This window comes from Anas platyrhynchos, chromosome 1 (genome assembly GCF_047663525.1).
Source record: "Anas platyrhynchos isolate ZD024472 breed Pekin duck chromosome 1, IASCAAS_PekinDuck_T2T, whole genome shotgun sequence".
Taxonomy (NCBI): domain Eukaryota; kingdom Metazoa; phylum Chordata; class Aves; order Anseriformes; family Anatidae; genus Anas; species Anas platyrhynchos.
The window spans coordinates 188,907,583-189,195,940 of record NC_092587.1 but is presented as its reverse complement, the minus strand read 5'-3'; the positions used below and the strand labels follow the sequence as shown (position 1 = coordinate 189,195,940).

Here is a 288,358-nt window from a genome sequence, read left to right as displayed (position 1 = left end):
AAAGCGAATTAAAGCTCAATTGCTTCCAGGTTCAGTGAGTCTGATGAGCTAATTAAGCAATGCTTTCTCAAATCCAATTCCTGAAGTCTCCAGAGACAGTGGGATAGCCAAGGGACACACCTTCAGACCACCTGCTCGCTATTTCATTCTCCATCACAGCATGGCTCTGCAGTCTGTGCACCACACAGGAGCAGTAACATCCACCTTCCCATCACCAAATCCCTTTGAGATCCCCCCAGGAAAGGCTGGCAGCCTTGCAGTAACCCGGTGTATCTCGCAGTGATCTGGTGCGTGCCATCACTGTCCACAGGGTGAGGCCAGAACTGCTCAGTTTTGTGTCATAGGCTTTCTCCAACAGGCATCAGCAGTTCCCCTTCACCTCCTCAGATGCCCGTACCATTGCAGAAAGAGAGTGTGGGATCTGTTTTGTCATTCCTGGTGGCTGGGAGGTGAATTGGTATGCCAACAGTGACGTCAAACAACCAGACACTGGTGACAGCATTACAGCAATACAAGCAGTTACCTGCCACAGATTAAATCCTGTCAGTGTCCTACGTACAATCTGCAGCTTTCTACTGAATAATATTTGGTGTCTCCTCACTGAAAACATTGCTCAAAATTCCTGCTGACTTCCAACAACACAGGGACAAGGTCCTCTGGCAGCATGAACTGGTGTAATTCCAAGGCAAACGTGATTCCAAAACTTCAGAAGTGCCAAATATTGGTCACTGCACTGAGACTGTCCCTATCTGTGCCCAGTGCTGTAAATCTCTTATTAATGTGTCTACGTCCAGCTTCATGTTCTTCCTAAATCCACATGTCAGCCCTGAATTACTTAGATTTCTTTGCTTAAATCTTGTACTCCATCAATCCAACCACATGGCAGGAAAAGCTCACAAAAGGCTTACAAAAAATAGTACTTTCAACTAAGTCCTTTTTCACTGTTTTTTTTTTTTTTGGGGGGGGGTTGGTTTTGGTTTTGTTTTGTTTTGTTTTGTTTTGTTTTGTTTTGTTTTGGGGGGTTGTTTTGGTTTGGTTTGGTTTTGGTTTTTGCTTTTGTTTTGCTTTTTTGTTTTCAAACATTTTATTATAAACTTTCCATTTGGGTAGTTGAAACTACTGGAATCTTAACTTCATGATTCCTTTGAAATATTGGTCTGATTTCAACCACAAGGCCCTTACACATATAAATGCACTGCATTTCTTGATTTCATTATGTTGGACAAATTCAAACCTAATTTCCAAACACTGTTGAAAACAAACAAATGAACAAAAGCACAAAGACAAATAAAAGAAATAATAATAATTTAAAAAAAAAAAAAAACAAAAAAAAAAACCATTGAATCTATTGAAGATATGGGATGTATTCAGACAGAGGGAAGATTTCAGAATTTGGTCCGTTTTTAAGTGATCTTTGGCAGTACTTCAGGAAACAGTTATAGATAAATTGCAGTAGATTCTGTATTTTATACAATTTCATTTTGAGACTTTTAAAGTACAAACCAAAGTCATGATCATTATACAACATTAAGCAGATCTAGCTTTAGCCTGAAAGCACTGGAAGGCCATGGCTTGCTTGTACAAATAATGCACTCACCAGTCAGAGGGGAGTTTGTGAAGTGAGAGCATCCTGTGGTCTTCTGAATTGAAAACAACCACACAGACTCTATCACAACTGGAAATGTTTATAAAGGTCAAGAGACTCTGACCTTTGTCACTGCGCCTTCCTAAGGCTACTGTCAAGGCTAGTAAAATTGTTGTTTCAAAGCTCCATAATGCTTGTTTGTATTCTGAAACCAAGAAACATTCCTTAAATGGTAGGGGCAATATAACAGTGATTTTCAAACCTCACATAACACATAGTAACATATTGGTATTTTTATGAATCATGGGCCGAGTATGCTTCCAAACAGAATAATTTTATATTCCAATGGGTACAGTATTCATTCTGTAGCATGTCAAAAGTAATTGCTCTCTAAGCTCCAAAGCACTCTAACACACTCTCTCAAACCACATGCAAAATGGAATCTCAGAAATGATTGTGAAATTAACTGTTTTGAGAAAAATTAGTCTCCAGGTACCCAAGCCCTTCAGATTGCAAATCCAGCCTTGTTCTAATACAATTAAATTGATTTCCTCTCATACAGACTTCTAGGGAAGTAGCTGGTATGTTGGTGGTTGAATATACTCAATTCAATAAATGTAAACATGAAAAGAATTTTTATGCAAAGCTTTTGTTGGCTTCTCTCACTGGTGGATTAAAAATTGGCAGTTATACAACAGTTTCCTCTTTCAGAAACTGAGATATTCTCTCAATTTAGATGTGACTTTACAATCATGTAAGATGCTGCAAAATAAAAGGAACCACAACATATTTTCCAACATAACATGAAACTCTAGGTGGAAAATAATCTTTCCTGCCTATACCTTCATATTAGAAAATAAAAGTGAAAATAGGAAGGTAATTATGGCTCAGTTCAAATATGAATAAATAAATAAATAAATAAAGCTTCAAGTCTTCATTTCATGTGATTTCTGCTCTTAGTTCGACTGAAAACACAGGAGAAAAAAAAAAAAAAAAAAAAAAACACAACTGTTCTAACTTCTTATACAAATACAAGGGATGATTTAGATTTGTTCTTATTCATATCTCATAGTATCTAGGAGATGTGCATTTGAAAAGCTTCAACTTTCTTCAGAAAAAAAAAAAAAATATGCATTTTTTAATTTTTCAGATGGTAAAGGTATTATAGAAACATAAGCCTGGTACATAACTAATGAATCTTGTCCCACAAAGCAATGAAGTCCTGGTACCTCTGTTTTGCAGATAAGTCACTTAATGCTAGAGTCAAGATCCATAAACACCCAGTGGAGATCCAGAGCTTCCCACCTCTTAGGCTATGTCTGTGCTGGTTTTGGTGTCCAAGCCTCTGAGAGAAGTGGTCTGGAACCGTTCCCATTCACACTGTTCAGGACCAGCTCCCTCTCTGCTGAGCTGCCTCTATCCACATCCCTCAACTCTTGCAGGAAACGCTAGGAGGGCCTGGGCCTACACAACGTAGGAAACAGTGCTTTCATCTGTACCTTCTGCAGGAGGTAGACTGGCTCGTGTAAGAGAAGAGAGCAGTGGATGTTGTTTATCTTGACTTAAACAAGGACTTTGAAGGACAGTTCAGCCTGGAGAAGAAAAGGCTCAGTGGCAATCTTATGAGCATGTATAACTATCTAATGGGAGGGTACAAAGGAGGTGGCATCAGATTCTCCTCAGCAGTGTCCAGTGACAGGACAGGAGGCAATAGGCATAAACTGAAATACAATGAATTCTGTTTAAAGATAAGAAAATGTTTTTTAATTTGAGGACAGTTGAACACAGGCACAGGTTGCCTAGAGAGGTTGTGGAGTCTGCATCCTGGAGATATTCAAAACTGGACTGGACATGGTCCTGCGCAACCTGTCATATATATATATATATATATATATATATATATATATATATATATATATATAATTCCTTTCTAGCACATGCTTTAGTACATGGTGATGCATTAAACTTTTGCTCTGCCATGTGTTTTGTACTGATATTAATGAAATCAGTGCCATAGTAGATGCAAAGCAAAAGCAGCTACACATGGGATATAGCCCCTCAGACTTCCTCCAGCAATTGTGCTTCAGCAAGTATGGAAGGGGCAATACTATATTTACACCACTTTTACATGTTGTGCAAACTTGGTCACATGAGGTGAAGGTTTGTGGATAATAGCACTCCCCCAAAGCAGGAGTATTTCAGGTCTTCTGCCCACACTTTGTGAGGAACTATTTTGGATTTGGTGAATGAGGACAGCCTTCTTGTCTCCTCACAGAAGTGCAGTTTTCGTAAGTTTTCTCCACCAGATCAATACTTCTGTAGGAGCATGTTATCATAACAAAAGCAAATTATAAATATATATGTATAATAGCAAAACAAAACAAGTTGACATCACAGTCTAGGTATCTACCAGGTTTAGGCAAGTCCAATAATAGTTGTTATATCACACACCCTAGATTTTTATATAACCAACTATAAAAGAAACAAATTCATTGCCATTAGCATGAGGCCAATAATAATGTAAATATAACATTGAATGAGATGTATACATCACAAAAAGTGGAGCCACATAGTTGGGAATTTGGTGCAGATAAATACCAGAATCATAGAGTTTTCCTTGCATTTCCTCTTAAGTACTGCAAACATGTATTTTAAATGTATACTACCGTACCTGAACAGTAGCTAAGTATTTTAGTAAAAATAAAACTAAATGTTACTATGTTGGGTTTTACCTTGTAAAATACTAAATTTTAAATTAATTTTCTTGGTGGTAGATTAAAACATGTGTTGTTGGTTTTTTGTTTTTTGTTTTTTTGTTTGTTTGTTTGTTTTTTGTTTATTTGTTTGTTTGTTTTGTTTTGTTTTGCTTCCATAATAAAGTAGTTCTGTAACCGGGTATCTACATTTTATTTCTGATCTCCTCAAATCCTCCTTCCCCATTTAAGTCATGATGTAACTGGAATCTAAGAGAATCAAGCATGCCTTGGACCACATAAGAGATGCTCATCTAGAAAGTCCCCTCCTTAAGAAGGCTGTTACTGCGTCATGTATTGTGGTGATGAAAGAGAAGCTAAAATTTTCACTTACAGCCTGACCTAATATTTAAAACAGGTTGTTATAGTCTCACAGGAAGCTGAATCTCCTTCAATTAAAACAGCTATTGAAGCATTTTGGTTCTCCAAGCTTGCAAATATTAGATCATGGAGAGTTAAATCTAAGAATGATAAATCCATAAGAATAAGACTGTAAAGACAACACAACTGTCAAAATCTGAAAGAAAAAAAAAAAAAAAAAGGCTGAGGAAAATGCAAAACTTTCCCAGCTGCCACGATCTTTAAAATATCTCCATTCTGTAACACTCTTGCTTGGCTTTGCATTTTTGGGGAGAGTCAGCATGAAATCACATTTCATACACAGACTAGCAAGTGACAGTCCCTCCCATATTCCTGTCAACAAGGAATAAATTGGATTAGTCTCAGCCAAAGTACGGTATTCTGAAGATGTAAACTCATGCCAATAAGAAGTAATATAACTCTCTAATTTAAACAAAGTAATGTACAAAGGAAGCCAGCGAGAGCCATACCAAAGTTGAGTTAGTCATAATAGGCAGCTGCAGAATGTGGGATGCCAGGGGACTTACCAAATCCCTGGTGTCTGTTAAAAGTGTTATAAATCAGAAGGGCAAGCTTGTTTTGCTGAGCCTATAAATGATGCATAAGATCATGTGCTCAATCTTGGAAGGAAGATACCAGGGAAGAAAACATGGTTTAGTTGCCACTTTGAATCCAATCTGCAGTGACTGCAACCTGCTACGATGCGACAACCAGGCAGCACCACGTGAGAAATTGTGTCATGGTGTCACTTTGTTTTTCAGCTGCTGCAGTTCTGCGGCAGAGAAGCTGCCATCCTGGTCACTGGCAGCTGTTATTGTGAACTGGTAAAAGAGGTAGAAGCTGGAAAAGGAACAGGAAAACTGCCCTATGTTCTCACCTTTCACAGAAGTCAAAACTGGGTTACAGTAGGCAATTAAAGGTGGAATAAGGTAATCTACTCCCCCTGCTCACAGTGGACTAAGGACCCTGTATTTCAAGTTATAAATCCAGTGCCAAACTCTTCCTGCCATCACCAAACAAGAGTAAGGTTAAAATAGATGCAAGATGGACATCAACAGAGTTTCTGCAGATTCACACCAGTGTAACTGAGGGTACCTACATGCAACTACTTCCATGTTATGTTACAGATATTTTTTAAAAATCTTGTTACCTGCTGCTGTGTCCATTGTAAATAACCAGGGTCTTCGCTTCTTTACAGGTGTGCTTTATGAAAAATAGCCTCTGAAGAGACCAAATAATCCCTGGCAGCATTCCTGGAGGATACAACAGCTAGGAGATGTTATCTGCTCCTGGCTGTGGACCATATGCTGAGCAGAGCATGCATGCACAAACACAATTCCCTCCACACATTAGCAGCTGAGAAGAAATTGAGTTATATAGAAATGAAGCAAGCCTTCATAAATCTGCACAAAATTCACAATATTCATGTGCCTAGGTGACATGCAAAGGGGAGTGATTTTATATAAAGGCAAAATAAACCTGCAGGAGCACAAAAACTCATAGTGGGATTTTGATCCCGTTCTCACTTATTGCAGCCAACTTACTGATCAAAGAGTGTTCTGTAATGATAATGCAGGAGGATCTAACACATCTGAGTTTGGTCTGCATTACCTATTAAGAAGCTTTCAAGACCATTACAGTGATAGTGCTGTGCCTGTGTGAGCCAGCACGCCAGCTATTACAATCTCTGGAATAGCATGTACCCAGCTTTTTACATTAGAGCAATTTCCTGTGAGGCAGAGAAAATGCTGCCCAGGACATCAACAGCATCCTTAGGCCTTGTGAACAAAAAGCTCTGTGGAATGAGCTGCTAAATAAAAGAGCCTCTGTTTTTGTTTAACAAACACTAAGCTGAAAAATACATTTAGCGAGACAGCAATATCACCAGGTAGGAGGCTGTGTCTACAGCACTACAGTAAATACCCCAGGCTTTTCTAGCCTTTCTTCTCCATCTGTCCTAGTGTTCCTCTGAACAGCGTGTATTTTGAAATAAGAAGCTTAGAATAAAATGGCAGTGGATTAATGGTTTCTGCAGATCTCAGTCAGATGTTGCCGTGCACTGTTTAGCAGACTCACTCTTTGTCAGGCAGCATCTTCCCCTAGCAGCCCAATGGTATTTTAAAATGTTGGATGCCACTCGGGTAGAGATGATAAGTGGTATCCCAATCAATATGAGCAACTGGCAATTATTAACATATGTGTCAAATTAAAACAAATGCCATCCATTTATGTATATGAGTTAGAGAGATGGAGTAACAGAGCCAAAAGAGGGGAAAAAAAGTTTGGTGAGAGGGGTCTCAGTGTATGGAGGGAGAGTGAAGGGGAAAAAAAATTATCTGTGGATTGTCAGAATACAGAATGAGCAGCAGCAGCCAAATCCAAGCTGAAAACAAATGAGGAATTAACAGCAATTAGCATAGACCCACCATAAATTTTTCACCTTCTGCTCTGGTTAAAATCATACATCAAAGAAAGACATTCCTGCCTTGGCAGATGAAAACTGGCTGTGGAAATTTCGGTAAGCCAGGTCTGTCACAGTTATGTTTTCAACTCTTCAGGCAGGGTTCAGCTCCCAGATTAACTTGGCTAAATTTAGATGTTTACATGTGCACTAGGTATCTCTGCTCCCATTGTTGTCAGAGGAGGTAAAATCGAGTCAGCCAAGGAGCCCAGAGAGAGATTCAGCTCATTGCAGAACAGTACCTACGTGGCTATCTGGATTCCACTAACTGGATCGATGAGGGGCTTGACTCTTGCCTAGAGAAAAGCATCTTGAGCTGCTCTTAAGTATCCCACCTGCACTGGGCATCCAGCAGGACAGGAGTTATTCACAGCTCTTCTGTAATGTCTGAAAGCCCTATGCAGCTCTCTTGAATACCCCAGGGCACTTAAATTAGCAATAGGCACCTAAATTGACCGAAATTAATTCCTTACTAGATTTCCATTGATTATAATAGAACTTAGACACCTAGCACACACGTAGACCCCTTCATGTAGATGCCAATGTTCAGGTCTCTTGAGCTATAAGAACATCGTTTATGTTTTGTTGTTCACCCTTATGCCCAAAGGTCTATAAGAGAGCATAACACTTTTCAGAACTAGTGAAATACTAACTGTGCCTTTGGGGTCAGCTGTGCCACATGTGCCCCAGGGGAGTGCAGCCTTTCAGCACAGTGTACACAGCACTGCAACTGGGAGCCTAAGACATGAGACTGTGAGACAGATTCCTGGCCACATTCAGGTCCAGACTCTGGCCATCTGCCTGAGGCACCCAGCTAATCCAGCCCATCTAGAATTCAAACTGCCTTCAGCAGAGCCCTCAGCCTCCCCACTGATTGTACGGGGAAGCTGGGCAGACAACAGTCCTAGCTTTGGGACTCAGAAACATTTAGAGGCCTTACAGTCTTCTTGGAGCACAAAGGGAGAAGAGACCTCACTGGTAGAAGGTTAAGGCTCCCTGTCTATGAAGCCAGTTCTATACTTGCTGGTAACCCATGCATCTGGCCAAATATATTAGTGCAACAACCACGTCAACCATGACCCATAAATGACAGCAGACGCTCATAGCTCATCCAGGGTGAACCTCTGGTTTGAGATGTCTCATACCATGCCCCCATTGCTTTGCTGTGCTGAGATGGAAGGGTCAGATCCAGATTCCTGCAGACAAAAAGGTAAGTAATATTATTTAAAAGTAAAAATAAAAATAAAATAAAAATAAAAAAAGACTCTTCTTACTCTTACCTTGTTGTTAGGTATGTTCAAGCCCATTTTTCTACCTATCTACCTTTACAGTTTTCAAGCATTCCACAGAGCTTTAATTTTAAGAATTCCATTACAAGCAACTCTATTCAAGCCTTACATATCACATATGGAAGAGGTAAATAACCAACAAAGCATTTTTATTTCTGCTTTGTCTATAGTTGTATTTATTCTGTAAATAGGAAAATGCAAATGTACTTTCATGCAAATGTAACCTTTCTACTTGTAAGAGCTGAATGAAAAATGTGTCAGCATCAGTTGGTTTTATAATAAATTTTATGGCATCTAGAAGTTGTGTAGCCAGAAAGCTTAATCGGCTTGTTCCAAAATTACCAAGGAAAGCAGAAAAATACAAAATCTCTTCCTACCTTTCATGTAAGTTCTCAACAGATGCTCTTAAGCTTCATAGTGGTGGTATAGAAACATTTTCAGGGAGCACACTTGTAAGTATCAGACCTTACAAAGATAATGATATGTTTCTTCTGTTCTGCTCAGACAAGAAAAAGATGGACACTTAGCACCTTCTGAATGCCATTTGGAAAGCCAGTACTTAAACCACAGCCTATATTCCATCAAAAATCTTAAATTATTTTCAAAGATCTCTGGAACCAATCCAAGAATGTAAACGTGTCAAAACAAGTAGGTGGGATAGACTGCTGAACTGAAATTCAGTATCATTAAATCATTGCAATTTTTCATTGCAACAATGGATCCTCCTCTGAACCCCCCCCCCCCCCCCCCCCCCCCCGTCAGTCTGCAGTTAAGCAGGGTCCTATGTATTTTTCACAAGCAAGTGAGAGAGTGGATGAGAAGAGGGAGGAGAGAAGGTTAGACCCTTAGGACCTGGTAAGCTTGCAGAGTTCAGGGAGGAACACTGGAGAAAGAGAGAAGTTGAGAAAATTGAGTCAGTAAGTCCTATCTTACCCTATATCATGCTTACCTCGTGGAAAATGCCTCTGCACATTCACTTGAGAGCTTTGGCTGACTTGGTGCCCCATTCCAGGGTATAAGAAGTGAAGAGGTTTGAGAGAGAACCACAGTAATTAAATTTTAAGTCTATATTTGTGTGGCAGGGGAAATCCAGAATAATTCAGCAGAGCAGCTGTTACAAGAATCTGAACCAGGGATGAAAGGTCAGAGATACCTGATGAAATGCCAGCTTCATATGAGGAGCTTCATTGATTTTCAGGGCAAAAATAAAGTTTACAAACCAGTCTCAGAATTTCACCAAGCCACTTCCACAGCAAACAGTTATTTACAAAGACACAGAATTCAGACATAGAAAGGTTATTGTACTTCACCAAAATAGAAATATTAACTGAATTTGTGTGTGCAAATTAGGTCATCTAGGATTAGCTCAAAAGTAGAAGAGAATGGGCTGAAGGTGCAGACCAGAGGGGATTGACAGAAAGCATAAATAAACATTAAAATAATTTAGCAACCTCTTAATCATAGTTCTATTATAGCAGAGATAGGCATGAAGACATGAGTTGTTAGCATTTGTACTTTTATACTTCTGGAGAAAAATACCCTTTTAACTAAATACAGAAGTACATAATGAATAGCAATTGATTTTATTTACTTGGGAGCCCTAAAGAGATAATGCATTGTTTTTCAAATTACATGCTTTCATGGAAATTGCTCTACCAAAATAAAGACCAGGGGTTCATCTGGTTCAGCCGCCTGCTTCTGCCATCCAGAGGAGTCAGAAACACAGCACGTAATGCACCTGGACTGCTGTGCAAAGCTGCATCACAGGGAGAAAATCCCAGCCCCAGCCCCAGCTGGCAGACGTGCTCTGCCTTCAAGCAGGAGTCCAATTTGATTTCTCCAGCATTTATTCCACTTGATGCCTTACGCTTTATTTAACTCCAGACCAGAATCTTTTCAAATATCTCTTCCTATTTAATTTCTGTGTGAGTCTGGAGTGGATTTGAGTTTGCCTTTGGGACAGAGCTGGACAAAGAAGATGGATTTCAGTTGTATGTGTGTGGAAGTGGGTCTGATCACAAAATCTTTGTAACCCAGATCCTGGCTCCTTGCAGGGCCCTGGGTGCAGTGGGGGCTCCCTGGGGAGGTCTGGCAGTCAGGATCTGTCCCACCCCACCAAACAGGGAGCCTGGCAGGCTGAGGAGCAGCCAGGGACAGCCCCAGCCCCAGGCATTGACACCTCCCTGGAGACAGGGACAAGCCAAGGTTGTGCTCTAAGACTGTAAAAGTAGAGAAGTCACACTGGGCATGCTGGACATCTGCAGCCTGACCTCACCAACCTCTCTTGCCTTTTCAGGGTATTATCATGACCCTCCTGGACACACCAACAGCTTCCCATCCTGCACACATGATTTGCAGACATCATGATGAGAAACTATCCATCTGGGCTATGAATCCATTCTTTGCCACACTGCACAGTGTTTTGTCAACATTTCACTGACATTTTTCCCTGAGAAATTTCTTCTCAGAACAAGTGGTTAGGCATTGGAACGAGTTGCCCAGGGAGGTGGTGGAGTCACTGTCCCTGGGGATGTTTAAGGAAAGGTTGGATGTGGTGCTTAGGGACATGGTTTAGTGGGTGATGGTGGTGGTAGAGGGATGGTTGGACCAGGTGATCTTGGAGGGCTTTTCCAACCTTAGTTATTCTATGATTCTATTCTATCATTCTATTAAAATAAAATATTTTAATAGTCCCTGAACTGAAAATCTGGCAAATTTTCATTTCAGAGGAGATCATATGAAATATGAGATGATATTCCAAGAAACAGCAGCCAAAATAGTAATCACCAGATCATCCCAGGGGCTTGGAGCACTAGTTATGTACTGGGTACAGTAGAAAAGCAAAGCAAAACAAAACAAACAAAGAAGGCCAAAGGTATTAGAGTCCAAGCAGAAAAAATACAGCTGTTAGATACATGATACACAAAAAATAATTAGGCAGTCTCATTCAGCATGATGGGAGAATAACACACGATCACCATAACAGTTGTTGTAGCTACTCTTCAAAATGCACTGGCTCTGCATCATTTTGTACCAAAGTAACGGTGTTGACTTTCATTACATGTTAAGTAATCAGGATAAAGAATTCAAAAAGAACCAGTTTTCTTCTCTGTAAAGAATGCAGCTTTTCTCTCCTCCATTAGCAGTGCCTGGTTTAGTTTACGTTCCTGCCACGTGATAAAATGGCAAAGTACTAATTCTGAGCCCTCTCACACAAGCCGGGACTGTGCCCACCTCCTGGTATTGGCTACAGAGAAAAGCAACATCTAGAAGTCGTGTTAGAAAGTAAGGGCTAAATCGACCCCAGAATTAAATGTCTGTGAGCCAGATCTATAGCCTTTCTGCAGATATTACACTGAACTGCAGCCTGGTTTTGAGCTCTAAAATGCTTTCTGCCAGTAATGGGCAGCTACTTCTTCCATTAGCCCCATGAACACGCTGACTTCAGGCTGTAGCATCCCTGGCAGAAAACCAGCCTTTGAAAAACAATGTGCTAGTCCTCCACTGCTCCTATCCTGCAGCTACCTGTCTGATATTTGCTGTATGTTCTAGCAACAGACTCAGAAAGGCTGTCAAGGTATATATTAGTCAAGATGTGAGATAAATGATCTTTTATATTCGAATCAAATGCAGAAAAAAATATTACTGAGCTGTTCCTGAAAAGGAACTTCAAGCTCCTGCAGTTTTTCATATTTGGCCAAAAGGTGCGTATGTTCCTTGCACAGCGATAACTTTTGAAGGTCAAATCTCTTTCCTCAAGCTTCCTACATATGTGGATACGGAAACTGAAAATAGAAGAGGGAAATTGTCCCCTTCTACCAGAGAGGTGCCCTGGTAGAAGAATTAATGCAGAATGCAGTTAACATAGTGCAGGAGAGCATTGCCCCAGCTGGCATGTCCAGTGACAATCTGCAGAACAAGATTGTGGCTGCAGTACAGGCATCCACAGTCCGTGCAGGGGATGTGTTAATGGGCTAATTAGAGCAGATTTTAATCACTGCTCTTCATCTGGGTCATGTCTTTCTGCTTCCCTAATGTGGTGCTCAGCACTTTTAGAAATGCGGAATTAGCAAACTTTTACATGAAAGGTTTCACCCTCACTCACTGGGGTGTTAACCAAGAATGAACCTGAAAAGGCCACTGCAACTTCACAGGGAGAAAGCTGGGGGTCTGTAAAAGAATTAAGCCTCCGGGCAACAAACAGCAGAATGTTTAAGTTCATAAAAGACCTCAAACACATCGGACCAACCACACACAACTGTCTTGGACCAACAAGGGCAACCTGCATGCAGTGAGCTGGCGTGTGTCGTGGGAGACAGACCTTGGCTCCATGTTCAGCAGTCGCTCAAGGGCAGTGTGAGCACAGGATGGCAGGGTAGCTCAGGCTGGAAGGGAGCTCAGGAGGTCTCTGGTCCAACCTCCTGCCCTCAGCAGGGTCAGCTCTGGGGTCAGACCAGGCTGCTCATGGCTGCATCCAGCTGGAACTCAAAAACCTCCAAAGGCAGAGACTGCACCACCATTCTGGCTTTCCTCATGTGGTAAAAGTTTCTCTGTCTACATCCAGGATTAACTTTCCTGTTTCGGTTCATGTTTGTTGCTCTCATCTAACCCCACTCTGGACAGCCAAGCTCCATCTTCTTGATGACCTCCACAGAAGCACTGTGGGCTGCCCTTAGGTTCTCCCAAAGCCAGCTTTGTTCCTGACTGAACAAGCCCTCTCCTCACAGGGCAGGTGCTCTCCAGCCCCTACCTTCTCAGGGACCACCAGCTTTGATCCAGTTTATTGTTATCTGTCCCGAATTGGGTGTGCAAGAGTGGTCTAATTAGTACTGAGCAGAGGAAGATAATGAATCCCCTCGCTCTCTGTCTCTTAGTCGCTCACCTGCTCACAAGGCCAAGGCCACCATTGGCCTTTGCTGCTGCCAGGACTCACTGCTGGCCCCCTCTCACTGCCCACCAGGGCCTTTCCACCTGAGCTCCTGTCCAGATTGTGTTGTTGCAGAGGTCTCTTCCATCCAAGGAACAGGACCTGGCATTTTTCTTGCTGAATTTCACAAAGTTTCTGTCAGCCCATCACTCCAGCTTGGCTGGGTCCCTCTGAATTACATCCATAACTGCCAGCACATCACCAGATCCCAGTCTGGTGGCATCTGACCACTTGACAAAAGCACACACCATTAACACCCGAGTCCAGATGAGTCCATACATCACATTGCCCCATTCACAGTACAGCAATAAGGTCCACCTGGCTCTGCTAAGAGCCTTTCCCAGGCTCATCCCTGTAGCAATGGCTATCTGCCCTCTCGAGCATTAGATGTTTTTGATTTGGGTGTCTCTTCTGTGTTACTTCCAAATCCCTCTCTCACACTGGAGTATGGCAGTGCTCCAGCATGTTTCTTTCATATCTGTTTTGTCCCTGATGTGTTTATTTTAATGTTCTTGCTGCATGATATTCTCTGCCATATGTCGCAGTGAAATGAGAGCTGTGCTTCCTCCGCATGGGTGCCAGTGGGTGCCAGAGGCACGGCTCCACTACATGTTCCCACTCAGGGAGAAGCTCACATGATAAATGTGTCAGAGGCAGCTGCCCACAGAGAAATAGGAGGCTCCAGAAACCCGTACTGTTCTAAGCATGATGCAAGCTGAAAACAAATCGAGGCCTTGCCTCTCCTGCCACACTCAGTGCAGTATCATCATGTGGAGCATGTGTCCAGCTGGTGTGCAGAGCCCCAGTGGTACACGTGGTGTGTGCTGGGACTTGGGATCTGATGGTGTTCCCCAGGGATCTCTCTTCCAGTCCCAGGTTCAGAGCAGCAGTCATTTGAAGCACACCTGGCAGCAGCTACCTTGTCTGTGCCCTCCTTCCCTTTGCCACCAGGAAGCAAACCCCTACACCTGAACACGGCTGTTGAATGGCAGTCATTCCAACCACTTCAGAGACTAAAATAAATCTTTAACAGAATGTGTTGCCTCCTACCAAGTTTTATATTCCTCCTTATTGTGTACCAAGTAGGTTAAATTCCTGAAGTTTGGCCCATTTTGCCACTTCAGCTCCTAAAGGAAAGGGAGGACTGTTCACTGGGTGAGGCTTCAGGGTAGGACTTGGTTTCTCCAACTCCACCAGTATACACATTAGGTCTCTAGTCTGGGCTGGCCATCAGGAACCTGTTATGACAATGGAGAGTGAAGCACCACACAGACTAGAAAAGCATCCTGGACTTACTCTTCTTCCTGAAAAAGATCACATAGGATGAATCATCCGCTGGGAGTGCCTGTCTCTCTCCAGTGATTAGAGGAGGAGACCAAACAACATGCTTAGATTTTCCCTCAAGTGGCTAGATTTGGGTGAGGATACTTCTGGCATTCTTCAATATGTGTACAGATAGTATATACTCAATGAATGACATTTTTCACTATCACTGCAAGAATCAGAGACAGGATCACAGGAAGCTCTTTGTCTCAACAGCACTGCTGTCTTTCATCTACCTTAATCCCCTTTGGTCCTCTGAGTTTGCAAACTTTCTGGAGCCAAGATCTGGCTCCTCTCTGCTGGTTATGCAGCTGGCACATGGTTAGTCCTGTACAAACAAGCAGTAATAATGCTTTCTAGAAGCAGATGTTTGGAACCTGTTCTCAGATGAAAATGGCTCTGTCTAATTTAATGAAATACAAATAATGTGTTCCACACAATTATCTCTGTATGAATGTTGGACTCCTCATTAATTAAAAGGGGACTTAGGGAATTTATTACACATCATGCCAATCTGGCCTCACAGGTAGATATTTTCCGTACAAATGAGTACGGGTGTCAATCCTGATCTTACTGACATCAGCAGTGAAAAAGTCACTGAACGTATTCGGAGGCAGTTTTGGTTCTCTTTTGAAAAGAATGACTAAGTATTTCCTTCTCCATTTAATATGAACATAGCTACAGAAGTATTACTAGGTCAGTGAGGAAATCTCCAGATATTGATAATTTTCTTCGCAATTTTTTTAATTGCTAAAAATTATGTATTATTATTTGAATGCTGATACAGTTTCTCTCCCTTGACGAGCAGATTACACTGATCCTGAAGTACTACAACAATCATCAGTGTCTGTCTCTCAAACAGCAGAAAGAAAAGATGAGAGATAGGTGTTACTCATGCTGCACATCCCATATTTCATCTTGGATTTTTAAATGCTGACTAATATGTTAGCTGCTGTACTGGAAATGATTCTCCCTTTGGTCACCCATCTGGACCAGACAGTTTTTTGTTGCAATCAGACAGTCTAGGGACAATGTTAGTGGATTGCTTAACCTGCCAGAATCTACAAAAAAGGGATGAACTATGTGCTTTCAATGTAACACAAGATATATGAAAAGAGTAATGATATATCTAGATATATCCTGGAATATATAAAGTATAGGAATTCAGTGAACGGAATTTCCAGTTCAGCTGAGACCAGCTGTTACACCACCATCACCCCCAGCAGCCTTCCACACAGAGTGACACCAGACCTGTGTATCCTTTGTCAAACCAACCCACCATCTACCTTCTTCACTAAGTCATCGCTCAGGATGTTGTTGCATCCTTGCAAGTGAACTTGGCTGCTGGCTACAAGGACCCAGACCTCCACTCACTTATAACTGCATTGATTTTAGTGAAGCTATTGGTAAGTATCAGCAGTGTAAGTCAGAGAGGATTAGAGTTATCTTCAGTTTTGTGCTATAAATAGCTATCAATTGAGAGCTACAGATAGAAAAATAAGTGCAGAAACTTCTTCTTAAGTGTCTTCAAATTTGCCATTTCTAGTGAAGAAACCTGAATGGTATTTCTCTGGCCTACAAGGTTCAACTTGTTTTGCTTCACAAAAAGATCTGAATTCTAATTTTCCCCTATACTCAGCTTTGGTACAGCACCTTACATAGCATGTTCACTTTTGGGCCCCTCACTGCAAGAAAGATATTGAGGTACTGGAGTGTGTCCAAAGAAGGGCAATGAATCTGGTGAAGGGTCTGGAGAACAAGTCATATAGCAGTGGCAGAGAGAAGTGGGGTTGTTTAGCCTGGAGAAAAGGAGACTCAGAGGAGACCTTATTGTGCTCTACAACTACCTCAAAGTAGGCTGTAGTGGGGTGGGGGTCAGCCTCTTCTCCCAAACAACAAGCAATAGTACATGAGGCAACAGCCTCAAGTTGTATTAGGAGAGGTTAAGATTGTATTTCAGGAGGAATTTCTTCATGGAGAGAATGGTAAAATATTGGAAAGGGCTACCCTGGGAAGTGGTTAAGTCACCATCCCTGGAGGTATATAAAAGACGTAGATGTGGTGCTTAGAGACATGGTTTAGTGATAGACTTGGCAAAGCTAGGTTGCACCTGATGAACTTAGAGGTCTTTTCCAACCTGTGATTCTGTGATTCTAATTCTGGTGGTGACAAATCTTGGTCAAAACCTTGTGGGATAGGCTTCTCCCAGAAAACAGTTTTGAAGAAACCGAACCTTGTTCATGAAACCTCATCCACTAAGCACCATATCCTGTGCTAGAATGTTTTAATATAGAGGAAAACATCCCAAGACTAATACAGCTATACTGACAACAATTGCACTACTCAATAGTATGCAGCGCTTACCCTTTTTTCTTATTCAAAGCATGACATTGTTCATTAAAACATGAATGGGAAACCATTTGATTTGCAGACAAAAATAATAATATGTCTCAAAATAACATGTAATGAATATAATATTTGATTTTGTGTTACATATAATAAGGTATATTCAGAATGTCCCCAGATTCAAGCCCTGAACAAAGATAAATACCACAGTGAGGAAATGCTTCACAGATGGGAACTCTGTGTTTTGACCAGCTCTGTTAATAGCCCCGAAGTTCTGAGTAATCTTGGGTTGTAATTCGTAAAGCTAGGATTATCACCATACAGATTTGGAAAGAAAAATGGAGCCTGAATATTAGCAAGTAATAACTGTTTGGAAAGCTCATTACACTGGAATAGCACGTCAAAGAAACTTATAGAAAATCTTTCTCTTGAAGCACTGACTTATAAAGTCATAGAATCACAGAATGGTTTGGGTTGGAAAGGACCTTAAAGGGACCACGGCAGTTCCAGCCCCATGCCATGGGCAGTGACACCTCCCACCAGACCAGGTTGCCCAAAGCCCCATCCAGCCTGTCCTTGAGCACCTCCAGGGATGGGGCATCCACAGCTTCTCTGGGCAGCCTGTGCCAGGGCCTCACCACCCTCTGAGGGAAGAATTTCTTCCTTATATCTAATCTAAATCTACTCACTTTCAGTTTAAAACCATTGCCCCTTGTCCTGTCGCTACAGTTCCTGACAAGAGTCCCTCCCCAGCTTTCTTCTAGGCCCCCTTTTGGGGAAGGCTGCTGTAAGGTCTCCCTGGAGCCTTCTCTTTTCCAGGCTGATGGGACAACGCAGTTAGAAAACTCTGTTTTAGGCAAGAAGACAATCTGATAAATTAATTCTTCATAGCAAAACATTTCAATTTCTACTATCTATCCCTCTCAGTGAAAATTAGGTGCTGATTTTTATCAGAAAGACTAAATTTGATCTAAATGCTGCAGTCTTCTGGAGTTTCATCATTTCAGCTTTCAAATCTACTCTAGGTAACTCAAGAGATTTCTGGAACCTGAACACTGCATTTCATCTTTCAGAGGAAATGATCCCAAGCACTGTGTGAGCAATATTTTCAGCTCTGAGGTTTGAACTCATTGCAGTAATCGGAGATGTGAAGTCTTTAAAGTGAGCTGAAGTGTGCTGCTTGACATTGCTCTCTGCGGCGTGTTTCCACATACCCTCTTCCAGATACACGAGGTCTGTGCCAAGCTCTTCAGTCCTACCATAGACTGCAAACGTAGCATTGTACTGAGAAGAATGGTGGGGCCAAGTCTTCTTCTAACACTTCTCTTAAGCAGCTGTTTACCTCTACCTGAGTAACAAAGTTATTTGGCACATGTAAGGTATTTTCATGATAAGGATGATTGTTCATTTTTTTCTTCCATCCAGTTCATATATTTTTCTAGTTTCTATGGTGAAAACCATGTGATACCAATAGTAAATTCCCTGCTAAACTTAAAATATATTCCACTCTCAACTTTCCAGAAACTCAATATGGTCATGTTTTGCTGCAAGAAATGAAAACTTGATTTCCTGAAAACAAGAAAGTGCTGGAGGCCCCAAATGGCTTCACTTTCTGTGGTTGGCCAGAAGCTTCCATTCCCCTCAAGTTTTGGTCTGGCCACTGGCTTCTACAGCTTTGTTACAACCTTCTTGAATTACAATATAGTTTTCATAACAATATTAGCAATATTGTTAATGAGCTGTGTTAAATAAGCAATACATTGGACGGGAACCGTGCAGGACTTGGAAGATGCCAGATAGCTCATGTCTGAGATATCCTCAGGCATGCTAAGTCTAAGAAGCAAATCAAACTATCCTCACTCTCCCACACTGCCTCTCCTAGGCTTCTCCTGAGTAATAAATCTGAAACAAGATCCCAGGCAGGTCCCTAAGGCACACTGCAGCTTGCACCTACTTCTAGACGAAGTCTCTGGCTGACACTTCATTTCCCCAGCACAATAAGCCTTACTAAAGTAAGAGGAAAAACTTCTCTGTACAGGTAGAAAAAAAAAAATCATCCTCAGGAGACAGCACTTAACAATGAAGTGAACTTGTACTGGAATTAAAGACAGTCCCCAGCCTTTTCTGCCTTCTACTCCAAGGGCAGACCACGTTTCCTTGACTGTCTCCTCAAAAAGAGCCACAGCCATGTACATCTATGTTATCTTCTCAAACATCCAGAATTAAACCACTGCCTGAAAAATGAAATTAAACTGAAAGGACAGAAAATGCATAATAATAACACTATTACTACTACTACTAATAATAGTACTACTACTAATAATAATAACAATAAATATTAAGGAATTCACTCTGGAAAGTACTGTTCAGATGAGAGCTATAAAGAGGAGAGGAGAGGAGAGGAGAGGAGAGGAGAGGAGAGGAGAGGAGAGGAGAGGAGAGGAGAGGAGAGGAGAGGAGAGGAGAGGAGAGGAGAGGAGAGGAGAGGAGAGGAGAGGAGAGGAGAGGAGAGGAGAGGAGAGGAGAGGAGAGGAGAGGAGAGGAGAGGAGAGGAGAGGAGAGGAGAGGAGAGGAGAGGAGAGGAGAGGAGAGGAGAGGAGAGGAGAGGAGAGGAGAGGAGAGGAGCTAATGTTGTTTGCCTGGTTTCAAACTCAAAACAGTATAATTATCCAACTCAAATCCTCCCTACAGATACCAATAATATCCTTATTTTCACTTCCTATCTTAAACTGTTGTGCCCTTGCTACAGGAGAGCTCTATCTCTTAAGTGATTTCATTAAGGAAATAAATAATTGTTTTTCCTGTTATGCCTTGTGTATGTCAGTGGCAATTGCATGAGCTTTAATATTACTTTTCTGAAATACTGTATTTTTTTGAAATCTAAGTACTAATAAAATACAAGTAGACCTGCATTGAGAATAGTTTCCTTCTTTATGTAACAAAAGGTTATTAATTTATCTGTCCAGCCACATCAACCTTGAATTCTAGGAAAATGAAGGCTTTCAGTTGCAATATTACCTCACTTATAGCTACAGCTATTACCTTTGTAAAATGTCATTTTGTACAGGCCAGGTTAGTTTCATACCAGCTGAGATATTTGCTTTAAACAACTACACACTCACAGGAATCACAGTACTGAAAATTTCTCTCTGTGTGGGCTGGTGTAAGAAGCCTGTTATCATAGACAGCTTTGTGGTGTTCCTGACGTTTCTCAATAGCTGCTAAGAATAGGACTTATAAAGCCATTTCCTTCAGTTTCCCATTTGGGAAAGCAGGGAGGTGATGACAACGATCCAGAAAGCCACAAGAAGTCACTTTCAACTCTGTTTTAATTGGACTCCAAAGCATCACAGGAAACAATAAAGGTAGTGAAAAAGCTCGGTATTTATGGTAATGTACAAGAGAAGGAAAAAAAGGTCTGCCAAGATTGCCAAATAAAAGAAGAAGATGCACTGTAAGGGAGCACAATGTGGGCGGGATGCTGGGCTGAGACCCTGAAGATGTGGGTTTCCTCCTGGGCAGGTTGGGTGGCTCAATGAAAGTCACTTCACTCCCCTGCGTCTTGGACCCCTTCTCTGTAAACGGATTTAAGTCACCGCCTCTGTAAAGCACTTTCAGACATTAGAAGAGCTAGACACTACGAAGGTTATTACTCATCCACAGTACATTTGTGATTTAATCTTCATAGTTTTCTTGTGACAATAGCAGCAGCTGCCGCCAAACTGGCCATGAAAATAGGTAAAGATAACTTTACTTTAACACCAAAATGACTAGATTGTCCATACAGCTCTGTTCTCAGGATCATTACAATTATTAATTTCTATACACTGTGCTCTGCCATTCCTCTCCAGTACAACTCAGTAGGTACAAGCAAGCAGAGATGAAGACTTTGCCCTTCAGCAGCTACACGGTGTCATGCTTTTCCTCAGGGCATAAACTGAGCTGCTAGGAGCAGCATTTACTTACCTGTGGGATCCAGTTTTATAAGTTAGGTGTTCACAGCTTTGGTGTCTCATTCGACTCAGTCCCATCTTTGTCCCCCCTTGACCCCAGCTCTGTGTCTCTGACAATGTTGTGCTCACCCAAAGCGACTCTCCCAGCTCCATCATCAGCCAGGTTGTCTCTGCTCCTCAGCTTGCACAGGGGAAGGTGAGGCAGGTATCTGGCTGACCATCCAAACAAGGGAAAACAAGTTAGAGATTCGTTTCTCTGGGGCAAGAAGGAGATGGAGTGAAGGAAACAGAAATAAGGAAGCAATTAGAGAGCAGGGCATGAGGACCATGGTGTAAGGATCCAAATCAAGAGAAGCCAGCTGGAAATGGGGATGAGTAGTATAGCAAGGGAGTAAGGAGAAATTCAGTCCAAAGGACACAATCCTTCACAGGTTCAAAGCCACCACAGCCTGTCAAAGAAAGCAAGCTTTCCTCCGGTCAGCAGCCCCACTGATTTCAATGGGATTAAGAAAGTGAGTATAGCTATAGGCCTGAGCTCTCCCTGAATTATTTATTATCTCAAATACTGTGTAAAGAACAGGCTGTGCCATCTCGTAGTGCTGCTCCGTAAAAATCAAAGCCTTTAGAAAGATTCCACCTACAGGACTGCGGATTTTGGAAGACAAGCGTAACCCATTTACCACTCTGGGAGTTACATGAAATCCCTCTTTTGTCAAAGGAGGTGAAAGGAACACGCAGGATTTTATTGTCTGATAACAGCCAATCACAGAATCACATAATTTCTAGGTTGGAAGAGACCTCAAGATCATCGAGTCCAACCTCTGACCTAACACTAACAGTCCCCACTAAACCATATCCCTAAGCTCTACATCTAAACGTCTTTTGAAGACTTCCAGGGATGGTGACTCCACCACCTCCCTGGGCAGCCCGTTCCAGTGCCTAACAACCCTTTCAGTAAAGAAATTCTTCCTAACATCTAACCTAAAACTCCCCTGGCGTAACTTTAGCCCATTCCCCCTCGTCCTGTCACCAGGCACATGGGAGAACAGGCCAACCCCCACCTCGCTACAGCCTCCTTTAATGTACTTATACAGAGCAATAAGGTCACCCCTGAGCCTCCTCTTCTCTAGGCTGAACAAGCCCAGCTCCTTCAGCCGCTCCTCATAGGACTTGCTCTCCAGGCCCCTCACCAGCTTCGTCGCCCTTCTCTGGACCCGCTCAAGCACCTCGATGTCCTTCTTGTAGCGAGGGGCCCAAAACTGAACACAGTACTCGAGGTGCGGCCTCACCAGAGCCGAGTACAGGGGGACGATCACCTCCCTAGCCCTGCTGGTCACAGTGTTTCTGATACAAGCCAGGATGCCGTTGGCCTTCTTGGCCACCTGAGCACACTGCTGGCTCATATTCAGCCGACTGTCCACCATCACTCCCAGGTCCTTCTCTGCCTGGCAGCTCTCCAACCACTCATCTCCCAGCCTGTAGTTCTGCTTGGGGTTATTGCGCCCCAGGTGCAGGACCCGGCACTTGGCCTTGTTGAATTTCATGCAGTTGACCTCAGCCCATCGGTGCAGCCTATCCAGATCCTCCTGCAGAGCCTTCCTACCCTCGAGCAGATCGACACATGCACCTAGCTTGGTGTCATCTGCAAACTTACTGAGGGTGCACTCAATGCCATCATCCAGATCATTGATGAAGATATTAAAGAGGACCGGCCCCAGCACCGAGCCCTGGGGGACGCCACTAGTGACTGGCCTCCAACTGGACTTGGCTCCATTTACCACAACTCTTTGGGCCCGGCTATCCAGCCAGTTTCTAACCCAATATGGCTTATTAAGACTAACTATAACTTTGGGGATTTTGTTTGTTTGTTTGTTTGTTTTTAACAATTAACAGCAGGGGTTTTTCACCAGATTTGCGCACTTTGAACCCTGCAGATAACCACACAGTGCACTGAAAAGCACTGGGCACAAAAGGATCAGTGAAAGAAAATGTTCTTTGAGGAAAGGCTGGAGTGACTCAGGAAATAAAATCACAGCCTTGTACCTCTTGATAGTCAATCCGAGCAGAAGGAGAGTGATAAAAGTAATGGATATGAAAACAGCGCAGTTTCTAACTGCACCAAATGGTGCATTGAGCAAAAGGCACTGTGTGTCTCTTGCAGATTTAATACTCAGAAACAAAGAAAACAACCTCACTCAAAACCTCTTAATAATGGCAAGTCAAGATGCAGATTTTAAGCTCTTGCTCAAACCTTACAGTGCTCAAAAACTGTTGACTTTAAAGCCTATGAAAGTCAGTGATCACCTGTCGGTTAATGTGCACTCCGTGTCAGTAACACAGACTAGTGACACCTTATACACACAACGTTGTTTTTCCTGGTGACGGTGACAGATGCTTGTTGATTTTTCTCGTGGAGAAAGCAGACACATCCCAGCTGCAAACCAGCTGCACCTGGGGACATCTCCTGGCGAAGCGATGGCTTTTACCATTAGGATGATCAAAAGTGGCTGAGTCTGTCCCGGCATGACTAGACAATAAAACCTGCAGACTGCCCCCTCCTTACAGGAACTTCAGATGGCATTAATTAACCAGATCTAGTTAAAAACAGTCCTTTTCTCAGAAAAAAAGGGTAGGGTCTGATGATTTGCCTCCGTGATGGTAGACCTCCTTTGTTAATTAACATCTTCTAAAGCAAAAGCCCATCTTATTTAGCATGATGACATAGCCTAAAAATCCAGCAACTAAAACTCCAACAAAGACCAGGCCATGATGATGTAGTTAGACAATCCTGGATTTTATCATGTGCCCAAGTCCAGAAATTACAGTGCTTTGACTACCTTGGTAAAGTTAAATCAGTGCAAGTCCCTCCTAGTATGGCTCAGCTAGACCAGTGTAATTTCCATGGTAGGCACCTGTGTTATAAACAAAAGCCTTCTAGGTGGGAAAGACCAAGCCCTCCAAACAGGGAATGAAAACCTCATTGAGATTCCTCACTGTCAAATTCAGCTCCCTTGGTGGCCAAGGGCACAGACACAGATGCTTTATAGGCACAACTCCTCTGACTCACTTCAAGTTTAGGATGAAAATATCATGGGCTGAATGTGCCTGTTTGCTGGCTACAAAAGGAGGCAAGATAAACATCACTAGAGCAGATGCAAACATCCACAGAATCAGTATCATATTTGGTGTGTCCAAAAATGGCATTACCCGTTTTCATAGCTCTGAAGACTCAGAAGCAAAAAACTTTCAATTAAAAATTCATATTCTACTATATAAAAGATATATAGGAGGACAATAGCTGATATCTGCTACATACCAGCTCTTAAAATATTATAATTTATATGGTGAGAATAAAAATGCTCTGATGGTGCCTTTGATTTGAAAGACATATGCTCAGTTTTTTATGCTGCTGGTACTAAGTGATGCTGAAGATTTCTAAAAATATGTATTTCAGCTTCCTAACTCATGGAAAATGTGGAAAAAAAAATCTATGTTAGGCTTTATCTTGACACAGAAAATAAAGCTGATTATAGAAAAGGTTGCTCCAGTTGGAGTGGCTGCTCCAGAAAAAGTGCTTGTGCATTGATTATTGTTCTTATAGTCTTGACCACTAAACTTGGCCTCTTGAAAATGCTTTGTGGTTTCATAAAGCCAGAAGCTGTTATGCACTATGGTTATTAAGGAAAATTAAGTAGAAACAGGTGAATGAGCATTGAGAGGAGTTCAGAACACTTCCTCAGATGCCCAAATGTCCACAGTGCCCTAATTAAAAGTACAGTTTGACTGGTTAGCTGGCTGGCTTAAAGAAATTAAAGCAGGGAAAATAGGAGTAATGCAAATAAACATATTCACATTTTAAGGTAGAAACTTAAGAAAATTAAAAAGGAAATCAAGGCCACCAAGACTTACATGAGCTTCAGAATTACGAAAAATCTGCTCTTACATATATTAGAAATAACAGAAATTTTAAAAATAATGAAATCCCTATACAGTATATAAATGTTAGTCCTAGGTAATTACAAAAACTAGGCAGAAGTTTTCAATAAATGCTGTTGTTCTTCACTGGGGAAAGAAAAAAAGAAAAAAAAAAGTATTAATAACAAATGATGACAAAGTAATTTCATTTCAAGAACAACAAGAGGCAATGTCAATCACCATTTATTAAAGTAAACATTTATTTAAGCATATCTTCATAAATATCACATGAGAGTTTGAAGGAGACAGCCCAGGAGTTTTCTGGATCATTCATGCTGAGGTTTTTGATTTGGTCCTTAAGAAATGTGGACATTTCAAGGCCTAGTTTTTTGTTATTTTTACATAACATCTTGGCATTCAGAGAAATAGAGTTGTGTTAATATGGCCTGTGCACTCACAAGCTTGTCAGCTTGACATTGATCCCCAGAAAAATAAAAAAGCACGTGACATATACTCAGTTAATACAGAATGACAGAAGTTAGTGCAATCTACACATCAATGTGGATTTATAGAAAACAGATTTGATGAAACAGCTGAATTTGTTTTTTTCACTGGATTATATATTTGGATGATAAAAAGAGTAGTGTTGATGTAATAACAGCAGACTTATGTAAGCAAGTTGACTTGAGACTCCACGATATTTTAAACAAAATGTAATCACACAACGTCAATATGGCACATATTGTCTGGACTAAAGGCTGTCAAATCAGTAGAAAGCATAATCTATCAATTTACCAAGAAGAGCATTTTAGATTGTCTTCAGCGACATTTTTAATGTGAAATTTCATAATAAGGTTCTTTGACAGTTTCTTCTTTGACAGTTTCTTCAGTATAATGAAAAAAAAAAATGTAATGAAACTCAGTAGGTAGAAGTTGAAGTTAAATGCAGGAGCAATTAACCATAGAAAAAGCTCTCTAGGGGCTACAGTGTGGTCCACATCTATAGATATTTAAAAATTGGGATTTATGTTTTTTTTTCCAGATATGATTCTGTACATCAGACACACATAAAATCAGCAAAATCTTATGACTTGCATTATGAAAAGGTGGCATTATGAAGAGGATGGCCCTTTCTGGCTTTACAATTTATGTATTATAGATGTCAGAGAGTTTGTCTGGGTAAACCCAGACAGTTTGCATAGGTTCACAGGCTGAAACACAGATAATGGAACAATCATTGATATCAAAATAAATTTGATTTTGGCTTCAGTAGAGACAAGATGAAGCAACAGACGGTGTATCTACTCTGACCTCCAGGCTGCCACTAGAAGCAGCGAGCAAAGGTGTGGATCCATCAGACAGCTTTGTACATTTACTTGGAGTCCCTGCTGCCCACAGGGCTGTCTGAGGGGGCAGAGAGACACTCTCATGGAGAAATGGGTTGGACCAGATCGCAGAAATTGCTATCAGTATCAGTTTAACCTTCCTTTGCTTTGCAAGAGAACTATGGGTCTGTCTTGCAGTTTTGAACTTAGAAAATATATACACAGGAAAGTACATGCATTTTCACACAGAGAGAGGATCAAAGGGGCATGAACAAAGACAATGTCCAAAGGGCACATCCTCACCTATGAGGCACCTGTGGTATTAACAGTGAGAATTTGCATAAATCCATGAAGAGAAATCACTTCTGCTGATATATATAGGAATGATTCAGGGACAAATCTGAGCTGCAGGACAGGCTGACAGGATAAAATATATCCCTGTGACCAACGCTACAGAAAACCTACTCATTCATTAATTTTATTTGAGAGCCTGAATGGGATGTTAGAAATGCATATGTCTGGTGCTGAACAGAATCCAGAATAAATCATTGTTTCATTCTAAAAAGTCTCAGAAGCATTTCATCTTGCAACAGGCTGCATTTTATTGTGAAAATGAAGACTCGTCATCTCCTGGTGGCAGAATACACCTCAGGTTTCCCTTGTGTGACTGAAAGCCCCCATTACTGACGTGAGATTTACATATATGGAATAAAGCAGTTATTTTTTTACTCCTGAAGAGTAATTAAGTACCTCTTGAGGTTTACGTAATAACGTTTTCATGAGCATTGCTTGAAGTTCAGAACGAAGGCCTATCTTTCTTGTCATCTATGTAGGGCAAAGCCCCACTGAATCCATACTGGTAAGTACAAGTATTCCACTGCAAAGTAGTGGAAGAAAGCAGTGAGATCCACATGTGCGAAGACAGAATCAGACTAGTTTAGTGAAGTTATTATATAGAATGCGAGTGAAAAATGAGAAAGTATTCATAATAATTATTATCTCCCAGGCACTGTGCTTACACCAGCAGCAGGTCTTACAGTCAGAGGTTATGTTTAATGGCTTCTCCTTGAGTAGGGGAAGGCCATCTCTAACAGGTCTCTTATTGGCTTCACAACATAACTTTAAGCAGATATTATTAACTACAAATAAAGAAGTAGTGCTGACTCTTCTCACCACTTGAGAAGAGTGTGGCTTTGTCTTCTTCGCTCCCCCAGTGAGGTATTTATTTATATTCAAGGCCAGGCTGGATGGGGCTTTGGGCAACGTGGTCTGGTGGGAGATGTCCCATGGCAGGGAGTTGGAGTTAGATGAGCTTTAAGGTCCCTTCCACCCCAAACTATTCTATGATCCTATGATTGATTCTATGATATGGATAAGACCCTCTTTGAGCTCCCTCTTCTCCAGGCTGAACAGTACTATCTCTCTCAGCCTCTCTCATATGAGAAACACTCTAGTCCCTTAGTCACCCTTATGGCGCTTTGCTAGACTCACCTACAATATGTTTATGTGTCTCTGAGGGAGAAACATGGGCTGAAGAACCCAGCACTGGACACCATGTGCCTCACCAGAACTGATCAGAAAAGAAATCCCCCAAAAAATGTAGAGTTTGTCAGTATTTTAAATCTGTACAGGATGCATAATTACCGTTAGGTACTATAGTATTGCTGATGCAAATGCACGTCGCCGCAGGAAGAGCAAGTTTACACTAAGTTTTCAGACAGCTGCAGTGGTGATAGGATAAAAAGATAGCTTTTCTTAAATGAAGAAATAATGTATTGAATTGCAATGAAGTTTATTTTAAATGAATACTTGATTAGGTGTGAAATAGAGAAGTATTTATCAGCCTGCAAAACAAATGATACTACACAGCAGCAGACTGGCTTAATAAATGAATATTATTACTGGTTTTACTGTGATGGAACCCCATGCATGCAAGTATAGTGGAGGAGATCACCAAAGAGAGGACACCCTGTCTGACAGCACAGATAAAGAACAGGAGAATCAACAAAGGACATGGGTGAAGTTACTCATCCAATCTCATAATCACAAAGCTAGGAACCGAATCTAAACCTCCTGAATTCCAATCTATTCATGTCATTAAAGCTGCACATAAAGAGTCCTGATGGAACAACTTTTCTTCAGATTTTGTCAGTTTGTTGAAAGTAAAACGTCCCCAAAGATGGCTGGATTTCAGATCCGTTTCAGCACCGGTTCATCCTTCTTGCTCCAAAGACCATGTCTGAGTTAGGGTCCCAGGAAACCAGGATCCAGGATCCTACACAGCCACTTGTGTTTTGAAGTAGGAACTCTCCCAAGTCAGCCCATCTGGTATATCTGCTGCAGTGCCATTACTTTTTGTAGAAAACTATAGAGAAAATAGCCAGGTAAATTCAAAGATCTGTCACACAAAGCGATAGCTGAGATGAACCCAACAGAATATACCCAATACAGAGGTATATTCTCCTCACAATGAATGTGAGCAATCTTTCTAATTGAGAATTGGATTTGTAGGCACATACCAGTTGGAAAACAGTCTACAAAAAGTCCTTAAATTGGCAGATTAAAAGAATAAGGAAAAGGAGAAACAGACTTCACTGTTTTCTCATATCCATTTAAAGCAATTTAAAGGAATGCTTTGATCTCTTACTCTTTAAGATTAACTGTCCTGCAGTCTGGGAGAGATCTTTTCCCAGATCAAGGAGACAATAGAAAAATTACCTTGAATGAATGCAATATAAACTTCATAGGAGCAGTTAAATAAGGCATGATTTTTCATTAAAGTTTAATAAGTTACTGTAATTAGAAATGACTTTTTAATAGCACTTTGCTCATATATGGCACAAAGTCTGATACTGAAGAAGCAAATTAAATACCAGTTTCCAGAAGCCCCACCTCTATTTTCTACTCTCCATCTCTGCTGAAAGTCTTATCTTGTCCTTGTTGCTGGGTATCATAAGGAGAACCCAAAGCTTTCACCACAACTTCATAATTTCCTTTCTATCATACTATGGCCTTGGGAATTATTGCTGAATATAAAAGATTTTAAAGTCTGTGCTTCGAACAACACAGTACTGATGTTGACAGTATCTATGAATTCAAGCCTTTTAGCACCTTACTTAATTGACCAATACCATTGCCTTTCTTGACTGACTATAGGACCTCAATGCTCTTCATATTTGTTCAGAGGAGTTCTTGCTGAGGCTCTGCCTTCAGTCAGTTCTTAAAACAAAGACACAGCTAACCACAAAGCAAAATATATTGCTAATAGCAATAGACCTGTCAGGTCATTTTCTCTTACAGTTATGATGTGCACAATTTTCAGAAGTATCGAACAGACAGATGTCAAAGTCCTAGACCTTTATACATCTTAGATCTTTACAGACCCTTCAGGAAGACTTAGATTATATGCTTGTAAGCCACTTTTGAAAATTCATGTTTTTGTTTGTTTGTTTGCTTGCTTGCTTGTTTGTTTGTTTTTAATTCCCCTGTAACTCTCTTTTTCATGGAAAAAACATTGGTATTGTCCCATGTATTGCATGTAGTGAGCTTTTGACAACAGAAGAAAGGGTGCAGAAAATCTGTCAGCTTGCAGTACCTCATTGTGACTAGTCAGGAGTAACAGGATCTGTGAAATAGATGGTTTGTCAGACAAGAAGAAATGCTGGTTCTCTAAAACCAAACTATTATGTTCTGAGACATAAAGTGATGTCAGGCTTCCAGGAGAAGGTACATAACCAGCTGGAGCATTTCCTCTGGCAGGAGAGGAAAGTCCTGAGAGGAGACCAGGGCATGGATCTGCATCTTCCCCTCATACTAATGAGTTAATTCAGCTTTCATCCCAAGGAATATCTAAAGTGAAAAGAGAAATTAATTGTGATTGTCCTCGAAAACCAAGATAATTGAAGCCAGATCTCTTCATTGTTGTAAATGGAACAAAAATAGCATTTTCCCTGCCAGAAGGCATACAAAAAAATGTCATCTGGGACTTGGGTATGATAAGAGTTAGGACATGTGTAATGGTGTGGTGAGTAGACAGGAAAAGCATACTGCAAAATGTACATGGTCAGACAGCACAGCCTGAGCCATGCTTCTGCATATCCTACCCACAGTCCTCTGAATGTCAAAAGCCACTAAGAAATGTAAGAAACAAACAGTAAATCTGCCTTGTTAAGATATAGCATAAAGAAAGGTCAGGATGCCAAAGCCAGATTGACCAGTGCTGCTGTACTACTTGATCTTCAGCTGCGCTCCCAAGACACTGCACAGCCTGCAGTAACCATAGCCAAGACACCAAAACATTAGGAAGGGCCGGGTCATGGAGAAAATCTTGGGACATTGTTAAGGTGGTATTCAGTGAGAAAGTCACAAGGGGTAGGAAAGACTAAAAGGTGAAATTAACTTATCTTAAATCCTCAAGTTGATTTTTAAATGTGTGATTTGCTATGCACAATTCTTTTTTCTGTCACTTGAACATAGAGGGTGACACAGTGGAACAAATTGGTCCAATTTAATTAATTACCTAATGCTTCAGAGGAAATCAGATGATGAAATAGTCTTTCTACATCCTGCAATTGGCCTATGTATTCAAGCATAAGGATTGCTAGCATTTTTTAATAACCCAATATATTTGTTTGTGGATGTCCTTATTTTCCGTATTATTCTTGCCTTAGTACCCTCTTGATTCCAGAAAAAAAAAAAAAAAATTACACAAATAAGCAAAATTTACGCCATTCAAAAATGCAGTCTATGTTTTGCCTTTCAATTCAACTGAAAGCCATTACAGTTCACTGTGTTTGCCTTCCTTAGTGACAAAGAAAACTCATCAAAGGAGTGTTAAAATATCAGTGCAGTGAGGGCTGCCTAAGAATTACAGATAACTACTTGATTTTTCTAATGATTGCAATCCAGCCTCAGGAAAAAAATTCCTCATTAGTCTTCAACTGACATTTAGAATGTTTTCAAATTTTGTGTTATCTCTTAAGTATGCTTTTCTATATTTTTTAAGTGACTACTGGGTTTCAATGCCTCATCTTAAAGATGCTTCTCTTTTGGAAAGCAAAGATCTCTCCTCTCTATATACCAGGTGTTTTATGTGTTTGATAAAGATAAAAGACAGACCCAAAACTGCTGGTAACTTTAAAAATATATAAAAAATAAAAATTAAAAAAGTTACAGCTACAGTTTTAATGTGAAAACTATTTCTGAAGGCCTTGTTGGAAGGTCCATTTAAAAACTGGTTTCTCACTCTGCATTTCAATAAATTACCTAAGAAGTCCACTTGCCATCAACCCCAGATCTACAACATATTCTTTAGAGCAAGCCCTGTGTTGCATGCTTCAGCATGATACTAGTCCCAGGATCCTATGGAAATCAGTCCTCCCAGGATGGCCAACTGCTGCGCCGGCACTTCTGCAACAGCTTATCTGTTTGCTGAGAATTGGGAACTAAAAACTTGATTCATAGCCTATTCAAATAAATAGTAATTGCACTTATTCCTACAGGCTCTGCCTCAGGATATTGAGCAAGCAGCTTTTAGTTATTAGCCTGATCTGTAGCTAAATCACTTACCTAACAGGATTCCTGCACTCCGAATCATTCTGCAGCCTGCATCCCATCTAGCAGACACTGGCCTTCTTGGGTATCATCTGCATATCATAGAAACAGAAATAATTTTCAGAGTACTTTGAATAAATGAGCTTGTCACTGGAAATCTGGCACCCCCTTTGCTCTTGTCAGACTTCTTGATGCCATATTAAAAGATAGGTTGTTGATACTATTGACAGCTTTATTATCGCTAAGTGACAGCATGTGTCAGAAAATCAAGAGAAAGCACAGCAAGAATATGAAAAGGTTGAAAGTAATAGAGACAACTTGACTGTTGCCATGGTGAAGATCAGCATCTAGCGTGGCCAGCAGGACCGCAGCACTGACAGCCGGCGCTCAGGCAGCTTCCTTGTCCCAGATCATTCTCGTAAAATGTCTGGGAGCAGGCAGAGACCAACCCGCATCATGCTGTCGTCGTAGCGCAAGCAAGGCCTCAGTGAGTACCACGCCGGCAGCTTATTCTGAAAAGTCAAAGTTGATGAGGAAGAAATGCTCACATCCTTCCCAAGTGGCACAGACAGCCATTTAGTTGCTTTGCCTTAACAGTCTTATGTTTTGGCAGTGACCCTGATAAGCCACTGAATAACATTTTATCACTTGCCAATTCTGGACCAGTTTGCAGAGCACATTTAAAGAATATGCCATTAATCACATTAAAAAGGCATGTGATTGGAGTTAGCAATTACAAGTCCACAGGCAGAGTTGTCCTCACTCCTCATAGGCAAGTCTTTTTACTTTGTGTTTCACATACTGTCTCTCTGTCTGTCCAGCTGCTGCTGCTCTCTATGCAGTCATGGACAAAAGAAAGCAAGGCCCAAGCAGCTTGTATATTATGGACAGAAACACTAGCAATGTCAGCGCACTCACAGAATCACAGAATCACAGAATTTCTAGGTTGGAAGAGACCCCAAGATCATCGAGTCCAACCTCTGACCTAACGCTAACAGTCCCCACTAAACCATATCCCTAAGCTCTACTCATCTACATGATGACCTGTTCTTGGTCATGTGACATGTAGAAATGCTGGTTTGAGTGATGTGCTTTCAGTGACTATATATTTATACTCACATACACACGTATACATACTACATGTATATATATGAGTATATGTGCATATATACATTTATATACTAAAGTATATATATACATTGAGTGTGAGTGGAACTGTAGTTTATGACACTGAAGTCAAAACTAAACTCTAATTCTTCACAGGGGTTTGATACATCCAAACTATTCAACAGTCATGGTCCTTCATTTGCGCTGACTCCTGCACTGGAGGACACAAGTGCACTTGGGACTCTAACCACTTAGCTTTATAAATAGTCAAATTGCAGCACCCAGAAATGTACTTAACCTGATTCATTTACTAAGATAGATGTAAACTACCCTGAATAAGAGATCCAGGTGTGCTGCCACAGCAGAGAACTGGGATCCTTTCCATTGCTCTCTGTAAATATTAATCAGTGTATAATTGTCTTCCTCCATCTGACCCAAGTTGATTAAAAACACCAAAAAATGAGGATTGAATGTTGCAGAGGCTGGCTTCCAATAAACTGGCTTTGCACAGTCTGACACAGCTGTGGGATGTAAGATTCAGAGCTGCCGTGGATCAGCCAACGCATCCCACTAGCTCCACTGACTGTAATGACTAGATCCCAATTAACTCCAAGCACAGGTAAGATCTCTAACACACATGCAGACTCTCACCTTCAGGCACCTAAGCTGGTGCTTCATCCAGCAAAGGATGTAACACAGAAGTATAGAATGACAGAATATCCTGAGTTGGGAAGGACCCATAACGATCATCAAGTCTAATTGCTGGCTCCACACAGGAGCACCTAAAAGTCAGACCAGTTGTCAGAGAGCACTGTCCAAATGCTTCTCGAACTCCAGCAGGCTTGGCACCATGACCACTGCCCTGGGGAGCCTGTCCCAGTGCCCGAGCACCCTCTGGGTGCAGACCCTTTCCCTAACCCCCAGCCTGACCCTCCCCTGTCCCAGCTCCATGCCATTCCCTCGGGTCCTGTCGCTGTCCCCAGAGAGCAGAGCTCAGCACCTGCCCCTCCGCTCCCCTCGTGAGGGAGCTGCTGCCGCCATGAGGCCTCCCCTCAGCCTGCTCTGCTCTAGGCTGGACAAACCCAGGGACCTCAGCTGCTCCTCATACGTGTTCCCGTCTAGACCTTTCACCATCTTTGTAGCCCTCCTTTGGACACTAATAGTTTTAATGTCCTTTTAATACTGTGGTGCCCAAACCACACACAGTAGAGGTGGCACCACACTCAGGTGAGGTCGCACCAGCACAGAGCAGAGCAGGACAATCCCTTCCTTCGACAAGCAGCTATCAATGCTGAGCCTGATGCACTCCAGGTAGACCAGATACTGTTAGAAAGAGTATTGAAAGCTTTGCTGAGATCCAAAAAGATTACATCAACTGGCTTTCCATTCTCAACTATTTGGGTAACATTGTCATAAAAGGAAATTGATATCATTAAACAGGACTTTCCCTTCATGAACTGTGTTGGCTGTAACCAATGACTACCTTGCCTTTCAGGTGTTTTTCAATAACACGCAGAATAATTTTCTCCATAATTTTACCAGGCACTGAAGTGAGATTGACAGGCTGGAAATTACCAGGGTCTTCTTTCTTGTCCCTCTTAAAAAGTGGAACAACACTTGCCAGTTTCCAGCCAGCTGAGATCTCTCCAGATCTCCCAAGACCTTTGATAAATAATTGAGTGAGGTCTCGTGATGATGACATCAGCCAGCTCTCTGAGTACCCTAGGATGAATCCCATCAGGCCCCATAGACTTATATGCTTCCAGATGGAGCAGCAAATCCTACATAAGCTCAAGGTTGGCTGTGAGTTTATTATTACCACAGTCAAGGTCCTCCAACTTAGGGCTCCAGAGGTCCCCAAGCCCATCACTAGTGTTAAACAGAGGCAAAGAAGGCCTCTCTTTATTATCTCTGTTTTATCGATGTCCCTATTTGTGAACTCACTATACTCATCAAGTAATAGACAAATATTTTCTCTGGTCCTCTTTGTGCTGTTAATATATTTTTAAAAGCCCTTTTTATTGTCTCCCAAAGCACCAGCCTGCTTCAACTCTAACTGAGCTTTGGCCATACAAATTTTCTCCCTACAGATCTGAACAGCATCTCTGTAGTCCTTGCATGTCACCCAACCTCACTTCCAGTGGCCATGCACTTTCTTTTTCCACCTAAGCTCTAGAAGAAGATCCCTGCCCAGCCAAGTCAACTTTCTGCCCTGCCTGCTTGGCTTTAAACATTTTGGAATTGTCTGTTCCTGTACTCTTAAGAGGTGGTACTTAAAAAGTGACCACTTTGGGACCCCAATGCCTTCAAAAGCAGCTTCCCAAGGGACCTTAATAAGTAGTCCCCTGAGCAGCCTGAATACTGCTCTCCCAATACCCAGGGTTGAATTTTGCTTGCAGTTTTCCTCCTATTACCAAAGATTTTAAATTCAAATACCTCGTGGTCACCATGGCCAAGATGGCCGTCAATCACCTATTCACTCACAAGACCCTCTCTGATTACAAGCAGCAAATCTAGGAGGGCACCTTTCCTAGTCAGCTCCCTTAGTACCTGTACCAAGAAGTTATCATCGAAGTGTTGTAGAAATCTTCTAGACCTGTTTGTATCAGCAGTGCAGCATTCTCAATTAATGCCTGGGAAGTTGAAGACACCCATAAGGTCAACAGTGGCTAAACTAGAGGTACCTCTTAGTTCCTTAAAGAATAATTAATTGGTGAATAACAGAATTGTTATAAATGCCAGACACTTGTCTACCCTGGGATATATCAAGGACTAAATTCCCAGAAGATGTTCTTCCATAAACTTTCTCAAAATCCAGCCCAGCAATTCATAATGTTTAAGAGCAAGCAAGCCAGCAACATGCAGATGAGCCAGCTCTTAGATTCAGTAATGACTCAAGTCAAAACCATTAACACCAAATACTTTATAACATCAGCATATCCTTGGGAAAAGCAAAGCCCCATAAATCTGGAAAAAGAATTCCAGTCAGTTTTTGTAATACTGTGTATTCACCGATACCAGAGGGTGAGAATAATCAGACTTTGCTCAGGATATCATTTTTACTACGGTGTCATAGAGATACTCTAAAACAGGTGAACTGTCTTTGCAGTCTTCAACCACTGATCTCACAGACTACAAGACTACACCTACAAGCAAAGGCCTTTATGCTGGTCTGAAACTCTTCCTTAGTGACCCTTTTCTCTAAGCACAGGGGAAACTTTATTGCTCTCTACAACCACCTGAAAGTTGTGGGGAGATGGGAGTCGGCCTCTTCTCACAGGTAACCAGTGATAGGACCAGAGGGAATGGCCTCAAGTTGCGCCAGGGGAGGTATAGGTTGGAAATGAGGAGACATTTCTGCTCAGAAAGAGCAGTCAGGCACTGGGATGGGTTGCCCAGGGAGGTGGTGGAGTCACTGTCCCTGGGGGTGTTCAAGGAAAGGTTGGACGTGGTGCTTGGGGACATGGGTTAGTGGGTGACATTGGTAGTAGGGTGATGGTTGGACCAGATGACCTTGGAGGTCTATTCCAACATTAATGGTTCTGTGATTCTACGATTCAAGATGGGCCACCAGCCAGCACACTTTGATTCATTCTGTGAAGTGTAAGCAACAACTCCATCCCTCTTGGGGACCTACATGGCACTAGTCTCTGACCCCTCAACGCCTTCACAACACTTCCCTCTTTATGAAATTTCCACTTAGCTGTAACTAGTAACAACAGAAAATTGTATCCTCTTAGGCCACACAGCTTATGAGCCCTTTGCGTGGCAAAATGGTAACTCAGATTTTAACCTTCTTAAACAGCACATAGTTAGCCCAAATTTAGTTCCTGCTTAGCTGTTCCCACTTCATATCCATCGAGCAAAGTCTTTTCCCAGTAATAAAAAGGCTCTAGGGGAAAAAAAAAAAAAGAATAATCAAGCTTAATTATCTGATGTGACCCCAAAATCTGTCTATAGGGTTTCACAGACTTTCCACAGAATTAATTTGATTCATATTGACATCAGGAGGGGGTTCTTCACAGAGAGGGTGGTTGCACACTGGAACAGGCTCCCAAGGGAAGTGGTCACTGCACCGAGCCTGTCTGAATTTAAGAAGAGATTGGACTGTGCACTTAGTCACATGGTCTGAACTTTTGGGTAGACCTGTGCGGTGTCAAGAGTTGGACTTGATGATCCTTAAGGGTCCCTTCCAACTCAGGATGTTCTATGATTCTATGATTCTATATTGTTTCCAGCAAACTGATGCTATTTCTCTGTATAGTACTGGACTGGGTCAGTGTCTTGTTATGGGAGCAATCCTTAGCACAGTTAGGCCACCATTTACAGCCGTAATATGTTCACAACATTTAACGTGGATGTGTATGTGGACCTATCATGCTATCATGCAGCAGGGCACAGCTCCATTTGGGACACCCAGTGAACATACTTCCAGGTACTAGAAAGGTGACTGAGGGGCTCCTGGGAAGTCTGGAGGAGGCTGCAGGCTCAGACAATAGCAACAATTTCTACGTCAGGCTGGATCCATCCTACAGACTGCCTAGGATTCTCTGCTTCCTCTTGAATCCCTCACAGGGCACTTCCTGGGCATCAGTCTTCTGCAATGGTTTTCAACGTGACTACCCAGGATAAGTCGCTTTTCCCTTATTTACCCCTGACTGAGCATTGAGAAACCATCTTCCAAAGCACTTACACATTAGTGGTCCACAGCATACATAATGGCATCATCACATCTTGGCATACCAATAAGAGTTGAGTTCAATGGCTTAACTAAAGCAGAGTTTAAAACAGTGTCTCTGCCTTTTGATGCTTTGTGTGTTTTACGTTTTTCCCTTCCCTTCCCTTCCCTTCCCTTCCCTTCCCTTCCCTTCCCTTCCCTTCCCTTCCCTTCCCTTCCCTTCCCTTCCCTTCCCTTCCCTTCCCTTCCCTTCCCTTCCCTTCCCTTCCCTTCCCTTCCCTTCCCTTCCCTTCCCTTCCCTTCCCTTCCCTTCCCTTCCCTTCCCTTCCCATTCCCTTTCTCTCCTTTCCTTTCTCCCCTTCCCCTTCCTTCCCTTCTACACAGTTGATGTCAAAACTGGAAAATAACAAATATGTGAATTGGAATCAAACTAAAAAAGTTACTTTTTTAAAGAAACTGATAAACAGTCTCAAAGAATCCTAAAATTTTAAAACAAAATTATGAAAATGCAGCATACTCTCAAGCTTGCTTAGAAAACCTTCATAGTTCCATTCTAGGAATTTCCAGCAGAATTGAACTGAGGGAAACTTATGATACAGTTAAGCCATGCTTGCGTAACGGGAGATATAATAAATAGCAGACATGGTAGCAGAAGCAATAATATTTTTATACTGCCGTCTGGAAAAGCTTATTAGTATTTTTTCCATTTTGCAATTTTCCCCGTAGCAGCATTAAAGAATGACACATACTCTACCTGTAGGGTTTATGAGAAAGGCACCACATGCTTTCTACATGAGAAGATATTCACAGTCTTTGCACCACCAAATCAGCAGTTTCCTAACTCCATATAGCTTGTTTACCCAGCAAATACGTGTTCTGGACATGGTACTTGCCAAATGCTGGTCACTGGGCTGTTAGTGCCCATTGTTTCCTGCCAAACAAAACTGAAGCATGTGCTTTTTTAATGAAATTGCACAGAAAGACATGTTAGAGCTTTCTATTAAAAAAACATGGAGAGTCTATATGAAATCACAGCTCTTTATTCAAGCTGTATCACAATAAACTTGATAATGTTTCAGTTTTTCTATTACTACCAGCTGTGGATGCAAAGCAAGCCCAAACTTCATGCAATAAAGACTTATTTTGTCTAACATTTTATATGTAAGCTGTGTCCAAAAAGTTCTACTGAAGTAAATACACAGATACAGAGGAAAATAGCAGAGTTTGGGAATTAAAAAAAAAAAAAAAAAAAAAAAAAAAAGGCCAGCAGGGAGTTGGAGACTAAAGAGACAGAGACGCAGGTATTCCTGGAGACAGCCACTGGAGAGGATCACAGTGAGAGGGGTGGCAGCTAGGGAAGAGCCCCTGCATACAAGCCAGGGAAATGGTTCATGTAAGCTCAGCAGGAGCACCAAACCTATGGTCTGACCTTATATCACACCAAATACTTCTTGAAAGATATTTCACTGAGAATGAGGGCAGCCTGAAGCTCTCAGGAGATCAAGCTGGCTAGCCATACCTGAAGACGAGGTCTCAGATGAAACAGAGTAAAATTACAAGGAAAGTACTTTTCAAATAATCCATCTGACATAAATTGGTAAAGGCAGATGAGCCATATGTGCATTTTTGCAGCAATAAATGAAATTAAGTATGCAGCTGTGAACCCAGAACTGCTTTTTGATTGTCCTACTAACTGCGGGTTCTGTTCGTTGCTATATGCTTAAACTAATTAGATGAGATAGTAACAGAACAAAACAGTCTAAATTTACTATGACTGTCATATTAGAAATGCATGACAAACTGCTAGTAAATAAGTATTTCAAAAACAGTGGAGCAACACTAAATTAAATTTATTCAGCCATTGCGCAATGTTGCATTGCATATCGTGTAACCATAAAAGGAAAAGTCATTAGCTAATCTTTATGGTTTACAAGATATTGGTGCATTAGGCAAAATATTGATTATCATTAATTGTTGCAGATTTGCATAGAAGTTATTTCTAAAAACTTATCTTCCTTTTCACACAGAAGAAATTAGAGAAATTTGACATAGACATTTAAATACATCTGTCTTTGAAATCTAAAAGGAAGTAAAGACAATTCATAATTTACAAGAAGGGATTGATTTAAGCTGTTTACACATACTAAAGAAACCTGCTTTCACTGCAAAACAAATACCCTAGAAAGAAACTTCCTACACCTAGTCCATACAGCAAGATATGTATTGCAGTAATAACACAGATGCTATAGGGCTTCAGCCTTACATAAATTTAGATTTCTGGATCTTAAAATGAATACCTTCAGAGTAATCATAATGCAATTACTTAAACCAGATTACTTGATTAGAATGGCACGTTAATATAAGAATCTTGTCATGTAGATTTTGCTCTTAACCATCTTCCCTTTTTCCTTGGGTAATCATCATTACAGTGATGACAACGATAAAGGCCCATATGTTTCTTTGTCTTGCACGCTGCTGATTGAAGGAGCATGGTGCAAGTTAATGTAAAACAAGCTTCAAAATGCTCTGTGCCAGAAAAAGATGCCTATGCAGAATTACACGAGAGCAACCACAGCCCCAGAAAGCGGGACAGCCCGCGCCTGGGTGGCTGTGTGTGAGATGGGGCACGGTTCTCCAGGGATGGCAGAATCAGCAGGGAGGGAGGGGACGGGCTTTGCCGTGTGAGTGCTTCATCATATCTACCGATACTCACATTTGTTGAGATGAAAGAGGCTAATGCTGTCCGATGGGTCATTAATGCTCAATGGGAAGGAACCACATGCTGCACATGTCCCAGTCAGCACAAAAAAAAAAAAAAAAAAAAAAAAAAAAAAAACACAGATTTTTGAAAACTGGCAGCTCCATAAATGGAGGTCACACATATCTGTAACTCATCTGTTGTCTGGAGGCATATCTACCCTGAATTTGCAGCCCCTGGTGTAACTGTGACTCTCTCAGGTAAGCCATCACTGTGTGACTTGTATTTCGGTACTGCTGTCCCACCAGCTGAACGTCAGGTGCAGGTGAGACCCTAGAGTACAAATAATCAGCACAGAGTGCCAGACTGTGGCTGTGGCTCCTGTAGTGCTCAGCACTAATATTCATGGTTGAGCCAGAGAGCACAGATTGAGAGCAAGGTTTACGAGATCTGGTGTCATGACTATTGCCCTTTGGAACAGTCTTTGCTGTTCAAACAGATAAAGGATGTTTTTGTGGCTGTGTTTTAGTACTTCTGCAGCTACTCAAACAAATAGGCATCTTTTTGCTTTTACGGTCTAACCACAGGCAACAGCAGACTCTGCCATACAGCAGCACAAGCTGCTCTCAAAGACTTTGATATATTTGTTCCCACTTATTCTAAATACCTTTTGCAGGACATGGGGAGCACCTACTTCCAACCTCCTACTGTGCTTCTGGCAATGTGAGAAAACAGGTGGTTGGCTTTCTTTTTCAAAGGCTAATCTTGACAGGCCTGAATGCTGGTCACTGCCTGTGTTGTCCACTGTAATTTTTCCTTCAGCAATATAAATGCAAACTCTGCTGTTCAGCAGAAAAATTTAGCACAGGACTGGCACTTGTCATGTGAGTGTACACATGTTATGCTGACACCTATGCTAAAACAACCACAGACATTTCCTACTCAGTATGTCTCCTGTTAAGATGTACAAAGATACCTTGAAAAAACACCTTCTTGGAACTACCCTCACATTTACACTTTCCTCATGGGGATTGATTAAAGATTATGCCCACAAGAGAGAGAGAAAACAAAGACAAGGGGAAAGAACCAGCTACATTCCTAGACTGACTATAATGTTCCTGGTATTTCAAAACCTTTATTAGCTTCAGTCTGCGCATGGGAAAATCACTGACATACACATTTTCAGGCTAACCACTAATTCTCATGAACTTCATTCATGTAGAGAAGTGCTCAGTTTAAAATAACTTGGACTTGATTTCTTTGGAGGTGTTGAGCGCTATTTTTTCACATTGACCTGAATATGTGATATGGATGCTCTCCCCCTTTGCAACCCAGTTCCATACTGGCCACACAACATGTCTATTTGTATCTAAATATGCGTTCCTTGATGTACAGCACACAATCAGATTGTTTTTCTCCAGTGTTCAAAGAAAGAAAGGTAAAAAGTGTCACTGGAGTTCAAAGTACTCGTGGGTTTGATTCACATCTCTGTTGTTGATCTGGGAGAGACTTTCTCTTCCAGAGAGAAGCTTGGCTTCATTGATGTTGACATTAATCCCTGACAGCAGAAGGGAAGGACTGGTTCCTTAATCTAAAGCAGATCTATTGATTGCATTCATAAACATGAGGGAAGAGCTGGGATCTCTCCATGACCTTTATCCTCCCTCTTCATTTTAAAAAAGTAAAATAAAACAAATGTGTTGACCCCATTGGTATGAAGTTTGTGGGTTGGGGTGCTGCACTGTAACCACCCAGCACATCTCCCCGCCTGAAAATCCACTACTGATTGATCATGGTCTTGATGGATTGACCTTGATTTTCTCTTTCCAAATGAAACTGTATATGCTGCATGGAAAAGAGTCCAAAAGCTCGTTTAACTGTGCAAGGAATAGCTTTGGGGTGGAGGCTGCACTTTTTGCCAGCACCAATTGCCTTGTGGAAAGCTTTCTGGCTTAGGAAGGGCTGAATGCTTCAACATCCATTGCAGCCTTTGCTCTTCTGTCTTAAAAGATGCTTAAATTATACTTGGACAGGTATTCTAAATGGGGTAGGAGAACTTCCTTGGGGACAGGAGAAGACCTCCTTATGAAAACAACCTGAAAATCTCTTTAAAAGAGTCTTTTCTGAAGTCTGTAGATGATAAACCTCTGTTTCTGGCATGACAGAGGGAAGACAAGTCCAGCATTAGCAGCATTTGCTATTTCACATCACAGCTGACCTCCCTCCACAGTATATACTCAAAGCACATTTGTTGTTTCTGGAAGAATTATGTCTGACAGGAGAAAAGAGCTGTCTCTTGAAAATTCGGGGTAGTTATTCATCAGAATACATGTAGATGTCAAAAGCTTTAATCATAACCACTCAGCCAAAGCCTTCTTTCTGACAAAAACATTTTATTTAATGATGCAGATAAAGATGACAGACTTGACTGATAGCTGTTGTTCAGTTTCATGCAGTTAATATTTACCTTCATGGACAAAATCACCCTGCATTTTCAGTGCTTCATGGTTTTTGTGTAATGAAAATCAGAGGAATTTGAATTTAAAGGAATTTTTGGTACCTCTCCATCTGAAGCGAATACGTATCATAGCAATATTTTGGAATGAACTGGTGATGAGAAAAAGTGATGTGGTGAGGGGCCAGTCCTTCATTCCTTTGCTATAGAATGAACAGAAAACTTAGCTCAAGGTAGCATCACTTTATTCAACTGTGTTACTCTATTACTGCTCAAACTTACACAGAAAGGGTCTATAAGTCAGATTTGTAGTAAAGCAAGATTTAAGACCACAGAGAAGCTCAGATCTTCTCAGAAAAGTGTTCTAGTTTCCAGTGCACACCTTGGACTGCCTATGCCCTGTGATTTTTCTGTAGAAACGACTGATACATATAGATATTAGCAGAGCTCTCATTGTTTTTATTTCTCCGAGCATAAAACTTGTATTTAAGGATACAAATGATAGAATTTAAAAGTATGTTTTATGGAAATACAAAACTAGAAAGGATGTACAGGATCACTGGGTGTGGCTTTGCTCCGCAGTAAAAGTTTCATAAAGACCCTCATGAAGTGAACAAGTTTTACCTTTAATTTTGTAAGGTATTTTGTCTCCACTAATGTTGTTCTAGAGTTTCCTTTCTAGATGGCAAAAAAAAAAAAAAGGTTCTTCTCATTTCACACTTGAATCAATTCTTGCAGCAGGGTAGGAGTAGAGGAGAGGGGTAGATTGGTAGCTGAGAAGAGAGGGGCAGGTCTGTGAATACCCAGGAGTGAGGTGGGCGATTTTTGCCTTCATCCTCCTGTGCTCTTCAGGAGAAAGTTTTCCTTTCTCCTGAAGAGCACAGGAGGATGAAGGCAAAAATCTCCCATCTACAACTAAAGCTTTCTACAGCTACAGAAGTTGATGTCTTCTACCACCTTATCTACCTCCATAGTTCCCTGCCAAGGTATGATTAGCTCTCCCAGTCTCCCAACTTAACCAGTTCCTCCCAGATAGACACTGGTGCCTTCCCTCAGCTCTCCTGCTGCCCCCATCCTTTCCTGCTCTTCTCCTGTGGCACCCACTCTGCCAGTACTGCAAAAGTGAATTAATGCCTTAAGGACCCCATTTGGAACAAAATAATACTTCAATTGTGTGATTGAGAGCTTTCAAGGTCAATCTAGGTCTTGTACCAAAACTGTCAATATCGTTTGGATAATACTATTCCTCCTCTAGCATTTATATCACCCATTCTTTTCCTCCCTCCACTCCTTTCTGCCATCTCCAGTTAAATTACAGGAAGCAATAAATCCAGATCACTAGGAGAAACCAAGCCCCTTTTATTTTCTCTCAAAGGAGATTCCTTCTACTCCCTCCATCATGCAAACAACCCTCCCCTGTATCTGCTCCTCTGCAACTGACTTCCTTCAGCATTGCTGTCAGAGCAGAGCACAACACTCCAGGGGAGCACGTGTTGATGACACTATACCCAATGGAAACATCTTGCCTTGTTCATTATGGGAACAGATATGTGTATTTCGTGGCCATAATACAGTTGTTGCTCATAGTGAACCCAAGATTGCTGCTAATTACATCCAGTTCTTAATAACTTAAATATTTTATTTAGTCAGACCTCTTTTAGTGATGAATTCCTACATTACTGCAGAAGATGTTTCTCTATTACTTCCTAACTGCACTCCTGCTCTTTTTTTTTTCCATTTCTATTACTGTAATTTTGAAGATTATCCTACTCTTCCTGTATGACATATCAAGGTCCTTTGGAAGTCAGTGCCTCCCAGCTTGCCCTTTCATAGCCTCCAGCCCCTCCACCGGTCACACCTTGCCCTCCTGCAGACCTCAGGCATCCGTATTTTACACACTGAGGCTATTGCAGACTTGGAGGTGAGAGAAATGAACAGCTCTCTCTCTCGCACTTTCTTACATAGCACTTTCCACTTCAAATTTAACTTCTGTCATCTGTTCCATTCTCTGTTAAGCAAGAAAGGTGATTGCATTGACACAGGCCATCTGTGTATTTGAAGGCGTAAGAAGAAAGACTTTCTTCTGCTGTCATAGACAACAGGCCAAGGGAGTTGTACTTCAGGTATCAGAGTCAAGTTTGGTTTTGGGCAGGAAGGCGTTTAGAGTTCCTGTTACTTCACACAGGTCTCCTTCAGTTTTGGCTGCTAACACTGCAACTGCATTTTCAAAAAGGTTTTAAGAGTATTTATCTTAATCCTCATAATAAGCATAGTAAAAATGTTTTTTTTCAGCTTACAACTATCTCCTTTCTGAAATTACTGAAAGCCCCTTGCTGACATCAGCTCTGGGGAATTCCTGATTCTGGTTAGTTAGATTTACAGCAGTCACTATTTAAAGTAAGGGACTTTAGCTAAAATTTCACCAATTTAATGCCTGAAAAACTTGTAGGAGAATTATTTGCAAGCTCAGTACCATACATTCTGTGCCAAGAATTGGCATTTAGTGAATGTGTATTTATTTACATTCTCTTTATACTTACTTGAAGACTTCACTTTTGTAAAGATGAAAAATAAAGAATGCAGTGCTTGTTAGCAACATCTTGTTTAAGTGACCTGGAAAGTCTATTTTGAGAGACAGAAAGCTGGTTGAGCAGGATGACTGTAGAACTAGAGTGGCATTTGAAGTGATGCAAAGATGAAGAGTGTTCAAAAGATAGGATGAACAACACCAGAGATTAATTGGAAAACAAGCAGCAATAGTGCTGTAAAGAATTTGAGAGAAGTGGAAGAAAGGTGGTGGGCAGCTTCTGTACCTCTACTTCAGACTCCTCACTTCAGAGCTACAAAATCCCAGGTAGACATTTGGGTCAGTACTGATGAAATACCAGAACCATTGGCACTGAGTGAGATTTGGGTGGGCACCAATAAAAATACCTACAGAACTTCTTATTATGAAAGGATTTGTTTCTAACATACCCCTACAAAGCCTCCTTGCATGCAAGCTTTTTGAAGGGAAGCAGTGAACTCCCTGGTAGAACTGTGTAGTTTAGGGGCAATTCCTGTGCATCAGTGAGTGCCAAGCCCCACTTGCATCCCTTTCAGAAGCAACCTGCTTGACTCTCTTGATGCAATTGACTTTATTATTTAAATTCTGGGAAAGTAGATTGATAAATGCAGTTCAAAGTACATTAAAAAGTTTGAGGGGTGTGGAGTGTTACATACATAGACTATGACCCAAGTTGTTTGGCTTCATAATGTGAGGCCTAGAGGTAAAAAAGTAAAACTGAGTGCCAGTAGATATTTCCAAAAATGATAGGTATTCAAGCATATAGTGACTGAATGAAAGAGCAGAGCAAATCATTATTGAAAATAAAATAAAAAAAATACTGTAGAATATTGTTTAATTGTAATTTTGAAAGGCATCACAGAAAAGTTTTCAAAGTGGAAGAAAGAAGAAACCTTACTATTTGAGCACCATGCTTAGGAAGTAATCAACTCATCTAAATGAATGTGAGATTACAGTACTTTGTGAGGAAGGAAGAGTTGAGAGTTTTTTAAAGAGAGTTCTTTTTAATTTGCTTCTAATTCTCTGCAAAGTTCCTAATTCATTTTAACGGGATGAACACCAACAGGGACTAAAACTAACATTACTCTTTATAAAACTACTAAGTGGCATGTTCTATTGTTCAACAGGGAAAGCTGCTACCTGACAGGGATTGCATAGAAGAAATTATATTGTCTTCTACTCTGTCATTCTTTGAAGATTCAGGTTAAAAGTATTGAATGCATCAAAATGTGCAGCAGGATACCACTACAAAAGAATAAGCCCCCTCAGATATGATATTACAAACCTACTGAAAGATAATTTGGGCAAAGAGAAATGCTTGTCTTTTTGTTCAGAAAAAGTTCTGAGACAATATTGAAATTACAATTAAACATCCATAACATATTATATTTGAAAAGTAACTAAGCTCCAGGAAAAAAAAATAATAATAATCAAAGACATTTTTGAAATTAATGCCTGAAATTGATTTTGTTACATCATAAAACATGCATCTCATAACAAATGGAGAACCAAATCTGAGACACTTGAGGACTCTTTCCTTTATAAAAAATGTAACTGGGCATTTGTGTGTCATTTCTCTACCACACATGAAGCAATTCAGACAAAACAAAACACTTACATCCAAAAATTATCAAATACCATACATCTGTGAAAACTGTAAAATCTCATAAAGGGATTTGTTTTGCAAGCACTGAAAAATCACTAATTCAGGATGCTTCTGGAAAAGGGAGTTAAGAGTATTCTGTGATGTTAATGAATAAAAGTGTGGGACAACTGAGCCATATGTAAGTGTTTCAGTACAATATTCAGAATTTGGAAGAGGTAACATTATAGTTATCCTCCAGTGGCCAAAATTATCCATAACTGTTATCAACAGTAGCCCAATGCCTTTATGTGTTTTGCCAATTTTAATCCTCATATCAAAACACTAAATTCTCTACTTTGTGGTAATGGAATAAATGTGCAAAGTATGTTTAATCTTCAAGACAAACTACTTTCACAGATTACTAAGTAATTTCCTATTACTAAAGCCATTTTGATAAAAGAAAAAAAATATATCACAACTGTGCTGATAGTAATTATGGGTCATGGAGGTATGAAGTAATTTTTCATCTCAGTTATTTCACGGGAGGTATGTTAACTGTTCATGTTTTTTTGTTGATTTTTTTTGTTTTTAATTTGGAAAAAAAAAATCCAAAACCAGTTCATCATGAATCTTGATACAGCTAGGGTCAAAGTATTTCATTTTCAGAATTTTGTCCATTTTGTCCATGGCCACTCACAAGGACTCCAACACCCTCATTTGGGGGTAGACACTGATGGGGAGAGAGAGGAGAGGAGAACAATGAAGGCAGGTAGTGAAGGAGGTAATGAAGGCAGCAAATCAAGAGTCTAAGAGGGTTTTTTTTGAACAAATGGATATAGAAATTAGAGCAGTGCTGAAGAAAAAAGAAGGCTGAAGTAGAAGTCCCCCCAGTCTTGAATTCAGATCCCATGTTGCAGGCAAATGCCTTTAAGATTGGACCAGAGAAAAATCCACGCTGGAGAGAGCCTCCAGCCCCACTGAGGGGTGAGGTCCTTCTGTAAGGTGTGGAAAGCTTAATCTGCAAGAAGGCTCCTGTCTCACTCCACTCTCGGTGCAAGTGAGAACTCCATATGGGAAAGGTGTCAATGTGAATGGTAACCTGGGCCCCATCACCCTATTCTCTGAAATTAAGATGCCTGAAGTTGTGGCCTACATTATGACTGAAAGACAGGATATGTCAGGATTTAGAGAGCATGATCAACCTTAATTCATTCCATTTTGCATCTAGTCAGTAACTTGAATGAAAGACAGTTTTAAAGACGATAATATGCAATTCCTGCATTTTTTGAGTAAATACAGGTCTACTGCTTTTGCAACTTAAATGGATCTCCATATTTGTACCAATCTTATTGCTAATCAAGGAAAACGTGAACTTGAATCTTTAATAGAGGCACAAGCAGACTAAGTAGGAATTCAGCACTTCACAAATAGTGCTGGAAAAAAGAACTTAATGAAAAGGTGACTCTTTAATTCTAGACTTTTTCTGGAACAAAACTGATGTAACAGAGTGGAATAGTTGGCCCTCACAAATTCATGTAAACACAAAAAAAAAATTCTTTCTGATACATGTGAAGATATTTCATTACTGCTGAAAAAAAGAATAGCATTATATGTTATCAGATTCATTTTAGTGATTTAAGCATATGATTTCTTTAAAAACTAGATGCTATATCCTACAAAGCAAAATTTCATTATTTTGAAACAGCCCATAGCAACCTTAAAAGCAATTTAATTTTTCAAACAAACTTCCTAGATACCATTTTAATTGCAACTTAATGAGCTTAAAGTAAACATTGTGTGGATATAATCAAACCTCCTTGGAGTCCCTTGGAGCCACTGGCTGGAGATTTAATCTCAGCAACCATAGCTAAGCAATATAAACTTTTTCTTATTGAGTGGCAAAATGTAAGTAGTGTTTCACAGTGGTTTATGATCAGAGAGGTTAGCATCTTATAGCCATGGATACCACAGAGAGTGTTTCTTTTAAAAGAGAGATTTTCTTCCCCATGAAAAGGACCAGAAAAACGGAGTAAAGCCTACAGCTGAACAGAATAAAGCCTACAGTTGCTGAGCACTCAATGGGAAACCTCACAGCACTAGAAAGAGTCAATCAACCAGCAACAGCAAGAGTTTCCAAGCAGCTCCATTTATCAGCTTTCATTCCACGGAGCTTCCTGTAAGGTCCCAGGAAATACCAGCAGAAGACAACTTTCCTTTTTTATTCATAAGTGATGAAGGCACCTGCATGGAACTGCTCAACATTAAAATTTAGTCTGCAGTCCATTGTTTTTTTGTGGTATGAATTTCTTCTGATGATCTGAATGTTCAAATTGCTGTGCTTTCTGGAAAGGTGCTCTCAAAACTTAAACAAACTCTCAAATGAATTAAGGATGAACTATTCCTGTTATAGCAAGTCAAGAGGTGTAGTCCCACTTCAGATTTTAAAACAACTTTTTCTATCTTCTGCTAAACAAAGGGGGTAAAGCAGATGGTAGACTATCTGAGGGAAACACAACATTAACAAGATGCAGAAGTGATCATACTGGGATTGTGGAGGAAGCTTATGTTTCCAAATCCAAGAGCCAAATCAGAAAGCTCTAGTCTATTACTGCCAAAACTCCCTAGTTAAATAGATTGGATACCAAGTTCTCTTGGCACCCTGTGTTTGGGTGCATGCTCAATCCAAGAGCTCAGCATCTTCCTAGAATCCACTGCAGTCCAGACGTTAGGCCCCTCGTGCTCTCCTTTCTACTTCAGTTTAAACCCCAGTAGACAGAGTTGAAACTCCACAATGTGCAGCTTGGACTCAGGCATATCCGAGCTTTTTGCCCCAGAATCTAAGCAAGACCTTCAAAATGGGCATTTTTTTCACACAGATGTAAAAGCAGTAATGCATCTTGTTTGAACCAAAGCTTGAGAAGGCCCACCAGAAAGCCCTGTAAAGCCAATAGAAAGCCACTTGCTGATTTCAGTGAAATTTAGATCACGCTTTAATTGCATTACTTATAGCTCTGGAATCCACAGGTGTAGAGAAGCTCTGTTCACAAATCCTTAAAAAAAAAGGAAATAGAAAGGGAACACCCTGTGATTTCTCATTCAAGTTACAAATTTTAAGGCAAATAGTCAAAATAAATACATGTTTTCACAGCTGCTCATAATAGCTTAAGATATATAAAGCTTCAGTTATAAGTGATTTTTCTACTTTAGAACTGCATCATAACTTCCGCCCCCATATGCATTTGCTCAGAGAGCCTACTAAAATAATTTGCCAAGAATGGGAGTGCATTCCCATCTGTTAACAGTCAAATAAGATTGGAACAAGCTTTACCCATTTTTTAAAATAAAAATCTTGTCCTCATATTGCCATCGATTTTTCCTCATCTGCCATCTTGATGTGACCTATTTTCAGTTTCTGAACCAATCCTTAGGTCATGAATAACAGGAAGAATAATAACTTGGGCAAGAATCACTGAAGTCAGAGACGAAGAACACTAAATGGAAGACAAATTCTACCTCCTAACAACTATACAATTGTATTTACATTTTCTTATTTACAGTTTCAGTACGTTTTGTAGCATGCCAATTATTAGTATTGAAGATCTCCATGTTCTTCTCATTCCTTTTAGAAATTATTCCATAGTAAATCAGTTCTTCCCACAAAACATTTCTTTCTACCACATGAGCATTTAGGATGACCACTGTTGTATCTATCTGTCCTGGTTTGGGCTGGGATAGAGTTTATTTTCTTCATAGTAATTAATATGGTGTTGTGTTCTGGATTTGTGATGAAAATAATATTGATTGCACACCTGTATTTTAGTTGTAGCAGAGCAGTGCTTACACAGAGCCAAGGACTTTTCTGCTTCTCATGCTGCCCTGCCAGCGTAGAGGCTGGAGGTGCACAGGGAGATGGGAGGGGACAGAACCAGGACAGCTGACCCAGGCTGACCAGAGGGACACCCCGTGCCATGTGGTGTCATGCTTGTCATTAAAACTGGGGCGAGTTGGCCAGGGGAGGCTGATGCTGCTCAAGGACTCCCTGGGCATCGTTTGGCTGGTGGTGAGCAGTTGTCATGCATCTCTTTTTTGTTGTTGTTGTTTTTTCTTTGCTTTTTTTTTTCTTTTTTCTTTCCTTCTTATTAAATTTTCCCTATCCCAACCCATGACTTCTCACACTTTTACCTTTTTTTATTCTTCCCCCATCCCAGTTCAACAGGAGTGAGAGAACCAGCTGGGTTAAACTGCTTACCTCAGAGAAGTTTTAACTATTCTGTGTAATGCATCTTACTCTCCAAATAATCAAACCTCTAGCCCTTCTCCCTTTGCCAAAGGTTGTAATACACTGCGGCTCCACGGTTACTTCTCTGGCATTTCTAAACAGGGTTCTAACATGTGGAGCTACATCAGAAATGGGGCCTCTTTTTCATAGCAGGAACTGACCAACCTGTCATGAACTGCATCCCAACTCTGAGCAATTATGATTCACATGGTTCTTCTGATTGGTGAGAAAATGTAATGGGACTTCTGCTGCATAAAGAACAAGGCTCCAGCAACCTACACAGCCCAAGGTCACAACTAGAATTCTTTGGGTAAGAAGATAATCCTGTACTTGTCAGATAAATAATATAAATATGAAAGGTCTCGTTTGTGTTTTGGTGAAGAAATGGTGAAGAATTCCAGGCAATACGGTTGAGATAATGCATCTCCAAAATGCTCATGCAAAGAGACAAAGATGCATCTCCTTGAGGCTGTGAGATTAAATACATCACTTTCTGCATAGGCATATAATTATGAAGAATTTTATCAAAAGCAACTTATGTTGTAAGTAGATACTACATTAGTAGAATTATGTATGACAATTATTATTCCTAGAAATTTACATTATTACATTTTAGTGAAGTCATAAGTATCCTTTACTTATATCCCACCTACACCCACTTTTTTCTGTAACATGGGGGAAAAATTTTCCCAAATTAGCTTAAAAATGGGGAGAAAGACTTCTTTTGATTTATTTCACTGTAGTTCAAATATCAACATTCACTCAAACATCACTGCCAATCATCCAAGATGATCTGGGAAACCAATCTGCTCAAAGGCAATCTGCTATCATTATTGCAAAAGAAATCAAATTTTGCTTGTTTGGCCTCATTAATTGTAAATTTTGCAAGTGATAAATTAGGACTTGAGGAGTTTCATAAATCTGATTTCTGAAGTCTGTTTATATTCACACAGCATATATTATATTCTCACTTTTTCTGCATTTAAATGATTTCATCTGTGATCCAGAACAGATGGAATAGTACCAGAGGTCTGAGAAGTGAGATAGAGAACAAAAAGATTTTACATCATGTACCTCAAATCCTTCAGTTTTGTTATTCTAAACGTAACATACTCTGTCCAACTGCTGAGCTTGCAGTAAAAGCTTAGAGGCAAAGGACACGTGCCTTGGCCTTTCAAACCAGGGTAGCCAGTTCAGTATTATGTTCATGGATAGGCCATCCAAAGTGAATGCCTGAAATGCCAGTATTGCCTGAAGAATAGGAAGACATTTTGCTACCTACTTTATCTGATGTATCCAGACATGTTTGTTTTGTTTCCATTAAAATTATTCTTTTCAGTATTCCTAGCTAAAAGCATGAATTACAAGCCTAAAACTTCAATAATTTTGTATCTTATGTTTTGGAAATCATCTGGGCAACCTTAGTGAAAAACAAAACAAAACAAAAAAAACAAAAAAAAACAAACAAACAAACAAAAAAAAAAAAAAAAAAAAAAAAAAAGAAAAGCTAAAGAATGCAAAGGACATTTTTTTCCTAAAATTCTGGGTCTAGAAGAACAGACTCGACTGGGCTCCGGTTAGGACACATGAGCATTTGAATCACAGACTTTGTAAAAGAGTGCATGGATCCCCCACATGTCTTCATGGGGCCCAAGTGAGGATTGGAGTACAAAGTCTTAGAGACACAAGACTTACACTGTAGCCTTGAACATGTGGTAGATATTTGTTATACTCTAAATGGGGATCTAAAAGGATATTAGGCTGAAATTTTATGTATCTCATGTAAAGGAACAGTATGTCTGGAGACTGATGTAGGACCACGTCCTGGTTTTGCTAGACCAACAGATGTGGGATTATCTCATTAGAGGCCACAGAAATCCTTTGGCAAATTCACAGTTTCTAGCTCTTCTTTTCCTTCAGAAGTATCACTGACAAACTCTAGTGATTTTAGTCTTGTTCTTAACTTGACCTGTTGCAAATGAGAAAAGAATCAAATCCAGATATCTCCACAAATAACAGTAATTGAACTGATAGCTGCAAAACTTTGTCAGAGTCCAGATAAGAAGAGAGGAGAATCCAAATGACTGGAACTGGACCAGGGTAAGGAATAAAAGCATTATAAATTTTCAAACACAGTAAGAGCAAGAAATACATCAGACTTGCAGGGACAATAGAGGGTGAATCTACAACAGAAAGATGAGGAGGAGGAGGAGGAGGAGGAGGAGGAGGAGGAGGAGGAGGAGAAGAAAGAAAGAAAGAAAGAAAGAAAGAAAGAAAGAAAGAAAGAAAGAAAGAAAGAAAGAAAGAAAGAAAGAAAGAAAGAAAGAAAGAAAGAAAGAAAGAAAGAAAGAAAGAAAGAAAGAAAGAAAGAAAGAAAGAAAGAAAGAAAGAAAGAAAGAAAGAAAGAAAGAAAGAAAGAAAGAAAGAAAGAAAGAAAGAAAGAAAGAAAGAAAGAAAGAAAAGAGAGAAAGAGAGAAAGAAAGAGAGAAAGAAAGAAAGAGAGGAAGAAAGAGAGAAAGAAAGAAAGAGAGAAAGAAAGAGAAAGAGAGAAAGAGAGAAAGAGAGAAAGAGAGAAAGAGAGAGAGAGAGAGAGAGAGAGAGAAAGAAAGAAAGAAAGAAAGAAAGAAAGAAAGAAAGAAAGAAAGAAAGAAAGAAAGAAAGAAAGAAAGAAAGAAAGAAAGAAAGAAAGAAAGAAAGAAAATGAAAGAAAGAAAGAAAGAGAGAGAGAAAGAGGGAAGGAAGGAAGGAAGGAAGGAAGACTAAAACTAAGTGCCTTTTCTAACTTGATTTGCTTTAGAGGGAAAAAAAAAAAAAAAAAAAGACACACTGGTCACTAGTACCAGAACATTTGGCAGAACATTTGGTAAGCACATGGAAGATCTGTCTCAACTCAAAGTATGAATAGAACTGGTTATGGAGTAAAACAAGAAAGAGCAAGAACAACTGGACAGGACAAGATGGTAGGAACTCATGAAGGGAGAAAAATAAACAGTTACCAGTTGGAAATATCAACACAGCCTTCACAGAGGGGTCACGTCTCATGAAGCTACTTGAATTCTCTGATTATACTTTTAATAAACATATGGCCAAAAAAGATGTATTTGATATAATCTACTTTCAACTCCAAAATGCATCTAGCAAGGTTTACTGTTAGAGGCTTTTAAAGAAGCAAACTAACATGGACAAGAGGAAAGGTCTTCATGTAGCCAAATGGCCAGAAAACAAAGGGTAAGAATACCTTCTTAGCTTTAATGTTGTGGGGTCATTGAATCTCTGCTTGGGACCACGACGTTCCCCTATGCGTGGGGGCTGTCAGTGTTTGTTAAACAATACCGAGTTATGCCAGGTAAGAAAGATGCCAGCTGACTGCAGAAATGTAGATGGCCCTTACCACTGAGTGACTGAAATAGAAAATGGCAGAAAAGTTCAGTGCAGGTAAATCTCAAAATGATACAGAAGAGCGAAATTCTAATTGTATATTTATGATGCTGAGCTCTGAATTGACAGCTGCCACTCAGGAATAAGGCCACTGGGTAATTCCATTAAACAATTTGATAACCTCGTAAAAAATACAAACAATTATATTAAGAGTACTGGAGGGCAAAGTATCACAGGTCACAATACAGTCAACTACATCTACAAAACTGCGGGAAATTCTTATTCCTCCATATCAAAATGATAGGAAAAAAATCACTAAATACTGCTCATTTCTGACATTCTTACCTAAGCATCTGCTATTGACCTCTCTTTCAGGTGGCAAGGCTTCATGGGCCTCCTATTGTCTAATAAATACTATTTTTATTCTTTAGTATCTTACAATTTATCTATTTAAGAAAATTTGTTCTTCCTACTACTGTAATATAATGATTCAAATCCAGTAAGCAGTGTGCCAGGAACACTTCCAGTCCTAGCAACTGGTGAAACAGTGATTTCAGTTTTACCACAACTCCTTTTAATCTATCAAAACTTTTTGTATATATGCAAGCTTGAAAAAACAAAATGATAGAACTTAGAAAGGCAGATGCTTGACATTTCATGCTTATGCCAGTTCACATTTGCTCCTGACTGTACAGTTTCTCAATGTTTTTCTCTATTCTCTAATTCCTAAGAGATGTTTTTTCTATGGCTAATATATCTCATGTAATTTCCCAGAGGTTGTGTCACTGTAATTTTCAGTCTCTACACATGGCAAAGACATCTGTGAGAATTTTAAACACCCACCCTGAAACTGCAATCTTAACTTAGGCAAAATTTCCTTTTGAATAAATGTGAATGGCCCTTCTTGAAAAAAAGCCAGAGGCCTGTAGCTGTAAGCACAGGAAGAACTCAAATTGCTTTAGAAATAATGAAGTAAGAGCAAGTGTTTTTCAGCACACTGTGTACTAGGCTGCAATCTGATCATTACATCCACTCAGTCCCCTTGTAACACAGAATATTCTATTATTTCACAAATAATCAGGTAGTCTCATTCTGAACAGCGTGATTTCTCCTCGATACAGTTGAACTGTTTCAAAACGAACTGTATTATTTTCTCTTGTTTCTCTCTACAGCAAAGCAGTATCCCAATTTGACACTTAGGGATGTCACAAGTTAAACTCAATCAAAACATGCAAGAACAGGTGGTGACTAAATACATCTCGCCTTCACCACCAAATAAGCAGACAAAAATCTACTTCATATAGACGCATTTTACAGGCTTCTAGGTCCTCAACTAAACAAGAAGCTGCTCCCATTACCATCCCTCGATTTTATTACCAAAAAATACAGATCATCTGCAATCTTACTTCTCTGACAATAGCAAATTGAAACATGAAGCTGAAGTAATAGGTGTTAGAGAAACACAGAGCAGATTCCACACCATCTGAAAGCCCTCACACAGTTCTTTGTCCTTTACTTTGGACATTTTTCCCCATTATGGACTGCATTTCTGTCTTTAGGGGGTTGACAGGTAATACATATTTTCAGCATGTGCCCATGGTAACATTTATTTCATTAAAAAACAGTGCACATGCTGCACTGGCAACAAATTGACAGTATCAAAACTAATTCCAAAAATAATAATTACACTTTTTCACACTGTCAACACAGAAATTGCTAGCAACATCCCCAGTCTCAAATACTTACTCAATCCACTCCTGAACTCGACTTCTGTTTAAAACTAACCTCTTCCAGGAAATATCTGACAGTATAAGTCTTGTATTGCTAAGGAACTACCAAAATAAGTTTGTACTGAAGACAGTTATGAATTGACTATCAGACCAGAGAACTCTATACCAAGATTCTCAGATTCATGTTTCAAAAAAAGCATCAAATGCCTTTTAACAAAGGCAGAGTGTCTGAGTTCAGCCTTCTCACGTATTTATGTAGTTGGAATAAGTTGCCTGTTCAGTACTTTACAGATTAATATTTACTTTCTTGGGTTATTGCTATACCAGTGGGATTTATGATGCCTCCAGCGATGGCTTCATTGTTATCTGAATGAAGCATAATTGCATATGATGATGGCAGAGTGTGTTTTCTTAATTTACTGCCTTAAATTTTGGATCCTTCTTAAACCTTGCATGGCCCAGTGCTCCCATCCAGGTTAGAGAGGATTCTCCTAGAATCATTGAATCACAGGATGTTCTGGGTTGGAAGGGAACTTAAAGATTATCTAAATCCAACCTCACTGCCATGGGTGGGGACACCTTCCACCAGAACTTGTATGCAATATACACAGTACTCTTGTACACAATAAATATACTAGTACTGCTAAAGCTTGTAAGTCCTCACAAAATACACACATTTCACTTCTCTTTCAGGTAAGCATGCCAGCACTGATTCCAGCAGCAGAGTGGCTTCCTTGCCAGGTTAGGACAAAATTAATATTCTTTGGAAAATTCAGTACAAATTAGCAGATCATTGTCTGAACATTTCAAAGAAAATTAATTCTTTCAGGTTCTGCTGTAAGTGGACATCATTGTCAGTGGCTTCTAAAACTGGAAAGAACTCTATAGAGAACATTTGGTACAGCACAATCCTTCATGCTCACAGAAAACTTGATAACCTACTAAACATATCCTGTCTGTGTTAGATTTCAGCACCTGTGGCCTCTCAGTCATTAGACCAGGTTGAAAGGTGTCTACCATCATCTTGAAAAGCTTTTTAAATTCTACTTGGATATTAATGAGGTTGTAGAGGTCTGATATAATTCCAGTTCATGCCTCCAAGGTAAATGTATGTGAAGCAGTTCAGTCATCCAGAAGAGATGATTAAGGATGCTGACTAATTATATGTGCCTCACACCCATCGAACAAGCCCCATTCCCTATGCTTTATTAATGAATGCACTATTGGAAAATCCATGATCAATGTTCTTATTATGCAAAGGTCACAGACTGCATTAGCATTTGCAATACAGCAGTTTTTCTATAGGTTGTGCAAGTCAGTCACTTGTCAGATATGCAGCCATATAAAGTGCCCATAATCTTTCTCTCATTCACTCTCACCTAGGCTCAGAGCATAATCTCTCAGAAGTCAAGAATTTTGTAAGCACCAAGAAGACATTTTTATCCATATTGCTCATATTTCCTCTAGGACACCCATTTCCTACAAAACATCTGCCTACAGAGATCTTCTGAAAAGCAGCACAGTTGAAAGTATCTAGGTCCCAGCATGTCTCAATGAATTTCTATATGGTTTTGTTTGTGTTTTTTTGTTTTTGTTTTTTTTTTTTCCAGGATAAGAATTTTGTCTGCCACTAATTTCTCAAATAAATGTCAGTGTTGTTCCCAAATCACCGGAAACCCTACTTAGAAGACAAATAGGGAAGAAAAACACAACAGTTTTTTCTTATACAGTTAACAATCCTTACAGAATTCTGAGGTCAAAGGATGTTGACATTCAGATCTTGATAATGAACATGACATTTTCACAGCTACATTATCTTCTCCAAATGTCAGAACAGAGTACTCCGGTCACAACACATTATTGCAAAACAATCAGGGCACTCAGAGGGATCTGATGTTCCATTCTCTCACACCAGCTTTATATCTGTTTGACTTCACTTACATTAATGAAAATGTTTTGTTTTGTTTTGTTTTAAAAAAAAAAAAAAAAAAAAAGGAATAAAAGGAATGTAGCAGAGGATTGGACCCAGTAATGATTTCTGAATTTCTGTGGGGAATATTTCTGTCTATACAATATCTTGGGTATTGTAAGAGCTGTAAAGATGATTATAATTTAGGAAGAAATCAACTCAGCCATTCTCTAATATTTTAGACAGTACAATGTCTGGAGCTTTTTTCTGATCTAAACCAAAACTGACATTTTCTCTGGTGTTTGGTACCTCTGTAAATGACCCTGAAAATTTGAACTAGACTTGCAGAAAGACATTTGCAAATCGGTAAGCAGAAACTGAAAAGAGCAAGCAGAAAAGAAAGAACCAAACCCACAAACATTGGAGCATGTTCTTCAGGACAACCACCCCAAAAATTTAGCTTTTTTGGTCAGAATGCTTGGGAGAAAATATGAGAGCGATATGGGCACTTAAACAGTTAGAGGAGCTATAGTGCTGAGACCATCCACCGTATCACCATTTGCTGCATATGCAAAACATCGTAGTGAAGCTAAAACAATCTCTGGCTCCTTATCTCTATTTATTTGTCTGGTACATCAAATTACTAGATTCAGAATTTGTAGTACAAAAAGAAGGAATAATAAGGGAGCACTTAATTTTTAGATCTCTGCTTTATGCACCCCATACTCTCATAATGACATTTTTCCTTTACATACCTTTTCAAAGGTATAGTTAAATAAATGCATATGCACATAAATACATAAATAGCTTTGATAACTTGTGTTTGCAACCTTGAGTGGAAAAAAAAAAAAAAAAGTATAATTTGGAAAATGAGAAAGTACCTTAGAAAGCAGAGAAAATGACAAGGGTATGATAGCATTACCAAATGAATGCAAGCTCAGAGCAATTTAATTATAGGTAAGAGCAAAAATGCAACCTTACAGTGCATTAGCAGACACTTTCAGTAGAAGTGGTGAAATGGTTATCATTCTGTACATAGTTTTTTGTCCAGTCCTCATGTCACACTGACAAGGGTTCAGAAAGCAGTTCAAACAATTGTTCCATATCCAGAGAGAGCTTTGTTATCAAGGAATTAAAAGCTTTGTCTACTCAGTTTATCAAATGCAAGGTGAACAGAGCTTGATCAGTCTAGATATCTACACAGAAGAGGAATTTCTAAAAGCGTATGGGTCATAGCTAGCAGAGGAAAGACAGTAGGAGATTCAGCATGTAGATATGTAAACTGGGGTCTGTCCTAAAAGTAGGTGAGCAAAACCTTTGAAGCAAAACTAGATGAGGTTCTAAAGGATATTAGCAATCATGGCAGTTAACAGTTAACATAAAAGATAGGGAAGAATAATAACAGTGATTTTTCATGAATAGTTTATTTAATTCAGGACATGTTTACACCTGGACACTGTAACTATCAACAACATTTACAATATACAGGTATTATTGCAAGAACTTTCAAAACCAAAGCATTACAGTTAAATGTGTTGACTTATTTGGGACAGTCTGACTTCCAGTTGACCTCTCTCCCCAGACCACTGGTTTGGCATCATTTAAAGAAGATCACACATTATAATTTATTATTTTTTTCCCATGTGCAACTGTTTAAAAGGGTTTTCTCTGTTCTTATTAACTCCTAGCACTAGAATATAAGAAATCACACTATATAGAGAGAACAAGATGGCCATTTCCAGATGAAGCAAAGGAGGAACTATAAAGAGGAAGAAATTGAAAAGCAAGTTAATTCTGGTCTGATGCAACACCTCACCTACCCAATGGCTGGACACAGACCAGCAGGACGCAGATATCACAGTCAGGCAGACTGAGATGTAGCCTTCAGAAAAGCAAGAACTGTGGGCAGTAGCTTCTCCTTGCTTCCTTAAATAAAGTGCATTTCTCTTGTATAGTGAGCCTGATCTATTCAAATCACTCCTGTGTGGAACAAACAGTAGTTCTGATAAATGATGCTTTACATTAATATGATATCAAGGTGTAAGCATCACTTGTTTTTTATCACTTGTAATATCATAATCTTTGACCTAAAAATTACTTTATTTGAAAAGCTTAAGTTATTTATATCTGTGATTTAATACGGTGATGAACACAGAAATAATGATTCCAAGAATCGGTAACTATAATATTTATTAAAACGCTTCAATAAATCATATAATAACATAGTAGCCATATGCTGAAGCATTTGGACCACTGGTAGGTGTGTTACTTCATTTTTAGCATGCTTTTTAGAAACCCCTTCTCCATCACTTGTTAGTAAAAGGAGACAGAAATATACAATGTCTTCCAAGTGCAGTTTTTTAAACATTTTAGATGATGAAGTAGATAACTCTGTATAAAGATTTTGTTTTGTTTTGTTTTGTTTTCCTCATTCATTTCTTTTCCCATGATATCTAAACATGGACTTGAATCCAGTCATCTTCAGAAACCTGGTGGAGACAGTTATAGTTAAACTGCAAGAGACAAATCCCCTGCTGGCTTACAAAGACTCAAATTTGTATCACAAGCACTAGTCCAGCAAGGATCAGCTCCCAGTGGTTTGTATTCTGCACAGCTGTGAGCTGACAATCTTTTGCATATCTTTGTTCACTACACACTTACCTGAAGGGCAGTTGTTAGATCTTCAGTGGTTTGTAGCCTCTGACAGACCCAATTTCAAGGTCTTTTTCATCTTGAAACGATAAAAAGTAAGATACTCAATTTATAATTAATTTACTTATTCTGCTATAGTTATTACTTAATGTTACCTGCCTGACATTACAGGGATATTTACTTTTCCTGATGAACCTTTTCTGAGACAGAAAAGGTTCATTTTTTATCATGACTAAAACAGTTTCATGTGAGTTACATGAGTTGACAAAAGGTATTATAGAGAATAAAATATAGGAAATCTCTTAGCAGAACAAGCAAAATTAATCCAAAACTTTTTTTTTTTTTGGCAATAATAATGTCATTCTCTTACCCAGTCCCTCATTGCATGCTTGACATTGTCACATATAGGTGTTTTTCTTCTTCCCATTTCTTTAGTGGAATATTCACATTAAAAACTAGGTTAGATTGGATTGGATTGGATTGGATTGGATTAGATTAGATTAATTAGATTTTGCTAACATTTGATATAAGTGAGAGAATGCACTTATGAAAGTCCATCTCCTTGTGTGTTGGTTCCCTCTCCTGCAATGAGCTGTGAGTGCTCAAAGCACTTTGCCACAGCGACATAACAGAGTTTAAACCAGCTCCCAGAGGAAAGGCTATCAAAAGGGCAATCATTCAAAAACTTCTGACTTGCTTCTCCACAGAGACATTGTGGAATGCCTTCTTTACACAGCTTTTTAAAATAAAGCTCTTGGAGAAAAAAAATAAAAAGGAAAAAAAAAAAAAAAAAAAAAAAAGGAAAGAAAGAAAGAAAGTGGGTTAGTTCTCAGTGCTGATCCCTCCTAACTTACTCTACCTCCCAGTTAGCCTAAAAACTTTTGCCTTCACAAGGGTCTTCACCAGGGCCTTGTGCACAGTAGTATTCTTAGGGAATGTGCTTCACCTTTCTAAACCACAAGAGTATAGCAAGTAGCTCCTGGCAAGCTGTGATGTGGGTGCTTGCATGGTTTCCAACCTGTGCGTGCTCTCCCCTCCCTCCCAGCATAGCAGGCAAGCCTTCGTGCTCAGTGCCAGCAGCAGAGCTCCCAAGAGGAAGGCTGCCATGGTGGAGATGCTGAAGGATGCTTTCTGACCTCCATACGGATCCAGCAGGATGGTTATTCCAGCCCTAACACGTTCCTTGTGATGGAAAGCTCCTTCTGCTTGAGCTCCACGACAAATGGGAAAGCCATGCTGCCTCCCTGCACACCCTTCATCTTTCTAACTTACAACTCAGCAGACTCATGAAGGACCAAAGGAAGCAGAAAGAGAAGAAATTCTATTAATGTTCTGTTGCTCAGCAAGACATCAGGTTACCACCTCCGTGTCTGGTTTCTGTTGTACACGTACCTCACCACTTTGTCAATGCAATGCAGGGAAAGCTTTCCTCAGGAAACATTCCTAATCCCAGTTCCTCTGATTTGGTGGTTTACACTAGTTAAACCTTCTCCACAGTCACCCTACACATAAAAGCCCTCCAGCCTTTCTTAGCATTTGCTTCAAAGAGAGGAATTAGCAGATCTGAATGCAACAAGAAGGGAGGTGAAGCAGGTCCAGTATCACACCTGCTGCCCAACCCATGGTATCATAAACATCCAGCCGAGGTGATAACGTGGGGTCAGATGGAGAAAGCTACAATTTTGTACAGAGTAAATAGGCCTGCACTACTCAGGCCCATGAGATCTGTGGCTATAGAATTGTGTCCAAGCCAAAGGCCAAGTGAGCAGACAACTTTCACAGCCAGCCAAGCACTTCCCACATCATGAATCAGGCTCATCCACAGTCCAGCCTTTCCAACATCATCTCTCTGTCTTGCTCTATTTCACACCTTTGTTTCTTATTTTTCTAAAGCTTTTTTAAATTCAGTTAATTTCAAAAATGGCCTGGGAAGAACTGGAGTATTTCCTAATTCATTAAAACAAAACAGCACTGAATAAATGCTTGTCACAAAATATTCTTTGAAAAATGAGGTAAGATTCATGTATTTTAAGTAGTCCAACACTGTAATGTTCTGTACTAGGCTATAAAAAAAGCAAGAAATAAAGTTCATAATGGTACCTTATTTTAAAAAAGCAATATGGATGGCATCCAATATAACTCAAGTTAATCCTCAACCAGGTTTTCTCTTACACACAAAAACAATCTTTACTTCAACTGGATCAGGACCAGTTACAAAGCTTTGTTATTTTTGGTAATGGTAGCAGTAACCATAGCAGTGAAAAAATAGCTTTAGTAATTTAAATGGTATTTCAAGCATTTTTAAAAACACAAGTTATTTTCTACATTATTGAGAATTCATTAGTCATTCATTTTGTAATGTTTGGGGAAAGTTTTATAGGATTGTAATTCAATGTATGACTGAGTGTTGTCAAACTACAAAAGATAGTTTAATATTAGTCTTTACATTGTATTGTGACAAATTCATATGAATTTATAGAAAGGCTTTGCAATGTGTGAGATGCCTTGATACATTTAGATAGCTATAGAAATGTGTAAAGATCTCTAGAAATCCATCTACCACCTTTTTTAACATGTTAGCCTCTCTCATGGTCGCAGAGACCCTTACAAGCAAGAGACAAGTTCATACAACAATACCTACCTAAGTCCCTAAGTCCCTACTAAGCTGTAAGTCCCCCTTTGCTGGAGTATCTGCCTTAAAGCACCTAAAAGGCATCTGGAATCAAAACTACCTAATCAAGAACCAATGATAATACTGGCTCGGGTGGGGTAGGCACTGGAGTGAAAATAGTTGTGTTAGCGCTTGAGAGCTGGGTCACATACAAAAATAAGAGAGAAGCCTTTCAAGGAAAGGAAAGGGAAAGAAACCTGAAGTAGCCAGGCAGTTGGACTTGATGACCATTGGAGGTCCTATCCAACCGACCTATTTTACATTGTCACCCTGGCCTGCAGCAGGTGCAGAGAGAAAAAAGTGAACAAAACACAATACAGCCTAAAGTGGACCAGATTTTCTTACTGAATTGCAAATGTAAACAAAAGGCACTGAATATATCATAAGGACATATATACCATCCTCTTTGCCCTCTATGCAACTTCCCTGCTGATATCAATAGCTAAGAGCTCTGTGCTTTGGGTAATTCACTGTCCTGATGTTTTAGTCCTGGCTGCATGAACTATGTTACACCTAATTGAATTCTGGAATTCATTAGCACAACATGCCAGAGAGATTCTATGCATAAATAGGTTTAATATAATTAAACACATTATGGAGAGAAGATCTGTCAATAACTATTAAACATGATTAATATCTAACTTACTCCAGAAGCTAGAAGGACAAACCTGGGGAAGAGGCAATCTGTACTCATAATGTTTCCCTACACATCCACTGTTTACCACTGCTTGATAGAATCCCAGATTCACTGAAGTTGAAAGGGACCTCTGGAGATCATCTACTCCAACAGCCCTGCTTAAAGCAGAGTCACCTAGTGCAGGTTGTTCATAGCCATGTTCAGTCAGGTTTTGAATATCTTCAAGGAGAAAGACTTCACAACCTCTCTGGGCAACCTCTTCCAGTGTTTGACCACCTTTCCTTCTCCTTTTTGTAAGAAAGCTTTTTCTTACGTTCAAACAGAATTCCCTTTTACTCCATTTGTTCCCATTGCCTCTTGTCCTGTCATTGGAAACCACTGAGAATTCTCTGGCTCCATCCTCTTTACACACTCTTATTTATACACACTGATAAGGACCCCTGACCCTTCTTAACTCCAGGATAGACAGTTCCAGTTCTCTAAACCTCTCTTCACTAAGGAAGATGCTTCAAGCCCTTAATCATCTTCATGGCCTTTCACTGGCCTTGCTCCAGTATGTCCCTCGTACTCCCTTCCTTGTCTTCCCAGCTTGTCTGTCCCATTCATTGCAGCTATCCTACCACACTACCATGATCACAGCGGGTCTGTAGCCCTACAGCTGCGTGCAGACCTGTAACTCCTGCTGTTCGCTCCCAACACTGCATGCACTAGCATACAGGCACTACAGAAAGGTACTTGGTGATGCTGATCTAGTGTCTCAGTTTAATCTTCTGTCTGATCCTATAAGGCCACTCTAATAATCTGGTGTTTTTCTGAGTTTTTACCTTTTTGGCATCAATATTGTAGGTAGTTACCATAAATTCATAAGAAATAGGTAGAGAAGGAACATTAAAAGGCCATCTGTTCTAACAGATGTGTTATATACTTCAAGGCATCCTATCTCCCCCATTATTCAGATCCCTGGGCAAGCCCCATCCCTTCAATTTTCTTTTCATTGGCTGTGCTCTCCTGTTCCCTGACAAACCCATCTGCTTTCCTTGGGACTCTCTCTGACCAGTCCACTATTTTCTTGGCATGCCTCCCCAAAATTGGTGTAATAGAGCCGTCAAGCCTGACAAATAGAAAAAGTATGATGACTATTTTTCAGATGATACTTGACTTGTTCACAAAAGCATATCATTATGGACTCACATTTAGTTCATGACTTCTGAAGTATATAATTTTAAAATCCTTTCATAAAATACATACAGGCTCAGTTTACATCTTGGCTGAGGACTCCACAATACAATGTCTGATGGAAGAAAGTGGCACTTATTGGTCTTGGGGAAAAACCTCTCCCAACAACGGCTGAAAAAGGCTGCCACTACAGAACGTAGGTGCAATAGCAGTCACAGAGGAGACCTGGCAAAGGCAAGTGAAGATGGTGCTGCTTCTATTCAGCAAAGCATTTGTCTTTCCCAGAAGCCTGTAACACAGTTAAATGCCCAACTCTGAAGACTCCTTAATTTTCTTTGAAGGGTATTAAACTGCATCACCTTGCATGAACATAGTGTATGGTATCTATTAACTTCTATGTTACTATTGAAGATAAAGCATGCAAGAACCACTTGGCAAGGGTTTAAATGGCAAGGTTCTGGTAGCAGGGGACTGCAGGGGTGGCCTCTGTGAGCAGAGTCCAGAAGCTGCCCCCATGTTAGATAAGAGACAGTTCAGCTGGTGCCAAAGGGACGTGCTGCTGGCCAGAGCCAAGTCAGTAAGCGATGTTGTTTGCGCCTCTGGGAGATCAGATGGAAGGAAGGGGAAATCTGCTGTGCTACAGCAGCTGGGAGAGAGGGGTGAGAGCTGAGAGAGCAGCAGCCCTGCAGCCCCCAAGGGGAGTGCAGCAGGAGGGCAGGAGGTGCTCCAGGCACAAGGCAGCACAAGTTCCCCTGTGGCCCGTGGAGAGGCCCCTGGTGGAGCAGGCTGTCCCCCTGCAGCCCATGGGTCCCCCATGGAGCAGATCTCCACGCTGCAGCCCCCCCATGGGTGGAGGAGCCCCCGGTGGAGCAGGTGGATGTGGCCTGGAGGAGGCTGCGGCCCATGGAGAGCCCCCGCAGGAGCAGGCCCCGGGCCGGAGCTGCAGCCCGTGGAGAGGAGCCCACGCAGGAGCAGGGGGTCTGGGGGGAGCTGCCCCCACCCGTGGGGGACCCGTGCTGGAGCAGTTTGCTCCTGGGGGATGGACCCCGTGGGACGGAGCCGTGTGGGAGCAGTTCCTGAAGAGCTGCAGCCTGTGGGCAGCCCCCGCAGGCTCAGTTCGGGCAGGACGGCATCCATGGGAGGGACCCCACGGGGAGCAGGGGCAGAGAGGGACCCTGAGGGAGCGGCGGGGACGAAGCGCCAGGCACTGACCGCAGCCCCCATTGCCCCTTCCCCTGCACTGCTCAGGGGGGGTTAGTAGGAGCGTGTAATGATGGGGGGAAGGTGGGTTTAGTTTGTTTTCTTTGTTTCTCACTGCTCTAGTCTACTAGTAATAGGCAATAAATCATTTTAATCTCCCTATGTTGAGCCTGTTTTGCCAATGACGATAATCACTGAGTGTTCTCCTTGTTCCTATCTCAACCCTTGAGCCCTTTTCATCAAATTTTCTTCCCCCTTCCCTTTGACGAGGGGGAGTGAGAGAGTGGTTGTGCTGTAGTACAGCTGCCCAGCTGGGTAGAACCACCACAGCCACCCCTGTGAAATAAAAGCTCTATGTCTTCATTTACTTATTGCAAAGTAGTGCAAATACCTCATTATGAATTACCTGACTTTTTTTTTTTTTTTTTTTTTTTTTTTTATGACTCCTTACTGATGAGACAGCTCCTCTGTTTCTTTGAAGGACAAAATTAGTTCGGTGTCATTCTACTTACTCTGTATCAAACTCCCATTAATCCAGGCTAAAATCAATCTGAAAACAGACCTTGCATCACTCATTCAATAGTTCACAGAGCTCACGCAGCTATCCAAGTGGGAGAGGCCCAGGGAACACCTTTGCTACAACAGCAGGTTCACACAGAAGATCCACTGGAGTGACACACTCCTTACTTAAAGGGTTTCAAGCACAAGAAAACAAGGCTGTAACAACTCCTGAACTTTGTTTAAAAAGGTCTTCAAGTGTTTTTGTTTGTTTGTTTGTTTTTGAGTAGATCCAGCTTACAAGATCTCAGGGCAAGCTAAATATTTAAAAATACAGAAACCAGTAAACTTCCATATGACCTATCAAAAGCTTATGATCTCATGTACATGTATATATGGGCATAGGAATTGTTTTGTGAAAGTGCTAGTGCCTTGTGGAAATGTGGCACTTCTGAAAATCAAAAATGTCTAAACCATTTTTAACATAGCAGATTAATTACATTAAATGAGGTCATCTTGCAGCTTAATGATTATTTTCACTTCCTCCTTTGATGCAGTGTATAACTCAACCTTTCCTTCTGGGCAGAAGTTCAAGCCAGTATTAGCATTGTAGTCAGAGCAAGGACAAAAGAAATAAATAAAGGGGCAATAAAAGCTGCATTCGGATTCTGAATACTACAGACACTTATTTAATTATGAATACTACAGACACTGTATTATTCAAGCCTGGAACCTGGAACGTGGAACTGAGTAGCCTTCTTCCTCCTCATAATAATTATGCAGGTGTTTGAGGTACCATGTTTACAAATCCAGGTAGGTGATCTCAGGGGAAATCCCTCTATGAAACTAGGTTTTCTGGTCCCTCTAGCTTACTCTTCCCAATAACAGCTATTACAGATTGCCAAAGTCTTATTAGTTATTACCAGCCACCTGCAGATTTCTGTTGTGGAGAAGAAGAAAAAAAAAAAAAAAGAAAGAAAACTTAATTTCAAAGTATTACAGTTGATACTTTATCCTAGGGAAAGAAGAGAGCAATATCCATCAGTCTTTAAATCCCTTTGTTTACTGTACCATTAGACTTTATGTAATGTTGTTTTTCTTCCTGAAATACATCTGCCAGTGATATGAAATGATTGCAATGTAATATCCTAAATGTTTTCATTGTGTGTAATTATTTATTTTCATGCCATTCTGAAATCCTAGGCAGATTGCCGACATGGTGATCATGTTTTCCCCTACAAAACACTTAATAGTCAAAGACAAAAGCCTTAAAAGGATCAGAAATAGAAATGTTTACGTAACCTGCCACTTGAATCATCAGTAAGTAAATGCTGTATTTTATTAGAAAAACACAAACAAGCTTTTTCTTATCAATGGCTTTTTATTTATTGTTTGCCTTAAACCTTTATCAACTAATTATAGCAATAGCTACAAACAAAAAATAAAATAAAATAAAATAAAATAAAATAAAATAAAATAAAATAAAATAAAATAAAATAAAATAAAATAAAATAAAATAAAATAAAATAAAATAAAAGCTGACTGCACTCATTTGTATAATCTTGGAAAAAGGGTGACATGTAATTTCAGTTAATATTATTAATCTAATTGAATGTTTCTAGAACTGCAGATATGTTAATTCAATTTACAGAAATTTGCAAATACATTTTACGGTGTAGGCTGTAGTTGTTAACCTGGATGAAGAAAAACCAGTAATGGCACCACAATCCCTTTTATTTGTGGGGGGGAAAAAAAAAAAAAAAACAGTAAATTTTTATAAGAGCTCAACTAGATCTGAAGTCTGCCACCAGGGTGGATAAAAATGTGAATTCAGGAGCATGGGGATGGTCTCTTTAATGCAGCAGCATGAAAAATGCACTTTCTGCACACTTCTTCAAACCTTCATGTGTAGTAAATAATTACACTTTCGTCTTCTCTCAGTCAAGCAGGAAGCATTAATAAATCCTCAGTCTAGTACATGGTTAATGTGCATGGACAGAATGCCTGAGAACTTATACAGGTTGGACTGAAGAGAAAACTTTTCTAGGCATATTAATAGACAGAATCATTTGGGTGGGATTCAGCTGAAGTTTGTAATGTAGATGTCTCTATCTCAGCTAGTCTCTGCAAGTTCCCATTATGGTCAACAGAGAAGGATAGGCAGTGTGACTCATCTGCTTTGCTTTAAACATCTCCTTGAGAAGTCAGAGACCAGTATTCTAAAAGTGCCTGTTCCTCTTCACTAATTAGAAGAGAATGGTCCAATGAATCATGTCCACATTGCAAACGTCTAGGAATCCATGTGCTTATAAACTGACTCTTGAGGTGGAAAACAAATGCCTGCTAGGGTTGCAGACATGATCACAAGTAGGAGAGAGACGGTAATCTGCTCTTCCCTGGGTCCTATGTCATTCTTGCCAACTTATTCACAGGTAGGGCCTGTAAATGTTTTCAAAACATTTCTTGTGATGTCATTGTGAATCTTCCAGGAGGAATCTGATGAAGCCATGCTGTTGTTTTGCCATCTTTACTTTTTCCCAGCCTGAGGTAGGTTATAATGCAGAACGACATAGTTTAACCGGATTATCTATAAAAGTTGATACTCCTTTTGAAGCCAAACCTTTTCATATTACTACAGGGAACCTGGAAAATACAATGTTCTTATTAGCCTCAAGTCTTAACAAAATTTACAAACTCTTATCAGTCCTAAGAAGAGCTTCTACTGCTACGTTAGCAGAAAAAAATAAACAAGGTAAATAAAACCAGGTAAAATTTTCAACAGAGTATTTTGGGCAGGGATTAATACATTTTTTATCAGATTTTCTCTCCTTAGTGTTTTCTTTCATATCTCATTTCTTTCAGTTTGGCAATAATCTTCCTTCAAGTCCACATCCAGAAACTGCTGAACCAACCTCTTAATGACACGCCACAACTGAACAGACCACACAGAACTCTGTCTGGGAAGGATGGTTTTTAAGAGCTCTTGACCCAAAAGAAGTAAAAAATAAAAATAAAATAAAATAAAATAAAATAAAATAAAATAAAATAAAATAAAATAAAATAAAATTAAATTAAATTAAAAAGGCATAAACTTTCAAGCCAAACTTTAGGCTCTTTCTTGGATTCATTAGCAACTCCAGGATAAAAACAACTTGACTTGGGGTTCTAAATGTATCCAGAACTGTTGGTGACCTGTTTGGGAAGACTGAAAAAAACTGGCCAGGGATGAACTGATCAGCTTTGCCTGGAATGTGACTGAGCCCCTTTGTACATGGAAATGTACTCAGAGGAATTCCTAGCATTTCTGATTTCCTAGTATTTTCCATTATTTTAATCAAGGCCTGCTTGAAAAGCTTGGGTTTGCTTTTCTCCTTGTTCCAGCCACTTCTCTGTGCTCCAATCTGGCTGTGTATGTGGTTCAGTTTGGAAGAACAGGTTTTGCATTTTCCGTTTAGAAATCCAGTGAGTCCTGGAATATATGTGATTTAGAGGGAAGAGCTTCCACATATTATTTCAACCTGACAAGTGGGACTGTAGAAATGGAGAAAGCAACATGGAGAGAAAATCCAGCAAAGCCTTACCTTCACACAAGACAAACAGACACTGGAAAATCTTGAGGTTTTTGTCTCGTGATTAATGTATGTCATAAATTCTCGTTAAATATTCTCTGGAATGGTACAAATCTGAGACACGTGATACGTATTCACAAACAAGCTCTTGTCTGAATTAAGGTGCCAGAATGCCTGCTATAGGACGTGTAGGCATGTACTTCAACTGCTCTTCAAAATTTCTCACTGCTCTCCATCAGACTACAGTGGAAGGATTGTATCTTCGTGTAAAGAGAAGTTTTTTGCCATTCCCAGTCCAAACAGTGTCATCGCTGCTAAAGTTAAGGCATCAACCAAAATTTTAATTGGGATTTTTTCACTCAAAACGTATTTTACTCATGCTATCAAATAGATTATGTACAACTACTTAAATACTGTTATCATAAATGGATTTAAAACATACATGAAAAGCTAATCATGTATCTGAAATAAGCGTGTACAAGTTTAATGTTATGCATGCTGAATCATCTTGCTGTGGTTGGATGTAGTTCTCCAAAAAGACAGGCACTGTGTGCCATTATCACTCTACAATATTAAATTTTTATTAGGCCTTCATTTGATCACCAGGGTTAGAATCTATTGGTATGGAAATAAAAGCAAAGATATACTGGTCCATACCAAAAGACAATTAGTTAAAGTGGCCTTATGTCTTGCTTTGGCCATAAATGGTTGGTTAGAGCAAAAACATAAATATGGGCAAGAGTGGAATGATGCTTCTTTTAGTAGACTCTCTAGCTATCGGGACATAGAGACTAAAAGAGCTATGACAGATTATGTCTGTATCATCCTGTCTAATAGTTCTTCTGGTCTAATTCGCAGACCATAAAATTGACTGATAGTATTTTAATACATTTATTCATCTGTAGGAACTAATTTTTATTGTTAACTTATGGATTGTTTTCTAAAGTACTTCTTGCTTAATGTAAGTCTGTCACTTGATCATTTCATCACGTCCCTTCTGGTTCTTATGTTACTTAGAAGGAATGAGCAATCATGCCTTCCTACAAAAAACTATCACATACTCTGTTCCTTCAGCGACATCCATCCTAAACTGCAGAGTTATAGCCCATGTAAGCCTTTCCCAATGGAAATATCTGTATATTTCTAATCATTCACAGTGATCTTTATCTCTGACTTCAACTGCAAAGAACAAGAGTATGTTCCTGCTCATGGTTTGGAGTCATTTTTCCTTTTATGTTCTGTATAGCAATTATGAACCTCAATTTCATGCTCAGCATCATATGAATGTACTAAACAATAGTTTTATACACAAATAAAAGTTATTAACCATATATTTCAATCAATATTCCAGAAAAAAAAAAAAAAAAGAAAGAAAGAAAAAAAAAACAATGGCAGACAGCTACATGAAAAAGGAAGCAGCCATTAGTACCAGCCAAGGTAAACAAAGAGAATTTCTGTTCATGTTCTCTTATTGTACTTTGAAAGTGAAACTTAAAATACAGATTTTTTTTTTGGATTCAACAAAAGCTCTCGGTGTGTTAATTCCCATATGCTGTATACACAGTAGCAACACTCAAACAGCAGATGTGCACCCAAAAAAAGAACAATACAGCGATCATTTCTGGGAACAGTAGGTACAGGAGGCATGCACTCATAGCTTTCTCTGGGACCACAAACATAGTGTTCATTGTGTTTTTAATACACTTTATGTAGGGTGTGACAGATTTAAAATTAAAATGCGCTCAGTCCTGAGAATATGTCTCACTTGCCTAGCAGTCTCTTTAAATTCTCATTTTCCTTTTGTCATTGATTCCATTACTCATTGTTTTTTTCTTTACATATGAATAACACAAAAACCTTAAGAACTTTACCTTGTAGTAAAACACATAAATACTTTTCCTAGCATAGGCAGAATTGATAGTAATTACAATGCCAGGGATTGGAATGGGTGTGGAACAGGGAAGTAATCCTGTTCAGTTAAGCAACATCACAACTATTGGTAAAGCAACAGAATTTAGAGCCAGAATTATGTGCTATTTCCCATGGGTATTACCACTCCTACTAACCATCCAACTCCTTTGTCCACAGTTTTGGACAAAACATCACAAAACAGACGAAATATGCAAGGGGAGTTGATGACAGAATAACTAACTTGTCCGAGGTCATACAAGGAGTTACTGGAGGATTACTGTACTGAACTCTCAGTTCAGGAGTTTCAACATCCAATCTCAAAACCATCAGACACAACTTTATTAACCATTGGAATAGTCCTTACCCTCCCTTCATCAATCCCCATTTTCAATGCATATGAAGAATCCTAACTAGTAAATCCTCTAAATGCCTTATTAAGAAATCAACTATTTTATGTGTGTTGGTTATAATAGACAAAGAAGCTGCTGGATTTGACTTCCAGAGAATTCCAGCAGGAGAGTCCAAAACTGAGCAGCCCAGTGTGATGTCTGAGAAGCTTATGCACATGGTAAATCGTATTTTGAACAATCTGCTGTGAAGGGAGCCTCGTTGCATATTTGCATCTTGAACTGCTGAAACTCTCTTTCTGTACAAAGACTGAAAGAGTACTGCTGATACTTTCATCTTTCATAGGTGTGATTCCTATAATCTTCTCACAATTTAGTCCTCTACAAAAGCAAATCCATGCATGAATAAAGACACCATTATATTTATTGAAGAAATTGAGAATTAATTAATAATGCAAAAGCATTCGTCCAAATGAATCCTCATTTCAGACTCTGAAAAATACAGGACAATTTTAACTTTAAGAATTTTTAATTTTCTGGTTGCTTCAAGAGATGAAAACATGTATCATCACGTGTTCAGATTGTTCTTAGAGATGTTCTTCCTACTAAGGAAAGTTTCCTTTTATGCTCTCACATTGATTTTACAATGGTCAGTCTCCCACAAATTAAAACAAATGAAAACTTGACACAGTTTCTGTTTGAAAACTATATATGTAAGAGTGTATACAGCACCAGCTCTAGCACCATTGACTGTTGAAATAGGAACTACTAAAATCCAAAAGGGAAGTAAGGGGAGCTGACAGATTTGATGTCACATGTAGTATCTGGTAAGTCTCATCCCCAATAGATAGAGCCAAATGCACTGAGACTAACAGAATTTCAGCTTCCCCATGGTATTTGACCTGCTCTCATATTCAGGTCTTTCATCTAGCATCTCCTGTGATGTGCCTAACCTCAGCCTTTACAACATGAAAATCAAAACTGGGAAATGCCCAGAAACTGATTAAAAACAAAAGTGAGATTCACAAATTTATAATCACAGTTCCAGATCCTGAATGTGCCTTTACAAACAAACTAACTAATGAAATGAAAATCAGGTACACTATACAAAAATCATTGCTAAACAAGATATTTAAACATGAATACCTAGCCTAGAGATATGAATAGTCCTTTTGGCTTCAAAGATGCAAACTGATTGAAGAAAAATTTTAATAGTCCTAAAGTTAGGCATATAGCTTACTGGATGAAGGTCATGGCAGAACCGTGTCTCTAGGGTAATTCCACCTACAAAGGGGCATCAACTGTATCATTAAGCAGCCTGTTCCAGGTTGTCCTGTTCTGACAACCCTCATGGTAAAGAAATTTTTCCTAATGTCCAGTCTGAACCTCCCCTGGCACAGCTTTGTATCTCACATTCTTCCCATTTTCACAAATAAAACCAGTATTACTATCCCAGTCAATGTTTGTTCTCTTAATCATAGGACCAGATCATGGCATTTATCTCAGACTCCATCATGGTGTATAATGCATAGATGTTGACCAGAAAGACCTTGAAGGAAAACAGAATAAATATTTTCTCTGCCCATTTCAGGTGAGTCATTCTGACTACTCATAGCCTTAGCACACGAATTTGCAGCGCATGTTATGACCAAATCTCCCTCCTAGCATGTTTTTCATACAGAATCTCTACTGATAGAAGAAGAGACCACACAGACATAACAGAGTGGTTATGTTTCTCTTAAGCCTTTGCCTCCAAGACCTCTGAATTTGACTAGCTAATAATTTTCATCTTTGAAAAACAAACATGCTACAGTGTGGCATGTGGTTACAATTTGCGTATAACTACCCTGGATCCAGTTAGTTTGGACAGTAATACACAAAAAAAAGACAACACTGCAAGCTTCACTGTGGACTGTAAACCAGACCATCTGGTTGCCCAGGTTACTGTGTCTTCACTGTCTTGCAAACAAGCTGTGTGAAACATGGCTCGAGTTGTTCCTCCATGCATGAGCAGATCTATGGCAGTCAAAACTACATGCAGTCTTCTCAGCATGGTGCATTACAATATTTTCTGCAACATTATATTCCACAGACTATGGAAACACCATTAATGTAGTCTCTCATCCCACTTGGTTTCAGAAAGCAGCTGCACAGAGCCATGCTTTGTTGTTTGGTGTTATTTTTTTTCTTTCCTGGAGAGCTTCTGGTTGTTCTGGAATACACAAGCATGTATGCAGTTGAAATATTTGTCTCCAAAAAGCGTTGCTTTGCATTTGTCAGTGTTGGGTTCACATGTTATTCAAATACTGCTATTCCTTAGGCTCTAGTAAAGTTTCCTGAAGGCTCTGTGTACCTTTAGTATTTTTAGAGCTATATTTTAAAATCATCTCAACGATAAAGGAGCAGCTTAAAGATACGTTATATGACTGAGTAAAAACAAATTACAAGCCTACTCACCAGCATGCTCCTCTCAGCTATGTGTTTAGAACCTAAGAACATACATACACATTCTATTCTGTACTAACTAAACAGTAATTTATATTCCAAAGATTTTGACTAAAAAGAATATTTCATGAAGAAGAATCTCAGATATAAAAAAAAAATAAATACTGGGAAACCAAGTTTCTTTAAGATTTTGAAATCAAAGAGAAAACTTGGTTTGCCTAGAGACAGAATTTCATTTTCTGTGAGCGTAAGAGTGGCTGATCTATAACACGCGTTTCAGAAAGATGTCAACATCTTTTAGACATCTACATACTCATAAATGTAATTGAAAAGCCCCCAGATAAAGCTCAGTGCCTACAAAAGCCTTCAGTCAGACCTCACAGAATACAGCAGTCTCTCTCTGTGATACTGAGTTCTATATTAGGGCCCAACTCTCTGCCTTGCTAGAAAATGCTGTGTTTCAGAAGTTGAAAGCTGAAGTCAGAAAAATGTCTTCTACTTGTTTATGGAGTCTTTATTTCCAGTTATCTTTTCTCTATTCATGCTACGTGGTCATAGTCTTTTCAATAAAAGTAAATAAAATTGGGAATATGTGCTCAGCCTTGCTGGTGGCTGGACCTGGAGGCACAGAGCTGCAACAGCCTCACCTCTGCTGGGCTCCCGAAGTCAGCAACTGAACACAAGAGGCAGAGCTCACTCACAGTCCAACCTCTGCCACTTCCCTGCACAGCAAAGCATCTGGAGCTTAAACAAGGACAGTGGAACAGTCGCACTTAAAAGCTTGAAAGATGAGTATTAGAGGATGAGAGCTTGCTTCAAATGTAAAAGTTGTGTTACAAAAATCACAGTAATACTTTTCATCAAGATCTTTGATACCTATGAATTTTCATGTAATATTTTAACTATGAATATATCTGAAGACAGATTTGGCAAATTTCTTACAAGTTGTAAGAAAGAACAACAAAAAAATGTAATGAAAGCAGCCTCACTTCAGTACTGATGCCACACTCTGCAACTGAATTCATGAGTAGAGAATCAGATAAATAGTAGCTTCTGAATGTAAGCAATGAGTAACAGCTACTATGAGGAAATGCCCATGTAAGAACAGCCACTGACTGCATGGTTAAATGCAAGGATGTGTGCATGAAGTGGAATGGATCCAACTCACTTCATGGCCAGAAGCACTAGTGGTAACACAGGGGAAGAGTAAACACACACCTGGGACCAGAAAAAGGCCAGGAACGCCTTTTCAGAAACAGCATAGGTTTCAATCAACCTTAACCAGTCATAAAAAGTCATTTTAGGCACAGTGATGAGATCAACACATTAGCTGAAGATGAGTAAACATAAACTTTTACTAGAATGACAGTAGCCAGCTCATACTGTCGTAGAAAATTAACTACTTATAATGATAGGAGAAGATTCAGAGAAGAAAATACTAACCATAGCGTTACAGCAGAAATTATGCAAATTGGGTCAGTTTAAAAATCACTAATATGTACATACTGGCTAACAAAATGCCTGATGCTCTTGAAAAGCCTGATTGCTTTTATAGTATAAATAACCTAAACCTGGGATACTTCAGAAAAATATTATGAGCCAGAAACTGTGGGTGAGGAGCTGAGAGCAAGTACAGTGCACTCCCTCATGTACCAGTGTCTTCCTGTTAGACCACAGTGTTTTAAGATTATTTGTCTAGCTTGTGTAAACCTTAGAAACTGGACAATTCAATTGTTAATCCTATGAAATCATTGACGAAATTCTACTTCCAATAAACCTGCACATCTACTACCTACAAACACTGCTTTTGACCCTTTCTAGTGTAAGATAGAGGGTCCCCTTTCTTCTTTTAACACAAGTGCAGCCCCTCCCATAACATTTAGGGGAAAACTGTTTTTCTACTTACCATGTAATCACATGGATGTACTACAGAAAAAAATCCAATGATTACACATACCAATTAATTCAGACACATATTTGCAGAATGAAAAAAAAAAAAAAAAAAAAAAAAAAAAAAAGAGGAGTCTAAAGAGTCCATTTTTAGTGCATTTAATGGTTAAATTTTGAAAGCAGAAACTCTTCTGGAGAAAGGGAAAGATGTAGAGGAAGAGAAAAAAAGGATGCATTTGAAGAAATAAAAACTGCTACGTGTTCCTGGCTGGGAAGCTGATCTACAGAATATATATGCATTTTCAACCCATATTTGACGATGATTTTAAAATATAACTATGCTGTTCACACCGAAGACAGTCTATTCAGTGTTGTCTTTGCAATACAGTGTCCTTTCTGCTATAGACAAAGCTACAGAAGCGGCCGAGATCACACAAATGAAGGCATCAGGACCGGTGAGCACACCCATGGTTGATCCATGCTGCCATCTCGTGGTTCCCAAATAGAAGCACTGACGTTTTGCAATGAATTTTAAATATTATCTTGTAAAATCCAGAAACCATGGTAATGTTCTCTCAATAGCTGGTGGCACAGACAGAAAATCTCCATTCTTTTCTGTATGTTTACTGTGGTCTTTTCTGAAATATTAAACCAAATCGCCATTCTTGTGATCAGATTCTCAGAGTGGTATGAACCTAAAACTGAAGGGGTGCAGCTTTTGGTCACTGTATGTATATTTTGACAAAGATACAAACAATACACGCATGATAGATAGAATAACATGTATGTATATATTTTATAATTCCTTGTAATTTGTGGGGGGAGGTGTAGAGAATAGTATGCATGGCTATATGTTATGAATTTTAGCTAGCAGCAGAAAATAGTAAAAATATACTAAAACTAATTAGCAGAAAAATCTTAACTATCATGAGCATTTGTTGCTATTGTTCATTCATTTGTTAAATGCAACTAAAAATAAAAGCAAGGATGCACTATCATCCCGCCAAAGAGCTAATTAGGACTAATTAGGCTTCTCATCAGAGACAGTTAGGCTACTTTCTAGACAATCTTAGACACTGCTGGTTTAAAATTTCATTTAGACCTTTAACTCAGATAATCTTTCCTATAGTTTCCTTTTCTCAGCTACATTCAAAACAAGTCTGTCATCACCTACCCTACATTTTACACTTCAGTCATTATTCACAATGTTCTTAGGTAGCATTAATAGAGGATTTTTTTTAAGCAGGAATTAGCTTAGATTATGGAACATAAAAACAAAACCTTGTGTGCACAAGTCTTTTGTCACCTTTGAAACACAGGAAGCAATTTTCAAAGCTAAACTGAAGCTGAGAAAACTCCTAAGATTTTTACTTCATTGAGATAATTGGTTGGACAATCAAAGGGGAAAAGACAACTGGTATTTACAGTGCAGGAGGAGGGGGATTAGCTCCTGTGGGTCGGAAAACGAGAGAGTTAATTGTCATCTGTCAAACATGAATTAACTGAAGATGCAAAAATGATGAAATGCCATGGAACCAGTATCTAAATTGAGTCTATGAATTTTGATGTCAAGGAGAAATATGAATTTCAGTTCTCATCCTTGTCTTTTGATATTTTGTAGAACTACTTTGGAGATTGACTCTGAAAAACACTGGTAACAGGAATTTGTATTACACGTGCAACTTCAGCCTTGTACATACTGATTTGCAGTCTCACAGAGAACAAGCTGGGGATGAGTATTTTAGGTGAGGTACATCTGCAAGGTCTGTAGCATTGCCACTGATTCAGCTGTGGTATGGCAGTCACTGTACTAGCTGTGGAAATCCATCGGTAGCTGTCACATTTGTTATTCAGTCCTGGTAACTTCCATTAAACATGTCAACCCACTAGAGTTCACCTAATAGAGACTGGATGCTTCGTTAAAGTCTGTCATGTAGGTTGTGGGGCAATTTTGCAATGGACTCCTCTCAGTGCTGGTTGTAATCGAGTTTCAAAATACCATCCCAATAAGGATGGTAAATGGCAACCGGGACTGCACAATCAGCAGGGGTGGGTCTTTTTGTATTAAAGAAAGTTTGAACCTAATTTGTTCAATGGTGTCATCTACCTCCCTGGGGAGTATCCTCACTGGGCAAATGCCCTCTTCAGTGAGCAGCATCGTATTTTTCTTGACAAATCTGACAATATCTAAGGGCCCATTTCTGCCTCACAGCCTTTTTGATGTAATACGTGTGAGTTTGTTCTTGCAGTGATGCGTCTTTATTTTTTATGCACTTTGCTATTTACCAAGTGTAGAAAAATCTTGATGAAAAGGTGGTGGCTACCTAATCAGGGTTGAAATTATTAAGAGTCCACTTTTCGAGTCTAAGTGTAGAAGATGCCATCTGCGAGTTAAGAGATGCGGGACTGGTTAATGCAAGGTTCCCTGGCCAGCAGATCTGGTGGAGCACACGGAAAACCCCAGGGTCAAGGCAGCAGTTTGTGATGTTGCTGGAGCTGTCTGGAAAGGGAATGTATTTGGGAATCTTTATTCAAAATTGAAATATAAACTGGTTTTGGTGTCTTTGTAGCAGGTGATAAATGTTAGCCTCACTGATGCACTGTCTGCAGTTCAAATTTACTATAGACTGCTGGATCAGTCACTACTTGGAGGACCTAGACTTGAAGATCTTTACACAAATATCCCTCCCAACCTCCTAGAAGCCTTCAGCCTTACTAAATCTACAAGAAACAAATTTTCTGTAGGCCAAACCACAGCAAAGAGATGCAGACTGGACACGAGGCACTGCTATAAAATTTTACAAGTCTCTATGAGAATTTCATACAACGTTGAGTTTAATCAGGTCCTGGTTAACAAAGAGGGCTTCTGAGGGAAAGCGCTGAATCAACTTAAGGATAACTTGTAGAAATTTCTGTTCTTCTCAACCAAGTCATGCTGCAAAGCATACTCAAGTATGAGTATTCAATTAATTAATTTACTAAAAGTAGTTGAGGAGCTAGCACCATAGAATTGGGTAATTTTGAACTTTACTGATTCTTTCTTCATGTTCATTTGTTTTTTTCCATTGAACTAGTCTGTATTGTGAATAAAGACTAAGCAAATTTCACATCACTTTTTGAATTTTGCCTTTTTGAGTCAAAACCCCAACCTAACAAACACTTTTTTTTAGCACTGTTAAGGTCTTGCGGTAGAACCTAGATTTACTGTGCCAACAGTGCAAAGATTCGAATAACCTAAAGCTTGTTAGGACACCTGCTTCTTTGACAGCTGGCTTAGTTCATGATTTGGCACTTAAAGTGTCTAAAAGTTGTGAGAGAATATCAGTGTGTTTAACTATACTTTACTATAGGTGAATTAAACAGAAATCTGGAATAAAGTAACCCCGAAGCTTCTAGAAAAGGAGAAGCCATTTTCAAAATCGGTCACCAGCCGAGCCCTTGGGACGCCATTTCGCAACAGCCCCGCCTTGCCTCGCCTCAAGGCAAGAACATGGCGGCGGAGCCCGCCCGCCCGGGCCGCAGCGAGCACCGCCCTCCCCCCCCGCCTCTCTGTGATTGGCTGAAAGGGGCAGGCGGGCTGACGAGACGCTCGCTGATTGGCGGAGAGGGCCGCTATCTTGGCGCGGGAAGGGCAGTGTGTGGTGGTGTTGCGTCGGAGCTGTGAGGTGGCGGAGGTTGTTGTCTGGCGGTCTCGGTGCGGTCCCGTTATAAAGCGGTGGGGGCTCGCAGGAAAGGCGGCCGTGTTGGGGCTGTGCCTGCAGGTAAACCATCAGGAAAGGGTTGTGAAACCCGTACTGGTAAGGGTTGGGGTGTGTCTAGTGGGGTATCTGGGCAGCATGAGGCAGGTGGACCAGCCTTCTGTTAATCTTAAAAGATTTCTGAGGCAAACACACCTCACGATAATTCCATGTCTCCTTATTTTCCTTTCAATCCTTACAAAGGGATGTAATCTATATTTGGTTAAGTGAGGTAATGTGCACGTTGAAGTAAGTCTCTCTCTTCTTTTTTCCTTCTAAAGTCAGGTACACGATGAGTAGAAAGGACTCGATGGATGGCAGCGGTGAGGAGCTTACAAGAAGAAAATTGGAAGCTATAAGGCATGTAAACATTAAGACTACTCTAGTGATTTCATGTTCTTTCTGTTCTGCCTCTAATTTTTAGGAAGTAGCACTGAAGAAGCATAGAAGTAATGTTTGAATCGTGTGTTGTTGCAGATGAGTTTTTATGTATGAAGATGTACAGTAATGGCATGCATAAAGTTTTAAAATTTGGGAAAGGAAAGGTTGAATTTAGAGTTTCAGAGTTCTTAGTATTTTAGATTTTGGTAAAGGTTTCAAGGAATGACATTTTAAATGATTCTTGGGATGTTTTCAAATACTGGCTTATTAGGTTACCAATATCTTCTATTGATCTAGGTATTTTACAAGTAAATAAGGCATTGATACATTCAATATGCTGTTGGTTAAATAACTACATAAAACAAATTGATTTAAATTGTTACATAGCCAGTTAGCGGTGGTTCTAGTGACTCTGAAAACTGGTTCTGGTCGCTTAAAAATTTCAGTATCACCTTCATGGGCAGTAAACTCAGTATCGTTGGAGGTAATGATCTGCCTTGAGTTAGAAGAGGATAATTGTTCTGTGCAAGTGCTCTATGTCTCATTAACTGAATCTTTTTTTCTGCATAATGTCATCTGGTAAAAAGCGAGTGAGCTTAGTTCTAAGAGCTGGGAGTTAGAATTCATGTTTGGTTTATGTCTCTAAAGATTTTAAACCTCTGCTTTTATTTCTGAAGGCAGTGCCTTAAGATACTGGAAGAGGACTTAACAGAAGAAAGTCACAGAAGTGACTTGTGTTGTATATTAAATGATACAAGTGTGAAAGGTGAGATTTTTGGTTCTTGACTTCTATTGCCAGCAATTCTGTGTTGTGCAATATTCACTGTTCCAGATTTCTCAAGTTTCAGGTGGTCTCACAAAGATAATAAACAAGCTGCCAGATTTGATTTTTTTTCTTTTTTTTGCTTTGTTGTTTGTAAAATCTTGAGTATCTAGTATCTATGGAGGCTTCATGAAATTTGTCTTTTCCTGCAATATGGCTACGCATTTTCAATGTGTTTTCTTTGCCTTTTTGCCTTTTTTTCCATGTGGTTTTCTTGTCCCTCATGTAGCAGCAGTATAACATACATATCATGCAGATAATGCCCTAAATCATTAAAGGTAGGTAAATTTCTGTAATTCTATCTAAACTTTCATATCTACATATCTGGGCTTACTGTTGATGTAATGTATTTGTAGAAAACTATTGTAGTGATCATGTATTCATTTTTGTGTCACCAGTTAAGATGCCTTCCAGCTTAAACACTCACAGTCAAATGTTACCTGTGCTTGCTGTTGTAGAGATCAGTGATGGGGATGAAGAGACTGATTTTTCTGGTTCCTTTTCTACAGAGGTAGGTTGATGTAAATCTTTCTGTTCTGAAATTACTGCAGTGCTCCAAAATGGTATTACAGAATTCTCTAGGCTTCTATGGAAAGTGGCTGAAGCCTGGCTCCAGTCAGAGAAGTGTGTGCCCTTCGTAGACTTGTGCTCTGCCAGCAAGTCTTTGCTAGCATTTCCAGCAGTGCAATATCCCTGTGAAGTGCTCACCCGTTGTCCAAAGTCTGGTTTTAGAAAAACTTGTTTTACAATTATTGTCCTTTGTTGCTGACTCCATTCTAGCTTCTCATCTGCACATAAATGTGCAAAAAAGAATTGGTATAAATGTGTATTTAAAAAACTCTCCCTGTCAGTTCCCAAGTGAAGAGAAGATTTCTCTAAAAGACAATTTCTGTTTGAACAGTACCGTGTGCCTTATGAATGTTTCTCTCTTTCAACGTAAGAAAACTGCTCTGCTTGTGAATACTTTGTGTTACAACATCCTAATGCCATTTTGGACAAACTGCATTTTTTTTTCAAGGTATTTTTAATGTAATCTAAAAGGTAGGGTGTGGCCATTCTGGTGCTTCCATTGTGAAACTCAAATTCAGCTGCTATTGCAAAACACAAATATTCAAGGTAATTAAACCAAGTCATTAAACTCTACTGAAGTTATTTCAGTAAAATTACTGAAAAATAAATCAAGTTCACTGTTGCAGTATACTGGAAGCACTTACTAGTTTGGCGTAACAGTGGGGAAAAGTACTAAGAGCAAACAGGAAATTGCCATTCCATTTACTAGAAACACTACTGCAAGGATATATTGACTACAAACTTCAGCTTGGAATCTGTTTTGTTGCACAATAGGTTGCTCGATCAACAGTGCTCGTTTTGAAGCTTGGCCTTATTGGAATATGTGGGGTGAGGGGTGGTTTGCTGAAGGTGAGAAGGGGTTTGTAGGCTGTTTACAGTGGGAATTTGATTTTACCCTGTATTTGAATTTGTTTTACTCTTCCCTCTGAATTCAGCCCAAATTGGATGTTAAACTTGGATTGAGTGGTAGCAGCTCAGAAGATCTAGGAAGGTAAGCCTAACTTTTTAATGTGGTTAGATGCCACACTGGGGTGGGAATTGACTGAGTAAGAAATTCCAGAAATATTTCTCCAGCTGATTTTTTTGCTTCTGTTTTTTAATGTAACAAACTTTACCAATGTGTTCTCAGGATGGCTGCCTGGTGCAACCAAAACACAACTTAATTGAGGGCATCAGACAAGCACTGAGGGCCTCCTGTGTTTCTAACATCTAAATATGAGTAGTATTTCATTGAAAGGGGGGAAAAAACAGGCTTGGTTTAACTTGAAGTACTTGGGACTGAAGGTTTTAAAGGCTGTTCGTGGTAACTCTGTGATAAGAGTGCATCTCCAGCTGCTACTGGCACCATTGCACCTACTGCTTAGGTAACCAATTACCAGAAATACCAAAATTAGATGCTGGCAAAGTTCCTTGGTATTGTCGTATTACATTTACTTAGCTATCTAGGCTATGTGAACTTGAAGTCTTAAAAGAGGGTGTGTTTCCCTGACTGTTGTTGCCATGGAGAGTCATCTTCATATAAAAATAGTTCCAGGTAATTCTTAGGGTTTTGTTAGATGAGTGTAAGGGATGCATGGGAATTAATATTTTGAGATTGATGCATCTTACCATCTTATCTGCACCTAAACTTGACCAAAATAAAACTTAAGATTTCATGTATGGGTGTCAGCCTGTGCAGCAGTGTTTGCCAAGTCCTCTCACAGTCCATCAAACAAAGTGGATTGTAGAAGAAACAACGCTGCTTCCTTACTGCAGTTCAGTTGTTCTTTGCAGGCTTTTTTTGTGAGGGTCTTGACAGCTGTTTACCGCTACCATGTACTTCACAAGAGAGCCGTATGACCAGACAACAGAATTTAAGAGGCTTCCTGTATTGTTTTGGTATAATCTGCCTTGTACTAGAAGAACTTAAACAGCCTAATACCTGATGGGATAGCTAAAAGAAAATACATGGGCAACAGAAGTGAATCTTGGAATATTAATGGGCATGCATTTCAGTTTCATCGGAGTGAAAAATCACTACTGTGTTGTAAGCTTTTGTTCCTGTCTTTTTTTGTAAGATAAATTGTAAGCTAAAATAGATGATACAGTTGAATTTCAAGGTGATGCTGGTAGGAAGGGACCTTCTCAAAAGAATGAGGTATGTCTAGAACATGACCGTGTAAACTGAACTGTTCTAAGAACAGTTGTGCACATGTGCTTAATGACAAATTCTGAAATGCTCAAATAGTGTATTAACATCTTTCAGGGAAGTTTGTTTTTATTTTATGTGGGTGGGTTTTTCCTTAAAGTTCTGTTTTGCAGGCCCTTCAGTTCCAACACCGAAGAGAAAGGTGTTCAGTGCCTGATTTCCTCAGATAGTGGGCTAAGCTGTAAACCAGGTGTAGCTCCATCAGCAGACACGGTGCGTTAACGTTGAATTTCTTTTTGTTACTTTTTTTGTAAGCATAATTAATACTGCATTTCTTAAAACACACAAACCTGCAACCTTAACTATTAAGTGCTATTCTTCTATTCTGGTATGGGTTTGATGTACAACTATGGTGTTAACAAAATAATTTGACTGAAGTTTGTTCGTTTTATTTAAAATGCTGTTCACACCTAACCAGGCTGTAGCTGAGGAAGACAGCACAGCCAGCTGAACAATCAGGTGTTTTGAACTTAAAAAAAGTTTCACAGTATTTGATTTTGGGGTTTTCTTTTCAAATAGAGGACAACTGCAGGGCATCCTTAAAGCAGTCTAGTGGTTTATCAAGGCAACATGATGGGACAAATGGATCTGTGAAAACATTGTTAGGTTTTCTAACGTGATCTTTCTGAAGGAGGTTTGTGAAGTTCAAGGCAACAAATAAGCTAGCTTGTTGCATATTTTAAAGTTCCAATAAAATGGGAATTAATGGAACATCCTCTGCCAATCCCATGTTCTTGCATGGAGACTCTCCTGTATGGTTACCTTGAAAGTATCTTAATTGCATATGCTTGTTTTCTAATACAGTTTTTGTTAGTGCCTGTTAAAGTGTGAAAATTGTTCTTTTCTGAACATCTTTGGGAGATTTATCAGAAATAAATCTGAATCATGTTATCTTAAACTTCAATATATTATGTTTATAAAATACTAAACCAAATCATCTGAAGTCATCTTCAGAGTATATCATGTTTGAGGTCATAAGCAGTCCTTTGATGGTAGTTGAACTTCCGTGAACAGAAGCTGTCTGTTTGAGAAAGTTGAGAATGGTGTCCGCATCATGAGTTCAAAGGATGGAAAAGCAACTTCCATCAAAGTAACTTGAGATCATAGTCTAATCTTGATGAACTTCTGCTTGCTTTTGTGTTTTTCCATTATTTTCTCCAGGGTACTTTATTTGTGGCTGGTGACTTCAAAGTCTGGCAGGATCACTTCTTAGATCACTTTATGAGAATACTGTTATAAATGGCTCAGGATTCAAATTAGGATTAAATAAAAAAATAGGATTTATTAAAAGAATATAAAGGAATAGAGGTAAGCAAACAGCGCTGGGTGCACCGGGAGTCTCTGCTCCACCAGGACGCACACCAGTTACATCAAGCAGCTGATTTTTATGCACCTAGACTAATACATATTCATTACTACTTCTAAAAAAATAGATTATTATAATTAGCTTCCGGGGTCCAGTCCCTCCTACTGGAGCATGCGCATCAGTCTCCTCTGGGGGTCTCTAGGGGTCTTTCATGCTGAAGGCTCGTAGTCTTCCTCTCACCCTTTGTACTTACTCGGCACTATTCCAAGTTTATGGAACACTCTCTGTACACTCTCCACAGGTCTTGTCTCCCAACCGTCCTTCAGCTTCTTTTTTCTTCCTCTTAATCTCTTGGCCCCCCTGGCCAGATACCAAGGATCTCATAACAGTCACTAGTTGTTATCAGTTGTTCTGAAACTCCCAGACATCAAACACAAACAGCTTTCTTATTTGATGCTTCACGAGTAATTAAAACATTCTTCCCCAGCCATTCACAGACACATCTATAGCAGTGTTAAGTTAATCTCGAAGAAGACAGGAAAAAAGGCTGTAACTGTTAGAAATAGAAGTCCGGAATAACAAAAGCAAACAGGTTCACAAATTTAAGGAGTGTTTTCTGAAGACGTGATAAATTGACTAGAATGAGGGGGAGACTGGGACACACTGCATCTGTGGTTCAAGAACTAAATTGCCAGTGCAGGGCCCAGAGGCAGACAGGATTCCAACAGAATTATTCTTTATGGACACGAATTTATGGACACGAATTGGAATTGTTAAAACATTCCTCACAATATCCATGTTTTGAAAGGATATTTATTTATTGTCACCATAATGATAACCATGAAGTAGATGGGTTATATGTTACTCCATGTGCTTTAACCTTATGTCTCCTTATATTTTATGTCTTCAGGTTGGTTGTTGTTGGAACTTGTAACTTGGAGGTTAAGTGTGCTAGGAATAATACTTGGAGGATTTTCTGCTCTTAACATTCTCTTGAAGAGGAGACATAGTTGATCTGAGCTGATCAGCTCCATTAGTTGTGTATCTGTTCTAGAGATGAAGGTATTAACAAGCATCTTAAAAAACAAAAAAAACTCAAGATAATGCTATGGCAGCACTTTCATCCACCTATCTGATTGTTTGATCAGAGGCAGAACTGTTCCAGGTTTTCAAACTTGAGCTTTAATTTTTCTTTAGCTTGTATTTCTTAACTAATAAGTAACCCTTTAGAAATGAAGATATTTGCCAAAGGCAACTTAACAGACATCTAATGGAAATGGGTTTCCCAATAGCGACAGACTTTACTAGTACTAGCCCTGACTCTTTGAGGCATCTTCAACTGATGATGATCAGTTAGCAAAATGCCAGCCCTCTTAACACAAACTTCAGTAATGTCAGTGGTGGAAGAATACACTTATGTGTATACATTTGCTTCTATTCCAGTTCATACTGGAGAATTTCATGCTCTTACATCAGCATTACATGGAGTTTATAACAGTTTCTTGCTGTTTTTTTTTCCCCCAAGTAAAACTCCTTAATGCAGCACTTCTCTCTAAGCCACAGAATTTCCTTTATTGTCTCCTGCATGCTTTCTTTGCGTTGTATTTGGGACTTTGTCCTGTTTTTTCTGTATGCTTCCTTTGATTCTGTTATTCTTTTGTGTATGCATGCAAATATTTATGTATTTAGCAAAATCTTATACAGAGTCAGTCAGATACTCCAAAGTAATGTTCTTAGCCCACCTGAATTATGTTTACAAGCTATTCCATGCCTGTTAGCAGCTGTGGAGCTAGTCAGAGACATATGAAGTTCACTAGGATCACCTACCTCAAGTCTGTCAAAATTGGAACTGTGTATAGCCTATCTTTCCAATCAACTTGCTTTCATTCCCCAGGAAAACAAAACTCTGGAAGACATCATTGAAGCTTTGTGGATAGGTATTTGTAATCTCAGCCGCTTGCAAGATGCAGATGAGGTAGGTGAAAATATTGAAATCCTGAAATGTTATGTACTAGCCTTGATTAAAGCTTTTTGTCTTGAGTACGCACGGAAATGTACTGTTAAAGGCACTAAGAGCATGTTTAAACTTCTGTACTTCAGCTGTTTGGACTGTTTCTGTGAATACACAGCACGTAACTCTGGACTGTGAGGAGTACCTGAGCATGTCTGTAACTTGTTCCTAGGTATATCTGTGTATTAGACACAACCATGTATAAGCAAAACTGAAAGTACTGAGTTTGTTTCCTCAGATCAGGGTGAAATCACACTTGCTTTTGCTTTGGCAGCTAAGTTAATTCGTGTTTTCTCTTGCTTCTTGGATTTAAAGGTAGAAAAGAAAAGGTGTTACGGCTTGCATTTGTCTACCATTTTACATTCCATTTGTATTCTAAGATACACAGGCATGGAGGTGTTTAGTGATTTTACTTTAAGCTTTTGGATCATTCTGTTTGGCATGGAGAGTCACTAAAACCCACTTTCTATTCCCTCTCTAACTTGTTTTGTTGCAGTGGCTGATCTGCCAGTTAAGCAAAGTTAGGTTAACTACCTGCTTCAGATACTAACTGCATCTTGTAAAATCCTTGCATTTCAGCAGCTCTAACAACTCATGCATTTACAACTGGGGTCTTCTAACAGCTTGTCCGCAAAGGCTGAGTATCGCCAAAGCAGTTGTATTACTGAGATTTTTTTCCCCCATAATCTCTTCATTAGATGTAGCTATAGCAACAGAAACCACCTGTTTAGCTGCAGGAATAATTTTACTTTTTTTTTCTAGGTGCTCACAGTGAGTTTAAACAGTAGGAACCTTAGCTTGCTAACTACCTGTGTATGGTGCTGTGTTAGAATGTCATGAAGAAAGTGGGGCAGTGGGCCCAAGATCACAGGATCCCAGGATGGCTGGGGTTGGCAGGGCCCTCTGGAGGCCACTTGGTGCCAGCCCTACCCAAGCAGGGACACCCAGAGCAGGCTGCCCAGCACTATGTCCAGGCGGCTTTTGGAGATCCACAAGGAGGAGACCCCACAGCCTCTCTGGGCAGCCTGTGCCAGGGCTCCGTCACCCACCCAGCACAGCAGTGCTGCCTGGTGCTCAGGCAGAACTTGTGTTCCAGTTTCTGTTTTTTGCCTGTTGTATCTGGTCACTTCAGTGGCCATGAAAATCCAGACAGTGCAAGCTGACTAAAAGTCAAAGAAAACAAAATGATTAATGATCTATAGCTATTCTTCCATTGTATTTGTGTAATGATCCTCTGATTGGTTTGCTCTCCTTTGTACCAATCACAGCACAGTTTAGTGTTAATTTCCTCATGCTGGAGTGTTCATCGCTGTTTGGCCATTCTTTGGTTCTGTTCTGTTTTTTGAGTTTAAAAAATCATGAATAAACATGTTCGCTCTATACTGAATGGAATAGATGCTGAAGTGCTTCGAATTGAAAATGAAGCAGGAAGGAGACAAAGTTGCAGAAACTGCAGATAGAAAATTTGATGAGCTTGTAACTTTTGTCCTGTCAAGGTAATGTTCTCATCTGTGAGATAGGGGGCAATGGGCGAGTTCTTCAGATAAAAGAATTACATTCCAGGATTTCTTACTACAGTACTTCGTAATACCTGTATTTAACTGTTACACAGTATTCTTTCATAGTGGTATCTAGTTCTTGAAGCTAGCTTGTGTGGTTGGAAACCAGTAGTATCCTCAGCTTCTGCTTTCAAAGAAAATCTCAGAATAGCATAAATGACTTTTTTTCCTGAAATAGCTTGGGGGGTGGGGGTGATGCTGCCACTAGGGTAATGATTAGTTTAACGAGAATAACTTGAAGAATAAAGGCTTTCTGCAAGTGTTCAAGTTGGTTTAAAAAAAAAAAAGAACAATGATTCTTTTAAAGAATGTTTGTCTTCAGCTTTTTATACATTAAAGCAGTACTTTAAGCAGTGCATGTCTGTTGCAAAGCTTAGTAGTACAGTAGTACCTCTGCAAGGGGCATCTAATCTTTAATCCAACCATTAAGCTTATAATTTTTTTATGAGTTGGACTTGATGATCCTTGTGGGTCCCTTCCAACTCAGGACTTTCTGTGATTATCAGCTGGATGCATATGGAGGTACCTGTAGGCTTCAGTGGACGTGTTCTTAAACAAAGTTTCTTCACAGAAAAAGGCTCACGGCTGTGAACTGTTCTGCTTCCCCTGATTTATCTTAGCTTTCTGTGCTGTCTGCACCTAACTATAAGAATAATGGTATTTCTGTGAGATGCATCCACTTTGTGGTATAAGTGGCAGTTGTACTTCATAGGCAAAGTTGGTATTTGCACTGCTGAGTACTTAGTGAATTCTGAAAAGTAATATTTTTTTAATACAGGAAAAAGGAACTGTGTGCAGAATTAGTGGAGGGCATCAACAACTACAGTGCTGATGTTGCAAAAGCTAAGCAGTTAATTGAAGAGAAGAGAAAAGCCTTGAATGGTGCCATTAGGATGGCAACGGAATTAAAAATTACACCTAATACAAGAACCTACTGTGATCTGGCTCAGGTAGTTACTGTGAAATTTTTGTGAAGAACAAACTCATATTTGTGTTGAAAGCTTCCATGATGTTTTCTTAGTTTGACTTAAATATTGAAATTTCTACAGTCATGTACTCTGCCAACCCATCTCCACACATGCACTGCCAGTCTAAATTTGGCCTTGGTCACAAATCAGTCTTGTGACTCAATTGAAACAAAAAAGGTGGGCCTAGTCTCAAAGAGCTTGCTATTGGCAATGGCAAATGGAGGGGAATGACAGGAAGCTGAGCCAGTACTGTGTGAAAGGGTTCTCAAGATCTTAGTGTTCTCAAAATCTTAGACTCAAGTCTTCCCCATTGTAAAGCTCTCCAGCCTTCACACTGAATGAATGATGCCAGAGCTCAGTCTGTTCTCCTGGTCCAGGCCTCTGCATCTATGCTTGTTCCCTGTCATAGCCTCTGCTTGTAGGAGCACGATACCTGCTGTACTGTATCAGAGCAAAGCTCCTGGCACTGAGGTTTCCTGTCTGTGTCAACAGAGAAGGTGCTTGCAGGAAAAGCCTAAGAACCTGGGCATGTAGGGGTTAAGGGTTTTCATTGTGTATTTGTATACATCTGTACTTTGTCATATGTAGTGACAGCTTGTTCCATGTTCTGGTACTTGTAATGAGGTGTGTATAGAGTTGTTCCCTCTGTCATTCTAAGTCTGTCACCTGGCTCTTTGATTTGGAGTCTTTGTAGTCCTTGTGTTAAGAAGAAAAAAGTAACAATAGGTCACCAGCCATTTTTGCATGCAGCTTGATTTTTTCAAACTGCAGTCACTTATTGCTTTCCATGTGAAGAAACTTGGTCTCTCTCATCTGACCCAGGAAGGAATTCCAATCCTTCCTTTCTTCATGTATTTGTTTGCTCAGTGTGAACTCTGGAGGCTGGTGCCCACCTTTTTTGTTTAGAATTTACCTTCCCAGTGGCTGTTTATGTAAAAGGAAATTCCAACTCCTGCTTCTAGGCACATGCTACAGCTGCAAAATCCCAAAGTGTCAAAGCCTTGTTAGTGCAAGACATAACTGACTGTATAAGACTAACGGTTGGCTATTGGCTGTTAATGAGTAAACTTTTTGGTAGAATTAAATATGTTAGACTCAGACTGTCATATCATAGTTAATAGGCACCTGCATAATTCTCTCTGTATATTGCAGACTAAGACTGCGCTCCTTAATTTCAGGTTATTCATGATTTGAAGTTGCCAGTTGATGCTGAGCTCTCAGCAGTGAGTAGTTTGAAGGAAAAAACATCTCCAAGGTAAACGACTGGAGTGGGAGGTATACTGGCAGATAAATAGGTGTGCTTGTTATTTTAATTACAAAAGTTGTCTGGTTAACAGTTAAGTGGCATTAATTAATGGCCTAAATAGTTCTGAAACTGCTAGTTCAGGTGTGTACAAACATACTGCTGAAAAGGCATGATTGCCTTCATCTGAGGTGTCAGGAGAAAGCAAAAAATTTGAAGCTATATAAGCAAATACATGCATTAATATATTCTGACAGACTTGTGCAACTTCTAAACACTCTTCAAACTACAAAGTAGGGAAAACGTTGGTTTAATTCTTTTTTTTAATAAAACAACTTTTTAACTTCAAAGATACCAGTATGTAAGAAGAAACTCAAGGTGGTAGGTTAAGATGCAGAAATTCAGTAAGTAATATAAAATCACTCTCTGTATGAGAAGTAGAGCAAGAGGCAGGAGAGTTCTAAGTGTGAATGTGAAAACAAATGAGCAACCAAATAGATTCATAGAAGTGAAATTAGAGTAGCTAATCACATATGACGTGGAGGAGTAAAATATTGCATTTTGTGCTGAAAGACATGTATTGCACAAGACATGTTTGATATATAGGTGTCATCATTAGTGATACAGGTATTTGTAATGTTTCTTCTCTCGAGATGTCTCCTGAACTGTGATGAGATCACATCTTTTTTAAAGAATCTGGGGAAGATACAGAGGGGAGCATCTGGATAGTAAGTATTTCTTAATGAAGAGGAACAGGTACAGTAATTAATTGTTTCTTAATAGGTAAATACTTATTGGAGACTAAATTTTAAAAAGTCTGTGCTTATTAGTTTTTGTGTAAAGAACCAAAACTTTTTGTTAAATGCTTGTGTTAGCATTCCAGTTGATCCGTTTCAGTTTTACTTGTTTTTCACTTAACTATATTCCCTAGTTTTTATGCTGTTTTATCAGCTTTAACATTGATTGATAATAGAAGTGTTTATCATTTTGGCATATGAAAATTGGTTCATGAAAGTATAAATCTCAGATCAACAAATACTGGAATTTGTAGTATTCCAGCTTCATGATCTAAATACTGAGCATGTATGCCAGAACAGGTGACATCAAAAAGTTACAATTGCTTTCATATTTGTCCTTTTCATTTTTTTCCTGTACTCTTAGACAAAAACTTAAAATGGAATGGAGTTGTTGTGAAGGCTCTTCTGGTCAGCACTGGTTATGTTAAAAAGATTTACTGACTGTAACTGTCAGTAGTAAGACATGTAGCATGTCTTTTTTTTTTTTTTGGATGAACATTTCACACTAATGTTTTTCAAGTGCTTTGTGTTCATACCTGTGCTGTGTGATTATTGAAGCAGGGACAACTCTGTGTACTCAGCTGTGCCCAACAACGTGTACCAGTTCTGTGCCAATTCTTTCTAGGTTTCAGAAATCCTGTGCTGCTGTCTTGGTATTGGAAAAACTACATAATACAGTTTTGTTTCAATGAGCTTTCATGAGGCGTTTTCAGAACATAGTGATATTTTCTTAATAAAACCTCTGGTTTGACTTGTGTGCTTCTCTGAAAACAGATTGGATTAATGTGTCTAATAATAAACCTTTTTCCAAATACAGTGAAGATAATGGACAGAATGCTCTTAGCCTTGGTGACAAAAAAGAAATGCCAAGCTCTGATACTCAGCTCTCTGTAGACAATACAATTCCACCACCTTGCAGAGAAAGTAAAATAAAGGCTCGGGCAAATAAACCTGGTGTTCTCAGTGCAGTGAAAAATGTGCAAGTACAAGGATCACTTCCTGTGGTACCTCATCAGAACACTCCTGCTCCACCCAAGAGCCCGTCCAGCCCAGATGTCATCATAGAAGAAGTATTTGAAGATGACCTGGAAAGTAAGTTCCTGAATACCTGATGCTTACAGTGTTCAGATGGCAAGCACAATGTTATTTGTCGTTAGCTTAGTGCAAGCTGTGCAGTGATGACTGTATTGTACTTTATCTTCCTTTGAACTCCTGTAGTACATCTTTCACTTCATTCAGCTTGCCTTAGGGAAGGCTTTCTCACAAACATGTTCATGTCTGTCTGGATGGTTCTTCAACTCTCTTAATCATTAGTCCCCTTCAGAGCATGTCATTGGCTCTGTTCTGGCAGTTTGCTGGGCTTCTGAATCTTTTGAAGGCATGAAGGCATTGTCATACCTTACCTGGCAACATCAGTTAAGTTCTTCAGCTTGTTAGCTTTTCCAGGACAGTGTTAGTATAGCTCACAGGTCCAGCCAGTGGTACTGCCCCTCTGGTAGGTGCTCAACAAGACTGGATCCAGAGTGCTGTGCCCAGTCCTGGACCCTGCAGTACTGGCAGTCAGTGGCATACTGGAATGAGTCCTGCAAAAGTCCTCCAAAGTAGAGTCCAGGAGGTGGCAGGGCAGAAGGCATTCCAATAACTTGGAATATGGAAATATCACTTAAGGGGGAAAAAGAGGACTATGGGGGGTGGTCAGTGACCAGTGCAGCTGTAATGAGAAGAGCAACATCTCTGCTTAGAGTGGGTACAAAAGTAAGCTCAATAGAGTTGTAGGGAAGTTGGATTTTTCACGTTCTCCAGTTCTATTAAAGTGGATGAAGCCACTTCAGAACCAACAATGGCTGGCTTTGAGAAGAGCTAATACTGTGGTACTTCAGCTATTGCCATACCTGCTTTGAAATCAAGGAACAACTCAGGGAACTGGTAATTTACTTCTCGCTCACAGAAGTCTGAAGAAATAATGAACTGTTCCTTGATCTTGGGGGAACAACAGTCCTCACTGCTGTTTCTGTGAGGGGGGGGGGGAAAAAGTCCCATCAAACATTTCTGCCTGGAACAAGATAGAAAGGCTTCATTCTTATCTGGTGATGGATCTCACTCCTTTGGCACACACCTACTGTTGTGTTACTAAATGAAACCTAAGTGGGTTCAGATCTGGTTGGGTATCCAGAGAGCATTTCAAATGGTTTGCAGTTTAACTGCGAGGGTCCTGAAATTATTTTTTTTAAAAAACAACTTGATGATAGTACAGATCTGTGTTGCATTTAGTAGCAATGAAGTTAGTACTAATTAGGGATTGAGTCTGCAGTCTGTTAAGATTGGGTCAGGATTAGGATACCAAATGCACTTCAGAAGTGCTTATGGAAAAATGGACTGTAGTTTGATAATGTATTGAGTTATGTTTCAGTTAAGCAGAAGACATCAGAGTGGAAAACAACTATACTGATGGCAGATCTTCAGGAAAATTGAACAGTGTTTGTGGTGATCAGTCTGACTGCTGAATGCCTTTTCATAGACTGGAAAAGAGCAACACTGGTAGATGCAATTGCTTTCCACTTCATGATAAGGATGTTGTGTTATTCTCACTGACAAAACAACCTTGTTCTTTGTCTAAGGCCAGGAAAGGGTTTGTTCCTAGAGGCTATTCTAGCTAAGCCAGTTAAGTTCTGTATTTGGGCTGGATGCGATTCTCCTAAAGCAAAGCTGTCCTGAACTGTTTAGTATTGAATAATAGTGGTTTCTTTGGTGCACTTTAGCACTTAATTATAAATTTGAGCCTTTGTTCAACATGTGTTGATAGCTTTTTTTTCAAAAGTCTTTGTATGAGTGAGAGATCTGGCCTCTCTACAGGACCTGGACTTAAATAATCACCTAGTCTGAGCTGATGGCAACTTCTCTGTCCATAGGAATAATGTTTGCAAAGATGGAAATGTGAAAAGTTGGGATAATGTTCATCTCCTTTATGTTCTTGTTCAGCGTTGTTAATTCATCCCATGTTTGTCAAGGAATATTAGTGTCTTCAGATCCTAGTATCTATTTCTTAATAAAGGAGTTGCTGCCTGTGTTAACAATCTGTGCTCTCTGAAACAACAAATCATGAAGCTTGCTGTCTTGTATTCACACTGCCTTGAATTCAGGATAAACTTATGTGCTCCTGTCACTCAACACAAAGGATTTTAGCATGTGCTGTCTACCTGTTGTTGCTCAAATGATGTCATTGCAAGGGCAGATGAGGTGGTAGAGGAAATCTTTTAGATCAGGCACCAAACAAGGGGCTGTAGATCAGTGTAGCCTTCCATGCTTCAGACAGAGTATGCCCAGAGGGTTCCTTCCAAAAGTACTCATTCCTGGAGTGCTTCTGTCACATTGCATGTAGGAGTGACAGGCTTCTCCCTGAGCTTACTTTTAAGGGTTTTTCTCCAAGCAGTTGAAATGTGACAATAAGACAAATTCCTTCAGCTTGCAATGAAGTTTTCACCTATTGATGCACATATTCAAAAGCCTTAGGTACAGGGTAAGCTTATTTAAAGGCCAAATGAATACTGGAAGGTTGTAATGTTAAAGTGGGAGAAACTACCACCAGCAGTGACATGGGGCTACTTAGAGGAGGCAGGTGACATTAGTGGCCTTTCCAGCTGTTTGTACCTGAGTGAGGTATCATTCCTGGAGCTCTGCACATCTGTTGAAGCACCATACACCATTGCTGAGAACTGCCAAAGCATTTAAGCAGTTGAGAGGATGCCTGCTTTGGTGTAAATAGATGCTGTTAGAGTATTCCAGGAGGACATATGCACATTCATCTCAATTTTGTAAATACAGATGCTGTCAGTGCTGCAAGGGCAGAAAACCTCTTGCCTAATGTGAGACAGATGCACTCTGACAGTGGAGAGTGTAGATTGCCAGTCCCCCCTGAGTTCTTGTTTCCTCTGTGTTCTTGTCAACAGATAGTGTGGGATTCTTCCATAATGAAGTTGTTTAACTTCAGCATGTTCTCTTTCTCATTACTCCACAAACATACTGGGTTTAACAGTCTGTGGTTGGTCACTCGGAGAAGGTGGGGATGATATGTAGGAGCATTTGTGGAAGCCTATGTTGTGTTGAGGGTGGGATCAATTTCTTGATCCAGCTGTCTAAAATAGCATATTCAATAATCTCAGTGGACTTAACAAAATGGTCAGAAAAATCCTTCAAGAAGCAGTGTAAAATGAGTTAGGCCTGTCTTCAGTTGTCTTCATGATGGGATTGTAACACTGGATTTAGTGTGTGCCCATTTATACATAGCTTCTATATCTATTTCAGTCACACCAGGTATGAAAATGGTTACACACAAAAAAAAGGATCACAAATTTCCAGCTGGTCTGTGCCAACCCCAGAGAGGACCTAGGAAGCAAAGTGGGGAATTAAAAGCATAAATATTTGTGTCCATGAAATGCCCCAGACTTTTCAGATGTGTGGGTACAATGAACTTGACCCATCACTAATTAATCCATGCTATTGAATTACAGTAATACTTGTCAAAGGAGCTCCTTACCTTTTAATCCAGGCATCCTTGGAGTCAGCTAATAGTTACTCTAACAGACCTTGGGAGGGCTTTCAAGGATAAGTTAGAGGGGCAGGGATGCAAGCATTACCCTTGTTTTCCCCTCAAGTCTAATTATTGGCCATCCTGATAGTAAAGCCCTTACCTGCAGAGCTGGGCTCTCCTTCCAATGACCTGGTGTCCTTCAGCTTGCATACCCAGACGTGTATAACCCCAAAATCCTCAGCAGAATTTGCGTGATAGCATGTGATACAAACCAATACTGTGTAGTAGTATGATGAGTACAAGTGTTAGGAAGTTCTTACCAGTCTGCAGTGTTAATACAGTACGTGTAACCTATGTATTGTGCTTGCTGCTTTACTGCATATGTGTAAATAAATCACCTAATCTAATTGACTAAACTTCTCTCCTAAAATAATAAACAGAGCTTCCCTCAGAACGCCACAATGAATGGAGGAAGAAACTTTCCAAGAAGGAAACACATTCTGAACACAAAGCTGGTTAGTGATTTTCCTGTCTAGAAAGAGATTCTGATTCCAGAGATTCTGGCTAGTTAACACATACTTGTTGGTGTGTAAGAGCAGTCACCAGGCTCCTGAATTCCTTCGAGTTCAGATTAGTCTGGAAGGTGCTTATACTGCTCATGTCATTAGCACTAGCAGTGTAACTTGGCAGAAATGCTCCCTATTCAGCTCTCCTTGCCAATGTAAAAACTATCCCACTTTTGACATTTGTTCTAGAATGACTTGATTAGAAGATGTAATACACTAAGTCCCAAGCAACTCTCAGAAACTCAATATTGGCATTGTCTCAGCACGTGTTAGATAAGTGATGTGGTGGCATCAGCGCATTAGCTTTCAAATAACTTGTACATTCACCAGCTGCTTTGTCAGAGTTGTGGCACAGTAGTAGGGAATGCAAGTAGTTTGAATTCGTAACTTCTGTGGAAGTACATCATAGAGAAATTCTAATGCCCATAGTGAAGTCGAACTGTAGAGTTCGCTGCCGCTTCATTACAGCACAAAGAGTTTTTGTGGAGAAACATCAGTTATATCTGAGCCTTCCCAGGCTCTTAAGTTTGGGCTTCTGTCGTGAATACACTATGAAAATCAGATCCCAGAGTTGAAATTATCATAGAATTGTTTGCTATGATCAGTTTTATTAGTAATATGATGAAATAAGTGTTCTAGAGCTTTTTGGATTATGGAAAGCACAATTCAAAGCCTTATCAGTGATCTAGCAAAGTAAAATACATGCTTTTCCTAGTCTACTTGGGACAAGCTAGAGACTGATGTAGTAACACTGAATTGCTGTACAAAAGCGCATAGGATTTCTGTTCTCGGAAGCAGGTTTATTAAGCTTTCCAGCTTACTTTCTAGGAGCTTTGTACTTCTCTGTTAAATAGAGGGAATAAAAGCTCTGGATTACCTCTGTAAGTTCAGGAGGCCACTGTGTAAGTATTGAGACAGCCTTCAGTTTTGCAGGGTGGCTCAGGGGAGGTAGTTCTTACTCATTAAAAAGAACAAACTTAATCAGGAGGCAAGCATGTAACTCACTTGAAACAAGTGCAAGCAGACTTCACATTGAAAGCTGTTTGAGGTAATGAGATATTACACGATTGCAACATAACTAATCCCATGTCTAATAGTGTCTCACTGGAGTCACTTGGGCAGCGTTTGATCAGTGTGTTGTTTTTTTTGTCTTGCTCAGGTTCATCAGAGCTAGTGTTTGTAAGCCATGTTGTAAATCCATGCCACTTCTATATTCGTTGGTACTCGCAGAAGAAAGAAGGTGGTTTTTTGGAGGAGAAATTGAATAACTTCTGTTGTAGTAAAAGTTCCTATCTCTTGCCTTCAGATGTTTTGGAACTAGGTAAATGAGTCATTTCTAAATGCGTGAGCTAGCTTAAAATACCATCCTTTAGTATGTCTTCTTTTTCCTTCACAATTTCTTTACCAAGCGAAGGTGTTCTGAAATTGACAATTAAAACTGTTTTGTAAAGTAGACTTGTATTAAATCTTAAAAATGGAAATTACAGAAACACAGAAAAAAGCTTCTTCACTAACTGACCTTACCAAATCCAGTGTATAAAGAAACAGCAGGAACACACCTGGCTGTAAACGTTGATGTCTTCCAGTGTTAGGTGATGCTTGTTAGCTATTAAGGTCTTTTTTAGAATACTGATTGTAATGAACAGACTTCTTCTTTAATTACCTCAGTAAATTTGCTTTCTCTTATGCAAGCAGCGTGCCACTTCTGGTAGGTAGATGGTCTATGTTTACAGTTCACTAACTGGATAGGAACCATTCTGCAAATAAAATGAAAGACAAAATAAGAATATATGGCTAAGTAATTAAAAAAAATACTCTGCCTTACATGTTGACAATGTTACTTATTTCTAGAAGGTGTTCAGAAAAGTGATAAAAAGTATGTTACAATCCTGAATACAGAGCAGAATCAAAAATCACATTGGAAAGTATAGGTGGTTTTATTAGTGTGTTTTTTCTGAATTTTGGAGATGAAAATTGAGCTTGGGTATGTTATGCAGAAGTAGGGAACTTGTGAAGTATGTACATCTTTGAATGTTTTGATGTTTGTGGGGTAGACTTTCTTCATACAGGTTTTCTTATGTGACTTTGACAGAACTATTTGTGACTCGACTAGACTTTAATGACATTTCAGTAAAAGGTATAGAAGGCTTATCAGAAATGATTTGTTAATATAAGCCAACTGTCTCCTAGCTGCACAGACATTGTGTAAATGAATGAGGAGAGACAGATACTAAGACAAGGTAATTAATGTTTTTGTGTCTTTGTTTAGCAGCACTGATCTTACTACCTGTGTGGAAGATGGACAACAACGGAACGTCAGGCAGAACAGTAATAATACAGTGTAAAATATATATTAATTCTTAATTTAGGCTTTTTTTTTCCTTCCATGTAGGTGTTCAAATTTTCATCAAGAGCAAGGAAACTGGAATGTGGTGTCGTGGAACTATCACTAAACTAATCCCTGGAAAAAGTAAAAAAGAAGAGAAGCCTTCTGATCCAATAAGATACAAAGTTTGTGATGTGGCAGTGATGGAAGTATTTCTGATTGATGTTGGGAGTTCAGAAGCTTTCATTTTCTCAGGGTATGCTCACAAAGAGTTGTTCCTCTGCATTTGTCCTTTGAGAGTTGATACTTAAGAGTTTTTCTGTTAAGAAACAGTCAGCAAATATGCTTCAGTAGCTAGTGCTACTTTTTTTTTTTCCTCATTGGCAATAGGTATGATGGTGCTGAACAACCTGAACCTTCTCCTTTGCTAACTATTGAACCTGATGACATCTGTTCCTTTGTAAGGAAGCCAGATAAGAATATTGAGGCAGAACTTGGAGCTGTTCCTCCTTTAGCAGTCCAGTGTTCATTGAAAGATATTGTTCCCAAAAATGCAGTAAGTAAAAGTTGTCTCTGCTACTTCAGGAGAATTTTATTCATTTTAAGATTTATATTAAAGAATTTGAGTGCATAATGTACCACAATCTTACTCCAGTATAAATGGAATAAAACTTACTAATACAGAGTATATTTTAAAGTATATGTGTATCTATTAAAAGATGGATTGCATTGCTTTAGTTGGAAAGGAAACAAACTTAACAGCAGTCTGCCTTTAGAAAGCCTCTGGGTTTACGCTTATACATTTCAGGTTTTAATATCGGCTTGACTCAGTTTTACGCAGTTAAAAATACTTAATGGTCTATCACAAAATGATATTATCTTGTGTTGTCCTGGATATGAACTAAACAATCTGTGCTCTTAGGAAATACTGAATGCTCTTCTGTTCAGATGCATCCATGCTCACTTCCTTGCTTCTGTCTTCTTTGACTCTCAGATATCATCAAGACTTTTGTTTTCTCTCTAACAGAGTGAAAGTTGGGGAGAGGAAGCAAAGACAAACTTTTTACAGATGGTCAATAATAAAGTTGTTCTAATGACCATATTTAGAGAAGAGAATGGTGTTCTCATTGTGGATTTGAAAAAATCTCCACATAATAAAATCAGCAGTGACATGCCTGTATCCCTCAAGGATGCGTTAGTTTTTTTGGACTTGGCAAGGTAAGTGTCATCTGGTCTACGCTCTTATAACAGAAATGATAATGGAGTAATGATAATGTCATAAATGATACTGGAACTTAAAAAGTGAAGTTTATTGAGCAAGTTGTTTTTGCAGTGTTCAGTGTGTTAGTGTGTGATGTGTTCATGTTCAGCAATATCTGTTGATGCCCTTTTTTGCCTTCACTAATAAACACTAATCGTGTTCATTTTCTCTAATCAGAACTTTAATTGGACAATGAACTTTATTTCAGAAAACGATCAAATCTAAATTTCTGTATAAGTTTGAGAACAATAGTTTCTCCTTTTACCCCCGTGTTATTCAGCGTCCCCCGCTGAGAGAAAAGTGTACTAAAATCAGCCTTGTATCTTTGATTTGAGTGGGAGGCAGTGACAGCCAGGCTGGTCACAGTAGGGTGGGTTATTATAAGGGGGAGCTTGATTTTGGCATTGGGACAGAAGGGGGCTGCTTCGGAGGGACCAACAAAAGAGATAGGAGATAGAGAACAGTGAGTGCTCTGGTGGTTAGTAGGCTGATTGTAATGATATGTGGGAGATAACTTCTGCTGCATCTGCATTCCTCTGGTAATTGTTTTTCTCTCATAAGTGAGGGGAAGAGGATTTAAAAATGTTTTGTCAATATAGTGGGCTTCACCTTTTTGGGGGGTAGAGAGGGGACAATTTAAGTGCACGTTTCTGTTTCCCAAATAAAATATTTAAAGGGGACAGCTGGCATATATCTTACTGCTGTGGTAGATATGTTGGGGGAGAAATTAGAATTGGCTGTGCAAACTGCAAGAAAGAAAGTTCAAGCTATTCACACAAATGTGGAACAAGTTACTTTTGAAATGTTTTCTTTCATTTTTTTCATAGTAAAACTGACATCCAAATATAAGTCTTCCTTTTCAGTCAACTTTGACAAAAGTTATTCAAACTCTTTTTGTACCTTAGGTATAAGTCACATCTTCCTAATCACTTAGAAAATAATACGGTCTTGCAGTATAAACCACCTAAGATACCAGAAGAAAAAGAAGTCTTTGTTGTAGTTTGTCACATAAATAGCCCGAGTGATTTCTATCTGCAATTGGTAAGTTTAGAAATGGTCTGTTTAAATAGAACTCTGTACAGATATTTTTATGTTGAGCTACTTGGAGTACACAACAAATGAGTTACAGTTTCCATTATTTTCTGATGTTAGTCGTCATAGGATTTCTGGAATTAACATACTAGATTAGCTGTAAGAATTCTAGATTAATCCTAATTAAATGCAGGAATTTCTGGAATGCCCTCAAATTTTTTGACAACTTGCTTACATGGTTAATTTCCATGTGGGTGTGTGGTGGTTTGGTGTTAAGAATAGTGACTGAGCAGGGCAATATTCAATAATCTTCAGGGTCTTTAGTTTCGAACATGTGAAGTGAATTACTGTTCAGTATGGGGGTAAGGAGTGGAAAATACACTACCAGAAATCATTTCCTTTAAAAGAACAAAAATACTGCTGAAAATTAAGAATTCTGATCTGTATGTATTACAGAATGTTTTGTTGCTCTTAATTTAGGTAGATAGCCTGGATACTTCAGCTTTTCCAAAGAAAAACAAAGAGAGACACGGACATCAGGATAGCAAAGACTTGCAAATTGTCTGCCCAGTTGAAGGCCAACCCTGTATTGCAAAACACAAAGATGGGAATTGGTACAGAGCACAAATTACAGGTGAAATACCGGTTCTTCCACTGTAATGCTAAGTAGCAAAATCAGATGTGCCGCTTGATCAGTCACCCATTGGATGTGAATAATGAATAAAAAAACGACCGTTACATCTATTAGGCAGTCATTCTAACAGCTAGGTTCATAAATTCAATACTGCTAATGTTTGTTGTATCTTTTCTTATTCTGTGCTTCATATCCCTTGACGCAAAAGAAATGGTACAATTACTTTTTGGTATTGAAATTCTATTACATATTTTAATATTTCACATTAGCTTCAGCTACAGATCTGTCTATTATATCCAACCTCTGATTGTAATTAGTATGGGGTAATAATTCCTGTAGTAATCGCCAAGGTATTGGAGGCAGAGGGAGACCTCTAAGATGCCTGTGTGGGCAGTGTATTTAATGTGCATGGATATGTACTTGCTTGCATGTCTCCTTGGCATGTAGTTAATATGCCAGCATGTCTTAAAATGATGAGATGTATCAGGTTCAGAATGCTAAACTTAAGTCAGGAATCCAAAAGAGCTGACTCTTACATTTAAACAAACAAAAAATCATTAGCTTGTAGATCATGTGAAAATGATATATTTTTAAAAGGGTGTAAATGTGGACTTCGCTTTGAAATTCTGATGCTTTAGCTTGGATTTGATACTCCTTTTTGTTTGTAATAACTTGAAGATTTTATCCCTGGATTGTTTTTCTTGAAGGGCTGCCACATTCACAAGAAGTTGTGGTCAAATACGTTGACTTTGGCAGCGTCGCTAATGTAACTCTTAAAGACATACGCAAAGCAGAAGATGAGATTCTCAGCTTTCCAGTAAAGGTAATTTAGTTATTGCTCAAACTAACAACTGAAAATAAATAGAATGCAGATGGATGGAAAGGGAAATACAGAATTGCTAAGATTATCAAGTAAATGAAATGTCAATTAAGTGATTTCAGTTTCAATTGAAATCCAGTGTTACCTTGGGTTGGGGTGTGTATGTGGGTGTGTATGTTTATTCAAATACTTTCTTTTACTCCATCATAGAAAGCATAATTAATTTTCACATTGTAACATTTTCAAACAGTAATCTAATAGAACTGTATCTTCGTTTTAAAGCATTTGAAGTTTGGATTTTCTAAACTTTTCATCTTGAAGGGAGTTTCCCCTTTTGGCAAGGAAAAAAATGGGTGGGAAAATATTTCTGTCAAACAAAAAATGCACATAAGTTTAAAAAAAAAAAACTTTTACTGTTCATCAGTTCTGGTTGTCAATCCTAATTTTTCTAAGCTTTAAAACTTGATGTGTTTGATAGGTTTTATAGCCTGTTCTAGGCCACGGAAGTAGTGACTGTTGTAACTAACATTGGCTGGCATCTTGTACAGAAAACAGGATTTAGCTGTTTATATTTTGAACAGATGTTTCTGGGAAGAGTTTCAACAGAAATAATTCAGCTGTTCTATAATGACAGCAAAGGAGAGGAAACACTGTGAAAATGGCAAAATGCTTTTGCCATTGCAGGAACTTAAGAAATACTTCCTATCGCTATTAGGTTTAAGGCAAGTAGTAGAAAGATGCGCAGGCCTGCATTTGCTTGCATTGTTATGGTTTCATATCTCTTCAATTAAAAGAAAAAAAAAGGATTTAAAATCCTCTGAAACACGAATGAATACAACACTGCAAAACCGAGGATTCAGAAGGTAGGAGTATCAGAAGTGAAGCTGCTTGTGCAGGTCTGTCCTGTTGCATGTAAGCGTTGTTAACTCTTAATACACGATCATGTATTAAGAGTTAACAACCAAGCTTTGACGTAAAGATGCTAAAGGGGAATTATTTTAAACAAAGTACTTCATCTCATCAGATTTGCGTCTTTTTTTTTTTTTTGTCATCATAATACCTTACCAAAACCTCCAGAAGTTTTCTGACATAAGTTCTGTGGTGTTCTGGTGTCTCTGTAAAATCCTTGTTGTAGTCACGTTATGCTTAAATGTTTTAAGTTTGTGTCGCTACATTAAGTTAAGCAAAACAAGTTTAAAGTTTTCCTCTTAATCTCTCTATAATAACCTTTGTTGTCCTCTGCAGCCAATTCTGTACCTACCCATGAAGGGAGGCAAGAAGTAAGCTCTATTTCAGCAAGACTGTTTCTGAGTTTGAGCTTTATGTCCATCTGCAGGCTACAGGGTTGGGGGACCACGTGGGTCTTAAGTCTGATCAAATGTTGTTAAAGTGGAACTAGAATCCTGGTCATGCTGTCCTGTATGGATGCAAAATCAAGGCATTATTTGATTTTACTCTGATGGGATGATATTGAAATGTGATGGCAAATGGTAATTTGAGTTGTTCTTCAGGCAATCAAGTGTAGGCTGGCTTACATTGAGCCTTACAAAGCAGCTGATGAGTGGAACAGAGAAGCCACAAGAAGATTCGAAGAAATGACTGAAGATAAATTTATGGTGTGTTCAATTGTTGGTAAGTTATCAAAAGTGTATTGGTTTCTGCTTAAGTATTATTAAATGAACTCAAATATAGAAACGTGTACTATTATGTCTTTGAAATGTTTATATCCGTACTTGTGACGGGTAGCCTGGAGTGAGCACATCCAGACATGAACTAACTGAAGAAGGTGTAAAAGACACAACCTCAGATGAAAGTTCTGTTAGATCTCTTGTTGTGGGCCACGCCGGTGGAACAGGATTTAAATATCCTGGTTTATAAGATGAGCTTGTTTCCAAAATTCCAGCAACCCTCAACAATTCCTGACTTTAATGGTAGCTGTGAATGTGATTGCTGTTGCTCTAAAACATCCCCAACCCCCAAAAACAAATTCTGATTAACATATGTATGCCTTAGTAGAACTTTTCTCAATACCAGTTACTGTTAATATGCAGGTAGTTGTTCTTCAATACACACAGAACAGTGGTTTGGAGCCTGTCTAATACTTGAAATTACATGCAGCAGTTGGTTTCTTGCAATTAGTGTCTTTTGATTTTACAGATGTGTGCAAAGCTAAACCTCTATCTTGTCGATGGCTCAGAATCAATTATTCTATAAATCACATGTAATTTCACAACGTTTTGTTGCTTCGTACCATTTGCTGTGTCTCCAGAAGAATAAGTGGTCTTTACTGTAATTGATTAATACTAACTATGTTTGTTATTAATTCACAGAGGTTTTGAAGAACAACATTTTATCTGTTAAACTCTTTGACTCCCACGCTCCTCATGGAAGAGGCTCCAGTATTAACTGCCAGCTGGTTAAAGAGAACCTTGCATCCTACATACCTGGGTATGTGTTTGCATAACTCAAAATAACTCAAAAGTCTTTGGAAATACTGGATTTGTGAAACAGAACTGTTGGCTTTAGTATGTCACCTGAGTGGATGGAATTGGCCACTTCTGTGATGAATTCATAACATACCACATTCATCAGTTGAAATAAGTCCGTTTAACTCTGCAGATTGTCATATTGAATTCTCAGAGTAAACCTTGATAAACAGTAAGTGTAATCACAGAATCAACGACCTCCAAGATCATCTGGTCCAACCATCCCCCTGCTACCAATGTCTTCTACTAAACCATGTCCTTAAGCACCGTAACGGGTTCAAAAGTTGCAGATGAAGTGTTTGTGTCCTACTCATAATGTGCTTAAGTGCTAATCTTCCCAAACTGGTTATTAAGGTTCCCATTCTTTTGTATTAAGAAGAGAAATATCCACCCTTACATGTTTGAAGTACACTTAAGGTAACTCATCTCTTTGGAAGTTCTGCTACTAGAAGAGAAACTCTTGGGTAACCAACTACAACAGCGACAGACAGAAGAGTTGGGAAGAGATGAGGCCGAGGAGACAGTCCTGCTCCATGTAGTTTGTCGGTTTTTAGAAAAGAGTATATTCGTGAAAATCAGTAATTATTCCTTAATAACTTCTGACTACTGATGAGAATAAAAAGATTGTTAAATAGCTTTTGTTTTGAAAGTGGAATTCGAGTTCTGCTTTTTTCAAGAGGAAGCAAGTAATTGGATTTTCATTTCTTAGTTCAGAAATACAAATAAATCCTAAGAACACTTTTACGGTACTGATGACATTTTTAATAGCTTTTTGTAAAGTTAAGCAGCTTTATTTAAACCTGAATTGTTTCTGTTGGATTGCTTTGTTGTCACTAGGGTATTTTCTTTTGTTGTGGTTCAGCTATACTTAAAAGCCTGGTATAAGCCTGCAAACAAATGGGTATGTTACCTTAATATAAGATGCTGTATGACTTTGGTAACTTGAGTGATCTGTTGGGTTTTAACCGTATGTGGTGGGTTGGCCTCAGCCATACAGCTGTTTTCTCACTCACACCTCCTTATTTATACAGCAGGGAAAACAGAACCAGGAATAAGAAAACTCATAGCTTAAAACAAAGCCAGGGAAAGCACTTACCAAGTGCTGTTACTGGCAAAACAGGCTCAACATGGGAAATTTAACTTAATTCATTATCGATTAACATAATTTGTTAGATTCAGGTACTGGAAAACAGAAGGCAAACATAATTCCTGTCTTCCCCCTTTAAATCTTCGTTCCTAATCTCACTTCAATTCAGACACTTCACTCTTCCCTCCCTCCCTCCTTTGGTCCCTTCTTACAGAAGCTCCCCTTGCCCTGCACCACCAACACTTTAACTTCTATACTCAATATTCCTTTTAGTTGGAATGATCCTTATATTAGTGGGGGGTGGTAAAGGGATTGCTCTGTGTTTTTTTCAGAGGGTCTTAGCTCACATTGTTGTACACTTGTGGCTCTAGCCCTCCATAGATCATTTGTTACACTTTTCTCCCTGAATTTTGCATTTGTGAAGACAGATGGCCTGCAACAAAGCAAGAGACTGGAGATGAATTTAAACATATTTTTAGAACATCCAGAATCACATCTGTCATACGCTTACTCTGTTCAGTGATGTTCAGGAACACCCACGTCAGCTCTAAATGAGTATGAGATGGTGTAAGCAGGAGAGCGCAGTGCTCCAGTAAAGAATACTTGCTGAGAAGCAATATTAATGAGACCTAGCAAACATCAGTAACCCTACTCCTGAGTTAAGTACATAAAGTTACAGAAAAACCTTTGAACTCTGAAGTTCATTCCAAACTGATGGTTTTTCTGATGGGTCTGCAATGATAATGCTATACTGCAGTTACTAGAGAGGGGGCTCTAGGGTGTGTAACATGTTTCTAATTTGGAGGTGCTTGCCACAGCAGACTGCCTCTGTGTGGAGTCCATTTGATTGTTCAGACTCCTTGTACACGAGGCAGGCGTATTGATGAATTGTGGTGTTCATTTCTTTCCTGGTTCTGCACGTTAGCCATTCGACCCAGCCGTTTCCAAATGCCTGTATCAGGAAGGTTTGCATAAATTATACAGCAGGATGTTGTGAATAACTCAATACCTAAATAAATACCTAAATAGTAAGGAATGTTATCTCCAATAAAGTAGTTTCGTTCCTGTGAATGAAAAGATAGGTGGCAGATCTCTGAAAACCTGAGAGCTTTTCCTTAGAGGTCCAGAAACGGCAAGCAGTTAAGCTTGCTGTTTCCCTCAGTCTGTGGTATTTTCAATAAGCCGGTTCTTTTTTGCATTAACAGATGACTTTCCAAGCTGTAGGCTGGGCTGTTCCCCAAATGGATTGGTGTGTACCAGCCAAGGCTTGATTGCTTTTGGGCTTTATTCTGTCTGGTTCACACTATCAAAACAAGTTTTCATCAGGGTATTCACATGACCACGCTTCATGGAGTACTATAATTAGGAAAGGTGTTACGTTGTATCCTCAGGGAATGCTAAAAAAGGTAAAGGTTTCACAGGCTTAGTATTTCCTTACTTCTGACATGGTTATGTACATACCTCGATGTTGCAAGTTTCACCCAGAGGTAGCATTACTAATAGCATGCTTCTGGAAAGCAATTTAATGCTCATGTCTGGATAAAAGATACTAATGTTTTGCAGTTTGTTTGATATCAGGCTTGCTTCTCTTCTGGCAGCCTTTGTTTGACCATAAAATTTGCAAGGATACTTCCTGAAGGAACATTAAAAGAAAGTTACTATCATGAGTGTTGAAGAATTATTCACAAATGCTTTTGTTTTTTTTTTCTTTTTCTGCTTTTCTAAGTTTTTTCTTTGTTCTTAACGTGTTGAATTGTAACCATTGAGCTCCTCTTGATTGTTGAAAATGTGTTTGATATTCACATCCCGGTTATTTCATGTTCTTTATAGGTACGTTGAAAGTTCTTCTGTAAGGCCCACTGAAATATGGGATGTTCCTGTAGAAGAAGCTGCTGAAAACTTGAAAGATTTAAATCCTGTAAATGTGAGACCACTGGAGGAAGAAGGGGATTTCAGATCGCTTGCCAAGAAAGAGCTACAAGTGAGAATTAGCCATGTGGTATCTCCCAGTAAAATCTTTATACAATGGCTGTCATCAGAAAGTATACTGAAAAGGTACTAACATGCAGCTTTTCTAGAGAGATGTTTATGTTATAAATGGATGAAGTATAGTTAGAGCAAACTGCTTAGGGTTGCATTTAGCAGTGGTACTCTTCAAATGTTTTTGATTTGTCTTGCTTTGAGAAAAGGACAGGAACAAAACACAGACATGCACTAAGTTGTAATTCATTAAATATTTGTGATTCCAAATTAAGTACATGATCTAACTCCTATTGCAAATTACACTTAATGTACTAAGTACACTATCCAGAAAGACTAAATATTTCTGCTTTTTCTTCTCCCCTTTTCTTGGTTAGTAATCTAAATAGCAATATCTTTAAGTCTCGTAACTTCAGTTAAATTACTTCTTTCTCTGTGATTCTAATATGCTGTTAGAAAAGCTTGAAAGCAACTTCTAAACAACATACCAACTTTGCTTGGGTACCTGGAAACAGTCTGCTTAGGTAACGCTGCCTGCTGCTTGAAGATGTTTAAATCAATGTCAGTGCCTAGTGCAAGTTCCTTATTTGCTGCCTCTTACTTTTCCTTCCTTTCTTCTTTTTACTTCCTTGCATCCGCCTACCAAGAGTCCCGTTAAATTAGTCACGGTGCTAAATGAATGCCACACACTAAAGTCATAAAGAGAAAATAGTCCATTTTTCAAATAGTGCCATACAGAAGGTCCATAATCCCTCAGATAAATTCATCTGTTCAAGAATTTTAAATGGATTGCGTCTGTTTTTACAGCCTCGTTTCATGTATTCCTAATGTGCCATAAAGTAAAACTGTAATGTTACGTGTTTGTTAAACAATTCCTAAAATTGTTAATGTATGCTAGTTAACCAGTAATTGACTAAATAATACCCTACGCTCGCTGGATAAAATTTTAGCACTAGGAAAGTGTTGTTCAATGTTAGTTTACAGGAGAAGATGGCTGCCTTCTACAAAGAATCCCAGCCAGAGTCAGTGAAGTGGGAGTGTAATATGCACTGTGCTGTGTATATACACAATTTGAAACAGTGGCAAAGAGGTCGGATAAGTAAGATCGTCTCTGAAACAACTGCAGAGGTAAGCTCCCATCATAAGAGGGTTCATTTTTTAAGTTTATAATCATGCATTGATTAAATAATCTAAAACTTATGCTGCTTCTGTGCTAATATTTTCTCATATGGCTTTTTGCTCTAGTCAGGCTTTTTAAGTTGCACTGTACATTGCTACAGATGAGATTACTGCCTCGTAAAGCTCAAACGCATTTAGCAGGGAATGTGATAGTCAAAAAAGGCTCACGAGGTTGACTTTGTGTCTGTTCATGCTGCACTTGGCAGCACAGCACAGACTGCCCAGCTGCAGCCCAGCAGTTTAGCTCAGATTCCAGAAGCAGTGCGAACCTGAGGGGGATGTTAAGTCAAACCTAATGAGCCTTGCTTGGAAGATGGGGCCAGCTGAACCGAGTGCCACGCTGCAGGAACACGGAGCCATGCTCTTCCTTGAACCCTGTGCTGGTGACGAAGCACTGTGCCATGGAGGTGTAACTTCTCACACAGTCCTAGATGCGGGTAGATGACTGCTTCCTTCAGAAGCTTGGCTTTGTAGTAATGCCGATTATCCAGGGCTGGTTTACAACTGGTTCTTCCCAGCATCACCACGTTACACCTCAGGGATGTGCTTCACAGGAAGGAAAATCAGGACTTCCTATGCTTATTTTGCATCATCACCTGCTTTCTGAGGCTGAGAGCCCTCAAAAAGCCACGTCAGTTACCATGTCAGTTGGAAATGCTGGAATTACCACAACTTTTAAAAAGTTACGATTCTACAGATAGCAATTATTTATTGTTAATTGATTGCATGAAATGTTAGCTGCATGAAGGGCCGGTCAACCTTTACGAGAGAGAGCTGCTGGAAAACACAGCACTTTTGCCAGCTGAGAGTTTATGGGTTAGAATTAGAGGGCAAACTGCTGTGGGTACTGTGGTGGATGTCTGCTACAGATCACCTGATACGGAAGCAGAAGACTTACTAGGACAACTGGAAAAAGCCAGTTTTCAGGCTCAGGTCCTCATGGGTTATCTGCTGGAAGGGCAACACGGTAAAGCAGAAGCAATCCTGGAGTTTTCTGGAGTGCATTGACGATGATTTTCCAACACAGGTGACTGAAGAGCTGGCATGGGGAAGTAGTTTGCTAAAACTGATGTTGATGAACAAGGAAAAACTGGTCAAGGATGTGAAAGTAGTGGGCAGCCTTCGCTGCAGTGACCAGAAGGTGGTAGAACTCAGGATCTGAGAAGAAGCAAGGAAAGGGCAGGATCACAGCCTGGGAATTCAGGAGAGCCAGCTTGGGCTTCCTTCAGGAATCTGCTTGAATGAATCCAATAGGATGCAGCTCCAGAGGGAAGAGAGGTCCAAGAGTTATTTTCAAGGATCATCTCCAAGCTCAAGGTGGATCCATCCCACATGGAGGAAGTCAAGCAAAGGCAGTAGGAGGCCTGCATGGATGACCATAGAGCTCCTGACAAAACTCGTGACAAACCATGGGAAGGAGGATAGAAGAGGTGGAAGCAGGAGGCAGGAGCAGGTGACCCAAGAGCAGCATGGAGATGCTGTCTGGTCATGCTAGGACAAGGTCAGGAAAGCCAAAGCCTACCTGGAGTTGATCTGTTGTGGGATGTGAAAGACTGCAAGAAAGGTTTCTACAAGCATAATGGCAGTAAAAGAAATAGAGGAAATGCAGGCCTTCCGCTGAATGGGGTGGGAGGTGTGGTTCAGAGGACATGGAAGCAGCCAAGGTACTTGATGTGTTTTTTCACCTTAGTCTCTGCTGGTAAGGTGCACCTTCAGGATAAGCTTGGCCCAGTAAGAAAGTTTGGAGCAAGAAAGAAGAGAATAAGGATCGGGTATGGAAAACCCTTAAATAAGGGGGACATACACAAGCCACTGGCACCTGATGGGATGCACCCCTGAGGGCTGAGGGAGGGAGCTGACCAATATGCGAGTCTTCTCTCTACAATCTCTGAGAGGTCATGGTGGTCGGGGGGTGTTCCGGGGTCCTGGAAGAAAACAAATGTCACACTAATCTTGAGGAAGGACAAGGAGGAGGATCTGAAGAACTACAGTCTGATAAGCCTCACTTCGCTCTCTGGAAATAAGATAGAGAAAATATTCAAAACCCTTTTCAAAACATACAGCAGGAAGTGAGAAGTGAGCATGGATTTCAAGTGGGAAATTGTGCTTGACAAACATGTTCGTGGTGAGGTGATTAGCTCAGCGGTAAGAGGGGAGCAGGGGTCTTGTCTTGACTTTAGCAAGGTATGCAGCGTTTATAGGTTTAGAAATTGAAATACACTGAAACAACTGAGGGAAAATAAATTAGCTTAAGCAAGTTAACAGTCTCTGTAAAGTTGTTTACATGTGAAAACATTTGTTTTGTCCTGTCAGTGATCTCTTATTGCCACTTTTGTTGTAAGAAGGGCATTGATCATTGTGTGCCTTGATGATTTCACTCCATTATAAATCTTGGTAATGTTAGGCTAAATTTTCTTTCCCCTGTTCAGGCATGCTTGGAGTTATCATGTTGTTACAGGCAATGTTAAGAGAGAGGTTTTTGTTTTGTTTCTTGTTTGTAACAGGTAATGCTCTATGATTCTGGAGCTGAAAAAACAGTGGATATCAGCTGCCTAAGAAAACTTGAGGAAAGCATGAAGAGAATTAAGACATTAGCAATTGAATGCTCCTTAGTAGACATAAGGTAGCCTTTCCCTTACTCTGAAGCAGCAGCATTAGAAACCTGATAACGACATAGCGCAATATTTTCCTGTATTAATGGTGATGACCTAAGATCTGGATATGGTATGCTCCTTGGATGAAAAAAAAAAGAGCAGTGAGAGTTGCCATTTCTTTTGCAAAGGTTTTGTTGTGTGTTTGTTTGTTTGTTTTCTAAGAGTTAGGCTACATACCAGTAAAAACAAACTGTGATACAGAACTAAAGTTTCAAGGGATGAATTATACAAAACACTGGATAGATAATGCAGGGTTTTCTTAATTCGCTGAATGTTTCTTGCCTTGACTGAAAATTTGAGGTGCATCAGAGCTCATGAAAATGTAAAGGATCTTTCATAGAGACAATAGAAGAGAGAATTGACGTATTCCTCTCTGCATTTGTGTGCTTTTGTCTATAATGTGCAGAAAAACATACTTGTAATACTCATTCCATAAATTAATATAGAAGGCTCAGTTTGCAGGCGAAGTCTGGATTTTTCTCGATTCTTTTAAGATAGGTGACATACTTCTAGATCTGATCATTCTCCTCAGTTTGAAACTTTAGGGCTTATATTTATGAATTCTTCCTGTACTATAGATTGAGAAACAAATAACAGTTTCTTTTTACTGTTGACTGTAATGCAGATTGTGATGTTTTGTTTTTTTTCCCTGACAGTGCAGGCAGTTTCAAAACATACTAAAACCTCAGTAAAGGGTAAGTTCTCTTGTACTAAAGGCGATAATCTTTTTTATTAGTCCAACAGGTGGAAGCACACAGTGGAAGTGGACAGCAACGGTGTGTGACTATATATCCTATTACCTGACTGGGGCACAAGCAAAAATAATCATCCAGGTTTGTAATCAAAATATTTTTGCCATATTTATAAAATCTGTATCAAGTTGTTCGTTACTTTTTTTTTTTCTGGATATTCACACTCTTCAGAGAGTCCTGAAAGTAATTAACTTGTTCACTGGTAAATTAAAAGATGCTTTTGCTTTTTTCCACTCTTCACTGGAGCATTAGAGCGCTTTGACTACCCAGTGGAGCATTAGAGCACTTTGACTACCCAGTGGAGGGAAAAAAATAATAATCCTAAATAATCCTTATTTAATGAAGAATAGCATTTACATCTTCAGGATCACTGGCTGCTGACAAATGTAACGGATGGTCTTTTCAGTCAGATGCACTCACGGTCTTGAGGAGAATTACTTTTGCACCTACTGTATTAGTTTTCAAGCTTCAGAAGTTGAAAGAGTGGGTCAGTTTTAGGTACAGTGTTGTACTTCAATCAGTTACCAAAACTGAATTACCATGAGTGTTGGATTTCTTTTTTTTAATGTCTATGGGCAGCTGCCACTCAGGTTTTAAAATGTGTCTAGAAATAAAAGCAGTGATGAGAAAGTTACCCATGAGGGGGTTCCTGCTGTAGAATAAATTAATTACTTGTTAATTCTATCAAAACAGATAAGGGAAGAAGCAAAATCCTGTTGTTACTTCCTTTCAAGTCATGTTTACAGCAGTTGGTAAAATGACAAGAACTGTGATACGGAATAAGTAAACGTGTGCTCTGATGGGAGCATCAGTTGTTAAGTCTGATTTGCAGTCTGATAAACTAAAAACTGTGCCAGTAGTTTAGTGGAAATGCCTATAACAATGTTTTAAAGCTCTCCAAACTTCTTGCAGGAAGGTGATACGGCTTGTGCGTTGCCTGTGAAAATTTTTTGCAAGGATGAAGCAGGACAATTAATTGATATTTCAGAACACCTTATTAAAAAGGGTTTGGCTTTTAGAAACAACAGGTTTGGATACTTCTTTTATATTCTTTCAGACTTGAGCTATATTGTGGAAATCTAATGAGTAAAACAAAACTGGATTATGTTCTATAGCGTATGTAGTAACAAAACACCATCTTAAGTGAAGTTTCTTGAGTAATTTATATTTTTGCATTCCACGTTTCCAGTTCTTTAAGTTGGTTGGTGAGATATTTAACACTGTGTAAAGAAGCATTTTCCATCTTCTGTTGTGTTTTTTTTTAAGTTCCATTATCTTATTTCACGCTTCCAAGTTCTTTACCAGTTAATGTGTTGTGTTTTGATTGAATCTGCTAGAACTCACAAAGCTGCTGTGGCTTGTGCAGTCCCCAAGAAACATCCTGAAGTACGTCTAGAGGAAGAGAACCCACAACTGAACAGTTGTGATTCAGAAACTGCATACGTAAGAGACAGTGCTGCTGAAGAGAAAGATGGGGATGTTTCAGAGAGTGAACAGAAGCCAAGTAAAACGTACAAGTCATTGGTTCGTTTGGAAATGCATGAAATATATAAAACCCCCATCATACCTGAAGTGAAAATTTTTCAAGCGGTAGTGACCTGTGTTGGACATGATGGAACTATTTATGTGATACCAAAATTATTCGGTAAGATTGCATGCGAGAAAATACATTTATGTCTATGAACCTGCTCACACTGGTACATCAGAATGTACCGGATAGGTGTTCTTCTAGACATGTTCTGAATCAGAATGTTGTTACACAAGGGTCATGTTTGGGAGTGCTGCTCTCGGGATGGGATGAGGACCTCGGCTTGGGAGTGAGGGCTGTGTTCACCTGGGTAGGGGTTGCACTGCTTTCAGGCAAGGAAAAAAAAAAAAAGATGCCTACAAGATGGCACCACAAGAGGCTGGAATCCAGAATCACTGATGGCCTCACTGCTGGAAAAACATCTGTTTAAGTGGTCATGTTTGCATCTACTAGAAATTGAACATACCTATTGTATCAGTATTGAAAACATTTTTTGGAGCAGTACATGTACTTTGTTTACATATCTCTTCATGGAATGTGTTGACTTCAAGTAATCAAAATAATTTGTGGTTGAAAGTTAGACTGAATTTTGTGTTAGACAACTGTTGTATTGTTGTTTGTTGCTTTTGTCCAGAAAGTAAACTAAAGGAATTGATGAGTGAAATACAAAGTAACTTCAAATGCCTTGGTCTTCTGGAACCCTATTGTTGGAAAAAAGGAGAAGCTTGTGTTATAAGAGGGTCAGATACCCTTTGGTATCGAGGTAAAGTTGTAGAACTTGGTGGTGGTACTCTCCAGGTAAGTTGGACTGTATTTTGTCTGTGTGTGTGAACGTTTGCACATATATAGTAAATATAAATAACTGATTTGACTCTCTAAAATGTATAACTTCTATTTTTGTTCAGCTGATATCACTGCCTAGCTGCTCATTCTGCTTCAAATTTTGATCACTTTGATTTTACATTTATCTTAAGTTGAATTCTGTCTGCTTATTTCAGTTGTTATTATTTTCCCATGGTAATCCTGTTGATGATAAATGTTCTTAAGTATAAAGCTGTCTTTGATCCCTTGATTACCTGTAGGTAATCCAATTCTGTTTTTTTGCTTTTTTGTTAGGATCATAAGCAGAATGCCTTAAATACTTTTGCTTTAGCTTGCACCTACCAAGCAAGTAGTTGTTGACTGTGAATTCTTTCAGTTGCTATGTTATAGAGCTCCTTTTTCCAATTAGCAGTTATTAGTAGTTAGTATTACCTAATCTCCTGAGTCTATGCATGCTTTTTGGTTATAGATTTGCAGGTCTGACAAGTTCCGAGCTTGCAGTGGTTTTTATTTCAGTTTTAAACTGCTGTAGCTTGCTTCAGAAGAGGCAGATCTCTTGAAAGATAAATTAAATGTCTTAGCAGTTCTTCAGTCTTTTCCGTAGCTATTCTCTTCCTCTGGAAAAATGATGCTATAAATAAGCCCTTTGCTTTTTGACCTTAAAAGCAGGAATTATTTCAGAAAAACCTTTATGTGTAGGTACAGTACATCGACCGTGGATATATAGAGAAGGTCCCTCAGTGTCATCTGTATCCAACTACGTTGTATGCTGATACTCCTCCATTTTGCATACCATGTCAGCTCTACAAGACAGTACCAGTGAGTAAGGCTAAATTTTGAAGACTTTTTAGGTGTTTACTCAATTGATGATAGTGCTCAGTCATACAGAGGTTGAGAGTAGTTGCTGGTGTTTTTGCTTTCCTCTGAGAACTCAGGGAATAGCTGATAAGAATCACTTCAGCAAGGCTGTCTTCTATCAGAAAATAACAGATTACTTTATGAAATGATCATACTTCAAAAGCAGCTGTCATTGGAATTAAATTCTTGAGTCAGGACACCACAGTGTCTGGCAGTGGCAGGATGATACTCTGAAGCGGCAGTTTGTTTTTTACAATAGCAGCAACAAGAAGCAAGTCCTGGATTTCTTACTGCAGAATGGCCACAAAATTGTAAACTCTCAAGTCAGTTTTGTTACTCTAATTTGAGAATGGTGCATTTAGTAAGTGTGAATTACTGAAATGGCTAGCTTACCTTATACTTTTTTAAAGAAAACTATTTTATTGCTAGAAGCAGTTCAGATAGATGAAAAAAGAGGTTTATGGGGAAAGATAGGCCTATGGTTTGGCAGGCAAATGGATATTGCAGAGTATTTAAAGTACCCAGTATCTTTGTTCTGTTATCTTCAAGTTTAATTCTGTATCTTTTGGTTATGTTTCATGTAATTTGCACATATACATGACAATTTGTATGTAGTACAGGTTAGACTTGGCAAGCAGCGTCTCTTTCTAAGTCACTACAAGATCTGAAAATTGCTGGTCAGCGTTGTTAACACAAGGAGCTGTAGTGTACCAAATAGCAGACAGTGTATAAACTGTTGTAGACAACTCAGGCTAATTATATGTGCTTTCCAAGAAGTTGCTCAATAAGACAAATATTTTCATCTCTTTTAAGAATAATAGTGTTACTTACAAGGATAATAGTATTATTTATAAGCACCTCACTCTTTAGGGGTTTCTTGCTTTTTACCAAATAGGTTGGAAATTTTTGGCAGCGGGATGCAGTGTACCTCCTTCAAAAACTACTTACAAACGAAGAGGTTGAAATACACGTTCAGGTAACTTTGTTTATTCGTAGATGTGGAGCGATGCTTACCTTTTTTTTGCTTTCTTTTTAACTTCTATTATGACCGTTAGGTGAAGGAATGTAGCAAAAAATGTATTTCTTAGATAAAACAATTTATCCTTAGTCTTTACGTCCTCTGAGAGGGAAGAATTGAAAGCTAAAGTTATTTCTCCAGTGACTTCAAGGCCTTAAATTTATCCTTTGGAGGTATTAACACTTCTGCTGATGTTTGTGTTCTGTCAACATCTTACCTACCAACATTGTAAATTCTTCTAAATACAATTTTAAGTGATGAATGTTGGACATGATTTGAACATAATCCAGAAGTTGGACTCAATCTTAATGGGGTCTTTTCCAACTCAGGATATTCTATGATTCTATGAGAATTGAATGTGGGCATGCTTAAATTCATATATTAACATTATAGGGAAACAAATACCTATTGTCTGGGGAAAAAAAATGCAATTTCAAATAACTTCTAGTGGTAAATTGTGAAAGGAAAGGGTTTATCGTTAAGTGAGCAAACCTGGGATGACGTTTCAGTGTTACGTGGGTTAGGTGGTGCTGCCATTCCAGAGACAGATGCAGTCATGTTCCAGTTTGTGCCGTAATTGGTGTTAAGAAATCCTTACTGCTTTTGTGTCTTTGAGGGAACGAGTGTGGTGTCATTAGGAGTAGCAGGTTAGAATTTCCTGGTCAATACTTCCAAAACATCGGTCATGCTATTACTGTTGTAATCTTACTCTGCCTTGTGTAAGTAGCAGCTACCGGATAACCCATGGGGCAAGCTGTCTGTCAGCCTGTATTTCCATGGAATGTCACTTTCCTCCTTCATGGCCTACCAGCAGTTCTGTGTCACTGAAGACTGTCAGGACATACCAAAGCAGGTGAGATTTTGGGCTTCTGCTGTTGTTACTCACAAGAGTACCCAGTTTCTTGTTGTGACCTTTGGTTGATTGCTATTTTTTATACTGAAAAACTGTACAGAAATATAAACTGTATTAAGGTCAAGTACACTGCACCTGAGCATAACAAGTGTAGGTGTGATTTCGTCATGGTATTTCTCTGACAGTGTATTTTTTTTGAAGCAGCGACTCATGCTGGAAAGAAAACAATTCTGCAGTACAATGTGTACTGCTGTCACTGCTCATTTAAGTTGTAGCATGTGAGCCAGTATCGTTGTGATACAGTTCACGGAATTTGTATGTATGAGGACTGAGTAACCATGGAAAACCTAATTATAAATTAGTCTCTCATAGCATCTGATTTATATGTTTATCAAGGACATGTTGCTGCTAGATAATTCCTTTGACCAGAAATCACACGCAAGCCAAGTTTGCATTTTATTACAAAATCTGACTCTTAACTAAAGTCCATCTTGGTCTAGGAGCTGCTTGAAAGAAGCATTCAAGTTTTGCCTTCGTACACATTGCCACCACTGCCTGTTCCAGGAGATATCTTTCCTGTCAGAGTTACCCATCTTGTATCCCCTAAGGAGGTGAGTTTTGATAACATCTCATACACTGCAGACAGAAAATGCTGCAGTCTCATCATGCTAATGATCACAGCTAACAAGTTTAGATAATAGAAAAATAGGTCACAAAATGCTACTTATGTATTGATACAGGTGGTCAAGTACTGCAGCTATCTGGATATGAGCTCATTTCAAATAACCTGGGGGAGCAGGTGGATAGTGAAATAAATACTGCCTGTTGCCCTAAAAAAATTGGAATTGCAGGGTTTGTAGTATGGTACTTAATTTACCTTGTATAATAAGGAAGTGGGTCATTGAATTTTAACTTAGCAGAACACAGGATTTATATTCTTTATTCCCAAAAATTAAATTTCTGGGATATTGTTTAATAATGTGAACAGTTTCTGGCTGTTACAGTCATTTGGCTGTCTCCGGTCGATGACTGGTCATTGATTTTTGTGCATACCCACACAGCTGCCCTGTGCAGTCTCCCAGGCAAAAGGGCAAATGTAATACTGATCGATCAAAAAAAACAAACAAACAAAAAAAAAACCCACATTCCTGCGTGGACTTTGAATATTGGATGAGACTGGAAAACAAAGCAGCGAGAAGATGATTGTCTTAATGTTTTTTGAGTGGGTTGATTTATTTTGAAGTGCTTGTATTGTTTTGGTAAATGTGTAGATAACAGGTTTTACAGAATAGAAGCAGTTGCCTTAAGTTTCAGTATTATGGTTTGGTTACAAAGTCACTACACGAACTTACTTACATGCATCTTCCCCAGAAAATGTATATTCTATGCAGACGATTGTTTTGACTAAATACAGGATGAAAGTGTTAGGATACGTTAGAAAAGGGCTTTTCTTGGATTCTCTTCATGTTTCCCCTGTAAGAAGGGAAGGAGATAACCAACATGTATTTGGTTCATTTTTTGCAAATTATTTAACTCGTGCTTTTGATCATGGTATATAATCACAGACACCAGGCCCTGCTCTGGACTCATATATTTAAGTATTAGTTGCATGATGGAGTTGTGGCTTGGTTATAGATCCATGTACAAATAAGAAAATGAAAATTAATTTTCTTCCTGGCTGGTGAATCATAATGCTGAATTCACAAATACTGATAGCCTACTCATTAATTACTAGGACTATCTGTAGAATATCAATGTTATGCGATGTCCCTGTTGAAAAAACAAGACATTTTAAGTGATCTAAAATCTGAATGACTTGTCTGTGTGTTGGTTAAAGTTTCATTTTCTTGGACCTGCAGCCTTACACTGATGACCCAGTTAGAAGTCAAATGAATGGAATGCCTTTGCATAGCAAATAAAATGCAGTTTCAGAACTTCTTGCACTAATTTTAAAATGAATCTGGTTTGCCATTATAAAGTGAGATCGCTTACCCCAAGTGGTAGGAGGGAGGAACCCTAATGAGGGACAGCTGCAAAATCTCACATGGGTATGAAGTGCATTCCTTCGCTTCTTGCTTTCTAATATTGAAACGTGATGTTAATAAATGGTTACTCTCTTCTACTTTGGGGGGGAAAAATGTGTAACTAGAAATTTATTTGTAAGTTGAGGAAAGAAGAAAGGGGAGAGGTAAGTGCTGAAACCTTTCCAGGATGGGAATAGGTAGTATTCTAATAATCCTTGATTAGCGGTGGAATTTGAAGGTCATAAAAAGTCTACAAAAATTGTAATATGGGAGCCTTTTGTTTGGATAGGTATACATCTGTCTTAATCCTTCTGAGAACGTTACCAAGCCGTCTACCACAGAGGGAGATGCTAGCTGCAACTTGGACAGCCTCAATGAAGCCCTCAAATGGTGCAATAAAATTGTGGATTCTCTTCCTCTCCTGACAGACTTCAGAACAGGTATGTTAGTTTACTTATCTCCCCCCCTGTTTTTCCATGTGTATAAACAAAAGCCTGAAATTCTTTTCAAAGAATCAAAATAATTCTATTACGTATGGATATTTGAGTAAATCTAACAGAGTAAGAAACAAATCTGCATGATGATCATATGATACACTATGTGTTCTTTGCATGAAACAAAGACTTCTCTGTTACTGTTTTTCAGTGGGATGATGAAAGTAACTCAAATTTCTGTTGTGTGTTGAAGCTGATGAATAACATTTAGATTGAATATGGCAATAATAAAATTCTTCCCTGAAGCTATGGCTCTGGAAGTCTACTAAATACTCAAAAGACATAAGATCTGTACTGAAAATCTAGAGTTGGAAATTACTTGAACCCTATTCTGAATTTCTCAGATCAGGCATGACATACTGCAGTTCTCCTGTCCACAGCTAGAGGGCCTAAAATAATAAACTGCACTCATCTAGAACTTTGTGAAGAAACTACTTAGTGCTAGTTCTTGTTTCTAGTAACTAGTTTGTAAAGTTCTGGTTTTATGCAGTATCCAGCTTAAAAGTCTGATCTATTTGCTAACTGAAGTGTACAGGAGAGTCCAAGTGGAAATTTCCAACATGAAGCAGTTTGGCTGTTTTTAACTTGACTAAAATTACATCCTAGTAATTGTGAATTGAATTTCAGAGAGAATATTACGAATTAGAGAAAGAATAGAATCGCAGTCACAAAGCAAAATTGATGACATGAATTAGTTTGTATGGCACTGAGTGTATTTTGGGGCTTTTGTTTTTGCAGAAATGCCTTGCCTTGCAGAATACAGGGATGGTTTGTGGTATAGAGCGAAGCTCCTCTCTGTTGAAGAACTCAACTCTGATAAGATCCTGATTCAGTTTGTTGACTACGGCAATTTTTCAGCTGTTCCAACCAGCAAGTAAATAATCAGAAAAAAATGCATGTAAAATACGGATGTGTGCGCATGTGTATGCGTGTATATATATGCTTATATCATAAGTATTTACAGGTGCGTGTATTTTCACAAATGTATTAATCACATGTATATAGCTATAGATACTCAATAAGTAATAGTGCAGCATTAGATTTCAGTTGGAGAGAAAGTTAGGTGGCTGGTTACACAATTTGCCTGCAGAGCACTAGGGTGTGCACCTGCTTCTGTCTCTGGGGTAGTTAGGAGAAGCCCGTTACTATAATACCAGGTTTCTCTATCATTGGGTTACTGAACTTCATACCCTGTGAGGTAGGCTTGGGTTCACAATCTGCTTTTGCACCCAAGAAGGTTTTACCTGGAGGGCTTAGTCCCTGGTTTCTGTACAAATAAATCCTCTGACCCTTTGCAGCTCAACCTGTGTAGAAGACAGCTGGGGAATAAGATAAGGAAGTGACTGAACAAAGCACGCCCCACGCTGCTTATGAGGAAGCTGGAAGTTCAGATCCCTGTTCTTGCCTGATGCTGAGCTGCTAGGAACTACTCCTCAAGCACCAGTACACAGGCACAGATGTCCCAGACACTAGGCTTTCATGGTCCCCTAGACTTCTCTGAATTATTTCTCTTGAAGCACATGCATTTTATATAAATAAGTCACACTGACTTGCTTTTGAGCTCACTGGAGCAGCTACAGATTTACTTAATGGGGATTTGAACAGATTTCCTGCTTCCTGGGCTGTTACAGTCTTAGGAGATACACTTCAGGGTTGCGCTTCTTGTTCAGCATCCCTATTCCTTTTTTTCTGGGATGGAAAGAGGGAGGTGAATAATGAGATGATAAAAACAAAACTAAAGTACTACATCAAGTAGTTGGACTAGGACATTTGAGTGAAGTAGTTTGAACTGCAGAGATCTACATCGTTGTCCAGATGCACAAGCTGTAGAGGCTGCATTGTGTCCCTTGGTTTTCTTGGAAGTCCTGCTCTTCTGTTCTTCACTCCAGTCTATGTTGGGCACCTGAGACTCCTCCGTGGGTGCTGTAATGGTGAGCCAGCGTGCCTGGTGTATGACACTGGCCTACTTCATGATAGTTAGGATGCGAAAGTCCTTCAGAGAGCCTAGCCCTACATGGTGAATTGTTCAGCGTGACACCAGCAGGCTATTGTAGAGCAGGGCCCCTGACCCCATTTCCACACCTTAAAACTGTCCCATGAACCATTAAAACTGTCTCTGTGTTTCCAGTGACAGACAGTTTTGCTTGACAGGTAGGTTCTTGCCTGCAAACACTTCATTTTTGTTGCAGGCTGCGCTGCATACCTCATCACCTGCTGCAGTATTCCGTTCAGGCAGTGCGAGCTCTGCTGGCTGGATTTAAACCTCTAACTGCTACAAATGCAGAAAGAATCCCGTATTGTCCCGAGTGGAGCATGGAAGCACTGTGGGCTATGATGGACTGCGTTGAAGGAAAACAGCTCTCTGCTTCCATACTTGTGAGAAATAGCAGTTTTTCTTCATTCTTGCTCAGCTCAGCCTAAAATTCTTTCTGGCAATCTTTGTGTAATTTCTGAGTACTTGTTTTACTGTAGACCCTCATAATTTAAAATCTTGAACCATTTACCATGAAGGAACTGCTACTGAAGTGAAAAAATCATGTGGCTCTTTCCTGAAGTCTGCAATCAAAAAAAATTGCTGAGCATTCCTGGTTTGGGGGGGAAAAAAAGTTTCTTTAATTTCCTTTACGGAAATACTCCCTGTATTCACAGTTCCATTTGGCAGTGAGAATAGCCAGCAAAGTCCTTTTTACTATTAGTTGGTCTGTGAGATTTAAACAGATCATTGTCATGCTTCTGAAAACTGTTAAAACTTTGATTTTCAGGCATCTTCACCAGAGGTCACCATTTCCTTGTATGAAGATGATCAAAAACTAGTTCATATGAAACTGATAGAAATGGGACTTGCAGAGTTGGAGGAGTGACATGTGAGTACTGTGAATACAAATTACAAATTCATACCATCACGAAGAGGCATTGTTTCAAAAGTTTTAAGCTAGGGTCTCAATATGCTAACTGATTGACCGCGAACAGAATTAAATTTTTTAAAAAAATCTTCTGTCCACACTTCCACTCTTCTAATTAAATAAAAGTTGATTAAAAATGGAATTTAGTTAGTTACACATAACTGAAGCACACACAGCTTTAAGAACTAACAGGTACTGAAACTTAGGAGTGTTAAGGCAATGATAAGGGGAGCTTTTTTTTGCTGGTAGTCATTGAAGAAGGTTCCTAGCAGGTGAGTGGCAGTGTACTCTATCCAAACAATCATAATAATAAATTATTTTCTTACTTTTCAGCATTTGTTCTCAACGTCCTGGGCCAGTGGTTCTCATACTGAGCTCTGTAACTCCTGGATGTCCATCCCTCTGAACACAGAATACTTGAATTGAAAAGCTTTATACCATGTGGTGTCTACAGAGAATACTGAAGACTGGTTTGGGTTTTGGGTTTTCAAATTCCTTAACCAACTTGATGTTATGTAGTTCTTTTCCCTCCCACTTAAGAAGCACTCTCCTAATCTGCATTTATAGATTTTTACAATTTTGACTCTTAATTGAGATGTAGATAGATAGCTTCGCTATCTATTCACATACAGCCTTAAGTGGTGTTTTGTGATAATTCTTTGATAAGAGTAGCTGGAATGAATGTGTTGTAGTAAGGAAATAGATGAAGAAATAACGTTGAGAAGAGGATAGTTTTATTACTGTGATGTAACTCTTGTTCATATTTCAGGCATCTTTGGTGATAGTTTCTTGGTACCAGTCTGGAACCAGGAATGAACAGCTGGGAGGTGGGGAATGTTACTCGTTTTGTTCTGAAACACATTTGCATTGTTGCTGTGTTTTGTTTTTGGCTTGGGTGTCCTTGCGCCTCCTTCCTATTCCAGGCGCTGTAGCGTTCAACTCAAAGTGTTAGAATAAACTGGAGCCTGCTCAGCATACATCTGAAAGCTCTTCTCTTTCCTGCTATAAAGAGACATTCAAAGAAACCTTTTTAGTGTAGTGCATCCTTTATATTCAGGGCTCAGCTGCTTCAGTCACCCCATGGAGAATTTGATCTAGATTATCAAGGAAAAACAGAGGAAATTGGTGTAGCAAAATACAAGTCTTGAAATCAGACACAAGTGAAGGCGATAGTCTCTTTAAACAAAACTGACTCCAGCCTCTCATTCTCTTAGAGGTCTTTGTTACACTCACTTTCTCACAAATACCTAAATAGATAAATTCACCTGGATTGCTTGTGTCCACCCTGGACATGGCTTGAATCTCATTACAACCAGCTGGGTTTTAGATAGGTGCTCTGTATGTCCTAGAAATCTGGTAGTGACAATGTGAAACTTCTGCTTCGTTTCGTTTATTTGGTACTCCCTGATTTTTGGCATGACCTTTCGTGGCTTCTTACTTTGACCATAGCCCTTACAGTGGAGCAGGCTGGGCATCTTTAACTTTGTAGTCCTGCATTCAGTGCAAGTTCCTGTTTTTGGTAGAAGTATTTTCAGAAGAAAGCTCCAGTTGAGTCCCTGCTCAGATGGTGTTGAAAATGGCTACTTAAGTGTGACCAGAATATCTATGACCAAAACCATTCTTTCTCCTTTCTGTCCTCTGTAAAGATCAGAAGAGGTGTGTTTTCTGTCCCAGCAAGTGCTGCTTGAGCTCCACCCTTGTTTCTTTGTGGTAGTAGCTGGAACTCAGTTTGCTCAAGTTACATTTTGCTCATTTTTTTGCAAAGTTAACAAGATGAACAGAGTTAGAGGGAAGGCAGCATTGTCCAGTTCAGGCTGTTGCAGCAGATGGGCTTGTACCATTGAATCACAGAGTGCTGTCACCTGCATAGCAATTTCTTTACATTCAGGGCGAACCTCCTGACCACCCATCCCCTTGTGCATTTCTGTGTTTGACATGAATATGTGTGCAAAACTTAGTGCACAGACTGGCTGTGAACTCTGTAGTTAAGTGTTGCAAGTTGTCAGTTTATACTAGCACTGGAAGGATTAGTTCATGGGTTTAGTACGTATTTTGGTGCTGAAATGTCCTACATGCCGTTCTAAATACTACAGGTGTTACAATAATCTTTCAAATGTAATGTTGTTCTTATATCTATTAAAAATTATATACAACCATTGTCACAGAGACGTAGGCCTGAATTACATTAAGAACTGCCATTTTGGGCTGCCAGAACTGCCATGACCAGCCTCTACAGCCTTCTAGCTGAGTAAGTGTACATCCCATAGAGCGCAGTAACTACCGAGCTTGCTTTCCCCAAGAAAAAGGGCAGTGAGGTCTTCCACACTGCAAAAAGCAAGTGAAATAAACTTAGAATAGCCAAACTGGAAGGGACCAACAAGGATTATCACAGCATCCGCTGTTCATAGCAGCAGTAACAAGACTTCTACATGCTGGGGAATTCTTAAAGATGAGCCAGCTTAAAAGTCTGCAACTGGATGAGGTAGAAGAATGGGATGAGAAGATAACCTTTGGTGGTTTCTGATGTTTACTCCCCCTTTTCTTTGAACAGCATGGAGAATTAACCTATTTCACAGTTGCCTTTGCTAGCCTTAAAGACTAGCAGTTTACAAAATATAGTTTGGGTTTGATGATGCTCATTTCCCAACTCAGATGAAAGAAAAATAAACAATAAGCTCTAGCCTGACTGAAAAGCGCCCTTGATTTACACTAACACAAGCAACTTTCACCTTAGATGGAATGGCTTTTCTCTTCGACTTCTAAAGTAAGTTCATCTGCAGCTGTTTGATGAATTTTCACTGGCAGCCAAGGATTTAAAGGACACCCTTTAAACTACACATCATAGAACACAATGAATAAACAACTTCTGAAAAGTAAAAACAGGCAAAACAACTGAAAGTAGTAATGTAGTAATACCAACTGAAAAATAAATTTATTTCAGGAAAACTATAAACAATATATACAAAACATAAGTTTAAAAGTTGGTTCTTATTGTTTACAGGAATGTACAATAGTTTTGCTGATGTACCAACAGGATCAGCATGAACTTACTACACCTTGGTGTCCATGAGGATATTGCCATCCTTGTCCTTTACTCTTACTCTCCCAGAGACATACTTGGTTTCCTGGTGTCCGTTCGTATACACAGTCTTAACAGTACCATCTGGATACTCCCGTCTCTTAAACTGTGATGTGTGTAGCTCTCTCTGGCCATTATTGAACTCAATAGTTTTGCTTCCATCTCTGCATTAAACACATATATATGTGCTTTTTTTTTTTTTTTGTAAGAATTATAAGGACTGTAAGTAGGCTTAAATTTATTCTTGGAACAAGCATTAAATACATAAGCCTAAATGAAGAAATTAATACAGTATTTTTGAAAGGCCTCTTTTGTTAAATACCATCACAGGTGATTGGTACTCAAACATGTTTCTCCAAAACTGACATGGCTTCTTTATACTCAAGAGCATTTGCTACGCATTCTCTGCTCTTAATCTATTTCTGCAAAGGTCCAGGAAAAGTTTAAAATAATTTTTTGAGCAGTCAGACTGGGTGTCAGACCTGCTTGAGGCCTTAAGTAACTTCTCACTTGTAATTCTAGAGAATGCTTAAGTAACTTTTTTTTTTCTTACTAGAAAATACACAGGTATTCAGTTCTCTATCCTCTCTATGATACAAGAAAAATGCAAACAGTAAGCAAGCCTTCTCAGTCCAGTATATTCAAATATAAGCTTTTACAAATACATCACTGTATACTGCCTCTGGCAGGGAGCTCTTAACTACTGCTTCCCTGTCAGTAGTCTGGGTACTTGAAAACAAAGCTTACCGCTGAACACGAACGATAGTGCCATCTGGAAAGATGCTTTCTTCTTGCCCATCCGTAAATAAATTTTTGATAGTTTGATCAGGGAAAGTGATTTCTTTCTTGCCATCAGGATAGTGTTTCTCTGAAATGTATTTTGAGACAATATTACATAAATACAGGAGTGTTTTGCATACATATGTAGTAGTTCTGAGGGTTGGCTGGGTTGGATGATTTCTTTACCTATTTGTCCATTTGAAAATTGCAAGACCTCCAAGCCATCGCAGTATGTAGTATGAGTAGTCTTAGCATCAGCATAATAATAAATCTGCAGGGAACAGTTCAAATTACTGTATCCAGTCAGGAACTGTATGCATACACACACATACAAGTATAGGGGAGAAGGTGTAGTATGCATACCACTGTTTGATCAGGCATAATCTGCTTCACATCCCCATTGAAGAAGGTGATTGTTACAGTCTTCCCATCAGAACCCACTTTTTTCCACGTTCCATTGGGAAAAAATATGAGGTGACAGCCATTTTTCAAAACCTTTTCAACCTAACAAATGGATTGCAGATATTGGTATTTAGCCATCACATTCAGGTACCCATTCATCTCATCTTTCACAGCAAGTGTCTCACAGAATTTCAAGTGCCACACTCTCATTTTACCTTTCCATCAGGATAAGCGATTTCCCTCTGTATCTCTTCACCATCTGTATGCTCAGGTCCAGATGGTGCTGGCACAAGAGCTTCATTAGGAGAGCTGTCCTGAAATGACACCGGTAATATAAGCATAAACTCAAGTGAAACTTGAGTTGTCATCGTGCAACTGTTTTCCCTAGGCTGATAAATGTTCTAGGAAATGTGAAGTATGAGGGTAGGAAGACAGGTCTGGGAAGTCATAAACCCAATCTGGATTTTATGCAACATCTACTATATGAGGTACTCTGGCTAGCAGTAATTTGTCTGTGGTCAGTTTTTGTCCAAGGTAAAATGGAATTCAGTGCTGTAGCGTGGTGCTCAACAGACTGAAGTCACCCATACAAAGGTGTGAAACAGCTGATGAAGTTTTATAAAACCTAAATGCTACCTAAAGCAATTAAGAATTCTTAAAAGATTCTTGAATGGTTTCTCTACATGGAACATACATAGTCAGGTTTTTCCCTCCTCTAAAAAGGGTAAACATTCTGCAAAATTCTAGGGGGTAGATTATTTCTTTCCTTTCCTTTCCTCAGCCAAAGAATGCTGCAACAGCTAGAGAGAGGTAAAGCACTGACTACTATATAGCCCTTAACTGCAATTTCATTACCAAGAAAAATAATAAAAAATGAGTCAACAGCTTTCCAGGTCACCCTCCAAATACTCATTTAAGTACAGATAACTTCATGGTTTCTTTTTATTTGTTTTGTGTTGTTTTTTCCCCTTAAAAATCAAGATACAACACTTACTACCATAAAAGTCCTAGAAGAATCTTCTAGTGCTGCTGTCTCAGAGTTGCTTCTGTCATTAGCAGGTGCTGAGGCAGGCGTTCTAGAAAGCTTTCCTACTCAGATAAACATAAGGAAGTTAATTTGGCCAGTAAAATTAAAGTACAGTTTAAGTGTTACATATGAGATCAAGTTGTACAGGACACCTACATTTCTTTAGTGCAGCAGAAAATAAAAACAGTACATTTATGAAAAAACAGCATGTCAGCTCTCTGGGGCAAGTAATTTGCTTCATGTATTAGCAACATGCTTGACTGAAGAATCGTTGCAACCAACAAAATACTTGCACTTTCTCTCCTATTTCATTTCTAGATCTATAGAGGAGATTCTTTTCCACCTAGGGATCTCGGTAACATTCTTACTAGCTATACCTTATCGTGAATAAAGCAGGACTGACAATCTTTCAACAAAAACAGTCTTTGGCAGACTTTTCCTGTGTCTTCCCTAGCTTTCCAGAAAGATTATCAAAGTAAAAACAGCATGGGCTTCAATTCTGGATTGTACTCCTCTAAGAGATAACATCCTGGTTATCTGCCTTTAGAGATGTCAAAAAACAAACAAAACCTACAACCCTCCAGTTCCTTGCTATGTTTGCTGATTCATTAGGAAGGGATATAGGAATAAATGCTATTGCCAGCTAACTGAAAAGAAGGAAACCAAGGAACAGCAGCACTGCTCCCTCTACATTTATTTTCTGTTAACTCTTAAAGAATTTGCTGATTAGACAAACATTTATACCTTTCGCCTGTGAATAATTTTTGCCACTTATCTTGCCACTCTTCTGTGCTGGAAGAAGTGGAGATCCAGTTTGGCTTTTCAGGCCTCTATTTGGTAGACTCTGGAAGGAAGAGTTATTTGTGGGTTATGTGACTTTTATTCAATAACTGTTCGCTTGCAATAAAATTTATACACCATTTGTCATGAAACTAACTGCAAGCTTTCTTCACAAACTACATTTTTTGAGATTTAGTCAGCAGAAGGGTTTGCATGATGTAGCCCAAGCTATGTTTTGGAACTCTTCCTCTGTCTGCTGCCTCCCTACCACCAATTACAGAATGTTAATTTGGTACAAGCAATCCAGAATAATAGTTTCAAAACTAAATATAACTTCTGTAGACAATGGTGAACTGCCTGATTTGCCTGGCTGATCCTTGAGGTACAAAAGTTCTCAGGTTATATCCTGTCTATGTACTTTTCCTCTTATAATTGCATCATTTTGAATTTCAAAGATGACAAGTTTCTCAACAGAACAGATACTGCACATAAAGATGCCTCCTTGGAGATCGTCAGAAGCTGTGTGGACGTGGTCCGGGGCAGCCTGCTCTGGGTGTCCCTGCTTGAGCAGTGACATTAAACCAGATGACTCCCAGAGGTCTCTTCCAACTCAACCATTCCATGGTTCTGTGAACATTCACAGTTGGAGAGAGCGTGAGATTAATCAAATTCTGTGTCTGGCACTACTAGTAGACTCCCCGAGATTAGTAAATTAAAAGTTAATGTCTAGGTTGTGGCTACTGGATTCCAACTTTATGATCCAAAACCCAGAGTATTCACAGCCACCAACTTAAAACACTGAGATTAAAAACTTACTACAGATTCTGCTCTTCTTAGAGTCACCCCAGAATTTTCAATTTTCTTCTTGCTTCCAGCAGCTTCTACTTTTTTCCAGGCTTCAAGACGAAACCTCTCCATAATTTTGACTTCCTCTTTTAGCTCCATGTTCTCGTTTACTAAGGCTTCTATTTGATCTCTCAGGCGTCTATGGGTGGTTGACCATTTTGCTTCTTTTCGTTTTAAATCTTCCTGTAACTCTGCAATCTGCTGTTTTAAAGCCTTAGAAAAATGTACATATATAAATGATATCTTTTTTAATATAGCAAAAGATCTTAATGTTCTAGGAAGAAACTTACAAGCAAAAGGAAGAAAAACACATACAAAAATACTTGTACTTATCAGTAAAAAGAAAGATCTGTGTAATAGAGACGATGAAAGGTAGAGGAAGTTTTCTTCCCTGAAAATGGTAGGATCAACTTTAGGTATCCACTCTATAAGCTGAACTTAATCAGAGGATGTCTTTCATTCCCCTCTGAGCATCCTTTACACTTTATAGATTGGCCTGCACAAACACACTTCAGGCAGAAATGTGTTATCTTTAAGGCTACCCTCCAGAGGGCCCTTAAAAGTCTTGGCACTGGAAAATAGGGAGGATACAAACACACAAAATACACATGAATCTGCCTGGCCAGTTTAGCAAATGTTACTTTGACCTGTTGAAGTAATGTCAAGAAGTGACATACTCACGTGAAGTTTCAAACAACTCGTCTGTATGCCTAACATACCATAAATCCTGACAGTGAAGAAACATGTTTGTATGTTTCTGACCTTTAACGAACTACAAGTAAGTAATCACAAAACACAACTTTGAAAATTGTAGAAAGTAACTATTTTTACCCTGGAACAGTTGCAGACAGAATAAAATTCAAGTATGGTTCTAGTTTGCATTTTGATCCATTACCATAATAAAAACTTGCAGTGTTATATTAGCTACAGTAATTTTGTATCAAAGACAAAGGAAATTCTACAGTAGTCAAGTGCAGCTTTTATTGTGGAAATGTGACAAAATGATGTGCTTTTTTTGTTTGTTTGTTTGTTTTTTGCCTTGAAACCATCACATAACATTGTGAAGACCATAACTGCTTTCTCAGTTAGGCTGGGTCTACAAACAGTTCCTATCTTGAAATGACTTGCAACCTTTCAAATTAAGTTATAAATTAGTTCTCAACTCCCTTTAAATTAATCTAGATTTTCCTGTGTGGACAAGAATAATAATTATCATTTTTATACCTGAATTTCATCACGTTCTTTTTTGTCTGGAATTGCTCTAGCTTCTGTGGTATATTTTTCAAAAACTTTACGCTCCTTTTGCAGTTTTTTCATTTCTTTTTTCCTATAATCTTCTATTTCAGCCAGTTCTTGGGCTTTCTGCTGTTGAAAGTCTGCAATTTCTTTCCTGTAATTATAAAACAAAGCTTTTTTTTTAGCCCAACTCCTACAAGTCTGGAGTGAGAAAAATCAAAAAAATTTGAATTTTGCAGTCATTGATTAAAACCCAGCATCTACTACCCCCAAGAAGGTTTAACCATAAAGAGTATTAAGCAGTACGAAATGTCACACAGATAGCATTCGAAGTCCAATTGTTTCCATCTTCTAGTCACAAAAGTTACCCTGATTTTAGCAAACCTTCACCAAAATCTGCCAATAGTCATTAAAGCAGCAGAACACCATTCCCCCAAAAGCAGTGTGAAAAAGAATCAGCCAGTACCAGGTCCCACATGTTAGCCACCAACACGATGCTGTTTCCAAACAAAACAAATGTGACTTTGGTAGGAAGTAGGGAGCTTCCTTTAAGTCACCAGAGGATTATTTTGCTCTTTGCTACCTGGAAGTCACCAGGGGACTGAAATGAAGTCAAACTCTGTACACTCAAATATTCACTCCATAGGAAGAACCATTGATCACATTAGCATGAAATCTGTTTTGCAAGACCAGTTTGGGACTGTGTTACTGCTCAGAACATCACTCAGTTATACATGAGGAAATTCTCCCAGGTGTAGCCTTCAAGGATATCATATTAAACCAGTAGGAGTTCTTAATATTATTCCAAAATTGGCAATTTGTGAGTAATAGTGACGGTTTAATACAGCCATAGAGCAACAACCAGTTTCTTGACCTGTCTCCAGTTATTGAAACACACCAATTATTTACCCTTATCACTGTAACACTATTTAGGTACAAACAGGACAACATGGAACATACTGTTAGTGAACACCCCAAGTTGTTTTAAATTAAAACTTTCCTGATTTTCAATTAAAAATTACCTGATACTTGCCAGGGCGTGCTCTCTTTCTTCACGGAGTTTAGTTAGAGTTGTGTTTTCAGCTCTGAACCTCTCAATTTCCATTTCCAATTCAATGAGTTTCTCTTTCAATATCTGGGATGGAACAGTGTTTCCTATCAAAGGACAATCAGGTGCAAGTTGTCTAAGCAGCCTTTGACTGAAGTAAACAATTACCACAGGCCATTTAAAATATATATACTATTCTATAGATAGAATTTTCTTGCAATACCACTGCTAATACTGAAATAACATAGATGGAACATTTAAAAGCACCCTGTGCTATATACTCAAGGGTGGTGAGGCCCTGGCACAGGCTGCCCAGAGGAGCTGTGGATGCCCCATCATGTGGATGTGAGCATGTGGATGCCCCATGTGGATGGGGCTTTGGGCAGCCTGGGCTGGTGGAAGGTGTCCCTGCCCATGGCAGGGGGATGGAACTGGGTGATCCATAAGGGTCCCCACATCCAACCCAAACCCTTCTATGTTTCTGTAAGTACCTGATATACCAAGTGCATCTATCACCTTTGTAGATCTATGTATTAGGAATTGGAACGTGAAGGGCTTCATGTCAAGCTAGGGAAGTTAAATAAAGGTGTGTTGAGGGCAAAGCATCAAACAGGAAAAACTCATGGCTCTAAATTTTTCAAGTTGTAGTCACAACACAAACTGCTCACACTGTCCCTCAAATATCTTTAAGAGGCCCATAATCGTATCTCTGGGCTTCTTTGCCATCCCATTTTTTTGATCAGTCACAGCTTAACACTCATTGGGCTTCAACAATCTGCTTCCGAGTATGCAAGTGAAGAGCCTAAGCACTGACACTGCAGCGCAGTCAGTTGCTTCATTCACTCTTAAAAGCTGCCAACCATTACTTCCCGCAAACAACCCAGCAAATTCAGTTCTCTGCAAAGCAGTAAGTAGGTGTAGTAGTTTTTATATGAATTTCTAAAAAAAAAAAAAAAAAAAAAAAAAAAAAAAAAAGCTAAATGAGTTCAAGCTCTGCTGCAATCAATTTACAACCTACCATCATCTAACAGAGAAGGCATACTAGGCTATACCATCATGTTGTCACTAAACAACTGCATTTTTAGCAATCTTGCATAAAAACAACTTCTACAGGAGCTCTTAGAGGCAGCCCTTCCAGAGACTGCAAGCTACAGAACAGCTGGATTGCACCAGCCACACAACCAGAAGAGATTAAAAATGCCATTCCCTGAAGCAGAAGTCTGTACTTAGACATTTTGGTGTAAAGTCAAGTTGCAGAATAAGCCTTGGAAAGAAAAACATGTTTTCTTCAGCATTTCCTACCAGTTGCTGTTCTCTCAGCTCCCGACTCCTGTTCCACATTCGATTTGATTTCATGCTCTGAGTGACAGCCTGCCTTCTGCTTCGGTTTCAGCGAGGGAAACAGTTTCATCATGAGGTTTGATGCCGGAGGCTCGTTTGCATCACTGTCCACTGCAGGCTGTTTGGACAGCTCATCTCCCTTCTTTGAGGCAACTTTTCTCTTTATTGCTTTATCTGGGACAGCTGTATCATTCTTGCTGAAAAAGGATGTCTGTAAGGACTTTTTAGTATATTTTTCAGGTAAATCATTGTGAAAATAATATTCATCCAGATCATTCCATGTCCTTTCATCATCAAACTCGATCTTATTCCTATTTATACAAGACACGCTTCTCTGATGGTCTGAAGTTTGTCTAATCTTTTGCTTTGACAGTGTGCTGCAGTCTTCATCTGACAAGTCACCTCCACATTTGCTTTCTTTGCTAGTATCTGTAGAACTTCCGTATTCAAAAAATCCTGGATCACTTTCTCTATTGCTCTGAAAGGATTCCTTAACATCTTCATTTTCATTTTTTAACGTGGTCTCAAATTCCTGCTCAGAATCTGTAGTCGTATCACCATTTTCCTCGTCTTTATCTTCATTTAGAGTCCATTGAGCACTTTTTAAAGCAGGAACTGCTGTCAAGGAAGAACCTGAAAACATTACACTGTCTGTTTTATTCACTGGATCCTTCAGTCTAGAAGCTGTTCCTGAATTTGAGACTGCATGTGTAACTGCTTTATTATTTCCCTGTGTGATACACTCTGCCTTTTTATTTTTCGCATTTATAAGTTTAACTGCAAGCTCCTTCACTTGCTGCTGTTTTGCCTTGATAGGGGTGGAGGACATTCTACGTCCTTCTGAGGCTTGCTGATCTTGATCTAAGATCCTTTGCACAAATGAGGAATTACTTGAGAAAGATATTTCATCTGCAGCTTGTTCCAGAAACAAAAATTCATCTAATTCTAGATTCTCTTTTTCCTTTTCTTTTTCCCAGTTTTCCAACTTATTCTGAAATGAAACTTCAAAAGACAGTTCTGAATCTTTTACAGGGTGACCTGCAGGACATTTCACATTCGAAAAGGCACTAGCCAGCTCACAAGACAACTGAGGCTTTTCCATGCCAGGTAATTTGTTTCTGATTTTGCCAGCGTTAGACTTAGCAAATTCCACTACGTTCTCTTTATTTTCTATTTTGTGGTTAATTTCTGATGGGAAAGAATCTCTCATCTGTCCATCAAGATTTTTTCCTGGTTGTATTCTTGTTTCTAATGGCACGGTATTTTTTCCATTGTGATTCCTAAGTACAAGGGTCTTCTGAACAGGACAATATTTTGCTTTATCAGGCTGGTTATTTTTTTTACGTGGCATAAGAGGGCTCCCAGAAACCAGCTCTTTGCTAGGAGGCAGGCTTTTCTTTTGTATTTGTGATCTGTCCACTCTAACGTTTCTGTCATCTGAAACCCTTTGTGGAGGTTTCAACACGCTTTCTCCAAGCATTGTTATCTTAGATTTGGCATTAGTGAACCTTGTTAAACCTTCTCCTCTTTTCAGGAAGGGTCGTTTGATCACTGGCTTTTGAATGGCTGATCCATTTGTCTCCTGAAAGTGGATATGGAAAATTAACACGCAGAGAATGTTAGAAAGTCCTTTACACGGTTTTAAGATTATTTTTTTCCAAATAAACCCCACATATCAGTAGGAACTTACATAGCATATTTCTACTGGGTTTCTAAAAACATCTTAAACAAATGAAGTAGTCAGGACTTTTTTTTTTTTATTTTAAAGTAAAATCTTCAAATGTGAATATTGCAATCAGTGTTAGCTTTTGATGCTAGAATCTTGTATGTTTTTAAAGCATTCATCACTATATACTGTATTTAAAAAAAAGCGTTAAAAGTTACAAAAGAAATTTAAAAACCTGTAATTTCTGGCTTTGCTTCAGACGCTGCTCCTCTATCTGTATCTGTTCTTCCAGAAATTCTTCAAATGTCTGTTTCTTCTCTTGAATCGCAGCTTTAATAGGTCTAGGGTAATTTCAAAAAATCAAGTCTTACATGTCTACATAATTTAACTGCGTTTAGCATCCCAACTATTCAATGGCCTAGGGCGCAATTACATAAAAAATGACGAATTATGAAGTACTTTAGTCATTAAGTGGCAAAGTTAATTCGAGAAATGATACCACTAGTCGCTTATCTTTTGAGAAGTGGTTATCAAATCCCTGCTATAATTAATACACATCTAGAAGCACCTTTATGCAGGTTTTGCTGTTTTTCCTTTCACTGCTTTTCTCATTGACCCATTCTTCTGCCCGAACCACTGAATTTTCGCTTGGATTTTAGTCACACTGCTCGTTTCTGCAGTATCACCTTGCACTGGGTCTGGCTGGGACAGAGTAAGCTTTCTTCACAGTAGTTCACATGGTGCTGTGGTTTGGATTTGTGACTAAAACAGTGTTAATAACACATAAATATTTTAGGTATTGATGAACACTGCTTGCATAGCATCAAAGCTTTCTTTGGTTTCTCACACTGGCCACTTCTCTCCCCCGGCAAATAGGAGGTTGAGGGGAACAAAGCCAGAAGTCTGCTTGCTGGAGGTGGAGAGTGACTGCCTTTGTAACACTTGGGTTCCTTCCCCTCTTTCCTTCAGTTAGTAAACTGTCTTTATTCTCTACCCACAACTTTTCACATTTTTGCTTTTCTGATCCCCCATTCTTTCTGCTCTAGGGTGGGGAGGGATGGCCAAGGAGCTGGCTGGGTGCTTAGCTGCTGGCTGGGGTCAACCCACCACAGCCTGGAACAAGATTTCTTGTCTTGTGATGACCAGACAGACAAGGCAGAGCTTCAAAATAGTGCCAACAACTACTTATAGACCATCCATGCCATAAACAAAGCTTCTACCATACACGAGAAGGCTTCTCCCACAAGCACTATTATTATTTCTTAGCCATACCCAGATGCTTAAACAACTCCTGGTAATAAACTAAAAAGTCATGGCCTTACACTCCTCCTTCACATTAATTTTTTTGCCATCTAATAATGGATAGGAGATTGTAATACATCAAATTGGGAACAGTAATTATAACTGCTAATATGCTAAGCCTATACTAAGATGTGCTTCTGAACTGTGATTACTCCACGTTTCACACACCTCTTCAGCCAATACACAATGTCACATCTTTCACAGCACACGCAATTTCAAGCCAGAGCCTCTCTTACCACTGGTTTCCACCATGCTTAGCAAAATGGAATCCTTGGCTGAGAAAGCTATACAAACTGAGAATATTAGACTCTTAATCAGGACTCAGAATTCAATCAAGCTTGTGTTTGGTATTTAGAACTGTAAAAAATAATGTTCTGAATTACCTTTCCTCTGTATTAGTCACCCACAACTGTTTTCCTCTGCTGGACTTTTCAGAGAGATCTGTACCTTCCACACATAAAGGATCATCGTGTGGATCTTCAGCCTCCATTATTTTTTCCATCTTTTGTTCTGGACACCACATGTTTTTTCCTACAAAATTGATAGAATATCGTTGTTGTTGTTTTTCTCCCCAAAGCAAACAGATCAGTTTTCAGCTCATACTTTAAGCAGCACTCAGATCAGATTAAAACCAGAAGGGAGCTTCATGGTCACGTATTCTGGATTCCCACACAAAGTGAGTCCTAAAATTTCCCCAATTCAATTCTTATTTGTATTTGAGCTCTCTTTTAAAAAGAACATCCAATAATGTATAAGTTTTTTCCACACAGCTTAACTGCCCATTCTGATTGTTCATTATCTTTGCTAATTTATTGCTTAAAGGTAAAATAACTGAACAATTTTGAATGTTTGCTCTACTGAAAAGGTCTCTTATCAAGATTCTGTTTCCTTTGTACAAATGTAAAAATTAAGATCAGTTCATCTTTTTGCAACCTCTTAGACCAAGATCTTGGATTAAAAGCTTTGAAATATGATGAAACACAATCTCATACCTTTTCTCTGAAACCTCTACAGGTTTACAGCAACCTTATTAAACAGCTAGATTAAAACCAAAACTCTATTCCAATTATAGCAGCTTAGTAGTTGTGCTGGTGTCAACGGTAAAACTATGAACAGAAAAGGTGAAGAACTCTAATGCATTTCTTTTACGTACAGGTAAAATAGTCATGAGATGGCATCTCTTTGCCAACCCATCTTGATTCCTAATTCCACATCAGTTATTAACCCTCACGGTGGAGTTGGACTGGAGATATTGTGTATCCCTGTATAGATTATTTCAGTATGCCACATAAAAAAAAGGGTTCAATCAGCACAACTCTCAACGATGAGATACATTCTTAGTTACTTAACTTGTAAAAAAATCACAGTTTTGTGTATGTGGGGAACAACTATTCAAGGCATAAATTCTTTGAGAATAAAATCAAGGCATAAATTCTTCTTCATTGTGATTCCGATACCCAGATGATCACAACCAGTGAAAAGCTGCCAAGCCCACTGAATGCCTAGGTCTTTTGACTTGCAGCCATCAGAGTAGTTTGCAATTACAAGAAAAACACACCGCTGTTCCGCAGGAGAAAAGAAATGGCACTAAAGGGCAGGAACCAGCCTCTACCTTTATATTTCCAATTAGAAACAATTCATTAGGCAATCTAGTTTTTGTTCCAAGGCTAAACACTAGTTCAACTTTCTCGGATAGAGTAAAAGAAAGATAACCATTAAATCAGGTAAGACTGATACTACCTGCAAAAGAAGATCCCCCTGCCTCAATTCTGCCAGCTTTTTCCAGCCCAGCACTGTGCTCTCCCTTTGCACACAGCAAATTGGACTGGAAAACTGATTCTGTTTACAAATGTTTGTTTTTCAGTACAAATCAGCTCCCCAGTCTAGTTCAGTTCATCACTGATTGAACAAATTTGTTCTGCATGAACACAAACAGGGAGGTATTACTTCATTTGGATACACTGACAGCTTAAAGCAATCCAAAGTATTGTGGGAAACAGCTAATCAAAGAGGAAATCAATTGCTTATTTTACACTGTCTTTTATAATATATTCCTCAAAAAAAAGTTCCCATCATTGATTAAGTTACAATTACTCTTGGCAATTTATAAAAAGATTTTATAACAGTCCTTCTACAGTAGCACTCATTTATCAGCCACTCAAACGATGCAGCATTTGTCTTTGACTAATCAAGTAGTCTTGAGGTGAAGAACACCGAATACACTTTCAGATTTTAATGAAGAAATGAGATCAAGTTCTTCAGTTTACTGAAGTATGCCTTATGCTTTATTTCTCAACTTACCAAGAATTGCTGTCTGGTCAGACACCATGCTAAGTAGCTTCTGCTGTTCTTCCACAAGCCTTTGAAGTTGCTCCATCTGTTGTTTCTTTAGCTGTTCCTGCTTCTGTTGTTGCAATTCCTTCAGCTTTTCAAACAAACAAAAAAAATGTACTGGAGGACATTTATTTACATTATTGTACTTAAGACAAATATACCTAGAACGCACCACAACATTAGAATCGTCACGACAACAGGTATTTCTTGTTTTAATGATGTTCCATTAGCTAAGTGCAACATGATGGAAATTAAGAATACAAAGTGCTTTGATGAACACAATTTTCAGTTCTATCTACAGATTGCACATACTATTTTCAGTTTGCACAGTCAACAAATCCATTCATTTTTAATTGACCAACCTGCAAACAAAAGGAATTAGAACAATCATTTTTATAGTATTAGAAAAACATTTGAATTCTGCTCTTTTAACATAACTTGGACATGGTGGTTTTATTAAAACGTGAAATACCTCAAAATCAAGAGAGCTTTAGAAATGTATATATATCAGTATTCTTTATATGTATGTATCAGTAACCTTCAGTCTATCTGAGATCTTGGAAATCAATATTAGATGTAAGTTAACAATTATTTTAAAAATATACATAACATATATTAGATTGTCAATGACTTTCCAAGACAGGAGACTTAACAATTCCCCTTAAGATACCCTTAATCAGATAATGTGTGTTAGTTAGCCACTGCTGGATGCTACTGACATAACGAAAACAGTGAATGAATATTTTTCTTACATATAGAACAGGGATGAAATACCTTTTATAAGCTTAGCTGTGGAATTATACTCTAGAGGTTCACTCTTTGCCCCCCACACTTTCACTTGCACAAACAAAGATTTGCAATGAGGCAACTTCTAGAAGGGTGGACAAGGAATTGAGTTCTTCATCCTAAACAGCAAGACCTATTAAAGTGCGCCTTAATACCTTCAGCTAACGTAATTTATATCTGCTTACTGGGGAGAGCTATAAGCAAATGTATTGCCAGTCACAGCGGATCAGCTGGCAGGCTTGCTTTGGAAAGAAAAAAAAAGTAACATCACAGGGTTGTAATTCCAGGCCTTTTTGTCCTATTGTCTCGGACATGTCTATATTCAACACCAACTTCTCTCTTCAACTAAACAGAACCAGGTATAAGGGTGCAGACACACATACAATGAGAACTAACGGCAGATGTTGCTATAGCTACAAGAACACACAACTTCACTGTGTTGTGAATTTCTGCACTGAAGCACTCCCACTGTAATGACCAGCACCCCATTGCACAGCTTTAAGTGAAGAAATAATGGAATTCTGTAAAACTATGTGCATCTTTCCAGGTTAAAAAAAAAAAATTTGAGAACAAGTATGCTGGCACTAAATACAATTCATTTTGAACTGGAACCTGTGCCAGTAAAAACCAGTTAAACTGCACGTTGTGAGGAGGACACCAACCTTTATGCATGCATAACTGACCAAGGGCTTGCTCTTTAAGCCTACTGTGTTCCATACATGGAAAAGATTTTGCATAATTTCAGGTATGAAGAATCATATATAGGACCAACATAAATCCTAATTTATGTATGTCAAAGAATTCTAGAGCTTTTTGTTACCTGTTCAAGCTTCTGTAAGAGAGGATCACAACAATCGGATTTATTCCGACCATCCACTTCACCACGGACAAAGTCTGTTTTAGAGCTTTCTACGTTATATGCTGCTGCTGGAAGAGATGTTTCAGCGGTATCCTGCTGAAGTGTACAAGAGCTGCCAGGCTCCAGCATCTGTTCTTCACACAAGGAGTCATCACTTACAGAACGGCTCTCTGAAAGATGCAACCCTTCAGCAGGGAAAGCCGGGATGTTTTCATGTCCAGATAATAAATTGTCTGTGTTGATTTTCAAACCAGCGAAAGTAGGATCCAAGAAGACTCCGGCACGAGAACTATCAAACATGCAATGTGCAAGGAAGTTTCGTTCACTACTCAGATCTTCAACAGCTGGCATCTTGTAAATGGTATTCACATCTACTTGCTGATACAGCGACAACATAACACTATTATATCTTGGAGTGTTAGGACAGCAAAATTTTCAAAGCCATAGGAACCTGGCGTGGATGATTACTTATTTTTAGCACCTAGAAATGAAGCAGATATACAAAATGAGAAATCTACAGTAACAGGAAGTTACTCTCTTATAACTAAAGTTAAAAAACAGTCACCGTCTACTTTTCCCTAGGCAATAGAAACAACTCAGACAATTGCTAATGAAATTCCTGTGAAGGAAACCAGCACAATCCAATATTTAATCTTAATAGTAACTGCACTCAAAAAAAGTAATGCCTCAAATATTACAGAGCTGTGTATGGTATCCTGTTCAGTAGTACAGAGACGGGTTCTGAATTTACAAGTGTCTGCAACAGAAGAAGAGGGAAGGGATTTGATAAGGTGAGAGACACCCATTATAGGATCCTCGTGTGAAAGCAGTGTTGTAATTATGTCCATATAAATACGATCCTGTTTCTGTGTGTATTTCGATGCACACTTTGCATCATTCTCATGGAAATTCTGTGCCCTTGCTGCCTGTGAGCTTCTCCCTCCCCTTCCCATCATCTTTTATCATTATCACTCGGCTCTGCTTACCTCTAACGAGTCCCAGGGCGATTAACTCTTCACCTCCACACACGGTATGTCGTGTCGCTGTGTCGTGTGTCGTTTGTCGTGTGTCGTGCCGCAGGGAGCACAGAGGTAGGGCTACAGAACAAAGGACGCGACCGCAGGAGCCCGAGTCCCCAACAGCCCTGCGGGTCAGGGAACAACTTTTTAAACTTTCCTCATTCCCGAGGGATCAGATCACAGCGACCCTTGTTCAACCCTCGCTGAACCTCCCCACACGCCCAGCGCCCCGCTGCCCCCGTCGCCCTCACAGCGGCCGCTGCGCCCACCCCTCAGGCACCCGCACGGCGCCAGCTCCCCCCGGCGCTGCCCCCTCCGCCTTGTTACAAACCTGCCGCCATCTCACAGCCTCCCGGCGCCACTCGCCGGGCATGCCGGGAGTTGTAGTCCCGAGGCACGGCCTCCCCGCCCAGCTGGCGGGCGGCCCCGCGGGGCGCGAACTACGGCTCCCGAGGGGCTCCGCGTGGCGGCTGAGGGAGCTGGGGCTGGGTTCGCTGGGGAAGAGGAGGCTTGGGGGAAGCTCATTGCTCTCTGCAGGTGCCTGAGAGGGGTTGTGGGGAGATGGGGTCGGGCTCTTCTCGGAGATAACCAGTGATAGGACCAGAGGGAATGGCCTCAAGCTGCGCCAGGGGAGGTTCAGGTTGGCAATGAGGAGACATTTCTGCTCAGAAAGAGCAGTCAGGCACTGGGACGGGTTGCCCAGGGAGGTGGTGGAGTCACCGTCCCTGGGGGTGTTCAAGGCGAGGTTGGACGTGGTGCTTGGGGACGTGGGTTAGTGGGTGACAGTGGTGGTAGGGGGATGGTTGGACCATCTTGGAGGTCTCTTCCAACCTTCATGATTCTGTGGTTCTAAACACATCACCTGCATGGTTGCCCTGCGGCTGGGTTCTGCCTTAACAAGGGGAGCTACTGAGCTGGGAAAGAGGATTTCTACCCGTGCCTTTTAAAAGCACAGCATCGTGTATAATCCCTTGACATCCTCATGAAAATACAGCAAAGCTTTGCTTTCAGTATTCCTGCACACTGATGGCCTGACAGGGTTCAGGGTTGTTCACGGTCTGGTTTTGGTCGACAAAAAATTACGTTGGGCTCCCTCTCCATGCTAGGAGCGCAGTCCATTGCTGACAACGATCCCTAACTTGCAGGTTGATAACTACAAGTTAACTACATAACTACATAACTACAAGTTCATGCAACTTCTGAGGTCATAAGGGCCTTAGGGATCTCTACCAAGCTAAATTAAAACTGTAAGAATTAAACCAGGAGCAATTGTCAGCAGTTTTCCTTTGCATAGCTTTCTTATCAGCTATAAAAGTGTTTACGAGCTGTTAATTCTCAACATGCATGTTAAATATAATCATTCTCTGTTCTGATTTTGAATTTGGGAAAGTTTGCAGTTCAAAAGGAGTAAAGCCAAACACTTTGCTAAAACTCCATGAGATGCTTGATTCTCCAGGGAGATAGGAGAAAGAAGAGAGGCTGATATTCAGTGGTCAGTAAAGAAGAAGAATAAGGTCCTTTTCACTGAAAGGAGGGAAGAATTGCTGAGGAGGGACAGCACAGGCTCCAGCTACGTTTCCAGCTGTCTGTACGGTATTTCAAAGCTCACTTTCACTTTAACAGTGAGTTTCCTCCTTCAAGCACAGCGAGAGCTGCTGCTCCTTACTGTTCCGTTGGCTGCACTTTGCTTGGTTTCTTTATTTGACAGGGTCACAATTGCTGTAGCTGTACCTTCGGGCATTTTGCAGGCAGATATGTGCATGCCCCAACCTTTCCTACCTCCCTCCACCCAGCGCTCCGGTTGCACTTTGCCCTGTTGAGGAAGCAGGAAGATCGTTCAGGAAGAGGAACTGCCAGAGCGGGTGAGTGTAAACAGTTTTTCACCCAAACCCTAAAGAGAGGAGTGGGATCGGGGTCATTTAATAGCTGTCATGCTGGGAGCAGAGAAGGGGTGAGGGGGGTCTTCACTTCGCAGACAAACTTAGCGAAGTGAATCTGCTGTTCCCTCAAATTTTTACATTCCTTTCTGCTTCCTGGTCGACACCACGGTTTATTTACAGATTACTTCTCTCAAGATTTTTTTTCTTTGTTCCTAGCTGCATAGCTTTCATAAGCAAGCACAATATAAAATATTTTTGTGAGGTTTTGTACCACATGTGAGCTACAAATTCAGTTGCTTCTCAAGTTTCTGTGTGAAAGAGGGATGTATTGGTTGGGATGATGTTTGCGATAACTAGTACTATTTCATTACCCTCCTAATAAGCTGTGTGTTTAGGCTGTGTGAATAGAATTCATTGTTTCCTGAGGAGACAACTTCTGGAAACTTGAGCAATATCCAGACGCTGCTGTAGAGAATATGCTGAGAAATTTGGTGCCTGCAGTGTTGCAGTGCAAAGGGAGGCAGTGCCCAGACCAACACGATGGTTTTAATAAGGGAAACTTTTGGCAGTGGTACATTTGCCTTTATATATGATACAAATTAATCTACCCAAGCCAAATTATATGGCTGCATCTTAAAAGATCATTGCCACCTCAGATGACGTACTATCTTGCAAAAACCTCCTTGTTAAAATACAGGAAGAAGAGGTAGGGGATTTTTGTGTGTGTGAGCAGAGTACTTTTATGGCAAAACCACTGGTAATGCCAGACAGCAGAACACAAGAGTCACAAAATATAAGTGTATAGTGATTTCATGTGTCCTTTGATCCTTGATCTGCTGTCTGCCTCACCTAAACACATGTATCATCACTGCAGTGTTGCCAGTTCTCTCAGATGTGTAGGGTAGTAGATGATTTGGGGTCCCTTCCTATAGATTACCTGTATGAAATCAGACTTTATATATATATATAATTGTGTCTGATAGTGTTGATTTTCTAGGTTTTCCTGAAACCCTAAGTTCAAATGAATTTTGTTGCCCCCGTCTCTGGCCATCTGAGAGTTTTTACTGCAGTGAAGAACAGCTTTATTTGCATTCACTGAAAATCCAATATGCCATAGAGTAAGAAAATACACATATTCCATCTTTGTTTCTTTTTTTTTTTTTTTTTTGGTTGGTTGGTTTTTGTTTTTCCTTTCCTAAACTGGCTTTATCTCAACCCAGGAGGTTTCTAACTTTTGCCTTCTGACTCCCTTCCCTTCATCCAGCTGAGAGTGAGGGGCAGTGAGGGACTGGCAAGCTTAGCTGCTTACCAGGGTTAAAACACACCACTTTTGAAATGCCATGGTCAGCGTCACTTAAAAATTTTCTCTGCCTTGTTAATATCTTTTGGGTTGTTTTCTCTCAACACTAAATCAAAAATGAACAGATTTGATGTAAAAGCTTTGTTGGCCTTGTAAAGGCATTGGTGCCAATATTGGTGATCAATATGAATTTGTAAGCCAGAAGAACCGGTTGGGTAATTCAGTGACAGGTTAGATTTTAGTCCTAAAAGACTGCTACAGAAACAGTTCTAACATAGCACATAAAAATATAAAGTGGTAAATGAAAGTAGTTCAAACAGCTTCTGCTTTCCTTTTTGAGGTTTTTAACATCATTGTTTGTTTCTAGGAGTAGAAGGACAGGAGCTTAACCACAATCTGCCATGTATGTGGGAGCTCTCATCAATTTGGAGAAATGGCATTTTTGCTCTGAATGGCTTGTCCAAGAGAGAGGGCAGTTAATTTCTGACATTTTTGGCCGACAGAAGAACTATGTTTATTTTCAAACAAGCAATTTCTTGTTTGTTTTGCCGCATTCTGTGATTTCAGGATGAAATTGGAGAGGCCAAATACTTTGGATCGTCTTTTTTTTTTTTTTTCTCCAGTTATCCCACATTTAAAAGTATTTGTCCTTAAGTCACTGTGGAAAATTTACATTATCAAATAGCCCTTTCAGAAATATAAACAATTTGAGTAAAAACAAGTTTTTACCAACGACACTGATACTAACCCCCCCCCCCTGCTGAAATATGGCCATGGCTTACTGGCAGCCAAATAATCATTCAAAAAAAGAATTTATGATCTGAATAGTTTGCTTTACAAGCATACATTCTCTTTATATTAGTTCCTGTAGCATTAGCAGTTTGGCTTGGAGCAGCAATGCAAATTTAAGGCAAATCTTTTGGTTGTCAGGAGTTCCCAAAGTGGTTTTGTGGCATACTGTCTGAATGCCTTTCCGAGAAAACTAAATTGGGCACGATGCTTCAAATATGTGTAGTGGGGAAATTAATTTGAGGTTCTCTGTGAACTCACTTTATCACTAAGTCCTCTAGCTCACACTTAGTTTTACCCCTTTTGTTTACCAGTGAAAGGCTCTGAAACCCTGGAAAAGCTGTGATGTGCTGAAGCTGTGATATGCTGTATAAAGAGCTCAGTGCTCTGCGTAGTGTTGTCATTTACACTATCATTTTCTTTATCATTCGTCATCAGTTTTTAAAATAAGAATAATTTTACACTCACAAGTCTCCAGGAAAATGAATATGCAATGATTATGCATTGTAGTGGCTTAAACTAGGGACTACCTTTACATTTTGTTGTCATAAATTCTGCTTCTGATTAAATAAAACTTTCCCAGCCTCTAATATCTTGGCATAGTTTGTCACAAATGACATACAGCCAATTTTCATTCGATTTATTTTACAGACAGTTTAGGCTGACACGGCTGAGAAGAGCAGCAGTCACCCTACATCCATCTCTCCCCTGCTCCTCCATCACTTTCAGTGCCTGTGTAAATCTTTGTTACAGTAAATTTTTGTTACATTCCTTTGTGCCTGCGTAAATCTTTGCCCTAGGCCAGAAATGAATTCAATCAGTAAACAGAACTGGATTTAAACTAGTCTCTTGTTCTGGGTTGTTTTTTATTTCTTGGTGTATCCTTTTGTGGGTTTTGTTGATGTAGTTAGGCTGTGTTTAATCTGGATCAATTTACTGAAGTTCTTTTTAATTTATATTTTTTAAAGATTACATGTACAGATTACACTGAGTAGAAACATGAAAAATAGTTCATATTCTTGAAAAAACAGTTGTTTTATAATGATACTATGTGAAAGGGGACCAGAAGGAGAGTTGTTCCAGTTTAAACTAAGATCGTTCCACTTTACTAACAGTGGATACTAACAGCAAAAGGTCAAGGTATGAGTTTGACAATTAGTTCAAGCCATGACTTGACTGAAAATTAAGTCACACTAAATAATTTTCTGTATCTATTTTTTTAAGTGAATAAAACTGATTAAGAGATAATCTTTGTCAATTTGATTACCATGCTGATAAAATGGGATTTGTAGTGGAACTTCCTAGAGTTGAAAAGGGAATATTTGGTGAGAAACTACTTAGGTAGGTAGTAGAAATGAAAGATTTCTTAGTCAAAATAAACCCCTTTTTTCTGTCTTAACAGAAGGGCAATGACAATCTTTGCAGACTGTGTGTTCTTTGTTAAAGTGAGGAACTTGCCCATTCAGGAGAAGACCAGGCTAAGAGCATGCATAAAAGAAAATGGTGGAGAAATTCATTATGTGATTAATCGCAAGGTAAGTTCTAGATTTATTTCTGAGATCTCAGAAGGAAAATACTAAGTGGTGTAAGTGTTGTTGAGTGTTAATCTTGCCTCATGTCAAGAAATAAGGATTGTAGAGATTATTTCTCTGTTCAATATTTCTGCTTACGTTTCTAATGCATCTATCTCTGTAGAACTGAAATGTCTCATAAAAAAAAAAAAGAGAGAGAATAAGAGCAATATTCGCTCCCTACAAAAGAATCAGGGAGGCTTTTTTTCCTGAATAAAGTTGCCATGTTGGTTTTCTTCTCACGTCATCAGGGAGCAGAAGCTCTGAATGAGACACATCCCTGAATTGAGTTTTGGGCTTGTTGTTGTTTATACTAATGCAAGCATTTGATTACAGAGAAAAGATTGTTGTAGAGTTAGAAGTCTGTGATACTGCAGTTGTTAATTTAAATACAGGTTTCTGTTTTGAGTATATACTGAACAAGCAGCATGGATAAATTATGACACACACAGGAATGAAATCAGCAGGTCACATTTTGCACCCAGGAGTGTTTGTAGGGACTGTGGCCAGGCAGCATGACATGGCCATGTCTGTATTAGTGAACTTTCTTGGTCATCAGGGCCAAGTGGCCACATCCAGCCTGCCTTATGGGAATGGTTGTGGTGATGTTCCTCTTCCAAAGCATGCACGGAAGCTGGGGAAAGTGAGTTGGTGGAGTCTAGAAGTGCCAAGGAACATGCTAATGCCAAAGCAATATAAGTATTGACATGCTGGCGACAGGGAGTGGATTATGTCACTTAATAGTGAAGGCATAATGCTTTGTCACTTCTGCCACTTGAAAATGACATTTATTTGCTCCCCCCACGAAGCTAGTACTTGCAACAAGCTCATAAATATTAGAGCTCTTCTAATCTGCCTTGGGAACAAGGTAATGCATCATATTTTGATTTTTTATTGTTTTCTCTATATACTTTTTTAATTTTAAGAACAGTATGATGAACAAACTAATTTCTCCCCCTCACTCTTGTGTAACATTTCCTTATAAAGCACTGAGTTAGTTTAAACTCTGCTGTTAATACACACAGTTTCCATAGGTGACTTATTTTACAAACAACAAAAAACATATTTGATATCCTCAAGAATCTATAGATTGATTTGTGCATAACGTAAGGAGTTGGCATTAAATATTTTTTTATTTTTTTATTTTTTAAGAAAAGGAATGCAAAGGAATATCATAGGCACATTATATTGTGTGGAGCTCAACAGCTTTCCTGGTAACTCTGACAATGCACATCTGTTTAGGGGAGAAAGTGAAGAACTGAAGAATAACATACTAAGGTCTAGCAAGAGTATTCCAAAGACATGGTGGATTTCTTTGCCCTCTAAATTCAGAATCTTCTAAGCTGCTTTCAAGGCCAGGTTAGGTGGGGCCCTGCGCAACCTGATCTAGTGGGTCCCTTCAGTCCTTTTACCAGCTTTGTTGTACTCCTGTGGATGCTTTCAAGCACCTTAACATCCTTTTTATGTTGTGGGGCCAAACACTGCACACAATGTCAGAGGTGGGTCCACACCAATGCTCAATATAGCAGGAGAATCACCTCTCGACCATCTGGCTATGCTGTGTTTAATGCATCCCAAAATGTGGTTTACCCAGGGCGTGCTGCTGCCTCAAGGTGAGCCTGCTGTCAACCAGCACCTCCAAATCTCTTTCTGCTGAGCTGCCCTCCAGCCTCTTCTCGCTGTCTGTACCTGTGTCTGGCATTACGTTGTATCAGATGCGGCACCCAGCATTTTCCTTTGTTGGGCTTTGTGCTCTTGAGGATTGCCCAGTGCTCCAATGTATGTAGAACCCCCTGAAAGGCCCCTCATCCCTCCAGGGAGTCATCAGCACCTCCCAGTTTATTATCATCAGCCAACTTGCTGAGGATGCATTCCACTCCTGCATCCAGATCACTGATAACAGTGTTGAACAGAACTGGCCCTGGAACTGAGCCCTGGGGAACACCACTAGTGACACCAGCCAGGTACGGCCCCATTGACTGCAACCCTTTGAGCTCCACCATCAAAACTATGCAGAAAGTTTAAACTTCCATCATATATATGATTCCAGTAAAGCAGTGTAAGGTTCTTTATAAGGCTAACAAAGCATATTATGATTGTTCAGGACTCTGTCCAGCCTTTTTTTATACTGTTATCCCAAAGAGTATTGGATTTATAACTAGTTGGCCACTGTAGAGCTTGGCCTGTTATAGGACCTGCTGTGTGCTGCTGAAAGGTCTACAGAATGTTAGGCACTTGGCTGCCCTCATAGCTCTGTGATTACTGTAGAAAGATGGTCACACTCTGAAGTTAGCCGTATTTTAGTCTCCCTGTTGTCTGTGGATAAGTTGCATAGGTCTCATGTCTCTAAATCAGAAATTTGATCCAAAAAGGTTGTGTTTAAAATGTTTCCTTTGGACTAGGATTTTACCAGTATGGACTGCAAACAAAGTTTGGATTAATTTTGTAGTTGTGTGTGTATAACAGTTGTAATTGTAACCTGTCTTTCAGTGTACACATGTTCTTGTGGATACAGCTGACGTCCTCAGTTGTAACGATCTAAAAACTATTCGGAAATACCAGCTGCCTGTTGTACATGCAGATATCATTTGGAAATCGGTTGAAAATGGGAAGCTTTTGCCAACTGATGCGTATGAGGTTAATACATCACAAGGTGACATTTTGAACCAATGGCCAGACAGACACGGTAGGTATACTTGGCGTGGTGTAAGCACAATAAATATTTCAAATCAAGCTTCAAGAAATCAGCAACCATGGATACTGAGAATAAAGTTGATATAAGTAAGATTTTTTTTTCTGAAAAGAAAGGTGATAGAACAGCTAATCCTAAAACCCATTCAGAAGCACATGAAGGACAAGAAAATCATCAGGAGCAATCAGCATGGATTCACCAAGGGGAACCCATGCTTGACCAACTTGATAAGCTTCTAAAATGAAATGGCTGGCCTCGTAAATGAGGGGTGGACAGTGGGGGTTGTCCACCTGGACTTCAGGAAGGCCTTTGACACTGTATCTCATAAGATCCTCATAGATAAGCTATTGAACTGTGGGCTGAAGAGGCAGGCAGCAATGTGGATTGAAAACTGGTTGAATGGCCGGTCCCAGAGGATGGTGATCAGTGATGCGGAGTCTAGTTGGAGGCCAGCAACAAGCAGAGTACCCCAGGTGTCAATACTGTATCCAGTTCTCTTCAGTGTCTTCATTGGATGATGAGGCAGAGTGTTTGCTCAGCAAGTTTGCTGAAGACACAGAACTGGGAGGAGTGGCAGATACAGCAGAGGGTTGAGCTGCCATCCAAAGGGTCCTCAACAGGCTGGGGAAATGGTCTGACAAGAACCTCAAGGAGTGCAAAACCCTGCACCTGTGGAGGAACAACCCCAGGCACCAGGACACTCAGGGGCCACACAGCTGGAAAGCAGCTGTGCAGGAAAGGACCTGGGGGGGTCACCAAATTGAACATGAGCCACCAATAGTGCCCTTGGTGATAAGAAGTCTAAAAGCGTTCTTGACTGCATTTGGCAAAGCATTGCCAGCAGGTCAAGAGAGGTGATCCTAGGTTAAGTTAAATTAGAGAACCCAAATATTTTACCAAGTAAATAAATGTTTTGATTGCAGGTTTGGAAGACTTGTCATCTTCTGAAAACAAAAATGCCATGAATCAAAATGAAAGCAATGACCTCAATCCTACTGTTATAGCAGAAAGTGACAACAAAGTTGCATTCAAAGTAGGGACTCTCAGGTAAAATGATAAAATTAAATATGTGTTTTGATACATCTATGTTGATAGTTATGTAAAATTAAAAATAAACTTTCCAATCTGTTTCAGCAGTCAAGATCTCTTCTGGAGATTGTTTAGTACCTTAACAACAGTGTAGTGAAGGAAAAAGTTATTCTTTCTTCGCTTTCTGTACCATCTGTATGAATTTATAACTACTTCTATCTTTTGTACCTTTGAATCAGACTGTGGAAATTGATTTTATGTTTTCCATCTAGTAGTGTCTTTGTAGTAAACACCTGCAATCCAGCTCATTAATGGATGCAAAGTTTCTACCAACTCAGCAGCTGTTTATCATCACGTATTTTTTATTAGTTTGGTTCACCTATGTTTTTATTTGCTTTCAAGTCCAGTTCATTGTTTTTAGAAGTGTTGAGCATCTCTCTCTCCCGTGAAAAATTCTTGGGAGAGCTGAAAATCAAGGTCATGAGATTGCCCTTATTTGATAGGGAAAGAGTATTGTTCTAACTGTTACTAATTACTGACTTAAAGGAACAAAGCCAGCTCCAACACTCATGTTTTAAAATGAATTAATAAAATGCAGCTTTCACTTTCAGAGACTGCAGTTCAGTGATAGGGAAGGTGTTCAGTTACTCTCACAGAATGTACTAGAAGTTATGTCTAAAAGTCCTAATGCTGAAGGGTATGACTACAAGAATATACCCTAATGTGAAAATCAAGAATAAGAGAGGAATTAATATCAGGGAGCACGGGTGACTAATGCTGACCAAGTTGTTAAAAAATTAACATGCAATCAGGCAAAGAAAATCTGTGTGTTTTCTTGCTTCCATAGTTTTTTATAAAGGATGAAGGTTGAAATCTAGTCTTCATCTACAAATTCACATCAGACATTTGGGCCTACTAGTGTAGGTCAGCAGTTTGTCACTGTGGGATTTTATTTCTCAAAACTTTTCTGTTGTTATTTTGCTGCTGAAAACCAGATTTATGTTCTTATATAAATTCTTGCTGTAGTGTGATGTTGCAGCCTGTTACAGCACAGTATTTACAGGGCATACGTGACTTCAATTGCTCTGATTCTATTCTAGATTTTATACTGAAAATGATCGGGATGCTCCTTTTTTCCCTCGAGATTTTGAAGTTGCAAAATACAACATCCTTGAAAAAGTAAGCCTTTCTCTTTCTGTGACAGAATGTAGTATGATCGGTAGATGAGTAAAAGTTTTGCATTTTTATACACATCAGCAATCACTCTTTAATGTTATCCTGTTCTGCAATGCAAAGAGGAGTATTGTAAAGTACTTCAATACTTTTTGTCCTTCAGTGCAGCCTCATTCTACCAAAATAAAGCTCCTCTGTTATTGGTGTAGTGTTCTTACCAAAGTATTGCAGTAGAATGACACATATATGCTTGTGACTAGATATATATTATAATGGCTATTATGTGTTAAATCTAATGTAAATGTTAATCATTTTTATTAAAAAGCTTTTCAAAACACAGAAATGATGGAATCATACAGGAAGCCCTGAGAGGAGCTTCTGCTCATTAAGATGATGGAAATAATGAATAATTTTGAGGGTTTTTTTTTTAGCCCTAAAATTTATGGTTCTAAGTGGGGTGAAAAAAATAAGTAGGACAGGGGGAAACATTTGGTGCAATATCACATAAATGAAACATACTTAAGCGTTAAATGGGGGGCGGGGTCTTTATTTCTCTCTCCATTCAGATTAACTCCATGGGAAGCAAAGATTTTGTAGTTATTGAATTACAGTGCACCCAAGAACAGCATGACTTTCTGTTTCGACTGTGTGCACACTTCAGTGCTTCAAATGGAACCAAGGTATGAGCCACTCGTTGACATTACCTGTTTGTTTCTTTATGCACATTGAACACTCCTGTCCCAGAGAGCTTTACATGCTCTTCATTCTTACCTGCAGGCTGATTCTTACGTATAGATAGTAGGATGTCCTTCTATTAGCTTTATCATAAGAAGTTTGATTCATATTTGGCTCCTGTACTCTGTGTGTTTGCTTACAACTCTCAAAAGACCTGCTTTAGAGCTTATCAGCAGCACAGCATGGTTCTAGATGCATCTGCCTCAGATACATGCATGTTCCTGGTAACATCTAAACTGTGTGATGTTTAACTGCAAAAATGTGATAAGGAATGATAGTGTGGGCATCCTCTGGAGAGACAGAAAAGCCTGTCTTGAGGGCAGCCTCAGGACATTTCTCAGCCTACGAGTTATGTATGTGCTCTGGTATAGCACTGACATTGTAGCAACATTAAAGTCAAATCAAAGGAGCTGTATCAGGGATGAACTTGGGATATCTCAATCAATAGAAAAAGTTATTCCAGCACACATTTAGATTAAACAACTTGTCACTGTGAAACTTGTATACAGAGCCCTGTGCTCGTTCTTCATGTCCCACAAACCCTCATGGAAGAGGCCTGGCCAGAAGCCTGATAAACCACAATCCAAAAGATGAGTGTGGATTTGTCAGCTGTTAGCACAGCGTCTGGTAAAATTGATTCTATACGTCTATTTATAGTTCCTCCAACTAACTTTGCTCTTTCAATTTACAGGATAATAAACAATTCATAGTAAATAAGACTGCTGAAGAAATAAGAGAAAATTATGATATTTTGGTGGCGAACCTGAAGAGCCAGGAATTCCTGCTCAGAGAAACTTTTCCACCAGAAGCAGGATGGTTAGCTTCTACAAAATTGCAAAAGGCTTGTACAATTCACTTGTTTACACTTTTCTGTCCTTAATTATTTGTTTTAATTTCTAAATTTCAGAATGTGGTAAACACTGTCTAGATTACAGTCATACAGTCATAGGTTAAGAGAAATTGTTTATAGATAAATGTTTTGAAATTGTTTTAAGAATATTAAGAAAATCTTCAAAGCACTTAAACACAGTAAAAGTGAATACAGTCATACTCACTATATTTTTTTCTCTGTAGGTTTATCACCACCTTTTTTTTTTTTAACGAAGGGTGTACTAATACAGCAACCAAAATTATTACATCGTGTATGACTTTGTCATCATTATTTTGCAGCCTATACAGACGTCATAGGCTTGGCATAGATCTTACTGAAATCAGTAACAGGACTCCCTCCAGTGGCAATAGATGTTGGATTCTGCTCCCTAAAGTAGTTTTCAGACAATGTTTTACTGCTATTTAAAATATTTGCACTGTGAGAGAAAGTTTTTTTCCCATTTACTTTCTCATTGTACTTCATCTACTTCTCTCTTCCACCATGTAACTTACATTTTATGGCACAGTTGGAATAGAGAATATATCCAGCAGTGGCCCACATACATCATCTAGGGATCTCAGGAGTTTGTATGGCTGATGCTGTATAAACAAGTAATGTAGTGTGTGCTAATTGTTTAATGTCATCAAGTTTAGTGGGAGGTGCTAGAGTTGAAGAACAATGATAAAAAGCCTAAGTAAGTACTTAAGAATGTTCCTCAGATAAGAAAATATGTTTTCACAACTTTTATTGAATATATGAATTGCACTGATACTCATTGCCTTTGTACTCTTCTGTTGCTTTACTACTCCAATTTTTTGTTTTCACAGTAATAATGTCTTTCCCACCAGAGCTTTCTTACAGAGAACTACATCTACAATTAGAGTATCTCCAGTGCTTTATAACACTGATGGTTTTGAACTATCTGTTCTTTTACCAGCTGTGTAAAACTATTATGTCCTCATACCTGATAGTACAATATCATGTTGAAGATACCAAACAAATCAACTTCTGTCTTCTCCAAGATGTTATGTCTCAATTTTTAAGGTAGATCACGGCCACCTGCCTTCCATGCTCTCCAGCTGAAAGAGTTAAAAAGGCAAAACTTCCCTTCAAGTTGATGGAACTGAAGAAATTATATTAAGCATGAATGTGTATTGTGTACTGTATGGTTGATGAGAATAGGAAAGTTCCTGTTGTATCTTTGTCTTTCCACTGAATTGTGTTTGTTTTACTACAGTTACTTCTAGAAGAATCCATAAGTTCAAGTGCTATATCTCAGCAAGTTAGTGATTTTGTGGAACTGATCTGGGCAGAAGCTCTTGGCCACCTGGATAGCCTACTGTTTGAATCAGTAAACAACATAAGTCTAAATGATGTAAGTTAATTCTTGTTACTCCATGAGGACCCATGCATAAATGCTATTATAAGTATTTTTTACCCAGCAAACAAGAATGTTCTGTTTCAGATTGGAATTGGTAATTACATCGGGTACTCCTATACGTCAACATATCAATGCTTCAGAAATTTTATCTCAAATTTTGATTTTGAATTATGACACTAAAAACCTGCTGTACTCCCTAGAGCAGATGGCTGTCTTTTCCATTTTATAGTAATGTACACAGTGCTTATGGGAGGATCCCTTCTATCAAGTCTCATAAAAAGATAGTTGTAGAAGACAGTGCATAACGGTAGTTTGTTGTCTTCTGCCAATATGTTTCAACTGTATTTCAGTCAGACTTTCTCTTGTATTAGTAAAAATAGTTTTAATTATAGTCCATGACTGTATTATCAGATGACACATATAATTAACATATGGCATCTCATGAAGGCCTTTGGATATTACAACTGTTACTGAAAGAAATTGCCTATCCATCCCTCTGTTAACTCTATGGTTCATTTAATCTTTTTTTTCCACATACCTCAGTGGTTTTGCTTTCCTTCCTAAACAGTTAGGAGGCTAATGTTTATTCATGTGATTTAAGTTTGTATAATTTAAGTCATGGCTGCTTAAGACAGCAAGTTTTTTCATCTCTGTTAGTACTGGAGGAAAAAATATTTGGAGATTATGTTGGTTTTAAATTGGAAGAGCTTTGCCAGTAGAAGTTCACTAGTTCTGGAATGACTTTGCCCTAATCTTCATACATAAGACACTTGATTTGTGATTTGAATTTTGATCAATTGATCTATGGTAGGAGAATATTCCTTTCAATTTTTAATATGGAAGTATACACTCATGTAGATTGTGATGGGTAAGTGATACAATAGTGATGCTTTATAAATTAACTCAAAGACAGTAGTGAGTGCATTTCATAAATCAGCAAAGACAAAGGAAATTGTTTATTGTAGATGTTTTCTGTGAGATGCAATTGTTTCAATATCAAGATTTCCTACCATATTTTGGGTAGGTAAAATTTGACAAATAGTTGATAATTTGATAAATAATGTTCAATCATTGGTAGTTTTTGAGAAAGCTGAATCATAGACCTAAAAGACTCTGCATCCCAATGCAGTGATTTGTAAGAATATGCTAAAACTGTTTTCACTACCTTTTCCCACTTATAATTAGTTTGCAAGAGAAATAGCATTTGTGTAGAAAGAAAAAAAAAATCTCTGGATATTTGAAACAAAGAAGTGGGTTGCTGTTCAGTTAGATTAACTTTCCATTTTTTTCTGAAGGCCTTTGTGAGACTGAGACCAGCCTTGGGTCAATATTGAACTGCAGTAAGACTTTGTTATGCAGCCTCTAGTGTCAGCATTTTACTAGCTGTTGCATATGGCTCATGTAAATTAAAGAGCACTTTGCCTTTTTCCTCCTGCCCCAAGAATAAAAAATAACATAGAGCATTCTGTGAAAAATTTCCAGTTGAGAATGAATATGCAGACACAAGCAAATATATAGATTATTGGTCTAGAGAAACTGTCTAAAATGACTCATTACTTTCTTTTGATCAGTAGGTTGCATTTTATAAATAGTATTTCTACTCTGTTTTATGTATTTTAGGATAAATTATTGCAGTTAGAAATGTAGTAAGAAATTTATTATCATCTAATATATGTAGTTATTTCATCAATATATTAAAGCTAACAATGTGAATCAACAGGATGTCAAGTATCACTATTATATTATTTTGCATTATAATGTTGATATTGCATTAACAGTTCAAGTTTTATTTCAACATGGAATCAAATTATCCGTTTTCAGTATTTGTTGCTTTGTGTTCTTCCAGTAATTTTGTGATGGCTTTCAGCTTAATAATCTCTTCTCTTAAAGGTGAGCAAAGCAGAAGGTATTTTGCTCCAGGTAAAGAATGCACTGGATGAGGGAGCTGATAAGGCAGCGCTACAAAAGATGATGATGGAATTCTATGAACTTATACGTCACAAGACTGAAATAGACTACGAAGTTTCCAAAAAGCTGTTATCTAGAAAACAGGACCTGTGTCAGGTAACTTTTCCAGACTGATAGTAAGCCCCAATCTACAATGTGCTACGCAAGTTTTGAACACACTCGGTAGATAAATCAACAGTCACAGACTGTCAGTTTAAAAAAGTCACTTACTGGAATTTTATGAATAAAGTAATGCTCATGGCAGGTACTGAATATGTTGAAGAAGAGGATCAATTGCCATCTAGATTGTGACAGAGTTTCAACTGCAATTATTGTTATGATGGTATCTTCAGCTGGATTAAATGAGACACGTGAAACTGATCTTATCATCCTGCTGACCCTGGCAACTGCTCAAGCATACACATAATCAGTTTCTATTCACTATCATAAACTACATACAAAATACTTTTAAACTATTTTAACTATGTACAAAGATTGTTCTGTATGACTTTTCCTTTCCCATGTATGCAGGAACAGTTTCAAAAGATGATTTAAAATTACCAGTCTATTGGTCTGTGCCTACATCTACAGCACAAACTGCTCGGGGGGCTTCCTTGGACTGCAGATAGCATCTATCAGTTGGTCTAAGCATAGCTGCCCTGCCTACGGGAATCTCCAAGGATCCCCACCACGTCTCACCCTCACATTTTCTGCATTAATTAGTCACTTCCATTGTTTTTAAGTTGTGTAGCAGTTCAGTCAGGTGGGAATTCGGTTACTCTGCCAGGGGAACTGATGATGAGGTGTGCTGAATGTGCACAGATGCAGCCCTTGCATCCAGCAGCTGTCAGAGAGCACCAAGGGCAGGTGGCTGGGGCTAGGGGTGAAAGTTAGCAAGGCCAGGGCAGTCACTGCACTGACAGGGAAGTACTGAGGTAATTAGTTAGGAGCAGAGCAGCAGATAGTGACTGCTGGTGCCAGTTAGCAGGGTCAGACAACGGTCCAGATTGCCCCCTCATCATGGGCTTGTCCAGCTGGTCCAAGGCCTAACTAGGAACTCAGGTTCACAGGATCTGAGTCAGAACCAAGGACATACAAGGCTGGATGTAGACACGTCTGCAACATAGCTCAGCCAAGAAACCAAGGGCAAGAGCCTTAGCGTAAATGCATCTCTTGAGCAGAGAAGGGGCAGGATTCCACTAAGTTTTCCCACAGCTCTCTTTCAGGCCCCAAATCTTCACAGTCAAAGCCTGCTCAAAACTCAAGCAGCCAGAGTTTTGGGAGAGGTGAGAGGCACTCAGGGCTCCGACAACTACATCATACTTGTAACTGTAGAGCAAACTCAAATTTTCTCCTTGTATTACAAATGTAATGTAAATTCCATAGATTCCAACAGAGATACTTCTTGGTTTTGGCAAAGGATATCCAGAAGTCAGTCTTCTGTAAGTTACAAAAAATAAAGGGAGAGAGGTAGAGAGAAGGTGGCTCTCTATCATTCTAAAAGAATAAATGTTAATAGCACTTTTAACCTTGGAAGCCTTCTGCTATCAAAAAACTACTATGTCTCATAAAGTTTTCCCGTGACTCAGTGAAGTTTAGTGTTACTTTTTTTTTTTTTTTTTTTAAGTTAGATGTCCTTCTTGATCTGAGAAAAGTACATGGATGCCTTGTGCTACTGCCCTAACTGGACAGGGGCATCAGGGACAATATGGTAAGATTATAGTAAGTCAGGATTGCCTCAAAAGCAAAATCAAAATGGTGTCCAAGCACAAATACTGGTCCCTGGAGCTGTTATGAGCAGGCTCGATGCTAAACTTGATTTGCAGTTGTACAGAAACAATTTATCACCTGCATACTTTTTTTTTTTCTGTTTTGTTTTCATGGGATTCTACAGCTATTTGCTCGTGTTCCACTTGTTATCTAGCCAGTGGAAATGTTCTTTTCCATATTCTTTTTGTTGTTGCTGCACTGTCACTTTATCTAATTTAGTCTGTTTTGTGTGGTTTCTTAATTAAAATCTAACAAGTATTTATAAATTTGTCTTTATTTTGTAGCTCATCCGAGACATGCTTAATATACAGGAAACAAATATGTCATGCCCAAACCCAACATCTTTGGCCAAATACCAAGCCCTGAGGTGCAAGATTGAAGCTCTTGATCCAATAAGTGATGAATTTCGCTATGTTGCACAGCAAGTGTTAAAAAAGAATTACAAGTGAGTGTTTAATAGTTGTGCAATGATTCTAGCAATATGCAAGGTATGGTGCATAAAACACCTCTAAAAAGGACTGAATTATTAGGTTCTATGCAGTGTTACTATGCAGTGTCAAACTAATGGGATTGCAGAGCAGGCATATTTGCCATAACCTATACTAGAACCAATGGAAGTAAATTCAGAAAACTGAAAATGAGATTGTTAATTTTTTCCCCTTTTCAGATTGTGAAAAGCTGTCTATATATAGTAGCTATTTCAAGAAGATATATGGCTTTTAGGCTTGTTCATTCTGCTTTGCAATATTTATTACCAGGTATTTCACAGAATACAGGGAAAGCGAACATCAAAATAAAACTTAGGGGGTTGCTGAGAAAAACAAATATTTCTTTATGTGTATTATTAGATATGATGGAGTAGGTGGGGAGGAGAGGTGGACTACCTGGTCATCTTTTTATTATCTACAGAACTTGATGTCCCTTTTCAGGTAGCTTTCAGTTGTATGAGAAACATGTATTTCCTGGAATCTATTCTGTGGATTTGCCTCCTATTCTATTTAATGTTCTTGACATTGGCTTCTGACTGGGTACCCTGTGTTTTTTGATTAACTAATGAAATGTAAAAATGGATAAACATGGAGAAATAAATTTAAAGAGAATGTCATTCTAGAAATTGAATAATCAATGAATAATCATTGATGCATAGAAGAATGGAGTAGGTTTCAGTTCAGCTATATAGAATCATAGAATTGTTTAGGTTGGAAAAGTCCCTTAGGATCATCAAGTCCAACCGTCACCTAACACCAAATCCACCACTAAACCCTGTCCCTAAGCACCACATCCACATGGCTCTGAAATACCTCCAGGGATGGTGACTCTGTCACCTCCCTGGTCAGCCCGTTCCAATGCCTAACCACCCTTTCCATGAAGAAATTCTTCCTGATACCCAATCTAAACCTCCCTTGGTGTAACTCGAGGCCATTGCCTTGTGTTCAATCACTTGTCAACTGAGAAAAGAGATCAATGCCCTCCTTGTTGCAACCTCCTTTCAGGTAGTTATATAGTGAGCACTTCAAGTCTGTTTTTACTGAGTAAATGTAGCGTTAAGCAGCTCAGGCCCTTGCTAAGGCCTAAACCCTAGCAACTGCTGGTTACTAAGCAGTTGTACCCAAATCCAAATTGCTCAAATAGGAAGGAGCACTGTGCTCAAACATGCAACCTTCTGCTGGTTTTTGGCAAAGTTCAGTACTTGTGAGTACTTGACATTTTGTCTAAATGAAGTCATTTAAAATTAATAGAAAGAGTTTATGTGACTCAATTCCACCTTAAAGTTCTTTGAGACAGAACCAATTAAGTAAGCCTTTTGGAAATTAGCTGTTATGTGAGCCCACAGGACTGCTCTTTGTGGATCACAGTTATCAAATTTAGGGCCTATAAACTAATTCATAGGCTCTATGATCTTCTAACTAGTTACAAGCATGGGATTTTTCACCCAAAATTTTGTCTTTTTTTTATACGACAGATAATAGAGCATAATTAAATTGCAAGAATTGGAGCATATTTAGTGCCTTTCAGTCTCTGCACTTGCAAACTTAGTGTTTTAACTAAAAGCAATCTCAAAAAAAATAAAAAATCAACTGCAGTAGAAACATACTAAAGGCTCAAGGGTCCAAATTCTCTCAAAAAAAAATGAAGTTCATATAGCACATTTATAAATTGTTTACCAGTATTGTTTTAGCATTTTGTTTAGCATATTGTTTTACCAATATTGTTTTAGCATTTAGGAACTCAAGACTCACTGAAGTTTACTAAATCTTAAAAGCATGAAGCTCTGACTTGTAAGCAAAGGCTTGATTTGCTTTTACTTTCCAAGTGTACTGCCTACTTTATTTATCTAAATTTAAAATTGTGATCCCTAAGTCCTCTACTTAGTTGTTTTGTAAATCCTAAGGTTCCTCACTGTGTGACAGTCAGGAATCCTAGAATCCTCATACTATCTTCTGGGTATTTCTTAAAGCACTGCTACTTTGCCACTCTTGAGCAACCCAGTCCCTAGTCCAGGCTCTGTCATCTGAGGAAGCATTTTCCAAAGACACGTACATAGCAAACTGGTAAAGCAGAAGGAAGGTGGTGAGCACATAGTTTCCCACTTGGGCCTCTATACAAGTAGCTAAATAAAGCATTCATCTGGTAAGAAAAATGGAAAGAAGTCTGGAAGTCTGAATCTGTTGCTTAGTGTAATCACAAGGGAAGGACGTGAATCCTGGTGTGTGCTCTGCCCAGTAACTACTGTATGTAAAACGCATAAATCTTGCTGGAGGTGGGATTGCAACCTAAGTTTTCCTCCTCGCAAGTGTATTTCTTAATTGGGAAGTCCAAGTTGCTACATTCAGATAGCCTGAACATGCTAAGATGTTCATGGTTCAGCCAAGATGGTGAGTTATCTGAGCCTTCGCAGTAGGAGAATTTTTAGTACAAGATAGATTTGGCAATAATTTATATAATGCCAGACTCTGCAGTGCATAGAGTTATATGGGCTTTATACATCACATCTTTGAATTTAAGTTCCAAAATATCAAATGAGATAATTTCATCTGACTTTACGTATTTTACATTTTACGTCTTTGCATATTTTATTTCTCCCTGAATGTCTGAATAAATCTTGAACTTTGTCATAGGTTTTAAATATCTCTGGTGTTTTCAATAATTGCTGTTATCTTTTTTTTTTTTTGTCTCTTATTGCTGTTATCATATTTTTTTGCCTCCCAAATTGCTAACCAAAACCACCAAAACCAAAGATTTAATGTTACTTTGAGATTTACTACAAGGCATTATCTCTTGGCAGTATATTGTTCTTAAACAAGTTTTTGAAGTCAAAGATCATTTCAAATTTCTTGCAGTGATCGTCCAGTGAGAATTTTACAAGTGTATAGTGTTGGCAGAGTAAGTGAAACAGCAGAATTTCTGGGCAGTCTTGGAAATATTCAATCCTTATTCCATGCATCATCTGTGCGCAATTTCATGGGAATTCTTTCCAGGTAAAAATTTACATTCCATTTTTTGTGACATTGGGTTAGGGTTAATTATATATAATTAAATATATTGGATTTTAAAAAATGCTTTCTTTTGTGAAACTTTTACATTATGTTTAACCTATTTTTTACTGTTAACATTTATATAACTATTCATATCCTTCTGCAGAATCCCGGAAGGGAAATCATTCTTTTGTAATGATAAATGTGATTACTTTCCAGCTGGATTAGCATTGAGATGGAGCTATTTGGTTATGATGAGGAGGGCTGTAGTTTAAATCCAGATGAAAGATGACAAAATGGAGAGAGTGGGAGATTAATGGCTGCATGGATAATTTACTCTGTTTTAGGAAAGAATTCCATTAATGATGTCATCCTTCCACTTCTTGTCTTCCCGTCCACTTCCACATTATTTACGTATGACCATTTTATCTGAAATAATTTTAAATTATCGTAATTTCCTGGAATAATGCAATATCTAGTTTTATGACAATTCCATGGATTCACTCAGGCATAGTAATGAGTCTGGGAAACGTGTTGCTTTTCTGCTAAATGAAAAAAGTAAACAGTCTCAATAGCTTATGTAGTCAATGTCTTGGCGATTCATATGGCTTTGGGATTTATTTTTGATGTATAGGCTTGATTTTCCTTGAGTCTCTATGTATGTTTTTTGTAAAGTGTATTTGACTTAATCCTCTGTGGTTCATAATTGCACGACATGTATTAGCCCACATATTTTATGCAAAAGTATTTTGAACTTCATTCATTGTGTGACTTTTGTGACTTTTTTTTTTTTTTCCCTCCAGAGGACTCCTCTTGCCAAAAGTGGTTGTTGAAGATCATGGCCTGGAAAGAACTGACATTGGAAATCTGGGAAGTGGCATTTACTTCAGTGATTCTGTCAGGTGTGGATAATGACAATATCTTTTGATAATATCGTTTGTGTATTCTTTTTGCTTTGCAAATTAAGTAGATAAAATGTTTAATACTTTTAAGGTAATTTAATTATTATTTCTTTCCTGATCATCTGTTCAAAAGTATTTGTGTATCCTTGAACTCCTAGGAGCTTTACTTTAAAATCAATTTTAATAAAATGTGCATGATCTTTTTTTGCATATAGTGCCAGTATTAAGTATTCTTCACCCAGTGAAATGGATGGAAGCCGACTCCTTGCAGTTTGTGATGTGGCACTTGGATCCTGTTTAGATTTGTATGAACGAGATTTTTCATTAAATGATGCACCATCAGGTTATAACAGTGTACATGGAGTCCGTAAGACAGCAGACATCTCTTCGGACTTCGAGGTACTGATCCTGCAGTGTTAGGATTTATTTATACCAGTGATAGATAACAGAATTAGTATAACCTGTATATTCCAGTTCAGACACTAAATCACTAGACCGTAATGCACAGAATCACTTTTGTCTATTTTACAGCCTGTAAAGTACATATAAAACATCTAAGGTTCTAAGTTACTAGTTGTGAGGAGATTTAAAATTTCTGCAAGAAAGCAATACTTAAAAGAAATATGTTAGCATTCTTTTTTATTATAACTGAATCATCCTATAAATATCTGATTTATGACATTGAAATTGCTATTTGGAAATGGTGTTCTGCTTTGTATGGAATAAGAAATCACCACCATGGAAGGTTCACTGTTTTATAATAGAATCCAACTGGTAAAATCCCGGTCCTTAAAGGTTGGTACTCAAAGGCGATGATGAAAGCCTTACTGGTACACAAACAGATAAAGTCACTGGCTAGATATCCACCAATTTTTTTTTATTTCTTTTTGTTCTTAGTTATTCTGGAGAATGATTGTGCGTTACAGTGAGTAAGAAATATAAGGAATGTGGGGAAAGAAAACATAACAGATGTAAATGGTAGTGATAAGGAGAGATTAGGAGAGTAAAAAAAAAAAAAGTCGTATTTTTAGTATTTATCAAAAGTGATGTCATTTAGGTTCATCTCTCAATAAATCTGCATTTTTAAAATATTACCAACAGCTTTTTTTTAATTGTAAAATACCTTTCTTTGCTCTTCCAGGATGATGAATTTGTTGTGTACAAGACTGCACAGGTTAAAATTAGATATGTTGTTAAGTTTTGCCTTCCTGAAGATCAAATAAAACCATTTCAGCCTGGAACTGGGGTGGAACTGGCGAAAGATAACAGTGAGCCAGAGTCACAATGTCATGTACAGAATGAAAGTAAGAAATATTTTCTGTTTGTACTCTTGGCTTGCTTTCAAAGTTCCCTAAATATTTATGAGAATGCTTTTTAGAGTTCTTGTATGCAGCTAGCTTATTAAAAAATCATTTGAAGTTTATTTGTGGATGTTACCAAATTAGTTATGTGGCATCCATGTAGCATCTGTTTAACAGATTTCCTGTATGCCTAATTACCAATGATAGTTGGAACTCCTCCTGTCACAGTGTGTTTCAAGAGAAGCACAAGAAGCACTTTTGCATAAATCATGAGATGGTCTTTTAATAATTCAAATGCAAGGTTTTAAACAAAGACCTTGTAAGACCTTGAAGACTTATCATGAGCTGGTGACAGTCAGCAGAAGCAGTGCAACACAAGTATTCATAACAAAAATGAGGATTACTTTTAATTTGTGTGTTCTGAGTTGCATAAGTAAGTATGGGCCATTGATACAGGATTAGTTTCAAACTTGCTTCCCAAATGTGCATTTCAAAAAATAGGTTTCTAATATTTCATAAACTCTTTGTTTAGGCTATGCGTTACCAAGTGCAAATATTTCAAATACAGTAAGAACTGGTCTTCAAGACAAACTGGGAAATCCTGTTCCTCTGGAAGGCTTTCATATTAAGGCAAAGATAATAGACTTTGTAGCACAGGTAAAGTATGTTATTTATTGTTCCTTCCTGTAAGTCAGTCCTGAAAAATTATTTCAGTTGTTAAGTAGTGTTTTAATCATTAAAAAATAAAATTAAAAATAAAAAGGCAATTCAATCTCTAAATGAAGGAAAATCTTGAAACTGCATGAAAAGTTCTTGTTTGTAGAGGTGTGTAATCAAACAAGTGCCAAAAGCTCTTTGGTCAGTGAAAGGCTTGGCTTTATTTTTCAGTCTGTTTCTGTTGATGTGCAATCAAGTCAGCACTGCAGAGAAACTTACTGTTCTGTTTCCTTGTAAAGACCTTCTTTTTCAACTGTTTGCCAGCTGAATTATAAACTAGTAAAAAATATCTAGGATGACTAAAAATTTCTGGAAATATATTTGTGTGTTTTGTTTTTAACTTTCATTAGACAACCTAAATTAGCTGTTACAAGTAAAATATCAGGCAGTACAAAAGAACTTGCTATTCTAGCTTGAAAATTAGCTATTAAAGGTTAGCCAAAATTAGCTAATAAAAGTTAGCCAAGCAAGCTAAAATTTTTGTTTGTTTGTTTTCTATATATATGCCCTAAGAACGCATCCTGTCAAGACACAGGCTTTTTTCTGTCCTGGGGCATAATTCCACAATCTCTTTCCCCCTGCAACTGAGTCCTGTCTGGGGCAGTCTTGATCATGCAAAAGCTGTGTTTCTACTGGGTTCTGTCACATGTGTCTCTGTGCACAAACATTTGTATCCTGGGGTGTCCAGTGCTGAAGTAGTTTCATAAGAACAATTCATATTTTTATTTGTTGCTGAAGTCCTAAAAAAAGAAAGCAGAGCAAAAACAGGAGAGTAAAGAGATGGAAGAACTGTTGTCAGCTGAGTCTGTGCTTAAACTGTTCTGACACTCACCACTGTTGTCTGATCAGTCTGATCCCTTTGAACAACTGTTCTTCTCATGAGGGATCATCATTATTTTTTGGTTTGCTTTCCTATGGAATGAATTACTGCACAGTAGCATCTGTGCTATGACCCAGTCCACCAAAGCAGAAAGCAGTTTATAAAGCAGAGCTACAGAGCATAAACCAGAAATGATGTGATGGCAAGGGACAGTAAGAACAGCAGCAAAGGCAAATGAGGAATTCTTGGGATTTTGTTAGGACGCAAGGGAAGTAAACAGAAGAACAGATGTGAAAAGAAAGATGCAATCTGCTACCTCAGAGACAGAAATACTGTCAGTAGAAAATAGATGCTACACATACAGGCTTATACAAACATCCCTTTCAATATATCATAATATTAAATAAAACTTTTTTTATTAGTTTTGTTTATTCTTCCTTCTTGTTTAGACATTACCGGCTTGAAACGATTACAGACATATTGCAATGGTGACAACTTTTGCAGGCAATAGCTTGACAGCTCCAGCTCTGCATCATGTAACCTTTGTAAAGTCACGGATTACTCTTCTTCTGGAAGAGATTTGATTAATAATTTAGAGAGTAAAAATTCCACAGCTCCTTGCATTTTTGTGAGATATTTATTTGCCAAGCACCAGTGAATGTTATACCTTCATTTCCAATATACAAATAAATCATCAGGCTGTGGCATACATATTGATATTTTGCCATGCAATGCAGTTATGCTGTTTCTCTTACAGTATTGATGTTTTAATCACATTTTAATGTTATGGAGCTATAAAAAAAAATGTTCATTTCAGGTGGTAATATTTCAGACCTACACCAATCAAAGCAGTAGTCCGATTGAAGCTAAATATGTTTTTCCCTTGGATGATAAAGCTGCTGTTTGTGGATTTGAAGCTTTTATCAATGGAAAACACATCATTGGAAAGGTAAGATGTTACTGTACACTGCCTTTGATGTAGGTCCTTCAATTTCAAGATTTGAAAGCACTTATTTAGTAATAAAGCATACAACACCAAAATTTATTTTGTTTTCTCTCAAGTTCTTTGTTATTACCACTTGACTGTCATGTGGTAATGTCATGTAAGAGAATACTGTGTTCTGTATATAGAGATGAAAGTGTTCTGCTTATAGAGATGAAAACACTTATTTTGGAAAATCTTTCATAGGTTAAAGAAAAGAAACAAGCACACAGAGAATATCGTAAAGCTATCAGTCAGGGCGATGGAGCTTATCTAATGGACCAAGATGCACCGGTACGTTGAATATAATGGTTTCATAACCTACTTGAAAATTTTGCATTTGTCAGATTACAGATAGGTTATCTGGGCGTGTGAGGATATTCCTATCAGAATCTTTGCTCAATCATGTCTTTGTTGGGAAGCTGCTTTTTACTAGAACTTTCTTGGAGCATACATTTGATCGTTTTAGTAAACTGCTATTGTTTCTTCAAGTATGTTCCACGGCTTATATAAAACAAATATTCCTTTTAGGAGCTTACATTTTTAAAGAAATCACAGCTTTTTTTTTAATAAAAGATTGATTTATTTAGTTATTAATGATCAGTCTTGCCTAGAAATCTTGAAAAGATATCAAAAGTTTAATACTTATTGTCTTAGCATCATTTTTCCTTATACACCTCAAAAACCAAGTAGTGTTTTCTGTGTTAGCATTTAAATTGATTGTGCTGTACCACCAATTAAATTAATGTTTTGGAAAACATGGGCTTTAACAATGACATTAAATCTAGTCTCTTTTTTTAGGATATTTTTGTAATAAGTGTTGGGAATTTACCTCCAAACTCTACAGTTCTAATCAAAATCACCTATATCACCGAACTGAGTTGTCAGAATGGTTGTATCACTTTTCATATGCCTGCTTCTGTATCACCATGGCAACAGGACAAAGCACTGAACGAAAACACGCAGGTTTGTTAAAATACAATCTTAAAATAGCATCTTCTTTTGAAGCAAGGATTTTGTACCTAGGGGATTGCAGTTACACAAGAGAGTTCAGTAAGATCATGATTATCTTCCGTTTAATTTCTTCTCTTTTTATTAAAAGATAATTGTGTTTATCATTCTTGTCATAACAGGATTTTTAAAAAGCAATGTGAACACAAGCTTAGGAGTGCCGTGATCAGTAGAAAGCCTGTAGTATCTCTGAGGATTTATTTACTCTTGCGGTACTTGAAAAGTTGACTTGAGTTGGAACACATTTAAACTAGATCTCGTATTTTGAGTTATCTGTTGTTTCTGTCCTTGCTGTTCCTCCTTTGGCTTGCAAGAAAATAGGTATTGTATATATCCCTCATAAAACAGCAGCTGAGCATCTGCTGAACGCTGCTATTATCCTTCTCTGCCTCCTTTGACCAGGTTTCCCATCTGTTTCTTTGGATGTCCCTGATGGCTCAGGAATTGTTCAGGTGGGAGGGGAGGTCATCTCTGTTTAAATGCTGGCAAAGAGCCAATGGTGGTCCTTGTGGTCCTACTCCCTGTGAGATCATATAGCTGTGTCGTATGTCTGACTGTTCAACAGCCATGCCTTCTGCTTCAGAGCTATATTATACTGAGTTCTGAAGTTCATTGTGTCTTTGGGAGAGCAGCATATGCAGGCTCATCTGAATTTTAGCTGCAGTGATGCTCAGATGACAAAGCCATATGAATGAATGAAGTAAACAGGGTTCCAGACAGTCCCATCTTAGTGACAGAATAAGAGAAAGGAGCTCCAGCTGGATAGAAGTGTCAGGGATTACATACAAATACTTCACAACTGGTGCAGTATAAGATTTTTTTCTTTTTCTTTTGTAGGATACAGTAAAGAAGGTTTGTGTTAGACAAATAAAAACAGTGAAGAAGTAAGTTGCTTTCATTAATACTGTAATTTGATTTATTATCAATATTTTTAAAACATTAAGTTAAAATATCCGCATTTAATGTTTTTCTACTTATATGGAATATTGCATTATCAAGAGACTAGTTTAATGTTTAATTCTAATCTGTCATCCTTAGATAAATATTATCATAAATACTTCCTTTTGTTTCAGAAACATTTCTGTTACTAAGGATTATACGTAAATTCCCAATTTAATGAGCCTACCTGATCTTCATATTTGCAGTATCATTGCACTTAACATTTTAGCCTTTCTTTGCACTTGTATTTTAAATTTAAAAATACAATTACCTGAAACGACAATGTTGCTGGTAAAGTAAGACTTATTGGAAACAGAATATGATAACTTAATTCCCGATAATGTTTCTGCATGTGGCTGTTCTCAACTGGAATCGCAAGGCGTGTAGGTAGCAGTAGCAGTAAATGTGTCAAAACTTATGTTATTCAGGGAATTGAATTTTCCGTATTAAAATCAAATGAGAAGTGTTTTTCTTGAGCATGTCCTCTGTTCTAGCTGCAAAGCTGGCACAAACAACATCTGTTGTAATTTTCTCAAACCGTATTTAATCCTGAAGTAGTGCTCCATACTGTTACCTTGCTTTTATTCAGTACAGTTACTGTTGATTGGTAGTAATATTGTACTGATAACTAAAGATTTGGCACTATTTCTGGCATACGCATATCAGAAATAAATTCACATGTTCATATAATACACATCCAGTTGTAGAAAATATATTTAAAATTATAATACAATTGAATTTTAAGGTGAAGGGACAATTCAACTAGAAAATGTGAATAAAAATTGGGAAATACTTAAGAATAGTTACTGTGTGAGGATGGAGGTCAGATATTACTACCTCACTTTTCAGCATCAGATCCTAGAGACAGCAACACAAAGATACCCGAGTTAGCTGCAAACATTTATATAATGCTTCATAATATAATAATTTTTTTCTTGCTTCACTCTGGTTCTGCAGCTGCTCTGGGACTGTGCATACCTATTGCATATTTTATCCACAAGCATCTTAAAAGATAATGGAGATGTGACTGTAAATAGAAAATAATTGCTCATATACTGTGCAGAAGATACACAGTTTCATGGTGCATTCAATAATATTGAGGTTAGGACTCTGAGTAGTCAATGACAGTTTTTAAAAGGGGCTATTTACCAAAATGTAAGACTGAACAATGGAAGGCTACACATAAAGGAAATGTTTGCAGCCCTACACACCTATAGTCTGGGAGATGTTATCCTGCAATATAGTGACTACCAATAACCCAGGTTTGTGGTGAGTCAGCAACCTGGAATGAATAACCATTGTGATAGTGTGGCAAAAATGGCTAAGTCAGTCCCAAGATACACAAACCAAGAAGCAGTGCAGAGAGCAGATAATCTTATTTTATGAGACAAGATTGGCTGAAATTGGCAAAAAGCAATCTGAATACCTTAAAAAAAACAGTGGGGACAGAGACAGAAACTTGTCTAAATAGTTTAGTATTCTTCACTTTCATCCAATGAGTTTAAAAGGTCAGGAAACATAGCTCATTCTCATGGAGATGTTGTTGCATGCAGATTAATCATCGTCTTTCCTGGACCACCATTCATTTGTTCTCTGTTTTTAGTGGATTCTCCTTGGATATGTCTATTGAGATGCCATATAGCATTGAACGCCTATATAGTTGGACACATAAACTTAAAATAAAGGTAAACTAACTTCACTAAAATTGTGTGTCTGCCTTAGGAGTTCTGCTGTGTATTTGAAAATGAACTTTAATCCTAGGAAATGTGTGTTGTAGGTCTGAGTGGCTTTGTGCAGTGTTCATTCTGAACACTGAGAGCTTCTCTGTTTTTCTCAGATGAAAATGTCTGTTGTGCTTGAATCCTTTTTGTTTCATTTGTTTTCATATTTTAAAACACATTCAGGAAAGTGAATGATATTTTAAATAATATAATATGTACATAGCAACTGTACCTTTTAAATTTTATATAATCTTTCTAGAAAAGACTTTTGGTACAACCCCTATTAACTGTGCTGTCATCATTCCCTGTCCTCACGAATGACAATTTTATTTTGTACAAGTAAAAAATATTCACTGTACTGTTATTAAACAAATATTTAAATGCCTATTTTTTCCCCTTCCAGAAAACGGAGTGCAAGGCTGTAATTAAGACTGTGAAAAACAGCCGCTTGGACAGTAGTGGCTTTGGTCTAGATATATGGATTTCTGAAGCGTATCTACCCCGAATGTGGGTAGAGAAGCATCCCAACCAAAACAGTGAGGTATGGTGTAACTGTTACACGGTTCATGAGATAATACTGAATATGCTAAAACATAATAAACAGACACAGTTCGATTTGGATGGGTAGCCCATGAAGAAAGAACAATTCCACACCATAGACAGTATTCTATTTAATCTCTTTATTAAACTGAGTATTCTTCAAAAACTAGTTTTCAGTTCCATAGAATCTTGTTGATTTTTATTTTATCCTTTGCCTTGTAATAAACTGAAAGTTGAGGCACAGTTTCAACGCAGTGTCCAATCATATCTCTGTTAAAACACTTTTTTTCTAACTGTCATGCTCCTGTTTGTATTTCATAGAAATGTGACTACACTGTTTGATGCAGATGTTGCACTTACAGAAATGGAAGTGAACAAATAAGTTGTGGCTGAGGCTGGAACTAAGTAGCTTCAGAGTCATGCAGTCTGTATTCTAACTAGAAAATAAATAACATTTTAAATCATTAAATTTGTAATAATATTACAATAATATTTGTAACAATATTTACAACTCTCACACAAATATTTATATAACCCAGCAGTGGGTTTTTAAGGCACACGGCCTTCTTAGAAGATTGTGTTCTGCTGTGGTTATTACTGTTGCAGTGATTATTTTCAAAGGCATTTAAATCTCATATTTTTTACTAACAAGTGAAAAAGACACAGAAAGCAGTTCAAACACTCTGTATCAGCTACAAACAGAATGTGACAAATAGCTGTGTCACAGAAGAGCTCATTATTACAACTGGAAAACATTAACAAAAGGTTGAATAGGAAAGAAAAGAACGGTTTAACCTCTTTTTACCTTCATCCACTCCTTGCCTGAGAAATAAATACATTTAGAATTTAAGAGCATATCTTAAAATATGTGATTCCAGGTTATTAGAAACTGTTTCATCCTCCTCCATTTTTTGTGACCACAGCTGTTCTTTTCTGGTATAAAAGTGAAGTCTGTGGCACTTCCAGCTATTTTCAGATGCTTTTTGATTTTGAAAATGCTGCAGAGGTGAAATGTAAAGTCTTGGTATTAACAATCTCTCAATCCAATTCTGAAATTGAGTAAAAGGAGTAAAACGACAGATTAGATTGTTTTCTTTTTGACAATGATGTCTCCTATTTTTCTTCTTTTAGTAAGAATTGTTTAGTTTAAAAGGATTAGTTCAGGGACATTTGTTTCATGCCTTCAATAATACAGATATTCCCCTGAGGAAAGGAAAAAGAAAAACATTTCTGTTTGTGCTTCCAGACTACAAACCTTTCTGTGCTATTGGAAACATTTTCACTCCTTCCAGCATTTCATTGCTGCACTTTTGAAAGCCTTTGTGTTTTATAGCATCTCTGTTCTTAGCAAGGACAATATGCATTTCTTTGCTTTGCATGTATGTATTTTTTAATTCTAGTCCCTCAAACAAACTGATGGTGGCAGTGATGATTATAAAAAATATCTGTGATTTTCTTTTAACTTTGAGAAGAGAGTCCAATGCTGTTTGCCGAAGAGTAAATCGGATAAAAACATTGAACATCATAATTCCTTTTTCAGTTATTCATGTGAGGCTTGAGGTATATGTAAAGGATAGAGAAGTTGCACTTCTCACTAAATGCGATTAAATTAAATATATTAACTCAAACTTTCAAATATGGCTGTATGTTGTTCTCATTCCATAATGAGAAAAATGAAGATGCTTGAGTACACTTCGAATGCAATAGCATTTGCTCACTGCACTGATTTTGTTTCTGTCTCTGTAGGCTTGCATGCTCGTATTCCAACCAGAGTTTGAAGCAGCGTTTGATGATGAGCAGCTGTCCAGTGAAATTATTATTTTATTAGATTGCTCAAATTCCATGGCAGGTGCAATGTTACGGGAAGCAAAGCAGATTGCCTTACACGCTTTGAAACAACTTCGTTTCAGACAAAATGTGAATGTAGTCAAATTCGGCACAAGTGAGTTTCTGTTTCCTCTTTAACTATGAGCCCCCTTTTACCTTCTTGCCAAGACTTAATTTTATGTGCATCATTATTATCAGACCAGCTTAATACACTGAACTGCAACCTGGAACGTGTAGCAGTATGCTATATTTCTGCTCTGATACTCTAGTCATAAAACTTAAACTTGTGTTTCCGCAGTGTTGCCACATGCTAAATATTTTAATGTTCCTAATGTCAATCTTTGTTCACAGATTTCATAGAATTTTCCCCATTTTCAAAGGGCAACATAAAGGATCTGGCATCACTAACTGAGTTTATTACAGTAAGTAAATCAGTTTGGTTGTATTCTAAACAATGTTGCTTTAAAAGGAATGCTTATCATTGCAGAAGTTATCCAACCTTTCATCCTGTTTTCTTTTTCTTTAAGCCAGCTTTTAAGATTATTTTTTTATATAATTTAGACTATAATTTAGACCTATTTTCCCTAGTAACAAGCACAGCCACATCTGAATATTAATTCCTGTTTAGTTTAAGGTGATTGCTTAAGTTGTTATTTTGAAGCTAAGTAGATATAAGTGTAAGAACATTTTTTCAGTGTTTCCTCCTAAATTTGTCTTTTGGAGTTCATGCCTCTCATTGCCTGCTCACAGCACAAGAGAGGAAATTATTTCCTTCACAAAATCACAGAATCACAGGATGGCTGAGGTTTGAAGGGACCTCCGGAGGTCACCTGGTCCTAACCCCTGCTCAAGCAGGGACACAGAGCAGGCTGCCCAGGACCACATCCAGACAGTTTTTGGAGTTTTACAAGGAAGAGACTCCACAGCCTCTCTGGGCAACCAGTGCCAGGGCTCCCTCATCTGCACAGTAAAGAAGTGCTTTCACATGTTTAGACTTCCTTCTGGAAATCTATAATTTGTAAGTGAAGCCAGCATTTAGGCCAAAGGAATTTCAGTGACAAGAAAAAATACTTTTGGATGAGTATTTGCTGTTTCTCACCTCTTAGGTATCAGAGGCTATCCAACAAAATGATCAGTTGGTGGATTTAAAAGGGAAACTAAACAGAATCATCAAATCATAGAATGGCTTGAGTTAGAAATGACCTTAAAGATCATCTAATTCCAATCCCCTGCAACAGGCAGGGATGCCACCCACTGGATGATGTTGCACAGGGTCCCATCCAACCTGTCCTTGAACATCTCCAAGGATGGGGTATCCACAAATTCTCTGGGTAACTTGCCTCAGCACCCTCTGAGTAAAGAATCTAATCCAAATCTCCCCTCATTTAGTTTAAACTTGTCCTACCACTTGTCCCCTTGTCCTACTACTTTCTGCCCATGTACAAAGTCACTTGAAAAACAGCATAATACACAGAGGAACTCCTTGTCACACTTGCTATTGAGGGTAAACTGTAGTTAGTTCAGAAAGTGGGTTAAACAAATTAAAAGATGGCTCTTAGACGGAGTAATCTGGACGAAAATCGTTCAGGACATCCCCAAACCACTGATAACTAAAAGCTCTGAGAATATTGTAGGAGAAGAATTTATAATTTTTCTTACATATCTTGCCTATGCATTGTTTTGCCTAAGCCAGAGAAAATACAGGATGATATGAACCTTAAACTCCATCTCTAAGCATAACTATGGAAGAGCAGGAACAAAATAAAATTTAAGAATTAACCATTTATATTTGGGAACTAGAAGAACTGTATACTAAATAATAAATTTTACATTATATGTTATTTAAAAAAGGTAAGTTAAGCTCAAACTAATATTGTAATACTTTACTTTTCAGTCAGCTACTGCAACATTGGGAAACACTGATCTGTGGAAGACCTTACGTTACTTAAGTTTGCTATTTCCTTCTCGAGGATACCGAAACCTTCTTCTTATATCTGACGGACACATTCAGAATGAGAGTGTGACGTTCCAGATTGTGAAAGATAATGTCTACCATACAAGGTTATTTACATGTGGTGTTGGGTAAGTACAAAGTTAGCCAGCAATTTTATTTTAAGTGACAGATAATTAATTTGAAATGTGAGGTGAATAAGCTGAGAACAGTCAGATGTTTGAGTGTACTGTCTTAAATGTATGTATGAGTTTAGATTAAATGCAGAAATGTTTATAAGGAATTTCAGTGATAAGGTACCTACAATAAACTTAATTCCATGTGCAGGTAGCCTTACCTATTAATATCTTTCTTCATTATAACAACTACTATCTAAGAATATAATTGGAAAATATGAGAGTTAACATTCTAAAACTTCGCATTTCATGTTTTTGTAAAGTCTCATTTTGATAGTGGGATCTCAATTTAACATTAATAGTTGTATAATTTCATGATTTAATTTTCATTTGTTTGTAAGGTGATGACTTAAAGACAATGAATGTAATGAATGTAATGACTTAAAGACAATGAAAGCACTAGCTTCCCAAACCTTTGATACATTTCACTACTGGAATGCAACAGATTTCACAATAATGTGAAGATAAACCTCCTCAACCCAAAACCAGCCTCTGCCTTTCACTAGGCAAAACAGGGAGTAACTACTCCAGCACAGTCAATGTTTTTGCTGAACAGCCAAATTCATGCTTCCTCTTCTCAAATGATGGCAGGCAGGAAGGATATTTCTCTGACTACCTACCCAGAGTGGGGGAGCAGGAGCAACTGCTACCACTGTGACTCAGCACAGATCTGTCATAGTGATGGCAATAGTAGAGAGAATGAAGTTTGGAAACATCTGGTATAAACTCTGGTATATGGCTGGCTATAAGATGCCATCTGTGTTAAAAAGAGTTCTTAGCAATCACAGGAACAAGCAAAACCTCACTGAAATTCGTTGTGATTTAGTTTAACTGTACAGTAACAACAAACTGGAAAGATGTGACTAAAAATAAAGGGTTACAGTTGCATGTTTCAGATTGCCAGGCTTAGATGGGAGGGAGTCAGAGAGTGTTAGCTTCTTACTGTATCCTAGGGAGGCTGGCAAGGACACATCAAAATAAAGACCAGTGGTGAGAGTCATGTTCTTCTAGAATGTTTTTAATGATAACTTCATCAGGGCTCTATCAGTGTTTCCTGGTTGGGAGCTGCAGGCCTTCTCCCAGCACTGCATGAGCACACTGCTCAGGCCATGTACCAAACATCCCAGTGCTCTTCCAGTGTAATCCTTTGCATCAACACACAACAAAGAACAGATATGGTGTGTGCCCACTAATATGCTGAAATCCTTTCCAATGTATTTGCAGTCATTTTGTGTTCAGCATACTTTACATTCATATTATTAATATGACTGAACTTGTCCTGGGGACAGATTATTTTAGTGCTGACAGTCTGAGAGGGCATGGTTTTTAATGGTTCCTCTAGACCTATAACACTAATGGTTGACATTATTGTATAAGTCTACCTTCATGAGGCAGGATCTATTTAATATGTTCCATTGGTAAAGCAATAATTGGGAAAGAGGTGTAAAAGAGAAGCTCGCTCTCTGGTTCATACTTTTGTGTAGACAGAGTGTTTTCTAGAAGGTTGAATTAACAGAGAATACTACATTAGTTTTATCTCTGATAATTCTCAGCAGGTGAGTGGAAAAAAAAATCACAGAATCATAGATTGGTTTAGGTTGGAAGGGATGATAAAGATGATCTATTTTCAATCATCCTGCCATGGGCAGGGACACCTTCCACTAGATCAGGTTGAAAGGTTGAACAAAAACTTTTAAATAGTGCAAGATTTGTACTTGATAGAGTTATATAAGTAGCAAATATGTAAAAGAAAAAAAAAAAGAAAAAAAAAAAGCTTTTAAAAGGGCGGTAAACCTTTTTAAGTTCAAGATGTTATGTGTTCTTGTTATAAAATACAATTGTACTGTTTAATTTTGCCTGGAGGGGATTTGGTGAGGATTCACTAGATTTCTCTAAGACAGTGGTGTGGTCCTGTTGAGGAGTGAATCTGCTATTGTCTGACAAAGATCCGAGAGAGAGCGTGCTGTTTCTCACCCACGAGAATTCTCATCTGATTAATTGTTCTCCTGTAATCCTCTAGAAGCTCTCATTTGTCTGTATACCAATGATAGCTTCCTAGTTGTCAGACCATTAGCCTGCTGTTCTTTCAGGCTAATACGTGTTATCATATCGGTTATATCCATGTTGTCTAGAAAGTGACGCTCCCTGTAAGATGACTGTGCCCATACTACGTAGCTCTGCTGAGACTGAGGTTAATTACTTCAAGATTAGCATCATTTTGATCAGCCTTAGTGGTGTTGGGACATAAGTTAATTTCTCCTCAGAGCCCTGCAGTAGGACACGTAAAAGCTCATAAGTCATATAATTTGCTCAAATGTTATTGGGAAATCTGTAATACAGCATGATTTTAATTGGCTCAGTTGCTTTCTGTTGGTCTATACCCTGAGAAAGGGGTGGAATTTAAAAAATCAAATTCACAAGCCTTGCAGTACTAATTAAAACCAAGATATTTAGAAGTGGTATCAGATGTAAAAATGGTATCAGGTGACTTAATGATTTAATTCACTAATTACATGAAGAATTTTTTATGTTGTTAGTTCCGCAGCAAATCGACACATGCTGAGGTCTTTGTCCCAGTATGGTGCTGGAGCGTTTGAATATTTTGACCCAAAATCAAAGCATAACTGGGAGACAAAGGTACGCTTACAAATCCTTAATATACTCAATATGTGATCATTGCCTGACCTATCAATATCTGATAGTGATTGTCTTTTGTGTGCATGCCTTATTTTCAGCAGGAACATGGGTTAGACGGGATAGAGAGCTGTGGAGCTTCCCCAGTTCTTTGATAAGGGAGGGAATTTATTGCTGCAGTTGCCCCACCTTCTCATTCAGATTGGTCACTTAATGTATAAAATAAACCAAGGAAACCAAGATTTATTTTAGTTTTTCTATTCTTTTTGAGAGAGATCTGTATTTCTTGGTGACTGCAAATACACCAAATTGGAAAAAGTTTATGGTGTCAAACTATGTAAATAATTCTCTCTGAATGGAAAACCAGAGTTTTGCTTCTGTCCTGGATGTCACAGGCGATCTACATTGTCGTTGCCGTAGTGTTGAGGCCTGTAGAAACTGTATTCTTGGTCTTTGGTCTGTTGGTGCTTCTGGAAGTTTCAGGCAACATAGGACCCCATGTGCAGTGCTTCTGGGTTTCCCAGTAGTTATGTGCCTACAGCTCTATGCTGTGCCTTGAATCTGGTCCCTCCTGACACAGTGTTAGTAGGGAAGGGGCTCCAGCACGGCTAATAGCTGGCATGGCATGTTTTTGTCTGGGGGAAAGAATGAAGATCTATCCTCTGGCTATTCTGGCTGTCATTTGAAGGATGCAAAATTATCCTGAGCAGACCACGGAGATCTGCAGAACTGTTCACACGTCTCAGAGTTCACACGCAGGAGGTGCTGTGTCTAGCAGGCCATATTCCCTAGCCTGTTTGGCAACCCTGATGAATAGAAACTTTACTCTGAAATCTCAGCTTTCACTTAAAAGAAGTCTCATTTTTCCCAAAGCTGGTACAGTAAGAGCTGAGTGATTATCCTTTGACTCAGTTGTACCAGTATGTGGCAAAAATTTTAGAAGTATGTGGCTTTAGTTGTATCAGAAAGAAGGAAAAAAAGAAAGGAAATTAGGTCAATTCACATGGGAAGTATGGGTGTTGTGTTTTTTGGTTTTGTTTTTTTTTTTTGTTGTTGTTTGTTTTTTATTATTATTATTATTATTGTATTAAGAGATTGTATTTTCTCTTAAAAGCCTAGAAGGAAACAGAGCTAATTTGTTTTCTATCTTTACACAGATACAGCGCCAGGTGTCCAGAATATTTTCTCCAGGATGCAGTTCTGTTTCTATTAAATGGCAACAGTTTAATACAAATGAACCGGAGCCAATGCAGGCTCCTGCTCAAATACAGTCTTTATTTACCAATGAGAGGCTTCTTGTCTATGGATTTGTCCCTCACTGTACTCAGGTAAAGACTGGGATATACACTTACTACTGGATAGAAATTCACATATAAAAAGATTGCAGAGGTCCTATTCTATTTTATTATATTAATTTTGTATTATATACCCTTTATGCAGTATATCCTTAGCTTCATTTTCATTGCTAAATACAATTAAATTACTATTTAAATGCCATCATTAGTCTTCCCAATAAGAAGTAGAGAGGAAAAGGTTACCTTATTTAATGTGCATGTTATTATACTTCAATAAATACAAGATTTGCGAGTGTCCCCTTGTTGTAAGGGGAAGTGTTTTTAAACACAGACATGCAGAGAGTTTCAGATTTGAGTTGCATTCAGAACATGGAACAGCATGCATGTGTGCAAGTAACACAGTACAAGACAAAGAGAATAAAACTTTTTTTTCCCCCCTTTTAGGCCACCTTAAAAGCAATAATAAATGACAAAGAACTACAAACTGTGGTGTCAACTACTGAATTACAGAAGACAACAGGAACAGTGAGTTTGGCCAACATTACGTGCACATATAGTGAGAGAAGCTGCTTTAAACAACATGCTGCTTTGGGCTCTTTTGAATGAATTAAAACCCCTGTTTTCAGTTCTTGCAGTATTATTTTTGCTTCTGACATTTCAACACACCTCCCATCTTCAGGCTTTTACAAAGAAACTATTTTACATAGAAGTGCCACATTTCTCTGTGCTTTCTAGCATGAAACTTGAACTTCTCAGAACTGAAAGTGCTGCTTCTTATTCCAGCAACTTCTTTGGGCTCTAGCTTTGTCCCTGCATTTGCTCTTCTTTGTCAGGTGACTTGTGTGAAGGAGCTGCTGCAGCATTCTCTTTCAAGTTGTACGTTGTTACTATGTGAGAATCTTGTCATCAGTCTTTCATTTTAGATACTTATAGATATTAAAGTAGTACTAGCCTTTTAGCTGCTTCAGTAACCAAGTAACTTCAGAGTATTTATATAGAGGAAAGCTCTGCAGTGGTGTTGAAAAGGAAAACAAGCTGAAAAGAACCATTTATTAGATCTAAGAGGTGTCTACACTTGAAAAATCAACAGAATAGTTATTCTTCAGTAATAATTCTGATATGACTCTCACCCTTTCCCCACTAAGGAGCTGATTTGTTTTCAAATAGAAATGACTTTGTTCCTTATTTAGTGTAATCCACTTTGAAAGCTACTATTGTGGGTTGTAGTCTAAGGACAGTTGGTTTCCATGGATATGCCCTTCTACAGACAAATGAAACTGGCAAGCAGAAGCAATGCAATTGCTTGCCATAAAGAATTAATGCTTTTTTAAAAAAATCCTATACTACAAATTCCAGAGGTAGTTAAAAAAATAGGGCTTTGAAAAGTGTAAGCTGAAATGGTAAAATGATTTTTAAAAGGGCCGAAATGAGACACAAATTATTAATTATTGATGCTTTAGATGAACTCTGAGAATTCTTACCCATTTCTTTTGTCATTTCACCTTAGCACAAAAAAAAAAATACTGGCTTATGAGGTGCTCCACAGTAGTGCCTTTCTCCAGCATCTACAGTCTTCTTCCAAAAATGACTTAGTGGGAATGTTTGAGCAATTGGAGCTGGAATACAGCAAAACTTTGCCACACAGAGAGAGTGTTCCCTCTCTCTGTTAGCTTTAGAATATTGAGCAGACTGAAAGTATTTTTATTTCCCATGAAAGACTGGTTCCGTTTTAAAAAGCAAATTCTAGTTAATAGGTTTCAGTATTCCCTTTTTCTGCATATAAATCCCCAGGTCAGAAATGACTTGATTTTTATAGACCTAATGAATTGTTCAAAGTTAAACACTCCAGATTCAATTTAATTTTCCCCCAAATTCTGTATTTTTATGCACAGGACTAATTTACCTAACTTCAGCTATCTAGATATTCTTACTTAAGAGTGAGGAAATTGTCTGGGCTCCAGTTACAGTCACTGTAGGGAAATGTGTTCCTCCAGAAGAGGGAAGCTTCCTACTTGTTTTAGTTAGCTTTTTCAAGATGGGATGGATTGCCTGGTGTTTTTTCTGTTCATCCATTTCTTTGCTTTTTCTCATACCCCAGTGAGAATGTGTGCAACAAGAAAAAGACCTGGGTATCTTTTAGTTTGCTAAAGTTAAGTGAAATGAAAATGTACCTTATGTACAGGTTATGATTGCTTTTTAAATGAAAGGTTAGTCTGACAATTAGAAAATTAGATAAATATGGATGCTAACTGCCTGGATCTCATAAATAAAAGGAATATTTTATATTATTTTTTTTCAACACCATTAATTTCTTTCTAGGTGCTACACAAACTCACAGCAAGAGCTTTCATTAGGGACTATGAAGATGGGATTCTTCATGAGAATGAAACAGAACATGAGGTTTGATAATCTAAAAGCAAAAGTATATATTTAAAATGACAAATGGCAAACATTTAAATGGAATGGAGTTTTTTTTTTGCTTTGTTAAACATAACTTTAAGGTTGAAGTTCCAGTGTCATTTTAAGGTTAAGGTCACCATATTGGAATACATTTTCCTTTTAACTGCAGTTAAACATGTTTTAACTGTGTTCTTCCCCATTATGAGAAAATTGGCATAACATGTACCTATTTTTCCTAATCTATACATTGTCATTGCAGACCATTGGTGGTTCTTCTTTCCCTGTCATATAACATTTTTGTCTCCAGAAGATCAAAACATAACTGGTTTTTGTATTTTGCATTCTTGGCTTTTGTATAGAATAGGGTGGAAGATAATGACTTCGGTTTTACAGATAGACAGATTTAATGATCTTTTAAAACAGATGTAAGTTTTAGCTACTTAAAAACTTATTACTTTGTCATCTTGGCTTACCTAGGGCTTCAAACTAATCCTAAATAAGGTACAGCTTTCTCTTACACAAGAGGAAGTACAGAACTGAAAGAAGTGTGTAACTACATGTCTCTATCAAAGTTAAGTGAGGACGTAGAAAAAGTTAGAAGGAGCAGAGTCAGGCCACTATATTCTCATGAGACCTTCCTTTTACATGTCCCTATGTAGAGTGCATCAGTATCTTTATATATTTGGTTTTGGCATTTCTGTGTCTTTTACCTGATTGTATTTTTTCTGCCTCTTTCATTTGTTAATACTTGCCAATACAGATGAAGAAACAAGTCTTGAAAAACAAGATTATTCGTCTTAGCTTGGAGAACTCAATTATAACCCAGTTTACAAGCTTCATTGCAGTTGAGAAGAGGGTATGTTTTCTACAAAATACCTTGTTCTCACTAGCTTTTCTGTGAAGACTCTAAATTCTGTAACCTTGCACACATCAAAACCAGTCTTCCTTTGCAATAAACAATGTTTCTTAATTTAAAATAGAGCTAGAACTATGTTTTTTTGAAATGATTCTGGCTCCTTCTGCAATACAGCAAGTTATTTTTGTTTTCTATTTCATATATTGCTTGTCCTTACCTTACAATCAGACCTCAAACAGTCAGTATTCTCCTGTTGTGATTTGCTACAAGGGTTTGTAATTTGTGCTAGTGCTGTGGAAGCCAAATGGGTCAAAGGAAAAGTCCAGATGAAAAAATACTCTTTAAGTAATGGGTTTGGACTGGCAAAGGTCATTCCGGGGCAGTCTGTATCAGGTGGTAATAAGAAGTAAATCAAAACTTGAAAAAATTATCTTCTAATACTGCGGTAAACTATGGAAAGTTTTGTTTGTTTCCAAAATTAGAACAGTGGTAGGAAAAGCAAAACTTTGCAGCAAATGGAAACAAATACATACAAATGACAATTTTGAAGTTCGAAAGTCTGTAAAAAGAATTTTCAAATGGAAAATGGTATCGTGATAAGCAATATGGTATCACTTGGAGTAAGTAGTAGATGGTGCAAAAAGAATGGGAATTCATCTGACCATATATGTGTATGTACATTTAGTGATAAATTGGTCATGTTTGACTTTTTATTGTCACCTGAAATAAATAGATATTTCTAGAGCTTGATTCATCTCATCCTGAAGTTAAATATCTAACTGTGAAGTTATGTTTGCTGCTTATTGGTATACACTGAGTATTTTTAATGTACTGCATTATCCACTTTTTCTGTTTTCAACACATTTCATACTCACAGAAAAAAATGCACTCTCTGTTATGACATCATCTGTCACAACTAAGAATTAAAAATTGAAGGAACTTTCAAGTTTGTAACTGTGATAAATTTTGTTTTAGGATGCTAATGAAATTTGTCCTGCTGATGTTCCAAACATTCCGGAAATTATAGCACAAGAAAATGTAGATATTTTACCATACATGGACTGGGACCAAAAGCCAGTGGAATCTGAAATTTTATTTTCAGAAGGATTTTCCCAGGTAACTATATTTAATATATGTTTTTATTGCTAACATTTCTCATTTATTATCCAGCTGTGCTGCTGTATTTTATGTGATAATACACAGCAATTGTTAATGAAATTAGGTCAATTTTAAATTATTTTAAAAGTCATTAACTCCAGACAAGTACTGTGTAGAATTTTATTGTCCCAAAAATAAAGTACATTTTAAAAAATAAAATGAGAAATTTTGAAAGAAGATATGATATAGGACTCTTCTACCTTCCAGCAGAAACGAACCCTTCTTGAATTCAAGGCTTTATGTACACTAATGTATTCTTATGAGAGAATTCATTAATAGTTTTGTTGCACTGCTTGAACTACTCTTAAATGTCCACAGCATAGATAGCACTTGGCTCATAGTTCCATCCTTGCTGATGCTGTCTTAAACAGGGATGCCAGCTGTCATACTGATCTTAGCTTGCTTAGCTGTGTTTTGCTGACTATATGCACTCTTACCTACACTACAATACACCACATTCAGCTACAAAATACCTTGCCTATTTTACCACTCTTCTAAGTCCTCAGCTGAAATTCATTTGCCCATTATTAGATCAAACTGTATTTCTTGCTTCACTTGACTGTAGTTCATCCATATGTCACAGACCGGTAGCCAACTCTCGAAATAACAAGCAAGAGGTCTGTGAAAATGGATGCTTCTTGCTTTTGTTTCTGCTGCTGGTAGATTGTTGGATAGAGGCACTTTCACTCTAAGAAGTCGGGGGGGAGGGGCCTTCAAGGAAGATCAAGGTTTTGATCCAAACCTAAGTCTCCACTAGCAGAGGGATACAGCCAAAGCAAAGAGATTACTGGGAATGGGGGGCAAGCATAACTGTAAGAAGAGGAAATATTCCTGGCATGAAACAGGCCAGTCCCTGGGATGAGGGGGAGCAATGCAAGAATCATGAACTAGTGAAATATGATGTTTGCTAGTTACGGTACTTCTTGACTTTAGAAATTAGCTAGCACCTATAATTCTTTTAGCCCATGAAGTCGTAACAGGTTGAGGCTTTATATCTCGAAATTTTGTAGGGGAATCAAGTAAATCATTATTTGTCTATTAAATTATGTTGTAAGTGACCATGATGTGCATTTAAAACAACCGAGGAACATCATCTTAACCTGTAGTCTGTAATGTATTAAGAATGTGGACTATCACAATGTATTAAGAATGTGGACATCAAGCACGGCATCGCTAGTAGGTCAAGGGAGGTGATTGTCCCGCTCTACTCTGCGCTGGTGTGGCCTCACCTCGAGTACTGTGTGCAGTTCTGGGCACCACAGTATAAAAAGGACATGAAACTGTTGGAGAGTGTCCAGAGGAGGGCTACGAAGATGGTGAAAGGCCTGGAGGGGAAGACGTACGAGGAACGGCTGAGGGCACTGGGCCTGTTCAGCCTGGAGAAGAGGAGGCTGAGGGGAGACCTCATCGCAATCTACAACTTCCTCGTAAGGGGGTGTCGAGAGGCAGGAGACCTTTTCTCCGTTAACACCAGTGACAGGACCCGCGGGAACGGGGTTAAGCTGAGGCAGGGGAAATTTAGGCTTGACATCGGGAGGGGGTTCTTCACGGAGAGAGTGGTTGCACACTGGAACAGGCTCCCCAGGGAAGTGGTCACTGCACCGAGCCTGTCTGAATTTAAGAAGAGATTGGACTGTGCACTTAGTCACATGGTCTGAACTTTTGGGTAGACCTGTGCGGTGTCAAGAGTTGGGCTTGATGATCCTTAAGGGTCCCTTCCAACTCAGGATATTCTATTCTATTCTATTCTATTCTATTCTATTCTATTCTATTCTATTCTATTCTATTCTATTCTATTCTATTCTATTCTATTTAAATTGTCCCAGTGTATGTGTGTACTATAACTTAGGTCAACTCATATAAAGCCTTTTTTTTTTTTTTTTCTGATCCTTTGGACCAAGAACTCCTAGGTAGCAGAACATCTAGAAGTCTACGTTGGTGTATGGTGGCAAGCCCACTAACTTGTATGCAGCAACTACTAGACATGTACCAGCATTGCTATGCATCATGTGAACATCCCAGCTTGAGTAAGCACAAGCAGGATGCACAGTTCAGTTTACATAGATCTATCTTCTGTGTATATAAAACAATATCAAGTAGTGGAACTTCCATGGCTCCAAATTACCACTTATCACTCAGATATTCATCGTTTTTATCTTAGTAACGTAAAACACTCTCCGCTCATACTTTAAGTTTTACTCTTAATTGGACCGGTGTAAGGTTCAATAGGGTAAGAACATTTTAGTCTAACTGATGTATTACTTTCATTTTGAACATAAGAATGACAACATAATGATACTGTGCACAACATAAGAAGAAATAACAGATTGATTAAAAAGAGGAAAATATCTTAGTATTTCTGGAATTATTTTGTTTCCTTGTCATTTTACTAAACAGGCATGTTCCCCAGGAGTAACTGATGCTTGGTCAGATTATTTCTTCAGTGACAGAGGTGAAACTGAAAGCTTCCAATTTCAGTCTGAAGGACTTCCTGTTATTCAGGAGAGCACCTCACAAAAAGTGACAACACAGGGCTTTGGAATTTTTTCTGAAATTCAAAGTAACACTTGCAGTCTCAAATCAAATTTGAATTTTGATAATGGCATCACAAAGGAGGAATCTTCAGGAGCAGCGTCATCTTCACCACATGAACTTCATGTGCTGGATTATTGCAACACTTTCTCATTTGGTTCAGAACCTGAGATAGGAGCATCTTATCTGGCTGAAAAAAAATCACTTCAGACCCTTGCACTTCCAATTTGTGTGAGTGCTGGTGCACCTGCTTGTCCCTATTCTCTTGAAAAACTGGCGGGAGGCATGGAACCTGCTTATTCTTCTTGTGTTTCTCAGATACAACCTTTAGGAATGTTTGGTTCACCTACTCCTATAGGCAAAACATTTTCTGATAAAACAAATGTTGAAAAACAAGTTATTCCCAAATGTCCTGTTTTCCAATGTGACAGCAAACCAGCAATGACACGGCAAAAGTGTAAGAAAAAAGTAGTAGGTCATCGTTGTGCTACAGCATCTGAAGAATTTACTGAGGGCACTAAGGTTTCGGTAAGTCTTCAACTGAGAGCCTTTTATATACAGGATGCTACAAATGTCATGTTGAAATCGAGGCAGCATTTATCTAATGGAAAAGCTGCCTTAAAAAGGAAAGCTGCCTTAAAAACATTTGTGTTCTAAGGTGCATTCCTGTACAGCCCAAAAAGAATATGTTAAGGGTGGTAATGAAATTGCTTTCCAATTCAAGAAATCCGAACCCGAGATGCAGAAAGCATTCTTTTTGTTCAATTATTTTTTTCATTGTTCTTGTTTAAAGTTATAAATTTACAGTCTGAATTCTGCTGCTTATTCCTTACTATTCTGAGAGAATTGTAAATTTTTAAATGGAGAAAAAAGGTCTCACTAACTCTGGAATTTCAAATGCTTTCCTAAGTAGGAGAGAATGAACCTAAAATCTTCCAATTTCAACCTGAAAAAAAAAGTTCCTTTTAAAACTTTTAATGAAATTACTTATTTCCATGATATAGTAGCTGAGTGAATAATGGTGGTAGAATAAGATTTTTTTGTGATTATCCTCTTCAGGAACAATCAAAGAGCATTGCAGCAATAGAGAAAGAAAAGATTCGACGGAGACTTGAGCTGACTTCTATAAACTTGAAAGAAGTTTTTGAGCTCCAAAATCAGGTACAGTACCCATAGTCTATTTGTGCATTACTTAAAAAGAAGATACATGTAGAAAGAAAACGTATTTTTACTTTACTCAAGTCCTGAGATAAGCATTTTATAAATGTGTTTATTTTCTTTACTTTTTGAACTGATCATAAAAAGTATATAATGACCTCAGGGTCATGCTATGTTTTATTGCTCTCCTGGGCAACTCTTCAATGGGTGCCTAAGGAACAGTGTAAAATCAGAGCCAACAGGTAGTAATACACCTCCATTTTAGAGCCTCCACCAGTTTGCAGCTTGGAGACTTCCTGGGACATGTATAAAACCATATATGGGGAGACAGATTGAAGAAGTAGATGCAAATAATGCACATTATGCAAGTAGTTGGGACTTAGAGGATTACACAGAGGACAGGAGGAACTTCTTCAGGATAGTCAGACCAGCTGAATGGCTGGTGAATTAAAGACAAGCTGAATTAAGCAATATCGTCCAAGAATTCCGCAAGTAGGAGTCAGAACAGGTAATGTTTTGCCTTGCTTAGGTATGATCCTTGTGGTTGATGTCCACTGCTTCACCTAACCCATCGCCAGCTGGTGAGCTTACCAATTAATGGGGTGAGGTGGTGTGGTGATCAACAATCAGATCGTAGGCCAATACAATCCAATACAAACAATATCTGTATGTAATAAACAGGAGGAGGTCTTCAGTAGTGCTGCATGATCCAAATGAAGAAGCCACCATGGTATTCCCTCAGTGGAGACTCCTGATGTTTATCAGCAGAGATCGGCCATTCAGCCTGGTGCTTTGTTGAATTCCCTTTGTCTGGGAGTATACTGGGTACACTAGATCCAGCATGTCCATTTGCATGCAAAAGTAGGAAAAGGAAAGTAGGAAAGTATAGCTGATGTAAGAGTCAAGAAGAGATGCCTATTTTTCCTATATTTTTGACAGGTCACTTTTATCAAATTATTTTTAAACATTGAATCATTACCATATGCCACGCATAGGGATATAATGGGGAATAGATTTGTGATCGACTCTTATGGGAGTTAACTCTCAAGGAGAGCTTCAAGATTGCTTTTCTTTTTGAGCAGAATTGCCAATTGTCCAATTATAGAAAGAAAAAGTTTCTCACAGTTTTTTACACTAAGTTTAGTGATCTAACAGAATCTTAGTTTTTAGGTAATTTAGAAACATGTATTGTCTTCTAGCTTACCTTATATGAATCTGTAAATTGTTATGAATTTGTGTCTACAGTTATAGTTACCTATGACGTAAACCTACAAGGACAGATAGAAGTTTTGAAAGTATTTAACACTGATGAATAAGTAGTTGAAAATCCTGTTGAAAGCCTGTCTTCCATCTATCTGAGAGTAGCAAACTGATGGTTTTAATCAAAGTTCTCTAATTTTTGGCAGGGAAAGTCAGATAAAATAGGATTGGTCTTGTTAATACAGTATTTAACAACATAAATAGCAAACTAAATTTATAGAGACTTTGCATTCCCTTCAGAGGAGAGAGTTTTTTGTTTGTTCGTTTCTTTTGGGTATTTCCTGAGCACCTTTAAAATAATTTTCCAAACGATTTTTTTTTGAAATAAATTTGAGTAGGTTAATGTTGTCATTGTGCAAGTCAGTTCAAAATTTCCTTGTTCTTATTGTTTGAGTTGTTTTTTTATATAACCTGGCTACAACATTCCACATCAATTACAAACATTTGATTGTTTATCAAGGGGTTTGGAAGTTTAATATTTGCATCAACTAAATGGATCACATGGATTTCAGTTTGGTGTTTGTGTACACTTTTAAAATGGTTTTAAATAAATAACCTATGTTTTAGTTTGTTCCTGACAAATACATTTTCAGTGCCATGAATCTCTCACTTATCCATATCTTTGTTTATTCCATAGAATGGTTCTTGGAATCTCAGTCCACAGTTGGGAAAAATCTTGAAATTTGATGTTGATTATTTAATTAATCATTTCCTTATCAGAAAAGGCATTCAGTCACTTGGTAAATACTTTTTCTGTTATTAAAAAAGCAGTGCATTGTATTACATTTCCTATCTTTGTGTGCTATTACTGTGTATTTCTAGGAGAACTTTCAATAAGATACACTCAGAATTTAAGTGGATCTCTTAACTAAAAATTTTCAAAAGCATCTGATTTTAATAATACATTTTCTTCTCAACTTCTCTCACAATATAGTGTCCTGAATGCTAAGTACATCTCCTGGAGAAATATGTGTGGAGGATGTGAAATAGCTGGAATAGCAATAGGCGTTCTTTTATCTCAGCTATTGTATCTGCTGTATTAATATCTACTTTTTTTTTTTTTAATTAAAAAAAAAAGTGTGAGGGAGGAAAGTCTCTCCTAGGAGAGAGTCTGAGACCACTTCTGCTTTTCACATTTCAGATAACACAAATAATATTTCTACAATTCTTTTCCCCACATGCTGCCTGCAGCACATTCAGTATGCGTTCTGTCTATGCACACTTTGCTGTTTGATTCTGTCAGTTGGCGCTCACTGCTGGCAGCAGACCAGAAAACTTGGGAAAAAAAAGACAATTCATTCTTTTTAAATTATTAGAAGATGCAATGCTTCATCAAAGGACAACACTCTTACATTTTTCCCATTCTTACACATTCCCATTCCCATGCATTAAAATCAAAGTTGATTAGAACCCAAGCAAAACACAAACTGCAGAAATCCTAAAAAAGCATTAACAGACACAAGTTTGAAAGCCAGGAGCATGCTTGCCAGGTCACTAATGTGAATATTTTTCATATTACTGGTTGTGTGGTGAAACAACTAAGTAGCATCAGAAGTTTAAAATTTTTAAATATAAAACTTTGTAGGAGGTACCTTTTCTGCTATCAAGAATTCTTTTAAATGATTTCCCTTTTCTTCTTCTTTAGGCTCAAATGGAAAAGAAAAGCTACTGCAGTTGATTGCTACTCTTCTTGTGCTTCAGTTCATACGCTGCACAAAGGAGCTGAATGGGATAGTTTTCAAATCGCTGATGAAACTAGATAATTTAACCACTTCAAGGTATGCTTAAAAAAAAATCTTATAATTTAATATAGTAATTTTTTCATTAGTAATAGTTATAATTAGTAATAATTAGTTAATAATTAGTAATGTTTCATCTTTTCAACATATGTGAGATTAATCTCATTATGGAGAGTAAATGGCTATGCTACAGGATGAGGCAGTAGAAAAGGGAATGGGAATTATTAATGATATTGGTGACACATGACTGCTTCTAAGAGGGTGGATGGAGGAGAGAGTATTTTGCAAAATATGATACAAAAAATGAGAAATCAGAGCCAACTCAAATGTTGGGTAAGTTGTTCAGAAACTTGCCCAGCTGATTTTTAAGTATCTTTAAGGATGGAGATTCTACCATCTCAACCTTTTCAAGACTTCAGCCTTTTTGAACTTTTCATGCATGTAACTTGTTCCTCTTGGTCTGCATCCTTTTTCAGCATTTTATTTATGGGTTGGTGTTCTTCACAAGCAAACACTGTAAAATACAATACTTTTTGAAATCATTAGAGCACGAGATCACAGCACAACTTCCACTTTTTCCATTAGCCCTGGGAAATGCTGATACTGGCTCATTCTGACAAAGCCCCCTCACTTCTGGATGTCCTAGTGCTCTGTTATCTTTCAAAGACAGGGGTCCCTGCGTCTGCAAATTCCCTTCTGTTGGGGGTGAAGAGAACGATTGTCAGCTGGGAAGTTTTTTGTTATACCGGAAAAGCAAAAGTTGTAAAAGATGCATGAAGGAGTAGACCTTTGGTGAATCTGGATTGCCCAAGCCACAAACAGATTGTGGTGCCCAAACGGGAAGCTTGTACCATTCGTGCTTTACAGGGAATATAGGGCAGGATAAAGAAACAGCAAGGAAAGCCCTGCAGAGACTTCCTCCCTCTCTTGAAACCTTCTGACAGAGGGAAAAATGGTTGTATACTTTGGGCTAGTCTGGTGTGAAATACAAACAAAATCATGTTGACTGCTGGATGAAAGCAGTTTGGATAGGCCACAAAAGTGAAAGAATTCTGACTTGTGAATGTACAAAGAAGGAGACAAGTTTGCCATTATGAAATGCACAGTACTTCACCGTGGTGATAGGAACAGTGCAAATGAATGCAAGTAATGGTTATGGATCCACATATGCCCCATATGGATTATTCCAAAAAGATGGGGCAGAGGAGATGATGATGTAGATTCCTGTATCAGGTGATATTTTACATAGGCTGGGTCACTGTACTATAGACAATTTCCTCTTTCAAATGATCACAGAATAAATGATTTTCTTGCCTTTTTTTTGGCGTGTTTATAAGATTACAAGATTTTATTATAATAAAGTTTCATTTCTATACACAGTGGTGTTCACTGGACTTTTGAGTTGATCAAGAAAGCAATAGAGTGGGTAAGAAAAGTTGACAAGCAATTTCCAGCTATTTACTATCGACTTGAACTTGGGAAAGACTGGGATTCTGCCACCAAGAAGATACTGGGTATCACCTTTAACTAACATCAATTTTCTTTCTACTTAAAATATTTAAACCTTTGTTTAAGATAATAGTGAAATAGCTTTTCTTGCGATTCTACGTAAAATGTTTAAATTGAGGACATTTGATTGTATATTATTCTTGAATAATTCTTACACGCAGACAAAATTAAAGGATCTTACGGTTAGTCAACTTTGCATACGTAGTGTTTTACTTAGCTGTGACTATAAAAAAATACCTCCATATTTCATAATTTGACATTATTTTTCCAGTATATTGCATATTCTTACTACTTTTACATCTTTCATATTTCTCTTTCTTCTAAAATATTTTATTCTTCCGTGGCATTGTAAGTGAAGTGCAATACAGTAATTCAGTTAAATACTGCAGAATGTTTTGACAGATACAAAAATGTGATTAGTAAAGATCTAATAAACATCTTCACAACATATCAGTGTTGGTTTTGTGATTCCTACAGTGTGCCTTGAAATGCAAACAGCAGAACCGTTGTTTTTCTCCTGCACTGTTTTACTTATTAGTCATATGTCAGTTTGTGAATACATTGGTCAATTTTGTTAGGAGGTATGAGTTCTCTCTTTTTGTCAGCTATTGCTCCGTATTCTGATTTTATCCTGAGGAAAAGCTACTTGATTACTTTATACCAGACCAAACACGTAAGCCTAATAATAAATCCAGAATAAAAGTGATTTATCTTAATTTAATGTGTTTTTCACAGGTGCTTAAATGACATTAAAAAACACTGTGCTTAAAAAACACATTACCTCTTTTAAATTCAGGAGCTGCAGAGTCACTCTTTGCTATGCTGTGATCGGAGAAAGTGTAGGTAGTGAGTAATAAGGCAATTACTTGCACTGAGGCAGGATTGAGTGTGTAGAGAACAGACTCTACACTTGTTTGTCCAACCATTGAAAATGTTCAGAAGCAGCAGATTCCTCAGCCACTTCAGGTAGGGTGCTGCAGTGCAAACAGGACATGCTTCCTAGTATTTACTGAGAGAAAGAAGCATTGTAATGCATCGCTAAGGAAAACTGTGAAATCTCTTTTATAGATGTTTTCTTGAGAATTTAGCAAATACCTGCCAAGGTTGGAGCATATTCCATTAATCCTGCCTAAGTACAGGAGGTTGCCAAGAAGATATCCTGAGAGCCTTGCGTTTCTGAGATGCTATGAATCCTAATGTTCACGTAAGATACTGGCTCTTTTCAGTGAATAACACAAAGGAAAAGTGTTGTACTATATTTTCTATTTGATAAGAGCTCACATAATGGTTTCTTAAGAGCTAGGCAGACTCTTTAATTTAGAAAACTGAGCAGATTCTAAATTTGTGAAGTCTGCATGGGCATTGGATGTGTAACTAGAGTTACCTTGGAAAGTAAGTGCAAAACTGTGAATAACTATGAATAAAAGACTCGATTTGTGTTTTCATTTGCTACATTTATTTATTCAAATAGTTTGTTGCTTTCACAGTTGCAATGATACATCCCATGCGGGTATTTTTGCAATGCAAGTATGCTTGCATGCAAAAGCCCTGAAGTTTCATCTGGGTGATGTGTATTTCTTAAGAAACTGCTTCCTGGGCAGTTTCATTAGCACACTGGCACAGGCGGTTACAGTAAGTAAGGTAAAAAGGTATGTAAAAGTAAATGTAAAAGGTATGTAAGGTAAATGAGGTATGGCTTTCTTACGTGTTTTTTTTTTTCTCCTGTATGTTACCATAAAAAAATTGTGCTCACCTATAGGCAATAAGTTTAATGTGCAAAATACTAAAAAATGTAAAGGGATTTCTTGTTTTTTCCTTATGAGAACCCCCCTTCCCCACCGGGACCTTGCCTTGAGGTGCCCACAGCCATCCTTTTGGCGCATTTCCCCCCAAACCCGTGGCTGCCTCCTGGTCCCCTCTCCACGCCTTTCCACGGACATGGGGAGAGCGGCGGGGGCTCTGGCCACCCGTAGCGCCGTGGAGATCCCTGTTTGTCCCCGTGTGTCCCCCACTGTGTCCCCCTGTCCCCGTCCCGCCGGGGCCTCAACCCCGCTCCCTCCCCGCCTCAGCCCCGCGGGCGGCCCCCGCAGTCTGCCCAGCCCCTGCGTGCGTCACGGGCTGGCTGCATTCCCATTGGCTGCGGCGGCCCCGCCCCGCCCGGCGGTGGCTGTCGCAGCCGCTTTTCCCCGTTGTCGGTGGAAGCTCGCCCCAAAATGGCGGCGGCGGCGGCCGGCGGCGGGGCTGAGGCGGCGGCGGCCAGGCGGGAGGGGGCGGAGGAAGAGGAGGAGGAGACGGCGGCGGCCGCGGCCGCTGAGGGGGGAGAAGGCAGCGGGCCGGGCGGCCGTGAGGCGGCGGCAGGAGGCGGCGGGGAGGCCGGAGGAGGCGGCGGCGGGGAGAGCGAGGAGGATGAGGAGGAGGAGGACGAGGAGGACGTGTTCGAGGTGGAGAAGATCCTTGACGTGAAGAGCGAGGGGGTGAGTGCGCGGCGGGGCCGGGGCGCGGTGCCCGCCCTCCCCTCACGCAGCCTGCCCCGAGACGGGGTTTTCCTGAGGAGAACCCCTCGTGTGTGGGCGAGGAGCCTTCCCCGGCGGCGCTGCTACGTGAAACGCGGTCTGCGAGCGAGGTTTTCCCTCTCTTGCTGCTCCAGCTTAAAAAAAAAAAAAAAAAAAGCAAACCTGACTCCTTACTAACTTCTCTTTTTGTCTGCAGCGCTGAGGTGCGCCGTGCTGCTACGCCTGAGCTGCAGGAGTGCCTTGGTGTAAGGTGTTTGGGCAGGGGGGAGCATAAAGGGGAAGGAACTTGGAGGTGGTTGCAGAGTGTATTTTAGTAAAAGTGACAGGAAAAAAATGCAGGGAGACCCCTCAAAATAGAGGGACCGCTTCCAGTTGAAATAACTAGCTCTAGAGATCTTCTGGTTCGGTTTAGGAAGTAATATCTTACCTTAAAAAGGTAAAAAGCAGCATGGATTTTTGGAGTTCTTCCAAAATTTCTTGAACTTTCAAAGCAAAAACTAAAAAAAAAAAAAAAAATCACCAAAGATGGCCTCTTTTAAAGTGCTTTTTGTATCTGCAAATTGTGTGTTCTGGCTAACTTACGCCTTCGGTTTCAGGCTTCAGTCAGGTACATGGTGGCACGGAAGGCGCCCTGCTTAGTGTGAAACGTGAGGGTTTTGAAGCCCTTAGGTCAGGGAAACTTGAGGTGAAGAATTGCTCACGTGTTTGTGGTGCTGTCACGAATAGGCAGTTTCATGGTGCAGTGTCTTGATGGCTTAAGAGGTAATAGCTTTCAGAGGCTCCAGAGGTAATACAGCATTTCTAGTTCTGCCTGTATAAAGTGTCAATCAAAACAGTGGGTCTGGCTTGAAAGGAAGAGTGCTTTTTCTGCAATGATGGCAGTGAAAATCAGCATACTGGGGGAGAAGGAGGAACGTACTGTTCCACACGCTTCTAAAGAGCACCAGAATGCCTGGAGTACCCCCCCTTAAACGCGTCAGTGGTGTCTGCTGGCTCTGGCAGCCCGTTCTGCTGCAGGCCCTGAATGGGGTGCTCTGCTGGGTGCTGGAGGTTGCCAGGCTGGGTCAGAGCACTGAGCATTACTGTGTGCGCGTGCCTCACCCAGTGCGTGCTCGCTGTGGCCTCGTAGCATTGGCTGCAGTTGTGCCAGATCGCCTTTCTGTTGCTATTCAGTGGGGTGCCACGCTCCTGTGCTTCAGACGTGCTGGGCAAGGCAGGTAATTGCATCTAACATCTAGTCCTAACATCTGAAAGGAGTGGAAAAAAGCTGCGTGGAGCATTCAGTGGAGCATACGGCATGTAGTCCGCTTTGGGACAGTGATTCCCAGGTGCATTAGGAAGCCCAAAATGATGCTGAACCAGCTGTTGATTTCGTGTGCTGTGTGTGCCCACATGGGAGAGCCTAGAGCATGGCACAGAGCAGCCCCTGCCACCTCTGGTCCTGATGGGGCTGGTGGCAGCACCGCCCGGCAGCACTCTGGGCACAGGGTCGGGCTGGGCAGCTAGACTTGCTGGTAGATGAAACACTAACTTGTCCTACTTGAGGTAATTAGCAATAAAAATTTGGAAATGGTATATTTAGAAAGCCTTTTGGACCACACTGAAATTCTACTAAAATAATGGTACTAAGGGAAACTGTGACATTTCCCTGTAGAAATGGGTAACATTAACTCTGTTCTTTAATGAGGTGGTGATAGGAGCTCTAGCCTATCACTGGGTCTTGTAGAAGTTACAGTGGCGTAAAAATGTTTTGAAGTCTTCACTTATTTATAAGTGACAGAAGAGAAATAATGTGGAATAAATTAACTTTGGCAGGTAAGGGAAAGGCTGTGTATGCATCTTTAATATGATGCTCCATCTCCTGCCTTCACTTACGCTGCATTTTTTTTATTATTTGCCGTATGGTGGATGTAGTCGTTCAACAGATAGACCTACATTTATGTAAGATTTTGTTTTATTCAGCTTCCTCAACTAATTAACTAACTTCTGACTGCTTTTGTACCTGAGTTATGAGGTGTAATGGTGGCAGTAATGAGCTGAAGGAATGGAATAACCCTGTGCTCTGGGACAGGAGGGTGACAGGCTGTAGGAGAGCACCTGGGGGTCCCTGCAGGCAGGTAGGTTGAGCAAGAGTCAGCTGTTCCTGCAGCAAAGAAGGCCAGCAGTATGAAGAGCATCGAGGGAGGTGCTTCCTCCTCTGTTAGCACTGCTGAGATGCCCCAGGAGTGCTGTGCCAAGCTCTGGGAGAGACATGGCCACGGCAGAGTGAACCCCGCGAGAGTTGTGAAGGCAGCGTGGGGACCTGGAGCACAGGGCATGCAGGGCAGTCTGATGAGATACAAAGGAAAGATTCCTTGCTTTGAGGGAGTGGGAGGAGTTCAGAGGGGTTATGAAATCTCCATCCATGGAGATCCTTAAAACTTGACAAATTTCTGAGCAGCCTGATCTAGCTGGAGCTGCTTTGAGCAGGGCATTGTGCTTGTTAGTTCCAGAGATCCCTTACAAACAGTGGCATAATTTTGGTTACAAAATTAATTTTGTTACAAAAGAAGGTTACTAGTTACTGCTTTCATGAGGAACCATGTTAGAAGAGAGGAAGAGACAGGTGAACATCACGTTTAAAGCTAATTCCTGAATCAAGAATGTATGGCTAAGCTAAATTTAAGAGGAAGTGTTATGTTAACATATCTGAATATAGGCTTTTTCATTTATTTCTTTGTCTGTGAAGCAAAATAAGGTTGTAAGCAGAATTGATTGCTGAAGTTTTATAGTTTTCAATATGTGCTGTATATACGAATACACTTCTTAAAAGGTCAGTGGTGCTCAGGCAAAAACAGAAAAATACGAAAATAAACATTTCTAATACCAAGTGTCAAATAACAGTTCTTTTGAAACTTTTGTTCTCCAGGCTTAGTTAGCAGTGTAGGATTTTTGGGAGCATCATCAATCTATTTATGAAAGAAAGAGATACTGTTATTTCACCTCTCTGAAGGTGTTTTGGTTAGCAGCTTTGTGAACTTCTCTAGAAAATAAGTTTAGGGATGGTTATGTTGCCTTATACTCATTATTACCCTTTTAATGGAAAATGGACTTTCTTAAATTTGCTGCTGGTCTTTGTCATACAGGTGCTTAAAGAGAATGCAGGTTTAATCCATGAAAGGAACCCCTTGATTTCATGGGATGTGACTTTGCTTTTTGGTTAAACTCAGTGCACACAGCCCAGAGTTGCCACTTGTCTGACGATGGCAGCATTATGCTTGGACCAATAAGCCTTGTCTTGCAGCGAGAAAATGAGTCTGTATTGAGAAATACCAGGATTCAGACTGCTTTGCTTAGGAGAAAGCAAGAGAGACTTGGGTGAAAAGCATCTTTTTCTTTTTTTTTCTTCTTCCCTTAATGGTAAGACTTCCTAATCAAGTAGAAAAACTTGGAGACTATAAGTTGTGATACCATCCTCCAATGAAGTCAGATACTGTTGAAACAGTTGGTCTAGGGCTGTCATACCATCTTTTACTGATGTCTTTGTATCCAGCTTTGGGATGTGCACAATCAGGTTTCATCTAGATTTGACTTGATCTCATTGAAAGATGTTTTTTTCCTGAGCAATTGTTACCATTTTGGTTTATCAGAAGTGACATTGCCTATAAATCTAACACATTATCAATTCCAGTTAAGAACTGTGTGAATGGTGTTATTGCATTATAAATCTTTAGGCATTATAAATCTTCAGCAAAGAGCAGCAATTAAAACTTGTACAGAAAAAATATTAACTTAATTTTGTAACTGTCAGAAAATCAATTTCAGTAAAATGTCTGGGAACATATGTGCGTTGAAACTGTGTTTCTGACAACAATCAGGTAATACAAATACTTGGGTTAAAACCACTACAACTACTGAAACTTTACAACCTCTTCAATTCAGCATGTGATGCAGATGGGAACAATTCTAGGAATTCTTACCTCAGCATGAGGTTGAATTCCCATTATATTAATTTTCACATACACAAAATGATGCATCCACTGATTACCCACAAGAACTGAGTACACTGCATAGTGTTGTATTTTATTAAATGTTTGCTTGTTTTTTTTCTTGCAGGGTAAAATTCTGTATAAAGTACGGTGGAAGGGATATACCTCTGATGATGATACCTGGGAACCAGAGGTGCATTTGGAAGATTGCAAAGAAGTGCTGCTTGAATTCAGAAAAAAAATTGTGGACAATAAGCCTAAACCTGTTAAAAAAGACGTGCAGGTGTGTTTCTCTTTCTGTTATCTTAAAATGAAGACAAATTCCCTATCTAGGCTCTGTTAATGGAGGACACGAGAATGGAAGACATCTGGGATATGGAATTAAAAATATTCTCTTTGATCTAAAACTGTTTTGTTTCAGCAGAAACTGAACGTTGCTGCTGCTGTTTGGTTAAGGATTTTTTTTTTTTGAATTGACAGGCTTGCTTGTAGAGTTGAAATTCATTAAAATTTATTTCAGTTTCTAATGAGACTCTATAAATGATGTATCGTCATTGTGGTTTGCTTTTGACAACAAAACCAACCCCTTTGCCTGCCCACAGGCTTATTCTTGTCACTGAAGTTGGATGCTGCTCGTTTCACCCTACTGCTTTGTGTAGCAGATTAAATTAATGGTTAACAAGCAAAAACCTTTTAGATAAGATAGGAATACAGAAAAAAGAACTGCAAGAAGGCAGCATATGGCTTTTTTCTCTTTTTTTTCTTGTTCATTTTTGTTTAACTGTTTAGTCATTTTCAAAATCATGTATAGGAATCTGAAAGCTGCTATTTCTGAGAAACCTGTGGATAAATCTTACAAAATCAGGTTAATTGCTTTTGGTGTAAAAGGCTTGTGATTTAATTCTGTTCTGGAGTCTGACTGCTGGATCTCCAGTTGCCTTGGTTTCCTTGTTTATGTATTGATTCTCTTTCAGGCAGTTAGAAATATGATTTAGGTAAGTGAGCTAGAATTGTGTTTACAAATTTTACAATTTGGCAGAAAGGAATGTTATTTGTAATGTTTAAACAGCAATTGACTTTTCCAAAAAGCATCATCACTGCCATTTCTGGATGGCTTATGCTAAAGTGATACAGTTTAATGAGGATTTTTTTTTTTATCTTTTCTGTACTGCATTTTAGAAACTCTCTTTAAATGATGATGTATTTGAAGCAGAATCTGACAGTGACCGGCAAAGTGAAACAAAAGATGATGTTTCACCAAAGAAGAAAAAGAAAAAGTCAAAAGATGGAGAGGATAGAAGTCCAGATGACCCGAAGAAGAAAAAGTCTAAGTCTGCGAAACTCAAAGAAAAACCTAGAACAGAATGTGAAAACTCCTCAGATATTGTGTTAGCAGATTCAAAACCAAAAAAAAGGACTTCAGAAACGAGGGAAGATTCAAAGGATCCTAAAAAACAAAAGAAAGAAGATAGTAAAGAAGTCAGGAAAAAGAAAGGAGAAGTTAAAGATGTAAAAGTAAAATCGAAAGAAGATTCTAAAGAAAATAAAAAATCACGGAAGGAGAAGCAAGATGTTCAGTTTGACTTAGAGTCAAGTACTTTAGATGATGCACTTTCTCAAGGAACTGATAATGAAACCTCAGACTTATATTCTGAAAATAAAGAGGAGAAACAAAAGGTGAAATGTGGAAAAGAGAGATTGGAACAAGAAATTGCTGAAAAAGATTTCATTACTGAGAGGCATCTGGATGGATCAGCAAGTAATGAAGATGATAGTGTTGAGGTTAAGATTAAAAGAAAGAAGAAGAAAAATCTGAAATCTGAAGATTATAAAGATGAAGGTAGAAAAGTAGAAACTAAAGATAACTATTTAGAGAAGAAGAGCGTGCACAAAAGGCAAAAAGGTCAAGAAAAAGTAAAAACTGTAGCTGCCGAGTTGGAGAAAGTGCCAGCTGCTCCTGCACCAGTGCAGAAAGGTTTGAAGTTGAGCACTGATGAAAGAGGAGGCAAGTCCACGGATTCAGCTGGGGAGGTAAGCAATGTTACAACATTAGGGTGGTGGGGGAGGAAGGGGTTAATCAAACACATTTGAGGTGGAGGTACTTCAAAAGGCTACTGTTTATGATGGCAAAGAGAAAAATAGGAATTGGAAGGTTAATGAGGTGAATAAAAATCTCAGTGCCCAATCTGTAGGCCAGGCTGAAATATTTCTGGATTCTGAACACTGGAAAAACGGGGAACACTGTAGGAGAGTGGAGTGAGTGTCTTTAGGTGTGAAAATACGAATTTCTCCTGTTTGTTGTGCGTACCTACTTAAAACAAAATTTACTGTTCCAGAGACACGTGCTTTCATTTTCAGCCTCTTGTTTCCCCTAGCTTCAACAGTAGGGCCTCAGTCTGACTTTTTTCTTCTTGCATAGTAATGCATTCAGTCTTGTAGCAGCTATCCAACGCCGCACAATGAAGCACATTTTTGAGGTAAGACGAACACTTGATCTGTCTCAAAAGCCAGCCACTCAGTTGTGCTTTACATGTATTAGCACCTTCTGAAGAATCGGAATGCTGAAATTGCTTCGAAACCCAAGTCTCTGAGATAATTGTGCAGCTTGTCTTGTCTTGTTAGAATTCCTGTGCTGCGCACAGGAGATGCTGAGTTGCACGGCTTGGTGTCATGGTAACTGCCAATGCTGTACCTATTATAACAAATGAACTAATCAAATACTAATAGAATATTTAATTTATTTTATTTAATTCAATCAGGAAACCAGGGTGGTAAAAGCAAAAAAAAAAAAAAAAAAAAAAGTGTGTAGTGGGGGGAAAAAAAAGCATTATTTCTAGAAAGTTTCTGAGGAAAAGCTACTTTTGGAGGATTTTTGTTCAGCTACTTGAGGCTATTCTAATATAATATGCAGTTCTTAAAAAATTGTCTGCCCAGAGATACCCCTTTCTGATATGGCTGCAGCTAAAATACCTTGATACTTAATAGATTTTATCCCACTCCTTCTAAGGCCACAATTCCATGGTGGCAGGTGCCTTATTTCTGTAGATTCAGCCGTGGTCCTCTGCTTCAGGCTGTTTTATGTATGGAGTAGGCCACCTTAAACATGATCAAGTTGATTTTGGATAGAGAATAGAAATATTACGTGGAGTAATCGCAGAGTAGAGCTACACAAAGTACTATTTTTGCAGGAGCTTAGTGGTGAAAGCTCTTGTAAACAAGGTTAATAGCATCGAGGCATAGCTGTGTCAAACAGCTCTTTAAATAATCCTCTCTGGACTGTTAACTAACTGGAATGGTATGGCCCTGTAGTACTCCGAGTATGTTTGAGGCTACAGCATTCATAAGAGAGCAACATTGGCAGTGGTAATTGGATACATCTTTGGAATCCTGTTTTATTTACCAAAGCATAAAAATCCTGTCATCCCAAACATGAAGAAATCATTAGCAGGTGGAAGCCTTTGTTTTCTTTTGGCTTTTCAGCCAGCACTGTCAGTAAAATGTCTGTATGTCTCTCGTGTACTGAGGAACCATGGAAAACATGCTGCTTTTTGCTCTCTCTCTGGGACCTCAAAAAACGTTTGCTGTCACTGGCTAGTTGTTCTCCAGAGCAGCTGCGGACTCATTACATGGGTGGGTTTGGTGGATAGCTTTAGGGTTTTTTATGGCTTCACAAAGCTGTTGGCCCAATCAGATCATTCTTTTCAGATAAAATTGTCGCATCGTTCTCAGCTACCTGTCCGTGATTGTGCAGCTCTGATTACAGAACATTGTTGTGTCAATTTGTAGCGTGATATTCCGTTTGAGGTCATTTTGTATGCTGAACCCTCCTTTCCTTTTGATTTACCTCCAAAAATAAATGCAGGGTGCATTGTGCATCTAATCAGTATTAGAAATCTGGAATAGAATTCAGGATAACTGATTATAACAGCCCTTGTGTTTAGCAAATACCTGGTAATGGTTTTGGTAAATCACTTGTCCCCTCCTACTTTGGGCATCTGCCTGGGACAACAGCTGCCTGTGCTGCCAGTTAATCATGTCTGTGATTAAAAGCTGGAGTTTTGTGGGGAATGAGGGGGAGAAAAGGAGGGTTCAGTGCTACAGCTCTGCTAACACGTTATCATATGCTAAATTAATTTATTTTAATTCTTTACCTTTCTAAGAAGTGGTAGCATTTAATGATGAATTCAGTCTGTAGTGCTTTGGTGGACTTGTTCTGGTGGCAGTTTTTCAGAAAGCCCGTGCTATTCCATGTACCCAGTTAGTGTTGGGGCTGATAAAATGCTCCTCCCTCCTCTAAAAATAACCTCCCTCCTACTCTATGGTTTGGAGGTTGCTGACTGAATGTAAAGAGAGGTTGGAGGAGAAGAAGAAAGGCAACCTTTGGAGGAGGCAGTTGGTTTCTTATTTTTGGTGCAGTTGGTTGTATCTCTCCATCTGCCATAATTTATCTGATACTAAGCTCAATCTTCTGTGCGGATAGAATAGATTTTGGTGGATTTTTTTTTTTTGTTTGTGCATTTTCCACAAATGACTATTGCTACATTGTTCTGTACGTGTGAAGTGGAAACCCTGAAACCTTCTGTATACAAATGTCAAGTTTTCTCAGTTATGGTCAAAGTCAGTTGTGTCATAACTGCTTTGAATATGTTGCTACGAAGGTCTTAAATACTTAGAAATGATTGCATTGTATTCAAGTTAAATATTGGAAACAAATGAGAGATTCACAACTTCAAATTTCCTTCCTGCAAATAAGTGCTTTATGATCCCTAAAGTACTTTGAATATTTGTGCCTCCTTGATCTGTAGTCTCCTTATTTCTGGACCAAGGGATTTTAGTTGTTTTGTCCCAGTTTTAGTAGAGATAATACTTTTAAGATTAAGAGACTTCTGGTTTCTACTTGATCTGTATTCATAAGTGATTTACCAGCTAACATTTAAGACTTAATGTTAAATAGAAAAAGTTTCCTGGTCCTTTTTTTTTTGGTCTTTGCTTTATATATATACATGTGCATGTGTGAATATCTGTCTATCTCATTTTGATGAATTGTAAAGCACCAAAATTTTAAACATATGCTGGTTTTGGCATATGTAAGCACCTTGCATGACTGGGATGCTGCAAAAGTCAGAATTGAACTTCCTTAATTTAGAAATAACATCTTTTCTCTTACTGAAGAAGCCTTCACAGAGTAACTCCTGTCTCACCCATTTAATTCATTTTCTTAGGAATGTCCACAAGCCTGTTTTATATACAGATTTATTTCCCTTTTTCTCCCTACCACTTTAATTTTATCTTTTTCTTGATATCAGGAGAAAGAAATAAAGAAAACCGAAATAAAAGACAAATCTCAGAAAAAGGAGCCTGAAAAAGAAGAAAAAAGCAGAAAAGAACAGAAAGGCCTAAAAAGTAAGTGCTAATTGCTAAAAAGAGAAGGGGAAGACCCTTCAAGGCATTCTCTTCTGATAACTACAAGAGCAGATGCAGTATATTTCTGTAGCACATTTCAGAAACACCTTTTGTTCTTATTTTAGGAAGCAAAAGCCTTTTATGGCTTTGTTAATGTATGCTTCATGAGAACACTGTATGTGCTTTCATATATGAGGCGTGAAAGTGTCTATAAAAACATGAGAGCCTTCTATACAAGTCAGGATTTTGCCTTTTTTCATTTAGTGCTGTCAATTATGCTTCGTTATCATGCTGTTAATAGCAGTCTTCCAATTCATCCAATGGTTCTCTATTTCCAGAATTGTTTTGTTATCATTCTAAATACACATTCTCTATTTTTAGAGTAACTTGTAGAGGTTCACTTCAGACAAACTTCCTACCTGATGCTTTAGCCACATTGAATTATTGTTCAGGCCTTAAAATAACAGAACAGGATTCTTTGAAATATGAAGAAAAGAGTCTAGGTTGCGCTTCTGTTTTATGCTGTTTAAGAGAATGTTGATGTTACCACTCTTGATCTCAGTAACATTCTGGATGATTTTGTTCAGGATAAATTTCCTTGCTGCTCTGACAAGGATAAACTGAGAGGAAAACAAAGTAGTCCACCTTTGGTCATTCTGAATAGGTATAGGAGGAGCTCTAGTACTTCAAATAGTTATTGCCAGAGGAACATTGTTCACTTAAAAGATAATAGATGCTTACAGTGCTCAAGAAAAGTGGTAACAGACTATTAATTACTGTTCCACATACAGCATGTGTCCTTTGTTTATCACAGGTACTGAACTGTATTTTCAAAGTAGTAACTTATGTGTGATTCAAAACCAAATTTGTTAAAAAGAAGGTGATACTATGTAGTAAGCAGCCAGAGCCCAGACTTCCAGGGTAGTTGGAGGTGAACTTGCTTTCCCTGATTTTGGCTTATGCTTAAGCTTGCTGCTATGCTCCAGCAATGATAAAGTTTTCTGAATGGACTCTGGTCACTCAGTTAAACTTTATGTGATAGTCTTTAGGGGCTCAAGTAGTCACTCTTGGTAACTGTCTTAATATTCTAGGCTTTAAAGACATCAAAAGTGTATTTGAATTGTTTAATGTAGCTTCAGAAGAAAAAAATGACTATTCTGAGAATAACCGCAAACGAGAAGAATCTTCGCTAGAATATAAATTCATAGAAGAATTAAAATCAAAGGACAGCAAGGTGTACAAGGAAAGGAGGAGCATAAGAGATGAAACAGAAACATGGAATTACATTGCTGCAGAAGGTGATCGAGAAGTAGTGGATGTGTGTCAAATGGAGGAGAACTCTGGTGAGCCGTAGAAGCAAATCTAGGAGAAAGCTGAGCACTTGCATTTAATATTCTCTCCATTCCTGCTTGCATCTTTCAGTGCTCCAATTCTTGTTTTCCCTGCTGGCTATAATAATGTTTTCTTTTGAAAACTCATTGATAACTTCTCAGCTTATCAGTGTGTTCCCAGTGTATTCCTGCTATTGCTGTAACACCGCTCACCATCTCTGATCCCTTCAGCCTAATGCTGTAGAACAACTAAGCGATTTCTTTCAAGTGTCTGCTTGTAACATGGCTGCTGTTGTTTGGAACCATTTCACACTGGCTTCCAGAGTGTTTGAATGAAAAGTAGCATGTTGTGCTGCTGATCATTGAAGCAGTGAATGATCTGGAAACAGATAAAATGATCTGGAAACAGATAAGTTACTAGTTACTTATGTTTTTTTTTCTTCTGTGAAATCAAATACGTGATAGATGGCAAGCAACAAGTCCTGAGTTTGGGTATGGACATGCAGTTGGAATGGCTGACACTAGAAGACTTCCAGAAGCATCTCGATGGAGAAGATGAGAATCATGTCTCAACAGAACCAATATCCAGCAGTGAGTAGTTGCTGGGAGGAACGGATGTTTCTGATCTGGCATTTCAATGTGGAATATTCTATAGCTGCATTAACTTTATTTTCTAGCACTCCTGAGGGATGCTGTCAAAAGCGGGGATTATATGACAGTGAAGATGGCACTTTCTTCAAGCGAGGAATATAATCTGGATCAAGAGGTAAATGCTCTGTCATAGAGCTGTTGAGAGGGGGGTGGGTGGGAAGTACAAATGTGGATTGTTTGAAAAGCTACGTCCTGCTAGTAGCGGTTTTGTGTTTCACCTTGGAAAAAGCACAGTGGGAGAAAAGGGAGCACAGGATACAAGGTTTCAATATTTGTTCCCATTTCATCCAAAGAAAAAGTGAAATTTCGTAGAAACATCCTACTAGCTGGATTTGCAAAGGATTTGCCTACTGGATTTAAACTGAATAATAAACGTAGAATTTTAAGTGGTATAAGGAATGGTGATATCTGGCAGATTAAGTGCCTGAAACATGTAAAATGTCTATACATGAAAAAAGGTCATTTTTTTTTTTTGTTCAGCAGACTGGGGCAACTTCACCCCATGAATAATTTTTTTTGTCGGCTGTGTGCTTACCGTTTTTTCCTTCAGGGGTCTATTTTCCTGTTAACCAGTACTGTAACTCCGTTTTTGAGAATTAAAATCTCAGACATCAGGATTTTAATCAGTGACCTTGTGCACTCATGTAGCATTTTGAGGACTACACATTATGCTAAAACTTTTGTAGTGTTGGAGAAAAAAAGATGCCAAATGAACTCTAGAGGCAAGCCCATGGTTTTTGGATTGTAGTGTCTGATGGACAATGCAAGGAGTGGTGAGGAGACTGGCTGCCCACAGGAATCTTCATATTTTTCCTCAGATAAAATCCAAAAGCTGTGTTGTGGTAGCAACTGGCTTAAGGCAATGTGAATTTTCTCCAGTGGTTCCCGATTTTTTTTCCACTGTCTTGCTGTCTTCCCCGCCGTCACATACCTTGCTGCTTTTCATCCGGCCTCGTTCTGTTTTTCCTTCTTGCTCGGCTCATTAGATTTATGAAGCGCCGAGTGTGAGGCCTGTGGGCGAGGGAAGTGGGAGGTGATAGTTTGTCAGCATCTGGCAGTCATCTATGTGTGAATTCTTCTGCTGGGGAGGAGAATCTCTGTGAAACCTGTTGATGCACTTGCAGTCTTTGTCTTGCGGTTTTGATTTATCTTCAAGTATTTGGCAACGATTGTTGTTGCAGGACTCGAGTGGAATGACCCTGGTGATGCTTGCTGCCGCTGGTGGGCACGATGACCTCCTGCGGGTCTTGATCAGGAAAGGAGCCAAAGTTAATGGCAGACAGAAAAATGGAACAACTGCATTGATACATGCAGCTGAAAAGGTTGGCTTGTTTTCCATCATATTTGTAGTTCTTGGCTCTTTTATGTACGTGCAAAAGTGGGATCCGTTTTTTCTGCCCCTTTAGCTGATCCCCAAAAAAGGGAGACCTTAAGCTCTTCCCAAACAAAGTCCAGATTGATTAAAGTTAAAGGATGTTTCATGGTGCTCTCTTTTGTTCAAGTTGGTTTGTGAGCTTCCCAAGTACAGGAGATACGAGGCCAAAGGAAAGCTTGATTCCAGTTTCATGGTCAGTGCAGGCTTTTTTTCCCCCTTAAGTGATAACTAATACCAAGTTATGTAAAAAGTAAGAATTAAATGTCTATGGCTCTTTATTTGCCAGTCTTAAATGAGTTTTATGAGCAATGGGAGAGAACAACTGCAATTGTGACATGCACTATGCTTATATTTTGAAAATGAAAACTAAATATTTTATATTTACTTGTTTTGTGTTTTTAAGAATTTTCTTACAACGGTCGCTATTCTTCTGGAAGCTGGGGCGTATGTGAACATGCAGCAGAGCAGTGGTGAAACTGCTTTAATGAAGGTAAAATCAATATTTGTTCTGATGCAGTTTAATAGTAATACTTGGGAAACTAACAGAGTATAGAAGACATAAAAGTGCATTTGCAGAGTTAATTTAGTCAGGGGACATATACTGCATTTGAAATGCAAATACTACTCATAGTTACGTGAGGCAGTGTTTTAATCCATATTTTTTTAAGGTATTATATCTAAACAGTGGATCCGGATGCCATCAACTTAGTGTTAAATGTGGCTTCTCATCTCTTTCATTGTTTGGGTCAAAGAAATGTAGACGTGGTCTTTAAACTGAGATAATCTGATTGTCAGCAGGGAGACCAAAAACTCCACAAAGGAGAATCTTTCACAGAATGTTGCTGTGAAATGTTGACTTCTGTCTTATAATCGCTGGCCAGAAATAAAGTAACTGGTTTACAGTCACCTTCCCACTACCTGTTCTGCACCTTTATTTCCTCCAACCACAAAGGAAATCATTTGTTTATGTATTTACTGTTGTTCTAATGGGAAAATTCTAAGACTCTTAAAACAGCCTGTGCTCCTCTTAATATTTTCTGGTTTGTATTGGATAATTCCGCTGAAGTTCCTCTTCCTGATAAACTTGTTCTGTTTTCATGGAGGCTGTTTACAGAAGAGATTACAAGAGGTTTTCTGTGCAAGACAACGTCATATTGTTTCTCTCTTACCTCTGCAAGGCTCAGAGGGTTCATATCTTCTGTAAAGAAAGTGGTGACACATTTGTGGTTTCCTCAGTCACTTACGTCCAAAATCTCTTTGCAGTTTGTCTGCCTCCATGAACCTCAGTTTCGAGCTTCATATTTCTTCAGTAATATTTTTCTTGTTTGATACACAGCTGTGCATACTTCCTAATTGGCATCCTACAGTGACTTATTCCCTGTATTTATTTGCGGTGCAGATATGGAGAGTTGGGTCTTAATTTCCCGTAACTTACTGAAACAAGTTTAGCCACGTGTGGATAAACATACCGATGTGTTTATCAAGTCACTCTTTCTTAACCTAAGGAGTTGGATCTTACTTCTGAAAGCAGGGGGAGGGAAGTCTTGGCAGTTCATTTTTCTCAGAGGTGATACGTGATTTTTGTGGTGTTGTAAGGTTCTTGTTTGTTTTTTCTCTTTTTTTGGGGGGAAGGGTGTATTGGTTTTGTTTATTTATGGAAGATTATGGATTGAAAGTGGATATGAAAGTTCAGGCCTTAAACAAATTTCAGATGTTCATTTCTGAAAGGCCTCATGAGGATAGAAATTTATATCTCTTGTGCCTTTCCCTAATTCTGAGTGAGATGTTTGAAAACAAGCTGCCAAGAGTAAGTTTGTGTCCTTCAAAGTAGGGCTTTATTTAGCTTTTCCTGTACCTTTGTCCAGTCTTCAGTTGAGATGCCCTGAAATTAAATTCTTACTGGAGGTAATGTTGATCAGGCTTGGACACTTACACAGTTGAAATAGTATCTGTCTAAAATGGCTAAATAATTTGGGGGAAATTCCACTCGTTTACTGGAAATCTGAAGTAATGGACGTTTAGAAGTGTTAGATCAGTCATCCTGAATGCTTCTGCAGAAGCCTGTTTGTTCAGGCATGAAGGCAGTTTACAGTTACTGTCCTTGAGCAGCTTAAATCTTGTCATAGAACTTCTTTTTGTCTTTTTAGTAATCCATTTGGCAACCCTGAGTGTTGCTAATTCTGTGGGATCAGCTGCATAGTATTGCCTGGGTAAAGGTGAAGTATTTACATGTATGTGGCATGATCCTGAGTTAGCAGGATTTGTGCTAGCATTCCCTGGATGCCTGCTTAAACTTGTTTTCTGAATTGTAACTAAATTTGGATTTTAATTTGTTTCTGCAGTCCTGCTTTCTTTGGTGTTACAGTGTTCTAATGGGATTTTGTTGTTGCCCATCCTTCCCTTCTCTTTGCACAGGCGTGTAAAAGAGGGAATTCTGACATAGTGCGGCTTATGATTGAGAGCGGAGCAGACTGCAATATTTTGTCAAAGCATCAGAACAGCGCACTTCATTTTGCTAAGCAGTGCAATAACATACTGGTATACGAGCAGCTCAAGAGTCATTTGGAAACGTGAGTAAACTGTACTTTGAAGTTTGTTCTGTCAAAGCTGGAAACACTGGGCCTGTCATAATTTGAAGTCATGGGGAAGAGGGAGAGAGTTCTGGAAAGAAAGCATCTGCTTTGGGCACAAAGCTAACTGATAAATCATGTGAAATGCAAACTGTGTGAGCTAACAATTAGCAGGAAGTTACTTAAACACTGAGTAAAAAGGTGGAGAGGAGGAAAAGGGAATTAGTAGAAGTGAAAGATTCCTCAGAGTAGAAAGAAAGTAATCAGAAAAAATAAAAGCTAAGTATTGGACAGTTGAATGTAAAGTCTTATTAGGGCATGGAAAGTAAATCATTCATTTAAAAAAATAAAAAAGCGGTCTTTTGTTGGGGGCGGTAGAAGACAAAAAGTCCCTGCAGATAGGAAATAATGAGGGTGTTGCTGAGCCTTAAGAGTCAGTTGTGAGTGGAGAGTTCAAGAACTCTGTGCTGGAGAGGTAGGTACAGCTAATGTTCCAGTAAATGATGGAAATGCAAACATCTATCATGCGACAGAATGGCCAAAGAGCAGTGCAGTGTGTGTGGTGAAATACACAGAACGGATTAAGAATGATACAAAGTAGGGACAAGAATAAAAGTGGAGAGAAAGAGCAAGCTCTTCGAATGTCAGTTTGGAAGAACCACTAGCTAACTGATAGTGTATCAGAGCAGAAATTCGTAACCTACCATCTCCAAACTTGAGTGACCTTTAGAGAAAGTCTCAGCTTCTGCAGCAGGTGAAGTATTGCCATGAGTGCCTGTGTAGTGCCAGAGGAGTGCTATCTCAGTGCAGGTCTTTTTGTTGTTTTATGATGACTTTCTTTGTGGTTTTTATGTCCAATTCAAGAAGACCAATGTATCAGGTGCCTTGTAGTCATTCTCTTTTTAGTCCACAGAAAACTGTTTCCATCTCTGGTCTCGTTTCCCATCAACTAACTTCTTAAATCTATTTTGACAGAAACCGCCTCTTAAATGGTCACTGCTGCTTGCTGTAGTACTGCTAATACTCTTATTCTGTTATGAAGCTAGTAGTAGTCTTTCCTTTATAACCTTATAAATGCTCCATTTAAGAATACCAAGTCTAAAAAATTAATATTAAGCAAATATATAAGCAAATGCTCCCATACGATCATTGTGCTGGTGTTCACAATGGAGATTACAGAACCCTTCTGTAAGGCAGAGAAATTTGTGGATTATTTTTGTAAAAAGTCAGTATAAGACATTTTATTGCAAACCAATAAAACCTGGGTATATTTCCAAGGCTAGGGGATATTTGCCCGTGATGTCTAAAGGAACTCAGTTATGAAGTTAGTTTGGTTGAGGTTGGCAGGGCCCCTGGAGGCCCCTGGTGCCCCCCTACCCAGGCAGGGACACCCAGAGCAGGCTGCCCAGGCCCACGTCCAGGCGGCTTTTGGGGATCCCCAAGGAGGAGACCCCACAGCCTCTCTGGGCAGCCTGTGCCAGGGCTCCGTCACCCGCCCAGCACAGCAGTGCTGCCTGGTGCTCAGAGGGAGCCTCCTGGGTGCCCGGCTGTGCCCATGGCCTCCTGTCCTGGCACTGGGCACCACTGAGCAGAGCCTGGCTCCGGCCTCTCTGCACCCTCCTGTCAGGGATTTAGGGACACGGATGAGATCCCCCTGAGGCTCCTCTTCTCCAGGCTGAGCAGCCCCAGCTCTCCCAGCCTCTGCTCACAGCAGAGATGCTCCAGTGCCTTCATCGTCCTGGTAGCCCTGCCTTGGGCTCTCTCCAGGTCCCTCTGGTACTGGGGAGCCCAGAACTGGACCCAGCACTCCAGGTGTGGCCCCACCAGTGCTGAGGAGAGGAGAAGGACTGGACCATGGGCACTGGTCTCCAGCTAAACTTCCCAACACTGACTTTTTGCTGAACTAACATATTCAAATCTGGCTTGATACTGGAGGGGGTGAAGCAGTATTGTGGCACCAGTATTTTTAATGCACCATAGTTTGTCTGAGGTATTGTAGATCACTGCATTTAACTTAATTAAGTGTTAAAAGCATAAAAACTAATAATAATTTTTCAAACATAAAAAAAATTAAGTGAGCAAGGGCGGGTGAAGTAGATAAATTCTCAAGAGTTAACTTTTTGAAGGCAACAGCAAGTACACAGACAAATGTGATCTGGCACGTGCCGTTCAGTATATTGAATCTTTCTTTCATTCACTGCTTGATTCCTTTCCAGACTGTTTTATATTTAAAATCTGCCATCTTCAGGTTTGGCTATGCTGCGTGATCTGTTTTGTAAGATATTGAACATGTAATTTTGCCAGTGAAAAGGCAGGTGAAATTAAATCCTGGTAAATGCAAAGTGATGTCTGTGGGGTTTCGCTGTAGTAATGTGAATTACAGAGAGTAAAACAGCTCTTGTGAATTGAGAGGGCTTCTGCACTCACCATAATTACCTGAAAATACCAGCTCAGTGCTGCCTTTAAATCAAAAAGGAAGATAATACAGTACTAGTGAAGCTGAAAATAAAATCTAAATCCATGTTGCCTGAAGGTCTTAAATAGTGTGTCCCATTCCCTTCACCTCTTTTTAAAAACAGTTGAAGCAAAAAAAGGCAGAAGTAGAGATGGTCAGAGAGACAGAGCAGAAGGGGCTCCCCCCAGGGCAGTTTGAAAGCTCAAAATTTCATTTTTTCAGTTGTCAGGGGAAAAAAAAAACATGAGGAAGGTTCTAGAGGCTGTCCATTTAAATGATTAATAAGTGGGAAACGGAGAAATATTTTTGTGCAGGAAAGCTGAATTACGGATTTCATTGCAAAATGCTCTGGTCACGATTGCATGGGAATTAAGAAGGGATTAAGCGGATCTGCAGAGAGGTGTGGTTTGGTTTTGGATGCCTCTAAATGGGATTGCTGGAAACTAGGGCAGCGTACCTCAAAGACTGCTGTTCAATTTCCCTTATTTATATAGCTCTGGAAACTGGGCTAGGTGAGCTTCTGGGCTTGCTTTGGTATGGCAGTTCTGGTGGTTTCTTTCCAGTGAAAAACCTCAGGTTTTTAGGCTCTGTGGGCGATAATCTCAGGCTGGCGTGGAGGGGAGCTGTGCTTTGAGTCATGGCTTGGAAAGCTGCAAAGCAGAGAGTCGGGACCTTTGCCTTGCAGAGGCATTTAAACCTCATTTGTGTCAAAACAGCTTTCCAAAGAGGATTACTTGATAGCTGGCTTGTCAGAGTGCCAAATACCATAGGTTAATGGGGTCTCTGTTGAAGGACAGCCTGCATGCTTAATTTAGCAGCCCCTGCCCTTCCCAAGTACCCATTTTATTTATTGCCGGGTGGAGGGGGGGGCTATTTAATGCTAGAATTGCTGCTTTTTCCATGGCGTTTTAATAGAGCTGGGAATAATTGGGAATTGCACTCCTCTAACAGTATGACCAATAAAATTGTAGAGTGTCTGATTTACCTGGCATTGTACTTGCAGTCAGTCTGTGGGTCAGCCGTGCTAGGGAAGCCGTTCCTGTTCAGCCAGCTGGTATGTGCCTGATGTTCCAGCAACATCTTCCTACAAAAAGAAGTATGTGGCTAGTGAGAGATCTTGGTATCTGCTGCAGTGGACTTGTCCACAAAAATAAACAGCAGAGACCTGATGGATGGATTTCACAAACAGATCTCTTGATAAAATGTTCGATTCCCACAATATTGGGATCTGGGGTTCATCTACATGTAAATGTCAGCAATGAAGCCCTGAAAATTGGGAATTCAGAAAGGTGATCTGAAATCCTGTTTTGTGTCAGCTCTGATCAAGTCTGTGTCTGGTAAGGTAATTTACTGCGTGATGTACAGGCCTCACTTTGCTCTTCCAGGCTCTCAAGAGTAGCAGAAGATACCATCAGGGACTATTTTGAAGCTCGTCTTGCTTTACTGGAGCCAGTCTTCCCAATTGCGTGTCATCGGCTCTGCGAAGGGCCAGACTTCTCTACAGACTTTAACTATAAACCCCCACAAAATGTCCCGGAAGGTAGGGATTTTGTTGTGTTTCCTACTTCCTATTTTTTAAAAAGTAAAATAGCGCATTGAGAAGCTGCTTTTTAAGGATGTCTTAAGTATCTGCTATGTGAAATTGTTTTTGTCACCTATTATAATAGAGTGCATTACATTGGGGATGTTCTTTATACTCAGATTAAGGAATGTGGAAGTTGAAAGCAGGAAGCCCTGCTTTAGGGAGAGGAGGAACATGTTTTAATGCATTGTGGGTGGGTTTTGTGTATATGTGTTGGTGGTTTGGGTTTGGGGGTTTTTGGTTTGGCTTTTTTTTTTGTGGGTGGTTTTGGTTGTTGTTTTTTGGGTCACCACATAGCTTATGCAACACATGAACTGAAGGAAGAGGTTGCCTATGTAACAGGTTTACCTTAGGACAAATAATAATTAGAAATATTAATCTAAGAGAGTACTTTAATATTTAGGCATCTTAACGTAGAAGTACTTTGAGAATCTAGTAGTGGATCACCTTGTTTTGTATACAGTGCCTAACACACTGGTATCTTGGTGTGCAGTCATGACACTATTGTGACCCAAACCCAACTTAGAAAGGCTGTAAATAAAAGAAGCCAGTGTCAACCAACTCTGTTTTGCCTCTGAGCCCCTTTGACAAGCTGAGGATCAAATTCCCAAGATACTTAGGAATACTTCTTCATTCTGTCGGGAATCCAGAGAACAATCTCTGATGCTCTTTTTAGCTGAGTCATTTTTTCTTGCCTTTTGAGTGTATCAGGGAAATACCTTCTGATGCTGATCTTGTTATTTTGTGTGTTCTTTTCTTTTTTTTTTTTTCCAAAATAATGCATTGATGTGATTGAAATACTACTAAAACTAGGATTGTGAGTGGTTATGTGTATCCAATTTTTATTTGCTTGGTTAAAATATATCCCATTTTTTGATGCAATATGCTTTGTAGAATTAGGAAATGTTATATACTATTAAAATGAGGCATTTGGGGGTATTGAAGACAGTTGCTTATGAATTTCAGTGCAGTTCTTAAAAATCCGTAGTTAATTAAGCTCAGTTGTCCCTACCAAGAAAAAAGACAACCCAAGCTACATTAAATTCCCTGACACTTTAGATAAATCTAAAAACACAGAAGTGAACTGTACCTGAGGATTACTGTATTCATTTTGTTTTCCTTTGTAATAGCCACGTGAAGTTAGTCCTGCTGCCAAAAGACCTTGGCTTTGTGACCCGCTCAGTTGTGTTCTGTGTTTGGGTTGTGCTAGGGAGATCAGATTTTGCATATTTGCTTTTTTTTCATATTCCTTCAGTTCTCCATTGGAGTTTAATATTTATACAAACGTTAGAGGTACCTAACTGTTCGTATCCAAAAGTTCAGCGTATGCGGTTGTTCTAAATAATGGCTCTCGTTTCAGCCTTATGTGACTGAGTTGCCTTCCCTTTTAGGATCTGGAATCCTTCTCTTCGTTTTCCATTCAAATTTCTTTGGTAAAGAAGTCGTTGCTCGGCTCTGTGGACCATGCAGTGTACAAGCTGTGGTTTTAAACGACAAATTCCAGCTCCCTGTATTTTTGGTAAGTCATCATATAACTGACTGACCGTAAAACTGGTCTGTAAAGTCTGTGGAACAGCCTGGGAAATTTTAGAGCCTTAATTTGGATTTTGAGTGTTATGATGCAGGCGTGGTGGTGGTGGTGGCTGGTGATGTTGGTGTGTGTTGTTTTTGTTGTTGCTGTTTACTTATTTTTTAATTTTTGAAATGAACTTTTTGGTGTGTGTGTAAAGAACTGCAAACCCTGTAATATTAGATTCCTTTAAAAGTTATGACTTAAAAGCCAGGGGCATGGTTGTGGGCAGCCTGCTCTGGGTGTCCCTGCTTGAGCAGGGCTCAGACCAGGTGGACACAGAGGTGCCGCCAACCTCAGCTGCCCTGTGACGCTGCGACCTCAGGACTGAGGGCTTGAGCAGGGAGGCGACAACTCTGAATCTGAAGGTGCTTCACTTCCCAAATTCCCCTGGCCTCTCCAATTTTTGACTCAAGTCTGTTATTAAATATAAATGTTTTGCCTTGTTTTAATGAACTCCCTTGTGTTTCTACCAATTAATTTAAATTTCTTTTTTTTCCTGTTAAATGTATCACTGTGCACTCTGTTGTTTTTTTTTCCCTGCAATTATGACAAAGGTTATTTGCAGCATGTGCAACTTTAAAACAAAGAAACAGACACACACACACTAGTTTAATTGTCATGTTCTGTTATTTCAATTCGCACAGCACTTTTAACCGTATCCTGCCACTAATTTTGGTGATTTTCTTTTTCCTTTTAGGATAGTCACTTTATTTATTCCTTCAGCCCTACTGCAGGCCTTAACAAGCTTTTTATACGGTTGGCAGAAGCTCCTACTGCCAAGGTACCAAATGCTCTCAAATACTATGTACTGTACAACAAGTTAACTCTTCTGTAGTCTGAGTGCTTCTGGTTGTGTGTTGCAAATGTAAAACCAAGGATTCCCCACTGTCTTCTCAACCCAGTTCTTATCAGGAACTCGTGTGCTGGGATAAACTAATGGTACAGCCAAAATTTTTCTACATCTGTACCGTGAATTTAATGACAACTACAGGGAGTTGTCATCTGCATACAGATGTTTTTTGTGTGCCTTTAGAGTTTGGAAGTATTTATCCCGATACGCAGTGTGCTGTTAAATAGCCTGTGGTGTCCTTTGTGTGTGCTTCCAGGTGGTTTGGGCAGTCATCCCACTGCACGTTGCAAGAGGAGTTACAGATCCTGTGTAGTGGGGCTTTTTATGGAAGATGCACCAGTAAATTTTTTAGATCTTCATATTTAAGACTTAAATTGTTAAATATTTTATTGTACGCTTCAGTTTTTTAATCCATTATGAATAAGGATATTCATATGAAAGTGTGTGTGTGCATGTCTAGTTCATACTTTTCCTTTTTTTCCTCTTCTGCTCATGACTGAGCAATCTCATACGTGCCTTTCCTCATGCAGAAGACGTTCAGTACAGCTTCACGTGAACAATCTGTGTACGAATCCTTTGCTTGTTTTTCCAGGTAAAGCTGCTAATAGGAGCGTACAGAGTGCAGTTGCAGTGACCTCACAGTTGCAGACGTGTTGAGTGGACTGACACTTTTGGAAATACTTCTGATTCCTCTGTTCAGAGACTGACAAAGCAGTTTGGAACTTTTTGGCACCACACCCTTAGGACTAAGCTCCCATCTCACTGTCATTTGTTGGCATTCATATAGGAAAGGATGTGTTGGAGAGCAGCTGCGTGTGCTACACTGGTTGGGACAGGGTTGTCAGCATTTTTTTTACCTTTTACAGATGTAGATGTAAGTATTTGTGCCAATACACACAATTCTGTTTAACTTGTGGAGTCCAGACTGCATATTTCAGCTTTTCCACAATGTGGAATGGTGCATATGAGAACTATTTAAGGTAACTAAGTAAAATGTTTTTTAATAGAAGGATCTTTTCCATTTGTAAACTACAGTTTTCTACTTACTCTAACTGTAATGTTTCTATGTAAAATGCAGAACTGATGTATTAGAGCCATGGGTAGAAGTTACACTTTAAAGTTACTGCATTAGACTTAACCTTGAATCACTAGGGGCTGCGTTCTGGTTTGAACCTCTTCCTGCTGTTGCTTCCTGATGAGAAAGCAGGTGTGCTGAGAGGGATTCCCTTCGGACACACATTTAAGTCCATGTGCAGGTATGAAGAAGGGCATCCAGATAGGCCCAATTTGCAGAGAGCTGCGGTCAGATTCCTCCTTAGGTCAATGCTTGAAAACTAATTTTGTATTAGAGAAGCAACTGATAGTTTTACAGGCATCTTAACTGGGGAGTTTTTAGTTAAGTGGCATATGGGAAAACAAAAGCTGCAAACAGCAAACCACAAAACTCATTAACCTACCTTCAGTGTGCGGGCAGTGCTTTTTGTACATGAGAAAGTACAGAGGGCTTCAGCTGTTCCCAGCCTGGTGAGAACACGCATTGCCCTCTAGTTCAGAAGTTCAGTTCCTGAGTGCAAAGAGCTGCTATCTTTTTTTTTTTTAAAATGCCTCATTTTATCAGATGACAGCAGTTCTGTGATGGTTCTGTGCTATACTATACAAATGTAACACTTCTGCATGAGGTACAGAGTATTTTTCTTTGTAAATTAAACATCTTGGAAAGTAAAGGGGGGAAAAACGGAGAAAAAAAACAGATTGTGCCTTTGCTGTTCTGGTTGCCACAGGTAGTTTACATGCCACTATGTGCCTATACTGCTCACAAAACTATTGTGGATAAATTCTTTAATGTATTCGAGTGCTCACCATTAAAATGGTGCAGATGTATCCTTTTAAGAACTGTGACTTTGTATGAAAAAGTTCAGTTAGCCAGGTTTTAATTTTTGGTTCTTGAAAGTTTAAAACTTTCATAATGAGAGATGCCAAATTATCGTAACAAAGCACACTATTTCAATTTTGTGGAATGTCACATTAAGCTCTATGAAACTAGAACAGCAGCACGACGTACTCGCTTCTGTTTGGATTTAAAATAGTCTTTTTGCAAACAGTATTGATGAGATGTTAACAGGTCTGGGTTTTGAACAGACGTGTTACCTCCGCCTCTGATACACGTGAGATACCTCATTTTGCTAAATATCGACGCCTGAGATGCACAAAAAGCGCTGGCTGAGAATCAGGTTTGTCCCTACCAGCACTTGGGAATTTTGTGTAGCTGCATTTCTTCTTCGTCACTATTAACGAACTTTTAAGCATATTATGAAATAATCCTGGAAGATTAATAAGGGTAGGGTATGCTCTGAAGTGTTTCCTTACATTGGAGTGATCGCTGTCATGTACGTGGCTACCATTTCCTCACTATCCCTGCATTTACGCTTCAGAGTATGGTGCGTGCATGGTGAATGCTGTACAGCACACCTTGGTGGTAAACGTTGGAGCTGCTCAAGGACTGTGCGAAGACGGGGACAAAGGGTTTGTGAACAAATGTCCATATAATATTTAGATGCTGTTTAGAACCTGTTGTACGGTCTAATCTAAAAATGTCTAGTACTGCTCCAAGAGTTGGCGTAGCAAATAGTTGTCAAAGGTGGTGTTGGGGGGGATTTTTTTTTTTATTTTTATTTTTTTCCTCCCTTCCCTTGAGGTGTTTGGGAGGGAGGGAAGAGTTCTGCAGGACTGGGGAATAAAACCTGAGTTCATGAAGCTCTTATTGAGAGATGGATTTTGCAGCCATCTCTTTTGGTTGGGGATATAAAGTTTAGATCCCTATTTAAGATATGTAAAAGGTGTATGAAAAGATGTTTAAAGCTGTTACTTGTCTGACTTTACTACATTGTTTTTATCCAACTGCTAAGTAAAAGGTTTTGGTGGACAAAGGAGAAAGAGAAGGTAGCTATAATAAAAATCATTTCTGTAGACACTGTGCAGAAATACTTCTGAAGTATTTGTGTGTTTTTTCTTGCTGCTATCAATCAGCAAGGCTGAGCAGCTGGCCTTACGATGAATGGCAGTGGCAATTGTCCTGATGGCTTGGATTTGTCATATTTTACCGCTGCAACAGCAGCACTTGTGGTCCTGGTGTCTCTCTCAGGTACTGGAGGCTGGTGGGTGACAGAGGTGGCTTCCTCACAGCTCATCTGAGCTTTCTGCATCCATTTTGTGAAAGGGAGATGCTGTAGAATGATGAAGTGATGAAGGCACTGGAGCATCTCTGCTGTGAACAGAGGCTGGGAGAGCTGGGGCTGCTCAGCCTGGAGAAGAGGAGCCTCAGGGGGATCTCATCCGTGTCCCTAAATCCCTGAAGGCAGAGTGCCCAGAGGCCGGAGCCAGGCTCTGCTCAGTGGTGCCCAGTGCCAGGACAGGAGGCCATGGGCACAGCCGGGCACCCAGGAGGCTCCCTCTGAGCACCAGGCAGCACTGCTGTGCTGGGCGGGTGACGGAGCCCTGGCACAGGCTGCCCAGAGAGGCTGTGGGGTCTCCTCCTCGGGGATCCCCAAAAGCCAGCCTTCTTCAAAACCCAGCTCCTGCAAAGCTGCTCCACATCCAGTCTTATGTCCAGGCTGTGCTACTGCCTGAACTTACTCTGTGCCCAGAATCAGATTTTAGTTTTTGCCTCTGTTAAATTCCATGAGGTTCTTGGCAACTGCTCTGTTCTATTCATGGTCACTGCCTTTCTGAGGTCAAGAAACAGAAAATTAATCTATGAATAACAGGAAGTTTATTTGAAACAGTTTTATTAGAAACAGAAATCCCAGGGGAAAAAAATCTGCAGTGCTACATTACAGTGCAATGGGAAAACCTCATGACATCGACGTGCATTTTTCATTGTTTGTTTCCTTCACTGGTTTTCATTTTTCATTAGGCAACATTATTATAGCAGGCATTTTACATTATAACATCAAGCTCAACTGCATAGATGGTGAAATCTTTCTCCAGTTTTAATTTTTGTTATTGGTGAGCATTTCCTCAGTTTTCAGCTAGTCTGTTGCTGGCTTAGTTTTCTCCAGGTAGCTAATAATTCTCTGCACCATTGCAAACTCAGTACTGTAACTTAAACACAACCCCAACTACTCTTCTTTCTTCAAATACAAGACTAACCACACTTTCCCCTCTTTTGTCATATTTTAGTGCTTAATCATATTTTCTTATTTGTTTCATCTAGCTTTAAGAGGTTTTAGTCTAAAACTGATCATTTAATCAAGAAGTGGTACTTCAATATATCATTTCCTCGGAGCCCTGTTACAGCATATACAAACACAACTCCTTTTATCAATACCATTTCCCAGTACTTGACTTTCCTGAGCGCTGGATCCCCCCTCTGCTGGAACTTGAAGCCATCACAGCACCTGTAACTTGCCTCATGCTCGTACAGGAAAATGCTTCTTGAATATCGTAAGGAGACATCAGATTTCTTCTGGTGCCTCTTTCCCAACATGGAAAAGGGAGAGGTAAATCAGATGAACGCAGTCTGGGGCTGCTGCCACTGCCTGCAAGCAGAAGGAGCACAGCCTGGGTGAGAGCGATCCGTCCCTGCTGCTCAGCTCGCTGCCACAGCTTTAATTGCTGTTGTATCGGATAGCAGCGCTGTTCTTGTGCCCAAAACCAGAGAACACTGAGGGAGAAAGAACGCATTAGACAACAATCAGACACAAAGAGACCGATCATTAATCTAGCAGACAGGAAACATCACCCAATCACACCGACCATCATGCGTTCCAATGACTGAAAGCAGGATTAGTTTCTCACCTCCAGTGGTCCTTTCAATTCCAACTTGAAGAGCAGAATTTTGCACACAGGGCATAGCAGGCAGTCGGCTCCAGTTTGAGGCTATGTGGCCGCCAGCATCTTTAATCAAAACCTGATCCAATGAAGAACATTTTCAGGACATAAATATAACTCAGGCCAAGGAGTTAGACACTGAAATGATTCAACTGATTCTTGAAAAAGTACTTTTGTAATCAACATGCAGCAAAACTCAAACTACAGGGTGATGCGTTACAGCAAGTACAGCTGGACAAAGAGCTTGGAAATGCGGACGCTTTCCCAGATCGCATGATCAGAGGTTATCTGAGCTGCCGTCCACCATCCTACGAACCCCAGTGGCAGGAAGACTGACGGAACATTTTGACCTCACGATGAATTAAATCAGAGCCCAGTACCTCTGCCGGCACAACAGAACTGCGTGAAATTTGTTTCGAAGTTGAGAGCTGAAGAAGGGACTTGCAATGGCAAAAGCACAAAGCCAACATTCATCTCTGCAAAATTCTGCTCATCAGAAAACTGATATAAAACTGAACAGGTGTAATTTTGTTTTCTTATTTCTTTTTTAAGTGACTGATTTGGCTGACTCAGAGTCTTTTGCAACATGTTTCAGTTTGCCGTTGCACACTATGCCCCAAGCACAATGAGAGCCACTCACATTTTAATCTAATCTTTTCAGAGTTTTTAATGCAATTTAATTAGGCCATTAGGCTCTGCCAGCCAGGTTCACACCACTGAATAGTGGGAGAAAGAGAAGGGAAGGGTTTTATCACTCCGCTGAGACAAGAAGTCATTATTTAGCCAGTCAAAGGAACATTTGTATCTCCAGGGAGCCTTGGCCATCCTCTCTTCCCTTCGCAGGAAGGAAGGAGAGCAACTCGGGGACAGACAGAGTCTGAAGCACCCAGGAAGCTTGCCAAGCGCCAAGGCTCCCAAAAAGCCCTTTTGCACAGGGCTGGTCTGATACCTAAGGGAAAGCCAGAAGGCTGAGTTCCCAACAGCACTTGGTCAAGACAAGAAGTCAGGTGGACAGAAAGAAAAAGAGAAAAAAAAAAAAAAAAACATGATTTAAACAGCATAAATAAGTGGTTGGATTTTTTTCCTTTTTTTTTTTTTTTTCTTCTTCACTGATGGCAGAAACAGTTTTACCTGTATTACTTTTTTTTTTTTTTTTTTTTTTTTTTTAGATTTTATGAGTAAATGCCTATAGCGTATTTCTTTAGCCTGGTGTACGTTATATTATGATTTTTACAAGTCCTAGAAATGACAGGGAACAACTTAGTAAAAGCAAGGCAAAGCCACAAAACAACATGTGTGTGAGTTTCCCCATCTCCCCTCACCTTCAACATCTGCTAAGCAGAAGATGTCCAGGCTAGGGAACACTGAAGAAAGCCACTCACCATGGACAAGAAGGCGGCTGACAGGAGTCAGCACGGATTTATGGAAGGGCCATTTGCAAATCCTCAATCAACCTGCCCTCACAGCCTCCCGTGATTAGGTGACCTGCTCTGTGGGCATGGGGACAGCAGCGGGTGTTGCTTACCCTCACTTTCAGGAGGTTTCTGACACTTTTCTGCCCTTGCAGCCTCAATGACAAGCTGAAGGGGTACGGGCTGGGTGGCCCGTACCAGCGAGGTGGGCTGAGAGGTGGCTGAACAGAGCCAGGAGCATGCGATCAGTGGCACAAAGACCAGTTGGAGGCTGGCACCCAGCAGTGTGCCCCAGGCAGTCAGCACTGAGGCCAATCATTTCCAAAACCTTCATTAATGACCTGGATGCTGGGACAGAACGCACCTAACAGCACGTGTGCGAGAGATGCAGGGCTGGAAGGAGCGTGTGAGGGGGCTGTGCTGCCATCCAGAGGCACCGTCACAGGCTGGAGAAATGGGCTGACAGGATTTTGTGGAGTTATCAGAGGGAACAGGCAGCTCCTGCCCCTGGGGAGGAACCACCCCAGGCACCAGGACAGGCTGGAGGCCAGCAGTATGAAAAGCAGCTCTGCAGAAAGAGTCCTGGGGGAGCTGAATGAGCCGGCAATGTGCTGTTCCACAGCAAAGGGCAGCAGCAGCATCGTGTGCTGCATCAGGAAGCTGTCAGCAGGTTGAGGGAGGAGATCCAGAGAGCTGGGACTGCTCGGCCTGGAGAGGGCTGAGAGGAATCCCATCAGTACGTACAAACCGAGATGAGAGGGCAGAAAGACCACAGAGCAAGAGCCTTCCTGCTGGTGCCCAGTGACAGGACACGAGGTGAGAGTAGTCTTAGGCTGATGGTCGGACTTGATGAGGACCTTTTAGTAAATGACGTAAATGACTCTGTGAGCACCAGGCAGCACTGCTGTGCTGGGCAGGTGACAGAGCCCTGGCACAGGCTGCCCAGAGAGGCTGTGGGGTCTCCTCCTTGGGGAGCTCCAAAAGGCGCCTGGACGTGGGCCTGGGCAGCCTGCTCTAGCTGGCATCTTGCTTTGAGCGAGGTGTTCAGTCACAAGATCTCCTTGGCACCCTTCCAATCTTGGATATTCTGTAATTATGTGAAGATCCAGCCCCAATTTCAGTGCAGAGGTGAGGTTAGCACCACAGGGCTCCTGCAGCAGCAGCAATGCAGCTCTCTGGCTCCTCGCTGGGTGACCGGAACACCAGGGAGCAGAGCTCCAACACCTCATCTGAACCACGTACAGAAGAAACTTTTTCTTTGGAGAAATCCTTTACAAAGCAGTGCTACCTAAATAGATGTAGCAGATAGAGTAAAAGGCAGAAAAAAAAGAGAGGGCTGCTGTGGAATATAATAGGAAATGTCTGTCTTGGGCAGAAATTTTGAACTATTTCTGCGAGGCAATTTTGCAGTACTGTGTAATTCCTAGTCCAGTTTGAGATTTGTTACTGCAGAAAGACTTTTTCTCATGTTGCCCTTCCCATGCTTTTTTTTTTTTTAAACAGAATAACAAAAGGTCCCTGTCACGTTTATACTCCCCAAGCAACTCAAGTTTTACTGCTTACTTCGCACACAATTACGGATGGAAATCAGTGAGAGGATCTTTGATTAGCAATAAATGACACCATCCATTGATAGGGCTTAGTATATCTTGATTAGTTCTCTTTTACTGTAAACATAACTATAGTGACAGCTCTCATTTACCAGGCCAAACATGGAGAACACCCATGAGAACTAACCCAAATTCCTCTTGCTTGATCAGTACAGCTAAAATCTCAGGTAAATCCCATCAGTGCTTAACAGGACTTTTACTCTATAAAAACTACTGATAATTTGGAATTCCAGAACTGAACCAACCTCCCTTTAAAACCTGCACGGTGTACAATAGTCCCACTACCAACACGTAGGGTAGACACAACAAACCTGCATGTTTGGGAACTGAGCTCAACCCCAGGTTTTACAGAGGACATGGATACAGCCTGCTGGCTAATCCTGAAGACTGTTCAGAATCTGAAACTACATTGTATTGATCTACAAATTGGATTCTGCATGCAATGCTGTCCCTCGAGGCCTTTAAAAGACGCTTTGATGTAGAGCTCAGTGATACGGTTTAGTGGAGGGCTGGTTAGTGTTAGGTCAGAGGTTGGACTTGGTGATCTTGGAGGTCTCTTCCAACCTAGCTGGTTCTGTGAATAACATCCAGCAGCCTGGACACTGCAGCAATGTGGCATTGTGGCATTTGTTTGGAGAAGCACTATGAGTACCCAGATTTTGAGCTGTTTGCAGAATGCTGTGTATGTACCTTTCAAGTTGTTTAATAACATGGTAATGTGTGACAGGAATTATGAAATGAATAGTCACGTATTATCTGAAAGCAAGTATTAATTGAAGCATATAAGCAGAATTACATAAAATCACAAGCATGAAAGCAAAGCTGGCTCCTGATTTCAGTAATGGCTAAATAAAGCCAAATACCCCAATACATACCTCGTGCTACAACTTGGTTTAGGATTCCCTTTTGTATTCAGAAGGTAGCCGGATTCTACAAAAGCCAGTCTTCATCTGCATTTTAACATTTTAATGATAACCTAAAAAATAAAGAGACAGCAATGACACAAACTGGAAAAAAAGTAGCTTCTCTTTTCAAATACCCATTTTTTTAAATACCCTTATGTATAATATCAGGAAATAAATGGATTTTTGTGGTAAAGTCTCATTAATGTTTATCCTCTACCTATTCTTTCCACTTGGTTGTTCCTGCGGATTTCTCTATCCTTAAAATTTTAAATTGAATTTGACCATGTAGCAGTTAAAAACCAGCTGGCTCAAGGCATAAACAGGCTCCCAAATTTCATACTTCACCCAGATGTAGAGTAAGTGCAATTCTGCTCCCGAGTTTTGTCACCATTCCTTGTAGGGTTTTAAAACATACATACTCAAACAAAACACTGTTTTCTGCTAAGCCAAATGCTAGGCCAAAGCTGGGTTTCATCCTTCTCATGTTATTGCCATTAAGATAATTTGGATCCCTGCATACAACCCAGTGTCTTTAATTAAATGTGACAGAACTACTCTCACTGTCGTGCTGAGGTCAGGTAAGTAAAGTGCAGTCTCCTCCACGTTCCTCAGCCTGCTGTGGTGCAGACATTGAAGAGGATTAAAACCATGTATGAAAACTAAATTGGAGTAAGATGCCCTACTTTAAGATCTTGGAGCAAAACTACATACAAGTCTCATTAAAACATAATTAATACTAATAATAGTAGAAATTGATGCAAAAGTTTAAGACTTTTCATTTCAAAACTTCTGCAATAGGTGTGCTTGCATTCGCAGTAAGTGCAGTCACAAGAGCAAAGAGCAAGTCAGTATAATTTTATTCCTATTAATTCATATTAAAATTATTTTAAATACAATATAAAAATTGCTTAAGATCAAAACAATGTTAATCATGGTATGCATCTTGAACTCTGTGTGGCTTCTTTTAACATCCACACACAAAATAATGTATCAAATCAGTGTATAAAACCCAGCAGCTCCCTGTCCCTGTTGTTTGGGCTTCAAAACAACTTTCACACACGCACACACATTTCCACCCTCCCCTATCCCCAGCTAAAATAGTCTCTTCTATACAAATGCCTCAGATTTCAAACAACACCCAAGTCCTGCAGTGTTTGGTAGGGTTAATGTACAGCCCGTTGCTCGGGCAGGGGAAAACAGAAGCATGCTGCAGAGCTAAGGAGCACTACAGAAATCTGTGTACAGAGCAAGACTGACTGGGAAAACCCCGACTACAGCAGCACAACAGGATGAAGAGCTTTGTGTTCACTCAGATACGGACTTCCTAGAAGAATTACTGACATCTTGAGGTCCTGAGTGATGATCAGAAACCTCAGCACATTGAAAAATACTTCTTACAGAAAGAATTACTTCCAAAACCCACACACAGGTTGCATCTTTTAGGCTGGATTCACTTAGATAACAGCCTCAAAAAGCAACTCGGAGCAACATGTGCAAATTGCAACACCACCACAAGCATCTACAGTAGAGGTAGTGTTTACCTGATCAGATGCAGCTGTAGAACTGCAGCTCAGGTTACACACAAAGGTGGTAAAATTTATGTCCAAGACCTCTAAAAAGTGCTGGTAACTTCAACAATTCCCCCATTTCCTTTCCATCTCTTCCCCCTGCCCACAGTGCAGCTCGCTACACGTCCCATTTTAAAACTCCTTTGCCATCTCCATGACGGCCGGGCAGACAGATGCTGAGGCAGCACGGAGCACAGCCTGCCAACCCTCGATAGCTACAGCTCTAATTTTGCAAGCCCTACTACTAAAATCCTTTAACCACTCAGTTACAAGTTGGCTATGACTGTCAGACCCAGAGGCCAGGCCTGAATTGTCTCTCTAAGTACTAGTGGCAACGCTGGTAGTGCCCTGTGACACGGCCTCCATATGGTGAGACTAATTCAGCTACTGAAAAACATGTACCCATCTTAAAGGGAAACTAATTACCAGTTGTCATTTTTTCAGTCTACATTTTAATATTATGAATAAAATAACACTAATTAATAAGTCTTTCTTTATTCCCTTTTCCCTGTCTACAAACAGCAAGCCTAAAACCCCCTGAGGCCTAGCAGCCTCCAGCTCCTGTAACAGCCAGCACCTACAAGTTCTCTTTCTTGACCACTCAAATTTATTAAAGAGAAACAGAGACAGATTCTTGGCAACTTAAATGTTGGCATTAGTGACAAGTTTTTAGCAAAACTCCCAGAAAACATCTTTGTTTTTGAAGACCATGCCTAAAACCAGGCAGCAAGACCATGTGGTAGTGTTACCAAATAACCCATTTACCGTAACTTATACTAAAAAGTGATCGTATTATAGTGGTTTGGGTTTGTTTCTTAGATGCAATAGGTATCCTCCACACTATTTCTTCAGAATGCTATCCTCACAACAATCAGAGACCCCTCCAACCCCTCTGTGCTGTCGGAGACTTCCACAGGTAACAGTGATTACTCTTAGTCCTGACGAACCCCGGCAGCTAATGCTGAAGCAAAACATATCATTATTTTCAAAGAACAGGCTCCAAATCACTTTCAGATGAATGATAAAGCATTTCTTTAAATTAAAAGTTCAGTATGTAGGTGTTGTGCCAGGCAAAATGTATCTGAAATGCTCTAAACAGCCAACGGCATGGCAAAAAGGCATATCCTGAAGGGAACAGATGTGTCAAGCACACACTAAAGCAATACTATGCACATATCGTGTCATTATCAAAGAAAAATGAAAACCAGCTCCTCAGTACAACCCATCTCAAGCTGTATGCCTTCATTTACCAGGGTGCTCTCCATGACCTCTTCCCAATACAGACTTGCCTTGCTCCTACCAAGCAGACACAGCCGTGGCAGCCCGTGGCCCTGAAGGATATTCCACATTTACCTTACGTACCCATGCTGTTGTGCTTCCTTCTCAGAGCACACACTGGCTGTTTTTCTTTGTTTGTTTTTTAAATTAATAGGATTTTGGGTGGTATTGTAAGAGAACCCATCCCCCTTTATTTTACGTCTACGTTAAAAATTACCTAGCAACACAGAACAGCAGCATAGGCAAACTCTGACTTCCCGTGCAGTGGAGCATGTGGCACTTTGCACCAGCAGGCACCGTCCTGAGTAGCACAGCCACCATCCATCACACAAAAGGAAGAGCTCCCGATTCCGAGCTTTTCTCAGGACAACACACGATCCCTTCTGGTCATTTACTTGGGGCTACCAAAGGGAACCTGAGCGAGACGATCCACAGAGCTGTGTTCATGTCTGCATTTGGTTCAGATTTTCCTATCAAAAGGTAACAGATAACAATGTTGGCTGAAGTGCTAATGGAAGGTAGAGCTAGACATTTCTAAATGGTCAAGTAATCTTATCCTCCCCGTTCTCTTAGATTTTACTCTAGTCAGGCCAAGCCTTGCTCACCTCTATCATGAGTAGCCACTAATGAGGACAGAAACATACATTTACATCAAAAAACACCAAGAGTAAACCAGTAATTAATTGGACATCACGGTGTGGCTGCCTGTGACTACAGGAGATGAATCCAATACAACTTTTTCCAATCTTACATGTATGTTCCCAAAATTCTGTCCCTAAGAACATACAGCCTTGCAAAAAGATAGAAGTAAGAAAGAATTTAAGGCAAACAGTGAGCATTACCAAATTAAGGCTCTACAGGAAGATTAAGTTCCTAGAAAGAAAAGGACAAATAGTACTTGAACCGATCCAGCGAGTCATTCGTTTTCCTTGACTATTAAAGCATTTTTTATCTATTTCTCAGTTTTCAGTCTATAAATTATAGGGTATCTGAAGTTAGCAACTTACACAGAATAAGGAATGTGAAAGTAGTAATATTTCTTTTCTGGAATCACACTTCCAAAAAAAAAAAAAAAAAAAGGTGGTGGCAATTACTAGAATTACTAGTTACTACTACAGTCTAGGTGACTAGATAATAAGCCATTACCAGTGACAATACTGTAATCCAAGGATTTATTTTTGTTTTGCCTGGATAATAAAACTGCAGTCATGCAAATTATTTCTTCAGTATTTGGGCAACTATGAATGTCTGAAAATATCTTAAAAAGGACAAAGATTTCATGTGTGCAGCTTCAGCAAGGCCCAAATTTGAAAACAAAATAAGGACATAGTAAACTTCACAAGAAGTCTTCATTTGGGAGTCATTATGTTTCTAGACATAAGACTACTTATTTAACAGGAAAGGTGGAAGGGTTTTTTTTGTTTGTTTGTTTGTTTTTGTGTGTGTGTGTTTTTTGTTTGTTTTTGGTAAAATGTAAAGATTCCCTAAGATCTCCAAGAACTCTGGATTTGATCAGCAGAAGGGAACTTAGTGCTTAAGTTCTTAACATCACAGACCCCCTGCTGCACAAAGTAATCTATTATATGTATTTTAACAAAAAAAAATTAACTGTGAGGCTGTAGTCATACACAGTCATTAAAATATTCCTATATAAAACAGCAACTCCACCCCACATTTTGGATTGCTGGCTCATCCCCTGTGTTGCTCACTAACCTTCCTGTGTCAGGCCAAGCAATCTGCAGCAGCAGCAGCGCTAGCCCATCAGGTTACTTTCACAATTAGCCATCCTACACACCACCATTAATGCAGCTGCAAAGTCTTCTGATGTCCAGATTTCTACTTCCAATGACTGTGCTCATGTTGAGTAGTTTGAAAGAGTTTGCCCAAGCCATAGCGTCATTTTCTCCACTCAGAACTCTGGTGCCTTTTAAAACAGATGCAAAGCTCCTGAGCGCTTTACCATACCTTACCTTATCACAATCAGCTAAATACAGAGCTGTTGAAAGGAACAAGGGAATAACTTTTAACCCTTATCTCTTTCCCCTACAAAGTGATGTATAGATGTGACTTCAAAGAAAACTCTAGCATCTAGACCAGTTCTATCACTCAGCATTGAAATTACAGCTAAAATTTCATGAACTTGCTTTAAGTCAGGTTCTAGAAATTCAAAGCAAATTCAGCCAATCTCAGGAATTTACAGCCTGTTTACACACTGAGCTTGGAACAACTTAACTCTGCTGTAAACCAGACAGTTACACCAGCTCAACTAGCAGGTGTCTGAGTACAATCACTATTCTTCTACTACTCTAACACAGCCAGAAGTCAGGATGCTATTGTACTATGCATTCTGAAAGTGAGTTTACAATTATGCTGAGATGAGAGAACCACTTAGAAAAGTCTAGATTCTAGAAATATGCATAGTTATTCATGTTAATTCAGCCTGATTTACAAATCTTTTTTAAAACGCTGTTTAAAGAAACTAAGGATGTGTATAAGCAAAGCCTAGGAGCCAGTTTACTCAGAACTTACACTTTAACACCACTGAAAATTAGCAAATGCCTTGTATTATAAAAAAGAACTTATATACAGCTCAGATGTGATGATCTCAATACCTTAAGAATATTTTAGATTTTCAAAAAAAATGGGGGGAGGGGTCTAGTTTCAAGGGAAACTTCCTGGGTTTTGCAAAATCCAAGTTTCTTTAATATTTAAAAAAAAAGAAAAAAGAAAAAAGACAATATCACTAAGGATTTGTGAAACTAGCTGATATAGAGAGCATTCACCTGTGACATGTTATAGCAATGCTGCATTACACAACTTTACACAACATTCCCCATTCCCTCCTGTAAGATTCCTTACCTGTCGTTTTTGCAGCAGGTGCCAAGTTAGGCCCGTGTCCTAACTTCCTCTTCCAAAATAATGAGAAGAATTAGTTATCTTTGTGGGGCTACAACTTCCAAAGCCGTAAGACTGTGCCAGGGTACAAGGGAAGGGCTGTGGTTGTATGGTCTTTACAACGAGAAACAATTCACGTTTCACTCAAAGAGCTTTCATCTTTGAAGCACTCCATTTGAAAACGTATCGTAGCAATACTAAGCAAGAGATACTTCTTTATTAAAAGGAAACCTAGTAAGGAAGCAATCAAGCAGCTAATGATTTAATAGGTTTTAATGTTAATTTATATAGATTAAGAAAGTCAAAGCTTTATTTAAATCAATGGCTAAGGCTGGCAGGGCCCTCTGGAGGCCCTGCTTGGGCAGGGGTGACACCAGGGGACACATAGAGCAGGCTGCCCAGGGGGATTTTGGGGATCCCCGAGGAGGAGACCCCACAGCCTCTCTGGGCAGCCTGTGCCAGGGCTCCGTCACCCACCCAGCACAGCAGTGCTGCCTGGTGCTCAGAGGGAGCCTCCTGGGTGCCCGGCTGTGCCCATGGCCTCCTGTCCTATTAAAAGGTCTTGTAAATATTTTACCTGGAATTTCCTTCCTATGCTTTTAATTCTGCTGAGTGACAATATTGATTTCTGATTGCTTCATTGTGACAAAGACAGAATAGCTACTTCTACCTTCCAGTGTAATACAGTCATATTTGGTAGGAAACAATTAGAATCTTACATTAGATTGGAACACAGGAAATATAATCTGTATTTCTGGACAAAGATAACAAAACAGCATTAACAAATTGCAGGGTATTCTGCAAATGTTCTATCTCTTGGTCCACTGAAGTAACTTACCTGTTTATGAAAAACAAACCAATGTGGAATAAAACTACCAAATCTCATAAAAATGTGTTTTTATGAAGACATTTACTTATCTGTTTCAGCATGGTATAACTAGTCCTTGCCTGCACTTGCCCGGTCTAAGCAGGTAACTACTCAAAGCAGGGCTAGCAGTTATGCACAGTAACACCAGAGAACCTGCAAAAAAACTTAAGGCCGAATATGTGATGAACTACACAATGTAAAATCGGAGAGCAGATTATCAACTTGCTATTGCTAAGTAAGATTTATTATCTGGCAAATTAAACCTGAAACTTGATTTTTTTTTTTGTCTGTTAACAGTAGAATTGGACATAATGCTGATACTACGTTAAGATTTTTCAACTTTCTGTTACAACACAGAAAGTAGGATGGTAACAGAGGTGGCTCCTACCTGAAGATATTGTTCCTACCCAAAATGAAACAGCTGAGTGAATATCAAACAAAAAAGCAATAAGCCTCAGCTCTCAGACACAGCTAAGGAGGCATCTGCTAATATGTTGTGAAGAGAACCAAAGAGGATGATACTAGCAGCAATTGAGTAATAGATTTAACTGTTGAACACCTCGTTGTGTCCTAGAAATATTATTAAAACTAACTCCTCCCCCTGGCCCTTGAATGACTCTCCAGTTGGCTAAACTTTTCTTACTTTGGAAACAATGAAATATGAAAGCTTTAATGATGAAACCAAGTTTGACCAGAACAAATGCACGCAAGAAAGAAATAGGGGGAGCTTCCTTCTGTTGTCAGTTTACACACAAGGGTAGGTCAGTTGGCATCATATTAATAACTAAAATATTTTGAATCAAAGACAGACTGACTTTATGTTTCTCATTGGAGTTCACTCAGTTTTCAAAATGTAAGCTCATACTGTAATTTTCACATATTAAAAATAAGTTATCAGAAGCATGTCAGGTGACAAATTTCTAAATACCAAACACATTAATGAGAAAACATGTATGAACACAGGCTGGAACACAGAAGATACCTCAGTTACCTGTTTCCAACTTTTGATGTATACAATGACAAAATGTCCATCTAACACACTAAAAACATCATTTTCTATGTCTTGAAAAGAAACTCCACATAAGCAGTGATTTCTTCAAGGAAATTCGTATCACAAACCCAAACTTGTGTAACTATCTGATGCATCCATTTCCTTGGAAAGTTAACAGATTCTCCTACTGTTTTTATGGACCAACTACTAAAGAGCTTGTAGTTAGCTCCCTTAGTCCATTCGACCTTGTTCCTGCTTTCTCAAAACTTTATTGCCATGCTAGGCCTACTTTGGCCAACTTAGATTTCAAGCTCTTACATCTGATCAGCATCTGATTACTACACTTGACAGTATATAGATTTATGTGATTTTAGTTTACACTGAAGTGTGTAAACTAGAATAAATGTAGATATCCAAATAGTTTAAAGATGATACTCAGCACGTGGCGACAAAAGTAGAACCAGGACTTCACACCTTTATCACATAATCAGAGAAACAGACTGCAATAATCAGCCAGATTCTTTTTCTCTGGCACATCTTGAATTATCAAAGGGATTTGTGTTGTTGATAGTACAAATGTAATGGTTTGTATTACACCTCACTGGGAAAAATCGCATCTCTACTTCATAAAAGGTAAAGTTTGGAAGTGCATTGCAGTGACTTAAGAGGTGTAAGCCAAGTCAAACGTAGCTGGCATGAGTAAATGGTGACTGAAGTACTTCATGTATGAAGAACTTCATGTACTTCAATCATCATGGCTACCACACTCAACTCCCAGACTACAGTAGCTGCCACTGTGTGACTGAAACTAAGCCACAGGGAAGATGAGGAAAACTTTAAAGCGAATCCATGTGGCATCATTGTTAATCATAAACAGAAATCCTGAAAGCCCTATTTCTGTTGTCCTGCCACAACCAAGGCAAAGAGGAAATCTGTAATCAACAGGACCTATATTGTACAGCACTTGTTTTTAGACAGGAGCTTAGTTCTCTACTCGAAGAAGCATCAAATTAAGTTATACATATTTAAACTTTTTTTTCCCCAGCATGATTTTGGCCTATATATTCAGCTTTCCCTTATACATCATTCATAAATTTCCATTTCTGTTCCTTTTACGTAATGTAGGCAAAAAATAAAAATATGAGAAAACATAGCAAACTTCTCATTGACATTACCCTCCTCCGTATCTTCATGAAACACAGGCTTCCAGACTTATTTTGTCCATTAAAGTGTGTATTTTATTTACATATTTACAATAAACTAGTATCATTTATTGCAGAAGTCTGAAACAGCATTCAGGAAATTTAGAGAAAGCTTACCAAGACTCGTATATAATGCTTTAAATTCTATCATAGCTTCCAAAATTTTAGAAGAATTTTAGATGAAATGAATGGAAAGATGAGGCCAGAACACGTCTTCCTGCTTTTCCATGTTACCATTTTCCCCATGTGTAAATTCACAAAGAGCTCTTTTCTATTTTGACTTTTCCACACACTTATGAAACAAGGAAGGCTACTGAAGTTCTAATGTATTTTGTTACTTATGTATTGGTTTACAAGAGAAAATTTTAAATTTAATTAAAAGAATTACATTTTTCCTTTCAGGAATCACCATTAATCCTCTTCTTAAACACTCAACAGGTTAAAAACATATACGTGATATCATATACATGATATTTATATACTAACAAAGCACAGGGGATTAATGACTTGCCAAGTGATAGGAAGAACTGTTTTTCCTGTGCATTTGACATCTTCCCTTTCCTCTAACCTATTTGTATCAAGTTTATGTATTACAACCCCTGAATAGTCTTATACAGATCATATCATTAAGAAAAGTTAAAACCTTTTATAGCAAAAGAAAATCTGGAATACAGAATAAGGAAAAGAGTCCTAAATGATACCCAGAGGAGGCCAATGACAATCTTCAGAAACGCAGGACTCAGCCCAACAGTACAGTCAGTAACATCACATTACTTCCTCACATCGCTTCTAAAACTTTGTGGAAGGGAGAAAAATATTATGGTGAGAATTCTGCGTTAAGTAATTCACCATAATATTTCACCATATAATTGAAGGCTTGGGCTCCACAATGTCTTCCATGTCAGACCAGTGAAAGATTTAGAGGTGTAATACTTCACAAATATTTAAAATCTCCAGTAGAAAGCTCTTGCACCTTCTTGAAAGATACACCATTCAGCTTCCTTGACACTGCAGTTTTAAAGATCACTTTTTTTTTTTACTGTAAATATTAAGATTCTACATAATTTTTCCCACCTAAGGCCTCAATAATTAAGCAACCTTTGCCCTCCCCTAGAATAATCTACAGATTAACACTTTAAAACTTGTGACTACAGCAATAAAATAGAGACACAAATGTAGTAAGTGTGATTACTGAGGTTGCAGGCAGTTTTTAAAATCAGTGTTTATTTCCCCAAAATATCAGACACCTAAGAAAATCAGTTTCACGGTTAACCGGAATAGGATACATGAAAGAGTTCACTTCAAAGATAGTACGACTAATGCTTAAGATGAGCATTTATCCAACTGGACTTAAAGGCAAAACACAGTATCAGTCTTCAGTATCTACCATCACCTGAGTTACCCTATTTCTGATATTCACACTGCATGGCACCATTGGCAGTAAAGTACATGCACCTAACCCAACCAATTCTACTTTAACTATTTTAAAGATGCTAACATGAGTTAATACTAATAACTGTGTAAAGCAAGACAAGTGGTAATTCTTTTTGTTAACAAGTCTTCATAACAAATAGTTCTGCACAATGATCTCACTTTAAATAGTAGAAAATACAAGGCCAGTAACATATAAAGCAACTCAGACAAGAGCATCATTTCTCCACAAGTTTGTATTATTTCCCCCCTCCTTCCCGCCCCCCCCCCCCCTCCGTGCACTCTTTTACTCTGAATACAATTTAAGTTTCACTTTAAAAATGAAGTAACTCAAACCGATTACCTTTTTTATATTCAATACAACTTGGAGCATTACAGTACTGTTTAGAGCAAACATCAAGTCATTTGGAATTAAATTACTGTTTTGTACACATACTTGTAATTTTAGAGCTGACCTGTGGACACTGATTTTTTTTTTTTTTAATTTTAAATAAATACAGATGTGGCCCATAAGCATAAAAACTCTACACATAATCATGCAGAAAAGTATTCCAAGAGAATTTATTCTACTGAGCCAGCGGTCATTTTAGAAACATTAAGATGCATCTTCAGGATTTCAGTTTATGAATAACTACAAATTAACCTGCTAACACACACACACTTAATAAACACAGTTAAATGACTTGATACCTTTTTCCCTCATATGCAATAGGAAAAGCATATTTTGCACAAAACATGGATAGTGAACACAAAATAAAGCAAGCTTAGCAATGAAAAACTACTAAACAATAGTTACATCACAGTAAACAAATGCTCTAGTACCCCCCTTCTACAGACATTTGCATTCAGCAGTGTGAACACAAGATGAAACCGTACACAACTGAGATGCGAGAATTAATGATGCTGAAACATGCATTAAATGGTACTACAAAAGCTACATGGAAAGCATAACATGGCAACAAGAAACTGGCACATATAGCTCTAAAAACATGGACATCTCAACTGCCAAGTTGACAATTTTCACTTATAGACATGTGATTCAATATGTAAGTGTTGTGGTTTGATTTTTTTCTTCTTCTTGTTTTTACACAATTTATTTCAGAACTCTGAATTTTCAGTTTTGGAAATGTAGTAATTGCATTTGTCACAGGTTAATTCAAAAAACACTTTTGCATTACGTGGCACAGCCCTGGTTCATCATTTCAGACCAGTATCATGCTGAGAGTCCTAGAAGCAAAATATTCTACATTGGCACAAAACAGGAGATGAACTGCTGTTTCATTATTGCACTTTTCTTCCTGTGCTTTCCGGGAAAGACTTTTTATTATTCAAAGTTGATTGAAACTGGAGCTGCAGCTTACCTTTCATCCTTCATCCCTTAAAAATGCTTACAGGAATAGTTGAAACAATGCAGTGCTATTGTTATCAAAGAATGAAGATTGTCAGCCTTTTAAAAGACAGTGTTTTCCATCTTTCTAATTGCAGAGTACGTTTTCTTCAAAGAAAAAATATATTGGAATAGTTTTGCTTCTCCAAAACCATACATATCATCTTTCCTGGAGAAAGCACGAAGAACACTTTTTCATTTTTTATCGACTTGCATCTAGCTTTCTGGAAACTGCAGGAAGTGAACAGACAGGCCAAGCTCACTGCATCTGGCTCAACATTTTAGTGGTAAATTGATTCTTCATTATTTCAAATAGTGGCCCTCTTAGGTCAACTATCACTAAGAATGTAAAATGGAATGATACCACTCAAGAGATCTGAAAACCTAAATACATTTCTTACCTATTTCTAAGCTATATATTTCCTAGAAGTACTGGAAAAGTATCCAATCTCACTTAATGAAGACATACATAAAACTATATTTTCTATATTCTCTGCAGGTACAGCACAAACTAACCTGTGTCCACAGTTCTGGAGCATCTTGTTCTACTGCCCCCTCCTTGCTGATCTTTCCCCCCACATGAGATGAGCAGAATCAGTCCTATAGTTGGGATTTCTCTTTATCCTGCTCACTGCACCAAGCACGGGCACAGAGATGCAAGGGTGGCACAAAGCAGGCAAGCAGCAGGACCAAGCAGCAAGGAGGGCAAATGGCTATTCCTACCTGCAGCAATTGTATTGAATTACTGTTTTTTTAAAATGTACATAGATTTCAGATTTGTTGGTGATTTCCCAACAGCATAAAAATATGTAAAACATTTGTAAGCAGCTTAAAAGACCACTTCCAGCTGGTAGTTCAAAGACTGCACTTTGCAGTACTGCAATAACTGGCGTACACAGGGTTTTTCTGGAATTTTCACAGAATCACAGAATTTCTAGGTTGGAAGAGACCTCAAGATCATCGAGTCCAACCTCTAACCTAACACTAACAGTCCCCACTAAACCATATCCCTAAGCTCTACATCTAAATGTCTTTTGAAGACTTCCAGGGATGGTGACTCCACCACCTCCCTGGGCAGCCTGTTCCAATGCCTCACAACCCTTTCGGTAAAGAAATTCTTCCTAACATCTAACCTAAAACTCCCCTGGCGCAACTTTAGCCCATTCCCCCTCGTCCTGTCACCAGGCACGTGGGAGAACAGGCCAACCCCCACCTCTCTACAGCCTCCTTTAAGGTATCTGTAGAGAGCAATAAGGTCGCCCCTGAGCCTCCTCTTCTCCAGGCTGAACAAGCCCAGCTCCTTCAGCCGCTCCTCATAGGACTTGTTCTCCAGGCCCCTCACCAGCTTCGTCGCCCTTCTCTGGACCCGCTCAAGCACCTCGATGTCCTTCTTGTAGCGAGGGGCCCAAAACTGAACACAGTACTCAAGGTGCGGCCTCACCAGAGCCGAGTACAGGGGGACGATCACCTCCCTAGCCCTGCTGGTCACAGTGTTTCTGATACAAGCCAGGATGCCGTTGGCCTTCTTGGCCACCTGAGCACACTGCTGGCTCATATTCAGCCGACTGTCCACCATCACTCCCAGGTCCTTCTCTGCCTGGCAGCTCTCCAACCATTCCTCTCCCAGCCTGTAGTTCTGCTTGGGGTTATTGCGCCCCAGGTGCAGGACCCGGCACTTGGCCTTGTTAAACTTCATGCAGTTGACCTCAGCCCATTGGTGCAGCCTATCCAGATCCTCCTGCAGAGCCTTCCTACCCTCGAGCAGATCGACACACGCACCTAACTTGGTGTCATCTGCAAACTTACTGAGGGTGCACTCAATGCCCTCGTCCAGATCATTGATGAAGATGTTAAAGAGGACCGGCCCCAGCACCGAGCCCTGGGGGACGCCACTAGTGACTGGCCTCCAACTGGACTTGACTCCATTTAGCACAACTCTTTGGGCCCGGCTATCCAGCCAGTTTCTAACCCAACGAAGCGTGCGCCAGTCCAAGCCAAGAGCAGCCAGTTTCTTGAGGAGAATGCTGTGGGAGACGGTGTCAAAAGCCTTGCTGAAGTCAAGGTAGACCACATCCACAGCCTTTCCCTCGTCCACCCAGCGCGTCACTTTGTCGTAGAAGGAGATCAGGTTCGTCAAGCAGGACCTGCCTTCCATAAACCCATGCTGACTGGGCCTGATCGCCTGCTTGCCCTGCAAGTGCCACATGATGACTCCCAAGAGGATCTGCTCCATGAGCTTCCCTGGTACTGAGGTCAAACTGACAGGCCTGTAGTTCCCCGGGTCAGCCCTCCGGCCCTTCTTGTAGATGGGCGTCACATTCGCTAGCCGCCAGTCAGCTGGGACCTCCCCCGATAGCCAGGACTGCTGATAAATGATGGATAGTGGTTTGGCCAGCTCCTCTGCCAGTTCTCTCAGTACCCTTGGGTGGATCCCATCCGGCCCCATCGACTTGTGCACATCCAAGCGCCGTAGCAGGTCACCAACCAGTTCTTCGTGGATGGTGAGGGCCACATCCTGCTCCCCATCCCCTTCCACCAGCTCAGGGTACTGGGTATCCAGAGAACAACTGGTATTGCCACTAAAGACTGAGGCAAAGAAGGCATTGAGCACCTCCGCCTTTTCCTCATCTCTTGCAACTAAGTTTCCCCCCGCATCCAGTAAAGGATGGAGATTCTCCTTTGTCCTCCTTTTTGTGTTGATGTATTTATAAAAGCATTTTTTGTTATCTTTAACAGCAGTAGCCAGATTGAGCTCCAGATGAGCTTTGGCCTTCCTAATTTTGTCCCTGCACAGCCTCGCTACATCCTTATAGTCCTCCCTAGTGGCCTGTCCACTTTTCCAAAGATTATAAACCCTCTTTTTTCTCCTAAGTTCAAGCCACAGTTCTCTGTTCAGCCAGGCTGGTCTTCTTCCCCGCTGGCTCATCTTTGGGCACATGGGAACAGACCACTCCTGCTCCATTAGGATTTGCCTCTTGAAGAGCGCCCAGCCTTCCTGGACCCCTCTGCCCTTCAGAACCGCCTCCCAGGGGATTCCACCAACTAGTGTCCTGAGCAGCCCAAAGTCAGCCCTCCGGAAGTCCAATACAGTGGTTTTACTGGTTCCCTTCCTGGCCTCGCCAAGAATAGTGAACTCCACCATTTCGTGGTCACTCTGCCCAAGACAGCTCCCGACAATCACATCCTCCACCAGTCCTTCTCTGTTTGTGAAGAGAAGGTCTAGCAGGGCACCACTCCTGGTAGGTTCACTAATCAGCTGCGTCAGGAAGCTATCTTCCACTTTCTCCAGAAACCTCCTAGACTGCTTTCTCTGGGCTGTGTTGTGCTTCCAGGATATGTCAGGGAAGTTGAAGTCCCCCACGAGTACAAGCGCTGAAGATTTCGCAACTTCTGTCAGCTGCCTGTAGAACTCCTCATCCGTCTCCTCATCCTGGTTCGGCGGTCTATAGCAGACCCCGACCAGGACACTAGCCTTGTTGTCCCTGCCGATCCTAACCCAAAGGGACTCGATTTTGTCATTCCTAGCCTCGAGTTCCACAACATCGAAAGACTCTCTAATATAGAGAGCCACACCGCCACCCCTTCTGTGCTGCCTGTCCCTTCTGAAGAGCCTATAGCCAGGCATAGCAGCACTCCAGTCATGAGATTGGTCCCACCATGTTTCCGTGATGGCAACCAAGTCGTAGCCTGCCTGCTGCACGATGGCTTCCAGCTCCTCCTGTTTGTTACCCATGCTGCGTGCATTGGTGTAGATGCACTTCAGCTGGGCCATTACCTTATTCCCCGGCCTTGCCATAGTTCCCCCTGGCACAGCTCCAACAATCCTTGCTTCACCCCCATCCCCCTTCTTACCTAGTTTAAAGCCCTATCAATGAGCCCCGCCAGCTCCTGGCCAAGGATCCTTTTTCCCCTAAAGGATAGGGACCCGTCTACGGCCATCAGACCAGGTGCTGAATAAACTGCCCCATGGTCGAAAAACCCAAGATCTCTGCGTTGGCACCAGCCCCGGAGCCATGTGTTTAACAGGTGGGCTTTCCTGGTCCTCTCCGTACCCCTCCCTGTCACCGTAGGGATGGACGAAAACACTACCTGCACTCCCGCTCCGTCCACTAACCGTCCCAGCCCCCCCTAATATTTTACACTAGATCAAATATTTAAGCTTAGCAACAGCACTGCAGAATAAATCCTTTTACAGCAAATAATGGAGGAACAGCAGTATCCGTACTGGAGCTTAAAAAAAAAAGGAAGCACATTAAAATGCCAAAAACACGAAGAACAATCATCTGCAAAGGAATTATAATAAATGCTTGTGGTTTCTGCATCTTTTGAGACTGATTATGTTTCCTATTTCCACCTTAACAGTATGTGGTTATTTAAAGAAAACCATTTTTTCCCAAAAATGTTCACTAAGAGTAAAACTACTTTCCCTTTCACAGAAATTATTACAGTGAAATTAAGGCTAAAGAAACTGAGGAGAATACCCTAATTCTTTTCCATAAACACCAGGAAATACTCAGTATTCTTTCTCCTTACACTGCCTTCTGTTTGCTGCTTCTCTGATTGTAATACTTAAGTGTAAGTTTGGATTCCCAGAAGCTAACCATTCTAAAATCAGCTGTTTCATACTTACAAAACCATGAGGCTTGTGCACTGTGTGCAGTTGCTGTAACCAGACAAAATTCAAGTCCTACAGAAGAACTTTGCAAGAGTAACACAGAACATAGCCAATTGCAATGACCATCTCTGTAACTCATGAGTATTTAAAAAAATCCATTTATTAATTCATTTCAATTCTTCTGATTTTCCTTGGCAGTCTGCAAAATGCTAAACTCAAGGTTTAAAAAAATCAAGAACACTAGTGTAACTGGTATTTCTTTGTTTTCCATTAACGTGAGCTTGTGATTTTCATTAAGAACGAGATTTCAAGTTACTGTTGTATATCTAGTGAAAATACAAAAGTAAACCACAATTCTCCTATTTTTATGTTTCTTTATTCCCCCCTTCCCTGTTTTCAACTTACATACAAGACTTCACACTTACTCCTGTTCAAGGTTGTGTGCAATCTTTTTTTTTTACTGAGAAATCAATGGCAAGGACAACATCTTTATTCTCACTGTTCTTAAGTCAAGCACTTTATGTCTCACATACATTTAGCATGTAAATTCAAATTATACAACTATGTTTTACTCTACAGAAATTAGATATAAAAAAGCACACTAGAAGAACTACAAACAATAGAAGCTCTAGACAAACCGTTTACCAACACAAAGTGATAGAAATCATCAACACCTGGATGCAGTAACACAGTGAAGTTCCTTTTCAATCTCATACCTCTTATTACGAGCATTTTGTCCCCTATTTAAGGGACTACATACAAACCAGCACGATTTTACTCAGATTTTTTTTTACTCAGGTTTATAAAGCTTTATTTTTTCCCTGTTAATGCAATATGGGCGTAAAAATCATTACATGATAGCAGTTTTTTAAATTATTTTACCAATATGTATGCTGGTTTTTTGTTGTTTTTTTTTTTTGTAATCTCCAAACAATTTTTTTTTTTTTTCCTTCAATGAGGAAAAAAAGGTTGCTGTTAACTGCTTTTCTGAAGAAAGTCATCCTCCTGCCACTTTTAGACATCAGGCTGAAGTAATTAATATGAATACCTCCAAATTTCAATTAATCACAGCTTAAGGAAGTTCAAGATGGAAAAGACCTATTAAATCTATCCCATGAAAAATGAACACACACAAGGCTTGTTTCACATGTATTTAAGATGAAAGTATTGTTTTGTGAAAATTGGATATTCAGTTCTCTATCCTACAACTTAAATTTTTAGAAAAAATGTCTTCAGCTATGATTTTAAAAACATTCTATGGGGAAAAAACACAAATTTACACAACAGATTTCTTCAGCAAAAGGCCAAACTGAGAGGCCACCTAAGTATATTTTATGGTGTATCCCAAAAGGCAGCAAAAAGCTGCCTTTTTTTTCCTATGGGAAAAAAAAAAAAAAAACATAATACATGACTAAGTAATGCAACTCAATCATTCTATTGTTATTAAATTCTCACATTTCATCAAATTGATTTTAATGAAAACAAATACTTTGGGTATGAGGCAGTCCTCTGTTTGCTTCCAAAAGAGCATGAAAGAAATAACCAACAACTGAACATAGCAATGTCTGACCCCTGTATTTTCCCAGGCCACACTCGCTGCCTCCTCACTACTGAAGGATGAGGCAGGTTGGACTGATACTTCCTCATGTTAGAGCTAAGCTAACACCCCAAGGAAAGCACCAAATCCCAAGATAATTTTGCATGTTAATGGCAGCACAGTGCCCAAATCAATAAATTCAGGGCACCTAAGGAAACAGTTAAAGAGCATTTGGAAAATATGCTATCAAGTCCCCCAGTCCTAGCCCGAAGCATGAGCTAACAAGACACTCTGGATGCAGGCTGTGTGAGATTACGTATGGATTGGCACCACTCCACACCTAGGAATGGCACTGAGTGTCCATCCACACCTATGGCCCAATGGAAATTGACCCCATTAGTTACCACCTGGCCTTCCCTACTATTTTAATAGCTCCATTGCTGTATATTAATTGGAGAAAAGACTTATCTAATATACATTTTTTCTTTATAGGAAATCATATGCCAAAAAAATTTGTTCCCTCAATATGCTTAAGTAAAATGACCTTCATGCCTTCAGAGCACACCATTTATTTGCTGAGCATCTCACATCAAAACATAAGGCTGTTGTTGTGGTTTTATTTTCTACTTAAGAATGTTCTTTTAGATCAATTACTTCATCATTTTTTGGGCCAAGTTATCTCTCGGCAGATTGCAACTGTTTATCAATCAGTGCTTCACGGGGTTGATGCATTTTTGTGTCATCATTTGTTAAAAGAACATGTAATTTTTCTTTAAACTTTGAGGAAAGACACCAAAGAGGGAACAATGAGTTTGGTATAAATTTTAACCTATGACAATATACTATGGATCTCAATGAGTGCAGACTACAAAATCCTGTTGAGCATGGTTAAAATTAAGTTCATATAATATTCAGTTTATATTGTGTCTTTGCCATCTGTTATAACCCCTGTTCTAATAGGAGTCACCAGTCTGGTGTATCTTTAGATTGAACTGGATAAAATATAGACGTGGACAATAAACAACTTAAGGTCAGCTTTGCTTTTAATTATATGGAATAGTAATACAGATATTTAAGCTTTACTATATTCCAGTACTGAAGTTGTATCTCATAAAAAAAATTAAGCAATTTATATCAAAATTTCAAGAATAATCTAAAAACTCAGAAAATACCAGAAGTAATTCCATTACAATCTCATATCCTTTGCAAGATCATTTGCACTGCCTCAGCAAAAATGGTAAGAGTTCAGAACTTCAGTATATGTGTGCACAGAAAAGCTGATAAACTACTACTACGCTTGATGAGGAACAAGAAAAATAAATCACTTCCAGCATATGGGCTGTATCTTCAAGCAAAAACACTGGTTGGCCATATCTCCCTACCATTTTTAACAATTTAATTAGGACCATTCCTTTTTTTAACAAAATTGTTTGCTGAAGAGCTAGCCAGTTACTACGACATATGGCAAAATGAAAAAGCACTGCCTTTACCATTGAGCTGCATACAATCAACATGGCCAGACAGTCCTAAGAAAAATTTAATTCAGAGCAGAACTTAGCAGCCTGTCATTAGCTACAAAAGGAATTCATAAAATGTTTGAAGTGCATCCAAATTCAACATTTCTATATTTCTTTCAAGACTTAAAGGCTTGTTACGTGGATATGTAAAGACTAGATGATTTTCTGTAGTAAGGACAGCAGATAAACATGCATTCCAGCATGCAGCAGAGCCATTTATGACCAAAAGTTTTAATATTGATGGTGGCTATTAAGTATGGAGTGAAAATCACCAGTGTTACACTTAAAGTCTACAGGAACTTTCAAGTAAATACATAGCTTGGTTTGTTACCAAAAAAAAAAAAAATGCAGTGCAAACATATGCACTCAAGACAGTCTGAGGCTGGCTGGGGAAGAATGAAGCACTTTTCGCAGATTAGATATGCTTAATGAACTTTTGAAACACATTTAGATACTACAGAGATACTACCTTATCTACCTGAATACACGGGAGTTGGCCAAAAGGGCCAAGTGACACAGCCTTCTCCTAAAAAAAAAAAAAAAAAAAAAAAGGAACAAGCCTCCTGAACCTAGTTCAGGTTACATTGTTTAAAACATGTTCCCCTCACAGCTTTACAGTTTGGAATTAATAACCTCACCTATCTTTCTCAATCCCCATAGAAATGCTATGTTCAAAACAAGGCCTGAAAAGATGGGACAAAATAGTATTTACACACCTTAATACACACTAATGTAAACTGCATTTTCAACTGAATGCAGAACATGAAAGTAGAAATCTTAAGTAATTGCTCTAAATACTAATTTATACCTAGTGAAAAAGCAGCTATTTTCCCAAATGCTAAATTTCCAGGACCAGTATGCTCAAGAAAAGCGGTTGCAGGTGTTTTTTTCTGGAAGAATGAGTGCTGTAACGTGATACGTGTATCAAGGAGGGAACAGTATGTCAGACTTTAAAACTAACTCGCTATTGCATAACGTGGCATGCATCTCCGAGCAAAAAAAGGCAGTATTAAAGATAGTCAAGAAGAAAATGTTTAGTAATTAGAGATGTCACAAGTGAGGACTTATTCACACGGTAACTCTTGAATTCTAAGAAAACAATCTCACATTATCTTTGGCCATACAATACTGGCAACTCAAACAGTATGCTTCCAAAATGTTAGCAATGTTTTGTTTTTTTTTTGTTTTTTTTTTTGTTTTTTTAATTTTACTCATTTACTCACAGTTAAATTCACCAAGACCATCACTGCTATATTAAAAAGTAACACATACATGCTCTCTGCTGCTTGCATCCCATGCTTTGAGCTACATACATACCATTCCAATATAATTAGGGCACAATGTTATCTTAAATCAGTTCTGAAGCAATTTAGTAGCACTATTCATGCATATAAATTTTAATTATTTCTACTTGAGAAAACATAAGAACAGATGCAAAACAAAACACTTTCACAGGAAAAAAAAAAGTCATAGTAACCAAACATATCCCTACTTTCTTGCCATTACAGGAATAGAACCAATAGGCCTTTTCCATCATCTTCCATGACTGCTGAAATCTGAACATAAGAAGCTTCTTAGCAGCTTTATCATTAGTTCCAATCTCAATACTCATTCTGCAAAACTAGTGTGTGTTGTGTTGGGAATGGATATTTTCCAAATTTATCATTCTGCAAAACATTTTTCAAGAATACTTATGTGAAGTCCTTCTAAATGCATATGAATCCTCTGCTATAAGCAAACAACCATTTTAACTAGAAAACCCCTATTTGCCTATGAATTAAACATTTAATTGATGATAACAGATTTGTTTCAATGCAACCAGTGGGGGAAATATATAATAATGCATCGTACATCAGTGGAAGGCTTTAAACCAGCTTGCACAAGTGTTTCCTCCCTTCGATGCCAGGATACTTTAACAATCAGTACAACACACTCATGTCACAACAATTTTTCTTCTGCACAAGTATAGTTTAGGTAAATTCATTCATACCATCATGAATAAAGTAAACATACAGATTCCTTTTCCAGAGGTTTTATGTTTTTTGTTTAGTTTTTCTTTCCTCCAAAGTTATTTTTTTCAGTAATTTGAATGAAAGATACACTGTAAGTCTGCTGTGACTAAGTTTGCAGAGGGAGACTGAAACAAAAGAGGACACAGTATCCTTAAGAAAACACTTTGTATAAAACTTGATGCTCTAAAAGTTGAAGCAAAGGTAAGCAGTTGCAATGTAAGTTCTCATAGTATGTACTGCAACATGCACTTCTAGCTGAATACGTTCACTATTAATAGATTTTTTTGACACACAGTAGAAGCTACATACTAAGAATGAAAATGCCACTTATAATTAAGCATAAAATTATTCTCACCCAGTATTAGTAATAACATTCCCAAAATCCTTTCAAGTGATGTTTATATTTTATTGTAATCAGATAACTGCATGTTTTACAGCATAGTCACACATTGTATTTTGCTAGTCACAAACACATTGCCTTACATACTGATCTGCATCATTTCTGCTCTATACTACAAAGCCTATGACTGAATACAAAAAAGTTTTACAAAAGAAACCGTTTTAAAGACTACAATAACAATAAAACCGTTTCCAGATAACAGCTAAAATTATAAAGGCATATAACCGTATATTTTTACCGGAATTTCTTAACAGTAAGGAATGAAGTAAGTTTTAGTATCTGCGACGCTTGTTAGGTCCTTCAAAGTTGCCCCCTGGGTTTCCTCTACCAAAGCCACCAGGTCCACCACTCACGGCACCTACACCACTCATTGGCGGCTGAGGAGTTTCAGAGCCCGTTCTACTAACCAGAGGTGAACCCATCTGTGATGGACCTCCTTGAGGGAATCTCTCATTATGCTAATACAAGTCCATTTGGAACGTGCCAAATGTAAGTTACAACAAAACCCACAAGTGATGTTGGCAGGAAGGTCAGCAGATAGTCCAGCAGAATCAGGATCACACATAGAGGGGAAGAAAGGAGCAATTCAATTAGTTATTATCAAAAAGGAGCTGGAAATTAAAGACTGCTAATGCTACCCTCCAACTTTGTAAAGTAAATGAAAAATTAGAAATTTAAGTATGCAAACCAACTCTGGTGCTGAATGTAACTTCATCCTTTCAAGCACATCTGAACAATACATATTCTCTATGTAACAGAAGAGCAAACAGTGATTTCATACCCAAGTCCTAACATACCAACTACAATGCTTCTCTGTTAAAGGAGTTAGACACAGAAATATTGTCAAACTAGAAAAAAAGTTGAGCTTTTGTATTTCTAGAGACTGCAGGTTTATTCTTTTAACAGTGAAATAACCTGAAGGCTTACATTTCCACAAATGTGTAGATTAAATGCATTTCAGTCCATACTACCTGGTGTCAGCCTTTTGTATGGCACTTCAGGGATCTTTAAACAGACTTTTAAATCCCAATTCAAATAAACTAGTATAACTACTGATACAATGCATAGTTGGACTATTGGACTATGCTTAGTTTAAAAGTGAAATTTAACCTGAAGCATCAACAGAAGATGAAAATCCAGTTAATGTTGCACACGTTCCTTATTTCCATACTCAACATTAAGGTGTATGTGCTTAAACGGTCTTGACTATTAACAATTCAGACTCAAAACTGAAAACATACATCTGAATACTTAATAATTCAGCATTTGTGTGTCTAAAACAGAACCCTACACAATGAAATTTAAAACATTACCTCAACATAAATTAAATCATTAAAAGCATCGATGTATGGTACAAGCAGATCTTTAAATAACTCATCCTTTAGCTGTTGAGGACAGTTACTTTCAGTAGAAATTCCTTCTGAGCAGAGCGCTACATAACTGCCCAGGTATTCAGAGTTGAAAAGGCACATTAAAGACTGTCTCACTATTTATATGCCTGAATCAGACAGTTCTTCAGAAGTCTAACTTCCGTAATAGTAGTAGAGCTCAAGAGTTCCAGAAGTCACCTAATTCATAACTATATATGCATATTTTTATTTTTTTATTTAAAAGTAGTATATCTATATAAATGAAGTTCTATAGAATTTAGAACTTATATATTTATATATACATATACATACATATATATATATACATACATACATATATATATATATATATATATATATGTGCTTATTTAAAAGTTCACATTGTATAAGAAAAACAGTTATTCAACAGCTGTATAAAGATCTACTACTGCCCTCAAAGAACCTTAAAATCTGCAGCACTGGTTAGAAATACGTATTTTTTAAGTGTCTTAAATGCTTACAGCTTGCTAGTGATGGATATGAACTTAAAAAAATAGCTCATCGCATACTCCTGTTAAATTTTACCATTTAACTTTTGGACAAAAACAAGTCTTTCCAACAAGACTCCTCTATTCAGTTAAAGAGAAATCTGCTGTAGTAAATAAACTACCTACAATAAGCTATGAGGAAAAAAAAGCTATTTTTAAAACATTATGTTCACATATATTTCAAAATATGGCAGTAAAACTAGAACAAAAAAAAGCAGTTTACTCCAATTTTCCCTATATAGTTTATAAAAACGCTTAATTTTTAAAAGATGAAAACCACCTTTCTGGTAAGTTGTATTCTCCATTTCTCTTAACAGAAATGGAAATTAACTGTGTTTCAGTAGACAGCCCTCACAGACTCTTTGAAGTGTCTTTCTAGCAGCAACAAAAACACAAGGGCATGCCTTTCTGTAGGGGCCTGCCCCCAAATTAAAAACCTTGAAACTACAAAATGAAAAAAAAGAGAAGCAATTAATTCATCCCCTTAGTGGTGTGCAGAAGAAAATGCAAGTTAAATTTTTGTTTTTAAAAAGCACATTTTGAAGTGTCAGTAGATTCCGTTCTCTACATTTCCATAACTGGAATGACTTTTTGTAGAAAAACAATTTGAGATCGATATCATGATATCGAAACAGCATGCTTCCCCCCCCCCCCACACCTCTTTTCAGTGTCTATAAAATCACAAAAGTATGTTCCAGAGGTGACCAGTCAGTAACACCAGTTTTGAGCGGACACATCCCCATCCTTGTGAGAAGTTATACAATAAAATGAGCTGGTCACTATGACATGAAATAAGGTCGTCTTCTTGCATTGGTGAAGACTGGACTCATTCTGCATTTAGCACTTAATCAAAATCTTATTTTCCTTTAAGGAACAAAGGATTTTGTCAAAATTTGTTTATAGAATAGCACAGAGACTGATACTATTGAGAAGGCATAGATAAAATTTACAGCTACAAAGTGCCTCAGTGTTCCAATAAAACTATAAGGGAATCACTGCTTATACCTCATACTCCTTTACATCACACCACTACCAGAACATCTCAAGTATCTGCTTAAAAAAGAATACTTAAACGTATGTAAATTTCAGGTTTAAAATGCTATAATTGTTTCTCTACAGAAGACATTGCAGCTAGGAAAAATGACTGGTTGTAAGAACAGAGCAAAAATGGCCAATGCTTTAATTGGAGCCCAATAGCGTATCCTCTGTTGATAAAAAATTCCAGATGTATCCCCTACATTCGTTCCTAGTACCCTTGGCAACTGGGCAAGACTATTTTCCCGTGTTGACATGACAGTTATGACTAGCAGCTGTTGACATCCCTATTTTCTAAGTGTTTACAGTCAATCTTGTTTTTTCAACACCATTAGAAAAGTAGTACAAAAACACTGAAGTCACTTAAAAAAAAAAAATCAAGTAGTTTACACAAAGATATCTTCACACTATGCATAACTTCCAACATTTAACTTTTCATCTGATTATGGAAAAATCAAACAATTACATATGATTTAGTTTCATAAAACAAAAAAAAAGCAAACATTGAAGCTTACAGATTACTCCTGTATGTGGTTTCCTCTTAAAAAGAAATCACTTTTGAGAAATTATCAGCAAGTTTTTCAAGAGAGGTTACACATGAAAAGTTTTACCACAAATAATATAAAACCTAACCCTAACTCTAAAAGTCTGGTTATGGATCAAAGAAGTCACCCTTCTGGAAGTGGGATTTTCATAATGGCCTTCTAAGACCAAATAATGGTTTTCTGTGTGTTGTTCATGAACAAGTCTTATCAATTACTTTTAACAGACTCAAAACCATTTAGCATGCTCTTATTCAGTGTGAAAATATCTTTGGTAACGAATATGTGCCATGAGACATGACATCTATTCAAAGGAATTAAATTTGTGATACGTTACCACTGTTCCATTATCTGGCATCATTGGTGTTCCCATATTTGCAGCTCCTTCTGGTCCCATGGAAGGACCAGGACCCATTGCAGGGCCAGGTAAAGTTCCTCTGTTGTTCATATTCATACCCATCATTGGAGGAGGGCCTTGGTTACCAGCAGGTGCTGGGCTAAACGCATCTATGCAAAACAATCTATACTTAGAGCTGTCCTATCTGAATTTTACAAGAATAAACAAACAATTTACAATATTTAAAAAGCCAAATGTACAAGACTTCCAATACTTGAAATATAAAAGATATATATATTCTTTGAGACTGTACATTTACCTCAATCATCTGCTTTTAAACAGATTAATTACTCCCTGTTATCACATTGCATAATCTGCCTTCTATAGTTGTTGAGAAACCTGAACTTTGCAGCTAAATATAGCTGTACTGTTTCTGTGCAGGAATTTAACTGTTCATATAGCACATATATATGCACTATACACACCACAAATTAGAAAAAATCTCAAGTGATTTTGCAGTAATTAATAGCTGTAAGGCAACTCGTCCCTTTCAAGATTTTAACAGTAAATATACAAGAACTGTTCCACCAGTATTAATGTTACATGTTGATGCTAGACTAATACACTGCAATATCATATAAAGTGATACCAATGGTGGCACTCAACTTTATAATGAAGTATTTATAACATGATATCAAGAAATCTTGCATTTAAATGCATGTTATAGTAAAAGCACCAGAAATATAAAAGAAGTTCTGTTGGAATTTAAAGTTACAGATAAAATTCTTTGAAAATTCTGATTCACTGGAAGAGGGAGTAGAAAAGCTTAAAAACCTTTTTGGCTCTTCTGGAGAGGTCATTTGGCCACAACACTGAGCTAGAAAGCCAGTGAGCAGAACTGAGCAGAACTGCCAGCACCCACTAACACACTTAAGTAAACTGCATTCAAAACATTTTTTCATGCTGTAAGAAAAAGTCTGATTATATAAATCATTTATGCCTGCTACTATGAGATGTCAATCTTTAAGACTGGTGGTGATGCACTCTTTTGTCCCCACAATGGTTATGCACACTCTTCAACCAGAAGTGCGCATCTGAAATTTGATAACAGAAGAAACCATGCCTTTGGAATCTAGTGTATGTTTCAAGTCATGATAATGCATACAAAAAAAAAAATCAAGAAATCAGACATGTTTGCCAGACTAAAAAAAAACTTGTCATTTTATTTCAAAAATCAGCCTCTCAACTCTGTTCATAAGTTCTTCAGTAATGTATATACATGTCCACCATTGTAAGCTGGTCACTGAGCACAAACACAGTACCATGATTATCTGCACTTATGCAAAACTGCAGCTGTATTACCAGCACTGAGCACCCATCGCAGCAGTCACTGAGATCACTACAAGATACTGCTGCTAAAATCATAGACTATCATACACTTATATCAGAAAGTGCTGCACAAGTTTATTAGAAGCAATATGGAAAAGTATTTTAAAAAGCAGTACTTGCCTGAGCTTAGTCCTAAATACATCAAGACCTCTCCCTATAACATGGAGTCAAAATACCGGCATATTCAACCCAGATCGTTAACTACCTACAAATGTGAACAGTTCATTTAGCAAGTAAAAGATTGTGCTGTAATACAAGACGAAATTATAGCTGAATAGCCAATAAAACTATTTTTCAGCATCGACCATTCAAGGACCTCACATGGAAGGAAAAGGAATCTAAATTGCTAACATAAGGAGAAACGTCTATATTCAAAGGCTAGAAGTGCCCTAATATGACTGTCATGATGGCAGTACTCAGTGCTGGTAGTGAAAAATAACTAGAGACAGTCAATGCTCAATTACCTTTTATGGCTTACCAACCTGCTAATTAAACTTAGCCAGCCAGCTACATATGTAGGTGATGTTCACTAGCCTTCAACTGCAACAGTGTTTTTACCCTCTGTACCACACAAACATATCCATGCCTCTTCCAGGGTGATATCAAGTACACAATAGTGTTATAACAGTAAGCCTCACTGCACTATTAAGCCATTTTCAAGCTGTAAGTTCTGTCAGAAGGAAGGCTGGGAGTGTAAATACAGGGAGAGAGCAGGGTCCTGCACAAGGTCAGTAGAGGCTGTTACAGCATCTTGATCTTCAGATGTGCCAAGGTTTGGCACAGCTGGCATTAAGTCACAGTCAATAGCCCTCAGCAATGCAGAAATAGTTCCCAAAAAGCCATTTTTTTGCAGGTTAGAGAGAGATTTATTAACTACACCCAGCACTGCAGATCCAGATAAGTGCTATGCTGTGGCTTTACAGAGCCTCTCAGAACTTGTTTGCTGCAGATGATGTAAAACTGAGTGGTCCTGCACACATCAACCCAACACTAGTTAAACCCATCTCAGAGGTATCTTGCTTTGTAATAACACTATCATGTAGGTTTTTCCATTACTAAAGATACTCCAGTTTGCCACCGTCCCACATTATGAAAAGGTTTAAGTGGCAAATGGAAAGACCAGTTAAAAATTAAGTTACAGGTCCAACAGAAATATTACGTGAAGAAGGAAGATAAGATCAGAGATTAAACATTCATTATTCGAAGGTTGCTTTGTAATTATTCATTTGTTTTAAGTTTGGGTGGTTGGGGTTTTTTGGTGGCAGGGTTGCTAATGGTCTGGAAAAAAAGTCTCTATGCAGAGTTTACCTAAAATCCAGCTACTGTAAAACTATACACTTTACCTATTCAGTACGGGTTATTTCTCCCTTTTTAAAATAGCTGCGAGTTGTTACGGCAATTCCTTCTGAACCTACATATTTATTTCTAACAAGTTTAAAATCTGAAGTCATAGCAAGAAAGCTACAAACCAAAACAATGACGGATATCATAGTTAAGCATTAAAACTTCCTTCTAGTGGGAGGTGTCCCTGCCCATGGCAGGGGGAGATGGAATTAGATGATCTGTAAGGTCTCTTCCAACCCAAACCTTTCAGTGATTCTATGAAAACCTGACAAGAAAAGTAAGGGGCTGGGAACTGACTGCTGTAAATACTTATTTTATTATAAATACATATTTTAAATCTGTATAATAAAAGCATACCCTAAGAATCTGGAAAACTGGTGTTAGCAGTTTCCACAATATCAATAATTACAAAGCCTCCTAATAGATTGAAATTTTCAAGTAGAATGCGCTGAAACAATATGTAAAAAAAATACGTAAAAATGCAGCTATCAAATAAATGCAATTTATGCTTCAGATTACTATTTCTAGATAATTTGATCTTTACAAGAATTTCTGTTAGAATTATTTTAGCCTCTTCATTTTCTGCAAGTGAATCAGCCCATTTTGTGGCTATGAATGTTTCTCAGTCAGTGAATGCAAGTGGTGGATAACGTATTTGAAATGGGGACTGAAGAAGTACTTTAGTCTATAAATTTGCATTACTCAAAGTCATGCCGCAGCATTTACTGAGCTTTATATTCACTTCCAAGTTTAAATTACACAAAATGCTAATTTATTATTTTTTTAATGAACATCAGGAAGCTTCCTAAAGATACATATTGATAGTTAATAGTTTCATTTTTTAAATATTCTTAATTTCAGTCTTGTTTAAAAGCAGATATTGTGATTAAGTAATATTTCAAATTGTTTCAGTCTGCAGATACGGAACAAATACCGATGATGAAGAAAACACTTTTTTAGATTTCACAGTAGGAGTTTTTAGCAGTGACAGTACTCTAAACCACAAAAATGAACTGAGAATATTTGCAAATAGAGACTTGCAGTAAGCAAACAGGACACCAACCACCTTATTTGCTAAACTTCTGTGAAATACGTCAACAGAAACTGACTATTTTAAGGTGTAAATCATTTCACTGCTTACACTTATAGTCCCAACTTTTCTGATCGTGTAGTCCCTCCAGAAGAACACTGAGCACTTTTGCAACTGAACATTACTGTATTGCATCATATAATTTCTAGAGCATTACCCTGCCTAATGATTTCTCTTAACTTTAAGATCATTTTCTTTCTCTTATCAATTTTCAAAACATACTTTTCAGAGAAAAACAACTGTTTAGAAGAAAAATGTATGATTTTTTTCTTATTTCCTAATACTATTTACTTGATTTTACCAGTAGTTGTCACCAATGAATAGTGCTTGAGTAACATGTACAGTCCCAAAGAAAAACAAATTTTACATTACAGAAGCCTTTTCCTTCAGATCCCTACCTCCCATGTTTATTGCTCCACGAGGACCCATATCACCCATTCTCATTTCCTGTTCTCTCTGAAAGTAAACATAGTTTTCATGATCAACCTATCATTCTTAGAACTTAAAACATTCCCATATATTCCATGAAAATAAAAAATCTCAGGTTTCTAAAGTTCCCGTTAATTACAAAACTGTGCAAGGAATAAAGTTAAATATACTGCCCTACTTTCATAAATATCAAACGTAGAAGTTCAATATTACAATGCAGTACATTTTTTTGCATAATGCTAAAGGTTAAATATCACAAGTTTCACTTATCAGATACAATCTAAAGTTTCATTAAAGTTATGTAACCAACTGAAAATCAATCCATATTCACTCAATGTTCTTCAATAATCAGCAGTATATTTAAATTATAAATAAAGACATCTTACTACACTGTTGCCTAGAGGCTGTGGTTTAATAATACAGTCAAATCTGTCTTTATGACTCAAAAATGATGGTGTTGACTGCAAACCAAGCTCTGATGTGTTACGGTATATAAATTCAATCTGCCAATTCAACTTTGTTCAAAAAATTTTGACTTAACTCAATTGTGGTATATTTTTGCTGTCTCTGTACAGACACTGGCCATGTTTTTGAAACTAGCATAAAAACTTACAGCATATCATGCATTTAAACTAAATAGACAATTAACATGTGAAATTGATCCAGATTTAATCATTGCTCAATTATCCAACAGCAAAGAAGTTCTGACATTACTATCATGAACCATGTCCTGCTGTGAAACAATATGCAAAAGTTATCACTTAAGGGAAAACAAAGCACACCCAGCACAGATAATTCCAAGGAAGTTTGGTATTACTGTTTATATCAGAAGGATGAAATAGAAATTTCACAGCTTGTGAAAAACAATGATGCACCAAAAAGAGGCTGTAATGAATTTTCTGTAAGAATGTTAAAGTATATTCCATCATCAAATGAATATACACACATTAAGAACAAGCGTATACAAAATAAATTTACCTGATTCTGAAAATTTTTCCACTTGCGATTTACAAGTTCAGACACATTTTGGAAACAGTTCCATTATCCCAACTGAATTTTTGCACTGAATATTAATCGTGTCAAACTGCATTCATATTTTTGTTATTGTTGTTTGTTTAAAAAAAAAAAAATCAATTTCACAAAACTTGTTTTAGTTGAAACGTGTTTTGGGATGTCAAAACTTGAAGGTCCTCTACAACTGCACATCTAAAGCAACAATATCCAACATTTGAAAGCACAGGGTCAATAGTTTTACAAAAATATGCTGGTATAGGAAATTATCATAAGATGTATGACAAAAGGATCTTGGGTCAGTGACTTTGTCTCTGGGAACTTGTATTAACCTAGGAAATGTACTTAAGAAGATTTTTGGAAGGATTATACTTTGACGTGGAGATGAAAATGAAGAAACGTAAGGCCTTGTAACTCAAAGACATGAGTTGAATTCAAGGTCCAGCTACAAAAGGCAGTTGTTGAACACTTTAATCAGGACTTCTGACACTAGAACCTATGTTAGATTTAATTTATAAAAGAATATGCAATGACTTTGTCAGATCCTTCACTCCACTGTCAACCGACATGAAGTGAAATCATGTGATTTCACTTGATCCTATAGGATCAGTCACATAGATGATTTCACTTAATGTCTGTTGGACATTAGTCTGTTGGATCAGTCACATATGTCACAAATGTCTGTTGGATCAGTCACATAGGCAGCTGCAGAATCAACAGGGCTATATACTGATATTAGTCTGCTACTACACCTCAGCCCTGACATCAAGAGGCAAAACGAAAAAGTGGGATTTCATCCCTAATGTCAATCCCTCAACCAGCATGGCAGAAAGACACCATAGCTACCGGTTTATATCAGCTGGATTGTGCATATACATGTGCATGGCCATAAATGTGGGTGAAAACAGATTTAGATAAAACACAAAAAGCTGAGAAATATTATTTAGCTATGAGTAATGCACTGGATTTTGAATTATTGCACATAACGTACTTTGGGGGGCTTCCAATTCTTGCATTGCAAAGTCAGGACTGATTCCACTACAAGTTTCAGGGGTTTTTGGTTTGTTTGTGTGCTTTTTTTTTTTTTCCTCTAAAGTGAAAGATGCCATACAAGGCAGGGCCAAGTACAAAACCACTTAAAGGATCTTTTTTTTTTTTTTTTTTTAAAGTACAGAGCTAGAAAACTCTACTACTAAGCTTCCTCCACAAAATAAACCACTTTTTTCTTAGCTTGAAATTCAGAAGGTCTTCAGTTAGCAGTAAAATAAAAAAGCAAGAAGGGTGGAATTGACACTCATGTTTTGTTGTTACTCTCGTGTGACCTTTGTAACAAAACCCACAAAGTTATTACTTGCCATTTGTAGCTTTAACCTAGGTGTTTTATTACTACCATATAAAAATATTTCAGTGGTAGACTACAGACAAATATGTTTCTATGAACATGTCTTATGGTCTCTGCTACCTATCAACATGCCTACACTAAGTATTACTTCTGTTTTTTTATGTTCACAAATCACAGCATTTTTGTACGTTTTCAGCATGGGGAAGTTATTACGTAGTTACCACAGAATTAGCACATTTAAGATAAGTTTCCTGTTAGAGAAAATACAGTAACTGACAGAACATATCAAGAATGTGATTAAATGCTCACATACTAACTGTTAAAACATGTACTTTTACATTTACTAAAGCTTTTATTTGAAGGAATCCCTGTAACAGAAAATACAGCCCTATCCCACACAAAATGTGACCTAACAGGTTTTTAACATGTGAGTATGAAGGACTGCAGGTAAGCCTGGTCAGCTGCTCTCTGGTATTTGCCTGAACTACCAGAGAAAGAAATGCCAACAGGTGGTTTTGACAGAGTAGCTGAACCACTGCTGGCTGATATTGTTGAACGTTACAATGAGAACAGAGTTTTAGAACAGAATTTTCTTCATAGGGCTTCTTTTCCTCCCCACGACTACTCGTCTTGTTTAGTAGCAGCCTGTTTCAGCTCCTCCCCTGAAGCCAACCCCCAACCACCCATTACAGGGAGTTAAAATTGAGCAGCAAGAGAAAGGAGAGTTAATTTTTTACTAGAGAAATCCATAGGGAAGCAGTTAACCTCTGAAGTCAGCAGGTACCTGGGAAAACAACTTAAACTGCAAGAGAACAAGAAAAATGGGTGACATACAGTTACGAGGGTGACAGTTCTACAACAGATGCGTAGTGAGGTACAGCAATCTTTACAAATAGCCTTTAAAACAATGAGTAATACCCTGTTTTCAAATGACAATTCTTTATAGTATCCTTTATAAACCCTTTTACCTTTTCTTTAACTCAAAACGAAGTTTTCCAAGCCTGTTGCATGATTCTCATATTACACGACTAATGCAAACAAACCTCAAAAGGGTCCCATTCATCTGAATAATTGGCTTTTAGTAAAAATGATGGCAACTAGAGCACCATACTTTCCAATTACTTCAGATGCAAGCATTAACATTTGTATTTACTTGTTTCCAACTCCTTTAAACATTAACTAGACCCAAACAAAAATACTGAATACCTTTTGCAAATTACATACACATTGTGCATTCAATATAGTATAAAATTTCTTTTTTTCCTAGGTATTATAAACAAGATTTTCTTGAGCACTTAATGTTTATCATGTACAATGTTCCTGCACCCCAATAACCACTGACAGCAGCAGTCAGAAGCATATAGAAAATTGCCAAGATGATGCTTCAGTTTTTTAAAAGATATTAGTATAGCCTTAAATAGATTATAAGAACACAAAACTAACAGTTTTGGAAAGACACCTATGATGAGATACAGTAGAATGTACCAAATATAATTCCTTTCCCACACTGAAAATAAAACCACTAGTAGTTATAAAAAATAATATACATATTAAACTTAACTGATAAACTGTTACTTCTGTTTTTCTGGAAACACGACTTTCAATTATGCCAGACTAAAGAAATTAGACTTTTTTTCTCCAAATGAAGCAATACTCATGGTAACAAACTGTCAAAAATGTATGTCTGTATGGTTGAATATTACAAAATAGCAAAAAGCGAGGTATCAACATAAATATTAAGAAGTGGCCAAACACTTCCAAATTCGGGTAGAGGTATGCACTCACCTTTCAGCTAGGGGCTAAGGAATGGTAACCAAAGTAACAGTAAGGCACAGCATCAGAACAATGCCTTATCAAAAAAAGAACACTTACCACATAAACTTAGGTTTGCATATTATAATCAGTAACCTAATACACAGTTATCCAAGTTCCGAGTGCACAGCAAAGTATAATTCACATCGATGTTGCTATCTGTTCTCACTGAAGTGGAAACTTAATTCATCTCCCTAACAAACTTTATCTGACAAACCAGGTAAGACATTTCTGTACCTTCGTATAAATAATTTCCTTTTATAGTTTCTTCTTTCATTAAATTCTTTCTAGTTTAAGAAAAACTTTCATTTCCAAAAATGATTTCTAAAGTCTTCACCAGGAAGCGTAAGCAATTGTGGAATAATTTTCCTTAATCCTTACAGAAAATCATAATTTATGCAAAGGCATATTTTAAACACAAATTATTTAAGTGATTAACAGCACTGGATAGGCACTCAAAAATAAGAGCGTGTGGAACACTTTTTGACTATACGCTATTCACCCATTCCTCAGAATGTTTTGCCACTTCAAGCCAGTGATTCCAATGTTCAGCTCACTGGAAGTAATATTGCCAATGAGGAGTTAAAGAAAGAAAAGCTTTCTCCCACATCCAACCCCTATAACCTTTCCCTCTGAGGTTTATCCATCATTTAAGACCTATGCACAAGATTCTGGAATGTATAATATCAGAAAATATTGCACTTTATTCTATCACATGAAAAATAATGATCTTATTTCAAAATGCAAGACTTTTGTGTGTTCCTCAGCAACGTGGCCCAAATCCAGAGCTAGTCCTTCCTCTGAGATGGGAGCTGTACTGGGTGATTGCATGGAGCCTGAACAACTCGGTATTTCTATAAACAGCTCCCACCCAGGCAACTGAAAATAATAGTAATAATAAAAAAGCTCCCTTCCATTACACAGAATTATACATGTAAATACATTAAACTAGATAACAATAAAAGTCTATGTAGCTGCAAAGCATACAGTATACATGAAGCTATGTCAAAAAAAACACAAGAAGCCATTTTTAAATACAGAATCTAATGAAAAGAATTTTCATCACGTTTAACAATTGTCAACAGGACTTGGTCTTTGTGAAAAACAAAGCAACAGTGCTAGAACAGGTGATTAAAACCAATTTCCTCCTTGGCAAGTCAAGTCATAAATAGAGTTAATGGAGATGACTCATTAGGTTAAACTATTAAAGAACATGTACTGCAAGAATCAGTAAAAACAGTAACGTGCTCTGCATGAAATAAATGCAAACATGTTATTCCAGTAAAGGCTCCAAGTTGGAAAAACATTCCTAATGATAGCAAAAATGAGTATTTGGCTGTTGAGCAAAAAATTAAAATTTCCCTTATGGAAAAAAAGATACATGGTTAATTCAGTGCATTTTTAAGTACGTCCATTATTTCAGTAATATTGTGAAGTGTTATTAAAACAGGGGAATTTCTTTAAGAACTAATGAACAGCAAAAGGATAGGAGTAAGTCATTTAAACCAGCATTTTTACAATCTGATCAATTCTCTACTAAGTATTCACGTAGGAAAAAAGTTCCATGCTCTACATCTTTGTTCTCTCTTTTCTCTTTTGGGAACAAATGAGAGGTTTTCAACTTCTGCATGACCTTCCCTTGCTTCCCTTCTACATCTCTCACACAACACTGAGCATCTGAGGGCATCTCTCAGCATTTAAATCCCACAGAAACAACAAAAGCACTTGAAGTAAGCTAAAAATATTTACTGCTTTTTAAGATGAAGTTCTTCTTTAAAAAAGTGTTCAAATGTTTTATTTCTAACAACTTTTTAAATTACTTCCTAGTTAAATATTAGACAGACATAATGAATGCTCTTGAATTTGTGTTACAAAATGTGCAGAAAGGCTAACAGCATAATATGAAAATTGCCAGTCTTAACATACCTTGTAACATATACTAGAACATTTTATATGGGATTGAAGTGGATAGGACAGTAGTTTATCACGGAACCTCATTAACTATGTAACATATACATTAGCACTGGCTGAAAAACTGAAGATAGAAATGGGAAGAATTGTTCAAGCACACATGCCTCTATGCTTCAGATTCAGAAAAAAATGTTTTAAAATAAAAAGTTACACGTTCTTGTAAATCCACCTTTATTTTAACATCTGATCTTTATAAGAAGATGATGAAAGACAGTTTAAGGTCTTCCTTTGTCTAGGTAACAAGACCTTCCTTTGTTAGCTCCTACTCTCCAAACCACGCAGTTTATTTTGGTCAGGACTTATGGTGTTAAGTCACTTTGATCCTCCCAGTTTGCTTTGTTTTTTAAGCCACCCCCCAACAGCTGGGCTCAAAACTAAATCTGAAGTCTACTTCCTTCAATCATCAATCTTTACATGATGTTTAAGTCAGGTCTACACTGGAAGACAGTTTAATGGCACTAATGTTACCCACATTACATTTATGGGACAAATTACCCATTTAATAATCAACTTTAATAAATAATCCCCTGAAATAAACCACTATTTAATACAGAGGACACAGCCACTAGCTAACTTAAAAGAGGTTTAGCTGCTCCACAAACTACTGAAAACTTCCTCAAATTTGTAAGCACTGAGGAGACTGAAAAAATATAGTAATGTTTTACTAGACATTATAATGAAAATCTCACTGTACACGTTAACACTCAAAGACTGTCACCTATAGCACCTTCAAAGTTATGAGTGCAATCTGGTAAGTGTTGAAAATATTCAAGGATGCACAACCATTACATTCTATCAGATCTCAGATACTGCTGCAAGAAATTCTAAGACTAGTTTCAACATGAGTTGTACCATTTTTTTCCTCAGCCAAGGAAATTTGTTCTTCATACTTTCCAAATACACCTGCTATTTATAAGATGTGGCAGAAAACATATTCTTTAATTTATAATGCAGAAGAGACAATACTTTATCTACTACATTTTACTTACATTTCAGGTGTCCCTTTCTCTCATTTGATTCTTTTTAAATCCAAAATTTTCTAGTTAATCCCATCTCTAAGAAAACAAACCTGTGATAGCTTACAAACATGAGTATATACACTTATACAATCAAAAGTAAAATTCAAATAACTATATTATAAAGCAAATACATAAATGTATCAAAAACATGGATGAAAACACCACCATAAAAAGGGGATTTTTTTTTTCCCCCCACTCAACACCAAGAACTCGCCCAGCAATCCTGCTATTCAACAACCTCCATATGGCACACTGGGGCTGTTCCAGACTGGAAAAGTTTTTCAGATACTACTACACAATTACAGAAAGGAAAACTCAGATAGCTTATAAAGAAATATCGATGCAAGAAGGCAACCCAAGAGCTGAAGTTGTTTCAGTAAAGTCAACTGAAAATGGATAACATCTTAGACTGAAACATGTCTGCAGTAAAAAGTCATTGTCAGTAAATTATTAGATAAATTACTGTCAGAAAGTGATTTTTTTCAAAACTTAAGTTTGGGGGAGAAAGTTAAAAACCAGATTAGGCAAGAGACAAAAGTACTTGCAACTGTTACAAAAAAGGAGAAATTTTCTCACTCATATGTCACGAGAAGCAGAAAATAACCACTGCCCTGAACTATGTGAAATAAGGCAAATGAAGCAGAAAAAAAATGAAGTAAAAAAAATGAATAGTTGTTTTTCCATCTCAGAGCAAGAAAAAGAATACTTAGCTTCTGAACCAGAAAAGGCTCAGAAGATTTTTAAAAGACATTTTTTTCTAAGACATTTATTGGAGTTTGTCATGAAGACAGCTGATAATTCTGATAATTCAGGCACTGATTTGGATGCTGAGATAATATCTTTGATATTAAAAACTGGTCATAAATCACAATTACAGAAGTTGTCTACATTCCTATACTTTTTTTAATGTCTTTATCTTGTGATCTTACACACGAAACTTGAGAATTGCAATCTTTTTCCAGTCAAAGTTTCAACAATTTGAATAAAAGCACCAATAAATATAAATAAAGCAACAATGTTCATTAAAAAGCTTGTGCTGTTTTTCCTTTAGATATTTTATCATATAAAGGTATAAAATATGATAAAATATCTAAAGGAAATATTTACATATTTACATTTTATAAATATGAGTTCTGCAACTTTGCTTTACACAAAACTCTTATTTTCAGAAAGCTTTATTACAGGCCAAAAATTTCAAGTGATAAACTGAACTTGTTACCAAAACCAGGAAATAGTCCAAAACTAGCAAAGATGTACAACAGAACGTATTCTGATTCTACAGCTTCGTTCCAAATTGAGATGTCTTATCTGCTTGTCTTGTAGTTACTTGCTGCTTCTCTGCATTTTAATACTGTATTTAAAACATTGCATTGATATATCATTATTTCGCAGATCTGCCCACACCCACTTCCATTTGTTATACAATAAAATACTGTCTAAACAGCATCACAAAATAAAAAGGCAAGTTGACTGTAGTTCCTCATTTTCTCACAACCTGTGGAAAGTGTTATTCAGCAACTAAAATGTATACAGATGGCAAAATCTGGCACCAAACAAATTGCATGTAAACAAGAATAGCTAGGAAGAAAATCTAAAGAGTTTAATTACATGCTCTAATCAATTACTATCGCCTTATCTGTTCAGTTATGGGAAAGCTTACCAAGTCCCTTCACTGTCTATGGCTACACAGATGAAGTGCTGAAGGCATAACGGCAAAGAGATTTCTTTTTAGATCTGTAAACTATTTGAGAACAAGCAGGAATAGAGGTATTCTGCCCTTGATCTAACTAACACTCACAAGGAAGGTAAAATTCTGCTTCTCAGCATTTAAAGGTAAAGTTCAGAAATACTTTTCACAAAACAGAGGTGCTAAGAGAAGGTAACTGCTTCAGCAGGTTTGGAAATCCTTCCCCACCCCATGAAAAAAAGGAAGACATCTATCTAAATTTATACATTACACCTGATAGTAACTTCCTCATTACAACTCTGTTGATTACTTTGGTTTCATGGGAGCTAAGAACCACTTCAGTTCCACTGAACTAATATCTTAAAAAGTTTCCTTTTTCTATTACATTCATTTTTTGATTAGTAATGAAATGAAAACATGAAATACATTTCAACATCAACAATTTTTAAAGGCACTTAACTATTTACTTACCTTCTGTAAGCAATATCCACCAGTACCTCCCAGTTTACAATTGTTACATGTAATCACTTCACAAAATATTAACAGTTCCAGAGCCGTATTAAAGAATTCTATGGTGCAGCTTGTCTTTGAGTTACTCTCTTTTTTAGCTAAAGAAATTGCATGTGAGTAGGTAAATATCAAAACAGACTACGACACATCCATGGAAACATGAAAGATCGCTTACTTTTACAGAACCAGTTGCATTTAGCAAGTACTCCACAACTCACCCTGGCAGGTGTGGAGTTGAAGGGCTGTCTAACCAGTAACAAAGTCTGGGCTAACTGTACCATCATGCAGAAATCCACAAGCATTTAACCAAAAGTTGGGTGTTCTAAGCCAATGCTATATTTTACTTTTCCCATATCGAGTTTTTGTTGCACATGAAACATAAACAGCCAAATTATCAGAATGAATACTGGAATGTCCCAAAATGGCAATTCTTCCTAATTGCAAGATGAAATACAAGATGAAGCCAAAGATTACTTAGAAGAAAAATTAACCTGCCAAGAACATACTTGTATCATGAAGTATGTGTTCAATGTAAAAACAGCTATTTTTTAATTTGAATTTGAAATACAACATTGGAAAATCACCTTAAAATACTTTCAAAGCAGTACTAGTTATAGCCACATTTTTCTAACTATTATTCTTTTCTGGACTTATGTATTAACATGTTTTTCCTCACTAACTAAATTGTGATTAAATCAAACTCCAATTGTAGATGCTATTCAGTAACTGATCTGAGTTACCAGGTGACTAGGATATGCAAATAATTACAAAACAGAAGTTGAATGGCAAGGTTTTAAACCAAGGCAAAAGTGTATTCTCATCACTAGAAAAAGATCCTATAGGACAAACTTCTAATAGACACATGCACATCTTTTGTATGTATCAGTGTTCCTTACATTCAGGATAGTTAAACATTGAAGATTTTATCACCAAAGTTCTGGCCAGTCTCAGATATACAGCACTTAAGGCATATTAAACATGAACAAAAAAGCATCAATGAAACTTCCTGGCATGAAACCAGGCTCCATATCCCTCCACAGCTTCCCAGTGAGCTTTTTTTTTTTTTTTTATTACCTGGAAGCCTTTACTGTGAAAACAGAGGAACATGAGGTAGTCTAATCGTCTGAATAAAGAAGGTTCTGATTAAACAAATCCATATACATGGTACCTGACAATTCTAGTATTTTAATCAAAAGTTTAAGAAACTGTTCACTTGAACAAATCAAAATGGATTATGAAAAATAGTGCCTTCTAGTTCCATATACAGTAACCCTTGAGCTAAGGAGTCTGCTTTCATCGAAAGTTTTGTTAATACGTACTACAGACTCAGAGTTCAAAATCATGTAAGAAACAATAGGAATGCCATTATAATGGGGACAAACAAAAATGGCTGGTTCTTGCCTAAGCAACATACGATTTCTCAAGTTGATGTTTAATAATTCAGAACGTAGGTTTCTTCATCACAAAAGAGACACAAGCTAACTTGTCAGAAGCGTAGCCATCAACAGAACCGCCTTCAGCACCACTAGAAAAGGCAATGTGCTTCTTGTCATGTACAAAACACAGCTAATAGAAATGCTCTTTCATCTTACACAACACTACAGCTAAGTTAGAGAGTCATTCATTACCTGCTGCAGGAAACTGTGTTTGGAAAAAATTATTTAAGGATTATCACTTAAAGAAAATTTCATCGGCACCCTTTTAAAACCATTAAAAGTTAGTTTCCATTAGCCAAGATGGTAACTGTCAGTTGAAAATGTGCTTGTCTCTTGTTTTCCAAAAAACGCTGCTACTTAAAAAAAAAAAAATGCTAACTCATCTAACATTATTACAACAGATCTATGGAAAACTGAAGTGGAACTTTAAGAAAAATTTTGATAAAACTTTGAACTTCTTTGATAGAAGACAGAAATATTACTTAGATTCCATATTCCTCATGGAAGATTTAGTAATCCAAAACAAGCATTAGGTAATGAGGTAAACCTACTCAATGCCAATACTTTAGAAATGAAACTTGTCAAGGGTTCATTATAGAAACCGTACATGTTTAAAAACAAAAAAAAAAAAGGCATTCAGCCTGATATCAAAAGACAGGCAACCTCACCAAGGTGAGCACTTCTTCAGGTCTCAGTTTACTGAATTACCATTGTTATAGTCCGCTGCTCTGCCAGCTACTGAACCAAAGCCTTAGAGGCTAAGCCAGTCAGAGGCTTTCTGCTCACACTAAGACAGAAAAAATCTACTCAGAAGGCACTGCACCTTGAGAGAGAAAAATCATCTCTAATACATGATCTCTCCTCACACTCAGCAAACAGATGCATTAATAGGTTTCCTCACATCAAAATACACTATTTCTACAGACTCACTTCTCACTCCTTTGGTGTTTTGTTCTTCCTTTAATACAGACCCTTTGCATAAAGACCAACTTTTCTATGCACAGGAACTTATTTTGGCTGCAAGTCCCAATGCCACAAAGTAGAATCTCAGGATTCACACAGGTGGATGAGTCCAAAATAGGTACTGAGCAGACAACTGAAAGTGATAGTTAATCTCTTCTTAGTCTGTATAAATACATGTACAAGCTCCGAGTTAAACTTAAATCCAGTAGCTGAGGAAAAGAAAATGAAAATGATTAAGGCAAATATTAATTTTAGTTTCTTCAAAATATGTACATTTATCAACAAAACAATTACGTTAATGCATGACTTTAAAAAAAATATTTACCCAAGTGTCATTCTGATATGTCATAAAACAATGCAGTATTTGGGGAACTTTGTTAGGTAGTGTTTTTTTTTAAACTTGTGAGCTGTGACAGTTTTCAGAAACTACATTAAATACATGGATTATAGTCTTATCAAATTTGCTTTTTAAAAGATCTTTTCCATATTCATCTATAAAATCCATGACATAGGGAGAAACTAAGTAAACAAATGGAGTATTGTACAAATAAGCATGTGTGAACACAACTGGAGTCCTTCCATTAATGAATCATCAAAAAAAAAAGCATCTGCTCTAAGGCCTCATGACAAACTAAGACTGATGAGAATTTTGCTGTTGTATAAGAAATATCTTCAGAAAAACGTCTTTTAAGTTTCTTGATCCATCAGTCTTACTGAAAGAAAGTTTATAAACAATCTATAAATCAGAAAAAAGTCCATATCAACTACTGCAGAAGAGAACAAGACTGGGAATGCTTACAAGGAATAGTACCACAACACCTGAATTTGCACTGGAGATTTATGCACATTTGACAGCACATTAAAGAGCAAAAATTAAGAGTGGTCACTTGTTTTGTTTCCAAGTTCACTTGGAGTAATCATTAGTATGTTCTAAAGCAATTTGTGCAAGCATGGTAAGCTGACTGCAACTGAGCAGAAGATAAAAACTTTAGTTTCCTAAAAATCTATAACAGAACTCAGCACAGTTAAGGTTACCACATTACCCAAAACACTCATAGTTCACACTTAATGAAATATAAAGTTACAAATGAAATGGAACACTGCAATGATTTTTTGCTCCACTGCTGGAAAACTACCTTAGTGGTATCCTTCATACAAATCAATCTAGAAAGTCAATTATGAACCATCCTAAAATGGTCATAAAATAAATGCCAGTTAAAATCAAAAAATAACTTATTCCACAAACAGCTTTGGTATATGTACATAAGCACATAGTATACTACATTAAGATGATTGAAGTTCTGCATTGATTTTTTATGCAATGTCTTTTTGTACTAAAAGCAGATATCACAGTTAAATAGTTTTCATACCAACATTATAATTAAAGGCTGAAAATAATTTTTCAGAATCTGTGAAGTGTATTTCCTACCTAAGGCAACAAAATATGTATCTAAAACACCAAGGGGCAGAAGGAATGCAAAATTGAGTTATCTAAGAATACATATCATTGCAAGCCCGGAAAAATAAAAAAAAAAAATACTGTTACTGCCAAAACCAAGACCACCCACAAAAACACAAGCTGTATTTTTATAAACTGCTTGCTGAATGGCCTATGCTGCCTTGTGCACAGGAAGAAACTTGATCACTGAAGTAAAATCACTGCCAAGAAAGCAGGAATCACTTGTCAGCTTTTTTTCTTAGTTCTAAGGGTTTGCCTTTCTCCAAGCTACTTTCTTTCACCTTATAATATTTTTAAGGCGTCAAATGAACTGCTTTCTTTTTCCACAAGTGTATGTATGCTGGATTGCAAAAGAGGCAATTCAGCTCTCCCAAACAAACTTTATAAAAGAGGTTTTTTCATAATGCAGCTTAATTCTATAGCAGTTCGTTTAGAAACAGATTATAATCACATAATCTGACAAAATTTCACCACCCTTAGTTTTACCAAGTACATTAGGCTGTCAAGACAAAATAAATTTATTAGTAGGGAACAGATCAAAATTGAAAAGACATGTGGAAACTTTTATCAGTGAATTTATTACTGGAAATCTACCTTAGTTTTGTTTTGAACAAAGAAAGAATTCTGCATACAGTGGGAATTCAGACTTCCTATATAACTGGGACTTTGGAGCATAACGGAATCAGAAGATGGAAAAAACACAGTTTGATTCATTAGGGAGTCCCCAGGAACAAAATCTTATTGCTGTATTATGGAAGACTAAGGAAATCTCATCTCTTCTCTCAAAAATATCTAATACTTCTATGGGGCATCCCTAAGATGTATCACTGTAGGCTCAAAGTAGTTGAAAAAAATAAAAAAAAGGGAAGCTTCATTTATGAACTCCTGCGAAGGAGGACAAAATTCTTAGACTAAATATATCAAATGCATCGAATTACATCAATCAAGTTTCTTGCATGGCTGAAGCTACGAACTTGAATGCTGTTTTAAGACGTGTTTTTTTATCCCTATGTTCTCCATGACCTTGCAGCTTTTGTTTCAAGCAGCTTTTTGTTTTGTTTCTCCACTAGTCTTTGCTGTTGGAACAACCTCCACTGCTTCAGCATCTGCCACTTTATGCTCGTACTTGCAACATACCTGAGCAGTGAAGCTTCTAAGAAAATAAAAGGAAAGCAAACCAATCTTCTAGAGTTTGCAAAAACTAGATGAGTAAAAAATGAATTATGCATATATGAAGTCTTACACAAAAGAGCAGTAAGCTTTTAGAAGTTAAAACTGATGACCCTGCAACAGTTTCTTACCTACGCAAGTTACACTTGAAAAGGGGGAAGTTTCCTTGTGGGGGTGGGAGCAAAGAGGAAAGAAGAAAAAAATCTCACTCTCTTCAAACCATCAGTAGGAACAGCTGTAAGCTGTCAGGCAGTATTCTAGCTACTGTTTCATCACATAAAATACCCACCTTTACAATATTTTGCAGTATTACCAGGGAAATAAATATGAGCTCCATAAAAACTCTAAGACTATAACTTCTACATATTTTGGTCTCTTTTTGTAAAGACTTGAAAACTATTTCAATACACTAAAATAAATCATTCCCTTTTCACTCTAAATAAGTGGCATCAACTAAAAATAATTCCTGGTACTGGAATTATTTAGTGAAAAGGCTCTGATTCAGAATTAACGATATCTCCATAAGCCATTCATGATTTGCTAACCATAATAACAGCATTTACAAGTACTGTGTTTTAATTTAAAATATATTTCTGCTGCTGAAAAATAAAATACTGTTTCTAATCTCTATCAGCAAGCTCCTCTTTTAGCAAGAAACATGTATGCAAAATAAAATTCGACAAAATACTACAGCAAAAGTTTCCTGATTAAGCTACCATGGAATTAGAATGGATATAGAGAGAGCTTTAGCAGCAGATTTCAACTAACAAAACTTTAGAAAGCGGGGTGGAAAACCCTAAACAATATGGAAGAGTTTTTAAGTAACTTACCTACTAGTGATCACTCAACTAGCTCGATAAATTGCCTGGGCATCACTAGGCTGCTCACTATACAGTAATAGTGTATTTTTTAATATACAACATGATGATAAAGAATGCTTTAGCAACTGAAAACACTCAAAGTTGTTTTTTTTTTAAATCAACTAACTAAACCAAGTAACTGGCTTAGCTGACCACAAGACATTTTTCCAAAGAGGTAATACTGAAAATAAAGTTTAACAAATTAGAAAAAAGATACAGAATGAAACTTTAAACAGGAAAGCCTAATACAGCAGCCTTATATGACAAGTTCCAAATCTGTTTGCCATTGCACTTACCATGTGTCCTCCTTTCATACTGAACAGTAAAAAGGGATAGGATATAAGTGAAGGAAGCTTACTTTTCAAAGCTTTTAAGAGATAAAAACAAGCATTAGAACGTTATCATTTTCTTTCTAAATACATGGTTGGCAGAAGATTCTAATACGTTACGGAAGTTATGCCAAAAGAGTTTGAGATCCAATATGGTAAAAACCATTCCACCAGTATCATAAAATACACTGCTAAGAAAGAAACAATTTTTAAACCCTTAAAACAGAGAATAATTTTTTCACCGTATGCACAATGGTAACAATGGGACTAGGAGAAACTACCAAATGAAGTCTGTTTACAGTAAATAAAGTAAGAATACATCAAAAACTTCAGCTGTATTAGAAATTCTACTAAATCAAAAAAAAAAAAAGTATCATTGTGCAATCTCAGAACTGGTTTAAAATTCTTATCTGTTTCAAAACACAAAGGCTTTTTCAAACTCCCATTCACACATTACGACTTAAGTATGGTTGTCTAAAGACATGTTAGAATGAATGCTTGTAGAATGATAGGCCGTCCTTGTTAGAAATAATTGTTAAAGTAAAAATATATCACTTCCAATTTTAATTCCTCCTCTTAAGGTTTAAAGGACACTACATGTAAAATAGAAGTTAATACAAGACCAGAATACTTAAATTATTGTATATGCCACTTCAAGTTTGCATTACGTTAAAAACGGAACAGCTAACTATATATTCTTGTATACAGCTTGTACCACTTCTAGTAGGCTTTTCACTGCACAGCTGCATCTATATGTTCTTGCAGTGCATTAATTCCAGATGAAGGATTTCAATAATCAACTCTGTCGGAGAGTTGCACACACTCTTCCAAAGCTTTCTTCCACCTTTACTTCTCTGCTCAAAAATTTCATCAGGTAAAAGTCACAAAAATTATGCATAGTGGTTGAAGTGCTTTCCATCTGAACCATTCCTCTTCCCTACTTATGCTACATTTTTGCCCCATCTAGGCACAAAAACTTCAACAGTTTCTATTCATGCAGACTTAGGAATTTAAAAATGCACCAGCTGAAGGATGGCCAACCTGTGGCAAGCAATTCAAGCACAGAAACCATGTAACCTTATCTCAGAGAGCTGCAAGAAGCAAACCAGCAGAGCAGTTGCTGTGGCCAATGTTACCTGCTTCTCCCAGTGCCTTAAACTGCAGGGTTTAGGCCACTACCTCCTGACAACAAAAGAATCCAAGGGAGCTAATCCCATCTCATCCCTGTGGGATGGCTCCCCAGCTTCCTCTTCCTGCAGCTCTCTGCAGTGAGCAACATGGATCTCCTGGCTCTGGCACAGGACGATTTTGACACACAGTTTATATGGTCAGGAAGTTGGACTACCCCAGAAAATGTTATATTAGAATATTAACATGCCATGAAATCTCATATTTGGCACTGCAGAAGTTGGGATCACAGAGTATCACTTGTAAATTACATCAGATGATCATTACACGCTATTTCACAAAATATGACAGTTTACTAATAAGTTGGAACGCACTAAGGGACATAAGTATTAAATTCTTGATCTTCGTCACCCCCAAAGGAATTGCATGCTTGAAAGTGTTTTTCTTTTTTACAATGTGAGCACATATGGAAATAGAAGATTGACTATTTTCTACTGCAAGTTTCTCAAACACAATCAGTAAAATCAACTGGTAAGTTAGTAATATCACAAAGGAACACTTTTGTTTCCCCACCATCTTTACTAAAAACACTAAGAAAAGAAGTCCTGCAGAAAACAGGAAATCTTTTCTAATTCTCTTAGAATGCCTCAGAACATATTTAATATAGTCTTCTCAGTCCTACAGGAAGCGTTACTGTACAAAAAGTAGAACAATTAGTTCTTCCACAAAGCCCAAAATCAGGAAGTAGCTGAGAAACCAGCACTTTGTTTTATGCATCAAGTTGTACCTGTAAAGAGGAGCAGAATTCTCCCAGTGACTATAATTATAATAGTATAAACAAGTATTATGTGGATCACTTATTTGTTGCTTCCTCTCTAAAAGTAGCTTTAGCAGTAAAAGGTATCCCTCCTACATGAAATTAAAGCATTCCTAATACAGGTTGTGCTTATTTAATTGTTTTGGTTGATAGAAATCATACCCTTGCCCAAAATAGATCATCCTGAATATTTAGAAGCTGACTACTTTGATATTCCTATTTTGCTAGTCCTTCAGGATGAATCTTCAAAGGCAGAACAGACCTAAATTATTAATATAAGTAATGTAGAAATTATAGCGAAGAACATTCTTAAACGATCTTTTGGTCTCCTTTGGTAAAGATCTTCATATTTTCATCTTCAGTCTTACAGTAGGGTCAAAGGGGAGAGGGATTTCAGGCTCCTTATGAAGTTAACATCGCCCAATTTGTTTCTGAAGTGTATTATACTTAATAAATTCAGCATAAAACAAAATAAGCAATTCAAACAAACTAATAGTTTGAACTGCTTTAAAATTTAAAACCTTCAGTCCAAATAGGGCACCTCCTCATGGAAGCATTAGGTATTCCCATGACTCCCACTTAAATTCAATAATTTTACAAGAAAAAATAGTTTCCTGAATAAAAAAAGGCAAATGTTTATCTGAATACCTTCACGTAACTGAAATGTTGCATCACCAGATTGTAGGAAAAGCGTGGTGTCATCATACAAGAAAGTAACTACATTGCTAAATTTGTACCATTCCATTCATGAGAATGATGGAATAGTGAAGGAAAGACTGTAAGTAAGAAGGCAGCTTGATGAGATAGACTGAATATAAAAAAGTACAATGTATTTTCAAATTTGACTTTAGTCAGGTAGAATTTACTTACATTATCCATGAAATTTGGCTTAAATCCTCCCTCCTGCTGTCGTCTCAGTTCCTCCTGTTCCCTCTGCCGTAGCATCTCTTCTTCACGTCGTCGATGTTCTTCCTCATGCCTAGAATATTTTTCAAAAACTATGTCAACTCAGACTCATGACCTGTTCACTCAGTCTCAGGAGCTAACATCGAGCACAAGCAAAACTAGTCATTATTTACTTTTTTATTCAGTGTAAGGAACTAATCTAGTCCGCCTGATAGGCTTATTATTGAAATATTTTTGTTTAACTGGTTTACAGGTATTCACAATACCAGTATATTCTATAACCGTTCTTCCAGCTACAGCTTACCTGTTCTAACTGGTAAGCAGGTTAAAACACTTCCCTTCCTTCCCAACCCCCTAACAAGTCACTACAAATTAAATTATTTCAGTACTGCTGAAAGCCGTATTTTTTTTTTTTTTTTTTTAACTCTGTAAAGCGTTTTGTTCTTTTCTCTCATCTATATTTCTGATATTTAATATAAGAAGTGCTGAAGTAGAAATCCAAATACACAGGTTCAATTAATATATTTTCTTAAATTTTATAAATTTAAAAATGTTATAAAATTCGCAATGCTACTGTTCCACATACATATGAACACCCCTAGATCTTACAAGTGTGTTCTACTACACAGCTATGCTTCTTCCATCAGATGTTCAAAGCAAATCATGATATGAAACATTTATGTGAAGACATTTCTAAGCTAGTTAGGCTCGGATATTTACAACAGAACTAGCAGAGCTGAAATGAAAAGTACTAGAAATAATTGCAATCATTCTTTCATATTAGCATAAATCACCACTTTTCTGTGGTAGAACATCAACAGAAACATACCACATCATGCTTTTGATACACTTTTAAATAGCAGAAATGTTTGTATTTCATATTAGAAGTTCTACATGCTACAGTATCTAAATTCATGCAGGCTGACATCAGCTGTGTCTTTTAAATTACTGCCACAACTTCACACAGTACAAGACAGAATACCTCAATTGTATCTGCTTGCGTTTTTGAAGTTCTTGATTCCGAAGTTCTTCCAAACGCCTCAATTCTTCTTGGCGTCGCATGAGATCTAACAGGATTAAAAATGTAATCAAGATGAAAGCTCTTAATCTACCATATGGAAACTTAAAAAACGCTACTGCCATCAGACTGTCCTTGTTGTATTCAATTTTAAAACAAAAGGAGTTTCTCGGTGCATTTAACTAGTTCCTTCCCATAAAATTAAGTTTAGCATATGAAAAACCACACCAGACTTAAGTCTCACAGAATCATGTCAAGGTAGAGGACTGGGAATGCTTTCAAAGCAGAAACAGAAATTTGAAGCCCTCAAACTAAGAAAACAGTAGGAAAAATGAATCACTTAGAAGATGTCCTGCTTTTACATCTTTGGCAAGGCATCAATCTTCTCTCAATGCTGTGCACCACTGAAGTCACACTAGCAAGAAAACAAACACAGTACATACTCTCCACTATCCATTGCAAACAACTGCATGGCACATCAAAAATAGTGAAGTGTATGTCAGGTGCATAGGATCTGAGCCTCCATAGAGATTAATCACTTGACCATGCTTATACTGACTTACAAATGCCTGATCTTTAATGCCACCAGAGAGAATAGCTATATGGTCTAAAAAGCAGGTCCCAGCTGAAGGTAATACTGATTTCTCCCTGGAAATTCACACATTCTTCAATGACTATTAGTTCCACCACTCATTACAATAAAAGCAGTTGCTTTTTCTATCTTCATACATTGGCCACAATATTTACGGACACCATGACGAAAATTCCACCCTACCACCTATTACATGTTTTTTATGCTCCAGATCAAATACTCCACATATTTCTGTTTTCCTTCACTACATTAACTAAAGCACCTTTATTAGCTATACAAATCATTTTCAAACTTGCAGCAGCATATATTACAACTTAATCTTTCTCACCAGTATACTTTACCAAAATATTATGTATTTGTTTTCTTTTAACAACGACTACCAGATTTTTACTAGATAATATCCTTATTGACAATAGAAGTCCTTTCTCTCAAGCAAATTTTGCAGGCTTGCTTTTCTCCCATTTCTTCTGAAAAATCAGAGAATGAAGATTCACTCATATCACAAAGCCTGAGGACTGTGTCTTTTCAACAGCAAATGCCACAGCAGACTTGTCCAATTATTGTACTCAAGGAGTGCCACAAACTTTTTAAAATAACCTCCAGATTGTTTCAGAATACAACTGAATTTTTTTTTTAGTTTTTTTTTTTTTGATTGTTTCAGGATTTAACTGAGATCAAGAATCCATCTGTCCTGCATTCAATATTGCCCACCCCATGGTGGGCATATAAAAAGATTATTTCCTTGTAAGTTGTCTTTACTTTCTTTTCTATTCATGTAGCATTCCTTTTTTTGTTTTTTACATTAATACACTGAAACAAGATTTTTTTTTTGCCTTCTATCACTAATTGCTATGAATTTATTATTTAATTCCCTTTACTTTAAGTTGAATAGTCCTAGTTTTCCCAGTCTCTAAATTTTTTTCAAGGCATAATTATGGTTATTGCCGTCCCCAAAACTGTTTGTACTTTAAAGGTCAGCAGAACAATTGGATTCAGTACCATTTGTCAACAGCAGAATCTTGGCACAAAGCTTTACTAGCCAAATGAAAATCCAGATCTGGATGTTCAGGCTGTGCACAGAGCCGCTCATATTAGAAGATCTGCAATGCTGGTAATTCTGAGCTGACATATGTTGGGGACGGGCCCTTTCCCTGAACAGAAATAAACCTGCACTAAAGCAGATAGCTGTGATAGAAGAGCCAGAAAGCATGACTATTAGCTTCAGTACCTTCTTGTGCTAAAAAAAAAAAAAGTCTTCAATATTCAACTTCCTGCAGAACATAGGACTGAAGGTGAAAGTGTACTTTCACCTGAGGAATTAATCCTGCAAGCAGGAATAACAAATCCAAACAGATTAGGTTGTTTTAGCTATTTTTTCAGATTCTAAGAATTGAAAGCACATGTCTGATTTCCATATAGCCAACAAAGAATGAAGTTTCTTGTTACATTTAGTCAAGATTTCCATTATTTTGATAAACCACTTAACCACCATTGTAATATTTACAAAAGCCTGAAGCATACCAGCAATATGTAGATCCGAAACATCATGCCAATTTACTTACACATGGAAACACGTACTCTGCTTTACAAACCACTTCTGACTCAGTCTGTCAAAACATGACACTTAAAAGTGAAAAATTATACATATCAAAAGAATGAAGTCTCCCTCTCCAGCGTTAATACCACACCATGAAAACCCAAGTATTTAAGCCAGAACATTCTAGTGCAAGTCCTCATAGCTTTCATAAAGCAATTTTTATAAAACTTTTCCCTTCATCTACAGAAGTATATGGACTGGAGTAAACTCATCCTTCTCGCTCCTGACAACTACTATACTGCAGCTTTACATCTCATATTTCAGAATAACTGTTTTTAACACACTTTGAAATCAATACAAAAATATTAATTCTAGGTTTTGATACCTCAAGTCTCACTGTATCTTTCTTAAAGTGCCTTTCTTAAAATTAGCTCATTGCTAATAAATATTCTTGGTATGGTCTGAACCACCTACTCCCAGAGACAGTTCAGACCAGCAAGTTTCAGAAGCAGCTAATGTAAAAATACAGGAAAAACTAGCTGATTTTCATATACCCTGAAGCTGGTAAGAGAAAAAGAAATGGAACTAATGTTTACTAACCACTAGAACTTGGCAAGTCATATACCTGCATGTCAATAAGCAGAAATCTAAGTATCTTAGCAAAATTCCAAGTTGTTTAGTATGAAGCAGAAGCACTGCTAATCAAGGAGGATGGAAAAAAACTCTTCCCACAGTAAGAAAAAGCATGTTTCCTCACTGGAATATTAGCACCAAAACTATTTCTATTCTAGTGGCGCTTTAGCAGGAGGAGTAATTCTTTTTCTTTTTCATATAAAAAAGTGGATCTTAATATCTGTTCAAACAATGAAACATTTTTTCCTTCATCGTCTCTAAAAGGAACCCTATTATCCTTGGAACACACCAAACCATTTTCTCCTGATTTTTACCATTAAGATCTGTATTAATAACAAGCCACTGTCTTATCTCAGTTCAGAACATGATTCAGCCATGATAATTTAAGCAAGATATCCCTAATCTTGCCCTCAATTACAGGCAACAGGTAGATGAATGCTGAAAATAAGTTATGAGTAACAACTCTCTAACTGGATCATTAGCACTGCCAACTAACAATTAGTGAAGCCAATGAAAAACATATCTAAACTGAATTTCAGCACTGAATCATCTTCATCAGTATCAAGTAGTCACACACAAAATTAAAAAAAAAGTATCTAATTAATGCAAGCTTGATTAAAAAAGGATGGGGGGGCACCGTGTATTACGTGCATCATTATATCACATTAATATTCCTTATCTAAAATATGACAATTTCAGGTGCTATGACAACTATTTGGCATTTTAAAACTGGTTTTGATTTTATTATGCTCTGTATTTCAGTACAAGTTCTCATAAAAACATGCATTCTTATTAAACACCAGGACACCGGTTTAGAAAAAACAGGCTAGGTAAACTTTTTCCTAATGACAATTTTCATTTGCAGCAGAACTTGAATAGTGGAATACTAAATTAGAAAACACAACATGCTTCTTTAAACTCTCTTCCAGTTAAGATAATGTTTTAAAATTGATTTTAAGAGACTGTGAATTTATATTCAATGTAACCAAGCAAATGAAGAATGTAGGTGGCTTTAATGCCACCAATCTAGTGAATATTCTTATCCACCTCATGCAGGTATTTTTAATGCCATTCAAGTCAGCAGAAAAAAAAATAAGATGAACAATTCTCACAAAGGGATGCTGCCCTATCAACAAAAAAACATTACTTAGAACTTTACTCTTAACACCAAATAATTGCAACAGAAAGTTTGCATGAGTTACGTGGGTTTAAATTTTGAAACGTTACTACTTAAAATCTCAAGAACTTCAAATACCTTTAAAATGACAAAGCCTATTCAGACTTTCAAGTTAGTTATTGAACAGTCATGATTTAAGGCTAAGGATAAGAATCTTTTTAGTCAGCCATGATCTCCCTTCATTTAAGATTTTTTAACAAGTTAAAATACTTCAGCGTTGCATTTGTGCAAAGAACCTTGAGAAACTGATTTCAAAATCGAAAGTCTTTGCAAAATCAAAAATCAGGACTCAGAAGTCTTGTAATGTGAACTAAAATCAAATGGTGTTCAATAGGCCTCAGCTGGAAAGCAATGCAAAAAGTAGCAATTGCATGTCTACAACATTTTGGAAGTGTTTTGGAGAGAAGGCTAATAAGCAGAAAGTACCAGGTACTTGCCCTCCTACTGCCATCTCCACCCAACTCCATTCTCAAAGGTAGGGCTCATAAGCAATTGCTAAGGGCTTTCTTTCCTGCAAGACCAGGGAGAAAGCCAGCCCACATAATTACAGAAGAGGGACACGCGATTTCAGGATTTCAAGAATGACTGTAAGAATGGTTGCAATGGTTACCTATAGGATCATACATAAGACTACTCAGTTGGGTTTCAAAAGAAAAAAATAAAATTAGCTATTGGAACATTTGAAATTGTATCAGAGGTGCACGGGACAGTCCAAATAAATAGGAAGGATCATTTGAATTTCTTCCTGCACAGGGCCCAAAAACAGTGCTTAGTCCTCCCTTGTACTACAAGCAACACCAAAACCAGAATAATAATTTTACTGATGAACGTGAAGCTACCATTCATTCTCTTTACACAAACTACTTACATTTGACAAACTTAAGTGAAGACACAGACCTAGGCAATCTCCCTTTTCAGTTTCTTAATCCGTCACTGCCAGTTGTCAAGAAGCATCCTTTTTCTCAGTTCAATGCATTTCATTAAATAGCATCTAGCAAAAATCTCTGCATTTAACATACAGCTCAATATGCTACAGAAAGAAAATCTGAGAAAAAAAAATAATACTAGTAGATTATCTGGTTTTTACCTTGCCTCATCAGCATTAGCTGATGCTCATGTCTAGCTGCTTCCATTTCTGCCTCTAGTTTCTCTTTGGCTTCTCTAATGTTCCTGTCAACCTGTTCACGCTGTTGCTTTTCCATCTCATCAAGAGCCTTCCAACGTGAAGCATACTCAAACTCAAATGTTCCAGGTTGAGCAAAACGCGGAGGCTGTTCTCTTTCCCTAATAAAAATTTTGCAGTTAAAATGTACAGAAGGACACATTTCCATCAACAGCTATAACAGCCGAAGAATTTCTGAATAATCACTTCAAGTGTAGACCTGACTTTAAATCAGATTATTATAATGTAAACCAGTTTGACAATGTTTAATTCAGCTGTTAAGGTAATATAACTAACCTGAGCAGAGAAACTGTCTAAATAAAAATCTGTTCAATTTATCAAATTTGAAGGTAAAAAATCGTATTTATAATGGTACAAAATATTAAGCTGTGACACTAGATTAACTGTTCAGCTTTCTAAAGTGGTCAATTCATACAAGCAATTAAGTGCATAGAAAGGCTTACTGAACAGATCAGAATATCAGCAAGAATCTTTAATAAAGGAGCCTACATTTTATCTTACATTCTAGCAGCGGACACTGTAACACTGCTATATTTTTAAGTGTTATTCTGCAGGCTTACCTGCTTAACAGAGTAAGGGTTTCAGTTTCAAGCAACATGATTTCTAAATGGTAATCAAATCTCAAAATCAACAATTATTTTTTAATGAGATGATGGAACTCTTCTTTCACCTTGGCCTCAAGACTTTCTTTTATGCTCAAAATTTTATCTGAAGCATAGAAGCTGCCAAGATTTACATCCCACTGACTTTACAAACAGTTAAAGGGCTAATCAGAGGACATAATGTCTGTGGGTGTACAAATCTGCAGAATCAGATCACACCCCAAGTCACAGAATCAGAGTGGTTTGGAAGGGACCTTAAAGACCACCCAGTTCCAACCCCTCTGCCATGGGCAGGGATGCCACCCAGGTTGCCCAGGGCTCCATCCAACCTGGCCTTAAACACTTCCAGGGACGAGGCATCCACAGCTTCTCTGGAGAAAGTCCACAGAAGAATGTACACTCACTATCAATAATCTCCAGTTGGTTTCAGTGGAGACCAGAAAACCATCGACTTTAATAAAAACACAAAAAGTTAAACTAAGGATTCAAGTCTGAATTTTACTATAATTAGGAGAACTTAGAAAGGTCCTAATCAATTCTAAATGTTACAATGTTTTGTGTCAAAGAACAGTTCAGCTGGAAGAGACCTACAAAGATTGCAGAGTCCAACAGGTGCACGCTACACCAGGTGACAAACTGCCTGAACAGTAGAGCTCAAAGGGTTGTAGTCAATGGGGCTGTACCTGGCTGGTGTCACTAGTGGTGTTCCCCAGGGCTCAGTTCTAGGGCCAGTTCTGTTCAACACTGTTATCAGTGATCTGGATGCAGGAGTGGAATGCATCCTCAGCAAGTGTGCTGCTGATACTAAACAGGGAGGTGCTGCTGACTCTAGGGAACGTAGGACCTTGCAGAGGGATCCTGGCTTGCATCAGGAACAGCGTAGCCAGGAGGAGCAGGGAGGTGATTGTCCCCCTGTACTCAGCTCTGGTGAGGCTGCACCTCGAGTGCCGTGTTCAGCTTTGGGCCCCTCAGCACAAGAAGGACATGGAGGTGCTGGAGCGTGTCCAGAGCAGGGCTACGGAGCTGGTGAAGGGCCTGGAGCACAAGGCCTGTGAGGAGCGGCTGGGGGAGCTGGGGGGGTTTGGTCTGGGGAAGAGGAGGCTCAGGGGAGACCTCATTGCTCTCTGCAACTTCCTGAAATGGTCAAGAGAGGTGATTCTCCTGCTATATTGAGCATGGGTGTGGCCCCACAACATTAAAAGGACATTAAGGTACTTGAAAGCATACAGAGGAGGGCAACAAAGCTGGTAAAAGGGCAGGAAGGCATGTCCTGTGAAGGGAGGCTGAGGACACTTGGGTTGTCCAGTCTGGAGAAGAGGAGACAAGACGTGTCCTCATGGCTCCATGGAGCTCCCTGAGCAGGGAAGTGCAGAGGGAGGTGACGGTCTCTGCTCCCTGGGAATCGATGGCAGGACGCACAGGAACAGCACGAGGCTGTGTCACGAGAGGTTCAAACTGGGCATTAGGAAAAGGCTCTGCACCATGAGGGTGGTGAGACACTGGAACAGGCTTCATAGAGAGATGGTTAATGCTACGTGTCTGTCAGTGTTCAAGAGGCATTTGGACAACGCCCTCAAAGATCTGCTTTAACTTTTGGTTAGCCCTGAACAGGTCAGGTGGTTGAACGTGATGATCCTTGCAACACCCTTCCAACTGAACTATTCTAATTCTGAATACAAAATGACATGGCACCTTTTTGTGGGAAGTTAATTGACCTAAGTCTGCCTTTGCTCTTGGCTGTATAAAATAAGCATACAAAATATTGCTTCCAATTACACAAACTTGAAATAAAAAATAGTGTATATTTACTAAGTTATCAAAGTAACTTAAATAAATTTTTAAAATAAGGTTAAACACAACTTACTTGTGATATTGTTGTGTTTTTTGCATTAGCTTCTCTGGAAGCCCATCTTCATCATCAAATTGCTCCATTGGTTCTACAACAACAGGTCGAGGTGTTCTGGAAGAGAATTTCAGTTCAATAATTAAAACCATAAAATAAACTGTTTAAGATCTTATTTTGGTATTTTGAAGATGCTCTCTAGAAAAATAGCATGTTACCTTGAAGTCCTAAGTTTTACAAATCCTTACATAAGAACTTTTAAAATCAGGATTTGTTGGAATTTTATCTTTGAAAGTGATTAGTGGTTCTACACACAAAACTAGCTATTCTACCTATAAAATACAACTTACATTATGTAGTTATGTTAATTGTGAAGTATAGGAATATTTAAAGATTTTTTAAAATCTCAAAAACATTTTCATCAGAAAGGCAATGTGGTGACCATGATTACATTTGGAAATGACCAAACCCAAATCACAGCACTCCCCCTACTCATATTTACAAATTTTACTTTTGAAGGTTACTCTGCAATTAAAAAGGCTTGGTAATTTGGCATTATTTTTCCAATGATAATTAGAAAATGACTTCTGCATAAATTATTTAAAGCTCATTCTTTGAATTCTCAGTATCAGCATAAGTGATCAGAGGCAAGTGTTAGCTAATGCAAGGATAGCAGAATAAAATCCTGAACTGTATAAAAAAACTCTGTATCAGTTTTGGAAACACCCAAACAAGACCTTAAAATTGTAACAAAAGAGCTACAAAGCTGCTATTTTCAGAATGCCAGCTCGTAACATTTTGTTCCACACTTTCATGTATGGATCTTTTCAGGGAGGGAAAAAAAAAAATGTGTTTTAACAACATGGACAGCTGGAAAAGAAACCTTTGGGTATTGAGGCAATTAAAAAAAAAGTCTAATCACAGAGCACAACTTAGCAACTATTTTTCCTAAAATTATCTGCATGACAATTGCTGGCTGTTCTAGCATTTAAATGCAAATGATTTGTGGGGGTAACAAGCTGATGATTTAAAAGAACAATTTTAAATCTCTAAATTCACATTTCAAATGCCTCATTTTGATGCATTTGGCCCATGATTTGAAAGAAATATATATCTATTCAGGCAAAGGAATCTCACCTAAAATGTGAAATTCCTGATTCTGAAGCAAAACACTAAAAAAAATAGCATGGCAGCAGACATACTAATTATGATTGCAACTGTGCATTAAGGGACACGTCAGCCACTTAAGCAAGACAAAGATCAAGTACTTTTTACTCGCTCGGGCCATGGTTAGATGATCACGTCCATCAAACAAAACTATCCAGCAGCTACTAAATCAAGACTACCCTCCCTTGTATCCTAGCTTCTTTTTCCCTGCCACATCTCTCACACCCAGAATAGTACTCATGTAACTCTATAGCATTCACTGAACTAGATTAGTTGCCTGGTTTGGCTCACCAGGCTTCCACTCAACCACTAGTGCCAAGAAAATCCAGACAAGAACAAAAAGGAATCAATTGCTGGTGCCCACTGATAACAAAGACTTCCTGAGATTGAATTTACTATGCATCTACTTGGGTCGGATTATCAGAATTCATTTAAGTGACAAGATTTATGAGATTATCACCAGAAAGAGGAGTTCCAAACTTTTTTTCCCCCATCCACAATCTCTTCACTTTCTGAAACAGTCAAAAATGAACTTAACAAAAACAAATGAATATTTTATGTTTTTTCAGCAAGCACAAATGGCTTATATAAGCAACAAAAACAGTTCTCAAGCAGTTAAGAGATCAACAGCACAGTCAGGGCAGGAAGAGAAGCAACCACACATTCCCTGATTTGACGGCAGCAAGCTTCAATGCTGTGGAATCACAGCCTTACTTTCCCAAATGATAAGGGGGAATGTTAATCTATCACTTCACACTGTCTCTAAGAAAACATTTGAAAATGTCACAAGTTAACGTGTGAAAGTACAGCCGTTAACAACTCTCTTCATCAAGTACAGAAATAAGAGATGTTAGAGAGAAGTGATGCAATATGCAAGCTTACTTGCTCTTCAAAGATTTCCAGAAACTGCCATCAACTTGTTCAAAATTTATTTAAAAAAAATAAATAATTACTTATGGCTTAACAAGCCACAAATAAAAGTTGTTGATGGAAATAAACACAAAACCATTTTCCTGAGTTTACAGAAATATCAGCAATGTAGTGTATTCATTTGCCAAGAAACAAAAGAATATTTTGTCATATTGTTACTGGGATCAGAAAGAGTTCAATCAGTGGAAATAAAGCCTCATTAGGAAAGACCTACTAAACAAGGGGGGGAAACAAAACATTGCTATTGGACTCCAATATGGTAGTTAAAAGATGCGTAAACAGCAGAAAAACGTGGTTCTCCACACTAAAACAAAAAAGTGTATTTTCAAGTATTTGTGTAAATCACTTTAATTTCTCACCTCATTACTTTCATCATTTGATAATAAGAAGTAGGGAATGCCTAAGGTTTTTTTTTTTCTTTCACATTAGAAATACATACTCAACACAAATTCAAACAAACACCTGTGAACTTACGTTGTTAGCAAGAATGCCCCATCACTGCATCTTTCTAGAGCTTTCCGTGCTGGAGGTTTTGCTGCAAATTCTACGAAACCTTTTCCTGTAGCTCTGCCACGATCATCTACTACAACAACAGCTCTTTCCACTGGCCCAAATTGAGAGAAAGCTTGTTCCAGCAGCTCATTAGAAACCACAGGTGAAAGATTCTTGACTGTTAGGGCAGCTCCATGTGTAGCAAATCGAATTCGAAGTGGTCTGCTCTTCAAAATTGTACCATCAAGTTCTGCCTTTGCTATTTCAGCCAGTGTCCTAGATTCCTTTTTCAAGATATAAAATATTTTATATATTTTATTTGCAAAGACAACAGACATTGCTTTTGCATTGGTTATTTTTCCCCCAGAAAAGTAGCAATTTCTCTTCCCTTAATTTGAGCACATTTGCATTAGGGTCATTCAGCATTCTTTTTTACACAAAATTTCCCAGCCACAGAATGAAAGAACATGCATTTTTCATTCCCTGTGGTTTAATCTAAAACATGACTTGGATGTAAATTTTTGTTGCACATTAGAGGACTTACGTGCTGCTTCGGTAAAGGCTTTCAGTAGAATTGAAAACTTCACACAGTTTTTCATATATACCTACTGAAGTCTTTATATCCATATATTAGTTAACAATATTTTCAGAAATTATACTAAAGAATCTAAAATGTTTTATTTTCTTTTTTTTTAATAAATGAAAATATTATTTGAATGAAAATATCACACATGCTCATTACTCTTGTTGGATGAACTCTAAATAGATTCAAAGTTCATCAAGAAACAAAATTACCTTCTTTGCTCATATATTCACTCCTCTCACATTTATGGCCTTTCTGCACCCATATCCACAACACAAATCTGTCTCAATAGCTGCTTTTTTTCTCATTTCATAAATTCTTACCAAATATTATACCCGAAAAGCCTTGTATTTAAAGAACTCTTTAGATCACAGGCAATTTTCCAGTTCAACCTACTACGAAATGTTAGAAAACAGTATATTTCCTAAATATAACAGAAAAGGGACATTCAGATAAATACTATATTTAATTTACCTTACATACAAAATTGGGTAATATATGCAAACCTATCACACTGCCTCCAGAAAAATATTTCAGGTTGGGAGATTTTGTCGTGGTCAAAAGCATATAGCAGACTGCTACTTATCTTTGCACTTATCTAGAAGAACCAAAAAGATACAAAATCCTAACCAGTAAAATATACAGAAAAATCATTAACCAGGTTAACCCAAAACACTTTAAGTGTTTACAAACTTTATAGTTCTTTTCTCAGAACTAGATGAAACAGCCTTCTAAGCACGGAGTCATTAAAACTAATCCTACACGTTAAATTGAAAATTTTAAATGCAGGATCACAAGCTTTTAGGATGCTTTTTCTGCATGCTTAAGATAATACTGATTGAATTGTATGAACCCTAAAATCTAGTCTTATCTGGACACAATTCAGACAAACGACACTCCCAATTCTTTGCAATATTGAAATGGTGTATTTGTAGCATTCAAGATGTGCAAGAGTATTATTTCAAAACAAACCAATCCAGTCTTTAAAATTAACTGTGTTTTCATAGGCCAAACCTATACTCGTAGTGAGCTGCACAGACTGAAATTTGGTGTGACACAAAGAGATAACATTTCCAGTCCTGAAGTATGCTAAGTGCTCCCAATTAAATAAAGAAAATCCTTACAAATATTACATGAAAAATGTAGATTTCACAACCATATCTTCCTGTCATGGAAGAGTTACAGGCTGCGGGAGCACCCGTAGCAGAGCTATGCAAACTGGTGGTAAAACCCTGAGACCAGCCCCAAAAACAGCGGGGGTTCCCAGTGGTGCCCTGGAAACCCCAAGGCAAGGGGCAGGGGAGGCCGCTCACAATGCAGGCCTCTGGCTTGGATGGATGGAGGTAAAAAGGGAACAGGAGGAGGAATCAGAGGAAGCAGCAAGAGCAGCAAAGGAAAAAAGAGAGAGGGGGGCAGCTGCTGCCTTCTCCTAGCGGCGAGGGGAGGGCGGGGAGCGGGGGACTGGGGGCTCCCAGCTGCAGAGGCCGGGTCACGAAGCGACCCGCGGGGGCTCACGCGAAGCCTCACCAGGCGGATGAAGCCGAAGCCGCGGTCCCGGTTGATGAAGACCTCGCTGGGCTCCCCGTAGCGCTCGAAGAGCCGCTTGAAATCCTCCTCGGTGATGTCGGTCGGCAGGTTGCCCACGAAGAGCCGGCAGCGCTGCGTGTAGCTCTTCTCGCCCGGCTTGAGGAAGCTCTTGATATCGATGGTGAAGCCACCCTCCTGCTCCTCGTCCCCAGCCTCCTTCCCCGGCACCAGCGCCATGGCGGCCGCCGCCGCCGCCTCGCTCTCCGCTTCCAGGCCTCGCAAGCCCTTCAGGCCGCCGCCGCCGCCCCCCACCATGCCCAGCGGCGCCGCCGGCGAGCTATTCTCGATCCTCACTTGCTTCAGGTTGCGATTCGCGGCCATCTCCGGGGCCTCGCTCCCTCCTGGCCGGCTGATTCCCGGGGGACGCGAAGCCTCCCCGCTCCGCCGCCGCCTTCCACCCGCAACCGATTCAAAATGGCGCCGCGGCCGCCCTCGGCGAGTTGCAGCGTCCCTGAGGGGAGCTCCGCCCCCCGCCGCCGCGCGCCCGGAGGGGGCCGCGCATGCGCCGTGGGGCGCGGCGGGGAGAGGAGAGGGGGCGGCTGTAATGGCCGCCGAGGCGGGGCGAAAGGGGAAGGGAGCGGGGGGATGAGGGGATGGCTTTTGTTGTAAATAAAGGTGGTGGCGGCTTGATTCTCGTGGTATGGAGGCACACTTTGTGTTGTTGGGGCACTCCTTGTAGCTAGGGCTGCAGCACAT

The 288,358-nt window shown here is 38.7% G+C and overlaps 5 protein-coding genes and 1 long non-coding RNA gene across 36 annotated transcripts; 4 read left to right on the top strand and 2 right to left on the bottom strand.

Annotated features, from left to right (window-relative positions):
- Positions 1-68,626: 68,626 nt before the first annotated feature.
- LOC106015411 (uncharacterized) lies at positions 68,627-70,027 on the top strand. Its single transcript, XR_001187423.4, has 3 exons — positions 68,627-69,556; positions 69,648-69,761; positions 69,872-70,027. It is a non-coding gene; the product is annotated as an uncharacterized lncRNA (long non-coding RNA).
- Positions 70,028-80,775: 10,748 nt separating this feature from the next.
- RNF17 (ring finger protein 17) lies at positions 80,776-125,536 on the top strand. 5 transcript variants are annotated; one of them, XM_072032711.1, is made up of 38 exons: positions 80,776-80,932; positions 81,190-81,272; positions 81,971-82,055; positions 82,571-82,623; positions 83,618-83,673; positions 84,984-85,083; positions 88,071-88,151; positions 89,583-89,683; positions 90,525-90,696; positions 91,893-91,969; positions 92,611-92,685; positions 93,572-93,846; positions 97,723-97,797; positions 99,008-99,169; positions 100,241-100,430; positions 100,565-100,730; positions 101,202-101,392; positions 102,341-102,476; positions 102,948-103,101; positions 103,809-103,924; positions 105,433-105,553; positions 106,252-106,369; positions 109,325-109,549; positions 110,452-110,602; positions 113,158-113,276; positions 114,044-114,140; positions 114,972-115,087; positions 115,397-115,704; positions 116,222-116,385; positions 117,109-117,228; positions 118,163-118,243; positions 119,013-119,138; positions 119,639-119,749; positions 121,452-121,602; positions 122,395-122,530; positions 123,846-124,032; positions 124,419-124,520; positions 124,893-125,536. In XM_072032711.1, the coding sequence occupies exons 2-37, from the start codon at positions 81,201-81,203 to the stop codon at positions 124,515-124,517; spliced, it is 4,767 nt and encodes a 1,588-aa protein (XP_071888812.1). In that variant the 5' UTR covers positions 80,776-80,932; positions 81,190-81,200; the 3' UTR covers positions 124,518-124,520; positions 124,893-125,536. The 5 variants fall into 5 exon arrangements, 4 of the variants coding, with proteins under 4 accessions (XP_071888812.1, XP_071888811.1, XP_071888813.1 ...); XM_072032710.1 differs by having other exon boundaries at positions 82,511-82,623; XR_011806497.1 differs by lacking the exons at positions 124,419-124,520; positions 124,893-125,536 and having other exon boundaries at positions 82,511-82,623; positions 122,395-122,620; positions 123,846-123,983.
- Positions 125,537-127,458: 1,922 nt separating this feature from the next.
- Positions 127,459-143,527, bottom strand: CPAP (centrosome assembly and centriole elongation protein). The gene is made up of 17 exons (XM_027468700.3): positions 143,396-143,527; positions 143,032-143,189; positions 142,007-142,526; positions 140,368-140,491; positions 138,450-138,597; positions 137,000-137,105; positions 135,060-136,680; positions 133,732-133,864; positions 132,698-132,863; positions 131,444-131,686; positions 130,592-130,691; positions 129,815-129,909; positions 129,036-129,134; positions 128,782-128,922; positions 128,605-128,689; positions 128,386-128,506; positions 127,459-127,802 (listed from the first exon to the last, which is right to left on the bottom strand). The coding sequence occupies exons 3-17, from the start codon at positions 142,439-142,441 to the stop codon at positions 127,610-127,612; spliced, it is 3,810 nt and encodes a 1,269-aa protein (XP_027324501.3). The 5' UTR covers positions 142,442-142,526; positions 143,032-143,189; positions 143,396-143,527; the 3' UTR covers positions 127,459-127,609.
- PARP4 (poly(ADP-ribose) polymerase family member 4) lies at positions 143,414-193,554 on the top strand. Of its 9 annotated transcripts, XM_072032709.1 has the most exons (38): positions 143,484-143,601; positions 144,455-144,686; positions 144,773-144,926; positions 145,942-146,062; positions 148,436-148,568; positions 151,095-151,290; positions 152,220-152,343; positions 153,426-153,504; positions 154,065-154,178; positions 154,925-155,074; positions 156,342-156,479; positions 158,376-158,549; positions 160,487-160,647; positions 163,544-163,681; positions 164,482-164,580; positions 164,796-164,979; positions 165,722-165,884; positions 166,414-166,538; positions 168,236-168,367; positions 168,608-168,694; positions 169,202-169,366; positions 170,249-170,295; positions 171,954-172,035; positions 172,475-172,612; positions 174,358-174,553; positions 174,790-174,860; positions 176,333-176,520; positions 179,103-179,202; positions 180,357-180,527; positions 180,939-181,019; positions 182,814-182,894; positions 183,655-183,750; positions 184,726-184,866; positions 187,306-187,968; positions 188,500-188,601; positions 190,496-190,598; positions 191,504-191,636; positions 192,978-193,554. In XM_072032709.1, exons 5-38 carry the CDS (start codon positions 148,443-148,445, stop codon positions 193,126-193,128), a joined length of 4,899 nt encoding a protein of 1,632 aa, XP_071888810.1. In that variant the 5' UTR covers positions 143,484-143,601; positions 144,455-144,686; positions 144,773-144,926; positions 145,942-146,062; positions 148,436-148,442; the 3' UTR covers positions 193,129-193,554. The 9 variants fall into 9 exon arrangements, with proteins under 9 accessions (XP_071888806.1, XP_005014649.3, XP_071888810.1 ...); XM_072032705.1 differs by lacking the exon at positions 144,455-144,686 and having other exon boundaries at positions 143,414-143,601; positions 144,858-144,926; XM_013094808.5 differs by lacking the exon at positions 145,942-146,062 and having other exon boundaries at positions 144,455-144,652.
- Positions 193,555-195,256: 1,702 nt separating this feature from the next.
- Positions 195,257-220,361, top strand: MPHOSPH8 (M-phase phosphoprotein 8). 3 transcript variants are annotated; one of them, XM_027468711.3, is made up of 14 exons: positions 195,258-195,580; positions 199,715-199,870; positions 200,767-201,618; positions 204,894-204,990; positions 206,124-206,333; positions 206,787-206,912; positions 206,999-207,087; positions 208,154-208,294; positions 208,751-208,837; positions 210,763-210,917; positions 214,758-214,912; positions 216,346-216,473; positions 217,225-217,308; positions 217,970-220,361. In XM_027468711.3, exons 1-14 carry the CDS (start codon positions 195,320-195,322, stop codon positions 218,009-218,011), a joined length of 2,583 nt encoding a protein of 860 aa, XP_027324512.1. In that variant the 5' UTR covers positions 195,258-195,319; the 3' UTR covers positions 218,012-220,361. The 3 variants fall into 3 exon arrangements, with proteins under 3 accessions (XP_027324518.1, XP_027324512.1, XP_027324505.1); XM_027468704.3 differs by having other exon boundaries at positions 206,082-206,333; XM_027468717.3 differs by lacking the exon at positions 206,124-206,333 and having other exon boundaries at positions 195,257-195,580.
- A 784-nt stretch (positions 220,362-221,145) lies between these two features.
- Positions 221,146-288,146, bottom strand: PSPC1 (paraspeckle component 1). Of its 17 annotated transcripts, XR_011806506.1 has the most exons (12): positions 287,603-288,145; positions 285,475-285,776; positions 282,925-283,020; positions 280,363-280,559; positions 275,301-275,385; positions 274,283-274,391; positions 255,868-255,925; positions 251,647-251,816; positions 229,198-229,450; positions 226,105-226,205; positions 222,175-224,848; positions 221,146-222,040 (listed from the first exon to the last, which is right to left on the bottom strand). XR_011806506.1 is itself a non-coding variant. In XM_038175506.2 (9 exons), exons 1-9 carry the CDS (start codon positions 287,981-287,983, stop codon positions 248,108-248,110), a joined length of 1,584 nt encoding a protein of 527 aa, XP_038031434.2. In that variant the 5' UTR covers positions 287,984-288,144; the 3' UTR covers positions 247,828-248,107. The 17 variants fall into 17 exon arrangements, 3 of the variants coding, with proteins under 3 accessions (XP_038031434.2, XP_071888814.1, XP_071888815.1); XR_011806504.1 differs by lacking the exon at positions 229,198-229,450 and having other exon boundaries at positions 222,175-224,907; XR_011806505.1 differs by lacking the exon at positions 229,198-229,450.
- Positions 288,147-288,358: the final 212 nt, after the last annotated feature.

What these genes read in the sequence shown, in the direction of transcription:
- PSPC1 (XM_038175506.2), bottom strand. Translation starts at nt 287,983, where the DNA reads ATGGCCGCGAATCGCAACCTGAAGCAAGTGAGGATCGAGAATAGCTCG. An exon ending in AGCCAAATTTCATGGATAAT is followed by an intron (nt 255,926 to 274,282) that starts GTAAGTAAATTC and finishes GTTTACTTTCAG; the next exon opens with AGAGAACAGGAAATGAGAAT. An exon ending in TGGAGCAATAAACATGGGAG is followed by an intron (nt 251,817 to 255,867) that starts GTAGGGATCTGA and finishes TGTTTTGCATAG; the next exon opens with ATGCGTTTAGCCCAGCACCT.
- PARP4 (XM_072032705.1), top strand. Translation starts at nt 143,436, where the DNA reads ATGCCGGGAGTTGTAGTCCCGAGGCACGGCCTCCCCGCCCAGCTGGCG. An exon ending in AAGCTCATTGCTCTCTGCAG is followed by an intron (nt 143,602 to 144,857) that starts GTGCCTGAGAGG and finishes CCCTCCACCCAG; the next exon opens with CGCTCCGGTTGCACTTTGCC. An exon ending in ATTATGTGATTAATCGCAAG is followed by an intron (nt 148,569 to 151,094) that starts GTAAGTTCTAGA and finishes CCTGTCTTTCAG; the next exon opens with TGTACACATGTTCTTGTGGA.
- CPAP (XM_027468700.3), bottom strand. Translation starts at nt 142,441, where the DNA reads ATGTTGTCGCTGTATCAGCAAGTAGATGTGAATACCATTTACAAGATG. An exon ending in AAGAACGTGATGAAATTCAG is followed by an intron (nt 131,687 to 132,697) that starts GTATAAAAATGA and finishes CATTTTTCTAAG; the next exon opens with GCTTTAAAACAGCAGATTGC. An exon ending in ACTATCGTTCGTGTTCAGCG is followed by an intron (nt 127,803 to 128,385) that starts GTAAGCTTTGTT and finishes TGTTTAATGCAG; the next exon opens with AGATGGAAGCAAAACTATTG.
- MPHOSPH8 (XM_027468704.3), top strand. Translation starts at nt 195,320, where the DNA reads ATGGCGGCGGCGGCGGCCGGCGGCGGGGCTGAGGCGGCGGCGGCCAGG. An exon ending in CCCACAAAATGTCCCGGAAG is followed by an intron (nt 214,913 to 216,345) that starts GTAGGGATTTTG and finishes CTTCCCTTTTAG; the next exon opens with GATCTGGAATCCTTCTCTTC. An exon ending in CAGAAGCTCCTACTGCCAAG is followed by an intron (nt 217,309 to 217,969) that starts GTACCAAATGCT and finishes TTGTTTTTCCAG; the next exon opens with GTAAAGCTGCTAATAGGAGC.
- RNF17 (XM_072032710.1), top strand. Translation starts at nt 81,201, where the DNA reads ATGAGTAGAAAGGACTCGATGGATGGCAGCGGTGAGGAGCTTACAAGA. An exon ending in TGTGATACCAAAATTATTCG is followed by an intron (nt 115,705 to 116,221) that starts GTAAGATTGCAT and finishes GCTTTTGTCCAG; the next exon opens with AAAGTAAACTAAAGGAATTG. An exon ending in TCAGCTGTTCCAACCAGCAA is followed by an intron (nt 122,531 to 123,845) that starts GTAAATAATCAG and finishes TTTTTGTTGCAG; the next exon opens with GCTGCGCTGCATACCTCATC.